This window comes from Heloderma suspectum, chromosome 2, assembly GCF_057233095.1.
Source record: "Heloderma suspectum isolate Gila_16-S chromosome 2, 16-S_ref, whole genome shotgun sequence".
NCBI lineage: Eukaryota > Metazoa > Chordata > Lepidosauria > Squamata > Helodermatidae > Heloderma > Heloderma suspectum.
This window is the reverse complement of record NC_139459.1, coordinates 168,372,030-168,660,387: the sequence shown is the minus strand read 5'-3', so window position 1 is coordinate 168,660,387 and position 288,358 is coordinate 168,372,030. Positions and strand designations below refer to the sequence as shown.

The 288,358-nt window shown below is 45.9% G+C and overlaps 4 protein-coding genes across 4 annotated transcripts in view; 2 read left to right on the top strand and 2 right to left on the bottom strand.

Moving 5' to 3' along the window:
* Positions 1 to 102,561, top strand: part of LOC146353172 (venom factor-like) — a 149,671-nt gene extending 47,110 nt beyond the window's left edge. The window contains 27 exon segments of the mRNA XM_084835879.1: positions 766 to 927; positions 1,706 to 1,835; positions 1,979 to 2,050; positions 4,384 to 4,584; positions 6,670 to 6,775; positions 13,016 to 13,101; positions 13,277 to 13,416; positions 16,755 to 16,967; positions 20,121 to 20,184; positions 22,001 to 22,087; positions 22,523 to 22,726; positions 27,274 to 27,340; positions 45,477 to 45,636; positions 46,871 to 46,966; positions 50,062 to 50,212; positions 51,604 to 51,764; positions 58,583 to 58,741; positions 72,846 to 72,996; positions 75,675 to 75,729; positions 77,289 to 77,376; positions 83,200 to 83,289; positions 86,842 to 86,947; positions 89,319 to 89,408; positions 92,676 to 92,762; positions 93,083 to 93,166; positions 101,283 to 101,421; positions 102,262 to 102,561. Coding sequence (XP_084692005.1) covers positions 766 to 927; positions 1,706 to 1,835; positions 1,979 to 2,050; positions 4,384 to 4,584; positions 6,670 to 6,775; positions 13,016 to 13,101; positions 13,277 to 13,416; positions 16,755 to 16,967; positions 20,121 to 20,184; positions 22,001 to 22,087; positions 22,523 to 22,726; positions 27,274 to 27,340; positions 45,477 to 45,636; positions 46,871 to 46,966; positions 50,062 to 50,212; positions 51,604 to 51,764; positions 58,583 to 58,741; positions 72,846 to 72,996; positions 75,675 to 75,729; positions 77,289 to 77,376; positions 83,200 to 83,289; positions 86,842 to 86,947; positions 89,319 to 89,408; positions 92,676 to 92,762; positions 93,083 to 93,166; positions 101,283 to 101,421; positions 102,262 to 102,403 — 3,291 coding nt within the window. The 3' untranslated portion in view covers positions 102,404 to 102,561.
* Positions 102,562 to 126,131: 23,570 nt separating this feature from the next.
* LOC146353171 (A.superbus venom factor 1-like) lies at positions 126,132 to 257,760 on the top strand. Its single transcript, XM_084835878.1, has 40 exons — positions 126,132 to 126,253; positions 128,281 to 128,473; positions 131,433 to 131,595; positions 133,166 to 133,236; positions 135,193 to 135,278; positions 140,625 to 140,707; positions 140,885 to 140,975; positions 147,285 to 147,387; positions 147,495 to 147,615; positions 149,763 to 149,878; positions 150,027 to 150,185; positions 150,705 to 150,905; positions 152,578 to 152,772; positions 153,458 to 153,619; positions 160,681 to 160,810; positions 161,741 to 161,812; positions 163,487 to 163,687; positions 170,341 to 170,446; positions 177,620 to 177,705; positions 177,860 to 177,999; positions 192,976 to 193,188; positions 196,707 to 196,767; positions 198,346 to 198,432; positions 200,851 to 201,054; positions 203,222 to 203,297; positions 208,524 to 208,686; positions 213,957 to 214,052; positions 218,875 to 219,025; positions 220,640 to 220,803; positions 221,831 to 221,989; positions 227,382 to 227,532; positions 228,505 to 228,559; positions 230,134 to 230,221; positions 238,991 to 239,080; positions 243,596 to 243,701; positions 244,923 to 245,012; positions 246,136 to 246,222; positions 247,375 to 247,458; positions 256,548 to 256,686; positions 257,454 to 257,760. Exons 1-40 carry the CDS (start codon positions 126,183 to 126,185, stop codon positions 257,593 to 257,595), a joined length of 4,956 nt encoding a protein of 1,651 aa, XP_084692004.1. The 5' UTR covers positions 126,132 to 126,182; the 3' UTR covers positions 257,596 to 257,760.
* Positions 257,761 to 265,541: 7,781 nt separating this feature from the next.
* ZGLP1 (zinc finger GATA like protein 1) lies at positions 265,542 to 277,672 on the bottom strand. The gene is made up of 7 exons (XM_084829702.1): positions 277,423 to 277,672; positions 273,981 to 274,568; positions 270,905 to 270,999; positions 268,212 to 268,305; positions 267,453 to 267,584; positions 266,081 to 266,164; positions 265,542 to 265,572 (listed from the first exon to the last, which is right to left on the bottom strand). Exons 1-7 carry the CDS (start codon positions 277,575 to 277,577, stop codon positions 265,542 to 265,544), a joined length of 1,179 nt encoding a protein of 392 aa, XP_084685828.1. The 5' UTR covers positions 277,578 to 277,672.
* Positions 277,673 to 278,916: 1,244 nt separating this feature from the next.
* FDX2 (ferredoxin 2) lies at positions 278,917 to 287,048 on the bottom strand. Its single transcript, XM_084835876.1, has 5 exons — positions 286,914 to 287,048; positions 284,693 to 284,732; positions 283,605 to 283,711; positions 282,326 to 282,413; positions 278,917 to 281,156 (listed from the first exon to the last, which is right to left on the bottom strand). Exons 1-5 carry the CDS (start codon positions 287,032 to 287,034, stop codon positions 281,000 to 281,002), a joined length of 513 nt encoding a protein of 170 aa, XP_084692002.1. The 5' UTR covers positions 287,035 to 287,048; the 3' UTR covers positions 278,917 to 280,999.
* Between the last annotated feature and the right edge of the window lie 1,310 nt (positions 287,049 to 288,358).

The following is a 288,358-nucleotide window of genomic DNA, read 5'->3' as shown; positions in this document are numbered from 1 at the left end:
ACTGGAAGGGTGGAGCCAGTCACAGCAGGGCTGAGGCAAATGGTCTTGGTCACATGATCCTTGCCTTCCTGGGCAGTGGAGGGACATCCTAATGCTTCCTGCATACCAGACTGGAATGGAACTATACGGTAAGTCTCCAGTGCCTCAGTTCACACCTCCCGAGCGTTTCAGTGAGCCAAGACAGAGTGGTGTTCCAAAATCCTCATTTTTGTGAGCTTTCTGATGCAGCTCGTCTCAGGAAAAATATGCACGAAAATGTGCATATTAGGGGAAAGTGTGCACAAAACAGCATTTTAGCAATATAAACTACTCAGGAAAATGCATACATTGAAAAGTACGTATGTCAATGTGTACATGATGAAAAATGCAAACAAAAGGAGTATGGGGTTTTTTTTATTGCAAGGCCATATGGAAATAAGATGGAACAAACCTGACCTCAAAAAACTGACAGTCCCAGTGTGACCAAGATTAACAGTCCATCCCTAGTTATGCCTGCATGAGCACTGGCGTTCTTCATGTTTCAGGCTGCTCAAGCATCTTTAGGCATCACCTGAGGGGCAAACTAGATATATTCACACCTTTAGCACTTGTGTGGCTGGGTTAAAAAAAAAATGCAGGTGCAAGGGGTGGCAAATGGGACTGGGATTGTGGCATTGCAGGAAGGGCTTAAGCTTCTGTCCCCTTCGTGGTCCGCATCCAAATTGGGTGGCCCTGCACCTACTGTTTGCAATTTGCTGACCCTTGTTGCTGCCCTTGTTCAAATAGTTGGTTGTGGATGGGGCCACTGCAGCAGACAACCGGATTCACCAGCCAGGAGATATGATGAATATCAAACTGGAAGGGGATGAAAATGCCCACGTCGGTCTTGTGGCTGTGGACAAGGGAGTCTTTGTCCTAAACCAGAAGCACAGGTTTACCCAAACTAAGGTGAGCTGGGAAATTCCTTAGGATAAGGACCCCTTCCCCCCGCGTCCCCAGGGACTACATTTCTTTGGGAGTAATCTGTTGAGGGCCACATTCTAATGGTTGGAGGGGCCAGAGCCACCCTACAGATACTTTCACACACCCATCCATTCATTCCCATTCATTCATTCATTCATTCATCTTCCATTCATTCTCTCTTTCTTACACACTTTACATTTCTGATTCCTCCATTCACACACACAGACACACACACACACACAGATTCTCTTTCTTCCCCCCTTTACTGTCTTTCTCCTCTTCCCTACCAAGCAGCCTTCTCTCCTTACTTCCCACTGCACTGAGTGGGAATGAAGCATAGAAAAAAAAAGGCTTCCATCAGCATCAGTGGGAAGTTTTTTCTTCAACCTAATTGCTCTGCAGCGGGGAGACAATTTTCAGGAGGAGTCATAGTACTGGGGAGGAGGGGTTAACTCTTCCCTCCCCATCTCCCAGCTCCTCCAGACTTGCTCCCACCCCCACATGTATTTTCAGTGTGAAACATGCTGAGAGCCAAGATAGATATGTGCTCAGTTGCATGAAGTCTTTCCCTGTTTTTTGTAACAAATTGCAGCTGTGAAGAAGGCAGTAGAAGACTCATCCGTATGGTAGGGCTTCTTAACCCCTTGGTCTGTGGTGGGCTTTCCACTAAAATTTGACCCTGCAAGCTGTTTCTCTGCCAGGCAGGGAAAAGATATGGATATTGGCGCTATTTTTTCTCTCATTTTTGCCCATTTCATGCCAGATTTGGGACACTGTGGAGAAAAGTGACATTGGATGTACAGCTGGCAGTGGCAGGAACAATGTGGCTGTGTTTGCAGATGCTGGGCTGGCCCTTGAAACCAGCAACAAGATTTCCACACTCTTAAGATCAGGTATAGTTTGTCAGTTTGTTTCTGCTCCAGAGGGGCTTACATTTGAGTAGACATGCATAGTGTAGGGATGAACAAGAAGTGGAATTCAGTAGAGTCATCCTATTTGATGTCAAGGAGTTTCCTGTTCCTGACTTCTTTCCCAGATCCAAAGTGCCCTCAGCCTGCAAGACGCAGACGTCGCTCTGTAGAGCTCATTGAGTCGAAGGCAAGCAGAGGTATGTACCTGCCCAGACATTAAGATCATCCTCAGCGGTCCTTCTCTGTGAGTCCCTGCCAAAGGAAATAAGGCGGGTGGCTACTAGGAGGAGGGCCTTTTCCACTGTGGCACCCCAGCTGTGGAATGAGCTCTCCAGTGAGGTTTGCCTGGCACCTACATTGTATTCCTTCTGGCACCAGGTGAAAATCTTTCTGTTTTCCCAGGCATTTTAGCATTTTAGCTTTCTAGTCTTTTAGCTTTGCTGTTTAAACTCTGTATTTTAAATCTCTGCATTGCTGCCACGTTTTATTCTGGTTGTATTGTTCTATTGTGGTTTTAATGCTGTAATATCTTATATTGTTTTACTGTGTGCATTTGGCTTTAATTTTTGTGAACTGCCCAGAGAGCTTCAGCTGCTGGGCAGTATAGAAATGGAATAAATAAATAATACATACATACATACATACATATATACATATGTGACAAGGACCCTGTATACCCCAAGTGGTCAACATATTTTGAGCCGGCCTTGATCAGTAATATCCTGAAATGCACATATGACTGGAAGAAAACTATGCCTGCCTTGCTTGCTGTTGAGTGTAAAAATACTGGAAACTGATCTTTTGTATGGCTTCCTTTGTTGAGGAATTTCCTTCTTCATTTGTGGTGGCTACCAGTTCCTGCTCTCTCAAGGAAAAGGATAATGTCAGATAGGATTTTAAAAATCTCTCTTATGGATCTATCATCATGTATAGTAGGAAAGGGAATGCCTCTCCTGCAGAAATTCCTGGGGAGTCGGGAGGGCCGATCGGTACGGCAGATTATTGGTATGGCAGATGCTTAGCATGCAGAAGGTCTCAGGTTCAACCCCTGGCATCTCCATTTAAAGATCCAAGGTAGCAGATGCTGGGAAATTCATTCATTCATTCATTCATTCATTCATTTAAAATGAGAAATAAAGGTGCTATATAAACACTTCCAAGACAGATTGCACTGAATGAAAGCATAACAAGAAAATACAATATCATAAATGACAAAGTAAAAGTGCAGATTAAGCAGTAGCAGTGGTACTCAAAAGTGACACTAGTAGATTTTAAAATCTTAAGACCTCTGCCTGACACCCTGGGGAGGTCCTGCCAATCAGAGCAGTCATTATTGCGTTAGATGGGCCAGTGGTCTAAATCGGTATTTGACCCTGTTCAGACGCACAGTGGGGAAGGGTGGTTATGTTAACCATGGTGCATGGAGGTTATTGCTAACCACTGCAAGTGCCACTGCCACATGTGCAGCTAACCATGTTCCGCAACGTGGCCAGACTGCCCATTCTCTAACCACCCTCCCACCCGCAGGAACCCGCAGTTCTCCGCATGGGAAGCCAGGCATGCCAGCAGCCTTTGTGCTGGCAGTGGCCATTGTGCTACTCAGTGCTGGCGGCGGTCATTTCAGTTTCACAAACAGCTTTTTAAGGACCGCGCTTCTTTGCTGACGCAGATGGGGCTGCTGCCAGGGCATGTCGTATGGGCGGACTACTGGGCAGGTCTTGGCTGAAGGAGATCTGCTGGCAGCAGGGATGCCCTGCTGCCATTTCCCACCACTGTCTCCCAATGTCTGTGGATCCCCAGTCATGGCCAGAAGGCATGCCCTTTTTCGGGAGAAGGAGTGTGCCCAGTGCAGTGGCAGCTCAGGGCACGGGCAGACGTGAGCCTCAGCCTATATGGGCACTTCTCTATTGGCACGAATGGGGATTGGCAGCCACGTCATGTGTTGCTAGGCAGATCTCAACCATAGAGATCTGCTGCTCAGGCTAGTGCAGCTACTCCTTCTTTGGCCGCTCTTGCCGCAGAGCTCTATGGTAGTTGCAAATTAACCACAGAGGCTGTTCAGACATCATGCTAAGCCATGGTAGAGCCCACTAAGCATTTTGCAGCAAGTGGTTAGTGAGAGTGGTTAGTCCGTGGTTAATAAACCACCATGGTTGGGTCTGACCCCTGTTCAGATGTCAACTCCTAACCATCATGGCTTAGCATGACGGCTGACCAGGGTCATTGTTTTTTATTCTCAGATCCATAACCTACTACTTAGCCAAAGCTCCCAAAGTGTCTAGCAATAATAAAAAAAAAATCCTCATACAAAATGCTATACAACAATAACCATCTCTTAAAATAATCTGGAAAACTGGTAAACTCAAAGCGTGTTTCTATGTTCCTGGATGCAGGAAGGATAGGGTACTGCACTAGTTAATTCACACAGGATTCATCCAAGTAGCTCCTTTTTTTCTCTCCTGATTGGGAGGTAGGGTGGAAATGGTACAAGGAGCACTCCTTGACGTTTCATGAGCATTGTATGTTTCAGCGGCCGAGTATCGCAATCGGACGCTACGGAAGTGCTGTGAAGATGGCACGTATGAGAACCCCATGGGGCACAGCTGCGAAAAGCGTGCGGAATACATCCTGGAGGAGAATGCTTGCAGGGAGGCCTTCCTTGAGTGCTGTCGCTTCATCAAAAGCATCCGGGATGAGAACCAGCGGGCCGAGCAGCTGGCACTGGCAAGAAGTATGTAGAGGGTTTTTTGTTAAGATCGCTCGAAGGAGCAAGACTGGGGAGAGGCCGGTGGAAGACTTGACTTGTATGTCTCTGGACAGCAGGAATTGCTACAACCCTTTGAAATGCCTGGCTGTTTATGATTTACGTAGCACCAACACTGTATGCGGCACTTTACATAAACAGAAAGACTGGTCACTGCTCCAAGGAGATTACAGTCTTGATTTTGACAGAGGGAAAGACAATGACACAGGAGGAACGGAGGAACAAGGAAAGAATGGATGAATATGCAAAAATGTAGTTGCACATCCATAATCTTTGTTTTGGGGATGAAGGGAAGGACTGTGGGGTTAAGCCAAAGGCTTCATGGGAAAATTGGGTTTTCAGAAGGGATTTGGAAGCAGTGGAGAGGAGCGGCATCATATAAGTGTTCTGGGAGGGCGTTTTAGGCAGAGAGGGAGTCAAAGGGTTAGAATTTAATATGGTCTCGCTTTCAGGGGTGTATTTGGGAGTGGTAGACAGGATAGAGTGATCATTTCTTTTTCTGGTCTTCCTACGACCAGAACGTTGTCCTTCATGAATTTCATCTTGTAAGTATTACTTACGGGAAACTGATTAGTTATTTCTGCAAGAAACAATTTTCAGAGTGGTAGCCATGTTCGTCTGTTGCAGCCAAAAAAACAAGGTCTTGTGGCACCTTAAAGACTAACACAGTTATTATGGCTAAAGCTTTCACAGACTGCAGTCCACCTCATCACAAGTGGACTATAGTCCATGAAAGGTTACTCCCTAATAACTGATAACTACATCCATCATCTGGAATACTACTAATGCTATCAGAAACTACACCACAATATAGAGTCTTGGGAAGTTACTCTTCTCCAATGGTCCTGGCTTTCAACCCTTAGATATCACAGTCATATGAAAATTCAGGAAAACTGGCATAGATTTGAGAGAGTACGAATCCACAGGATCCCAGCATCCCCAGTCAGAATCCTGTTTTGAGGGCTAAATAAATAAATAAATCCCAATATCTGCCTCTGTCTCAGTTATGCTGGGAAATGCATACATTCTAGCAGTGCTCTGCAAACAAGTGCTCTATGTCTAATACAAGGGTAGAGAATCTCTGACCCACAAGCCAGATATACCCATGCGACCTTCCAGTCCAGTCCACAGTCTTCCCTATATGCTGAAATTAGGCTTTTTAAAAGCCTCCAGTGGTGCTAAAGGAGGCTTTAAAAAATATTGCAAGGGGGGGTATTTGGGAGCGGGGCTCTGCAAAGGACCAACCCTCCCCTCCCTGAATGCTCCAACCGCCACTCAAAAAAATCACTGACCCATGCTGCAGTTAGGCTTTCAAAAGGCCTTCATTTGCATTGAGAAGGGGGGTGGATTCGATGGTCTTATAGGCCCCTTCCAACCCTACTATTCTATGATTCTATGCACCAGAGGAGGGCTTTTTAAAGACTAATTGCCACATGGGAAGAGCATTTTGTTGGGAGGAGTGTGCGTACGTTGCATGTGGTGTGTGTGTTATGTGTTAATTATGTGCGTATTCTGTGTGTGCACGTGCATGTTATATATGTTATGTGTGAAAATGGAATGGATGTGTGCATATGAATGAATGGATGAATGTTATGTGTGAGTATGTGTAGTGAAAGAATGTGTGGGAAGGCCCTGCCCACTTTTGCAGGGGGCATCTAAATCTGGCATGCAGCCTCCAGAAGGTTCCCAAAAAAGCAATGTAGCCCTCGAGCCAGAAAAAATTCCCCACAGCCAAAGAATGTGCACTGCAGAAAGGTGAGATCAATCTCAACCATCCCCTTCTTAAATGAGAAAATGTAGTATAATGAAATTTGTTCCTTCTGTTAGTGTCCTTCCACATTGGATAATTCAGACACTACTCAAGACACAGATACAAACCAGCCAAGTATGGTGAGATGTGAGCCTAGTGGTTTTTACTAGGCTGTAAATGCATTCCTTCCTTAAAGAGGAGGGTTCCAAGATCAAGCTTTGCATCCATTTTCCCCACCTCTTGAAGAGACATCATAATAACAAGGTTATCACAGCTAAAGACTTTGCCTCTTGATTTTCCAGGTGACTTCGAGGATGATATCTTATCAGATGAAGCGATCCCCTCTAGGACTGAATTTCCAGAGAGCTGGCTGTGGCAAATGGAACAGCTGCCTCCTAATGAGGAAGGGTATAAGGCTTTTACAGCTACATTGTCTTTGGGTGCACCTATACTACAGCCTTAAACAGGTTTAACCATCATTCCCTCTCCCCAGAGAACCCTGGAACTGTGGTTTTGTGAGGTGGGCCAAGCATTTTGAACAGAGAACCCTCAGCTTTCTCACCAGACTATCGTTCCCAAGCTTCTTTAGAGCAAGCAACCTGATGCCCTCCACATGTTTTGGTCTCAAATTCCCATAAATCCCACCCAGCATGGCCAACTCAAGGCTTATGGGAGCTGTAGTCAAAAACATCTGAAGGGCACCACATTACCTAACCCTACTTTAGGGGAAGCTATGACACCTACAATGGTAAGCTGATATAAGGCTGTAGCACAGATTCAGTCTTCAGTTTGTTAAAGGGAAAGACTCAGCATCAAACTACATGTTATATTAATCACATGGTTAGCTCTTGAGTGGAAGATTTTTCTTTCACAAATAGCCAGCGTGAGGAGTACAAGCTGAATCGGGATTCTGATATGAGAGGTAGGTGGACTGTGCCCTCTGCTGCAGTCCTGATCCAGATCAGGCCCCTCACACCTGCTATTTTCAAGGCTCAGATGAAAGCTTTCCCCTGACGCAAATTGCAAGTGTGAGAGCCCCTAATCCAGATTGGGACCAGAGTGGGAACAAAGTGTTAAAGCCTCTCCCCCAGGTATTTGTGAAATAAAAATAGTTCATTCAAGGGCAAACCATCTGATTAACATAATGTGTAGTTTGTCCCTGGAGGGATGAGGAACAATATTGTTTTGAGTCAAAAGGCAAACTAGAATTCACATAAAGGTGGGGGGGTTGGTCAGTGGAGGGTGCATCTGACAGGAATGGGACAGGACAGGGTTAACTCCTCTCTGCCATGAGAAGGCAGGGCTAAAGAGGTCATATAACTTGCCTCAAGAGGAGGAATACCTTAGGGGCTGTCTCCATGAGCAATTTACTCCGAGCAGGCTGTGTGTTGAGGTTGTTAGGGATATATGACGTTATGGCCATCCAGGAGCCACCCTCACAGAAAATCCAGATTTCCTGAGACTTCTTAAAGTCCAATTCTTTTCCTTAAGTCGGGTTCTCTGTGACATAGTTGCTGTGTGCTCCAGTCCCTGCATTGACCTTGGCTATGCTAACCCTGCCCAGGGGTGTGCCTTGCACGGTGACCCCAGTCAAGGGGTGTTTCCTGTCCCTGCACAAACCAGTTAGTGTCTCCTTAGACGTAACTCCCATTGTGCTGAATAAAGGCTTGCCCTCTGAATGCCCACATCAGAACTTACAGAGATCCCCCTCAATTGACATGGCACAGTTTAAAGCCCATTTCCCTAAGTGCGGTAAAGCACGATCCCAAGGCTCCGATTCTCCTTTGTTTGGTTTATTGCCTTAGGAAGTAACTGCTTTGACCCTTGGTTATAGAGATCTTATGCAGCATCGGGTTACAATGGAGGCTGGTTTCCCATCTTTGTGTTTACTGCTCTCTTTCCTACAACAAACCCATTAATGTCAGAAGTAACTCCCACTGTGCTGAATGAAGCTTGCCCTTTGAATGCCCACATCAGAATTTACAGAGATCCCCCTGAATTGAATACAGAGTTTAAAGCACTGATTCCATGAAGCCTGAAAAGTGCTTTACATAGGGATGGCGGAGAATTTCTCCCCGAATCTTCGGGAGGCCGAGCGCCGACGCATTCGGCCCCCCGAAGTTGGTTGGGAAACTCTCCGCCGGCGCCCCGCCCCCCCCAGGACGGGACTTACCTTCGGCGAATGTCCCTCTCGGTGGCGGGTCCCGGTGGTGGTTCGGCGGCGGTTCAGCGCGGGCGGGGGCGGTGGTCGGTCTCCCGACCGGCTGCCACCGCCACCATTGCAAAAAAAAAAAGAACTAAAGTAAAAAAAAAAAAAACACCCATGATAGGCTACATAATGATTTACGTAGCCTATCACGGCTAGATTTCCAAAGTCAGCCGTGATAGGCTACGTAAATCGTCACATAGCCTATCACGGGTGACTTTGAAAAAAAAAAGCGTGTACACAAATGGTGGTGCCCATGGGGCGCCACCATTTGCATTCCTTATTTTGGCACGTCTAGTCTACGTAAAGATTTACGTAGACTACGGCGAAAATAAGGGCACGCTATTTGCGTTGCCCTTATTTTCACCGTAGTCTACGTAAATCTTTACGTAGACTAGACGTGCCAAAATAAGGAACGCAAATGGCGGCGCCCCATGGGCGCCGCCATTTGTGTACGCACTTTTTTTTTTTCTAAAGTCACCCGTGATAGGCTACGTGACGATTTACGTAGCCTATCATGGCTGACTTTGGAAATCTAGCCGTGATAGGCTACGTAAATCGTCACGTAGCCTATCATGGGGTCTTTTTTTTTTTTTTACTTTTTGTTTCGTGGCCGGGGAGACGGGGCGCTTCTCCCCGGCCTGAATTTCGGCCAGGCGAGGCGGGGCGCCTCCCTCCCCGGCCTGAATTTTGGCCAGGTGAGGTGGGACGCCTTCCCCCCCTTGCCTGAACTTCGGGGGGGAAAGCAAAGCGCCTCCCCCCCACCGCGAAGCCAAGCTGCGAAAAGGTAAGTGACTTTCGTACATCCCAGAACCTGTGATTCTCTGTGGCTTGGTTTATTGCCTTAGGAAGTAACTACTTCACACCTTTGTTGTAGAGATCCTGCAGTTAGAAAGGGGGCTGGTTTCCCATCCCTGTGCCCCGCATCTTTCCCAGCACAAGCATATGTGTGTCTACTCAGAAGTAACTCCCATTGTGCTCAATGAAGCTTGTTCCTGAAACTGCAGGGGAAAGGAGAAAAAGGGGGGGAGAGGCAGGGGGGAATCCTCTCTTATTGGTTGAGCAGCCCCTGCCAGTCAGATGATGTTCACTCCAACCCCCACCCCACCCAGAAGTATGTTCTGTGAAGCTATTTTTACTGGTGCCCTGCATGGAACAAAGCACAGCAAAGCCAATTCCTTTAAAACAATCTGGTACTCCTTCATTTGCTTCTCCTTCCGTTGTTGTGGAGACATGGTTTTAGTCTTTTGCTCTGCTTTCTAGGGAATGGTGGGGTGCCTTCGATTGCTCCATAGCTATTGCTGCAAAGCAAAGAAAAAAAAAGAGATGAGCAAACAGACGTCTACCTTTCTTTCCTCCATTCTGTCATTGTTTAGTTGTTGGCAGGATAGCCAGTTAGCCCTTGCTGACAGATCTTCCCTCCATATCTCGGGGCCTACCTGGGCTTTCCTGGAGGGGGTTAATGGGCACAGGATAGCCAGTTTGTTCAGCAGTTCCCTGGGAACCAGCTGCTTTGGCCAGAACCTGATGCAACTGAGCACTCAGTGTTCCCCACCTGAACAAAGCCATCTTAGAGCAGTTGTGGCATTTGGAAAGTGCTTCTACTCCTTAACTTTGCTAAGTTGGCACTGGGGACCCAGCGCTGATTGATGATGGGTTCAGAGATATGTTGATGAGCAAGGGCAGGGGAGCCCGCATGCGGGATAACAGCCCAGGGTGTCAGCGTTAGTGGTAGCTGCGACCTTGGAGGTGGGCCTGCTGGAGCAAGACACTCCTTCTCAAGTCCTTTCCTCACCAGGGTGATTGCAGGTGATTGAGCAGCCAAGGATCCAGGGCCCTGCGACCCCATCTAGGTAGAACTGTTGAGGATGCTCAGTCAGTGGTGGGCATCCCACATGGAAGCTGCTCCTTGATGGCAGCACAAAAGGTGCCAAGCTGAGGGAAGGAGGAGGCAGAACTCTTCACTTCCAGTGTTCCCTCCGCATACTCTTAGTCCCTCTTCTCAGATTTGGGTTCCTGTTCTCATTCTTGGCATAGGGGCACTACCGGGCACCACCATGGAAGTAAGAGCCATAAGGGATTCAAAAAAAGGGGAGAGGTCCTGGGCCCCCTCAGACAATGCTCCCCTCCCCATCCAAACGATCAGAATCAAGCACGGGGGGCAGGGAAGAGAAAGCAAAGCCCCCTCTAGACTGGTTCCCACAGCTGATAGCATGCCACTCTTAGGGGATGCCCTTGTGAGACCCAGAGGGACTCTGCAGGAGTCTGTCTTGGAGGCTCCCTCCATCCTGGAAAACATTCTCTAGGTGGATTGGACTGGGAGGAAGGGAGTTGTCTGAGGGGGATCAGCCTCCCACCCCTCTACCTCAGTGGCAGATCTTTCCTGTTATCCTCAGTAAAGTGGTTAAACGTTTGAACCTGCAGCACCTACTGGTGCAAAGTCAGGTACCCACTCCTGAAGGCCCCTGCTAAGTAGGGATGTCAGAGAATTCCGCCACGAATCTTGGTGAGGCCGAATGCCAGTGCATTTGGCCCCCCGAACTCCGTGGCAGAATGGCCTGCCACCCCCCTGCCCCCCCGCGGATCCCCCCCGGGACGAGACTCACCTGGGGAAGATCTTCTGGGCGGCGGCGGTTGTGGTGGCAGCAGCGGCAGTGGCGGAGGCCAGTCTTCCGACTGGCTGCCGCTGCCGCCGCCATTTCCACTCTTGTAAAAGAAAAAGAAAGAGAAAGAAAGAAAGAAAGAAAGAAAGAAAGATGTGATAGGCTACGTAAAGATTTACATAGTTTATCATGACTAGTTTTTTTTTTTAAAAAAACGACATGATAGGCTACGTAAATCTTTATGTAGCCTATCATGGCTGGGTGGGTTAAAAAACAACAACACGCATATGCAAATGGCGGCGGCTACGGCCGCCGCCATTTGCGTTCCTTATTTTTGCCCTCTTAATCTACGTAAAAATTTACGTAGACTATGACGGCGAAATTCAAGGGGAACGCAAATAGCGTAGCGGGCGCTATTTGCGTCCCTTTTTGATTCCCCGTTTTAGCCTGCATAAATAGTTACGTAGGCAAAAATAAGACAAAAATAAGGAAACGCAAATGGCGGCGGCCATAGCCACCGCCATTTGAGTATGCGGTTTTGTTTTGTTTTTTTAAACCCAGCCATGATAGTCTACATACATCTTTATGTAGCCTATCACGTGTTGTAAAAAAAAAACACACGACAAGACTGCAAATGGCGGCGGCGGCAGGCAGTCGGAAGACCAGCCGCCCCCGCCGCAGCCGCCACCGCCGCCTGGATCATCCGCCCCAGGTAAGTCTTGTCCGGGGGGGGATCCGCAGGGGGGCGGGGGGGTGGCAGGCCGTTCCGCCACGGAGTTCAGGGGGCCGAATGCACTGGCATTCGGCCTCACCGAGATCCGTGGCGGAATTCTCTGACATCCATATACAAATCTGTGGTGCAAACACACTTGGAATCCCGTGTATAGTTCTGGTCACTGCACCTAAAAAAGGCTATTGTAGAGCTGGAAAAAGTGCAGAAATAAGTAACTAAAATTATCAAGTAGCTGGAGCAACCTATGAGGAAAGGTTACAACAACATCTGGGACAGTTTAGCTAGACAAGAGGCAAGTGAGGCAGACATGATAGAAGTGTACATGGCTCTGCCCATCCCTCCACTCTTCCGCAGCAGGAGGGAAGTCGGAAGCCCCTCTAGTGACTTTAAAGGTGGAGGGAATCAAAGGAGCGCCTCCCTCCCTCCCTCCCTCCCTCCCTCCCGGGCATGTGTGCAAAGGAGCAGCGGGGAGAACCTTGTTTTCATCTCTTAATTTGTGCTGTACTGTTTCCTTTCGTCACAGCCCCCAGGAAAGCTATGGCTTACTTCTGAGTAGACATAAGATTGTGCTGTAAGTCTGCAACCTTCGGCACACTTACTTGGAAGTAAGCCTCACTGAACTTAATGGGGTGCACTGAATCGAGAGAGGACACTGATTCTGAGCTTGGTGGGGTGGGGGATCAGATCTGTCTCTCTTCATTGCAGGGAGGCATTTTACCCTCTTCTCCCTCCAACTGAGAAATGAGCTCAAGCATTTACATGGCAGGCATGGAGCGAGTGCAGCCCACGACCAACCAGACACAGTGGTTTCTTCCACTATTGGAGAATTTCATGGGGAGGTCATGGTGATCCTGTTCCATTGGCTAGAAAAAAAATACCACCTTTTTTTTTGCATTTGGGGAAAACACGGGATAGGCTGGGAGAAATGGCAGGAGTCACCCTGGAGGCTCACGGCATCATCTAAAGAGCCTGCAAACTTCCATGAGAGAGCCATCTCCATAGCAGGATAAAAGCTCCGTGTGAAGAAGCCCCTAGTTCTTGTCTTAGACTGCACCCCATAAGAACTGCTCCCAGGTTTGACACAGCATCTTCCTTTTTGCATCTAGGATCTCATCCAAGACAGTGTCTCTTTACCTGAAGGATTCCATCACAACTTGGGAGGTGCTGGCTGTGAGCATTTCAGGCACAAAAGGTGAAGCATTCCAGACAACAGGCAGTAGAGGGGAGCTGATGACTGGGGAGATGACACCATGCTACAGCCTGCCTTGAAAAACATCAAGGAGACTGAAAAGATAGTTTACAGTGTACAGCTGTACAGCTGCTTTTGATTCTCAACCTGCTTCCTTTCCTGCTGACCCTCCTTGCAGGAATCTGTGTGGCTAAGCCTTATGAGATAACAGTAATGAAGGACTTCTTCATCGATCTACGACTGCCTTACTCGGTAGTGAGGAATGAACAGGTAGAGATTCGTGCTATTCTCTACAACTATCTGCTGCAGGACATCAAGGTAAGCTTTGGGAGTTTGACAGGAGTGAGGAATTTAGAAGTGAGCTTTGTTCCACTTTCAATACTAGAGACTCTACCAGGTGCAGGGCCACAATTCCAGGGTGGTACGTAAGTATTCCAAAGGCAGCATGCCACCACAGCATCATCTGGGCTATTACAAGGAATTCAGAGATCCACTTCTTGGATCATGCAGCACAGCCACTTAGAGGAGCAAAATGCCTTGGACACACACTTGGAACCTTGGCAATACAGTAAGACAAGATAACAAGAATATAGAAACAAAATTATATTGATTTATTATTAAAAGTTAAATTATTTATCTTATTTATATCCCACCTTTTCCTCCAAGGAGCCGAAGGATCCTTCTCTCTATTTTGTCCTCATAACAACCCTGTGAGGTAGGTTAGGTTGGGAGTCAGTGACTAGTGTCACCCAGTGAGCTTCATGGCCAAGTGGGGACTTGAACCCGGGTCTCCCCAGCCACAGTCCAACATTCTAAGCACTACATCACACTGGCTCTTAAAACATTACAACAACAGATCCAAAATCTTTGTAATATCTCTATATCTTGTAGGCCCCTTCCAACCCTATGATTCTATATCCTGGCACTGGATAATTTCTCTGTCCCTCAAACAAAGCTATGATAGTATAATACACAATATTCTCTATTCAAGCAGGGGGGTTTCTCCCAGGAGAAACCATCTGGCCCCTCTCTTCACTCTTTTAGTTGACAAGTGAAAACAGTTTTGTTTAAGCATGCCTTTGAGGAGGTAGGAAGGATAAATGGCTTTAGGCAGATGTTTGCTGTTTGATAATTCTGTATTCTAGTGGTATTTGTTTTGCTGTTGTGTGATCTTATTACTTTTTGTTGATTTTGTTAGCAGCTTTGCGTGCTTATTTAAAAGCAAATTGGGGTATAAATATTTTAATAATACAACAACAACAGTAGCACCCTACCTTATCGGGCTGTTGTGAGAAGTATTGATTTAACGTATGCACATTGCTTTGAGCACTCTAAACCACTACCCTAAACGCTACATATTATTTTAACAATAATATGTTCATAATATGGACAAACATGAAACAGGGCTAAATCAAATGCTGTGATATATATAAACCAGATTGCTGTCAAAACCGCAAGTCAAGAAAGAAGCTCTCTCAGGAGGCCATAATGGAGGGGGCTGTGACCTTGAATGCGTGCTTAGCCTTTGTGAGGTCAGTCTGTGAAAGGGCTTAGAGGCCACACTTCACGGCAAATGTGGTTTTGGAGAACACACGTTTACTAGCTTTAAAGAACCCAGGAGGTGGAACCTTGTGGTGCCATCTAGTGGGAGGATCTTCAGTGCAAGCCCCATTGCAGCGAACAGGAGCTGTGAAAGAACATGGTAGCGGTTATGTCAGAGAATTCTGCCACGGATCTCAGTGAGGCCGAATGCCAGTGCATTCAGCCCCCCGAAACCTCTGGCGGAACAAAGCCCCCTGCCCCACCACCCTGCGAAAGGCACGCGAAATGGAGCACTTACCTGGTGCTGTTGGCGCTACTTTGCGAATGATGGCCGCATCTGCAGCCACCATTCGCTTCCCTATTTTTGCCATGATAGGCTACGCAAATACGCCATTTATGTCCCTGCAGAGCCTGTGATAGGCTATGTAAAAATTTACGTAGCCTATCACGGCAAAAAAAGGGAACGCAAATGGCGGCCGCCGTAGCTGCCGCCATTTGCGCCCCTGTTTTTTTGCCGTGATAGGCTATGTAAGTATTTACGTAGCCTATCACGGCGAAAGATAGGGGCGCAAATGGCGGCCGCTATGCCATTTGCGTCCCTGTTCTTTTGCCGTGATAGGCTACGTAAATATTTATGTAGCCTATCATGGCAAAAAAACAGGAATGCAAATGGCGGCCACCATAGCCACCGCCATTTGCCTCCGCAGGCTCTGCACACCTGCGAATGCACCCAGCTGGCAGCTCTGCAGAGTTGCCGTGGAGCGGAGCCAGCCAGGTTAGGATTTTGGGGGGAGGTGTGGAGAGCCTCCCCCCCCCCCCACGAATCACCCCCTTCTAAAAGGTAAGTGACTTTTGCACATCCCTAGTAGCGGCCCTGACAACTTGTGTTTAGTTCCAGTAGGGCTTGTGCAGGAAGACGTCCTACTGGGTAGTGCCCTCACAGGTAATTTGAGCAGGGAGTTGTCAAAAAAGCTGGCAAAGGCTCCTAAGAATGAGGTAAAGGAGAGTACATCAGAATTTGAACCCTCTGCTTCTGCAGTTCACTGGGAATAGAAAAACGTGTGTTTTAAAAGCAGAAGGTAAACATACAAATATTCCTGCTCTCATATTAGAGTGACGGCTAGAAGTCGTCTCCATTCACAGGGAGATTGTTGTTTGTTCTTCATGTCAAAAAGGTAATGACTATAAGGATTCTGAGGCTCAGAAAATGAGGAGACCTTAGATGACAGGATGGCTGCTCCATAAGCCAAACTGAAATCAGTCTAAGAGCTAAAGAGACCACTGGGATTCATTTTAGCATTGCATTTAGCCAGGATGAGGGACAATGCCTTCTGGATCAATAGCCTGGCAAATGGCACATTTCAAGCTGTTCCCTGTGTATGGTTAGTTACATGGGGGTAGCCTGGTAAAGATTTTTGTTGGGCTGGTAAATTGTTGTTGGTGATGGACAAATCAGTCCATGTGAGTTTTGTATGCATGCAGTCATAAGTCAGCTCTATCCAGTCTACACATCCATCTGTGAATTCTTTTTTAAACACACAACATTATGCATTTATTTTCCTACACAAATTACCCTAACATAAGCATTTTGTACTCAAGTGTACCTAAAATATGCATTTTTGTACACACATTTCCCTAATATACACATTTTTTACACAACTGCATCACAAAATTCAGAAAAGTGCACCATGCAAAGGATACATAACAACATACATGCCTCTAAGAAAAAAAAATCAAGAAGCTTGCCTGATGTACAAGATTGAGGGGTGACTCAATCAGGGCCAAACTAAATTCTTTTCATCCAGATTGCAAATTTAGCATCATGTCTAGTCGAGCCCTCACTGCGCACTCAATCTGCTGGTTATACATTTGTATCACCAGTTGTGAAGCTGGATTCACACAGGTATGTGTGAATAGAAGAACCCAGTATGACTATTGCGGGGGGCAGGGCGGGGAATGCAGTGCCTATAAGATGAAGACAATGTGGTTGACTTGAAGGGGAAAGCAAAGGAGTTGCAGAGCTGCTCCGGGCAAAGGAACCCCCTTCTCTCCTGTTCAGAGTATACGTTGCCAAGACAGCCTTATGGATCACTTCCTCTTCTCTTTCTCCTCAGCTGTGGGTGGAGCTGATGTACAACCAAGCTCTCTGCAGCGCCTCCACTGCCAAGGAAAAATACCGGCAGACACTCACCATTAAAGCCCAGTCTTCCAGGATGGTGCCATTTGTGATCATCCCACTGGAGTTGGGACTGCACGATATTGAGGTTAAAGCAGCTGTCTGGGGCAGGTATTTGGCTGATGGTGTGAAGAAGAAGCTGAAAGTTGTGGTATGTCCAATGACTCGTGGAGGAAAATAGGGAGGAGGGGAAGGTGGAGCCATCTGGACTCTTAACACTGAATTAATTCAGTCTGCCTCTCTGCTTTCTCCCCTCCCCTTACTAATTTATTTTATTAATGTAGTCATTGTAGAATGGAACACATTCCTGAGGCAGTCGTTTCACTGAGACCCAGCATGGTGCAGTATTCAAGGTGTCAGACTAGGCCTGGGGAGACCAGGTTTAAATTCTGACTCAGCCATAAAGCTCACTGGGTGACCTTAGGTCAGTCACCATTTTGCTACCTCACAAAGGTAGCAAAATAGACCTTTAAAATAGACAAAGTTGTTGTGAGGATAAAATGGGTGGGGGACACCTTGTACACCACCATGAGCTCCTTAGAGGAAAAGCAGGATAGAAATGTAATAATTAACAACAATAACTGTGGCAAAACAAACCAAGGAGTAAAGCCCATGCCTAAAGCACTATAGCACACTAGCCAACTTGGGCTGGGCTCTGTCCTGTTTCTGGTTAAAAACCCAGAGAGTTCTTCCATTTTCAGAAATCATTTGGTGCAGAGTTGTGCTGGTCCTTAGAGTGCAGAGCTACTCTGATAACACTGGAAATCTCTATGGGATGGATGGATATTATCATCATCCCAATATTGTACGCCTACAACAAGACAATACAGGTGAAGCACATTGAACATTGAAAGTGCTATATAAATGCTATGTAATGTTAATAACCAGAGATGCAAATTACTTTTTTTTTGGTGCAAAAAAATCAGTAACATGATCTAGCTTCAGAACTCCTGGATGTTTGCATTCCTCTAATAATGTGGTATGGCAGATGTCGCCAGCCTTTCTGGGCTGCTACATACATCTGGAAATTTGAGGAAACTGTCATGGGCATCACTGTAAAATAGCTGCCAGAGAGAGACTGACAAGTCACAAAATGGTCTGGCTAGTCACAAAGGACAAGTAACTCGTCCAAGAGACTGAGTACAAGGCAGACATTGGGTCTGGAGGCCAAATCGCATATTTGACACCAGAAAGGGCACATAAACACAGGGAAAACACACACTACTGCCCCCCAACTACAGACAAAACAACCCCAGTCACACCACCACCCCTCCACCACCACCCCACCATACTCCCTGCTGCCCACCCATTCACCCCCCAGCAGTCCCCAAAGCTTACCAGGCAGCAGGGGGGCTTTTTCTTTTTCAAGGGAATTTTAGTGGGCGGCTGGGCATGTGTGGAAGTGAAGTGCTGGCCTACAGCCACACCGGTATCTTCTTTTCCTTTCCTAAGGATGCATGTGGGGTCCAGAGGAATTATGAGGAAGGAAGAGAAAGATGATGAATACTTCATTTTTCAATTTACTGACAGTAAAATTATTATTGTTTTTTTATTATTTTAGATTGGGAAAGGAAGGGGGCTTTTGCAGGAGGGGAGACAGACAGACAGACAGAACTAACACAATTTACCAGGAAGTCCCATTAACATTTATTTATTTATTTACTTACTTACTTACTTACTTACTTACTTACAACATTTATATACACATCTAAAGAGATCCCAGAGTGGTGAACAACAAAAGAAAAAAAGAAAAAAACATATTAAAATGTTTGTTTTAAAAACAGAATGCCAATAAAAACCATGGCTGATCAATCAAGGAAGGCTTCTTGAAATAAAGCTAAATTCAGGAGGCGCTGGAAACAATACAATATTGGTGACCTCCAGAGGCAGGGAATTCCATAGAAAGGGGGCCACCACACTGAAGGCTTTTCTCCGGGTGTACTCCAATTGGGTCATGGGTCCATCCAGAACCACCATGAGCAGAAGCCACATACACATCAGCACAAGTACACTTGTGCAGCTGCCATTCACTTAAATGAAGCATGCAGAGGAGAAAATCCTAGTGGATGCTGTCCCCATTTGAATTAGTGAGGGGCGAAATGCCATTTGGAGTTTCCATCTTTGGCACCGAAATATTTTGGGCCAGGGGGTGAAGTCCAATGAATTAAGTGGGGCTTACAGTGAAGAAAGGCCATAGGTCAGGGACAGAGCACATGCTTTACGTACAGAAGGCCCCTGTCGAAGTCTCCAGCGAAAGAGATCTCAGGTAGCAAGGTTAGACAGTATTGCGCCAGATGAGCCAATGGTCTGAATCTGTGTAAAGCAGCCTTGGAAACAGGCTATACTTCAGTGACCGTATGCTTTGCATACAGAAGGCCCCAGGATCTCAGTCCCTAACGTCTCCGGTTAAAAGGCTGTCAGGTGAGCTGGGAAAACCATCTGCCTGTGACTTTGGGGAGCTGCTGCACATCAGAGTAGACAATATCTCGTGTTGTCTCTTCCATCGGACAAGGCCGGCTCCAGATTTGAGGGGAACCTGGGCAAAGTGTCCTCTGGCCGTCCCCACCCCGGTCTCTCAGTGAGCCCTGGCAGGCTTTCCAAGCTGTAGTGGCAGTGCCCAAAGCAGTACTGGGTGGCTGCATGTCGCCACTCTGTTAATTTCCCAGAGTGCTTCAGAGTTACTGTAGACTGGGCATCTTGGGAATTCAACAGGTGGCTAGATCCAGCGTCCTAGCACTGCCTGGAGTGCTGGGCCACAAAAAAATAAAGTGGGACACAGGGCAAGCATCTGCAGTGGGTCCTGTCAGGGTGCAGGCCCTGGAAGCTATCCAATAATGCCAGGTGCTGATGCCAGCCCTGCCCTTAAGTAAACTTTCATAGGACTCCTGTATCTTAGTGGGCTTTGACAACTTCCTAGGATATTGACAGTAGTTGTATGAACTGCATCCAGTAGTTAGTGGCAAAGAGTCACTAAGGACAGATGAGCTGCTACATGAATTCCTAGTTGTGATACTTTGCAGCCCAACCACATGGATGTTTACTCAAAAGTAAGTTCCATAGTAAGAGAGCATTGGATTTCCTTAACAATTCAGAATCCATGGGACTATCCTCAATCTCCTCCCACGTTAAAGTCAGTCACTAATAATGTGACTGAGTCACACTGCATTTGCACTGGCAACCAGATCTGATGCACTGGGTTTATTTTTCCATGTTGCTGTTTTGAGTTTCTCTTTGCTGCCATGTTAAGTCTCGTTTGCAGTGAGTCTTTGGTAAAAGACAGTTCCTGTTCTTTGTTCCTTACCAGCCTGAAGGGAAGCAGAAAAAGATTGTAAAAACATTTCAGCTGGATCCAGTTATGAACGGAACCAGTGAGTAACTGTTTATTACTGTTCAAAGCTCCCTTTCCATCCTGTCTTGAATCCCATGAAGGTCTGTCTCTGTTGTCCAATCCTTATATTTTAATCTTCCCAAGCAAGCTGGCTATCATTCTGCCTGGGAAATTTCAGATGGAGGTTCTTTATCACAGGGAGGTTGTTGTGTGAACTCAGAAACCCAGGTGCTTGTAAAACTCCTGAATTGTGCACCATGAGTCCTGTGAGGCTTTTGTCTTACGTAGACATTTCTTTACTCTGGGCCAAATTTAAAAAAAAACTTTGCCCGCACCTATGTAATTTGTAGCAAAAATACCAATTTGTTTTCTTCTTTTTTGCCATTTTATTATTTTTAATCTATAATTCTACTACGCTATATTTTGGTTCTTCCCTACAAACAAAACTTGGAGGCATTTGAAAAGCCTGTAGTTCCAATGGTAAATATTCCCTACTGAAAACTACTGGGCATGGCCCATATTGCTTGCAGTCAGTTAAAAGTGTAAACTACATTCCTTTGTCAACCCCACAGTAGCTCTCCATTCCCCACCTTTTACCCTATCCTAGCTATTTCCCAGACTTTGCCCCATTATTCAGTACCACTTTACACTTTTCTCCAGAGATGTGGAATATGTTACCCTTCAGATGTTGTTGGACTGCAGCAGCTCCCATAATCTCTCACTTTTGGCTATGCTGGCTAGGACTCATGGGAGTTGCTATCCAACAGCATGTGGAGGGCCACACATTCCCCAGCCCTGCATTTCACAGAAGCTACGAGAGAGGAAGCATGACTGCGTTGTACATCCCATTCTTGCTTTTTAGGCCTTATATGAAGCAGGAGAATGGTAGATGAGTGCAGGCGCATATTCCCCATGGGAGATGCACATTCTTATGTGAAGTAGCTTTCAGACAGCAGTCAGAATCCAGTAAGCCAGTGGCCCTGTTTGGATGTCACAGTGGCATCCAGCAGCAATTCATGGTTTGTTGTTGAGTTAACATTGGAGTTGTTTAACCCACGAACAACCCCAAGTGCCCAGGTTTAGATGTCACGAAGGCAACGTATGAAAGCCACATTGTTCCAGGAAACTGGAGGCCACTCAGATTGCTCATGAATTGCCCCTGGACGCCGCCTGCTGTGACTTTTGAATAGGATGAGTGTGTCATCAAGAATTTAGTCCCCTAGGAGTCAGGCTTTTATGAGGAAAATGCATTATATTAAGTGATATATAGAGCACTGTGACAGTCCCCAAGTACAATTGAATCATACCTTCACTCCTTCTGGTTTAATTTTTTTAATATGTCCACTGTACAGGTGAGAGATCACATAATTTGGTCAAGGTCACATGGAGAAAATGGAAGAGTGCCCTAGTTGGCAAGTGTTAGGCCAGGTCTACACAATTTCTAACCTGCTCAGATAAACTTGTCCCATTAACCATGTATGCCCTGCTGGGGCCTTGATAAACCTCCTTTTTGCCGATTGTCTGTGACTGAAAGAAATGGGCAGGAAGGGCAGAGTTCAAGCATCTGACAGGCTACTATACATGGCTGGTGGATTGCACTCATGTTGGTGGGACACAAGTTGTGCAGGCCTGTCTTAAGATTATGTTGTTCTTCATAAACTATCTGTCTGCTGTCCTTGTAATAATGTCTCCATATTCCACTCTGTAATCCACCCGTGTTGCTTTACCATTTCTCTACCAGCTCAAGAGAGACAAAGGTCAATGTGTAAATACATACCTTGAATGCAAATGTGCCAAGTCTGGGCAACCGTATTTCTGCCTCCTTGTGATTTTCCTCCTTTTCCAACATTGTTCAGATGGCGTCCAAGTAGTGAAGATCCAGTCCAATGATTTAGAGGATATAGTTCCTGACACGGAATCAGACACCAAAATTAACATCTTAGGCAAGTTACTTTAAAGTATCGAACAGTAGGATTGTAGAACTGGAAAGAACAAAATCCTCTTCCCTCAGTTTCTGCTGTCACTCACTATGGGGAATGCACTTCTATGGGCAACTGCTCAATGCATTTTCCAAGTGGATGGAACATAGAGCTGGGTCTCCCTAGCTCATCTCAGTGATGATTGGGGAGGCCAAGAGCATTCCAAGAGATATAATGACCCCATATTGCTTAAGGCTTTAAAGGGAATAACAAGAACCTTGAATTAAAGCCATTTTAGCAGCTCCTGATTCCCCCAAAGGAAATGGAGGGAAATACAAAGTTGCAAGGGGGGGTGGGGTGTTGATGCTCAGAATCCTGCAATGGCAAGATCTCACCTCACTGTTCCCAGTGCCTTTCTGTGTGCTTGGATTCACACATGAGCATTCTTTTTGTGGCCAGGAAAGCCTGTGGCTCAGCTTACCGAAGACTCCATCGATGGGACCAAACTGGATCATCTCATTATAGTCCCTTCTGGCTGTGTAGAGCAGAACTTGATAAGAATGACAGCACCGGTTATTGCCACCTACTACCTTGACATCACTAAGCAGTGGGAAAAGGTTGGGGTGGACTGAAGGTCTTATGCAGTTCAGCAGATCATGAAGGGTAAGGCAAGCAGGCATGTCTCCAGACTTGTGCTCTCTGCATGTTAATGAAGTCTTTTGATAGCTTCTTTATGCCTCTCTGGATAGTTCAGTCATATGGATTTTGGAATTGTTCTTATTGCCAGCACGGTTTCCTTTACTTTCAGTTAGATGATGCCTGGGGGAATATGCGTTTTAGGGCATTTTTCTGTTCTATGTCGTTGTGCCACAGTATGACTGAAGAGTAACACCCCAGTTTCTCCTATTACATTGTAATAGGGATGGCAGAGAATTCTGCCACAGATTCCCGTGGCGGAAGGGCCTCCTGTTCCCCCCCGCCCTCCCACGGAATCCCCCCGGGATGGCACTTACCTGGGGCAGATGCGGCGGATTCGGCAGCGGCGGTTCCGGCGGCGGTGGCAGCTCCGGCAGCTGGTCTCCTGGCTGGCCACAACAGGGCTGCTGCCGCCGCCATTGCCATCCTTGGACCGTGATAGGCTACGTAAGAATTTACGTAGCCTATCACGGCTAACATAAAAAAAAAAACAACAACGCAGCGTACGCAAATGGCAGCGGCTACGGCGGCCGCCATTTGCGTTCTCTATTTTCCGCCGATTTATCTTGCGTAAATATTTACGTAAGATAAAACGGCGAAAAAAAGGGGGAACGCAAATAGCGTACTGGACGCTATTTGCGTTCCCCCTTTTTTTTTTGGCCGTTCTAGCTTACGTAAATATTTACGTAAGATAAATCGGCGAAAAATAGAGAATGCAAATGGTGGCCGCCGTAGCCACCGCCATTTGTGTACGCTGCATTGTGGGTTTTTTTTTTTTTTAGGTTAGCCGTGATAGGCTGCATAAATTCTTACATAGCCTATCATGGCTGTCTGGCTGGACGCAAATGGCGGCTGCTAGGGCGGCCGCCATTTGCGTCTGCACCAGGCCGTCCGTGGCCGGATATCCGGCTGCGGACGGCTGCTCCGTGGCCTGGCCATGGAGCGGAGCTGGCCATCAAGGATTCCGGGGGGGAGGAGCGGATTGCCTCCCCCCCCCATCGAGGATTCCGGGGGGGAGTGACGGAGCACCTCCCCCCCACCGTGAAAGATTCTGCGAAAAGGTAAGTGACTTTCATACATCCCTACATTGTAATGGATCATGGGGCCTGGGTTGGCTCAAGTCAAGTTAAAATTGTACATCGACCTGCCAGTAACTCATCATAAACTGAGCAGCATAATAAATGGTACCTTATTTGATCAAGAGGGGTTGGACTCGATGGCCTTGTAGGCCACTTCCAACCCTACTATCCTACTATTCTGTGAAGCGTTTGCTATGGCTATGTACAGACATGCCTAAAATCAAGAGGAGAGTTTTTCTGCTGCAGGCTGAACTCAGCTTCCCTCTGTTTTTGCTGCTCAGACAACATGCATACAGTCTCCAGACTGAATTCTGATTACCTCTTCCTATTACCTCCACCATGCTTCAGGCAGCCTGTCCACTTTATCCTGCCCCCCCCCTCGCATGTTTATTTGGCTACACTTCGAGGCATGTACGTGTGTATTTTTAGTGTTAATGCTATTTTAAAACAGATTTTTTAACCATTGAAAAACTGCTTCAAGAACTGGATGGGAGGGGTAGCTTTGTAATTGACATACAGGCCAACTGATTAGTGCAGTGCTAATTGCGAACCCCAAAACTTAAGGGTTCTGTTGTATTTCCCTAGTAGGGTGGTGGTGGTGATGCCTGAATAAAATACTTATTAATGCTGTCACTGTACTACCCTTCTTCAGACATTATCATTAAAAAAGGGAATTCTAACTCATGTATGGGGCATAGGACTGAGTGCACTGCTTCCACCGCCTCCATGTGCCCCACCCTGACCTTCCTGTGTTGAGCTGGAAAGTCTGAAAGGGCTTCAACATGTGTTTGGTTGAATGTGCTTAGAAGCCCTTCCATTATTGGGGACCCAATGAAACAGGTTTCCAGTCATGGGAAGGCTTCTAAGTAGATTCAGCCAAATGCGCATAGAAGCCACCTTCAAATCTTCCAGCTCAATATAGGAAGGTTAGGTTGGATTGGGTAGGACTGGTGTGCACAGGGACATTTGTGACATGTCTAATATACATTATATAAAACAGGTGTTGAATCTCTTTCAGCCAGAGAACCAATTTCTATTTCAGAGAAGTTCTCGGGGGCTGCATTCCAATGGTAGGGGAGCTGAAGGCAAAAATAGTGGGGCCAAAATAACAACAATACCAGTTTATTTTAACTTAAAGCTCTTACTGTCAGTAAGTAAGCCTTAGGAGAGGCAGTTCAACCTTTTAGTATGGCGGGAAAGCTGCACAAAAGCCAGGAAACCACAAAGTTATTGGTGGTTGGGGGAAATGGGGTGGGGCTTTCCCAGAACCCCCTGGGGGCCAAATTTGGCTACCTGGTCTTAGATTCTGCGCCCCTGATATAAAAGGAAAATGGAAGAAGGCAGCCAAGTAGAAATGGCAGCTCACAGTGTACGTATCAACAATTGAGATGCAAGCAGTTGCTTAGGGAGCAATAAACTCTGCCCTGACACTTTCCTCCAGCCCAGTTTTGGCTAACGTTTTGATGGGGAAAGTCAATCAGTTACAGAACTGCCCTCGTTTCCCTTCAAGACCCTAACTGGTGTTGCGCCCACCTTGAGCTTTTACTGAGTGCAGAATTTCCATGCTGAGAGACCAGAAGGCAGAGGATGAGAAGAATTCAGTACAGCGTGACTGTGCAAAGGAAAAGCTGCACAGATAAGATGAGACAGTACAGCAAAAAAGGATGGGGAGCAAGGGTTCTTTCTCTGCAGGTCGAATGCTGTGTGTTGACTCTGGGTATGTTCCCACGCTATCGGCTTCACTTTGTTTGCAACCTTGTTGCGATGTTTCCCCAATCGCATCTTCTCCTTTTCCAGTTTCCACAGCCCTTAAAGTCCCGGCTTATCATCGCTGTAGCCTGGGGCTCTGTGCTGTTTCCACTGAGCTCTCATCGAATAATTTTCTTGATGGCTGGGTGGAGTCTGAGTGGAGTCTGGGTTGGGTCTGATTAACTCATCAGTGTTCCCGCCTCCTCGACCGTGTTTCCAGGACAACGGAAGGAAAAGCTAATGGAGGAGTACAGGATTTTTTAAAAGGAAGCCACTTTGCTGTGAAGAGAGGCTTTCCCCCTCCCCCCCCCATCTCCTTTCCCCTGAAAGTCCAGATGCACCTGCATTTCAGGAGCAAGCCTCATTGAGCACAATGGGGGTTACTTCTGAGTAGACACACATATGCTTGTGCTGGGAAAAGGTGGGGGAGAACACAAAGAGGGAAACTAGCCCCCATTTTAACCCAGAGGACCTCATTGACCACAATGGGAGTTACTTCTGACAAGACAGTAATGGCTTTGTTGTGGGAAAGAGAGCAAAACCAGCCCCCATTTTAACGCACAGGATCTCTATTTGGAAGATGTGAATGAGTTATGTCCTAAGGCAATGGACCAAAACCTTGAGATCGCGCTTAATCACATTTAAGGAATTGGGCTTAAAAGTGTGCCATTTCAATTGAGGAGGAATCTCTGTACGTTCTGATGTAGGCATTCAAAGCACAATGGGAGTTACTTCTGAGGAGACACTAATGGGTTTGTTGTGGGAAAGAGAGTAGTAAATGGAATCCAGTCACCATTGTAACCCACATGATAGCTACCACGAAGCTGCCAAGTACTTTCTTCCTAAGGCAATTTATCAGAGCCTCGCTTGGTTGCTTAAACGCATTTAAGGAATTGGGCTTTAATGTGTGCCATTTCAATTGAGGGGGAATCTCAGCCTCATTCACTTCAATGGGAGTTACTTCTGAGGAAACAGTAATGGGTTTGTTGTGGGAAAGAGAGCGAATCCAGCCCTCATTTTAATGCACAGGATCTCTATATGGAAGCTGTGGATGAGTTATGTCCTAAGGCAATGGACCGAAGCCTTGAGATCACAATTGCATTTAAGGAATTGGGCTTTGATATGTGCCATGTCAGTTGAGGGGCTTCTGTGTTATTTCTGTGGTCATTGAGAGGGTAAGCCTCATTCTGCACAATGGGAGAACCCTCACAATGGGAGAACCCCCCCCCCCGGCCCGACTGGGGTCATGGGCTGTATTCTAGTGTTTATTTTCAATTATGCTTTAGAAGTTGGTCCCTTGGCATCCTGCTCCAAAATGACAATGAAGCTTCCAGAAAACAGGGAAGGAAAGGGTTGGGTCACTCAGGTCAGAGCAACACAGCCACAAAGGTTGGGCTACACGCCCCATGGGCAGGACTATGACACCAGACCCAGTGCAATTGTGGAAACAGGTCAGTAATGGAGCCGCAGTAAGCTGGAAAAGTTGGACTGTAAGCAGTCTCAGAAGAAGTGGTTGTTCAGCAATAAAATGCGGGGCTGGTGCTGAATGGCCACGACGTCATGGAATACAGAGACCGTACAGCCAGGTTGGAGTAAGTCACTAGTGGAAACACAGCCTCTGCCTTTCTGGATGTGCTCGTTTAAGTGCTGGACTAACATTCACAGCAATCCTCTTCCTCTTTTCAGGTTACACACAGCAGTTGTCGCACAAGAAAAGTAACCATTCCTATGGTAGTGGCAAGTCTGGCACTTGGTAAGTGCAGTACTTCTGTGGCCATGCCCTTCCATTATGCATGGGCTTTTCATTGTTCTTCTCTTTCATATTCTACCTAAATTCTACTATTGACTTCCAAATTTCTTAATTCTCTTGCTCCTCACTATTTTCTAGGGATGGCGGAGAATTCCGCCATGGATTCCTCCTGCCCGTGCGCCCGCCCCCCTGTGGAATCCCCCCAGGACAGCATTTACCTGGGACGGATGCGGCGGCTCCGGCGGCAGTGGCTCCAGTGGCTGGTCTCCTGGCCGGCTGCAGCAGGGCTGCCGCCACCGCCATTGCCATCCTTGGACCATGATAGGCTATGTAAGAATTTATGTAGCCTATCACGGCTAACCTAAACAAAAAACAAAAAACAACGTAGCTGTCAGGAGGCCCTAGCCGGCCTCTTTCAGTCTACTCCAGTAGCCAACTCCAGACACAGACAAAGGATTCTTTTCAAGGCTTTATTCCTTCTACAACTTAATAAATCTATCACCAGCAACTAAGCTATGAACAGCAGAGTAATCTATGCCCCGGGTTGGAAACAGTTGGTCCTCATTTGAACGAGAATCACTTGCAGACCCTGAACTTATGGGCTAGGGAGAGTCCCTCCCCTTTTCCCTTGGGTCCTCTGGACACGACCGTTGTTTGCGCGCCAAATGGGCACTTCGCCTCCTTTCCGCTCCCTCCATAGCTCGTCGCTCTCTGTGTCTGCGTCAAGCATCCAGCCAGTCCCCCTCCCACGCTCTTTTACTCCCAGGACTGCTATCTATGTCTGGAATGCCGGTAGGAGGAATCTCTGCCAGCTGCAGGGCCTGGGAGGGAAGAGCACGCTCCTCTCCCACCGACGGCTGTTCCTCCTCAGAATCAGAACTGCTCTGAGGTTCTATGGGCTCAGTGTCCACCCTGACATCATCCCCACTCCCATGAGCCCCCCCCCCCAGGCTTGTGGGGGTACAGCTGGTGGAAACACCTCAGCAGCAACGGAGCATGTACATATTCCGCGGGTTCCCAGGATTGCTCATCTGGCCTGTACACCTTCCAGTCCACCAGATATTGCAGGCGTCCGTGAGAAAGGCGGGAATCCAGAATCTCTGCAACCTCAAACTCCTCCTCCCCCTCCATCAGCACTGGAGGCAGGGGGGGAGCCGGTCGAGCGATGAGGGTCACCAGAAACCAGGGGGGACAGCAAGGACCAATGAAAAACAGGATGGATCTTCATGGAGGGGGGGGAGAGCTAGGAAAAAAGCAACAGGGTTAATCTGGGCAGTAATCTAGAAAGGCCCCATGCGATGAGGCGCGAGCTTCCTTGCGGGTGAGTGAGAGGGGAGGTAGTGGGTGGACAACCAAACCTAGTCCCTCAGTTGCAGAGACGGACCCGGCTGGCACCATCGGTCCGCAGAGGCCTTGTAGGCTGTCTTGGCTTGCTCGAGGGAGTCCTGTAAGAGGTGGTGTACCTCTCTCAACTCCTCTAAAAAGTCGTGGGCCACCAGCACCGAAGACGGAGCTAGGGTGGACGGGAAAGCCTTGGGGTGGTAACCAAAACTGGCAAAAAATGGAGTTTGGCGGATGGAAGCATGGCAGGCATTGTTATAAGCAAATTCCACGAGAGGCAGCAAGGAAAACCAGGCATCTTGCTGGTAATTGACATAACAGCGCAAATATTGCTCCAGAATCGCATTGGTGCGCTCGGTCTGACCATCCGTCTGGGGATGGTGGGCGGAGGAAAGATGGAGCGTCACATGGAGAAGCCCAAGTAGCTCTCTCCAGAAATGGGCAGTGAATTGGGCCCCCCTATTCGAAATGAGACCCTCGGGCCATCCATGGAGTCGGAAAACATGCGCCAAAAACAGCTGTGCTGTCTCCCTGGCTGTGGGCAACCCAGAGCAGGGGATGAAATGGGCCATCTTAGAAAACAAATCCACCACCACCAGAATGGTGGTCTTACTGTGTGAGGGAGGCAAGTCAGTGATGAAGTCAAGGGAGAGCAGTTTCCAAGGTCCTGAGGGGGTAGGCAGGGGGTGAAGCAAGCCTGTGGGCCTGCCTGAGGGGCTTTCGCCCGCTGGCAGGTTGGGCAGGAGGCGACATAGGACTTGACGTCCCGACACACACGAGGCCACCAAAAATCCCGCATCACTCCGTGCAGGGTCTTGGCGATGCCAAAATGCCCAGCTGTGGGGGAGTCGTGGCACTGATGGAGGACCTTCTCATGGAGGGGTCTGGAAGGCATGTAGACCCGGCTGGAATGGTAAAGCAGGCCACCTCGCAAAGAGAAAGGGGTAGGGTGGGGGGGGAGAGAGGCTAGCCCCAATTCCTCCAATTTTGTGCAAACAAAATCATCCTGAGCCTGTGCAGAGTGAAGGAGCTCCTCCCAAGAGCGAGGCACCACAGCTGCCACCAGGCTCTGAGGGGGAAGAATCAGAGGGGGCGGATTTCCCTCACCCGCTGGCTGGAGGTCTGGCTTACGAGAAAGGGCATCCGCTTGTAGGTTGTCGGAGGCCTTCACATGGCAAATCTTAAGGTGGAACCGGGGGAAAAAAAGCGACCACCTAATCTGACTCTGGTTTAAGGCACGGGCTGTCTGAAGATGTTCGAGGTTTCGATGGTCAGTTCTAACTTCGACTGGGTGCTGTTCCCCCTCTAGAAGATGACACCAGGTCTCCAAAGCGGACTTGATGGCCAACAGTTCCTTCTCCCAGATGGTATAATTCCTCTCAGACATGTTCAGCTTCCTGGAGTGGTAGGCGCAGGGTTGCAACCCGCTGCCCGCCCGATCTGGTTGAAAAAGCACCACCCCCACTGCAAAGTCAGAGGCATCAGTTTGCACTACAAAAGGCTTCCTCTGGTCAGGATGTAACAGGATCGGCTCAGAACTGAAAAGCCTCTTAAGTTCCTCAAAAGCCTGTTGGGCAGATGCCATCCAATGAAAAGGAGATTTCCTGCCCTTAAGGAGGTCTGTGAGAGGAGATGTCAGCTGAGCAAAGCTGGGCAGGAACTTTCTGTAAAATTTTGCAAAACCCAGAAAACATTGCAAGTCCTTCTTGGTGGATGGAGCCTGCCAGGAGAGGACAGCCTGGACCTTTGCAGGATCCATCCTGATTCCATCAGCTGAGATAATGTAGCCAAGAAAGTCCAAAGAGGTTAGGTCAAATGCACATTTCTCCAGCTTGGCAGACAGATGGTTCTCGCAGAGGCGCTGGAGGACGGCAGAGACATTATTTATTTATTTATTTATTGCATTTATACCCCGCCTTTCTCCCTCTCGCAAGGAACTCAAGGCGGCTTACATTATCCTCCTCATAATGACATGATGCTGATGGGCGTGGGGATCCTCAGAAAATATAAGTAAATCATCGAGATATACAATGAGGAAAGTGTCCAAATAGTCCTGGAAGATGGCATTCATAAAATGCGAAAACGTGGGGGGGGGGGCGCAGGCGAGCCCAAACAGCATCACTAGGTATTCATACGCTCTGTACCGGGTTCTGAAAGAGGTCTTCCACTCATCCCCCTCCCGGATGCGAATCAGATTGTGGACGCCACGCAGGTCCAACTTTGTGAAAATCTTGGCTTGCCCTAGGCGCTCCAGCATCTCAGGTATGAGGGGGAGGGGGTACTTGTCAGGGATGGAGACCGAATTTAGGGCTCTATAGTCGTGCTCTGGGCGGAGTTCTCCAGATCGTTTGGCAACAAAAAAGGTAGGGGCGCAGGCGGGGGAGGAGGAAGGGCGAATGAAGCCACGTTTCAGATTTGTGTCCAAAAACTCACGCAGAGCTCGATGTTCCGGCTCTGACATCGAATACAGCCAGCCAGCGGGGATGGTCGCCCCTGGAATGAGGTTAATAGCACAGTCAAAAGGGCGGTGGGGGGGGGAGCTGGTCGGCCTTCCTCTTGTCAAAAACATCCCGAAAAGCTGCATACTTCTCTAGGAGGATGACAGTAGCTGAAGAACTGCCAGAAACAGATGAGGAGGGAGAGGAAAGGGTTAAGGCCTGGACTGGGACAGGCGCCACCTCCAGGAGGCAATGCTCCCGGCAGTAGGGAGACGCAAACTCCACCTGCTGAAGCCCCCAAGAAATCTGAGGATTATGCTTAGAGAGCCAGGAAACACCCAGCACGATTGGGTTTAGGGGAACCTTGGCCAAGTGAAACTGAATCTGCTCAATGTGGGACTGGGCACACAGAGTGAGTGGAACTGTAATCCGGGTCACCGCACCCGAAGAGAGAGGACGCCCATCGATGGTCTCCATTGCCAAGGGGGCAGGAAGGGGCAGGGTAGGAATCTTGTGGAAGAGAGCGAATGTTTCGTCCATGAAACTGGTCGTAGCTCCAGAGTTCACTAAAGCCAGGGCTTCCACCCCACCCCACTGGGAGGAGCGTAGGTGAACCGGCAATAGCAGATGGGAGGGTGGGGGGGTTGCGGAAGGCACCCACCCGGTGGGGAACTGACCCCCACACTGGAGGCCCCCAACAGGCTTGGGGGGCAGACTAGTCAGGCCTGGGGACAAGGAGGAGGGGGAAGGAGAGGAACGGGAGACAGAGGAGCTGCGGATCTAATGCAGCAGGTCTTAGCGAAATGGCCCAGTTTTCCACACCGAAAGCAGCGGCGCTCAGCTCACCAGCGCTCAAGCTCCTCTGGCGGCAGCGGGGCTCGGGTAGCTCCTAGCTGCATCATGGTCTCCTCTGCCCCCACCACAGGGGCGGGGGTGGGGGAGTGGGCAGGAAATGTGGGGGAATGGGAGGAGGGAAATCTCAGCCCCCGGCACCCCACCAGGTCTGCTGGCGCCCCTCCAGCCAACTATCTATCTGGAGGCAGGTCTGGATGAGGTCCCCCAAAGTCGGCGGGCTGGGCGTGCACGCCAACTCATCCAAGATCTCGTCGTTTAAACCGTCAAAAAACTGAGCCACCAGTGCGGCATCATTCCACTGTAAATCCTGCAACAGCAAGCGAAAAGTTGTCGCATAGCTGGTAACTGAGTCCTTGCCCTGCCTGAGGCGGCGAATCTCCCGAGAAGCCGTCTGCATACGCAGAGGGTCACCAATAAAACAGGCCATCGCTGTCATGAAACCTTGATAGTCCCTGAGCAGGGGGTCGTTACCGAGAAGGAGATCTGAAGCCCATTTAGCGGCCATGCCAGAAAGTAGGTTAACAATGAAGCCCACACGAACCTGTTCCATCAGGAAATCCTCAGGTCGAAGGCCCATGTACAGCTCCGATTGGGCCCTGAAAATCTGAAAAAGTCCCTTCTCCCCAGAAATCTTCTCTGGCAAGGCCACTGGGCACTTGTGGCAGGGGGGAATCGGAGGTGGCGGGGGTTGAACCGCAGCTTGTAGATGCTGCACGGCAGCCGTCAGTTGAGCCATTTGATCACAGAGAATCTGGTTCTCTTGTGCCAGAGCCTGCACCGTCAGGTCTCCGGCACCCTCCATTTGGCAGTAGGAGCAGAGCGAGAGAGAGAGAGAAAAAAGAGCAATGGGGACCAAGCTGTCAGGAGGCCCTAGCCGGCCTCTTTCAGTCTACTCCAGTAGGCAACTCCAGACACAGACAAAGGATTCTTTTCAAGGCTTTATTCCTTCTACAACTTAATAAATCTATCACCAGCAACTAAGCTATGAACAGCAGAGTAATCTATGCCCCGGGTTGGAAACAGTTGGTCCCCGTTTGAATGAGAATCACTTGCAGACCCTGAACTTATGGGCTAGGGAGAGTCCCTCCCCTTTTCCCTTGGGTCCTCTGGACGCAACCGTTGCTTGTGCGCCAAACAGGCGCTACGCCTCCTTTTCGCACCCTGCATAGCTCATCGCTCTCTGCGTCGAGCATCCAGCCGGTCCTCCTCCTGCGCTCTTTCACTCCCAGGACTGCTATCTATGTCTGGAATGCCGGTAGAAGGAATCTCTGCCAGCTGCAGGGCCTGGGAGGGAAGAGCGTGTTCCTCTCCCACGGACGGCTGTTCCTCCTCAGAATCAGAACTGCTCTGAAGTTCTATGGGCTTAGTGTCCACCCTGACAGCAGCATACGCAAATGGCGGCGGCTAAGGCAGCTGCCATTTGCGTTCTCTATTTTTCGCCGATTTATCATACGTAAATATTTATGTAAAATAAAACGGCGAAAGAAAAGGGGAACGCAAATAGCGTAGTGGACGCTATTTGCGTTCCTTTATTTTTCGCCATTCTAGCCTATGTAAATATTTACATCTAGCCTACGTAAATATTTAGAATACAGTCCATGACCCCAGTCGGGCCGGGGGCGGGAGTTCTCCCATTGTGAGGGTTCTCCCATTGTGCTGAATGAGGCTTGCCCTCTCAATGACCACAGAAATAACAGAGAAGCCCCTCAACTGACACGGCACATATCAAAGCCCAATTCCTTAAATGCAATTGTGATCTCTAAATATTTATGTAGGCTAGAACGGTGAAAAATAAAGGAACGCAAATAGCGTCCACTACGCTATTTGCGTTTCCCTTTTTTTCCACTGTTTTGTCTTACGTAAATATTTACATACGATAAATCGGCGAAAAGTAGAGAATGCAAATGGCGGCCACCGTAGCCGCCGCCATTTGCGTACTCTGCGTTGTTGTTGTTTAGGTTAACCATGATAGCCTACATAAATTCTTACGTAGCCTATCACGGTCCAAGGATGTCAATGGCAGCAGTGGCAGCCCTGCCGCGGCTGACCAGGAGACCAGCTGCCGGAGCCGCCGCCGCCAGAGCCGCCGCCACCGCCATTTGCCGTGATAGGCTACATAAATTCTTACGTAGCCTATCACAGCTGTCTGGCTGGATGCAAATGGCGGCCACTACGGCGGCCGCCATTTGCGTCCACACCAGGCTGTCTGTGGCTGGAAATATGGGTGCGGGCGGCCCTGGCCGGCTGCTCTGCAGCTTGGACATGGAGCGGAGCCGGCCGTTGAGGATTCCGGGGGGAAGGAGCGGATCGCCTCCCCCCCTGTCGAGGATTCCGGGGGGAGGGATGGAGCGCCTCCCCCTCCACCACGAAAGATTCCGCGAAAAGGTAAGTGACTTTTGTATATCCCTACTATTTTCCCCTCTTCCTATGTATCTTCTTGCTTTTTTCCATTCCTCTGGTCCCCTTCTCCACATGAACCCAAATTTCATACTAGATCGTTCCTCACCTGTGGCCCTTTCTGCCACTGCTTCCTCTCATAGGAACTCTTTGGTAGGGATGTACGAAACTCACTTACCTTTTCGCGGATTGATTCGCGGTGGGGGGAGAGGCGATCCAGTCCTCCCCCCCAGAATTCTGCCCAGCCAGCTCCGCTCTGCGGCAGCTCCACGGAGCAGCCGGCCAGGGCTGTCCGCAGCCACATTTCCAGCTGCGGACAGGCTGCTGCAGATGCAAATGGTGGCCGCCATAGCAGCCGCCATTTGCATCCAGCCAGGCTGCCGTGATAGGCTACGTAAATATTTATGTAGCCTATCACGGCAACCCCTCCCCCCAAAAAACGGCATACACAAATGGCAGCGGCTACAGCGGCCGCCATTTGCATTCCCTATTTTTCGCCGTCCTAGCCTACGTAAATATTTACGTAGGCTATTACGGCAAAAAGAAGGGGAACGCAAATAGCGTAGTGGGCGCTATTTGCGTTCCTTTTTTTTTCACCATTCTAGCCTACATAAATATTCACGTAGGCTATTACGGAGGGGAAAAAAGGAACGCAAATAGCGTCCACTATGCTATTTGCGTTCCCCTTTTTTTCACCGTAATAGCCTAGAACGGCAAAAAATAGGGAACGCAAATGGCAGCCGCTGTAGCTGCCGCCATTTGCGTACGCTGGGTTTTGGGGGGGGGGTTAGCTGTGATAGGCTACATAAATACTTACGTAGCCTATCACAGCTGCAAGGTCGCCAATGGCAGTCGCAGCAGCCCGGCCATGGCCGGCCAGGAGACCAGCTGCCTGAGCCGCCGCCGGAACCACTGCCGCCAGATCCGCCGCATCCGCCCCAGATAAGTTCCGTCCCGGGGGGATTCCACGGGGGGGCAGGGGGGCAGGAGGCCGTTCCGCCACGGATTCCAGGGGGGGCGGATTCTAAAGAATCTGTCCTCACTGGAATCCATGGCGGAATTCTCTGCCATCCCTACTCTTTGGCATCTTTTGTTACTGTGGTTGCTTTTTAAAAACTCCTTAATTCACTCTGACATACTTGAATTGATCTGAAATCCTTCCCGTCCTCACCCATTCCCTTCTGTCTAGCTTCTTTGATGTTGTGCCTGAGCACAGGGCCTGAATCAGTCTTTTATTTTTATTGTTATCATACAAAATTAATGATTATGCAAACAAAATAAAGGTGTGCAGTGACTGTGCTCTGGGACTGTGGTTTGCCATTAAAACAAGGCACGTGCAAACTGTGCATCTTGTTTTAAAGAGGAAATGTGGGGGGGTTGCTGCCCTGCGATTACAATATTGGCAGTGGCAGGGAGTGTGGCCCCTGGTGGGATCTGGGAGGCAAAGATTGGCCCCTGGACCCTCCAAAGTTGCCCACCCCTGCTCTGCAATAAAGAAAATAAAGTATATGGTAGAATATTGTCCTATATTTACTATTCCAGGTCACCTCAGATAAAGTCTATCTTTCAATAAACGTATTTATTGTTCATGATTTGATCTTCCATAAAAGTTAATTTCTATAAATTTGCGATATTCCATTTTCTACCATACCATTCAGATATTGATGGAGCAACAGCTTTCTTCCAATTTGCTACTATACGCTTTTTAGCTGCCATGAGCAGGTTTACAACAACTTCCAAATCAGTGCTCTTAACCAAATTTTTAAGGTAAAGCAATAATACTACTGTAGGGTTTTGTGTTATTGAGCAGTCAGTTATTTCATTAACCAGATTCAGAATATTGGTCCAAAAGGACTGTATAACTGGAAAATTCCAAAATATATGCAAGAAATCCACATGACTCACCACTACCACATGGCCAACAAAAATCCTGATCTGTAGTATAAATCTAGTTTAATTTGTAGGGAGTCAAATACCATTGATAATTGAGTTTTTTTAAACATTTTCTTTCAAATTAGCTGGTATTAATTTATTTCATATATTCCTCCATATGCATTCCCTCTTCTATATTGGGATCTTTTGTTCCAAATCGTTTATCATTTTTTTAATAAAAGTACCAGCACTTCTCTTAGATCTAATAAAATACATAAAATTGGCTTATAAGACATTTGGAATTATTAATACCAATCAGTACTTCAAAACTATTTACTCCTCATTCCATTATATTTTCTATATAAAGACATTACAGTATGTCATCCTTGGAAGTACCTGAACTTTGAGGTCTTATACCTCCCATGCGCCATGGCCCTCACCACCTCTTTGTATGTCAAAATATTTGAACCATTTGCCAAATTTTCTGGTCTTTCCATAATATTTTGTCTCCTAAAGATACATCACCTGACGTACCAGAAATATACTTTCATTGTTCATTATAAAAGCATGGTGCTCATGGCGATAATCCAGAACAAAAACTTCTTTTAATCTTTACCATACCTCTAAAGAGGAATGAACAGGCAGAATCTTAGTCATATGTCTGAAGGCACATGAAGCAGCCATCTTGCTGAAGCTAAGCAAATCTGGCTTTGGTCAGTGCTTGGAGGGGAGACCACCTTGGAACCACATGTAGCTGCCTTGAGTTCCACAATGGAAGAAAAGTGGAATATAAATCTAATACATACATACATACATACGTTTTTTCCTGATATGATATTGCACCCTTAAAATCTCTATTAAGATTTTTTCTTCTGTTTCTAACAATTTATTGTATTGTATTTTTACTTTTATTTATTCTTATTTATACTATTTATATATTGCTTGATATCATATGACGTCTAAGAAGTTTACATAAATACATAAAATACAATATAAAAACAATATAAAATAATAGATACTGTAAAAACATCACAGAAACAGTAAAATAGAGAAGTGAAATTACACATCAGGGAAAGCCTGAGTAAACCAATGCATCTTCAAGAGGTGTCTAAAGTTTGCCACAGGTTTTGCCTCTCGGAGCCCATGTGGGAGAGTTTTCCAGAGGGTGGGTGCCACTATCAAGATGGCCTGCTTACACGCCGTTACTTGACAATATGCAGTTGGTTGTAGTATGACCAACAAGGCCTCCTCCAAAGATGTTGGGTCAATTTGGTGTGTATATATATATATATATATATATATATATATATGGGAAGACAATTTTCTAGGTATCCTGGTATTTATCAGAAAGAAACCGATCATTCAGGGAGGCTACTTTGACAGTTTGATAATAGGATATAGTATTAGAAACCCCCATGCTATCTTAGATCTCACCTTAAGTGGTTTTCTAGACCAGATAAACTGAAGCAACAATTTTTGCCATTTATTCAGAATAGATGTTGACACTTGGAGTAGAATATTAATAAATGGAAATAACATTTTGGAAGGATATTCATTTTAATTGTTGAGATCCTTCCCACCCATGAAACTGGCAATGATGTCCACAAGTTCAGATCTTTTTGTACTTCTTTATATAGTTAATCGTGTTTGAATGCTACATTTAAAAAAAATTGCCCTGTTAACCATAATCCCAGATAGAGGTTTTGATGTCCAGCTGTCAGTTGGACAAGCTTCTGTTTATTTGTAAATGGAATATTAAATCTATCCACTCTGAATTATAATTAATCTTATATCCGGATATATTTCTATATATTGCTAGTAATTTAGCTCTTTACAAGATTTCTGTGGCTGTGATAAAGTAAGTACAATGTCATCTGCATATAAAGATATTTTTGTTACAAAGGAACCAAACTGTGCTCCACAGCTATTGAGATTTTCCCTAACTGCTATTGCTAAGGGCTCTATTGATAGAGCAAATAGCAATGGGGAAAGTGGACAACCTTACCTAGCTCCATTCAACTCTGTCAAATGCCTTCTCTGCATCCAGGAAGAGCAAGACACACTCCTGTTCTAAACCATTTACTAATTTAATTATGTCCACTAGATACCATATTGGGTAGACACTTTTCTGTTCTTAATCATGTCTGACCCAAACCTATATTAATCTGGTTTCATTTTAATTAATCTCAATGCTATAATTGAGGTCCAAATTTTAAAAGGGTTCAGGATACTGATCTGTAAGAACTAGGAGAGGACAAAGAACTAGGAGATGTTTTGTTAGCACTATGATTTTTACCCTTCAGCAAAGGGGATCGTGGTGCTGGAGCTTGAGCACCTCAATGATATCATGAGCTAAACCGTGAAGGGACACCCAAGACGGGAAGGTCATGGCAGACAGATCAGACTAAATACGATCCCTGGGGAAGGAAACGGCAACCCACCATTTCTTGCCATGAAAACTAAATGGATCAGTACAACCAGAGATATGTCGGTATACCATCGGAAGATGGGACTCCCAGGTCGGAAGATGGTCAAAATGCTACTGGGGAGGAACAGAGGATAAGTTCAACTAGCCCCAGATATGATGACGCAGCTAGCTCAAAGCCAAAAGGACAGCTAGCAGCCAATGGTGCTGGTGGTGAACGACGAATCCGATGTTCTAAAGATCAACACACCATAGGAACCTGGAATGTAAGATCTATGAGCCAGGGCAAATTGGATGTTGCTATTGGGGAGATGTCAAGATTAAATATAGACATTTTGGGTGTCAGTGAACTGAAATGGACTGGAATGGGCCACTTCACATCAAATGACCACCAGATCTACTACTGTGGACAAGAGGACCACAGAAGAAATGGAGTAGCCTTCATAATTAATAATAAAGTGGCTAAAGCAGTGCTTGAATACAATCCAAAAAATGACAGAATGATCTCAATTCGAATTCAGGGTAAGCCATTTAACATCACAGTGATCCAAATATACGCCCCAACCACAGATGCTGAAGAAGCAGAGGTAGATCAGTTCTATGAGGATCTGCAGCACCTACTGGATAGTATGCCAAAAAAAGATAATATTTTCATTACAGGAGACTGGAATGCTAAGGTGGGTAGTCAAACGACACCTAGAATTACAGGCAAGCATGGTCTGGGAGAACAAAATGAAGCAGGACATAGGCTGATAGAATTTTGCCAAGACAACTCACTAAGCATAACAAACACTCTCTTCCAACAACCTAAGAGATGACATTATACATGGACTTCAGCAGACGGTCGACACCGAAATCAGATTGACTACATCCTTTGTAGCCAAAGGTGGCGGACATCTATGCAGTCGGTAAAAACAAGACCTGGAGCTGATTTTTTATTTTTATTTATTATTAAATTTATTAATTGCCCATCTGGCTGGTCACCCAGCCACTCTGGGCGATGTACAGCATACAATAAAACAGTTTAAACCAATAAAATTCTACAGTAAAAACATTTTCTAAAATACCCTAACCCACCCCAAATGCCTGCCTGAACAACCACGTTTTTAATGCACGATGGAAGCTCATTAAAGAGGGGGCATGGCGGAGTTCCCTAGGGAGGGAGTTCCACAGAGTGGGGGCCACCACAGAGAAGGCCCTCTCCCTCGTCCCCACCAGTCTAGCTGTCCTGGCTGATGGGACAGAGAGAAGGCCATCCGAGGCTGATCTTGTTAAGCAGCCTGCCTGGTGTTGCTGGAGGCTCTCCTTAAGATAGGCTGGCCCGGAACCGTATAGGGTTTTAAAGGTCAAAACCAACACCTTGAATTTGGCCCGGAAAACAACTGGTAACTAGTGCAGCTCCTTCAGCACTGGAGTGATGGGATCTCACCAGTGGCTGCCTTTAATCAGGCCAGCCGCCGCATTCTGTACCAGCTGCAGCTTCCGAACCATCTTCAAGGGTAACCCCACATAGAGCGCATTACAGTAGTCTAAACGAGAGGAGACCAGGGCATGTACTACCGATGGGAGCAGATGGTCGGGAAGGAAGGGGCGCAGCCGCCGTATCAGATGGAGTTGATACAGCGCTGTCCAGCTCACAGCTGACACCTGAGCCTCCATGGACAGCTGGGAGTCCAAAATGACCCCCAGGCTGCAGACCTGGTCTTTCAAGGGTAGCCGTACCCCATTCAACACCAGGTCAACATCCCCCAGCCTCCTCTTGTCTCCCACCAAAAGTACCTCGGTCTTGTCAGGGTTCAGCTTCAGCTTATTCCTCATTTTCTCCCCATCCAGCCACTCACCGTCTCCAGACATTTGGACAGGGATTCTACGGCCAACCTTGATGAAGATTTGAACGAGAGGTAGAGCTGCGTGTCATCTGCATATTGATGACACCGCACCCCAAACCTCCTGATGATAGCCCCCAGCGGCTTCAAATAGATGTTAAATAGCATCGGGGAGAGGATGGAACCCTGTGGCACCCCACAAGTGAGTGGCTACGGGTCCGAAACCTCCTCTCCCAGTGCTACCCTCTGGTACCTGCCAGAGAGGAAGGACTGGAACCACCGCAATACGGTGTCTCCAATGCCCAACCCCTCCAGGCAGTCCAGGAGGATACCGTGGTCAACGGTATCAAAAGCCACTGAGAGGTCAAGGAGAACAAGGAAGGAGCATTCACCCCTATCCAGAGCCCTCCTCATATCATCTACCAAGGCAACCAAGGCCGTTTCTGTCTCATGCCCAACCCTGAAGCCCGACTGAAATGGGTCTAGATAATCAGTTTCTTCCAAGTGTGCCTTCAACTGCATCGCCACCACCCGCTGAATCACCTTGTCCAAAAATGGCAGATTTGAGACTGGGTGAAAGTTGTTCAGAACTTGAGGATCCAAGGAGGGCTTCTTTAAGAGCGGTCTTATCACTGCCTCCTTGAGGGCTGATGGCATCACTCCCTCCTCAAGGGAGGCGTTCACCACCGCCCTGATCCCCTCACCCAGTCTCTCTCTGCAGCCCATAATGAGCCAAGATGGGCAAGGATCAAGTAAGCAGGTGGTCGGCCGTACAGATGAAAGCACCTTTTCCACTTCATCAGGAGGAAGAAGCTGGAACCAATCCCACAAAACCGGTTTGCCACAGGCCGTCTCTTGCTCATTAACTGTATCCACAGCGTGCAGAGTAACACTCCTAATCTGATCAATTTTATTTGCAAAGTGCCTTGCCAAGGCCTCACAGGAGGCCTTAGAATGCTCCAGAGGTTCAGGAGCCACAGGACCGACCAGGCTCCAGACCACTTGGAACAGCCTCCTGGGACAACACTCTGCAGACGCAATAGAGGTAGAATAATATTCCTTTTTTGCTGCCTTCACCGCCACGTGATAGGCTGAAGATACAGCTCTAGCCCGTGTCTGTTCGTCTTTGGAGCGAGACTTCCGCCACTGACTGGTGCTCTAGCTGTCTCACCTCCTGTTTCAGAGCTCATAACCATGGATTGAACCATGGTGCAGTCCGAGCCCTGTTCAGGGGGAGAGGGCATTTCGGAGCCACCTGATCTAATGCCCCAGTGATTGTAATTCAGATCACGAACTTCTTATTGCACAATTTAGAATCAGACTAAAGAGAACAGGGAAGACCTACAGATCAGTTAGATATGAGCTCACTAATATTCCTAATGAATATGCAGTGGAGGTGAAGAATAGATTTAAGGGACTGGATTTAGTAGATAGGGTCCCGGAAGAACTATGGACAGAAGTTTGCAACATTGTTCAGGAGGCGGCATCAAAAAACGTCCCAAAGAAAACCAAGAAGGCAAGATGGCTGTCTGCTGAGACACTGGAAGCAGCCCAAGAAAGAAGGAAAGCAAAAGGCAACAGTAATAGGGGGAGATATGCCCAATTAAATGCAAAATTCCTGAGGTTAGCCAGAAGAGATAAGGAATAATTTTTAAACAAGCAATGCGTGGAAGTGGAAGAAGATAATAGAATAGGAAGGACAAGAGACCTCTTCCAGAAAATTAGAAACATAGGAGGTAAATTTCAGGCAAAAATGGGTATGATCAAAAACAAAGATGGCAAGGACCTAACGGAAGCAGAAGAGAGCAAGAAAAGGTGGCAAGAATATACGAAAGATCTGTATAGGAAGGATAATAATATCGGGGATAGATTTGATGGTGTGGTCAGTGAGCTAGAGCCAGACATCCTGAAGAGTGAGGTTGAATGCTCCTTAGAAGCATTGCTAATAACAAGGCAGCAGGAGATGATGGTATCCCAGCTGAACTGCTTAAAATCTTGCAAGATGATGCTGTCAAGGTGATGCATGCCATATGCCAGCAAATTTGGAAAACACAAGAATGGCCAACAGATTGGAAAACATTAACCTATATCCCCATACCAAAAAAGGGAAGCACCAAAGAATGTTCAAACTATCGAACAGTGGCACTTATTTCACATGCCAGTAAGGTAATGCTCACGATCTTGCAAGGTAGACTCCAGCAATTCATGGAACGAGAATTGCCAGATGTACAAGCTGGGCTTAGAAAAGGCAGAGGAACTAGAGACCAAATGGCCAATATCCGCTGGATAATGGAGAAAGCCAGGGAGTTTCAGAAAAACATCTATTTCTGTTGTATTGGCTATTCTAAAGCCTTTGACTGTGTGGATCATAACAAATTGTGGCAAGTTCTTGGTGGTATGGGGATACCAAGTCATCTTGTCTGCCTCCTGAGGAATCTGTATAACGACCAAGTAGCAATGGTAAGAACAGACCACGGAACAACGGACTGGTTTAAGATTGGGAAAGGAGTACGGCAGGGTTGTATACTCTCAGCCTACCCATTCAACCTGTACGCAGAACACTTCATGCGATGTGCTGGGCTTGATGAAGCCAAGACTGGAGTTAAAATCGCTGGAAGAAACATTAACAATCTCAGATATGCAGATGATACCACTTTGATGGCTGAAAGCGAGGAGGAGATGAGGAACCACATGACGAAGGTGAAAGAAGAAAGTGCAAAAGCTGAGTTGCAGTTAAACCTCAAAAAAACCAAGATTATGGCAACCAGCTTGATTGATAACTGGCAAATAGGGGGAGAAAACGTGGAGGCAGTGACAGACTTTGTCTTTCTAGGTGCAAAGATTACTGCAAACGCTAACTGCAGCCAGGAAATCAGAAGAAGCTTACTTCTTGGGAGGAGAGCAATGACAAATCTTGATAAAATAGTTAAGACCAGAGACATCACACTGACAACAAAGGTCCGCATAGTTCAAGCAATGGTATTCCCCGTAGTAACCTATGGCTGCGAGAGCTGGACCATAAGGAAGGCTGAGCGAAGGAAGATAGATGCTTTTGAACTGTGGTGCTGGAGGAAAATTCTGAGAGTGCCTTGGACTGCAAGAAGATCAAACCAGTCCATACTCCAGGAAATAAAGCCAGACTGCTCACTTGAGGGAATGATATTAAAGGCAAAACTGAAGTCCTTTGGCCACATAATGAGAAGACAGGATACCCTGGAGAAGATGCTGCTGCTAGGGAAAGTGGAAGGCAAAAGGAAGAGGGGCCAACCAAGGGCAAGGTGGATGGATGATATTCTGGAGGTGACGGACTCGACCTTGGGGGAGCTGGGGGTGGCGAAGGCCGACAGGAAGCTCTGGTGTGGGCTGGTCCATGAAGTCATGAAGAGTCAGAAGCGACTGACCGAATAAACAACAACATGATTTTTACCTCATCCCATGATTTATGTAATATTTTTAATTGTATAGCTTCATTAATAGTATTCAACAAAGGCTGTTCTATTTCATTAAGAAAGGATTTATAAAATTCTGAAATGAGCCCATCTGTTCCTGGAGATTTGTTGTTATGTAGATTTTTATTGTTGTTGTTCTTAATTCCTTAACAATGCAATCCTATGCATGTCTACTCCAGAGTAAGCCCCTTTGACTGCAATGGGACTTACTCTCAGGTGAGTGCTTTAGGACTTACTCCCAGTATAGGATTACAGCCTAATTATTATTGGAGCCTTTAAATTATCAGAGATAACTATGGGGATTCCTCTCCCGGTTAGCCTTGAAGGAGCAGGATTTGTGGTGGGGCTGCAGCTGAGGCCCAGTGGGCTGGATGGACTGGCCTGGCAGGCCAAATTGGGCCCTGGGTTGGAGGTTCCGTATCCCCCTTTTAAGATATGAGCAACTAAGGCAGACAGTGGAGACTGAATAACATCTATTTGTACAATGAATAATTAACACCATTAAACAAGTTGATTATCTTCAGGAATCCCCATAGTTATCTCTGATAACAGCATGCTGAGATAACTTCCCCAATGGGGAAGGTGCAGGGCAGACAATACTGCCCTGACCGAGGTGTGCGGTGGAGGAGTGCTCCCCCACTGGGCACCTCAGTCAGGGTGGCTTTGGTGTGCACAGGCTTTCCCTGGCTGGGGAAAGCTTGTACGCACCAAAGCCAGGTCCTTGGCCAAGATGCTGGGTGGAAGGGCGCTCCTCCACCTTGCATCTTGGTCAGGGTGGTTTCAGTGTGTGTGTCGTTTCCCAGCCCAAACATGGTCCCTGACCAGAGTGCTGGATGGAGGGGTGTGACCTCACCCACTTATGCCATCTGGCCTGTGGAGGGCTGGGGGGGGCGTGTCATCTGCCTCACCCTCCAATTAAGTTCCAATCCCTGTCCTAAAAGGTGATTTTGGACATATCTACGTATCTACACTACAAACCTATATTGATTTTTTATGGCAATTTAACTGTCATGGCATCTCCAAAAAATCCCAGGAATTGCAGTTTCATAATAATGCTGAACATTTTTTGTTTGAGGTTGCCAGCTGCCTCTCACTCCCTTGACCACTGCCCCAAACTACAGTTCCCTAGGGTTAACATCGGTGTTATAGATATGCTCTTAGGCAGGGGTGCAGAACCATTTTGGGTCTGAGGGACAAATTCAAATCCTGGAAGGGTCTTGGGAGCCCCATTACAAAGGTGTGCGGGCCCTAAAGGCAGGTATGATTACAGTCAAATAAACCGGAGCCTACTGAATATATTTTTTCAATCAGTCAGATAGGCTTTGGAAGAGGTGGGTGGTCAGAATTAAAAGCTTAGAATATAAAATATAAGATATTTGCTTTTAAAAAATCATACCTCTGACCCTGGTTTTATTGTTGCCCGCAAGCTGCAGAGGAAGAGGATTGGGCTGCAAGGCCATGGGGGAGGATAGGTGAAGGGGGTTATACTAAGAGCTTTCTTAAAATGGTTGGGCTGATGAACCATATTCCCCACAGGATAACAGCATATATTGCAAAGGTCTTTGCCATGGCTTTCAAACTAGCAACTATTAATGCCGATGTCCTTTGCGGATCTGTGAAATGGCTGATTCTGGAGAGGCAAAAACCAGATGGAATGTTCCATGAAGAAGCCCCTGTGTCATCCACAGCAATGACGGTATTCTTTTTTGTTTTTTCTGCTGTTACGTATACTTGACTTCCTAATTCAAAAGAACACAGGAATCAGCACACTGTATAGTAGCCAGATGGTCTGTTGGTCTTGGTTTTTGGTCACACTGTCACTGATGACAGTTGCCCGTTGGAAGCTTCACACATGATGGTGACATGCTGTCGCTGTTACACAACATAATTTGAGATGTGAGCAATATAGATAAATAGTGGCAGAGAGTTGCAGTGGATCAAGTAAGGCTTTGCTCGAACAACAACAAAAAAGAGTGGATCATGAGGAGGGACTTGAAGGAGAAGGTCTGATGAATGGAGAGCGGATGGATGTCCCAAGCATAAAGGGGGGCATAGCAGAAGGCATGGAGTTGAAAACAGAAACAGGATTTCTGTACAGCAGAGAGAGGATTGCAGAAAACATGTAAGGGGTGATGAGGGAGGAGAGTAGCCAGTCTTGGAATCCTTAACAGTAAAATCTAGAGGTGGGGAACCTTTTTTAGACTGAGGGTCAAATTGGCTCCGGACAAGTACATCGGGGGGATGCACGCCAGCAGTGAGCAGGGCTACCACCATTGCTGGCATGCAGGCCGCAATGTGCTTGCTCGGACCTCATTGACACACACTCACTCTCACACACTCACATACATGCCCCTTTCACACATGGGAAAGGTGAGGGGTGAGAGATGCCAGCTGAGCTGTCACCTTGAGGAGCACTTCTCAAGGCAGCAGCTAAGCCAGGAGTCACTCTCCCTTCTCCAAGAGGGTAAGGGTTCAGGCAGGGGGAAGGATCTCACAGGAGGCCACTGTGGGCTGGATGGAAAGACCTGGCAGGGCAAATTCAAGCCATGGGCCAGAGGTTCCCTACCCTTGGTCCAGAGAAAACAAATTATCCCCTCAAAGGGAAGAGTGCCACTAGCCTGGAGAAAACACCCTCCTCCAGAAAGGTAGATTTCAATCTTGAATTGGATGATGTCGCACATTCATTTTGGGAGGCAGGCTCCATGCTCTGTGTCCTGTGGAGCTTTGGTCTTCTGCACTAACATTAGCAAGTGCTCGTATTTTTTTCTCTAGGCTTCGGGTATTGAGGACCCCTCTCCCCAGCCTTCTCAGAGATGCTTCTTTTAACTGAGGGGTGACTTACCCTTCTGTTGTTATTTCTGCTGCTCGTTGCCCAGATCTCGTTGCCCAGATCAGTTGCTGATTTACGCGCATCCTTTGCTTCCTTCTAGGGAGGCTATCGGTATGGTGAACCAAGTGTATCGTTAACAGCCTTTACCCTGATTGCATTGTTGGAGTCCAGAGATATCTGCAAGAATCAAATTACTGTAAGTATCCCTGTGAACCAACACCTATTATAACACAGCCTCATTCCCAGCTGTTTTTCCTATTGCTCGGATTTTGTTATTTGAAAAAAAAATGTTGCTGAAAAGATTTTGATGCAGCCACAACCCTAACCTCAGCATTGAACCTCAGCTATATATATATATATATATATATATATATATATATATATATATATATATATATTCCCAAGCATTTTTGGAACTATTTTTAGTGCTTTTACATCTCTGCACTGTTTTACCCCTCTTGCTGGCTTAATGTTTTGTTTTATCATGTTCTACTACCACTTTTATCCTGTTTTTATCTGACTTGTTTTATTATCATTGTGTTTCTAAATATAAAATACAAAGTAACAATAAAACAAATATATTGTTATGCTGGTCTATTACACCTAGAAATGCATTTTAGAATAGAGAAGCAATCGCTGATCTCCATTTCTGAAAGCAGTGGCTGGCTCCTCTTGGAGATCAGTCATTGATTCTCCATCCCAAAATACATTGTTAGGTGGCCCCCTTTCTTTGGAACTCCCTGCCCCTGGCGATCAGGCAGGCACCAACACTGTTGTTTCCAGCACCTCCTGAAAATAGCACTGTTCCAGGAGGCATTCCAGGTTTAAGGCACCTGTGGCAAATCAAAGCAATTGTTCACAATTAGTGCAAACCAATACATTTCTACTTGGAAGTAAGTCCTGTTGAGGTTGCCAGTCCTGACAATATGACACATCTGAGAGTGGGTGCATTTTGTCTGGTGCCAAATGCAGCAATCTCTGGTTCTCCATCCACTATCTTTGCACTCTCACTAGAGATACCTAGGGATGTATGAAAGTGACTTACCTTTTCGCGGATTCTGTTCAGGGGGGGGGAAGCGTTCCATCCCTCCCCCTGGAATCCTCGACGGCCAGCTATGCCCCGTGGCAGCTCCATGGAGCAGCCGGCCAGGCCCAGGCAGGCCAGGGCCGTCTGCAGCCGGATTTCCTGCCGCGGAGGGCTCTGGGTAAAAAACAAACAAAACACATACGCAAATGGCGGCGGCTACAGCCGCCACCATTTGCGTTCCTTATTTTTCGCCGTCTTAGTCTACATCAATATTTACGTAGACTAAGACAAAGAACAGAAAGGGGAACGCAAATAGCGTAGTGGGCGCTATTTGCATTCCCCTTTCTTTTCTTCGTCTTAGTCTATGTAAATATTGACGTAGACTAAGACGGCGAAAAATAAGGAACACAAATGGCGGTGGCTGTAGCCGCCGCCATTTGCGTACACGTTTTGGTTTTTTTAAAAACCCAGATGTGATAGGCTACGTACGTCTTTACGTAGCCTATCACGTCTATGGGGGGGGGAGACACAGACTGCAAATGGCGGTGGCAGCAGCCAGTCGGAAGACCAGCCGCTGCTGCCACCGCCGCCACTGCCGCCACTGCCGCCACTGGAGCCGCCGCCGCCCGGAACATCCGCCTCAGGTAAGTCTCGTCCCGGGGGGGATCCATGGGGGGCGGGGGGGCAGGCTGTTCCACGATGGATTTCGGGGGGCCGAATGCACTGGCATTCGGCCTCACTGAGATCTGTCGCAGAATTCTCTAACATCCCTAGAGATACCCCAGGCAGAGTTGACCCGGTGGTGTTGCTTTCCTTCTGTGTTATTCCTGTTTGGCGTGTAGGATTCTCCAAGACAGAGGTGTGTTGTAAAGTGAAAGAAGGGAAATAGGGGCTGTGTTCCCATCAGCAATTTACTCCAGCCTGGCTGTGTGGTGAGGTCTCTGTGTTTCCACGACGTCGTGGCCATTCAGCACTAGCCCTGCATTTTATTGCGGAAAAACTGCTTCTTCTGAGACTGGGTATAGTCTGATTTCTCCAGCTTACTTTGGCCCCATTACTGACCTGTTTCCACAACCGCACTGGCTTCGGTATCATACGCCTGCCCATGGGGCATGTAGCCCAGCCTTTGTGGGTGTATCGCTCATGACCTCCGCGACCCAATCCTTTCCCTCCCTGTTTTCCAGACGTTTCCTCACCATTTTGGAGCAGGATGCCAAGGGACCAACTTTTAAAGCATCATTGAAAATAAACACTAGAACACTAGTGCATATAAGCCTGCTATCATGGGCAAGCAAGTACTCCCACTACAGCCTGAAAATAAGGTTTATCTCAGGCTGCTTCCCCAGAGCTACACGTTCTGGAAAAAGCCCTCTTGACCTCAACAAGAGTCAGCAGGTACCCCTGGACTAATGCGCTGTCACGCAATAGCACTATCACACAGGAGCGCAGATGTGTGTTAGTGCTATTTCGCGATTTAGTGATAGAGTCATAGAGTCAGAGCAACATACTGATGTGGAGGGTATGTGTATTGGTGGAAGACTTGTGCAATAGTGTGAAAATGAGATAGCGACTTAGCATGTGCCTGCTAATGTGGTAGTCTTAGGGGTAACTCCTAATGCGGTAGCCTGCTATTTATAAGAAAAGGGAAAAAAATGGGCAGAATCGGACATACGTCTGGGATGTCTACTCAGAAGTAACTGCCGCTGTGGTCAATGTGGCTTGTTCCCGAGATTCCCATTAAGGGGAGTAGAGCCTGGAGGGGGGGAGCCTCTCTGATTGGTTCAGCAGCCCCTGTCAGGCTGATGACGTCCACTTCCAATAACCCCACCCCACCCAGAAGTATGTTTCTGTCAGCGAAGGGGGAGAGGGAGGGGGAACTCAGCAAGAGGAGGAGGCAGGAACATGGATGAGGTAATCAGACCCAACCCAGACTCCACCCACCAGCCATCAAGAAAATAACTCGATTAGAGCTCAACTGAAACAGCACAGAGCCCCAGGCTACAGCAGTGATAAGCTGGGATTTTAAGGACTGCGGAAACTGGAAAAGGAGCAGATGCGATTGGGGAAACATCGCAACAAAGTTGCAAGCCAGGTGAAGCCGACAACAGGGAAACCCACCCATTGTCATTTGCCCCTGATGTAATAAACTTCTGTGTCCAATTGGTTGTACATTTCATGCTAGAATTACTATTTTTAACATAATGTCTAGATATTGGTCTCCAAGCACTCCTTAACATAGACATGTTTTGCTTTTTTTTATTCAGATTTTAGAGAACAGCATCACCAAAGCCAAAAACTATTTATCCAAAAAGTATGAACCATTGAAAAACCCTTACACCGTGGCCCTCACGTCCTATGCTTTAGCCCTAGCAGGAGCGCTGAATGATGAAAAGACACTCATGAGAGCATCCACAGGTAAATTTGTTGGCAGTTCCCTGAATGCAGTAAAAATAAAATAAAAATTTTGAGGACAAGCAATGCATGGACTGAACAGAATGAGAGACCAATGCAAAAAGCTTGGAGACTGTGTGTCCCTGAGGACTGCTACCCCATCCTATGTGAGGTTCTTCCCTCAGACAAATTGTTTTGTTTTTTTTTCTTGCATGGACCATGTTGTATCACTGCTCCCGATACAACATTTTGAGAAAATCCACCCATTCCTCTCTGTCCCATCAGCTAAAAGTCTGGTCATCATGCTATGATCCTTCTAGCAATCATTTTATCGTTTACAGTCTTTCCATTATTTAGGACACTAATAAACCCTTCCTTAGAAACTGGTAATTTGTGGGCATGCCCTGAGGCATGTCCATGTGAAGCAGAGGAAGACCTGAGACTGCTTTACAAACTGTTAACTGACTCTGCAGATTAAAAGCATGTTTTATGCCAGTAATTCTGTGGTATGTATCCATGGACCCAAAATCATTGCAGTCCCCTCCCGCCTTAACTCCTGCAGCCCTCTTCTCCTTGGCCTTCCTTTCCCATACCGCAGATCTCTCACCTATATCCAAATCTCCACTGCCAAATAATTCACCTCTCAGACCATTTGATGCACTTTGTCAGATCTCCTCACTGGTTTGTCATCTCCTTCTCTCCATGCTCTTGCCCCACCCCACCTTTCATCCCTGGTTTCCTCATTATATCCTTGCTTGTACTCTCCACTTCTCCAGCTCTACTGCCATCAGCTGCCGAAAGATCTCTTGTTGTCACTCATGACTCCACCCATTTTCCTTTTCTTCCCCTTATATACGGAAAACTTTCCCTGAACAGATATATATGGTACCACCTCTCTCATTTCCAAGTTCTCCTAAAAAAAACAGTTTTTCCATGAGGCCTTCCCATAATCCTCCTAATTCCAAAATATAACCAAATTAACTACATTTGCCTATATTCGTTGCTGCTCTCCACTTCTTTCCTGCTGCTGTTGTTTCTCCCATTGTCTATTTTAGATTTTAAGCTCTTTGGGGTCAGGGACCTGTCTGTTTTTACTTGTGTAACTCTATAACACCAGGTGTACCAGTGGTTCTGTATACATAAATAATCATCTTCATCATTATCAGTACACTTCACTGGTAATAAACATTCTGGGACTCATGGCCCTTCCACATAACCCTAACATCACAAAGGTTCAGCCAATGGCTAGAGGCAGGTCTTGCAGGCAAAAGATGTATGATATCCAATATTTAGCTTATTATGCATTACAGTAGATTGATAATCTCTTAATGGGAAACTGACAGGAATGGGAGTTGTGGCTGCTTAAAATAATGGATGTATATGGCCTAAAGATTTGGTTCTGTGCTGATATATAGATCGAAATCGGTGGGAAGGTAAAGATTTTACCATTACCATTGAAGCTACCTCCTACGCTCTACTTGCCTTACTGAAAATGAAGAAGTTTCATCTTGTTGATGTCATAGCACAATGGCTGACACTACAGAAATATTATGGAGGGACATATGGACATACCCAGGTGAGGGCCTTCTTTACTGTGTTGTGAATACAGGTTTTATGCAGTGGCTTCTGAAGAGCAAGTTCCCAAAGTTGAACTGCTTGAAACCGTAGAAATCTATCTAGGGGGAATTGTGAAAGCCTCCTGTACATGCTCAGATGCATAGTTAAATTGTCCGCAAAGATACTGGGCATACCAAGCACAGATCAATTATAATGCACCAAGACATCCTGATTGGTCCTTGAAGTTAATGGGTTTTCTTTCCTTATTTGTAACATCATTGTTTTAATGTTTTTAAAGTGTTTAAATTGGCTAGGTGCTATATATATATCTCCAACAAGAAGAAAAGGTGGAAGACAGAAGAAGCCAATGTGGCTTCACAAAAAGCTTAGGGATGACCTGAAAACAAAAAAGGACACATATAGGAAGTGGAAAGAAGGCCAAGTAACAAAGGAAGAGTACAAGCAGGTAGCACAGAATTGCAGGGATGGTGTCAGGAAGGCTAAAGCTGAGAATGAGCTGAGGTTAGCGGGGGATGCTAAAAACAACGAAAAGGCTTTCTTCAGCTACGTGCATAGTAAAAGGCAGAGGAAAGAAATGGTTGTTCAGCTATTAAATAAGGATGGCAAAACAATAACAGGTGACAAAGAAAAGGCAGAGGTGCTCAATTCCTACTTTGGCTCAGTCTTCTCCCAAAAGAGGGTCTATGACCCCCCTGGCAAAGGCGAAGTACAGGCTGAAGGGGCAGGATTGCAGCTTGAGATCGATAGGCATATGGTCAAGGAACACCTAATTACTTTGAATGAGTTCAAATCTCCAGGGCCAGATGAACTGCATCCTAGAGTAATGAAGGAACTGGCAGAAGAACTCTCAGAACCACTGTCTATTCTCTTTGAGAAATCATGGAGGACAGGGGAAGTGCCAGATGACTGGAGGAGGGCTAATGTTGTTCCTATCTTCAAAAAGGGTAAAAGGAGGATCCTGGGAACTACAGACCAGTCAGTCTGACATCAATCCCTGGGAAAATTCTGGAGCGGATGATAAAGCAATCCATCTGGAAGCACCTTGAAAACAATGCAGTGATTACTTGAAGCCAACATGGATTTGTCAAAAACAAGTCCTGCCAGACGAATCTGATCTCATTTTTTGATCAAGTAACCTCCCTTGTGGACCGCAGGAATGCTGTAGACATCATATACCTCGACGTCAGCAAAGCTTTCGACTAAGTGCCCCATGATATCCTGATGAGCAAACTAGCTCAAAGTGGGCTAGATGAAACAATGATCTGGTGGATCCACAGTTGGCTACAGAATTGGACTCAAAGAGTGCTTATCAATGGGACCTTCTCAAACTGGGGAGAGGTAGCAAGTGGAGTACCGCAGGCTCAGTCCTGGGCCCAGTGCTCTTCAACATTTATGAATGACTTGGAGGAGGAGGTGCAGGGAATGCTGATCAGATTTGCAGATGACACAAAATTGGGTGGGATAGCTAATACTTTGGAAGACAGAAACAAAATACAAAGTGATCTGGATAGACTGGAGCGCTGGGCAGAAAACAACAGAATGACATTTAATAGGGATAAATGCCAAGTTCTGCAGCTAGGAAAAAGAAACCAAATGCACAGTTACAAGATGCGGGATACTTGGCTCAACAACACAACAAGCAAGAAGGATCTTGGAATTGTTGTCAATCACAAGCTGAATATGAGCCAACAATGTGATATGGCTGCAAAAAAGGCCAATGCTCTTTTGGGCTGCATTAATAGATGCATAGCTTCCAAATCCCAGGAAGTACTAGTTCCCCTCTACTCAGCACTGGTTAGGCCTCATCTGGAGTACTGTGTCCAGTTCTGGGCACCACACTTTAAGAAGGATGCAGACAAGCTGGAGAGGATTCAGAGGAGGGCAACGAACATGATCAGGGGACTGGAAACAAAGCCCTATGAAGAGAGACTGAAAGAACTGGGCATGTTGAGCCTTGAGAAGAGAAGACTGAGGGGAGATAGGATAGCGCTATTCAAGTACTTGAAAAGTTGTCACAGAGAGGAAGGCCAGGATCTCTTCTTGATCATCCCAGTATGCAGGACACGGAATAATGGGCTCAAGTGACAGGAAGCCAGATTCCGGCTGAACATCAGGAAAAACTTCCTGACTGTTAGAGCAATACGACAATGGAACCAATTCCCTAGGGAGGTGGTGGGCTCTCCCACACTGGAGGCATTCAAGACGAGGCTGGACAGCCATCTGTCAGGGACGCTCTGACTTGGATTCCTGCAGTGAACAGGGGGTTGGACTCAATGGCCTTGTAGGCCCCTTCCAACCCTGCTATTCTATGATTCTATGATAAACCTTAAATCAAGACAGGCCCTGCCAGCACTCTTGCAGCATATAAACTATAATCTGGCTTGCACTTTTTTGAGAATCATCAAAATAGGTAGGGTGAGTGACTTGCATTTTTGCTTGTGTGGTAACCTGTGAAGAGTCATGCATGCTGGAAAAACAACTCCCTCATGCTGCTTCTCTTTTGGCCTTTCCATCTAATGTGCAATGCCACCCTGAGGCTGGAGACAGGCAATTTTTAAAGGAGCTGGAAGTAGTTTTAGGCTGAAAACCTGTACCCATTTATCTAGGAGGAAGCCCCATTGAACTCAACGGCACTTACTAGGGGTGTGCTTCAGACTGGATGAATTCCAAACCAATTTGGGATGATTCGGACAGAGTTGGGAAATGTCCAGATTGTAGTGGGGTCCTCTGAAGTGGACTGAATCCAAATCTCAACACTTGAGAAGATTAAGAATTCAGAGGGAAACAAAGAAACTGACAGTGTGACTCCAAAAACTGATACATTTCTCCCCAAGATGTCCATATAAGGAAAACACCAGGGTAGGGAAAGTGGGGAGGGAGAGGAGGGGTGTAGTTTTGTGAGTGGCAGCTCTAACATCTAATCACATTTAATGGTCTCTCTAATCCCACTGCTTTGGGGGAGAGTTATTGAAATAATTTATCACAGGGTAGACACAGTGTTCAGTGGTCTTAGTTTCTTCTCTCTCCCAGGAGCAGGAATGTTAAAAGAGGTTTGATAGAGCCTGTGGGACCTGGGAGTGTGTAGCACTGAGTGCTTGCTTGGAAAATGCTGGACGTTCAAGTCCTTCTGCCTCTGCACTGTATGCTCCAAATCCATCATGAACCCCTGTCCTGTTGCACTTTCTGTGGCTTTGGTGCCAATTGAGCAGAAAACAAAAGTCTTACATTGTTTTCATTCATCATAACACACTACCCCTCCTGAAAATTTGCAGATTCCTTGCCTAGGGACACCTCTATAGGTACTATCCTGTTCTGCCCATGTGCGCACAGGGCATGCTACTTGCACAACAGGGCTTTGGCACTTCTATAAATATCCCAAAACGAGCTGAAATGCTCATTTCTGGAAAAGGGCAGGTCAGTGGAGCTTGCAAAACGGAGCTCTGCTGATCTATCCCAATCCAGAAACAGGCATTTTTGCTTGTTTCTGGAGTTATTTTGAGAAGCACCACAGTCCCATTGCGCAAGCAGTGAGTCCTGTGAGCACAACAGAATCAGTGCTGGATACTGCCCTTAGAGTTATGCCACCCCTGTTGTGGAATGCCCTCCCCCTGGAGGCCTGATTGGCACAGACATTGGTTTCATTTTGACGCCAAGTCAAAACATGGCTTCTCACCAAAGCCTTTGAATTCTAATTGAATTCCCTAAAGTTGCACACTGTTCTAACTGTTATATTGTTTTACATTTTTTAATTGGTATCAGCTTGTTTAATGGTTTAATATGTTTTAGCTGTTTAAATTATTTATTGTTTTTTACTGTTTAAATTGATTTTATCTGTATGCCTCCCTGAGATCTTAATGATACAGGGCAGGATACGAACGTTTAGATGATAGAATTCTCTCACAAATTTCCAAAAAAACCCAACCCCAAACCATGAAGGAAGATAAGGGGAAGTGGATCACCTTCCCTCCCCCCACCCATTTTTCTAAAGACTCCCCTTCTACATTAACCACTGCACTTACCCTTCTGATATTTTTCAGGTGTCTTACTTATGGACACCTCTAAGTTGTCTGTATTTTTCAGAACAATGGTCCACGAGGAACATAAAGGGATAAGCACATCTTCTTTTGGATACCTTCAAAATGTCAATGCTGCTCTTGCACAAAACGACTTGAAGCTATCATTCCAAAATTTGGCAGGCTTGATCCCCTCAAAAGTAGCAATTATCCCAGCAATTTTCATCCAATTCTGCCTGGAATTAAAACAATTATCAGAAGTTCCCTTAAAAAAATTAAAATATACAGGCACATAACACAGAATCCCGAGCACCTACTAATCTGACATTTGTCAGATGTAGTCCCCTCATAAGGGATCACTATGCCTCCAAATGTCATCCAATAATGAAAAACAGAAAGAAAGAAAGAAAGAAAGAAAGAAGAAAGAAAGAAAGAAAGAAAGAAAGAAAGAAAGAAAGAAGAGCCATTTGCTTATTTCTAATGATGGTCAATGAGAAGCATGAAGATTTAGATTTCTGAATCAAAAATTAGATCTGGATTCAAGTCAAAGCAGGCAGTCTCCGAATCAGCCCAAGCTGAATTGAGGTCCAAACCAAATCAGTGCACACCCCTAGTACTTATGTCTGAGTAGACAGGTAAGGATTGCACTGTTAGAAAGGCAACACTTCCGAAGGTATGTAAAATAATTATTTTTGTCCAACTGTAGCCTCTAGTCAAACTCCCTTAATTTCTGTGGGAAAAGTTACTGTCTGGCTCCAGCCTGAGTTTTCCTTTGGATTTAGGTTATCTTCTAAAAACCTATCAGGTGTTTTGGTATAATTCAAAGTGACCATCTTTGAAGGCGTCCATGGCCAGGCTGAATCCATTCTGGCCTAATCCTTCTCCATGTTTTATTGACTGATTGATTGATTGCATTTATACCCCGCCTTTTTTCCTCTTGCAAGGATCCCAAGGCAGCTTACATTATCCTCCTTCTTCTCTCCATTTTATCCTCACAACAACAACCCTGTGAGGTGGGTTGGGCTGAGAATGTGTGACTGGCCCAAAGTCACCCAGTGAGCCGAGTGGGGACTAGAACCCGGGTCTCCCAGCTCCTAGTCCAACACTCTTGCCACTACACCACACTGGCTCTCTATGTATGTATGTATGGGCTTCTATTGTTCTTCAACATGCTGTAGTCCAGGAAAAATTAAAAGTATTACTACCAACAGTAACTATCACTGTACATACCATGGCTGCCTTATCATGTTTATATCCCACCATTACTCTGAGGAGCTCAAGTCAGGGAATATATAATGCCCCCCTCCCATTTTATTCCCGCAATAATCTGATGAGGTAAATTAGACTAAGACGACATGATTGGCACCTGCTTTGCTCCATGGCTGAGCAGCAACTTGAACTCAGGTCCTTCTGGTCCAAATCTAACACTGTCCACTGCACCAAGCTTGCTAGCAACCACTTTGACAGAGCTGCCCTGTATGAAAACGCTGTAAGGGACAAAGTACATGTGACAATGACAATGCATGAGTACATCTCCATCTCTCTTTTTTCCAAGACCACAGCATGGGGCATTAACTCATTCCTCAGGCACTTTTTCTTGATACCCACCCCTCCATTTGCTGCTAATTAATTGCCCTGGTACAGGGAAAAAACTGCACTATGAAGTAGCACTGAAGATGCTACTTCAGTAAACCAGTAGGGCAGTTCTAGAACTTTGAAAATCTCAGTATTGAGCTGTTCAAGGAACACATGGTTGCAAAGAGGGGTCTTTTAATGGTATAGCAAAAATTGTAACAAAGCAAATTAAAAAGGCAGGTTAAAAATACTTCACTTTAATTATGTTACGCTAATTAGAGGGCAATCCCACTCATATTTTGGGATAAGAAGCAGCTTTCCCAGGCCAAAATACCAAAATATTCCTGCAGTCAGGCCAGCTCTGCATTCTTTGCCATTAATATGTTTGCTGCATGTGTTTAAACATTCATGTACAAGTGTCTAGAGAAACCCCATTGAATCAGGGTACCTAGTAAAAATATATACATGGGTGTTGAAAGAAGCATGTGTATATGTGAACATCATCCATACTTTAGGTGCCCGTCACAGAAGCGCCAATGCCTCACCAGTATACGTGTAGTTAAGTTTGTTATGTAAAGTGTGGAGCTATTTTCAGTGTGCTACAATTCCCTGGTTTTCTCTGTAACCAGACCTTCAATTCCTCCATGCTGAGGACCATGGGCATTTCTAGCAACTTAAATGATTCAGGGCCCAGGCCCGTAGGATACAAATTTGTATAAAATTTACTAGGATCTATTTACATTTCACAGAAGGCAAAGCCAGACAATTAATTTTTCATCCAAATCACCTCAAATGAAATCAATGCAGGGAGGAGGTTCAACTGGGGTTCCCCTGGAAATCCCTCCTGCATGCCAATTAAGCTCAGAAAAAAATCCCATTGGCATTAATGGAAGATGTTTTGTTTTTAAAAAAGACAAGCTTAATTGTCATGCATGAGGGATGGGCATGTGTGTCCCAGCATGTGGGAAGAGGAGGGTTAATTCTTCCCTCCCCAGCTGAATTCCCCCTTGAAAATTGCCCCCTGCATGGTAATTGAGCTAAGAAAAAAATCTTCCATTGGTCTAAATGGATACTTAGGGCTGTGGGGAATAGATCTGAGACCCAGGGAAATAGATTCGGGGCCTGGGGCCCATGGGCCAAAGTCTAGCAATGCCCCTGATAAGGACCAAATTTGGGTGTTAATTGAAAAGCGTTACTTTCTTACGCTGTTTTCCTCCTGCCATTCCAGTCGACCATCATGGTGTTCCAAGCTCTTGCCCAGTCTGAGATAGACATGCCACTCCGTGGAGGCCAGAACATGGACATTTCTGTTCTATTGCCACGACGTTCTGGTCCAATCAATTTCAGAATTAATGATGCAAATGCTCTGTTAGCCAGGACGGCAGAGGTATGATATTTCTTTGTGTGATTCTATGTGTTATTCTTTGTTTTGATTTCTAACACACTCTTTTAAGAGGATTCAGTGCAGGAAACACAACAAAAGCTTAATGGCTTATAGTGCACTCCTCGGTATATTTATTTGGGAGTAAGTCCCACCGTAATCAAGGGTGCTTATTCCCTAGGAAATGTGTTTAGGATTGCAGCCTTAGTCTCATGGTTCTCACTCATTGAAGTCCAGTTGCAAAAGATATCTTCCTCTGTATCTACAAAATATTCAGTTTTGGTGAGCTGTCATAGAAACAGATCTGAGGCTGTGGGGCAGACACTGTATCCTTATCATAAGGGCACATCCTGTTTCCCATGTAGTGAATTAAGCTTTTAAAAGCAATTGACACAAGTCCTTCCATGTGGAGATTGGCCATTTGGAAATTGCTCTTAATCTGCCTATTCCACTTGTTATATTCAGAATTGTGATACATGAGACCCATTTATGTAATCGGGAATTATACAAAAGCACTGCAACTCTCACTGATTTTAATGGGGTTTTGGATCTGGAATCATTCTGCCAGTGGAAGGATACTGCTGGCAGAGAGGGACTTCCATGTCTGCTCCTCCCCCCACCACCCCTGGTACACTCTCCAAATCTGCTCTGGAGGGTTGGGGGACCCTCCAGAGGAGATTTGGAGAATGCAGGGGGGCTGCCTGGGTGGGGGAAAGGATGCAGAAGTCCCATTCCACCAGCAGTATCCTTCCCATGGCAGAATGACAATGGTAGATCGAACCCCTCAATATTTTGGGAAATTATTAATTTGTTTCTTTGAGGTATTTATATACTGCTCTTCAATCAAATTCTTAAGGTGTATTGAAGTGGAAACTGACAGGGATTTGGATAGTATTTTCTTCCTGATATTATCTTATTGATCCCCTGGACGCTTACTTCTTATTTTCCACCATACACACAGAATAATTTTAAAAGAATCCCATATACACATGTTAAGTAGGGCAGCGCTGAATGTTCACCCAGTTTACATTTTCGATCAGAAGCTTTGGGGAGAGTTGGATTAGAAATATTTCTCCCAAAATGCCTTAAACGTGGAACTGTTCACCTTTTGTCTTTCCTGTTAACTAACATTTGTTTCTCCTATCTGCTGTTGATTCAGCACCAGTTGTTGTTGTTGTTGTTGTTAATGGTGTTTCAATATAATACAAAACCAAAACAGGTTAGCAGTGCTACAGTGCTTCACTCTAGAATCTGAATTGCGCCGATAGAGGAGCAAGAGTTGCTGAATGAGCATTTCCATAAGCAATAAATGGATTCCACACTTCTATGAATAAGTCTTGGTTTTCCAGTCCTTTTATAAGTGTCAGGGCAGAATCCAAAGGGGTGTTTATGTGCCTGCCACTTCCCTTCTGCAAGCGGGAGTCCCACCAATTCTGTTGCACAAGTGGGACCCATTGCAAACACAAGGGAGATTTAGCATTTCCTAGGGGAGGCCCAAAACCAAGCAGAAATGCTCATTTCTGGAAGGAAGCAGGTTGGTGGAGCTCCCTTATGCGAGAGCCGCTGACCTGCCTCCTCCCAGAAACAAGCATTTCTGCTCGTTTTGGGTTGCCCTGGAAGCATGAAATTGCAGTTGTGCAAGCTGTGGGGGCTGCTTGCACAATGGAATTAGCAGGGCATAAGAAAATTGGTGGGGGCCTAAGCATTCTGCCCTTATAGTTCCTGGGCCAAGAGCTGAAAATTGACATATGGGTATCAGGTACGGTGGCAAAACAACATTATGATTTTTTGAAAGGCATATGTCTCTGGATTGCATTTTCATGTGATAGTCTGTTCTGACTGGTTAATTAAGGTTTTGATGATGTCATCAAGATGGCCGAAGCCATCTTTTTCTAAATTTTCTAATTTAAGCTGTAACACGTGAATCATATGTCTGATTTAACATTTTAAAACTGCGTTGGAAAGCTAATGAATTCTCTTACAAATAGATCATTGTAATAGTGACCTGTTACCATTTTTGTGGTACAAGCCATATATCAAGAAAAAAGTTACATTTCCTCTCATTTATATACAGTTTACTGCATATGAATTCAAGATTAAGTGTTAGTAGTTGTGAAATGATAACATTGTAACATTAGTAAATAAAAACAGATGCATACTGAACAGTTGGTGAACTCATAAAACTACTAGATGTTTCTTTGCAATACCACATAATACCTGTTATCCATACATTGGGTAAAACTAAGTGAAATGTGGATATGCTCATATGTATCTAACTATAATTGTAGGGTACTCTTTTACCTTTCCAACAAGCCATAGCTTGAGTACGTTAATTTTGACATGCCATAGTTAGATACATATGAGTGTATCTAACCTGAATTTCGGCCGGAGCAAGGCGGGAAGCCTCCCCCGCCGGCCTGAACTTCGCGGGGGGAGCAGCGAAGCGCCTCCCCCCCACCGCGAATGTCCTTCAACGACAGGTAAGGGACTTTCATCCACCCCTTAGTTTGGCAGTTGACAGGAATGCACATGCTTGCATGGTTTCTAAATTTTCACTGTTGGTTTGTAGAATGGATTTTCAACCCTCTCTATTTCAGCTTTAGTAAGCTTCTTAAAGGGAAGTGCTTGGTGTGGGAGGGCATTATTTAATGTTTCCAAAGACACCCAGGATATGCCCATATCATTTCTTATGATGCTTGCTAATTGCTTGATCTGGAAAGAGGCAAAATACAATCATAAACTGGGTATGGCAAGTCTTCCTCTCATTGGCTGCAGTACTGGATTCAGCACCAGTTGCTGATGTTTCCCCCACTGTTTAGGGCTTCTTTCCTATTCCTAGAGTAACCCTACCTAATCAGGGATCACACAGTGAATCTGATGACATTACAATACCAAGCCAGAGCAGCCGGCTGGCCACTTGTTCCTGCCTGCCCAGCCGCTGATGAAATCAGCGAAGTTCATTCCGCTACACGATGGGCAGTGGCAGCTGCAGTACACAAGTGTGCTGAGGGTAGTTTTCCTGCATGAGCCAAGATGGTGGCCTCCAGAGCCAGCTTCTGGGGGAGGCAGGAGAGGGGTAGTGGCTGCCAGGAAGAACTTGCTTGGGGGCAGGTGGAGGAAGAGGAATAGGTAAGGTAAAAGTGAGCTAGGAAGTGGGAAGGAAGCTGAACTTCTCAGATCTGTGGGCAAGATCACTTTGGGGAGAATGACGGGGGGTGGAGTGCGTGGACAGCCCTTTTTGTACAGGCAGCGCAGCATTGCCTAAACTTAAAACAAACAAATGTCTCTACCATGTGGAGCTATTGGGCAGAATGAAGTGGTAGACTGAGAGGAGGTGTTAGCATTCTGGGCTGTACCATTTGAGACAGTGAGAGTATGTGTGTGTCAGATTCCTCCTCACATGCTGCCTGAGGAAAATCAGCATATCAGGATAGAGTCATTGTAAGGACTTTGTTTATGCCAATATTCAGGTAGTGGGCTTAAAAAACAAAATAACCATGTTTTTCTGGATATTATTGGGTTTGGGGGGAGTTATAAGCAGGAATCAAAGGGCCGGTCTACATTGCATCTGCCATCGCAGTGAATTCGGTGTCCCGTCGGGTTAAACACTCTCACATTATAACGTGATTATTCACACTTACCCATTTTCCCCTTGTAGTGCTTCATCGAATGTGCAAGCTCGGTTCACACTCGAGTACTGTGCTGTTTTCCTGCTGTTTTCCTGCGCGCGCTTGTCTGATCTCAGATGCTAAGCGAGGTCGGCCCCGGTCAGTAGTTGGATGGGCGACCGCCTAGGAATCAGGCTTCCTGCATTGACCAGAGGGTTGTTCTATCCCTTCAAATGAGACTAAGTTTTACCCCCTCCTACCCCCGCCCAATATTTTTTTTTTAATTAAGGTGTTATCCTCACAGAATCGGGGCTTCTCCGAGATGTTTTTTTTTCTAATTGAGGCTTGATCTTTGAAGATTCGAGGTTGTGAAGTTTTACAACTTCGAAGCTTTGAAGATCATGCCTCAATTAGGAAAAAAAACATGGTGGAGAAGCCCCGATTCTGCGAGGATAACGCCTTAATGTAAAAAACAACAACATCCAGAGCGGGGGATAGGAGGGGGTAAAACTTAATCTCATTTGAAGGGATGGAACAACCCCCTACTCAGTGCAGGAAGCCTGATTCCCAGGCAGTCTCCCATCCAAGCACTGACCGGGACCGACCCTGCTTAGCTTCCAAGATCAGGCAAGTGCACACACATCCAGCCCTTTGCTTGTTGCTGAGGAAGCTATGCGATCAGTAGCCAGAAGAAGACATGGGTCTGTGGAGAGCTGTGATTGGACAGGAGATAAATACAAACACTGCTGTACATGGACAGGCGGGGGAGGGGACTACGACCAGATATGGTAGCGAAGGCGGAAAATCAGAGCACATTAAGGGGAAATACCAGGATATTAGGGTATTGAAAGCAGGAGCATGGAAGTGGGAAATTCTGGTTCCAATTGGAGGCGGGTACTGCGTAGTGTGAAAGGCGGGCAGTGAAACCGCATTGGAAGTGAAAAAAGGCGGTAAGTGTAGATCCAGCCAAAGAGGTCTTGGTAAGGAATATGTGAACATTACCAGATGGGGGAAATAAATTGGCTAGTCTTTAATGAGCTATAAGAACACTTTATTGTCTTTTTTCTTTGTATTGCTTGAAGGTGAAGTACTCTTTAAGATACTATGCTAGATGCATATGATGGGAATTCCATAACTGGAAGTGGCAGGTCAATGTTAATTTACTACTACTTTGGGTTGTAAATATTCAGATGGAATTCTGCATAATAGGGGTAAATAATCTTTTTTACAGTCAGCGGCCAGAATCCTCAGGGTGAGTACAAATAGGTGGGATTTATTCTGAGAATGTCACTTGGGTATTACTATCGGATAAATCAAGTGGTATAAATGTTCTTTTTAAACATGATGATAAGGCCTAATGGATTGAACAGGACTAGGAGTCTAACAGTACAATTCTTTACATATCTCTTCAGAAGTAAGCTCCAATGAGTCAATGGGACTTACTCCCAGATAAGTGTGTATAAGATTGCAGCTTAAATGCCATTATTTGCTATCTCCTTTAAAATGTTGAATAATACGAGGCAATAATCTTTTGATATATGCCATTCCCCTTTGCAGGCCTGTAAAAACTAGATGACATAATAAAAAGCGGGTTTCATCACACACCTTCGTATGTGATTTTAGTTAGGCCCCGTGTTGATAGAAGTTGAGAAATAGAAATGTTGTCCTTCCCCTTGTTAGATAAAAAGTTCTTGCTTTCGGTTTAGAAGAAAAGGATGCCAGGCAGGCAGCGGTGGATCCAACACTATTTTATTGATCGTTTTGCAAAACGGGTGCAGAGCAGTCTGGACCCCGAGACACGTGTGCAAAAGCCTTTTATACCATATCACTTCTATTGTTCTTGCCAGTAACCAATGAAACAGTCAGTACCTCAGCTTACCAAGTCAATAGCCAATAAACAGTATCAGCTTACCAAGCCGTTAGTCATGAGCGCGTCAGTATGGTTCCCTTTTTGCTCCGCCCACATTTTTCCCACCACTCGGGCTCTTACGTGACTGAGGCTCCAACCGGTTATGGAGTCTCTTTTTTTAACAATTCCCTCCTTTAAGTCTTTACTCACGTCTTAAAGCGCTTAAAGCGGAGTCTCTTTACTGGTACAATAAAGCAAGAGCATCTGTTTTGACAGAGCAGTTTTAATTAATCGCTGGGATTTCTAAACAAGAGGCGATTGTGGCTCTTGGATGGCTTCTTTGCCTGTGTCCCTGGCAGCTTCCGGTGGGGTGCCAGGGAGCAGAGGACCGTTGCAACCGTTGCCCGTGTCCTCCTGTTCTCTCCGGGTCGTCTAAATGGCTTTAACCGGCTGCAATGTGTCCATTTGCTAGAACCTATAAGTTTTATACATGAATGGCTGGTTGGTCCCACTAGGTAGGGCCCTTCTCACCTTTCTTTTAAAGCTTCTTTATTCCACTTTTTTTTAGCAATACTTCATCTCCCGATTGGAAAAGATGGATGGGGGCATCTAGCGGCAATCTCTGGAATGGGACAGAGTAGGCTTGTAGCTGTGAAAGAACAGACTGTAGAGAAGTCAACTGGCCCCTTAACATTTGATCTCCCATCTCCCATTTGACCCCCTCCCTCCTTTCATAGTATACCCGGGGCGGGAATCTAAACATTAGCTCGAAGGGGGACAGCTTTGTCTTTTTTTGGCATTTTTCGAAGCTTTGTCAGGGCTATTGGCAGGGCCTTAACCTAAGTGAGTCTTACCCCTTGCTGGAGCTTGGTTAGAGTCTCCTTGAGACTCTGATTGGTTCTTTCAACTTGCCCACTCGCCTGGGGTTTCCAGGGGCAGTGTAGGTGCCACTCTACCCCCAGAGCTCGCGCCAACCCTTGCGTAACAGCTGAGGTGAAATGTAAGCCCTGGTCAGATTCTATAACTTCAGGCAAGGAGAACCGGGGCACCACCTCCTGTAACAACTTAGCAACTACAGTTTTTGCTTGATAGTTTTTGCATGGGAACACTTCTACCCACCCCGTCATTTGACACACTATTACAAGCAAATACCTGTAACCCCTACACGGTGGCATTTCAGCAAAATCAATCTGTACCCTCTGGAAGGGATAGTACGCCCATGGTCGCCCTCCTTTTGGTGGAGGGGGGGCTCTGGGGGAATTAGTTTTCTGACAGACCTCGCAGGTTGCGGCTAGTCAATGGGAGCGTACAGTTAGGCCAGGGGAGACAAATAGCCTCTTGCAATAATTAATCATGGCTGATGCCCCAGGGTGTCTAAGAGAATGATGCACTTGTTCCAGGATAGCTCCCTGTAGGGTCTGTGGGAGAAGCAGTCTTTCATCCATCATTTGGATCCATCCATCATCACGGGGACTCACTTTGTGTTCTTGTGCCATTTGCAACTCAGAGGGGGAGTATGTGGGGTGCTCTCCCCTTCTGGATAAGACAAGGAATGTTCCTTGGATTCCTTCTCTGGCTGCTCTCTTTGCGGCCTCATCAGCTCTTTGATTTCTTTGCTTTTATTTTTCCTCTTTTTCCCTTCCATGGGCTCGGACGTGGATAACAGCCACTTGTAAGGGTAACTGGAGGGCATCTAAAAGGTTTACGATTAAGCCGCCGTTGGCAACTGGGGATCCATTTGCTGTAAGGAATCCCCTCTCCTTCCATAACTGTCTGTGAGCGTGCACAACGGCAAAAGCATTTTTACTGTCAGTCTAAATATTTACCCGCTTTTCTTTGCCTGCCTGCAAAGCTCTTGTCAGGGCCACCAGTTCAGCGGATTGGGTGGAGAAATGAGGAGGCAGTCGTTCTTCATGGACGCTCTCGCTATGGGTGATAATAGCCGCCCTTGTGTAACGCTTCTCGTCTAGTAGGGGTGGACGAAAGTCACTTACCTTTTCTCGCAGCTTGTTCGCGGTGGGGGGGAGCGCTTCCTGCCTCGCGAAGTTCAGGCCGGGGGGGGGAGGCTTCCTGCCTCGCCCGGCCGAAATTCAGCCCGGGGGGGGAGGCTTCCCACCTCGCCCGGCCGAAATTCAGGCCGGGGAGGAGGCTTCCCGCCTCGCCCGGCCGCGAACACGAAAGTTAAAAAAAAAAAAAAAACAACGTCCCCTGATAGGCTACGTGACGATTCACGTAGCCTATCACGGCTAGATCTGGAAAGTCAGCCGTGATAGGCTACGTGAATCGTCACGTAGCCTATCACGGGTGACTTTAAAAAAAAAAAGAAAAAGCGCGTATGCGAATGGCGGCCCCCATAGGGAGCCGCCATTCGCGTTCCTTATTTAGTTGCTGTAGTCTACGTAAATGTCTACGTAGACTACGGCGAAAATAAGGGCAACGCAAATAGCGTTGCCCTTATTTTCGCTGTAGTCTACGTAAACATTTACGTAGACTACAGCGACCAAATAAGGAACGGGAATGGCGGCTCCCTATGGGGGCCGCCATTATCCGTACACACTTTTTTTTTTTTTTTTTTAAAGTCACCCGTGATAGGCTACGTGACGATTCACGTAGCCTATCACGGCTGACTTTGCAGATCTAGCCGTGATAGGCTACGTGAATCGTCACGTAGCCTATCAGGGGACGGGTTTTTTTTTTTTCTTTCATTGCAATGGCGGGGGTGGCAGCCGGTCGAAAGACCAGCTGCCGCTCCCGCCCCGCTCGAACACCGGACGAACCGCCAGCCGGACCCGCCGCCGGGAGGGACATTCAGGGAAGGTAAGTCCCGTCCCGGGGGTGCGGGGTGCGGGGGGGGGGTGCGGAGGATTTCTCCCCGAAACTTGTTCGGGGGGCCGAACACGTTGGCGCTCGGCCCCCCGAAGTTTCGGGGAGAAATTCTCCGCCATCCCTACGATATAACTGGACCCGTCCACAAACAAATCTTCGGCCCCCTTCAACGGTTCATCTTCAAGATCTGGCCGACCCTTGGTGTCCAAGTCTAGTACTTCAAGACAAACATGATCTGGGAGCCCCGGCCCACGTGTGGCCTGTATTGCTGGTAACAGGGTGGCGATGCTGAAGCTAGAGCAGGCTTTGAAAGTGAGGCTTTCATTCGTTAGCAAGCCTATTTCATATCGGGAGTGCCGAGCCAGGTTGAGGAATTTGCTTCCTCCTCCTGACTCTAGGATTTGCGGCACCCCATGTGGCACCCAGACCTCGATGGTCCCTCCCATTGTCATTTTTTCAGCTTTAGTGCAAATTAAGGCTGTCGCCACTACCACTCTCAAGCAGCTCGGCCATCCTCGTGCTACCATATCAAGTACTTTGGAGTAGTAGCCCACTGGCCTCTAGGAAGGGCCCGTCCGTTGGCAGAGTACTCCCAAGGCTACGCCTTTACTTTCATGCACATAGAGTCTAAATGGTCGACTTGGATTTGGTATGGCCAGGGCAGGTGGCGACACAAGGGCAGCTTTGAGACTGAGGAAAGACTTACTTATTTTTTTTTAGTCTATTTCCATTTATCTAATTTATCTTTTTGCAGCGCTTCATATAGCGGTCGCGCCATCTCCCCATCTATGCAGACAAGAGGGTGGGCAGCTGGCTGGGGTTGAGGCACATGGAGATCCACTCAGGAGGAGATTTTACATCCTACAGAGTTGCGTTAGGGCGGGGCCCCTAGAGGTCTTCATCACCAATGCCCTCAAAGGCATAGTTGCCATGGAAGTTGTTGGCCCCAGTGTTAGCAGAAGAGCTGGAATGGCTGATGGCACGCAGACTGACGGAGCCCAGTTTGCTCGAGACCTTTGCAATAGACTCTCTGCTTGCATCAGGAGAATCCAAAAGAGGGGGAGCTTTTACTGCTTGCTGGCTGCTTAGTCAATAAGTCCCTTCTTAACAATGCCACCAGACAGGAGGGGGTACAGACAAACGCGTGTTTTAGGTGTATTTTCCTAACCTTGGTGAGCAAGGGACGAGAAAGGGGCACTCGGGTTGCCTTTCCCTCAACCCCCATTATGGTGGTAGATCCCCCATTTCCCGTTGGTGGCCTGCTAAGGGGGAGGATGGACAAGGCGGCCCCTGTATTTACAAGGGCATTGTAGGAGCAGCCCCCAACTTTAATTTTGACCATGGGGTCCCGTCTTGCCTCGGAGACGGCTAAGAGGGGGGCCGGGCCCTGATCTGTCTTAATTTTTTTGTTCATACAACACTCTTTGCTCTTCCCCTTTACTTTCTTTCTCTTTCTGTTTTAGGGCTTCACAGTCTCGCTTCCAGTGTCTAATCTTTTTATAGAAGGCACACTGGTCTCTTCTCAGGGAGGACCCCTTCTTCTCTCTTTTTAGCTCCTCCTCTGTCAGGTCTGAGAACCGCAGTGAGGAGTTTTGCTTGCTTTTTGTCTTTCATAAACTTTCTGAACTACCTCTAGTAAAACACTTAGGTCGGCCGCCAATCCTCTCTTAACCTTTTGCAACTTCTTTCTGATGTCTTGGCAACTATTTCTCACGAACTGAGTCGTGAGAATCCTTAAATTATTTGGGTCATTCAAGTCAACATCAGTATACTTGGCGAAGGCTTCTCTTAGCTTTTGGAGAAACACGGCAGGAGGCTCGTTTTTGTCTTGTTTTAAAGTCAGGACTTTTTGCAAATTGGGGGCTCTCCGCGTGGCTTGTCTCATGCCTGCTAAAATGAGCCGAAAATACGGCATGCCTCTGCCTTTGTGCAGCGGTGGCTAGTCTCTGATCAGGCTGTCTTAAAGGCAACACCGCTGCTATCTCATCTTCAGTCACAAGGGGGAGCTCCTCCCTAAGCTTGGCGCACGCGCCGGCAAGAATAGTAGGCTTCTGACTGAGAAAACAAGTATTTAATAGCATTTGAGTGTCATCTCAGGTGGGGTTGGGAGTAAGCCTCACATTTTTTATTAAGGATAAGAGCGGCCCAGGATCCTCATCAAAGGGGGGGTTGAACTGTTTCCAATTGTACAAGTCAGACGTAGTGAATGGGACATAGACAAACATCGTCCCTTGAAAATGTTGGGCGGTAGGGTCGGGGACCTCTCTGATGGGGAAGGTCAATTTTACTGGTGGTTGAGGGTCTTTTCATAAATTGTAATTAGGCCCTCCTTTGGTTTCCCCCTCTTTATCAGGCACCTTTTCCTGGGTTCGAGGCCTCCAAGCACCCTTCATCTCTTTAAAATCTTTCTCGAGGGCATCTAAACTATCTTGGAGAGTGTCCTCAAACTAAGTCATAGACCCAATCTCGGGAATTTTTAACGGCTGCAACTCTTGGTCAGGCTCCCTTGGGGGAAATGGAGGCTGGGGCGGGCGTGGTCCCCCCGCGACAGTGGTCCCATAGGGAGGAGGAAGCAACAGATCCTCAGGGGCAGTAGCTACCACCCTAGGTGTTCCCTTCCTCATCAATTTTTCCAGTTATCACAGGGAGGGCCAAGGACATACATTTAACTACCCACGGGGCGGGCCTGCCGCCGAGGGGTACTCAAGTTGCCCATGAATCAATAAACAATAAACTGTTGTACATTTTATATCCTAACATTTTAATATGTGCCTGGGAGGACTATTGGGCAACTCAGGGGGTCGGGGAGGTGCCACCATAACTGTGGTCACGGGCAGGGGGAGGTATGGCATTGGGGGATTAACAGGCCAGCTGAGGAGGAGAGGGACTAGACACCTTACAGCTGTCCCCTCTTCTGGTTCTTCCCCCAACCTGATGGTTCCTGGCAGCCTTACCAGTCTGCCCTCGGGTCTGGTGGTGCTGCTGCTGAATGCCAGGTCGGCCCAAAATAAGACCTCCCTCATCCATGATTTGATTGTGGATGAGGGGGCTGACCTGGCATGTATTACTGAGACCTGGGTGAGGGAACTGGGAGGGGTCACTCTCTCCCAGCTGTGCCCTCCTGGGTACTCAGTGCAGCACCAACACCGACTTGAGGGTCGGGGAGGGGGGCTTGCCGTGGTCTATAGGAATTCAATCTCCCTCTCCAGGCTTCCTGCTCATTCGAGTGCAGATCTTGAGTGTTTGTACCTTGTGTTGGGTACCTGGGACAGATTAGGGATTCTGTTGGTGTACCGCCCACCCCGCTGCCCATCAGACTCCCTGCCTGAGCTGATGGAGGTGGTCTCGGACTTGGTGTTGAGGACCCCCAGGATGATGGTCCTGGGGGATCTCAACTTCCATCCCGAGGCCGCTGTATCCGGGGCGGCTCAGGACTTCATGGCCGCCATGACAACCATGGGGCTGTCCCAACATGTCATCGGCCCAACGCATATAAAAGGACACACGCTTGATCTGGTTTTCTCGACTGGGCAGGTGGATGGTGATCTGAAAGTGGAGGAATTAACAGGATGCCAGGCAGGCAGCAGTGGATCCAACACTATTTTATTGATCATTTTGCAAAACGGGTGCAGAGCAGTCTGGACCCCGAGACACGTGTGCAAAAGCCTTTTATACCATATCACTTCTACTGTTCTTGCCAGTAACCAATGAAACAGTCAGTACCTCAGCTTACCAAGTCAATAGCCAATAAACAGTATCAGCTTACCAAGCCGTTAGTCATGAGCGCATCAGTATGGTTCCCTTTTTGCTCCGCCCACATTTTTCCCACCACTTGGGCTCTTACGTGACTGAGGCTCCAACCGGTTATGGAGTCTCTTTTTTTAACACCCTGGCACTAAAGGCGTTTTTATTCAGTCTTTTGGCATATGTAGTGGATTTGATACCAGAAGAACGTGCAAGGAGTTTTAGTGAGCTCCCACAGCTGCGTCCTTTATAGTGTGTTAAATGCATAGAGACTTGTGTAGCCTAACACAGTCAGTAGATTTTAGCAGACTTTAGCTAACAAAGGCAGCCCCCTTGATGGGCAGCTTTTCTAGTGGGCTCCCGATACATTATTAATTGGTACCAAGCAAGTCAACAACTGTACATCTGTCTGGTTACCTCACCCTTCTGAGATAAGGGTGTAGTGCTTTATCTCACTCATGAGCTGGGAGGCTCTCCCTCCTATACAGGAATGTTGAGGCCTCTCCCTCCCTCTCTCCCTGACCCTCCCTCTCTCTCTGGAAAGGCAATTAATTTCCCAGGCTTAGATTCTTTGAGAACACACCTACAGTATATAAGCTTAGCACAAAGAGAACCAATTTGGTTTTGCTCCAAGGGGGAATACACATGCTACCAGCCTGGAGAACTTTTGCCGGTCCGTAGGGGAATGTCTCATATATCTTGGGGACCCAGATATAAGCCAGTTGTGGCAAAGCTTCCTGCTTTGTCAACTGAGTTTTCTTTGTACATTCTTCCAGCCTCCATATATCATCTTTGTGTAATCAATAAACTGTTAAACTGATCCATTTGTGATTTGTCTCACTTTGGCAACCACAAATCTGGTTTAACTGAGACCTAAGTCAATCAGGATCCCATAAAACAATAAAATTGATAACAGCTTATACGCTGGCTTGTTGCTGAAGGGGTTTTTAATTGGTTGGCTACTGTTTATTTGTTTATTGCCATGTTTATTGTTTTTAATGTATTTGTTTTTATGTTCTGTTGTAATTAATATTTTGGTTTTAATCTGTATTTTATTATCAGCCGTATTGAGCACCATTTTGGTGGAAAGGTGGTATATAAATTAAATAAATAAACAATAAACAATAAATAAACAATGGGGAAGAAATACCCAGGTGTCTGCTTTAGCAAACTGTGAACAATGTCAATTGAAAGGGGATTTTTCTACCTAAATCTCTGTCCCAGCCTCCAGTCATTCTACTGAAGGTGCAATCCATGCATGCTTAGGCAGAAAAAAGTCCTACAGCTTCCAGCACTGGAGTTGTAAGATGTGTTACTGTTTAAATATGCATAGGATTATACCCTTAGTCATCTAAACTAAACAATCCATGCCTCATCTTCTAGCTCTAATAATTCAAACCCACAGAATGCTCCATTCACCTTTAATGGTGGTGGGAGGAAGGGAAGCGTTGATGTTGTGAGTGTTGGTGATGTCTAAATTTCTCAGCCAGGGCTAGCCAGCATTACCATTAGGCAGAGTCAAACAGTCACCTCAGGTGGAGATGCTGGAAGGCAGCAGCAAGGTGTTGGAGGAGAGATCTGTGTGCTGTGCGGCCTGCTGTCCACCTGCTAAGTTAGGCTGATTCCTTCAGGCACAGTAGAGGATGTTGTTTCACCACTGGTGCTGATGACAATTTTTGTGAACCGCCCAGAGAGCATTGGCTATTGGGCGGTATAGAAATGAAATAAATAAATAAAAAATAAAAAATGACAGAGCGATCTGCCTGTCCAGCCAACTTTTGTACTTTTTGTACATGGAATAGAAAGGGGCATCATATCGTCCTTCGCCTCAGGCAGCAAAAATGTCTTGAGCCGCCCCTGCCCTAAGCCAATCAAATTTGCCCACATGACAAATCCTATAGAGAGCTGAGGACAGTGTTTCTTGAACAGGCAAACATTTTTATTCCTTTTCCCAGAAATCCCCCCCCCCCAAAAAAAGCTGGACACGTGTGAGTGTGTATGTCTCCCCGTTTAGTGATGGTAATATCTGCAAGATCACCCTTCTTTCAGCTCAGCCCTAATCCTGATTCTATTTGCCTTTCAGACCAAATGGAATGAAAATTTCACTGTGAAAGCTTCAGGCCACGGACAAGGGATTATGACTGTCATGACAGTGTATTATGCAAAGTTGCAGGAGGAGGCAGCTCAGTGCAAGAATTTCGATCTGAGGGTTTCTGTTGAAGAAATTCCACTGAGTAAGTCTATGTCCTGCTGTGGCTGAGTCAAGGTCAGTCCTGGTGTTGTCTATGAGACAAATCTGTCTCAAAGGTCAAGAGGAAGGCAGAGATCAGAAGTATTGGGTTACCAATCAAGCTGAGAGCAGTTCAAGGGTCTGAGGCAGAGCTAAAGCCGAGTGCAGGCAAGCAGTCCAAATCAAGCACAATCCAAGAAACAGGGTCTTATCAGGAATCCAGGGGTTAGCAACATGAGAGATCAGTCCAAAGAAGCAAGATCAGGAAAACTGATAAAGCAAGAAAAGGTGCAGTAGGGGAGGTATGCTTTGCCAAGTAAGGGGTGGAGACGGTGCTGTGAGGCAGGTCTTGGGAGGCAAAGGGTAGTCCACACAAGGGGCAGAATGGGTAGATTTGAAGAGGTTTCAGGAGAAAGGAAGAAATAAAGTCAAAGTGGATATACTTACATTTCTTCAGAGTAAGGGGAATCCAAATGACCTCACTTCCAGGTTGGCTATGGATACTTGGAAACTTACAATGGGCATAGGCTTTTCTGGCCTTTGGACATATAATGGGATAATCACCTCAGACCACAACAGGTTGGTCTTCAGTTCCATTTAGACTGGGTTGATAGTAGATGATAATGGGGAGACAGAATGGCTAGCAAAACCATCATTAGGGTATCCACATAAAGGTGCAAAATGCAGATCAAAAATAGAATTCTAAATGGAGAGCCCTGGATAGGGATGTACGAAAGTCACTTACCTTTCGCGGATTATGTTGATGGTGGGGGGGAAGGCGCTCCGTCCCTCTCCCCGGAATCCTGGACGGGGGGGAGGCGCTCTGTTCCTCCCCCCCCCCCCCCGGAATCCTGGCTGGCCGGCTATGCTCCGCAGGGATTCTGCGGAGCTGCCGGCCAGCTCTGCCAGCAGCCGGACATCCAGCCACTGGCTAGCAGGGATGCAAATGGCGGTGGCCGTAGGCGCCGCCATTTGAGTCCCTGCAGTCAGCCGTGATAGGCTACGTAAATGTTTACGTAGCCTATCACGTCTTTTTTTTTTTAACTGGAAATGGCGGCGGCGGCAGCCGGTTGGAAGACCGGCCGCCGCCGGAGCCACCACCAGAGCCGCTGCCGCCAGGAAGATCCACCCCAGGTACGTCTCGTCCCGGGGGGGGTGGGGGGGCAGACCGTTCTGCCACCAATTTTGGGGGCCGAATGCGCTGGCATTCGGCCTCCCCGAGATCCGTGGCGGAATTCTCTGACATCCCTAGCCCTGGAACTCATTTAGTGAAGCTTTCCCAGCCCTCTGAATTGAGGAAAGCCCACAGGGATTATTACAACTGATGCCAGCTTCACAGGCTGTGGAACCCTTTGCAATAGTTGAAGGTCAATCAAGCTGGCTTTCCTCAAGTTTCAGCATGTGGTTAGTGCCCCCCATGTCCTGATCAGAATAAACAACTTAGGGCAAAATCCTATGACCTCCACGGTTGATGCTCGTAAGCTTCCAAACTCAAGAGGCTTACGAGCATCCAGTGCAGAGCCTGCTCCACTCCTGATCCGTATTTTTGCTAGACGGCCTTTTTTGCCTGTCTAGCTGGGGTGTTCCAGAGGAGGGAAGGAGGCTGAAGAGACCTCAGAATAGCTCATATCCCAGCCTCTCCAGTGTTCTCCCCTTCCCACCCACCAGAACACCCCTTACCCTCTGTCTGAGGTTGGGTTCCCAACCTTGGAGAGGCAGCTGGCATGGTTCTTTCCGTGCTGACTGTGCGGGGGAGGGGAGGCGGAGGAGTGTGGATTCCCAGATCCAAGGTTGGAGCACTGTCTCTGACTTCAGATCCAGGAATCTGAAATATCCTATGGCCCCCTAGATGCTGTCTAGGGGCCACAGAATTGCTCCCTTAGCCACAAAAGCTTACATCAACCAACAAGGAGGAACTCAGTCTGTCAGTTCTGTTGGAACTCACCACTTGGCAGACTCATATGGAATCTATACAACTGTAAGGAACCCTCAACTCCCAGGCAGACTGGCTCAGTCACCAGATGCTGGATCCAGCAGAGTGATTGCTTAATCCTCAGATTTTTGATAGGGTGATACCCAAGTCTGGAAATCTCTTTGCAGCACCAGGCAACAACCAACTGCCCAGATTTCACATCAGGTTTCCAGGATGTGGTGCAAAAATAATCAAGGTTGAAGTGGCCACAAAGTCTCCTGTATGAATTCAATTCCGCTGTCCCATCCTCAGTTAGGGGTGGTATGACACTAAGACTGAGGGGACCTCAAATTGCAAACCCCTGCTCTGAAAGTCAGTTCCAGGCTCCTTCAAGGCAGGTCCAACTCAAAATGGGATTTGCACCCTGTCCCACCACTACCACCACCAAGCCCTCTCAGTCTGTCTCCCCACTTTTGCCACTGGGAGGGATAACAGGAAGCTGGGAGGGCTCACTTTCACACAGGAGAGGCCAGTCCACTTTTGGACTCAATTTGCTGGTCTTCTGTTTACAAGGTAAATTGGCATGGTTTCCTTCTAGAAGCAGCCTTTTAGAGACAGACCAGAGATGTAGGGTATGAATGAATCCTATTTTCCTAGAGACTTCTGTGCCAATGAACAATCAAATCCATTACTTTTCTTTGAAATATCCTCAAACGTCATGCTGCATGGAATTTATACAAAGAGACTTCCTTTTCTCAAACGATTTCTAGGTGATAAGGAGATGCAGGGAGCGCTGGGAGCGATCACGATCAAAATCTGCACCAGGTAAGGATCTTAGAATAATTCTGGGTCATAACTGGAGGTCAGTATAACCATGGCAAAAGCAGAACTTATAAAATGTCTCCAGTTTCAGAGCTTATCAGTGATTTGCATGGCAGCTGAATTTTATTTATTTGTTTGTTTTATTTGTTTTCAAAAAATTATTGGCCACCTTTCAGGGCAGAAGCCCTCCCAAGGCAGCTTACAACAACACAATACATAAAGCCAGTTAAAATATTAAAAGCAATAAGAACATAAACACAATAGCAACAGGAGCAACAATAAAAGCTGACAATAAAACCAGCAGCAGCAATAACAACAACAACAGCAACAATATTCCCCACTTCCAACCTGCACTGGGTGGAGGGAACACATATGAAACCAAATGGCAACATTTGAAATTCAAAGCTTTCTACTGAAGAAGTGAAGGGATCATATTTATTGTATGTAATACCTATGGGCACAGTCTTACATCTATCTGGATGATTCTAGTCCTACATTGGCTGCATTTTGATGTCATGAAAAAGCATGGTTTATTGTGAGAGGAACAAGCCTGTACCTGTGCCCTCCTCCCCTCCCCTCCCTCTCTTCCTCTGACATGGCCATAAGGAGTAGTTTGGAAGCGTTCACTTCTGTTTTTTTTACTAACCTTGGCTTGCCATCTTGTCGGAATATGATAAACTGTGGTAAATGTAAACTATGGTTTACTTGAACCAAACCTACTTTAGACCATGTTATGAAGCTGGTTTGTTTCAATAAACTATAGCTAACATTATGCACAGTTTAGGGTTCAGATGTAATGCAAAACAGTGGTTAATCTAAAACAGAAGTGGAAGCTTAAAATCTCCTCACGGCTGCAGCAAAAGAGAGAGGAGGGGGTAATGTGTACCCAACATGTTGATGGAGAATAAAAGTGAAGGTAAAGATAGGTGCAGGATTTTAAGAGTAGTCAGAGCAGGGTTTTTTGTTCATGGTATGATTTCAGGTTCACAAGTGGCATTATGCAATATATATCACAAGTCTGAATGCTGGTTCCTCAGCCTGGTTCCTCTCCTCATGCATCAAGTGCATTGCCCACTTTTTAAAAAGGCAACACATACTTGCTTATTCATACATTCATAATCTTACCCAACCCCCCAAGTTTCACAAAGTTACAAAATTGCTCTGGAGATTGGGGGAAGTGTATTGGTGATGGCATGGAAGCTATCCAATAGGTGCCCTCCAAGGTTAGCTTTCAATAGCATTTCCCCTTTCAGGCTAGGAGCGCAGGCAAGTCTGGGTTGTTGAAATTTCCACCTAATCCTTTTTTAGACATTTGCACTGACCTAAATAACTAAGGCATCTGAAGAATTAGGCACACTATGCTGCCTCCTGCCATCTCCAATTCTCAATGCTCCCTCAACCATCCGCCCTGGGCAAGGAAGGACGGGGTATAAATAACATAACTTGGAGGATTTGCATATTGTAATAGCATTCATATGAAGAGCTAATGGAACTAAGGCTAAATTAATTTCTAAGCTATGTATTACATTCTTACAACCTGTTTCTTCTATTCCTGTTTCTAGGTATCTTGGTGAAATTGATGCCACAATGACAATCATTGATGTCTCCATGCTCACCGGTTTTGTACCTGATACTGAAGACCTTAAGAGGGTAGGTAAGGCCTGCTTCATACAGGAAATCACTTCTTTACAGCACGATCCTATGCATGTTTCCTTGGAAGTAGGACTGCCATGCAATTAAAGAAATTTTAACTGATTATGAGTTGGAGGGAGCAATCCTATGTCCCCTAGACAGTATCTGGGAGATATAGGATTTTTTGATTTCTGGGCTCCAAGGTTGGAACCAGGGCTCCGACCTCAGAGCCCAGAAACCACACTCCCCTCCCCCACTCCCTCATAGCTGGTGCGGTTCTCTCTGCGCCGGCTACGTTTCTGCGCTTGGAAACAGAGCATGGAGATGGGGGAAAGGGGGGCAGTCCTGGGGGTGGGGGAGACCATGGAAGCTGCATTATGCAGCTTCCTATGCATCGCACAGCCTCTCCTGCTCTGAAGCTCCCCAGCTAGATGGGCAAAATAGCCCATCTAGCCAAAAATGCAGGATGGCTGGAGCACTGAGACGAAGATAGTCTGAGTTCGGAGGCTGATGACTACCTTCATAGGATTGCGCCCTTAGTCCATTGAATAAAATGTCCATTAAATTTATATATATTTGCACAAGGGTAAAACTTCTGGAACAAGAAACATGCTTCCTTTGATTTCAGATGTGTTGTAGCAGAAGTCATGGTAGAAGAGGCATACATCCTGTGTATGAGAGAAGAGAGAATGCCTCTTTTAAGAATGTGCTTCTCACCTGCTATTACAGTCAGTGGTATTAAAATAATATTTAAAAATAATCTGCTGCCCAGTTAATCTGGAGTACCAGTTTAATAGATTTTTAAAAAATTAATTGACTAATCTACCAATTAATCAACCAATTAATTGATTAACGATTGAAGCTATACTCAGAGGTAAACCCCACTATGTCCAATAGGGCTTATTTTGTCATAAATGTGTTTAGGATTACAGTCTTAATTGTCTGCTGGACAGTTGTTTATTTGGACCAGAAAATTCACCGCAGCCAATGAAAAGCTTTGAGTCATGGGATTAGATCTGCAGAGAGAATGGATTCAGACTAATTGTGAATGCCGCCATTTCTCCTGCAGTAACATATTGCTTACTGGGCTGGACACAAAAGAGAATGGCTGTTCCCAGCTTCTTCCTTGCAGACAGCTGTCTGTAACCATAGCCCCTGCCAAAGGTATAATGCAGCTTCCATTGTCAAAGTCTGCTGTACCATGAGGCAAGTTGATGAGGTGGCCAGTTAGTCAGCAGATTTTGAGGGCAGGTATGAGTAGGGATGGGGAAGAAATTTGTTCAGTTTGCATTTTTAAGGGAGCTTACTTAATTTCGCACTTTCAGATCAATATGCAAACTGAAACTCAGTTATCCTTCAAAATTTGCACTTCTCTAAATATTGCAATGGATTTCTCCAATAAAAAATGCATACAGAACTACGTATATTACAGAAAAGTGCACTCAAAAATCTGTATATTGGTGAAAATAACATTTAAAAATATTAGATAAATTGCTTGCAAAAATGTGTATATTAGGCAAAATTGCATACAAAAATGCACATTAATTAGGAGAAATGTGCACAAAAATGCTTATGAATGATCATGTGAATTTTTTTTAAAGAAAATTCTAAAAGTTTGGGACAAACTGAACTTAAGAATGGAAAAATTCTCAACACTCAGGACACTCAATCTAAACTTTAGATTAGAAAAAAGAGAAACTGAGAGAAATGGATACATCCACCCATCACTAGTTATGGGCAGTAGAGTGGGAAGTACACAGTTCTGACCCTTACGGTGACACAACTCCCTGGGAAGTGTTTCTACTCTTTGAGCCACAAAGCTCTTTGAAATAAATGGGAGCCACACAGGATAATCAATTTCCTAAATGCCTGGGGCTGTCCTCTGTCCATTGGGGCATGCATTAAATGGGATTACCCGTTGGAATATACCAAAGATATAAAATGTTTGGCCAGGCCAGGCCTTGTGCTCCCAGGTTTGGAACCTAATTAGCAGGTCTGACCCTTACAAAGGGACTGACTTCTTTTGCACAAATATGAGATCCTGTAACTATTTATTTCCCCCCCCACATATCAGTGAATAGACTCAATATGATGCCGTAACACTTTGATAGAGACAGAACAAGCACATAATTCAATATTGTGAACAACTGATGCTGCTTAGGGATATGCAAAAGCCTACTGAGAAATTTCACAAATCATATCAAAACTCTTTTCACCTCCCTGAAAATTTATCAGATGTTTACAATACGGTGGAACCCCCACATTCGCCCTAATAGAGGCTAATGGATTCTGATAGATTTCAGAGAGCCCTGGGGTATTTTCCTGTTGGTATGGCTGGCACTCCTGTTGAAACCCTGGAAAGTCTGGAATTTGGGGTGACTCGGGCGGTTGACACTATAGCACTCAAGTGCCCTCTCCCTCTGAGCAGAGCTCGAGTAGCTCCCTGATATATACCAGAGCTGAGAGCAATGAAGCAAGAGGGAAGATGGCTTCAACGCAGATGGAGAAAAACTCATGCTGGGTCCGACTCAGGCTCATTATCGACCCTACTCTGTGGGATTGATAATGGCAAAGAGAGAGTTCTTTTCCACCAGAATTGCATCTTCTCCGTGTTGTTCAGCAGAGGTTTTCTGAATGGTTCATAGCCGTTTGCAATCTGGGCCAGGGAGAGAGATGGTGGAACACTCAGTGGCATGCTGTGATGAGTTTGCATGACACTTTGGAGAAAAAGTCGCTTGCATTTGTCATGATCTGGACACCACAACTGATGCAGTTTTATCAGTAGAGGTATCCAGAGCACCGACTAGTCTAGTTTTATTGGATGGGTTTCAGTTTTCAGGCTTGAGGATGCTGGCAAGGTGCTTGGCCAAGTCCGGTTGACCATCTGTGTGCTTGACCCTTGACCTTCATGGCTTATTACATCTAATAGGGAGGGAATGTTCTGCTGGGTCATAGAATCATAGAATAGTAGGGTTGGAAGGGGCCTATAAGACCATCGAGTCCAACCCCAGGAGGTCCAGGAGGCTGTCATCTCCTCCTTGAGAGAGGGAGTAGTGCTGCCTTCTTTAAAGCAAGTGGTTATTAGGCCACTTCTGAAAAAGCCTAATATGGATACAGAAAGTGTTGACAACTATAGGCCAGTTGCCAACATCCCCTTCCTGGACAAGGTGCTTGAGCTGGTGGTTGCTGGTCAACGCCAGGTATTCTTGAATGAAAATGATTACCTAGATCCATTTCAACTGGGCTTCAGGCCTCAGCTCACTAAACTGAGACTCAGTCCAGATAAGACGGAGGTCCTTCTAGTGGAGGGGTCCCCATCAGGGCTCCCGAGGGCGCAGGTGTGCCCATGAGGCCTTTAATGATGCCCTTGAGGTGACTTATATGTATACAAGGCATGTCTGCAAACTTCCAGCCTGTTCACTCATCTGCCCACGTTGCTTCACGTCTCAGCTTTTGTGTTTGGGGTGGTGGTGATGCGGGAGCATTTCCCATTCTCCCCCATGGCCACCTGCACTATGTTTGCCGTGGCACTCTGGATGTTGCTTGGTGCATGTGGGGAGCACGTGCAAAGTTAAGGATTTTGCCGTGTGCTCATTTACACGCCTGTGCTGTTTTTGTTCATTGTGCATGCTCGATTTCTGGGCTCGCTGGCTGCTCCAACTATTTGTTTGTTTTGTGGTGCGTGGCAGCAGAGGCCTTTTATGGGGGAAGGGGAAGCCAGAGCCTGTCTCTGCTTGCTTGCCCACCTGAGTCCTTTCTATTGGTGGTGGCTGCCAGGATTGCCACTTCATGCAGTGGAGCGGTGGTGGGGTGAAGCTAGGGCGTTTCCCCACTCTCTTCACTCAATTTTGTTTCTATCCACCCCACCACCCCAGTTTTCTTGGTCCTCCTCTGCCCCTTCTTAAGTCTGTTTTGGCGCAGAGATTTCCCTGCGTCAGCTCTATCCCCACACCATCATGTTTTTGGCGATTCCTCAGTGGCACATCTGTGTGTGTGTGTGTGTGTGTGTGCGCGCGCACGCTTATGTGATATGGAGTGTCTGTGTGTGTGACCGAAGTTGGTTATAGCCCATGAAAGTTTATGCCAGTTAGTACTAACATATTAGTAGTCTTTTTATGGTGCCACATAAGCCTTGTTGTTTTTAAAGTTGAGTTTCCCAGTAGAATTAAAAATGGGCACTCTCTTACTCATGATTTCTCCATGTGACCTCCCCCAAACCACCTTAAATCTCAGATATGCAATGTGATCTGCAATTTCAGGTTGGTTTGAGGGAGATCCCATTTTAGAAAAAAACATGATGATCCATGCCTGTAATCCTTCTGTGCATGCTATGGTTGTGCTGGCAATCTGGATGTTTCTATTTGGCAGGGAAGTTTGGATGTTTTTTGTTTATATTTCTCTGCCAGGAATATTTGGATGTTTGTATCTGTGTTGATAATGTCTGGATGCTTGTATTTCTGTTTAATTTATCTGTTAGTAAATTATTTCATATATGAACTATTTTGCAGTCTTGTCATCTTTCTGACTTGACTCCCGCACACACATGGCCATCTTGTGAGTAGCCACGCCCCCTTCCATGGCAGCCATTTTGGGAGTAGCCTTGCCTACATGGTGGCCATTTTGTCACTGGTGTCCATGGCACTTTGTCAGGATTCCAAATGCTCCTACAGGCAAAAAAAAAAAAAAATGTTGGGGACTGCTGTGTTAGTGGGTGGTTCTTCTGCTGTAGGAGTGATAGTCAGTCTTTTTGGGAGGGGCTTGCACTCCCCCTAAAGGATGAGGTTCGTAGTTTGTGGGTGCTCTGAGATCCAGCACTGTCATTGGAGGCACAGACGGCCTCAGGGGCATGTAGCACCTTCTTTCAGCTTAGGCTGATATACCAACTATAATCGTATCTGGGCAGAGATAGCCTAGCTACAGTTTATCTGTGCTCTGGTAACCTCTTGTTTGGATTACTGTCTGCAATGCATTATATGAGGTGCTGCCTTTAAAAACAGTCCAGAAATTTCTGCTAGTCCAAAATAGGTAAGCGAGAGATTGCTAACGGGGACTGGCCAATATGATAATATTATGCCAGTGATTTATGATCTGCACTAGCCAGCAGTCCATTTCTGGGTCTAATTCAAAGTGCTGGTAGTAACCTACACAGCTCTAAATGGCTCAGGGCCCAAGTTAACTGGGTGCCCTGCACTGAATGAGGTGAGGTGAGTGGCTACTAAGTAGAGAGCTTTTTCAGTGGTGGCATCCCAGTTGTGGACTGATCTCTCCAGAGAGGCTTGCCTGGCACCTACATTGTGGTCTTTGGGGCACCATATTGAAAGCCTTTTTATTTTTCTAGGCTTTCTAGCCCTTCAGTCTTAAAAATTGCGTTAGCGCATTTTTAGATCTTTGCACTGCTGCTGATTTATCTTGGCTACTACTTTGGTCTTATTCTGTTTTATTCTTATGGTTTCTATATTATCTTTACTATGTTGTTGTGTTTTGTGGTTTTAAGGTTTGTCTTATAAACCATCCAGAGAGCTTTGGCTAATGGGTGGTCTTGAAATTTAATACATACATACATACATACATACATACATACATACATACATTTCACTTCAGGTGGAATTAGATTGCAACCTAGGAAGGCATGGAAATCCCCTGACCGGCTTCTCTGTCTCATTGAAACTCTTTCCTTTTTCTCACAATCCCTCAGATGCATTTCCTGAGCAGGCTTTGAATTTTGCTGTAGACAAAATGCTGAAGCAACTCTAGCCCTGAGGGATTATTTGCTTGTGTGTACCACGCAACACAGCCTGGTGGGTGCCAATGATGGTTCTCTTGTTGTCTTTCTGCGTTTAGCTTTCTAAAGGAGTAGATCAATACATCTTCAAGTATGAAATCGACACAGTCAAGTCCGAAAGAGGAAACCTCATCCTATACTTGCACAAGGTAAAGAGTCTTAGAGGAGGAAGATCTGATATATATATATTAAGACAAGATCTGCATGGGTTGAAGAGGATGGGATGCACAAATCTTCTTGAGCTGACACAAAAAGCCTTTTAGGGCACAATCCTATAGCCGCTAGTCAGTGGCTAGACGGCCATAGGATAGCCAACCTTCACCCCCTTCCGCGCTGCCTTGTAGGCAGTGCAGAGCAGCCTCATGCTCCGTGCTCAGAAGAAGAATGTGGAGTGGCATTCCGGGGGCATTCTGGGGCAGGGAATGCGGAAGTGCTGGTACGACACATCCAGCGTGTCATCTGGCTGCCGCTTCCCACACTCCGACTTCCCGCAGCTAGACAGCTGCAAATCGGCTGTCTAGCCTCAAATGCAGGGCGACTGAAGCACAGAGGGGACGATCCCCTCCATGCTTCTCCTGCCCTGCATTGCATAGGCGGTTGCCTCCAAGTTCGGAGGCAGCTGCCTATCCCGGTAGGATTGCTCGCTTGTTTGTTTGTTTGTTATAGAAATGTCTATTCCACCCTTAAAGCCAGAAGCCAAGGTGGCTAGCAAGTTCCCATGGCAGCTTATATATATTGTGACAGTGATGCTCTGCTGTACTTTGCATTGCCTGACTGGGCGGTACATTAGGCTGAGGGATAATGAGGTTGCCCATTGAAGTTCTTTGTTAGACTGGGCTTTGAATCCAAGTCTTCCCAGTCAAGTTGAGATCTTGGGAGGTCTTTTATAGCTTCTAGGAGTTGGATAGTAGTGGCAAGGAGAAGGTTGCTTGCCCTGAAAATGAATCAGACCGCTTCAAGCAGGCCAATCAGTCACTGAAAACCGTTGAGGGGGGTGTTTCACTTTTGAAAGAATGCTTGGAGAGGCCTAGTTCCCATCTATCTACCCAGAAGTAGCCAGCATTGCTGCTAGGAGTGCAGAGACAGTAGTGCCAGTTGGGGTTGCTGAGAGGGAAGGAGGCTAAAGCTTCCTCCCCCCCCCCCAGCAACCCAAAAGCAGCAGTCCAGATTAGGGTTGCTGGGGAGGGGAGGAGGCTTTAGCCTTCCACTCCAACAATGACCCCGAAGCAGCCCCACCCCACCCCAGTGACGTTGTGCAGTATCACTGGAACGGGAGCGGGGTTAAATTCTACGTGCTACACCAATGTGCATGTGTGCGTGTGTGTGTGGGTGCGAATGTGTGCGTGTGCAACCCCCAGCCCCCCGTCAACATCAGATGCAGCCCTCAGGCCGAGAAGGTTGCGTACCCTGACCTAGAGTTTGTCAACTGGATAAAATGGGTGCTAGCCAGGGTTTAGGAAATTGAATTAATTGGCCCGGAAGAGAAACTTAAACCTAAAACTTGCCACAGTAGCCGCCTTCTCCTTCCTCCTTGGCACGCAGCCCTGAGGATTAGGTTCGAAGAGTGGGGCCCCTTCATTTTGGGCAGAGCAGTGCATAAGTGCTGTCAGATGGGAGGAGCCACCGTTCTCCCGCTGAAAGCAGCTAGGCATGAAACCACAGAGTCACAGAGTTGGAAGAGACCCCAAAGGGCATCTCATCCAACCCTCTGCCAATACATGAAATCCCCTCCTACATCACCCCTGATATGTGGTCATCCCACCTCTGCCTAAAAACCTCTAACAAGGGAGAGTCCACCACGTTCCACAGCAGTCTGTTGCACTGTTGATCCGCTCATACCTCCAGGGGCTTCTTTTTTATGTTTAGTCAAAATCCCCTTGCTTATAATTTGAACCTATCGGTTTGGATCCTATCCTAGTCTGGAGCAACAGAAAACAATTTTTCTCCATCATGTATGTGACAACTAGGGGTGGACGAAAGTCACTTACCTGTCGTCGAAGCTTGTTCGCGATGGGGGGGAGGTGCTTCGCTGCTCCCCCCGCGAAATTCAGGCCAGGGGGGAGGCTTCCCTCGCCCGGCCGGAATTCAGGCCGGGGAGGAGGCTTCCCGCCTCGCCCGGCCGCGAACTCGAAAGTTTTTTTTTTTTAACGCCCCCGTGATAGGCTACGTGACTATTAACGTAGCCTATCACGGCTAGATCTGCAAAGTCAGCCGTGATAGGCTACGTAAATCGTCATGTAGCCTATCATGGGTGACTTTAAAAAAAAAAAAGCGTGTACGCTAATGGCGGCCCCCATAGGGAGCCGCCATTCGCGTTCCTTATTTGGTCGCTGTAGTCTACGTAAATCTTTACGTAGACTACGGCGACCAAATAAGGAACAGGAATGGCGGCTCCCTATGGGGGCCGCCATTATCCGTACTCGCTTTTTTTTTTTTTAAGTCACCCGTGATAGGCTACGTGACGATTTACGTAGCCTATCACGGCTGACTTTGCAAATCTAGCCGTGATAGGCTACGTTAATCGTCACGTAGCCTATCATGGGGGCGTTGTGTTTTTTTTTTCCTTTCATTGGAATGGCGGCGGCGGCAGCCGGTCGAAAGACCGGCTGCCGCTCCCGCCCCGCACCAACACCCGCCGAACTGCCGGCCAGACCCGCCGCCGGGAGGGACATTCGGCGAAGGTAAGTCCCGTCCCGGGGGGGGGGCGGGGTGCAGGGGGGTGTGGAGGATTTCTCCCCGAAACTTGTTCGGGGGGCCGAACACGTTGGCACTCGGCCCCCCGAAGTTTCGGGGAGAAATTCTCCGCCATCCCTAGTGATGATTTACGTAGCCTATCACGGCTGACTTTGCAAATCTAGCCGTGATAGGCTACGTTAATCGTCACGTAGCCTATCATGGGGGTGTTGTTTTTTTTTCTTTCATTGGAATGGCGGTGGCGGCAGCCGGTCAAAAGACCGGCTGCCGCTCCCGCCCCGCACGAACACCTGCCGAACCGCTGGCCGGACCCGCTGCCGGGAGGGACATTCGGCGAAGGTAAGTCCCGTCCCGGGGGGGCGCGGGGGGGCGGAGGATTTCTCCCCGAAACTTGTTCGGGGGGCCGAACATGTTGGCGCTCGGCCCCCCGAAGTTTCAGGGAGAAATTCTCCGCCATCCCTAGTGACAACCCTTCAAATATTTCAAGGTGGCTGTCATATAACTTCTAGTCTCTTCTCCAGTCTAACCATACCCAACTCTTAAGCCTTTCCTTAGGGACTTGGTCTCCAGGTCCTTCACCATGTTTGTCACCTTCCCCTGGTCATGTTCCAGTTTGTTGATGTCCTTTTTATCCTTCTTAAACTGAGATGCCCAGAATTGGGCCTAGTATTCTAGGTGAGAGCTGGCCAAAACTAAAGTACCATTCCTTCTCACGATCTAGACACAATATTTCTGTTGATGCATCGTAGAGCTGAATTAGTCTTTTGTGCTGCCACATCACACTGATGATTCATATTTGAGGTCTACTAAAACCCCTTGATCCTTCTCCCATGTTAAGCCAGGTGTCACCCATCTTTTGCCTACCTCTTGCCTACAAAGCCATGGGCACTCCTGGATAACCCCCAACCACTGAAGAGAATGAACATCCACAGTATGTCCAATGTTCCTTTCTCTGGTAGAAGGTTGGCACATAAAGACTTGTTCTTCCTCTTTTCTCCTCATCCTAGGTCTCTCACACACAGGAGGAATGTCTGCAATTTAAAGCTTACAGGCATTTTGAAGTTGGCCTTATTCAGCCGGGATCGGTCAAGGTCTACAGCTATTATGCTCTAGGTAATGGCAACCACAGCTCTCCTAATGGGCTCAGCATAGTTGAGGCCAAATGCATTGCAAAAGATTACTGGGTTTCCAAAAGTCTGGGGGAGAAGGGCAGATTGTCTCCATTTTACATGTGCAGAACTGTGAAATGAATTCCATGGTAACATTGATAGTGCTGAAAAACAGCAACAGCGGATCAGAATACTATTGAACTGTGGGTAACTGTACTAATTCAGCATAAAACGACAAGAAAAACAGCAGCATGCTTTGGTGGGCAGAGTGGGCCAGACCAAGGTATTTTTTGCTCCTCCAAACAGCTGCACTGCTTTCAAGAGGTGCATCTCTAGGGTCCCTTGCAGTGGTGCAGGACCAGGGAGATCCAGCTGGTGGTCATTTTACTTGGCCCCTGAGAGCCCTACCAAATTCAATTCAAGGTGTAGTAACAATGTTTACCTATAGTTTCACTTAAAAGGAAAGTAAGAGTCTTTTCAAACTGTAAAAATGACAGCCTCATGCTACCCTGCTATAGCGAAGGTACACAATGACAGGCTTCCCTGATGTTGAAAACTTCTTTTCCATGAAGGAGTAAAATTGTGCAATTATCCACTACAACATCTGAAGACTCTTCCTGAGGGCACCCCACCTGTGCAATTTCGCCCCATTCCAGCTCACTGTCAGGGAGTTATAGCTCCCTTTTTCCTTCTCTCTGGTCACTTTTCCCTGAAGAAGCAAAATGGCAGGGGGGGGGCGGGGGAGAAATGCACAATTGCGCTTTTGTGCAAACTTGCTTTTGTACAAATTCGCTTTAGCACTAAAGGGCTATAGTGAACAGAAGCGACTCTGCCACCAATAGGTGTGTGTGGGGGTGAAATGCATAATTCCACTGTATCACTAAAGCGCTATAGTGCATTAGCAATTTTGAGACAATAAAGGCTTTGTGCCAGCAATGGGCATGGGGGGGGGGCTTTTGCACAATTTTGCTTTCAAGCTAAAGCGCTATAGCGAACAAAAGTGGCTCTGCTAGCAATGTCTGGGAGGGATGATGAAATGCGCAACTCCATTTTATTGTTGTCGATTTTGGACAATAAAGGCATCTATGCCAGCAATGGCTATGGGGGGGGGATGCACAGTTGAGGGTTTTGTCCTAATCCTGCAAACTCTCAAAGGTTTATTTGTGCCACCACCTTTTTGTTGCACCTGGGTTTTTTGCTTCTCTGCAGTAATTGTGGAGGGTTTTGATGGTGCATCAGGTGCCCCCTGGCTAGGGGAGGCTGTGTGTGAAGTTTAGTTCCGATCCTGCAAACCTCCAAGGTTTTATAGCCACCACCCCCTTTTTGGTGCACATGGGATGTTCACTCCTTTGCCAATGGGTGAAACAGCACCACTGCTCAGGCGAGCGGACTGCAGCAGGACAGGAGGTCGGGGGGATGACTCAGATTATGCCCAGAAGCTTAATAAGCTATTCACAGTAGCTTATTAGCCCACTCATGTGGTGGGGCATTGTGGATTATTTAAAAAATAAGCTACTGTGAGTAGTTCATTAAACTACCATGGCTTGAGGTGACATCCAAACGCAGGCAAAGTCAGGTTAATACATCACTAATATTCTCCTTGGGAGAAATGCGTATACCTCATAGGGATGTCAGAGAATTCCGCTACGGATCTCGGTGAAGCCGAATGCCAGTGCATTCAGCCCCCCAAAATCTGTGGCGGAACGAAGGCCCCCCCCGCCCCACGAAAGGTGCACAAAACGGGACACCTACCTGCTGCTGTTCGCGCTGCTTTGCGAATGGTGGCCGTGGCTGCCATTCACTTCTTCACTATAGCTGTGATAGGCTACATAAATACTTACGTAGCCTATCACGGCTAACGCAGGGACGCCATTTGCGTCCCTGCGGAAGCTGTGATAGGCTGCGTAAGTATTTACGTAGCCTATCACGGCAAAATACAGGGACGCAAATGGCGGCGGCTACGGCTGCCGCCATTTGTGTCCCTGCAGGCTGCCTAGCGGCCGGATGTCCGGCTGCGGGTGGCCCCAGCCGGCAGCTCCGCAGAATCGCTGAAGAGTGGAGCCAGCCGGAGAGAATTTCGGGGGGAAGGACAGAGCGCCTCCCCCCCACCGCGAATGTCACCTTTCGAAAAGGTAAGTGACTTTCGTACATCCCTAATACCTCACCCCATTCTGTGCGCTTCCCAAGGCTTTCCTTTTCAGAGTTCCTTCTAAGGAATTGAGGCTGCAGTCTAATACCCATTTATTGGGATTAAGCCCAGTTGAATTCAGTGGGACTTTACATCTGAGTAGACATGTATAGGATTCCACTGTAAATCATAATCTATACAGGCTTGTCAATGTGAAGCAGGGACATCTCGCCATTCCTTCTTCCAGATGACCAGTGCACCAAGTTCTACCATCCATCCAAAGTAAGTGGCCTCCTCAATAAGATATGCCAAGGTGATGTTTGCCGATGTGCAGAGGGTAAGTTGGGGTAGGGAGGGGAGATGCTGCTTCTGTTCATCCAGGCTGAACGGGGGCAGGGGGATGTGGAATTTATGATCTCTGGTTCTGTCAGGCTCAGTCCAAGTCGTATCTTTGATCTGTAGGGTGGCTGAGGATAGGTACATTTTTAACCTTTATCCCCTTGTCATCAGATCATTTTCTATTGAGGTTTAGACTCTTTGCTGACTGCCCCTCTGCAAGGGTGGAGGACCTACTAAAATAGCCCACCCACAGAGACTAATGGCTTCCAGGGGATTTCCCTGTTGGTATGGCTGGAACCACTGTCAAAACCCTGGATACCCTGGAATGTGGGTTGACGAGGGCAGTTAACATGATTGCACCCAAGTGCCCCCTCCCTCTGAGCAGAGCTCAGGTAGCTCCCTGATATATACAGTGCCAAGTCTGACTGAACACAGGTTAGAGCTCATTATTGACCTTGCTCTGTGGCAGTGATAGTGGCAAAGAGAGAGTTCTTTTCCACCAGCATTGGATCTTCAAAGGTGTCGTCCAGCAGAGCTTTTCTGAGTAGTTCATGGCCTTTCAGAATCTGGGCCAGGTAGAGAACTGGTGGATCACTCACTGACACACTGTGATGAGTTTGTGCAACACCTTGAAGATAAAGTTGTTCTCATTTGTCATGATTTGGACACCGCAATTAATGCAGTTCCATCCATAGAGGTATCCAGAGCATCAGCTGGTCTAATTTTATTGCATGGATTTCGGTTGTTCAAGCCAGATATGCGGACAAGGTGCTTGGCCAAGTCCATTCGACCAGCTGTGTGTTTGACCCTTACTATTCATGGCTTATTACATTGAATAGGGAGGGGATGTCCAACTGGGTCCAGGAGGTTATAAATTCCTTCTCAAGAGAGAGAGTGGTGCCAGCTGCTTTAAAGCAGGTGGTTATTAGGCCACTTCTGAAAAAGCTTACTGTGGACACAGAAGATGTTGACAACTATAGGCCAGTTGCCAACATCCCCTTCCTGGACAATGTACTTGTGGGTGGTTGCTGGCCAACTCCAGGCACTCTTGAATGAAACTGAGTATCTAGATCCATTTCAACTGGGCTTCAGGACTGGCTTTGAAATGGAGACTGCCTTGGTCACCCTGTGGGATGACCTTTTTGAGAGAGAGATGGGGGAGTGTAACCCTGTTGATTCTCTTGGACCTCTCAGAGCCTTTCGATACCATTGATCGTGGTATCCTTCTGGATAGGTTAACTGGGCTGGGAGTTGGAGGTACTGTACCACTCCTGCTTTAATGGTGTATTCCAGAATGTGATGCTGAGGGATTGCTGCTCTGTCCCTTGGCAGTTATGCCATGGGGTGCCACAGGGCTTTACTTTATCCCCCATGGTGTTCAATATCAACATTAAACCACTGCAGGAAGTTACCCAGAGATATGGACTGAAGTGTCACTAATATGCAGATGACACCTAACTCTATCCTTTTCATCAAATGTAGGTGAGGCAGAGGATGTTCTGAATCAATGCCTGGGTGCAGTAATGGACTGGATGAGGGACAATAAACTGAGACTCAATCCAAATAAGAGAGGAGTACTGCTAGTGGGTGGTTCTTCTGTCTGGATGAGTGATATTCAACCTTTTCTGGAGGGGGTTGCACTCCCCGTAAAGGATAGGGTTCATCAATTGTGGGTGCTCTTGGATCCAGTATTGTCACTGGACGCACAGGTGGCCTCAGTGGCATGGACCACCTTTTACCAAGAGATAGCCTAGCTACAGTTATCCTTGCTCTGGTAACCTCTCATTTGGATTACTGCAGCGGATTATATGTGGGGCTGCATTTGAAAACAGTCCAGAAACTTCAGCTGGTCCAAAACAGGGCAGTGAGATTGTTAATGGGGAGTTAATGGGGACTGGCCAATACGATCATATTATGCCAGCGCTTTATGATCTGCTCTGGCTGCCAGTCCATTTCCATGCCTAATTCAAAGTGCAGGTATCAACTTTCAAAGCCCTAAACGGCTTGGAACTAGGTTACCTGAAGGATTGTCTTCTTCCATATATACCTTCCTGGACCCTAAGATCATTCTCAGAGGCCCTTCTCCAGGGGCCCTGCCAAATGAAGTGAGGCGGGTAGCTACTAAGGAGAGGGCCTTTGCGGTGGTGATGCTACAGTTATGGAATGCCCTCCCAAGAGAGGCTCACCTGGTACTTCTACTGTGGTCATTTCTGCACCAGGTGAAGGCCTTTTTATTTTCCCAGGCTTTCTAGTCCTACAATTTAAAAAATTGTGTCAATGCATTTTTAGGTCTTCGCACTGCTGCTGGCTTTTACTGTTATTTTTATTTAGTTTTTATTCTTTTTTAAACTTAAGTTTTTTATTTTATGTTTTAGCATGTTCTATTTGTTGGTGGTCAGTTTTGTTTTGTGAACCAGCCCAGACAGTTTCACTGAAATATAATAAATAAAGAAAAACCTTGCCAATTTTGAGGCTAACGTGAGAAGGATGACAAGAAGCTTGTTCAGGCGCCACTGCAAACATTTAAATGGCAGAGACAGAACACAGGTCACTGATGTGTTTTGGCCATTTCAGCATGCTTATTATCCTGCACAATAATTTCTTTTGTCATTGTGGGAATGACAAACAAAATAATAGCCACGTGCATTACAGTTTTACAAAACCGCTTACCCTTATTAGTTATTTTATAAACATAATACCCTTGTTTGGGCAAAGAATAGTGTAAATTGAACCCATTTGTATGAAGAGAAGATTGTGGTGATAGAGTATTGCTAGGAGCACTGCTGAGTTCCAAAAATATTTGGAAATGGGTGACTGGGAAGAGGAGAACCACAGAGTTCAATGGCAAGCGCCATCTGAAGCCAAATTAGGTTTCCTATCATACCAGTCTCCGGTAAGAATAGCAGCTAGTATTTCAAGGTCTCCTCTAATCTGCATGGTGTGGACCAGGCCATCTGCCCGCCATGGAAGGGCTTCTAGGGTAATGCAACCATGGGAACCAACCACAGTGATCCGATCAACAAAGCTGTCTAGTAGCGAGTATCAGGGTGGGGGCAGTGAAAAGCCAATAAGCACCAGATTCTGCCAGGCTTCAGCACCAATCCATCAGATTGTGCTCTGCCTGCCTTGGCATTGTTTTTGAAATCACAACCTGGCTGCCCCTATGAGCAGTGTACCACATCCAGCTAGTAATACCCCCTGGAGATCTAGGGAGACCTTCTGTGTCTTCATTCTCTTCCTCTCTCTCTCACTCTCTGTCCCAAAGAAAACTGCTACAAGCGCAATGAGGCAGAAGACTCTGTCAGCGTGGAGCAACGAATTGGTGCGGCCTGCAAGCCAGGAGTGGATTATGGTAACTACAGTTTAGACTGAGGAATCCTATCATTGTGGATACAAATTAGATTTGTATCGATGAGCAGGTTCTAGATTTAGTGGTGCCAAAATGCAGTGAGATATTCAGTCTGTCGAAAGGACAGAAGCCTTAGCAGCACTGATGATTCAACCTATGTATATTTACCTGGAAGTAAGTCCCATTGTTTTTAGTGGGACTTACTCCCAGATCAGTGTGCACAGGATTGCACTGTAAGTCTCGCTGCTTGCTAAGGAACCCGAGGCCTTTATGGGGGAAAGAATGTAATAATCTTAACTTACCCTTTTTCTCTGTCTTTTAAGTGTACAAAACCAGACTGATTCAAACAGAAGAGACAAATGATTTTGACAACTACATCATGGAGATTCTAGAAGTTATTAAAGCAGGTAACATTTCTTTCCTGAAGGGACAGAATCCTTCGTGTAGGAATCCTTTGTGTTCCTTGGAAGCTTATCAGGGGAACAAGATTAGTGATGGCAGGCAAGCTTCTCTACAAGACAACTTGCCCATCATTACCAGCCTTACCGTGCAGTAGACGGACATGGGCAAGTGTTAAGTTTACTCTAGGGATGTATGAGAATTCCGTTTGGGGGTGAAATCTCAATGTATTTTACAGATTTGGTCGTGGCAGATTTCATTGTTTTTCCCTGCTGGTGTTGACTCAATCTGTGGTGAATTAATCCAATATGTGGATTTTAGGGGTGGGGTGGGAGGTTAAAGGTGGCAGCAGTTTTGCACAAATGGGATTTTTTTCCTTCAGGTGTCTAAATTTGCACAAATGGGGTTATAATTTTGTTTCATTTTTTTATTGGGCATCTTGCATACTTGCGCAACTCTGCCTGTCTGCTACACAGCCCCACAGAGACATATTCCTGTTATAAATATCCTTGCCAGTTTCATTCTCTCCACACACTACTTTGTTTAGCCCAACAGAACTGAACAGAACAGAACAGTTTCTACTTGTCAAAGAAACTGTCAATTTCATCCTTCACTTGGGGGCTTCAGAAGCAAAGCCAGGAATAGGGATGTACGAAAGTCACTTACCTTTTAACGAAATTGATTCGCGGTGGGGGGGGAGGTGCTCTGTCCCTCCTCCCCGAAATTCTGGCTGGGGGGGAAGGCGCTCCGTCCCTCCCCCCCGAATCCTGGCCTCCGGGTCTGCAAATGGCAGTGGCCATAGCCGCCGCCGTTTGCGTCCCTGCAGTCAGCCGTGATAAGCTACGTAAATGTTTACGTAGCCTATCACTGCTGATTTAAAGGGGAAAAAAATGCACGTAAGCAAATGGCGGCCCCATGGGCGCCACCATTTGCGTTCCTTATTTTGACACATCTTAGTCTACGTAGACTACTTAGACTACGGCAAAAATAAGGGGAACGCAAATAGCGTAGCGTCTACGCTATTTGCGTTCCCCTTATTTTCGCCATAGTCTACGTAAATTGTTGATTTACGTAAATTGTTGATTATTTTCGCCCATGGGCACCGCCATTTGCGTACGTGTGTTGTTGGTTTTTTTTTTAACTCAGCTGTGATAGGCTACGTAAAGATTTACGTAGCCTATCACGGTGTTTTTTAAAATTTAGCCGTGATAGGCTACGTAAATCTTTACGTAGCCTATCACGTTTTTTTGTTTGTTTGTTCTAACTTGGAAATGGCGGCGGCAGCACCGCCGAACCGCCACTGCAGCCGCTGCCGCAGCCACCGCAGCCAGGAAGATTCGCCATTTGTAAGTCCTGTCCCAGGGGGGCAGACCATTTTGCCACTGATTTCGGGGGGCCGAATGTGCTGGCATTCAGCCTCCCTGAGATTCGTGGCGAAATTCTCTGACATCCCTAGCCGGGAAGTGCTGAAGTGGAGGATGAAATCAACAAGTTATTTGACAAGTACAGAATGTGGTTCTGCTGGACTAAATGAAGTAGTGTGTGGAGAGGATGAAACTGACAAGTATATTTATAACAGGAATATGCCTCTGTGGGGCTGCTTAGCAGACAGGCAGATTTGCACAAGACTCCAATAATGGTTTTTTTTAATTACAACCCCATATGTGCGAATTTAAAGACACAAAGGAAAAAAAATCCCATTTATGCAGATCTCCAGACCTGAAAAAGAAAAAACACGCGATCCCATTTGTGCATATCACAGGACCTGGGGGGGGGGGGGAAGTATCTATTTAATGTGCACAAAAATATATGACTATTTCCAGAATAGAAAAAAAAAATCTGCTACAGTCTGCCACCGCTTATTGGAATGGAAACACTGTGAAATCCCATCAGGCTTAAACAGAATGGAATTCCCAGCATCCCACAACCCTGATTTACCCTTGGACACATTCACAGAATGTGCACTCAAGATTTCCCAGAATCCTTTGCAACACACAGGGAATCTGAAAGAACAAAGGGGGAAAGAGGCTTCAAGATGATGCTTGAAAGTATCAGTTTGTTATTCCATAGTGCATTATTAACAGCTTATCCTCATATTCTAGCTCAAAGGTAGGCCATCAGTTGTGGGGGTGTGGGGTAAAAAAGCCCAGCTTGTGTCCCTGTGTCAAACTCCCAGCCAGAGGTCTGATCAGTGTTTTAAAGCTCCTTTTCTGAGCTTTTCCTGAGCATGCACTCCCTCATCAGAGACACTGTGCTCTGATGAGGGACTGCATGCTCTAAACTCTATGTTGTCTTCCAGAGTGGAGTTGCGCATGTGAAAATGAGCAGAGCTCTATGCATGCTCATTTGTCCTCTTTTGCCACTTGCTCTAAATCCTGGGCATACTAGGCAGGTCGCTGTCCTCCTGTGCTGCCTACATGTCATATATGGTCATAACCTGCCCCCTCCCCCTGCCACAGGGGACTGAAAAATTAAGTGGCTAAATGGGAATCAAAAAGACTGTCCCCAGTACACTCTGTCCTTTTCTCTCCCACTTCTTTCTATGCACATTTCTCCCCCTCGCTTTGCATCTGATCATTTTTGCTTGCTTGCTTGTTTCTTCGTTCCTTCAAGTCTCTCTCTTCTCACACACACACATACACACACACACACACCGCAGCAGCTATTAATAAAATTAGAGGGTGTAAAGGGATGGGTACCTAAAAGAAGTAAAGAAAGATCATGGGAATTGCATGGAATCCTAGGTAAGTCTACATGGAAGTAAGTCCCACTGAGTTCAATGGGGCTTACTCCCATTTAAGCAAGCATAGGCTTGCAGACTTGGGGGACAGATCAGATGAAGGTAGAAGTGTTTGTGTGTGTGTGTGTGTGAAGTATACATCATGGGCTTTGTGCTCATTTTCTTGGGCAAGTTGTCTCTGAGCCTCACCATTTTGCATTGTTTGAAGGCAAATTTTATCTCCCTGAATTCCTTAAGCCTTTATATGTAACAGGTGTGTAATGCTTACTCCCATGAATACAGTTGCAACTTTAGGAAGAATAGGGGACAGATGAAAGCAGGCACTGGTGTGTGTGTGTGTGTGTGTGTGTGAGAGAGAGAGAGAGAGAGAGAGAGAGAGAGGCGACATTTTTGCAACTGGCTTCAATACATTTACTCAGTTTGCCTTTCTGTAAAGTGGGTTTCTGTTGCAGCAGAAAAATGTGGGTGTAAATACATGGTTTTGTGTTTTAGTTCTGCCTACCCCTAGCTCTGGCTACTGTTAGCTACATGCCCGCTGCCCCATCAGCCACAGTGGGCACCAGCTGCCACTGTTCTGGCTCAGTGGAGGAGAGGTTCCTCATAAAGAAAACTCTTCCTACTTTCTCAGCACATGGACCATGTCAGTAATTGCAGTCATTTGTCCTTCCTCTGGAAGAAGGTCCCACTCAGTTCCAGTCCTGTCTGATTTGCCACAACAGGGGTTTTTCAGGAGCTCTCACTCCTCACAAAGGCCAGGCTTTTTCTCTACTGTCTTTTATTGAATTAGGTAGGTAGGATGGGTGTTGAACTGGCTGCAGTTTGAATTGATTCCTCTTTATTTACAAAATTAAGCTTCAGGTTACTTTTCCCTCATCCACTTCAAAACAGCATCCAGCCCTTCATTCGGGACATCCACAGAGACACCCTTGGGTTCATAGATGAAACAGGGAGGTAGAGCTGCATGTCATCAGCATACTGCTGACAGTGTAGTAGCCTCAACCTCCAGATGACTTCACCTCACAGCCTCCTCTAGGCGTACCTGCCAATGCCACTCCTGAGTGCCAGAGAACTCTGGCAAGATCCACAGGAGCAGAAGTCATTCTAGTGAAGCCCCACTGGCCACAGAGACCATGATTCTCAAATCTCGTCGAGGTGGCCACCTGGCCTCTTTGGATAATCCCTCTTGCTCAGGAGCTTCTATCTGGAGTCAGTGTGAAGTGGAAGATCTTAGAAGCCTTCAGATATTCCAAGGCATCATGGACGCTATGCTGGAGTCCCATAGAGATTCCACCAATCACATTTACGAGATAACGTGGAAGACCTTCACACACTGATGCAGATAAAACTTATCTTACTCACTTGCAGATGTCACTGATGTACTGTCCTTTCTACATTCTGGGATCTCCCAGGAGCTCCGTCCTAATACATTTCAGACATCTGTCTGTTAAGACATCTGTCTGTTATCCTTAGAAGAAAACAGAGATCTTTGTCAGGTCACTGATATGTTACCTTTCTTTTAACAGGGCCTTGCTTTCTGAATCCACCAATAATGCACAGATTTCTGATATGAGACTTACATAAGATACTAACAGCAATCATGAAGGAGCTATCTGAGCCACTCAGATCAGTGCCTTTACGTATTCTTTCCTTCATGGTAGCTTTTCTCCTAGTTATCACATGAGCCAAAACAATTTCAGAACGAGCGTTTCTGCGCACGTAGGAGTATGTTTCGGGAAATCAGCATGAGCCAGAGCCAGCCGTCATTCAAAAGGTGAACACACTTTCCCTGACTCCTCCCTCCAGCTCCAATAAGGTGTGGGTTAGCCAAAGGCTCCCTGTTGATTGGTAGAACTTTCAAATCTTTCTAGAAGTTTTTAATCCCTGCCTCCTTGGCTCCTCCTCCACCACAAGTTCCCCAGTCTTCCTTTTCTGTCTGTTGAGGGCAGACGTATTTTCTGGAGCACAGTTTTCCTTTTTATCGTTTTCTTCAAGAGAAGTCAGAAGAGTGCTGCAACAAGGATGGAACAAGGCATTTCTCCCCCCACCTGCACCCCCAATTAAAGGAGGGACCCGATGCTGGGATGGAATGGCTTGGCCAGCGGCTCCACGTTCCCTGTTGCAGGGCCCATGCTGACACAGGACTAGAGGCCTTTTCTCCCTTGTGCCCATCCGCACCCCCAATTTAAGAGAGGACCCGGTGCTTGGGGCTGATCTTCATGGGAGTCTTTGCAGAACACAACCAGAGGAGAATTGTATGACACCCTCCCCCCACGCCAAACGGATTGTCTCTCTGGGTTTTTTGTGTCTCCCACCAGGGTGCCCTATTTAAGAGGGAACCCAGCACTTGGGATGGGGTTGCCTCCCTGCCCAGCCAGCCACAGGGCTGGGGTCAGGAACATGGATGGTCGCCACCACCCCATCTGCTGTCTGGCTAACTACCTCATGTGGTGGGGGGGCAGCAGCATTCTACTGCAGTTGCGAGCAGCCATTATTTCAGATTCTGGCTCCAAGCAAGTGCTAGCTGTCAATCCACTTGCTTAGTGATGCAGGCTCAACACCCTGCTTAGGGTAGGCGGCGAGAGACCCTAACATCGTGGGCAGCTCCTCGAGGCCTTGCCCTGATCTCCTCGTCTGGCCTACCATGGCAAACTCATTGGGACTCTCAGGCCTTTTGCACTGGCCACTTGTTTGCCCCGCGCCTTTTCGGGCCGTCTTCACAGAGGGCCTTGGGTAAGGACATCACCATCCCCTCAGCAGATGAGGCCCCACTGAAGGACTCTCAGGACTATGTAAGCTGGAGGCCCTGATTAATTTTGAGGCTGTGACACACTCTTTGAGGGCTGGTATTGCGAGTTTGTATTTTGCAGGGTTGGCCCTGTCCTGGTTGGACAGATTGAAGGAGGCCATCCCAGCTGAGCATGTCTTTGTGCACAGCATCCATGCGCACAAAGATCTCTATGTCTCTGGCCTTCCTGGCAGACATGTGTTTGCACTCTGTCACTCTTTCCACTTAGGCTGCAAATCTGGACATGGCAGCAAGGAGGCATCTCTGGCTTAAGAACTGTCAGATGGATCTATCTTCTAAGGCTAACCTAATGTGCCTGCCCTTCAAGGGCAGGTGGCTTTTGGGGTTTCTGTTGGACAAGATCCTTCAGGACCTGTCGAAGGAAAACAAGGTTGATTCCCATTTCCACAGGGAACAGGAATTAGTTCTGCCTTCTTTTTATCCGGACCCTGGGCTCCCATGCAAGAAGGCCTGGCATTCCCTGGATCTATGCAGGGTACGAAAGGTATACATTAATCGGACTGGGCCTTTTAGGGTAGATCAGGCTGTTTATTATTTTTGGACATAACAAAACAGGTGGGAGAATCTCAGCCCCCACTATCTGAAGTGCATCAAGGCCTCCATGGCGGAGGTCTATAAGGCGTCACAGTCCTCTTCACCTGCTGGGGTGGTGGTAGGGATGGGCAGATCACTTACCCTGCTCCGGGTGGGGGGGTCCGCAGGGGGGGCGTTCCTCCCCCCCAGAATCCATCCAGGCCAGCTCCACCCCGCCTTGATCCTGCGGAGCTGGCCGCCAGCTTCGCTTCACTGGCGAATGTCGGTACGGCCAGCAGCCATTGCCATGCCGTATTGCTGTAAGTCAGGCTCTGGACACAAATGGCATAGTGGGTGCCTTTTGCAGCTGTAAAGCTGGTAGCTTAGCCTAAATGCAGCCATATATAGAGGCCTATAAGGCGTCGCAGTCCTCTTCACCTGCTGGGGTGGTGGTGCATTCTACGGGGGGGCAGCATGGGCTCCTCAGTCCTGTGCCTCTTGGCACAGGACATGTCAGGGTGGAAACTGAACCGATAGAACCCCAGAGCAGTTCTGATTCTGAGGAGGATCAGCAATCCATGGGAGAGGAGCCCACTCATCCCTCACAGGCACAGCAGCTGGCAGAGATTCCTCCTGCCGGCATTCCTGAGATAGATAGTGATCCTAGCAGTGAGAAAGTGCGGGAACGGGGCTTGCTAGATGCTCGACGCAATGAGCGATGGAGGGTGTGGAAAGGAGGCATAGCACCTGTTTGGCACGCAAGCAACGGCCACCTCCCATGGACCCAAGGGAAAGAGGGAGGATCTCTCCCTAGCCCATAAGTTCTGGGTCTTCAAGTGACTCTCCTTCAAACGGGGATCAACTGCCTACTCGGAGCATAGGCTACTCTGCTGTTCCTTGCTTAGTTGCTGGTGATTAGCATCTGAAAGAGTCATTAAGTTGTAAAAGGATTAAAGCCTTGAAAAGAATCCTTTCGTCTGTGTCTTGAGTTGGCTATTGGAGTCTACTGAAAGAGGCCGCTAGGGCACTCCTGACAGGACCCCTCCCTGAGTTACTGTAACTTTGATATGTCCCATACCTTATTGGAGCTTGGAGGGAGAAGTTAGGGAGAAACATAGCTGTTACACTTACTGTGAGCTGTTGTTCCCTGACTTCTCTGGAGTAGCTCCAATCCCACCTGTCTGCTGGTTGTGGGGTGGTTGGTATGGGATACCAAACTCGTTCCACTACTGTGTGGGTGTGCTACATGTTATTCTCTCTGCTGTGCTTATGGTTTTTTTCCCTTACAGCCTTTGTTGTTTTTTGCGCTGTTGTCTTGCGGAGGGATGTTCAATAAATGGTTTGTTTCCACCCTTCTTATGGTGTCCCTGTCTCCTTATGAGGGCTGGTCCTTCCACTCAGAGTGGGGGGTGCAAGGCTCTTGGTCTTGTTCTTTCCTTCTGGAGTGGGTTCTCTCTAGGCTTTGCGAGTACTTGGACTGAGACAGATATTCCAGTCGGTCTCTTCCCCCTCAAAGACCTTACTGTTGAGATGACTGGCAATCCCATGGAGATCAGGGCTTTTATTACAATCGAGCAAGATATCTGGGAACAACCTCTCCTCGATTCTGACTACCACTGCAGTTGACAATTTCCTATACCCCAGGGGTGGGCAATTTGTGACCCTCCCGATGTTTTGGCCTATAACTCCCATCAGCCCTAGCCAGCATGGTCAATGGTGAGAGATGCTGGGAAGTTTAGGTCAAACATCTGGAGGGCCACAAGTTGCCTACCCCTGCTATACACACTTAACTGGTAGTAAGCCCCACTGAACCCAGTGGGCTTACTTCTGAGGAGGCATGCATAGGATTGCTCTGTTAGTAGCTACTATGTACTGCTAACAAGAACGTCCATCTTTAATAGTCCAAATTACAGTAGGAAACTGTAGAGCCAAGCTGGCTTCAAATGATAAAAAAAATCTGCCCTTCAGTCACGGATTAGAATTGCCCTCAACAAAGCTTTCAATATGCCTATGGCTTCACAGCCTGGATTCAAATGTCTCTTAATGTTTTATCTGATTCCTGCAGGGAGTGACATAAATCCACAAGGCAACAAGACCCGCAAATTTATCAGTCCCATGAAATGCAGGGAATCTCTGCATCTGGAGGAGAACAAGGACTATCTGATCTGGGGTCTTGACAGTGACATGTGGCCCACAAAAAGCGGGTACGTATTTCCTTTCATTCATTAGATTCAGACATCACTTTCTCCATTATAAGGTCCACAAAGCAGCTAAACATGAACCTACAGATAACACGTGTGTGTATCTCCCCCGGCCCAACCCCCATGTTTCCCCTGAGCTTGTTTTGCGGGAAGAAGCTCATTTAATACATATGCCTGAAACGCAATGGGTGAGCTTCTACAGCATACTCCAGCAGACAGCTGGACTGACTACAGCAGACATTTTCTAAGGACATAGACGGGGCTGACCTAACCATGAATGTAAGGCCCCTTTGCACACACCCGGAGTGATATAATCTGCACCATCTCTGTGCGGTTGGCTCCCACATAGCTCCAGAAAAGTAGAAAGCCATCTAGTTCACTTTTATAGTATGTTCAGATAGTTGCCACATGAAGCCTGGAGTACTGTGTACCCTGAAGCTCCATTTTAGTTTCTCTCTCTTAGGCTGGCTCTTCTTGGAAGATTGTTCCTCAACTTCAACCACCATCATCCCTTGAGAGAAATTAAAAATTCTAATATTAATCCCAACTTTATTTAGGATAGCTTCAACATACAACTTCATTTGGGGGCACAAGACTGGCACATCTCTTGGCCTCAGTGGCTGGCCGACCCTGAGATGCTCTGGCTGAGGTCCATTAGAGGGACCTTTCATTCCCTTTGGGTCTTATTTTAATAATCTAATAGGGAGGGAGAAACTGTGGTCAATGTGATATTATCCAATGTGCTGACGTGATATTGGTAGGCTTTTCCCCAGCACTCATGCTAACCAAGGTGCCTGTGAAGCTAAGAATCTAAAGTCCAAACATCTCCTCTCACCTTTCCAGGTTCAGCTACTTCATTAGCAAGGGCACCTGGATCGAGAAATGGCCAAATGAGGATGAATGCCAGGATGAGGAATACCAAGACCTATGCAATCAATTTACCCAATTCTCCAATGCACTGGGCCTTTTTGGCTGTCAGAATTAACTTCAGAAATGTCATTTGCAATAACTAACTCACATGAAGGTGGGTGTGAGCCAATATTGGGGAAACAATGTCCCTCCCAAAGTTTTAACTTCCTGTAGTTGATACTCTCCTATTTTCTCACCATATTGCTTATATATTAAACAGTTTCTTACTATGGCATCTTGTGTACATTATTACCTAACAGCCTCCCACCACCATCATCACCCCATGTACTCCACTAAAGTTACCTGGGAAGAGAAAGTGGTGGTTAAACCAAACTTAAACCTGTATTATAGATTAGCCCCGTTGACACCCAGGGCATGAAGATGGGTGCTGTTTTGACTTTTTGCTTCAGGCTTGAAGATGTCTAAGCTCGACACTGGCCACACCTCTTTTAGAAGGGCTATAACAGAACTGACCCTTCTGTTTAGGTCAGTTCTTGGCAACCAGGGCTAAGCTTTTTAACTGGGGATGAAATTATGTCAGCACATGGCCTATTTCAGTTTCATTTATAATTAACGTTTTACTGCATGTATTTTATATTCTAGCTAGATGTCCCAGTATGTTGTTATCATTTATCTTACTCCTCAGGCAGTGTAGTAATCAGAAATAAAGATTCTGGAACAGACCAAGGGTCCACCTATGTTTCCAACACATACACACACATCATTGTGTGTTGCCAGACCCTGGTATTTGGAAGTATACTGCCTATGATTGTGGAGATCTATTTTTTGCTGTTATGGCAAATGGTTCCATAACAGCCTCCCCTTGTTTCCCACCAAAAGTACTTCAGTTTTGTCAGGGTTCAGTTTCAGTTTATGCCTTCCCATCCAGCCACTCACCAACTCCAGACACTTGGACAGGGTTTGTACATCCACCCTTGCTGAGGATTTAAATGAAATTAGAGTTGCGTGTCATCCACATATTGGTGACATTGAACCCCAAACCTCCTGATGATAGACCCCAGCAGCTTCATTGTTGTTCAGTCGTTAAGTTGTGTCCGACTCTTCGTGACCCCATGGACCATAGCACGCCAGGCCTTCCTGTCCTCCGCTCTCTCCCGGAGTGTGCTCAAATTCATATTCGTTGCATCAGTGATGCTATCTAGCCATCTCATCCTCTGCCATCCCTTTCTCCTTTTGCCTTCAGTTTTTCCCAGCATCAGGGTCTTTTCCAGGGAGTTTTCTCTTCGCATTAGGTGGCCAAAATATTTGAGCTTCAGCTTCAGTATCTGTCCTTCCAATGAGCAGTCAGGGTTGATTTCCTTTAGGATGGACTGATTTGACCTCCTTGTAGTCCAGGGCACTCGTAAGAGAAGACTCTTACGAGTGCAGTCTAGGGCACTCGTAAGAGTCTTCTCCAGCACCACAGTTCGAAAGCATCAATTCTTCAGCGCTCAGCCTTCCTCACAGTCCAGCTCTCACAGCCATACATTGCTACTGGGAAAACCATAGCTTTGATTATACGAATCTTTGTCGGCAAGATGATGTCTCTGCTTCTTACTATGCTGTCTAGGTTTGCCATAGCTTTCCTCCCAAGGAGCAAGTGTTTTTAATTTCATGGCTACAGTCACCGTCTGCGGTGATCTTGGAGCCCAAGAAAGTAAAATCTGTCACTGCTTCCATTTCTTTCCCTTCTATATGCCAGGAAGTGATGGGGCCAGATGCCATGATCTTAGTTTTTTTAATGTTGAGTTTCAAACCAGCTTTTGCACTCTCCACTTTCACCCTCAACAAGAGGCTCTTTAGATCCTCTTCGCTTTCTGCCATTAGATTGGTATCATCTGCGTATCTGAGGTTGTTGATAATTCTCCCGGCAATCTTAATTCCGACCTGTGATTCATCCAACCCAGCGTTTCTCATGATGTACTCTGCATATAAATTAAATAAGCAGGGCGACAATATACAGCCTTGTCGTACTCCTTTCCCAATTTTGAACCAATCGGTTGTTCCATGTCTGGTTCTTACTGTTACTTCTTGACCCTCATACAGGTTTCTCAGGAGACAGGTAAGGCGACCTAGAGTCGCCTCTTGTGCTGTTGGAAAAGAGTGTTTGCTATGATCAGCGTGTTCTCTTGGCAAAACGCTATTAGCCTTTGTCCTGCTTCATTTTGTACACCAAGGCCATGCTTGCCTGTTATCCCGGTTATTTCTTGACTTCCTACCTTAGCATGCCAATCCCCTATGATGAAGAGGACATCTTTTTTGGGTGTTAGTTCTAGAAGGTGTTGTAGGTCTTCATAGAACCAATCAGCAGAGGTTGTTCTGAAGAGAAGCATCTTCGGCCTTAGTGGTTGGGGCATAGACTTGAATTACTGTGATGTTGAATAGTTTGCCTTGGATTCATACTGAGATCATTCTATCGTTTTTGAGATTGTACCCCAGTACTGCTTTTCCCACCCTTTTGTTGACTGTGAGTGCTACTCCTTTTCTTCTAAGGGATTCTTGCCCACAGTAGTATATATGATGGTCATCTGAATTAAATTCGCCCATGCTTGTCCATTTTAGTTGGCTGATTCCCAAGATGTCGATGTTCAATATTGCCATCTCATGTTTGACCACCTCCAGCTTACCTTGATTCATTGATCTTACATTCCAGGTTCCTAAACAATATTGTTCTTTACAGCATCAGACTTTCTTTTCACCACCAGACACATCCACAGCTGAGTGTCCTTTCGGCTTTGGCCCAGCCGCTTCACTCTTTCTGGCGCTACTTGGAAATACCCTCTGCTCTTCCCCAGTAGTATATTGGACACCTTCCGACCTGAGGGGCTCATCTTCTGGCGTCATATCTTTTATCCTTCTGATATGTTCCATGGGGTTTTCTTGGCAAGAATACTGGAGTGGGTTGCCATTTCCTTCTCCAGTGGACCACATTTTGTCAGAACTCTCCGCCATGACCTGTCCGCTTTGGGTGGCCCTGCACGGCATAGCTTATGGCTTCACTGAGTTACACAAGCCCCTTCGCCACAACAAGGCAGTGATCCATGAAGCTTCACATAGATGTTAAATAACATCGGGGAGAGAATAGAACCCTGTGGCACCCCGCAAGTGAGCAGCCAAGGGTCTGAAGTCTCCTCCCCCAGAGCTACCCTCTGGTACCTGCCAGAGAGGAAGGAACGGAATCACCGTAATACGGTGTCCCCTATGCCCAACCCCTCCAGGCAGTCCAGGAGGATACCATGGTTGATGGTATCAAAAACTGCTGAGAGTTCAAGGAGAACAAGGACAGAGCATTCGCCCCTGTCCAGAGCCCTCCCCATATCATCCACCAAGGCCATTTCTGTTCCATGCCCAGGCCTGAAACCCATTGAAATGGATCCAGATAACCGGCTTCTTCCAAGTGTGCCTGCAACTGCAACGTCACCACCCGCTCAATCACCTTGCCCCAAAACGGCAGATTCGAGACTGAGCGAAAGTTGTTCAAGTGTTGGGGATCCAAGGAGGGCTTCTTTAACAGTGGTCTTATCACCGCCTCCTTGAAGGCTGATGGCATCACTCCCTCCTCGAGGGAGGCATTCATCACCGCCTTGATCCCCTCTCTAAGTCTCTCCCTGCAGCTCATAACAAGCCAAGATGGGCAAGGATCAAGTAAGCAGGTGGTCAGCCTTAAAGATGAAAGCACTTTGTCCGCTTCATCAGAAAGATGAAGCTGGAACCGATCCCACACAGCCGGTCTGCCACTAGCCACCTCTCACTCACTAACTGTATCCACAGTGAATGGAATAGCACTCCAGATCTGGTCGATTTTATCCGCAAAGTGCTTTGCAAACTCATCACAGGAGGCCTTAGAATGCTCCATTCGTTCTGGAACAACTGGACCAACTAGGTTCCAGATCACTTGGAACAGCCTCCTGGGACGGCGCTCTGTGGACGCGATAGAGGCAGCATAACAATCCTTTTTTGCTGCTCTCATTGCCACATGGTAGGCTGAAGCTACAATTCTAACCCATGTTCGATTGTCTTTGGAGCGAGATTTCCGCCACCGGCGCTCTAGCCGTCTCACCTCCCACTTCAGAGCTCGCAACCATGGGGTGAAGAACCATGGTGCAGTCTGAGCTCTGTTCAGGGGGAGCGGGCATTTCAGAGCCACCCAGTCTAATGCCCTGGTGATTGTAGCATTCCAGCCATCGACCAGGGTCTCGACCAAGCAGCCGTTTGCATGCTCCAAAGAATCCCCAAGTGCAGTCAGAAATCCATTTGGATCCATAAGACGCCTGGGGCAGACCATCTTAATGGGTCCTCCACCCCTGCAGAGGGGTTGTGGAACCAAGGAGTCCAACCCCACCAAGTAGTGATCTGACCATGACAAGGGGGTGGTGGATATACCCCGATTTGCAGATCACTCCCCACCTCTCCAGGAACAAACACAAGGTCTAAAGTGTGACCAGCTACATGGGTGGGCCCAGTTGGAATAGGGTGCAGCTCCCAGGAAGCCGTGGTCTCCATTAAGTCCCAAAGTGCCCCCACGAGGATGGCTTCCGAATGTACATGGAAATCCCCCAACACCAACAAGTTAGGGGACTGCACATGCACATCAGAGACCACCTCAAGCACCTCGGCCAGGGAGTCTGTAGTGCAGTGGGATGGATGGTACATGAGCAGAATCCCCAGACTGCCCTTCGGGCCCAACCTTCAGTATATGCAATCAGCAACCCTGGTCTTCCGTATAGGGAGTCTGGTGAGGACCAAGGACTCCCGGTAGATAACAGCCACTCCCCCTACCCCCAGCCCTCGGCTGCTGCACATACAAAAATCCAGCTGGGCAAATGGCCACAAGAGTAGGACCAGTAGCCTCATCCAGCCTGGTATCTGCAATACATGCTGGGTCCGCACCCTCATCCAGCAACATGTCATAATGAGAGATGTCATATGGGCAACGGACCTGGCATTACGCAGCAGGAGACTAAGGCCAGAGGATGGAGTAACGCATCCTCCAGCCATCCTTCAGCTCTGGACAGGCCCAGAACAGGAGACAGATATTACACATCTTTCCCCTGCTCCCCTTACCTGGCATGGCCTGCCCCTAGCGCTCCACCAGCCTTTGCCACCTAGCCTCAATATATTCTGGCCCCCAGAATTCTCCCCACTGCCTCTGCCAGGTGGACACATGCCTCCCCCACTTCCACCTATCAGGTGGGCAACCCACCCCTAAAATCACAAACATAACGCCATAAGCTCCAACAATTTTTTAAAACTACAACCCAGGCCCTCTGCTCCCTTGTGGCTCCCCTGAGTGGCCCACCCAAGTTAAAAGCCTACACAGATGGCTATATCCCACCCTTACTTGGATGGCGCTTATCTTTCTCCACCCCTGACTCTCACTTGGGGGGGTGTCTCCACACACCACAAACGTCCCTCACTCAGGCTCTCACCCGGTAAAACTCCTCCGTGTGGCATAAAATGCTAGCAGTTCTGTCTCCTTGTATCAAAAGTAGATTATGAGTTATTTTTTCTGATATCCCCACATCCCGGTACCATAAGTTCAAACTGTCCAGTTTTTTCCACTGCTGTGTAATTGTATGGTGAGTGGCAATTAACAAGAATGATAGCAAATCTTCACATTTAATACTTCCATTAGATCTTTTATACAGATTGGCCCAAAAGTAGGTATACAGTATAGTTTATTTGCATTTTATTACATTGTTTATTACATTTACATTTATTTAACACTGTTTACTCTCGTAAGTGCTCGAAATGTATTCCATCAACATTGCAACATTCCTCGAACCTGTCCAGAACACTGTGACACACAGTATGACACAAATTCCGGTCCGCATCAATGTCCATAAATGCTTCCAAGATGAACTCTTTTAATTCGTCCACTGTCCGGGAATTCCTCTCAAAAATCTTATTCTTTACTACGCCCCCCAAAAAGAAGTCCATTGGTGTTAAGTCGGGTGAACGTGGCAGCCATTCAATGTCATTTTGACTCTACCCACACATCTTCTACTCACACATTCTCTCCCCGTCCCATCAACATTCTAAACAACTGTATACCTACTTTTGGGCAACCTGGTATAATGATTGTAAAGGATTGTTGGTCTCACCCCAACAAGCCTGCAAGGTAGGCCAGGCCCAATTTAGCCACAAGTTCCCCAAAGTTGACCCAGTAGCTCCCCTCCCAGGCCAGTCAGCACTGTATTTAGCAATGAAGTTATACAGGACATACACCAACTGGAAGTTGGATAAAAGTTTATTAGTGGAAAGGAACAAAGAGGAAGGAAAGGGGAGAGGTGGTAGGTTGTACAGGAAATTACCAGCAAGTTACAATACTCAAACCAAACCAGAAACACCAATCACCAAAACACACACTCCCAAGAGCAAAATATAAAGCTAGCTAGTCTATCCTATACGTACCAAAGTATGGGCCTCTCAGGATAGCTATTGACCAGCAGCACACCCTAGTACCGTCAGGACCAAGACGCGACACCCGCCCTTTCTTTGGCCCTCTTATTGCCCAGCCCTAGCAACTCAATGGATCAATGGATGATATTCTGGAGGTGACGGACTCGACCTTGGGGGAGCTGGGGGTGGCGACGGCCGACAGGAAGCTCTGGCGTGGGCTGGTCCATGAAGTCACAAAGAGTCAGAAGCGACTGACCGAATAAACAACAACAACAAGCAACTCAGGGCAGATTTGAAACACCCAATCAAAGCCCAGTCCCAGGACACCCCACTCCACCCTCCGAAGAGGCTGAATCTTCCCACCGGACACGGCTGTTACCATTTTCCCAATTGGCCGGAGAAGAGTGTGGCCTTGAGCTGCCAGGCTGAGAAACGGCCAAAAAACAATCATCCTCCAATCATCCTACTTCGTACGTGACAACCTGTTTGTAGCAGCTGTTGGCTGCTACAAACCCAAGCAGCCCTCATGGCTTCAGCTTCGACTACCCCATTCTCGACAATGATAATTTTAAAAGCTCTGGTTCATATACAATCGTTTCTCTGGTAATAGCCATTATTTATCTACGTACCAGCGACCTGTATTTGTGGGCATGTCCACCATAAGTGAAAAGATGTGCCTTGTGCCCCGCAGCCTCTCCAACAGAGGGACCTGCACACTGAAGTATTGCGTGCCAGCTGGACCAGCATGCAATACCATCTGTGCAGGACTTCCAAGGAGGTTTCTCAGATCGAGGCTGACACTGATCTAAATGGTCTGTTGTCCCATAATTTGTTCCAACTAGCATCTTCTAATTTCCTTCTGAAATCATCTTCCCACACTTTCTTCAGGCCAACCATTGAGCCCATCTGGGTATCTATTAAGATGGTGTAAAATAGAGATACAATTCCCTTACCCCCCTTCCCTACCATTAGCATTGCTTGTTCTAGTCCTGCTAGGGTTCTAAGTGCGTAGGTCTTTATGTGAGGATCTTTGAGGAAGTGAGATAGCTGTAGTTCTTGTAGCCATCCTATGCCTAGATCTCCTAAGTCAACAAGGAGTTATTCTATTGATTTTGGTTTATACTGGGCATAAAAGTCCCTCAACCAAAAATATCCCTGCTTTTCCCCTGCGGGAATCCTAGTTATGACAGTTGTATCCAGATTACTTGGTATGTTTGTAATGGGGTGAGGGGAGACCACACCGCAAACAACCCAGCTTTCTGCTTTTTCCAGATCATGAAGATAATTTGGGTATATAGTTTAATATGATTTAACTCCTTTATTTTTATGGATGGAAAAGGCAAAGCCCGTAAAGGGCCTTTGTTCAGCATTTCTTCTTCCAGGCATATAAAGTTTTTGTTTGCCTTCATAATGATAAAGTGGAGCAGTCATAACGGGAAAGCTTCATAGAATGATATACAGTGTGGGAGTCCCCAACCTCCTCCGCCTGTTTTTTTGTAGTACATTTTTAATGCCAGGCGAGGTGCTTTGGCTTGAAAAACAAATTAATGGTGTTTCTACATTAAGCAAAACCCCCACAAAAAAACACATCCTTTCGGGAGCTTCCTGCTTTCGGTTTCTTTGCAGGATTAGGAAGGACTTCTTTACATGGCAGCAGCTTGGTTTGAACTGAGGGAGTGCCTTCCTTCCCCCCTGGCATGTGTGCAAAAGAGGCTACGCTTGTTTTCGTAGCTTAACTTCTGCTGCGCTATTTTCTTACAGTCCCAGGGAACCTCTGACTTGTTGAAAACAAATGCCCACAGCAGGCAGACACAGCAGTTTCTCCCACTATTGGAGAATTTCACAGGGATGTCCTGGCACTCCTGTTCTGTGGGCTGGAAAAAATACCACATTTATTGCTTTCCAGCCCTAACTACAGATATTAGGGATTGAGCCTGAGAGCTTTCCCTTGCAAAACATGTGCTCTGCCACTGAACCCTTTCCAAAGCAATCGCCAGAACAGTGCTCACCTGGAGAATTGTGTTGCTGAATACTTTTCAGAGGCACCCCCCAAGTAAAGCACATTGCCACAATCTAATCTGGAGCTTACCAGGGCCATGAATGACAGTGGATTGATCCTTGTTTCCAAGTGAAAGGGCACAGCGGAAGAACCATCCAAAACTTGTAAAAGATGCTTCCAATCATGACCATCAACTGGGCATCCAGAAGCAAGGCCAGATTCAGGGGACCCATAATTTCTGTTTCGTAAACCAGCATGATTTCTGAATGCTCTAGCTACACACCTTCATGAAAGAAGATCTGCTGTCATTCAAACTCCAGGTGATACTGATATGGAAACAATTCAGGCTGCTGTGGAATTTTGAGTTCCTTAATTCAACCCACACTACCTCCATCCTGTTTGGATTAAGTTCTGAACACCAAAGAGTTAATCAGGAAAGGCTGGTTATCAGCTGATTTCCAGTAAGAGGTTTGTTTTCTTGGCCAGGTAGAGCCTGGCGATCCTCATTCAGCTGCAAAATGTTTGTATGCTAACTTGGGGGCAAACATTTGGCAGGCCTTGCTCTAAACAAATGCCACACAATCCTACCCCATGGTATGCCCACTGGGCAGGGATAGGACTACTCCTAAATCTCTGAGAGCTGGTGGAGCCCGAAGACAGTAAATCTACATTAGTGTAGCAAGTCCCTTGCGGTGATAAAGTGAGCAGAGAAGGAGCAGGACTTTCCAATGCTTTCCAAGGGTTCATTTCTGTGATGTGTAACATGTGATGGCTTCATGTTACTACAGTGGAAAAGGAGCTATGGGGCGGAATTCAGCAGGGTGCTTATGCCCCTGCCAATTCTCTGATGCCCACCATTTGCAGCCCACCATTTGCACAACAGCAGTTTAGTGATTCTGTAACCTGAAATGAGCAGAAATGCTTGTTTCTGGAAGGAGGCAGGTCAGCAGAACTTGCATAAACGCCCACAGCAGGCAGACACAACAGTTTCTCCCGCTATTGGAGAATTTCACAGGGAGGTCATGGCGCTCCTGCTCCATGGGCTAGAAAAAAATAACACAATTTTTGCGTTTGGGGAAAACACAAGATAGGCTGGAGGAAATGGTGGGAGACACCCTGGAGGGTAGCGGCGTCATCTAAAGAGCCCGCAAACTTCCAAGAGAGATCCATCTCAATAGTAGGATAAAAGCTTCATGTGATGAACTCCTACATTGCCAAGATTTTAAAGACTTTGGTTGGAGGAGGATGGGGAGGACATGAAATAAAAATAAAAACCTAGGAATCAAGGACATTTGTGTTGCAGTAACTTGACCTAAAATTGACAAGTTCAGTTTGCTCCATTTCCTTAGGTCCCTGGTCATAGTTTTTATAAGACGGCTGTAATTGATTTTAAATATCCTTCCTTCCGCAAAGGTAAGTCCTGTCTCACTAACCTTCTAGAGTTCTTTGAGAGTGTCAATAAACATGTAGGCAGGGGTGATCTGATAGACATGGTGTACTTGGACTTCCAAAAGGCTTTTGACAAAGGGCTTCATCACACGGAGCTTTTATCCTGTGATTGAGATTGCTTCTTCACGGAAGTTTGCGGGCTCTTTACATGATGCTGTGACCCTGCCATGACCATGACCCTCCTGCACTAAATGCCCTTTGTTCTGTTTTTGAATAGATCGCACATAATGAGCTATCAAATTACCCCATTCTGTTCCGCTTCAGTTTCCTCCGTGAAAAGATTTAAAGCGGCAAGAAGAGGAGCGAGGTCAATGAAAGATGATGGAAGACTCAGATATGGGGAGAGGGAGGGGGAGGAAGAAAGCACGTGCAAAGGGAGTCAGTTGTGATCCTGCATTTAAAACGGAAGCAGAAAGCCCCATTTTAAATGCAGGATTTTAGGCTGGTGTAGAAATGCCCAAAGTCTCTCACCAAAGACTCCTGAGCAAACTTAGCAGTCATGGAATAAGAGGGCAGTATTCGGAGAAACCAAAGCATCCCCAAGGCCCTAGAGCGCTAAAAAGAAAGCCAGTTTGGGGTGGATGGCTAATTTCTACCATTTTTGTAAGACTTTTGCATATTAACCAGGGAAATATCTGAGGGAATACTGCTACAAGATTGGATATACCCCCGGCATGAGATCTTTTCCCCATTGTCACTCCCCATGTATTGTCATAGAGCATGCAGAATCAATGCTGCCTAGATCTTCTTGCTCCACTGGGCACAGGGCAGTGGAGGAATCCCACACGGTGGCTTAATTTTTCAAGAAACGTTTCAGCCCCTCCGATACCACACTAAGGTGCCCATCCAGATTCACAGCTTGAGAATCACTGGTATAAACTGTATAAACAAATGAAGTAGAGTATTTATTTATTTGTTTGTTTACTTACTTACAATATTTGTATACCGTCCTATACCTAAAACAGATTTCAGGGTGGTGAACACAAAGGATAAAACAATAAAAGAATAAAAAGATTGAAACACTGTATTAAGATTATGCTTTTTAAAAAACAGAATGCCAATAGAAACCATGGCTACTCAAGTAAGGAATGCTTCCAGAAACAGTGGTGTTTGCGGGAGCCACTCACCCACAGGGCTTCAATCTTGCTAGGATCCAATTTCACTTTATTAGCCCTCATCCAGCCTATTCCTGAGTTCAGACACTGGTCCAGGACTTGCACAGCCTCTCCTGATTCAGATGTCACAGGGAGATAGAGCTGTGCATCATCAGCATACTGATGGCACTTGGCTCCAGATCCCCTTATGACCGCTCCCAGTGGCTTCATATAGATGTTAAATAATAATGGGGACAAGATGGTGCACTACGGAAATCCATTGCTCAATTGCCAAGGGGCTGAGGAATGGTCACCCAGTGTTACTCTCTGAAATCGGCCCTGCCAGTAGGACCACTGTAACACAGTCCCTCCGATAACCATGCCACGGAGTCAATCCAGAAGGATACCATGGTCAGTGCTATCAAAAGCCGATGAGAGATGGAGCAGAATTAACAGGGTTGCACTCCCCCTGTCCCTCTCTCGATAAAGGTCATCCATCAGGGCAGCCAAGGCTGATTCAGTCCCATAACCAGATTGAAACCCAGACTGGAATGGGCCTAGATAACCAGTATCCTCCAAAAGTTCCTGAAGTTGTTCTGCCTCTACCCTCTCCAGAACCTTCCCTAAGAAAGGGGTATATTTCCAACTGAGCGGTGGTTGTCTAATTCCATTGGGCCCAGAGTGGGCTTCTTCAGAAGTGGTCACACTACTGCGTCCTTAAGGACAGCAAGGATCACCCCTTCCAGAAGAGAAGATTTCACCACATCCTGGACCTACCCAGTCCTACCCCCTCAGCTTGCTTCTATTAGCCAGGACGGGCAAGAATCAAGAGGGCACATGGTCGGTTGCATTGCTGCAAGCAAGCATTGCTGTTCTCCCCTCTTCTTTGAAAAGAGGTGCATGCGGCAGGCTGATATTCAAAAATGAAATGCAAACTTTGCCCAGAATGCGTACCAAGTGTCATTACAATGTGTCAATATTCAACAGAGTTGTTGCCTGACGAAACAAAACAAAAAAGCAGAATGATTAGTTAAGCCAAAAAATGCACTTTGCTCGGTCAGAAAAATGAGATAAATACATCTGGTCTGGGTAGCAACATTAAATTTAAAAAGGTATTAATTTTTGAAGGAGGAACAATAAGAACAGGGGGATTTTAAAAAAAACACAACTGTAAACACACAGAAAGACTAATAATATAACAAATACAGCAATAGTAGTAATAAAGGCAGGAAATAGAAAAAATAATTAGGATTATACCATTATTAGAATATTAGGGCTATTGCGTATTAAAGAATTGTTAGCTGACTGATCATCTGCCTTCCAAGAAGATAGTTGTTTAAATTAAAATACTGATTTTTAAAAGTAAATACATTCTCATATTACCAGGGCCACATAACTGCATTTTTGAGGTCCTGTAGGAAGCTGGGACAGAACTGATAACTTAGGCTGCAATTCTATACCCACTTACCTGGAAGTAAGCCCCATTGAACTCAATGGGATGTATTTCTGAATAGACATGTACAGGATTGCGCTGTATGTAGGCCAAAGGTACCAGGGACTGTTAGAAGGAATAGCCATCTTTAATAATCCCAATTACAGGTAGACACCAGGGGAAAAATAGCCCCCAAAGGACAAACAAAACTGCCTTTCAGTCCCCACCCCACTGATTAAAATCCTTCCCCCACCAACCTCCAGCACACACACACACACCCAACTAGGAGTTAATTTCTCTGGTGGGTTAGTTGCGATGTTCTCCTCAGGGAGGGAGAACTGCACCTTGTTGTCCTGGAGGAAGAGCCATAGTTATCTGAGGAGAGCTGGAGTCCTGAGGAGAATTTTAGCAGCTACCCTGAGATGGTGATGGCAGCAAGGAAAGCTTCCTTCTCTGCCGCCATCGTATCTGTGTCGTGCTGTCTGGAGGAACTATTCTAATCCTAAAGAGGATTTACTCTTGTATGGTCAGGGGAGATATTTTTTCGAATAAATATGATATCATCTGGTTTGGTTCGTCACGTATCTCTGCAGGCAGAGGAGTGGGACAGGGAACAGGCAAGCACCCACGAGACGAAGGCTAGCTCTCAAATTTGCCCCAGGTCCAACTTCACATGGAAAATGATGTCTGAGGAATCACAGTTTTAAGCTTGGGGGGGGCAATATGCGGGGGGCTTCGGTGACCCCAAGGATGTATCTATCCGTACAATTGCAAATTTGAGGGTCTCACAACTTGTAGATAGTCAGGCACATGTCTCAAACGCATGGGGCTTCCACCAAGATTCCCAGATGTAGGAGACGTGCCGCTGACTAGGAAAAGCAGTAGCTTCTGTTATTGTCCAGCTGCTTCTCAAGGTGTATCTTAGAAATGAATACAGGCAAAACTAACACTTGTGGCTGGGTCATGACTTGCCGTATAAAATGCACAGAGATGTCAGTCAAATAGTAGTTTAAAAATGAGATCAACTTATTTACTTATTTAAAATATTTACTGGCTGCCTTTCAGGGCAGAAGCCCTCCCGTCCCAAGGCAGTATACAAGAATAAAACACATAATAAAAACCAGTGCAGTATTAAAAACAGTAACAACACAATAAAAACAGCAGCAGCCGCAAACATTCTAAAAAAATGAACACCAGCATAAAAAAAAAAACACTTACAATAGACAACTGCAGCTACAACCCAGTCTGATGAAACATAATCAGGGGAATGCCAGAGTAAAGTGGTAAGTTTTCAGGGCCTTCTTAAAGGCCTGCAATGATGGGGTCTGGCGGACCACTGATGACAACTTATTCCAGAGGCATGGGGCAACTGCGGAAAAGGCCCTCTCTTGTGTGGTCGCGTGCCCAACTGCTCTCAGAGGTGGGCAAATGAGAAAGGCCTTGCTGATCTTAAAGTGCAGGCAGGCTGATATGGGTGAAGGCGGTCCTTCAACTAATTTGGTCCCAAACCATTTAAGGCTTTAAAGGTCAAAATGAGCACTTTAAATTGGGCTCAGAAACACAACAGTAACCAGCGGAACTGGCTCAGTACAGGCATTATATGATCAAATTGAATCGCCCCCACCAACACTCAGGCAGGTGAACTCTGCACCAGCTGAAGTTTCTGGACCCTCTTCAAAGGCAGCCTCATGTACAGCGCATTACAGTAGCCCAGCCTGTGACCAGTAGGACTCGCAATCCCATCTAAGACCAGTTGTAAACCTCCATCCAGAGTATTTGGTTTCCCAACCCACAGTACCCTTGTCTTTGGTGTTCAGTAAGTTCTTAACACCAAAGAGTTAATCAGGAAAGACTGTTATCAGCTGTTTTCCAGTAAGAGGTTTGTTTTCCTTGCCAGGGTATCTGGATAGAAATAGAGCCTGGCCCGTCTCCATTCAGTTGCAACATGTTTGTATGTTTACTTGGGGGCAAACATTTGGTAAATCTTGTTCTAAAGCAAGTTGCCACACAATCTTATCTCCACGTTATGCCCACTGGGCAGGGATAGGACTAATCTTGAATCTCCAAGAGCAGGTGGAGCCCAATGTCGTAAATGCAGTAGATTTAGGGAGCAATCCTATGGCCACTAGAAAGTGGCTAGATGGCCATAGGATATGTTGTTTTCCAGGGACCGACCTCGGAGCCCCATGCTCTGAGGTCCGTTCCCGGAGAACCAACCTCCCTCCATTTCTGCGCCACCTCGGAGGCAGCATGGAACAGCCCCGTCCTCTGCGCTGGCAAGAGCAGCGTGGTACGGCAGGAAAGGGGCGTGGCTGGGGGCGCTCCGGGGCAGGGAGTAGCTGCCTGTATGACACACCCTATGTGCCTCCTTCCCTGCTCCGTGCTCCCATGGCTAGACAGCCGCAATCGGCTGTCTAGCCGAAAAAGCAGGGCAGGAGGAGCGTGGAGGGAACGATCCCCTCCCTCCGTGCTTCCCCTGCCCTGCATTGGATAGGCGGTGGCCTCTGTGTTCGGAGGCGGCCACCTATCTGAATAGGATTGCGCCCTTAATGTAGTAAATCTACATTAGCATAGACATTTCTTTGCAGTGTTAAAGTGAGCGGAGCAGGAGGAGACCTTCCTATGTTTTCCAAGGGTTCATTTCTGCCCTCATATGATGGTATAATTTTTCTACACTGAAACAGGAGATATAGGGCAGGATTCAACAGGGTGCCTACCCCCCTTCTGGTTCCATTGCACAACCAGCTCCCACCACTCTCGCAATGGCAATTTTACACTTCCAGGGCAACCCTTCCTCCTTCCAGAAATTAGTATTTCTGTTCGTTTGGGGGCTCCCCTTAGGAAGCGCTCAATTTCCCTTATGTAAGCAGTCAGTCCCACTTGCACAGTGAAATTGGTGGGGCCCACCGCTTGCGGAAGGGAATCAGTTGGGGCATGAGCACCCTGTCAGATTCTGCCCAGAAAATCTTCTTTGTGCAGAGTTTCAGGCATGAGTTCGTTCCAGCCCTAACTACAGATATCAGGGATTGAGCCTGAGAGCTTTTCCATGCAAAGTATGTGCTCTGCCACTGACTGAACCCTTTCCAAAGCAATCGCCAGAACAGTGCTCACCTGGAGAATTGTGTTGCTGAAGACTTTTCAGAGGCAACCCCCAAGTAAAGCACATTGCCACAATCTAGTCTGGAGTTTACCAGGGCCATGAATGACAGTGGGTTGATCCTTGTTTCCAAGGGAAAGGGCACAGCGGAAGTACCATCCAGAACTTGTAAAAGATGCTCCCAATCATGACCATCAACTGGGCATCCAGAAGCAAGGCCAGATTCAGGGGACCCATAATTTCTGTTTCGTAAACCAGCATGATTTCTGAATGCTCTAGCTACACACCTTCATGAAAGAAGATCCGCTGTCATTCAAACTCCAGGTGATACTGATATGGAAACAATTCAGGCTGCTGTGGAATTTTGAGTTCCTTAATTCAACCCACACTACCTCCGCCCTGTTTGGATTAAGTTCTGAATGCCAAAGAGTTCATCAGGAAAGACTGGTTATCAGCTGATTTCCAGTAAGAGGTTTGTTTTCTTGGCCAGGTAGAGCCTGGTGATCCTCATTCAGTTGCGAAATGTTTGCATGCTTAGTTGGGGGCAAACATTTGGCAGGCCTTGCTCTAAACAAATGCCACCCAATCCCACCCCCATGGTATGCCCACTGGGCAGGGATAGGACTACTCCTAAATCTCCGAGAGCTGGTGTAGCCCGAAGACAGTAAATCTACATTAGTGTAGCAAGTCCCTTGCGGTGATAAAGTGAGCAGAGAAGGAGCAGGACTTTCCAATGCTTTCCAAGGGTTCATTTCTGTGATGTGTAACATGTGATGGCTTCATGTTACTACAGTGGAAAAGGAGCTATGGGGCGGAATTCAGCAGGGTGCTTAGGCCCCTGCCAATTCTCTGACACCCACCATTTGCATCCCACCACTTGCACAACAGCAGTTTAGTGATTCTGGGGTAACCTGAAATGAGCAGAAACGCTTGTTTCTGGAAGGAGGCAGGTCAGCAGAACTTGCACAAGGGAGCTCAGTAGTCCTGCCTCCTTCCAGAAACGAGCATTTCTGCTCATTTTGGGGTTCCCCTAGGAAGCAGTAAATCTCCCTTGCATAAGCAGTGGGTCCTGCTTGCGCACTGGAATTGGTGGGACCCACCACTTGCAGAAGCGAATCAGTGGGGTGGAAAGGAATTGGTGGGGCGTAAGCACCTGTTGGATTTTGCCCATAAGGTACTACTTTGACTGGCAGCAGCTGTCCAGAGTTTCAGGTGTCATATTAGTTCCCCTCTACTCAGCACTGTTTAGGCCTCATCTGGAGTATTATGTCCAGTTCTGGGCACCGCACTTTAAGAAGGATGCAGACAAACTGGAGAGGATTCAGAGGAGGGCAACGAAGATGATCAGGGGACTGGAAACAAAGCCCTATGAGGAGAGACTGAAAGAACTGGGCATGTTTAGCCCTGAGAAGAGAAGACTGAGGGGAGATAGGATAGCGCTCTTCAAGGACTTGAAAGGTTGTCACAGAGAGGAAGGCCAGGATCTCTTCTCGATCATCCCAGAGTGCAGGACACAGAATAATGGGCTCAAGTGACAGGAAGCCAGATTCCGGCTGAACATCAGGAGAAACTTCCTGACTGTTAGAGCAATACGACAATGGAACCAATTTCCTAGGGAGGTGGTGGGCTCTCCCACACTGGAGGCATTCAAGACGACGCTGGACAGCCATCTGTCAGGGATGCCCTGACTTGGATTCCTGCACTGAGCAGGGGGTTGGACTCGATGGTCTTGTAGGCCCCTTCCAACCCTACCATTCTCTGATTCTCTGATTCTATCTTTTTATGTATCAGAGCTCCTGTATCATCACAGTTCACACCGTCTCCAAATACAGAACATGACCTGCTTTCCAGACTCCTATGGCTGCTTTCAGTAATGTTGAACTAGTCAGTCAGCTTGCTTCAGTCCACATTACATTCTTTCGTAGAAGTTCCCATTTCAACATGCAGTTCAGTAGACATGTGATGATTTCCAGTAAGTGTGGTTACTGCTGTGCTGGATACTGCCACGCATAGTCATACTCTTCACCCAGATTAATTGCAGTTTCCATCATACCTCCCCTTTGGGTCCACTCCAGGTTTTAATGGTTTTTATCAATGTTGGCTCTATGACAAGGTCTGTCCAAATGCCTGCTCAAGCTGCAATTCTGTACCCACTTACCTTTGAGTAGATATGTACAGGGCTGCTCTGCCAGAAACAGTCAGACAGATGGAGTGAGAACTGTTTGTCATCCAAACTTCCCCAAGGGGAGGTGGGAATTTCATAATTTACATTGATGAGAAGGACCTGACCTTAGTATCTACCCAGCTTACTTTAGAAGGCAGGGGCCCCTAGAGTTAGGGCCTCAGTAATAACCTAAGCACCCAGACAGGCATGTAAGGAGACAGAGGGTCCTTCAAATATCCTAGTCCCAGGCTATGTTGTACTTCAAAACTTAATACACTCCTGGTGCCTGCTCATCCAGCCCAGAAAATGCACAAGGCAAGAGCTGATTCAGAGGCAATGCTCCAGGCCAGAGGACTATCCCTTTAAGGATCTCCACTCTTCAAGAAGGGGCCAGAGCCTGGGAGGGGAAGCCTGGCTATAGCGGGATAAAAAGCCTGTTGCACCCCAACCCCTCCTGGAGGACATTGCCTACTTGGAGCTATCTGAAGTCCTGCAGTCCAGCCCTACCCAACCCGCCTGCCTAAGCCACCCTCAGGCATCCACGATAAGCTATGGGCTCCTTCTCATGATTTGAACAGGACAAACCAATTGGAAGCCAGTGAAGCTGTTTAAGCATCAGGGAGGTGTGTTCCCTGCCCACTACCATTTACATCAGTGATTTCCAACCTCAAATCCCCAAATGCTGTTGGACTACAACTTCCATTCTCCCCAGCCAGCATGGCCACTAGTGAGTGGTGATGGGAGTTGTAGTCCAACATCTGGGGAGCCGCAGTTAGGAACTAATGCTCCACAGCACTCTGCACCAGTTGTTGTTGCTGAATACTTTTCAAAGGCACCCCCACGTAAAACACATTGCCATACTCTAATCTGGAGTTTACCAGGGCCATGAATGACAGTGGGTTGATCCTTGTTTCCAAGGAAAGGGCACAGCGGAAGTACCATCCAGAACTTGTAAAAGATGCTCCCAATCATGACCATCAACTGGGCATCCAGAAGCAAGGCCAGATTCAGGGGACCCATAATTTCTGTTTTGTAAACCAGCATGATTTCCAAGTGCTCTAGCTATGCACCTTCATGAAAGAAGATCCACTGTCATTCAAACTCCAGATGATGCTGATATGAAAACAGTTCAGGTTACTGTGGAATGTTGAGTTCCTTAATTCAACCTTTGTAACAGATGATAATGCCTGAACGTTCTAATCATAAAATCAAGATGATTTGTCCAAACATGATGAAATTTTGTACAGATGATCTACACAGCGAGAGCTATAAGTTGGTCACATTTCAGAAAAGATTGGATAAGAAAGGGTTGAAGCCTTAAACACAAACATAGACTGGGAGACGCTGAACAGCAGAGGAAAAGGTGTACACATGCAGTTGTTTGATGAAATGTCACGACGAAACATGGAAGAAAGTAGACCATGCCTGAGGATATGAAGAGGAGAGAAACACATTTCAGGACATCCCGATGGTTAGTCTGGTTAGCACATAAGGATTGACATATCTAGTGATACTGTTACATACATATAACAGTTTAACAATTTTCCCTTGAAGTGATATTTTTACCTGTTTGTTACCATTTTTTGTATATCTAACATACCACGAAGTTTTCCTTTCCTGGCTTAGATTCTGTCACAAATCATAGAAACTGCTGGGGTGTTGTCTTTCCTGGACACGAAAATCCATTGTGTGTTATGAGGTGTTGAAAAATTCCCATTTCAATCAATTATATATCACGCCTTGATCCCATCAGAAAGTCCATTTTGCTCTGAGTTACATTTCTCAAGTTTTTATATAAAGGAACATTTTCTGAATAAAATGATACCAGAATGATTTCTTGCATGATTTGTTCAGGATCAGTCTGACATTGCCATGAAAAGATATGTACAATAGCCTGAAAAGATATGTACAATAGCAATAACTTCAAAACGAATGATTTAGAGACCTAGAAGTTTCAGTAGGTGTTTTACATTGACAAAAACAGATTCCTTCATCCCAAACACCTCTATTTAGCCACCAGATTGACCTTCTTCAGACTGCAGTAATAGAAAATGAGTTTACTATTTGATGGTGGCCATTCTGAATTTTTCACCCAGCAAAATTTCCTGAAATTTTTGGTAAGTCATCTTAGCCCAATTTATTTTCTGCCCTACTCAGTTATCAAAACTGCTGTCAGACCTTTGTTCCAGTCAGATGGCCACAGAATACGATCACTTTGCCTCTATTAGCAGGGGCGTTGCTAGGTTCTGAAAAGATCCGAGGCACAGGCCCATAACACAAATTTGCATGTGCATAAGTCTGAGTCTAAGCACACCTCTTTTATGTGTGCGTGGTGTGTGCATGTGGTGTGCTTGCACGCGTGTGTTGCATGTATAGATTACATACATACATACATAGAATTATAGAATAGTAGGGTTGGAAGGGGCCTACAAGGCCATCGAGTCCAACCCCCTGCTCAATGCAGGAATCCAAGTTCTATACAACTATTCAGAGCAGCGGCATCAAAAACAAAAATAGCTGTAATGATACCTAACCTCTGATAGGAGATGGCGCCTAAAGAAGAAGCAGCTCAGAGTGGAAGGGTTTTTGTGGGTGTTGGTTAAACTCTTTCTCTCTACCGGGAATAAGAGAAGCTTTAGCAGAGCAGTTTCACAGAATGCTTGGCCGCTCATTGCAAAACACTTCCTTCCCACTCCAATGTGAACAGCAACAGTATAGAAGGATCTTGGCCATAGGGGTGGGCATTGCTGAATAATATAGCACTAGATTAACAGAGGTGTGGAATCTCTCTCTCTCTCTCTCTCTCTCTCTCTCTCTGTCTCTCTCTCAAAACTTCCCTTTCCAGCTGATGATGGAAGAGCAACGTCTCAGTGGCACTAAAGCTGTCTAGTATGAAAGCAATCTGGGCCCAGGACTGAGCCCTGCTGTACCCTGCTCATTACCCCTCCCCAGTTTGAGAAGATCCCATTGATAAGCACTCTCTGAGTCCGATTCTGTAGCCAACTGTGGATCCACCAGATCGTTGTTTCATCTAGCCCACTTTGAGCTAGGTTGCTAATCAGGCTATCATGGGGCACTTTGTCGAAAGCTTTGCTGAAGTCGAGGTATATGATGTCTACAGCATTCCCACGGTCCACAAGGGAGGTTACCTGATCAAAAAATGGATCAGATTCGTCTGGCAGGACTTGTTCTTGACAAATCCAGGTTGGCTTCGAGTAATCACGGCATTGTTGTCAAGGTGCTTCCAGATGGATTGCTTTATCATGTGCTCCACAATTTTCCCAGGGATTGATGTCAGACTGACTGGTCTGTAGTTCCCAGGTTCCTCCTTTTTGCCCTTTCTGAAGACAGGGACAACATTAGCCCTCCTCCAGTCATCTGGCACTTCCCCCGTCCTCCATGATTTCTCGTACATACATACATACATACGAAGTGTGCACTGACCCCCCCCCCCGTTCAACTCAGACTCCAATTCAGCATTTTGGAAAACATCTGCTTCTACTCAGACTGAAAGGGTAGTCAATTAGACTGGAATTGGGTGGGCACTGTATTAAGCTTGCAGTACCATACTCACAACTCAGGACTTATTTCTGAGTAAACATGTAGAACGTTAAGGTGCAAACCTCCCTGCAAAAGTAACTTGGGCTGAAATCCTATGCACACTTTCCTGAGGGTAAGCTTCATTAAACATAATGGGACTTTTGAGTAGGCATACATAGGATTGTATAAATGAGCAGTATTTATCTCCTCTTTACTTAAAAACCAAAGCCCAAACTCCTATTTTTATTAAAGCTTTCTGTTCATAGGAACATAGAAAGCTGCCTTGTACTGAGTCAGACCCTGGGTCCATCTAGCCCAGTATTGTCGACACTGACTGGCAGCAGTGGTTCTCCCGGGTTTCAGGCAGGATTCTTTCCTAGCCCCACCTGGAGACGCTGGGGATTGAACCTGGGACCTTCTGCATGCCAAGCATGTGCTCTGCCACTGAGCTACAGCCCTTCCTATTGCTAGATAATGGCAACTGACAAACAAAACAGTCCCAAATTTGTTTCTCTGCAATCACGTGAACCCACTTTTCTCAAAGACTTGAGTGAGGAGGAGAAAAACAAGGCCTCTTGTCTGTTTGTATAAAATCAGATACAGTCCAGAACTTCTCTTGCCCACATAAGAGAATTCTCTTTAAGAATTCCTCAAGTTATGCTCTGGGTGGAATAAAGAAGAGAAAGAAAGAACAGGATAGGGGAAGGAAGAAGAAGAATGGTGATTGGAAATGTGAGGGGGGGGGGTAGAGAGAATTCCCTAAGCCAAGTGGCTCCTTTCAGAGAGGTGGTACTTCAGAGGAATTTAGGAGGCTGTGGAAGGTTTGTAAGGATTGCAGGTACTTAAATGAACTTTATGAGGTGTGGTGGCTGGGGGCTTTTTCTAGCTTTTTTAAAGCTGTAGAACCTATTTAAAAGCCTCAGCAGTTCTTCGATCATGACGCCACCTAGTCCTAGCCCTCCTTTTGGAATACTTTGAGTCCTACAGCTATTTAGGAGAAATTAAAGTGGAGGGGGAGAAAGACGTTTGTGGAGGCTGATTGAATCCGTTGCTGTACTGAAGCTACTAAACTTCTGCAGAATCCAAAGTTTCCAGTTTGGGGCAGTAAAATCAGATGCTTTGTGAAATACCAGTATTTCACATGGGGATCTTTCTTCCCTTCCTTCTCTCTCTTCAACATTTCATTGCAAGCAAGCTCCCAACAGTGGGCATGTAAGACCAGAAAAGTAGGGGGAAAGAGAAAAAACAATGAGCAGATGGCAGTCTCCCCTCTAGTTTAAAAGGGTGGTGCATTCACACTAGAGCCCCTATTGCTCTGCCAAGGGAATGAGTCCTAAGGCCTCCTAGTAACAGCAAGGCTACTGAGCTCAGAGGGAAGAAGCAGGCTTGTATTAAGTAGGGCTGTGCACTGCTTCAGATCCAGATCCAAATTCTGAACCAAAGCAGAGTGATTTGGACCAAATTGGTCCAGATCTGAAGCGGGTTGGATCAGTCCAAATTGCTTCAGATAGCTTCAGACAATTTTGAAGCCCAGATAGCCTGTCTGGGAAATGTAACAATTTCCTTAAGATTAGGGAGAGACAGAGGAGGAGTTGGGAGGGGGGAACTGAGCCTTGGCAAGTGACATCTAGCTGCCAATAGGGCTGAAGATCTAACCTAGTCTCCAATCACAGTGGGGTGATTGAGAGTGGGGTGCAAGCATTCCTCTATAAGGAAAGGCTTCAATGTTTGGGCTATTTAATTTAGAAGAAAGGCAAATAAGGGGGGAGGTTTATAAAATTATATGGAGTAGTGAAAGTGAAGGAATGAGATAAATAAGCTGAGTTCAATGTGACTTTTCTCCAGGTAATGTATATTGCAGCCAAGAGATGTTTAACTTTTTTCTTCCCTTAATGAGGAGCCTCAGGTCATCCAGTCAAGCTGAGTAGTGGCAGATTCAGGACAGACAAAAGGAAAGTACTATTTCCACTTAAAAAAAACCTACACCAGAGATTATGGATAGTGACCTACTAATGGTCACCTTGAACACCTTCTGATTAGGATCTCTAAACCCCTCTGTGGCATGACAGTTTTTACCTTTTGTTTAGTCTTTGAGAAAAGGAAACTTTATGCATGAATAGCACAAAAATCACTGGATCTAACTGTCAGTAATTTAGCAGGTTCAGTCAGCTCCAAAGGGGCTCTCAGGTCCCCAAATTCCATGCACTTATGTGGAAACACACAAAAAAAATATAGCTCTTTGCTTGACAGATTTTCTTGAAAAAAGCTATTTTTACCTGTGGCTAGCACAAAAGCCACTGGACCTAACTGCCTGACATTTGGCAGGTTCAATTACCTCCATGGGAGTTATCAGGTCTCCAAATGTCCTGTGTTTATCATACAAACTAAAACAGTTATGGCTGTTTCTGTTTTCTAATACAATTCAATGGGAAAATGTGGGAAAATGGCAATTAGGAGAGCTCAAAAGATCCATGGCACAGCTTGGAAGATCCATAGCCCATGCCTAGGTGGGCCTGTCTATATCAACGCCCATGTCTACTAGCCTCCCTAATTCTCCTCCCCATTTACTGATTAACTGCTGAGCTGTTTCCTCAATGGCTTGGCTGAAAAGAGGCAGTGGGGGTCTCACAGGAGAAATATCGGAGTTACAACCTGCTCTCCGTACCCTCCGGATCACCATGGAGGGGACTGCTCTCTATTTAGTGGCTGCCCTCGTGGTTTGTTTCCCCGCTACTTCTCACAGCCAGCTGTAAGTATAAGAAAATCCAGTGCAGGGGATTCTGAACTGGATGGATCCCTTAGCACATAACTTCAGAGAACAGTGATGGGGTGGAGAATGAGCAAAAAATGCTTTTCTGAGCAAGGGCAGGTCTTGCGCTTAATTCCCAGAATTCAACAACTACTGGACATTCCCAGTACATATGCTCTAAATGGGCTCCAGACCTCCAATAAACACCAGTGGTATTCCAGCCTTTATTAAAACATTCTATAGAAGCCAAATCAATTCTATCAAGAACTTTCTGCAGAATCAGATAGAAGTACAACTGAACCATTCCCTCAGATTCTTTAATCATGATGTTCGTCTTCTTCCCATTGATCATTTTCCTTCCATTTTCCCTTGTATAATGAGTTTGAGTATGGCGTATTTTTCACCTCAGATAATATGACCAAGGCATTGTAAATTCCGTCTTTTGATGGTCTTTACCAATTCTGTTTGTTTGTTTACTCTGTATAGTATGTTCTCAGGTGTTACTCGATCAGTCCATGGCATTTTCAACATGTGTTGTAGTCATGTTTCGAATGATTCCTGTTTTCCTCAGATTGTTCTTTTTAAGTGTCCAAACCTCCTCTCCGTACAATAATATTGATAACACTCTGAGGCAAGTATCTAATGTTAGCTTTGTAACGGTGATGCAGGAGCCTGGAGAGGGAATTTCTGGGGTGTACAGGGTGCTAACCTTTCCCCCACCCACCAATTCTCCCCTGTAAATACCGCCCCCCGGCCTTTTATATTCCTTCTTATGGGCTTTGAAAACAGGAAAGTGGGCTTGGAGGGAGGATTTGGGAGAGAATCAGTGGGGATAGGAAGGGTTAAGCATCCCCTCCACATGCCTGTCCATTCTCCCCTACACATGCCTATACAGCCCCTCCATCCACATTACCCCAGCAAATGTGGTTTGGGGAATATATATTTCCTAAGATAATATGCAGTTCCTCCCTGAGTATGGGAGTGAATCAGTCACTAGCTCTATAGCCTTTGCTCAGTTCAGAATATGGCCTCACTTAAATAAGTTGCTGATTAAGTTGTTACACCAGGGGTCCCCAACACAGTGCTCATGGGTCCCCAACATGGTGCCTGTGGGCACCCAAAAATATATCTTTATATTTTAAAAATATTTTCATATATTTTCATTTTTTTTAATATACATACATGGATTTGTATGAAATGCATACAACTTCCTAACAATTATACATGGGCTGCAACAAAAATGGACCAAATATACAAAGAAGTATCCCTTTGATATGCCACCCTTTCAAATAGTGAAAATGTTGTACAGTCCTCAATCCACTGCATTATAGGAGGTGAGTGTTTATCCTTCCAGCGTTGTAATATCAGGCTTTTAGCTGTCAAAAAGGTGCAGAGAATCCATTTACTCTGACCATTTGTTAGCTTCCATAAAGCAGGTAAATAATTTAAAAGACTGAATATGAAAGGCTGTTCCAGTCCAAAAAAATGTCTGTGTAATAACCTCCCCACAAAAAGAAGCAAGTACTGGATATTGCCAAAACATATGTTTAAAAGAAGTGTTAGCTGTATTGTCCAGCCAGCAATTAGTGAATTAAACAATCCCTTATTAAAGAGACCTTGTGGTGTCCAATAGACACAAAGCAAACGTTTTTGCTGAATAAGACACAGTCTAAGATCCATAGACATGAAAGGTAGATGCCAAAGCGGTGACCCACTGATTAGTCATTTTGAGATGGTGCCCACAGCTGGATCTCAAATTCCCCAATGTGCCCATGGATCCAAAACATTTGGGGACCCCTGACCTACACCCTCCCTTGAGCTCCTTAAAATATGCCATATTGTTTGGCACTTCCCATTTGTTCTGTCATGCCCCGTGACTGGGATGAAGATGAGCGCTGCTGCCCTATGCGGTGTTTGTTTCTTGTCTTTTCCAGAGAAAGAGAGTCAGAAGATACATACAATGTGGGGGTGTGGGCTGATATTCCAATGCAAGCTAATTCAGTGCATGATATCTTTGTCCTTCACAGCTACTCCCTCATTGTGCCTAATGTTCTGAGGGTAGAGAGCCAGGAGAAGGTTGTGGTGGAGGCTCATGGAATCAGCTCCCCAACAGAGGTCACAGTCACTGTCCATGACTTCCCACAAAAGAAAAACATTTTGTACCAGGTGCAAGATACCCTGAACCAAGAAAATGGCATGATGGTGACTCCTGTCATAAAGGTGGGTCTGTGGTGATGGCCGTCAATGGCACCATCATGTATATGCAAAGACAATAAAACCATTTGAGGATGCTTGGGGCACAGTTCAAAGTGCCGTTGATTACCTGCCAACCTCCAAATGGCTTGGGTCCAGGGTACCTTAGGCACTGCCTAGCATGCCCACTGCCTAGGCTCTAATGGAGAGGCCCTTCTCTGGTCCAAATATGGTGGAAGCACCATTGACTGGGACAGAAGAAAGGACCTTCTCGGTGGCCATACCCAGACTGTGGAGAGTCTTGCCCTGTGAGGTTCATTTGGCCCCCCATACTTGCCATCTTCCACCACTTGGCAAATGAAGGCTTTTCTATCCGGCAAGCATTTGCCTTTCTGGGTTTTCTGTGGTGAACTTTATTTTTATCTGCTGGCCCTGTCTCTACTTTATTTTGTTTTTTATTGTTGTTTTATTATGAGATCATGTTATTTTAACTGCTGCCAACTACCCTGAGTAATGCATATGCATTAGAAAGGCACAATATAAGTCCTCAAAAAATAATTTTAAAAAATGTTTTACACCTAAAGAATAATAACTCAGAGATAAAGAGAATAAAAGGGCAAAATACAGGTGACAATGATGGATGGATGTATGGATGGATGGATGGATGGATGGATAGAGCTCTGCTGTCAGGCTGGAATGTATCACATAGACAGAAATGGATTGATAAAGGTTCCAGGCCAGACCAAGTTCAGAGGTTAATAAAATATATCTCAGTCTATGCAGCCAGCCTGCTTGTTTCGCTGGAAATGGTTTTCAGAGAGGGAAGTACATACAGTTATGGTGCAACTCTATCAACCGGGCAATTTGGGGAACTTCAGATTTATTTCCCACCCTTGCCAAGGTTGGCCTGGGACATTTTGCTTCCCCGAGCACCTTCGCCGCCATGCACGCCAGTCCAAGGAAGGTCCTCAGGTCAAGTCCTTGCTGACCGAGACACAAGGGATAGGGGTCAGAGTAACTCAGACAACAACGCACCAACCAGATTGCAGTCAGAATATTTATGGATGATTCAATTCCAGAATTGTCTAGAATTAGGGAAAAGCCTCTACAAGACAGATCTGCAGCTGTTGCTTTTGGCTGACTTGCATCACTAGACACTGTTATTCTGAATATCATTGGTCTAGAACAGGAGTGGGCAACTTCAGTGGGTCTGGGGGCCATTTTCACCTGGCACTCCCCCCACAGGCTGCATGTCATGGGGTGTCCCCTCCCCAAAATTGCCCATGCTGATACCTGTACTTTTTTACATTTTAATTTTGTTTGTAATTTTAAAAAAGAAAGAGGGACCCGGAGTGGTTCAAAGTGAACCGCTCGTTTCCTGCTGGGATGAGGAAGCAGCGAGACTGAGGCCAGGGTGGGGGTGGACCCAATGGGGTGGGAGAAGGAAGTGGGGAGACCAGGGATGGAGTGGGGATGGCTGAAGGGTGACCTGATGTCAAGGAGGAAGAGGAAGTATGGGGGTTGCAATGATGGGAAGGGCTGCAGAGAGCAACGGGAGGGGGGTAGGGAGGCCTGTGAGGCAACGCGAAGGGGGGAGAAAGCAAAGGCTGGGTCTCTATGTGTATAGTGTGTGTGTGTGTGTGTGTGTGTGTGTGTATCAAAGAGAGAGTAGAGTTGTGGGTGTATGAGACAGGCAAATGAGTGAATGGGGTGAGTGGATCGTATGCTGGGAATGATGCTGTGTGCTGGGAGTGTAGGGTGAGGGAGAGGGAGAGATTATATGTTTTGTACTGGGAGTGATCATGAATGAGAGACAGAACTGTGGATTCAAAGGAGTGGGTTTGTGTTTTGGCGACTCAGACTCTACCTCTGCTGTTAATAAGGTTCTTGGGCATGTTACTTGTCTTTTAGTCTCACCAGCCTCACCCTTTCTGTGAAATGGGTGTTTTGTGACTGGCTATACTCACCCTAATGGCAGAAAGCGAAGAGGATCTAAAGAGCCTCTTGTTGAGGGTGAAAGAGGAGAGTGCAAAAGCTGGTTTGAAACTCAACATTCAAAAAACGAAGATCATGGCATCTGGCCCCATCACTTCCTGGCATATAGAAGGGGAAGAAATGGAAGCAGTGACAGATTTTACTTTCTTGGGCTCCAAGATCACCGCAGACGGTGACTGTAGCCATGAAATTAAAAGACGCTTGCTCCTTGGGAGGAAAGCTATGGCAAACCTAGACAGCATAGTAAGAAGCAGAGACATCACCTTGCCGACAAAGGTCCGTCTAATCAAAGCTATGGTTTTCCCAGTAGTAATGTATGGCTGTGAGAGCTGGACTATAAGGAAGGCTGAGCGCCGAAGAATTGATGCTTTCGAACTGTGGTGCTGGAGAAGACTCTTACGAGTCCCCTGGACTGCAAGGAGGTCCAATCAGTCCATCCTAAAGGAAATCAACCCTGAGTGCTCATTGGAAGGATAGATAATGAAGCTGAAGCTCCAATATTTTGGCCACCTAATGCGAAGAGAAAACTCCCTGGAAAAGACCCTGATGCTGGGAAAGACTGAAGGCAAAAGGAGAAGGGGACGGCAGAGGATGAGATGGCTAGATAGCATCACGGATGCAATGAATATGAATCTGAGCACGCTCCGGGAGAGAGCGCAGGACAGGAAGGCCTGGCGTGCTATGGTCCATGGGGTCACGAAGAGTCGGACACGACTGAACGACTGAACAACAACAACAATACTCACCATTACACTGTTTTTGAAAGTTCCAAATTTGTCCACCAGCCCAAACAGGTTGTAGACCCCTGACCTAAGACATAAAACAGCTCCATCTTTGGCTTCCTGCCTAGGGAAGTAGGGATGTGCGAGCTTTCTGAGAGTGCTATGGTTAGGCTCCCACCTCACAGCACCCTGCGTACAATTTCTGTAGTTTTATTTGCCCAGATAGAAAAGGCCAGAATAATTATCTAACCTCTGACCTTCCTGTATAGGTTTATGCCAAAGACATGAAGATGGATTTGAAGCAAAACCAATATGTGGTTGTCCAAGCCAGCTGTTCTCAATTCACACTGGAGAAGGTGGTTCTGGTCTCCTTCCAGAGTGGCTATATCTTCATCCAGACAGATAAAACCATCTACACACCTGGATCTCCAGGTAAAGCCTTCTGCTGGCTCCATCTGGACACTTATCTGGGACCTTAGTGGGGGTGTGATGGGGATATCGTCCTTGGGATCTGCCCTTGACTTCTCTGTCAGGCCATTACTCTTGTTAGATGCCTCGCTTGCAAGTGAGGATAGAGGCAGCCATTTTGAAGTTGGCTTGAAAGAGGGATTATTTGTTCCACTTTTGACTCTGGAAACAGACTGGGCAATTTTTGTATTGTTTTAAAAACAAAAAACAAAAAAGTGGTGACAAGGAAGAAAAAAGAAAGACGCATGTACACCATAGGAAGCAATGTGTCTCAAACCACATTGAAACTCTCTTTAAAAACGATTGTCTTTCTCCCACCTACATTCAGTTATGGCTATTTGAAAAGGTCTGCATATGCTGACATCCATATCTTGTGATGCATGAAAATGTAAAGTCAAAAATAATGAAAAGAATTATTCATGTGTCTGTCTCAGAAGAAAGTTGCGAGAAGTCCATAATCCAAAAACTATATTATTAACTTCCTTAACACATCCCATGCTTAAGCTTAAATACTTCCAGGTCTTTTAAAGTACTTCTGTGAGCATCTCCAGCTCTTAGATATATCAGTAGGATTAGGGAATAGCTTTATACAACAGATTGGTCATCTTCAGAAACAAACAGCAACAATTTGTCCCCATCCACCTGTATGAATTAGACTGGAATAGAAAGGTGACTTAAGGCTTCATCACACGGCGCTTTTATCCTGCGATTGAGATTGCTCTTTCATGGAAGTTTGTGGGCTCTTTCCATGACGCCGTGACCTTCCTGCACTAAATGCCCTTTGTTCCATTTTTTGATAGATCCCAGATAATGAGCTATCCAATTACCCTGTTGTGTTCTGCTTCAGTTTCCTCCGTGCAAAGAGTAAAAGAGGCAAGAAAAGGAGCGAAATCCATGAAAGATAATGGAAGACTCAGATATGGGGAGAAGCGGCGGGGAGGAAGCGCCTGTAAAGGGAGTCAGTGGTGATCCTGCATTTAAAACGGAAGCAGAAAGCCCTGTTTTAAATGCAGGATTTTAGGCCGGTGTAGAAATGCCCTCTGAAATCACATTACTGGAGGTATTCCCCAGGGAAATTGCCTCATTACTACCTGACATTTTGAAAAAAATACATTTATATTTTTGTAAGGGACTGCTAGTTTTCTTGGATTTTATATTCAAACTTGCTTGGTTTTTGTTTCATCTTAATATAAAAATACAAAAGAGAGTTACTCCAGTCACTCTGTCAAATAACTTGCTACTCAGCTCTAAGGACTTTTTTTTATGAAAGTGTTTTCCCAGTCACAAAACTTTTTAGTTTAAAAAACGTAATTAACACTGCAACAGACATGCTAGCAAGGGAAAGATTTCCAGGAACTGCACATGTTTGCATGATAATTGGTTGCTCAGAATGTCCCATGAAACAAGAATTGTTTTACCTCTTGACTTTCCAAATGGGGACCTTATCTCAGTGCTTCTCCAGGATGTCAGCACCTTTCACTTGAACTCAAACTTTTTTTCCCAAATATATGATACCTTCCCTTTTCTTTCTCAGTGCGCTATCGTATCTTTCCTGTGGGTCACAGCCTGGAGCCTGTGACGAAACCTGTGGTTCTTGAGTTTGAGGTGAGAGCTACAATAGTCACCCAGTCTGGTTCACAGCTAAGCAGGAGTTTGAATCTTCCTCTCTCTCAGGTCTGAAATCCAGTACACGCTGACTGCTATAGCACACTGTTTCTCTGCAGCATGATACCTCAGACCAGTTTGCTGAAGTTTCTTAAGAAGAGAGTGTCAACATGCTTAGAGTGGAAGAACATTGAGAAACAACAACTCCTCCTTGTCTTTTTCCTTTTCCTCCTGCTGCTCCCTCCCTCTCTAGAACAGGCAAAGTGGTTTAAGATTTGCTACAGTAGCAGTTACGATTCTCAGGCCTGCTCTAGGGCCTTGGGTAATTGGTATACATGGTGCACAATGTAGAATTTAAGTAAAGATGAGTTAGGGCTCCTCTTCATTAAAGAGAAAATCAGGAGGCATGTGGAGCATTTTACTTCCTTTTCCGCGGTGAGTTGACAATTGACTCTTTAGGCAGTGGACACGACCAAACGTCCTTTCTCAGCAGCCCCCATATCATTGAATGAAAACAGCGCCATCTAGGGGCTGAAAAATAGCAGTATTCAAACCCAATTGAGGGCATCTCTACACCTGTAATTTATCGCACATGATTGGCCACTCACGGAATTTTGCGGGTCCGTTACACGACGTCATAATCGTCCAGTAATTTTCCTGCCATTTCCCCCTGCCTATCCCGTGCTATCCCCAAATGGAAGAAACACAGTATTTTTTTCAGCCCGCACAACAGGCCTGCCATGGCCTGCCTGCGTGCTTCTCCTGTAGCATGAAAAACCCACTTTGTTTGGGATTGTTGGGGGAACCATCATGATGACAACAGCAGTGACGTCGGGGTGGTGGGCAGGTCGGTATACTGCTTACTCCACAACACAGAATGGCTGGCATGCCGGTATGCCAGCATTCCAGCAGTTCAGCAGAGGTTTCTGTCCACCTGCATTGCATGTCAATCACAACCAAACCACCAGTAATCTGCGAGGGGAAGGGAAGGGGAAGAAACCAGGGAGGAAATTTTGCGATGCCCCCAATGTGTGTAATGGCTTTTTGCAGAAAAGTAGCCACCCCATTACAAGGTAAGGAATGGAACATAACCAGATAGAAACAACTGTGTAAAGGAGACCAATCTAATGCCGCAATGAAACCAGATGGAGAAAGCCCCGATATTGATACAGATTTCTGCCCCCGTGTGATGAACCCCTAAAAGAGGTTTAAATTGCAACACCTGATACCAAGGATAGCGCGGGAAGGGCCTTGGATGTTGATGGTGTTGTGTAAAGGACCCACAAACTTCCATGTGTGGCCAGTCATGCAGGCACAATAAATGCCTTGCGTAGAAACAGCCTTAGATGAGGAGAGAAAGTTGATGACGCTAGATTGTAACACGCTTTCCTTTGAGGACAAGTCTACAAAGAGGTGTCATAGCTAAGTGCTAGAGCACATCCTTTGCCTGCAGAAGGTACAGGCTCAATCCAGCATCTCCATTTTAAAGATCTCAGGTAGGAGGTCTAAGAAAGATCTCTGCCAATCCTTATGTTGCCAAATTAGAACCATCCATACACTGGATAGAGGATATCAGCTGGGGAATAGAATGGAGTGCCTGCAATCCTGAACTCAAGTGACACCATGTTGCAGGCCCCACTAGCATGTCAAATATGCAATGGCTTAGTAAAGGCTCCAAAGCATTATATTTTAATTGGAATGTTGTGAGCTGACATTAGCTTTGGTTCCTTTCAAGAGGAAGGAAGGAAGGAAGGAAGGAAGGAAGGAAGGAAGGAAGGAAGGATATAAATGTAATAATAAATAAAAATAAATCTAAAGAAATGAGTCAGTGGTTCATTGGTGCTCAGCCAGTCTTGTGCCCCTGCAGAACCCTTATGCTACACAGGTACTGAATACACAATGTAACTGCAAGCATTTTTCATCTCTTCCTTATAAACCTTTCCTCTCCCCTTCTAGACACCCGACGGCATTGTTGTCAGCCAGAGTTTGGTCTCCTCTACTTTGAAAACGATCCAGCCTTACAACTTACCTGAGATTGTCAGGTAATTTACCATGAATATTACAGCGTAGCCAATCTCTACAGAAATTGAAGTGAAGCAGCAGTTATGGAAGAAAGCTCATTGAGGGGTATGGTGTCCTCTATTCCGCTGCTCTTTTTCCTGTTAAAGTAGGAGCACCCCAAGGCCCCACAGGCTTCAATAGTGTTGACTGATTAATCTCATTTGTAGTATCCCACCTTTGTAGCATCAAAACGCAGAGCACCCTGTCTTAGTATCCATACCAATCCCAGCCATGCCAAGGAGAGGTCTTATTTCTTGGTTGTTGTCATGATTTCAATATTCGTGTTGATAATCCCTCTAACCCAGTTGCTTCCCATCTCCTCTCCCTTGCCTCCTCGTTTGGCCTTCTCCTTGGGCTGACTCTCCCACACGTTGCTTTGGGCCCTTGATCTTGTCTTCACTAAGAACTGCTCTGTGTCTGGCCTCTCTGCTGTGGAATTCCTCATCTTATGTCCTAAAGCACTGCGTGCAGTCCACCCTCCCTGTGTTCTGCCTCCTGCGCCTTCCATGATTTCCAGCCCATTGATCCAGTGGCCTTCTCTGAAGTATTGTCCTCTCCCCTGCTGCTTCTGTCTGCTCTGGAGACTCTGCAGTTACCACCCCCAGTCCATCCCCGTCATCACCTCTTGACACGACTGCCCTGTTCTCTCAGTGTACTATTCACCCCTCTCATCCTCAGTCCTTCCTCACTGCCTCCATTCTATGTGCTCCTGTGCTTATGCAGCTGAACACTTCTGGAGCGGAATAAAAGAGTTGGATGACTTCATCTGCTATAAATTTATGCTCTCCACCTTCTTGTCTGCCATCTACCTGGCTAAGCAGCACTACTATACCTCTCTGGTCCACACCGATTCTAGAAAACCCCAGCATCTCTTCCCTACCTTGCTTCCCATGCTAAGGCCATGGCTGAGTGGTAGAGCAGCTGCTTTGCATGGAGAAGGTCCCAGGTTGATCCCCAGCATCTCCAGGTAGAGCTGGAAAAAATCCTGTCTGAAACCCAGGAAAACTGCTGCCCGTCAGTGTCAACAATACTGGTTTAGGTGGACCAACAGTCTGACTTAGTATGAGGCAGCTTCCTATGTTCCTAAGGCCTGCCCAATGACCTCCCCCATCCTTGCTCTCTGCCCAAGACATGATCTCCTCCTTTTCAATATTAAAATTGAAACCATCCACTCTTAGCATGTCTTCCTCTCTCTTCCCCCTCCTCTACCAGTCGTTCCTCCTCCAACACCTCTGGCTTCCCCAGGGATGGGGAACCTGTGGCCCTCCAGATGTTGTTGGACTACAATATCACCCAGACCATGCTGACTGGGGCTGATAGGAGTTAGAATCCCAAAACATCTAAATGATGATTCAGGAAACTACAGACCAGTCAGTCTGATGTCAATACCAGGCAAAATTCTCAAACAGATAATTAAGTGGTTAGTCTGTGATCATCTAGAAAAGAATGCACTGTTTACTAGGAATCAACATGAGTTTGTCAGGAATAAGTCATGCCAGACCAACTGTATCTCCTTTTTTGATAATGTTACTAGCTTGGTAGATCATGGGAATGCTATAGACATAGGATATCTTGATTTAAGCAAAGTATTTGACAAAGTTTCCCATGATATTCTTGTTGACAAAATGGTAAAATGTGGGTTGGGCAATACTACAACTAGATGGATCCACCGCTGGCTGAACAACCATACTCAAAAAGTGCTAATTAATGGCTCAACATCCTCCTGGATGGAGATCTTGACTGGTGTGCTGCAGAGCTCTGTCCTAGCCCCTATGGTGTTCAATATTTTTAAAAATGACTTGGAGGAGGGCATAGAGACCAGTTGCTTAGCAAATTTGCAGATGACATGAAGCTGGGGTGCGGGGGATTAGCCAACAGCATAGAAGCCAGATTCAAGTTCAAATTGATCTAGATGGACTGAAATACTGGGCCTAATCTAACAAGATGAGATTCAACAGAGATATATGTAAAGTCTTGCATTTAGATACCAAAAAAAAAATCAAAGATGCAAGTACTGGATGGGGAGACCTAGTTTGGGAGAAGTACATGTGAAAAGGACCTTGACATCTTAGTGGATTACAAGCTGAATATGAGCCAGCAGCATGATGCTGCGCAAGAAAGCTAATGCAACCTTGGGCTGCGTTAACAGAAGCGTAGTGTTCAGATCATGGGAAGTAATCATTTCACTCTATTCTGCATTAGTTAGGCCACATTTAGAGTACTGTGTCCATTTCTGGGCACCCCATTTTAAGAAGGACATTCACAAGTTGGAACGTGTCCAGAGAAGAGCAGCCAGGATGGCAAGGGGCCTGGAAACGAAGTCCTGTGAGGAACGGTTGATAGAGCTGGGTATGTTTAGCCTGGGGAAAAGATTAAGGGGAGATATGATAGTGGTCTTCAAATATCTGAACAGTTGTCATGCAGAAGATGGAGGAGACCTGTTATCTGTTGGACCAGAGGGTAAGTCTAGAACTAATTGGCAGAAATAGCAGGGAAGCATATTTCAGCTAAACATTAGGAGATACTTCTTAACAGCAGTGGGTAGGTTCTGCTATGCTGGTGGTCTTTAAGCAGAGGCTGGATGGCCATCTGTCAGGGAGTGATGCCATCAGCCCTCAAGGAGGCAGTGATAAGACCGCTCTTAAAGAAGCCCTCCTTGGATCCTCAAGTTCTGAACAACTTTCACCCAGTCTCAAATCTGCCATTTTTGGGCAAGGTGATTGAGCAAGTGGTGGCGATGCAGTTGAAGGCACACTTGGAAGAAACTGATTATCTAGACCCATTTCAGTCGGGCTTCAGGCTTGGGCAAGGGACAGAAACAGCCTTGGTCGCCTTGGTAGATGATATGAGGAGGGCTCTGGATAGGGGTGAATGCTCCTTCCTTGTTCTCCTCGACCTCTCAGCGGCTTTTGATACCGTTGGCCACAGTATCCTCCTGGACCGCCTGGAGGGGTTGGGCATTGGAGACACCATATTGCGGTGGTTCCGGCCCTTCCTCTCCGGCAGGTACCGGAGGGTAACACTGGGAGAGGAGGTTTCGGACCCGTGGCAACTCACTTGTGGGGTGCCACAGGGTTCCATCCTCTTCCCAATGCTATTTAACATCTATGTGAAGCCGCTGGGGGCTACCATCAGGAGGTTTGGGGTGCGGTGTCATCAATATGCGGATGACACACAGCTCTACCTCTCGTTCAAATCTTCACCAAGGTTGGCCGTAGAATCCCTGTCCAAATGTCTGGAGACGGTGAGTGGCTGGATGGGGAGGAATAAGCTGAAGCTGAACCCAGACAAGACCGAGGTAGTTTTGGGGGGAGACAAGAGGAGGCTGGGGCAAGTTGACCTGGTGTTGAATGGGGTATGGCTACCCTTGAAAGACCAGGTCCTCAGCCTGGGGGTCATTTTGGACTCCCAGCTGTCCATGGAGGCTCAGGTGACAGCTGTGAGCCGGACAGCGTTGTATCAACTCCATCTGATATGGCGGCTGCGCCCCTTCCTTCCCGACCATCTGCTCCCATCGGTAGTACATGCCCTGGTCTCCTCTTGTTTAGACTACTGTAATGCGCTCTATGTGGAGTTACCCTTGAAGACAGTTTGGAAGCTGCAGCTGGTACAGAACGCAGCGGCTCGCCTGATTAAAGGCAGCCGCCGGCGAGATCACATCACTCCAGTGCTGAAGGAGTTGCACTGGTTACCAGTTGTTTTCTGGGCCAACTTCAAGGTGTTGGTTTTGACCTTTAAAACCCTATATGGTTCCGGCCCAGCCTATCTTAAGGAGCGCCTCCAGCAACACCAGACAGGTCACTTAACAAGATCAGCCTCGGATGGCCTTCTCTCTGTCCCATCAGCCAGGACAGCTAGACTGGTGGGGATGAGGGAGAGGGCCTTTTCTGTGGTGGCCCCCACTCTGTGGAACTCCCTCCCTAGGGAACTCCGCCATGCCCCCTCTTTAATGAGCTTCCGTCGTGCATTAAAAACGTGATTGTTCAGGCAGGCATTTGGGGTGGGTTAGGGTATTTTAGAAAATGTTTTTACTGTAGAATTTTATTGTTATCAACTGTTTTATTGTACGCTATACATCGCCCAGAGTGGCTGGGTGACCAGCCAGATGGGCAATTAATAAATTTAATAATAATAATAAAAAAATAATAATGCTGCAACTGCACTCAGCAGTGAAGGGCCTGCATTGAGTCGTGGGGGTGGAGTAGATGATCTCAGAGGTTCCCTTTCATCTCTATGATTCTATGAAGAGCCACAGGTTTCCCACCCCGACTCTACCCTTTTCTCTTTCACCCCATGTCACAGGATGGCCACTTTCAGATTGCCAAAAAAGAGGGCAAAATAGGACATAGATTTGAAGAAAATTTACACGTGATTGTGTGTGTGCGCGTGTGTGTATCTCCAAATTTAGAAATAATCCCTATAGTTTAAACAGAACTACAACACATTTCACCAGAGTGGGCAATACACTTGCATGCCTGCGCAGTCTGCTGTCCAGGTGCTAACAGCCTCTCGGCAATTTCAAGCCCTCTGCTCTGCCTTCTTACTTTTTTTTAATCTATGAACTGGACATAGACTTGACAACCCTTCAAACAGAGGACTGTCCTCTGTAAAGTAGGATGTCTTGCCACCCTAATCTTGCATGATCAGTAGACTACCTTGCTGTCCTCATGTAAACCCTCCATGTGCCTGTGTCCTCCCATTTCCTGGCTACCATCTCCTCCGTTATGTTCTGCTTCCTGTCCTCTAGATCCTTTCCTCATGCTACAAATTGAAACATGCCACTCTCACCCCTATTCTCAAGAAACCACCCTTTGACCCATCTTCGCTGTTCAGCTACTGACCCTTCTACCCTATGCCTCCAAACTCCTGCAGTGTGCTGCTTACTCCTGCGGTCTTGACTCTCTCCTGCAACTCCAGTTTTAGTGCCGTCCAATCTAGTTTCTGCCCCCTATGCTCCACTGAAACTGTCCTCACTGATGGGCCGGCTACCTCCTCACTGAATGGTCTTCCATTCAGTCCTCATTCTACTTGACCCTTCTGCTGCCTTTGATATAATTAATCGTGCACTTTCTGACTTGAATACCTTTTATGCCCTCCTTCTCTGTGCGTCTGTCCTTAGCTGGTTGGTTCTCCTCCTCCCTGTCTAATCACATTTCCCTGTGTCAAATTTTAGATCTTTAGCTCCTCAGGGCAGGAACCAGTTCTCTTGTATCCCACAGAGTGCTATGCACACTGATGGCACTATATACATAAATAAAATGATAATAAAGATAACCATGGGCAGCTAAAGCAGAAGCAGTGAAAAACACCTCATTTCCCTTCTCTAGTTTGGGGACCTGGAAGATTGTGGCCAAGTATCAAGACCTTCCCCAGCAGAATTTCACCACACAATTTGAAGTCAAAGAGTATGGTAAGAGAATGGTTATCCCTGCTCAGGACCTTCCTCTGATTCCTTCCCAGAGAAGACTCACTTTTGTCCTACACCTTTGCTTCGGAAATTGCTAAACCTGTCCTAGAAACTCACTGCTCTTATCCCCTCTTGTCCTTCCATTAATATTGACATCCTCCTCTTCTGTTTTATCTCCAGTATTGCCAAGCTTTGAAGTCATACTGAAAACATCAGAGAAGTTTTTGTATATTGACGATGAGAGGAATTTCACAGTGTCTATCACTGCAAGGTAAGTGTATGCAACTATGGGATGGTGAAGGAAAATTAATTCAAATTGGCTTAAAATATTCAGATACAGTCTGTGAGATCATCATCAGCAGAAACAGAAGCTACAAAACCCATTTTGAATCCTAACCTACAACCTTTGGTTGTTCTGCTTCAACACACAGCCGCCCTTTTAACTGAGAGCTTCCTATGAAGCATAGGAACCCTGCTTTCGCAGGAAATGGATGGATACTCTGAAGGTCATTCACTCTTTCTTGACTGGAGTAAATAGCCCATCTGTTCTCCTGTCATCACTCTTCTACCCAGTCTGTTTTTCTAAGTCAGCGAGGGAGTGGAGCAGGCAGCAAGGGGTTATCTCCCACCTCTGTGGAAGGCAGGGCCAATCAAACAGACTTCTTGCCAAGTGGAAAGGGAGGAATCTCTCAGTTGTCAGTCTTGGCTCTTCCTCAGAAGTGCAGGGCTGATTATTTGTTCCTGACTTAGACTCAGAGCAGTGATTGCTATCTTTTCTGCCTCCTCCATCAGATCTTAGATACAGCGGTAGGGTTAATTTTTTATTAGTGTGTTTGGTTATCCTTCATAAGTGGGAGTCCCTCCCTTATCTTCCCTGCAGTTTTTTTTACTCCCTTACTTCGGCCATTGCCATTAAAAAAGAAAGGTGAGGAGAGCTTGTCCTGGCCCTGAAAGCTAAACAGCCATGTATAAAGGGAAGTGCTAGAAGTCCCGTCGCTTCACCCGCATGAGCAGTGGAACCAAGATATTTACCCCAGAGCACTCTATCACTCTATCCACTCCAAGGGGGTGTCTCCACGAGTGATTTACTGCGTGTGGAGATCGTTAGGGATATATGACACCATGGCCATCCAGCAGCCACCCTGGAGTTTATCATAGAAAAACCGGATTTCTTGAGACTGCTTAAAGTCCGATTCTTTTCCTTAAGTCAGGTTCTCCGTGGCATAGTTGCTGTGTGCCCCAACCCCTGCATTGACCTCGGGTATGCTAGCCCTGCCCAGGGGTGTGCCTTCCACCGTGACTCCGGTCAAGGGGTGTTTCCCAGCACAGTGTCTACTCAGAAGTAACTCCCATTGTGCTCAATGAGGCTTGTCCCCTGAATGTGCACATCAGAATTTACAGAGACCCCCCTCAATTGAAATGGCACAGTTTAAAGCACAAATTCTCTGAAGGCTGTAAAGCATGATCTAGAGGCTCCGATTCTCCATTGTTTGGTTTATTGCCTTAGGAAGTAACTACTTCACACCTTCATTATAGGGATCCTGCACAACATCAGGTTAGGAAGGGGGCTGGTTTCCCATCCCTGTGTCCCCCACCCATCTTTCCCAGCACACACATATGTGTGTCTACTCGGAAGTAACTCCTATTGAGCTCAATGAGGCTTGTTCCTGAAATGCAGGTGCATCTGGAGCTTCAGGGGAAAGGAGAAAGGGGGGGAGCCTGGGGGGGAGCATCTCTTATTGGTTGAGCAGCCCCTGCCAGTCAGATGACATTCACTCCAACCCCTACCCCCACCCAGAAGTATGTTCTGTGAAGCTATTTTTACTGGTGCGGAGCACTCGCTCAGCCACTTTCTAACTCTCAAAGGATCTATGAGAGGAGCATCTGAATTAACAGGGGGAGAAGGAACTTGGAGCTGGGCAGAGATTGTGTGTTTTCATGAAGAGGTTATAAAGGGAACTGTGCCATGCCTGGCAAGCAATTGGCTCGCAGTTCCCATAGACTCAAGAGAAAAGGGGGAAGGTATTCTAATGCTGCCGCCTCCTCATCTGATTATAACATATCCTTGGGAAAGAGAGCAAGAAGGGGTAAAACGCAGCATGGTCATAAGCATTCTGCCATGGTGTTAGGAGACTTCACAGTAAGGAAAAGACTCCTGCTGTTTCTAGTAACATTCAGGGCTTCTTCACATGGAGCTTTTATCCTGCTATTGAGATTGCTCGCTCATGTTTGCGGGTCTTTTTCATGATGTTGTCAATCTCCAGGGCACATCCAGAGGTATTTCCTGGTTATTCCATCTCATAAAGTTCCAGAAATAATGAACTATCTTTTAAAGTCAGAATGTTGCGCTATTAAAACAGCCACTAGATAGCACTTTTCATTGAGTTCTATGAAACCTTGAAAATTAAAAGCTTCCCCTCTCAGCTATCATATGGTCACTGTCTGGGAGCTCTCTGTAAACACGGAAAGGCTCCACAACGGGAGGACTGCAGGTTTTTTCTTTAATGTAAAGGCAGCTTCACACTGGGAAAGCCATTGCTTCAGTGTCTCACCAGATCAGTGGTATTAATCACAAACAGTCTGAGAGGCATTCCCTGCTGGCATCACAGATGCATGGAACTCTACCCCCAAGCAGTGGGAGAGGGGAGTTAGAATCTGATTTAGAGGTGATTTCTCAAGCAGATTCAGAGAGAGAGGAAGGGGAGTTCTCAGAAGAGGATATTCCAGAAACTGCCCCATCCCAGTGGTGGCTCTTTCCAGTAGAGGCTTTCCCATCATAATCAGCAAGGCAATAAATACCTTGAAACTAAAAATTCCTCCGGTTCAGCTAGCAAGACCTGCTACGACTGAAGAGTAGTTGGAAAGAGATGTAGAGGTTTTTTCAAGGGAGGGTCCCTCGGTGCTCATTGTTCCCTTCTCTCCTATGTTTTCCAAAATACTTAACAATGAGGGGAAGATCCAGAGAAAGTTAGAACTTCCCATAAACTTCATAAAAGAATATACATGATGCCACCACAAGTTATGGAATCCCTTCAAGTACCAACAGCAGATGTACCTGTGGTGGCACTTCCCTCCAAAACCATATTTCATAGGGAGTGAGGTGAGTCACTGTCTGATGCAGGGGATCACAAGAATGACAAGACTTAAAGTGTCTCCATGAAGTGATGGCCTTGGGCATTAGGGCAGCAGCAGCTAATTCAGTGGTGGCATGAGCCTCAGTTGGCCAGGTATCTTCTATCTGAAGTACCCTCTACTGAGAAACATCTTACAGAGGGGCTCAATAAAATAGCTTGGGCAGCAGAATTTCTGGCTGATTCTTCAATGGATGGCATTCTATACTCTGCAAGACCCATGGCCTCAGGAGTGGCGGTCTGCCATATTCTCTAGCTTAGACAATGGGAGGTCGATGGTCTGTCTAAAGCTGATTTATTGACTATTCCTTTTAAAGGAGGCAAGTTATTTGGAGAGTCTCTTGAATGAGTTCTGGTTGAGAATAAGGAGAAAAGAAAGCCTCACCCTCTGCTCTTCAAAAGCATGACAGTAAGCAGAGGAAAAGAACCAATCAGCCCTTTCGTTCCAGGCCTTTTACTATCCCTCATCAATACCGCAGGACCTTCAACAGCTCCTGGGCTGGTCGCAGAAAGCATCAGGGCAAGTCCACCTCATCCTGACACTATCGACGGTCCAGTGGGAGGCAGGCTTTGGTTGTTCAGTATAACCTGGCGGCTCTCGACATCAGACAAGTGGATACTGGAAACAATACAGCAGCCTTAGAATTCAGATCACTCCAGACAGATCTAAGTATGCTGTCACCAAGGTCACACAATCCGCTGAAGCTGAAGCACCAAAGGATCATGGACACCATAAGTCATCTTCCCACCATCGAATCCATACCTTCCCCAGAAAGGGACTCAAGACATGTTTCCAGTCTTCTTTACTGTTCCAAAGAGGAATGGACAATGGAGAGCCATTTTAGTTGTTCAGAGAAAGTTCAAAATGGGGGCACTTAAGTCAAGCTCAACAGCTCTTCAGCCTGGAGACTTCATGGCATCCATCAACATTATGGAATCATAGCTACATATTCCAATATGACCTGCTTATCACTGCTGCTTTCGTGTTGCCTACAGTGCACTCCAGTACCAATACAATGCCTTGCCTTTCATTCTCTCCTCTGCCTCTCAGGTGTTTTACCAAAGTCATGATCACCTTGGTGGACAGAGGAATACGTATTTACTCATATTTGGATGATCTATTGATCAGATCATGCTCACTCTTGAGTGCAGACAGGGATATCAAGGAGACCATTATCTGCCTGAGAGAATCATCGAATCATAGAATAGTAGGGTTGGAAGGCGCCTACAAGACCATCGAGTCCAACCCCCTGCTCAATGCAGGAATCCAAGTCAGAGCATCCCTGACAGATGGCTGTCCAGCCTCGTCTTGAACGCCTCCAGTGTGGGAGAGCCCACCACCTCCTTAGGTCATGGGTTCCATTGTCGTATTGCTCTAACCATCAGGAAGTTTCTCCTGATGTTCAGCCGGAATCTGGCTTTCTGTAACTTGAGCCTATTATTCCATGTCCTGCATACTGGGATGATCGAGAAAAGATCCTGGCCTTCCTCTCTGGGACAACCTTTCAAGTACTTGAAGAGTGCTTCCCATACAGTGCCTGCAACATCTAGGAGTCCTCCTAGACAGAGAAAGAGAGAATGTTCCTTTCTCAAGACCAAGTGCACAACATCGTAGACGTCTCAGTCAAGCCGTCTCTATGCCTCAGCCTATGCTTTTGAGCCTAGCTCGGCTGCAGGGTCCAATGACAATATCTACAGACTCTGTGCCATGGGCGAGATTCCATTTCTGGAGTATGCTGAAATATCAGGCCTAGATGTTGGGTAAGAGTCCCACGAAGGTGAAGCTGCCGTCAGTAGTTTTGAATTCTCTGAAATGGTGGTTAAGTCTGCAGCACCTGAACCAAGGCTGTCCCCTCAGAGATCCTGTCTGGATAGAAATAGCAACAGATGCCAGTATTTCAGGCTGGTGAGCACGTTGCCTTTCAAATACTGCCCAGGGCATGTGGTCAGAAGAGGAAGCATTGCATCCCATCAGTTGACTAGAGCTGAGGGCAATCAGGCTAGCACTGTTATCTTTTACAGATCTGATTCATTTCCAGCATGCTCTTGTTCATTCCCAGCGGGATCCAGTGTGCCCCTGGAAACTGAGAGGTGGCAACTCCTGGGGAAGGCCTTTCAGAGGAGTGGTGGCATCTACTCTGGAGACAAGCAGTAGCACTAGAAAGTATCCTGAAGGTTAGCAGTATTGCTTCCATATCCTGTAGTCCCCAGGTCAAGAGGTTTGTACGAGGAGCAGTCGTCATCTCTCCACCGGTACTCCACAGGTCTCTAACCTGGGCCCCTTCCCTGGTGCTGAAGGCCCTCACTAGTCCTCCTTTTGAGCCTTTTCACTCAATCCTGATTGAAGAATGGATCTGGAAAATGTTTGTTCTTGTTGTATTTACATCTGTCAGGAGAGTAGGTGAGGCAGGGGCCCTGTCTGTTCGTCAGGATCTATGCTCCTTCCAGCCAAATAGGGTGGTATTAAGGACAGACCCAGGGTTCATCCCTAAGGTGAATTCCTTATTCCATAGGAGCTAGGAAATCATCCTACCTGATTTTTACCCTAATCCTACTCATCCTAAAGAGAAACAGCAGCATAAACTAGATGTGTGTAGAGCTCTGCGGATTTAACTTTAACACACGCAGAATGTCTGATTCCATCTTTGTCTCCTATCAGAAGGGGGACCAGGGAAGGAAAGTTTCTAGATCCACCATTAGTAGGTGGGTAAAGGAGTGCATTGCTTTAGCTTGCTCAGCTCAGGCCAAGTTTCCCCCCTTAGGAATTACTGCTCACTTGGTGCTCAGCCTGGCAACCCCTGCAGCACTACAGTCTCAGGCTGCTGGGTGGCCACATGAGCTCCCTCCATGTCCATATGCCTCTGTAAAATTGGTAAGTATGCTCCTGCTGAAGCTTGGCTTGGCCGCAGGGTCCTGCAGCAAGTTCTGTAGTATATGGAGTTGACCGATCCATTAAAGGACACTGCTTTGGGACATCCCTTTCCTGTCTGCTTTGCTCCCTCGCTCATCGAGAATGGGAAGTTGGACTTACTGTGAAGTGGTGTTCTGGTCAGCGAGGGATGGAGCAGGCAGCCCCACCTGGGTTTGTTATGCAAACAGTGTTGGTTACAAGGGGTATGTTTGTGTTTGCACAGTGCTCCACTGTCCTCTATTTTTTTCTCTCTTCTTCAAAGTTGTTGGTTAGTTTTCTCAGTTAAAGTTGGACAGGTTTTTTACTAAGCTGAGGCAAACCTGACAACTGAGAGGGGTTCCTCCCCTTCCAGGTGGCAAGAAGTCTGTTTGGCCCTGCCTTCCACGGAGGTGGGAGATAACCCTTTCCTGCCTGCTCCATCCCTTGTTGACTACTTCATGGTAAGTCCAACTTTCCATTCCCTCTCATGCTCATTCTGCTAACTGGCTCTGAGGCTCTTCCAAGGCCTTTCTTTTTGTAATCTCATTTGTCCTTCCAGGTTCCTCTATGGGGAGAGGTTAGATGGTGTGGCCTTTGTCCTCTTTGGAGTGAAAATAGATAATGAAAAAAAGAATATTCCAGACTCACTGCAGAGAATTCAGGTATGATGAGTCATGGGTGTATAGGCATTTGCCTCTAAGTGCATATGCATGTGTGTGAGCGAGGCCCAGTACAGGTGGGATGACAAAACCATTCTTTTTCTTTTCAGATTAGCAATGGGGCTGGGGAAGCCGTCCTATCAAGAGCCATGCTACAGTCCCGCTTTCGCGACCTGAACGAGCTCGTTGGGCACTCTCTCTACGTCTCTGTAACAGTGATGACGGAATCTGGTGAGCAGTGGTTTTAACTCCAGAGGAAATAGCAAGTGCTTCATTCATGAAAGATGGAATATGAATTACTTGTTCTCAGCATCTCCCTAATCTCACCAGCTCCATTGCAAACCTGGATCACCTAACTCATAGTGCATCACCATGCTTGACTGTGTAATGCGGCCTTTCAAAGCAATGGAATCCTTGGGTACCAGCTGGAAATGATCGTGACATGGGGCAGATATTCTGCAGGTATCTGTCTCAAATACACAGGGCAAGATCCCTGTGTATTTGAGATCCCAACAGGGGTTGTACTCGGTGGTCTTATAGGTCCCTTCCAACCCCACTATTCTATGATTTTGTGATTCTATGAAAGTTCATTTCATCAATTCACCAATTAATTGTATTATATGCTACCTTTTTGCCAACCCACTCAAAGTGGTTTACAGTATGTAACAATTGCTTACAATGTAATAGACACAATACAAATGAAAAAAGTACCCAGGGGAGGGAATAGAGGCAGGAGAACACACTGGAAGGAATCATGATTAGTGTACATTTGACCATAAATCTGAAAGAACTCCAGATTTGCCCTTGAGCTGCTTACTTAATCCATGCCTTTTGTTCCTCTAGACTAGGGATCAGCAAGTGGCTAAATACACTCCCCTGGGGGATAATGCCTGCCTCCCCTCTCTCCTTGACAACCTGTCCTGGAGGCAGAAGAGATGTGGGCCCCTAGCACAGAATTTTCAGGCAGAGCACTTCAGAAGATGGGGGTTGAAGTGATAGCTCACCACCCTTCACTCACTTCTCGAAATGGCCCACCAGGAGAGGGTGTTGCTGAGCAAAGCTCTCGGCCGTATCTGTTTAGACTCTTAAATACTTTTCCTATGAGCTTCCCCTACAAAGAGAGCCATCATTTCTTCCAGCATAACTCCCAACATAATGGCCACTAAGTCATGGTTCATAAGCGTGTTGTTTTATTCTACAATATCCTAATGCAGAAACAATGAATTTTTTAAAGTAAAAACCTGAGCCAGCTCCTGGCGGTGGCAGGGATATATGACTATAGGATTTAGAAAAGCTGATAACCACAATGAATTAGGAGGTCTTTTTACTTGTTACCAAACTTTTTTTCCATTTCTTTTTCAAAACTTTTATCAGCAGCCATGACAACTAAAAATGTCCTTCCTAAAAAGATGTCTGAAATTCACAGGGTTCCAAGTAAGAACAGAAGAAGAGCCCTGCTGGATCAGACCAAGGGTCCATCTAGTCCAGCATTCTGTTCACACAGTGGCCAACCAGCTGCGCACGGGAAACCCATGAGCAGGACATGAAAGCAACAGCACCCTCCCACTCTGGGACACACCACACCCCCCGTGGGACACACCACGGTTTTCCAATTGAGTGACCATGTTTTGCTTGCACTTCTTGCTTCCAGAGTTGCCACTACACAGGTGGCCAACCTTGGCTCAACATCATGAGCCAAGCCTTTCTTTAAAGAACAGGCACGATCCAAAGCTCCACTGGGCTCCAATGAACACACTTATGCCTGGAGGGGCTGACCTGTTTTTCATTTTTTTCTTTTTCGTTTAGTATGTCGGGGAATGCTCCAACTTGCACAAAGCAGGGAAGCCTAGCTGCACACATGGAACATTTCACAATTCACAGAATAAAAGGGGGCATCTGTGCACGCATGCCTCAGGGCCCCATGCAGCTACTGCAGGGGCAAAACTGTGTTCCTAGGAAATCTGAGGGTTCCTCAGAGGTGGACAAATTACTAGAAAGACACTTTATCAACCATTATTCCATTGTCTCCTGCGACATGTAACCACAGGGCAGCATAAAGTGCATTCTGTGGTGTCCGGGACAGTATGCAGGGGCCCAACCAGTGTGGCTGCTGTCTTACACAAACTGGGTGCACATATTGGGCCATGTCTCACTACGACTATATACTGTGCAGGGATTCTATGGCCTGGCCAATGCCCAGGGATTCTTCAGTAGCTAAACTGATGTAAAAGGATTCCGATAGGAAGTGTGAAAAAAGGGAACTGCTGGATCCGGAGTAAATGAAACTGCCTGGCTGTAAAATCATCCCTCCCCCTTCCCCCTCCCGCAACCTCATTTCATACTCATTCTTACCCACAGCCCCTTTCTTCTTTCTGCAGGCAGTGACATGGTGGTGACTGAGCAAACTGGCATCAGGATTGTGACAACTCCCTATGAGATCCACTTCACAAAGACCTCCAGGCACTTCAAGCCAGGGATGCCCTATGAACTGATGGTAATATTCATCACTTTTCCTCTTATGGCTCAGGCTTGCTTGTGCTATTTTAAATCCACTTACAAAATAGCAGTGGAAATCTCCTTTATCCACTGATATTACAAATGCAATGGGAAAAGTTATTCAGTCTCATCTCTTTTTGTCTCAGGTGTATGTCACCAACCCTGATGGCTCTCCAGCTTCTGATGTCCCTCTGGAAGCAAAACTCTCAGATCCTAAAAACAGTGATACTGCAACTACCCGGAGTGATGGGACTGCCAAAATGAACCTGAACATGCCGCACGGCCCACAAACACAAACCATTCTTGTGAGTCACCCTACAGTTCTGTTGTGATGCAGTGTGGTGAATGCCAGTTATCTTCTACACAAAGCCAATGTTTACTTGGGGGGGATTAAGGGTTTAGTTAGTTACACTACAGGCTGCCACTCATGAGCTATTTAGACTGTTTTCATGTGTGAGAGTTAAATTAGCTTGCACTTAAATCAGTCTACAATATGAATATGAAGCTTCAGCCAACCGTGGCAGAAAGACTGAGAAGTCCCATCATTTTATTTTCATCCAGACGTACTGGAGAAGGTTCTGCCATCCTTATAAATGCATTGATGCAAAGTGCAGGCACTGGTGTCAAGCAGTGATACAGGGCACATCACAGAGGAACCTAGTAGATCTTCATTGTCCCATTATATGAGCCAGTTCTACCCTTCCCTTGGATGTTTTCTTTTGTCAACATTGCGTGGCATGGAGCTTCTGCTTATCCCTTTGTGCTGAAGTTAAAAAGATTCATGATCACTTCAAGATTTGGTTAACACTTCTCTCCCTCTCTAGGTAAAAACCAACCATGAAATACTCCCAAATGAACGACAGGCCCAAAAGTCAATAGTAGCTACAGCCTACCAACCCCAGCAGGGAAGTGACAACTATCTTCATATAGCGACCTCAGGTACAGAGGTCAAAGCTGGAGATCAGTTACGTATCACTTTCGTCACGACCAACCGTCTTGCAGCAACCCAGTATTTCACCTACATAGTAAGTACTGGCATCCTAGAAGGATGGAAATCCATTCACTTTTTAATCTTCACAATATATGAAAGGACGATTGGTAGCTGACAATCAGTTATTGTTGGAAAACTCGTGATTGTAGGCAGAAACCATGCCATAAGAGAAACCTCAAACCTCACCCTTAGAGAGAATGTATAATGTAGTGGCAGTGGGCTGAACTACACATTACACTGACTGGAGGCATGGATAACATTAGCCTGGCAGTTCTTTCTTCATTGCAAAGTACCCTTGGGCATCCTTAATTTTCCAAATTAGAAAAAGAGAGAGGCAAATTTCAAAAGGTGCAAAAGGCAAAGTGTGTTCTATTTGTGAAAGCACTCCAATTTACAGTTGTTACCCTGGGTGTCTTTTGATTTGGTGCTGCCCTACCCCTATTTTTCTTCTTGAGAGCAGCTTCTTTCCTGAAACTCCCTTACCTGTTGGTGTTCCAGAGACCTCCTTTCCAGTACTCCACCTTCAAGCAGGCCTTGAGGGGTTGCACCTGCTGTTGGGCCATAGAGACAGATTGGGGATGCTGCTGGTGTACTGCCCACCCTGCTGCCCACTAAGCTAGATGTGCAGTGTCTCAGTGACCCTAACTTTTAAATATTACTCTTAGGTAAGTGTGTGGGGGCCTGATCCAAATCAGGACCACCCCATGTGAGATGGGGGGGATTACACCTTCCCACTCAGTTGCTTCCCTCCTAAATTTGCCCCTACCCCGCGTGGGCTAAAGAAAAGAAACTTCATTGGCACCTATGGAGTTTGTTTAGCCCTCTGAAATGGGGGGAAATTTAGAGGGGAAAGCGGCTGGGTGGCATAACCTCCCCCATTTTGCACGCAGTGGTCTGGATCAGCCCCTTGCATGCTTACACAAGGCTAAAACAAAAAAAGTTTGGGTCACTGAGATGCTACACATTTAATGTACCATCTGCTTTAGCCTTCAGACTCTCCTCTACCTGCAGCATAGGGATAATGAGGGCTTCTTCACGTGGGGCTTTTATCCTGCTATTGAGTTTGCAGGTCCTGTACGTGACGCTGTCCTCCTCCAGGGCACCTCCCAGTCTTTGTGAGCTCTGTTGTGTTGTTTTTCACGATGACAAAAGTCTGGCACTTCCAACTATGGAATCGTGGTAACTCTATGGTGTACTGATTAAAGGCGCTTTATTGCAAATAATACAACAGCGCCATCTAGTGGCTTTGTAATGAAACACTAGAACTTCCTGAGATGTCTCGGTTTTTTGAGAAGCCATGTGGAAAGGAGCCGATCTAATCCCACAAAGAATCCAGAAGCAGAAGCCCTGGTAAACTGTGAGATTTTTAGCCTTGTGTGATGAAGCCCCGAATTTGTGTAATTCCCTTTCTGTAGCAGAGGCACTAGTTCAAGTTTTTTTTGGGGGGGGGCAGGGAGAAATTCTCAGCAAACTTTAAAGGCCTGTTCTTGGAGATATCGAAGCTTAAAGTGTAAAAATACATTTTTTAAATAACTCACAATAATTTATAATCAGTGTTACTAACATAGGCGGAAAGGTAGCTCATGGTGTGTTCCTATCTCTTACTAACAAGTTCTTAGTTACTTACCAGTTCTTGGTTCGAATCAATCCATGCTTGTTAATCCCCTACATCTTAAACCATCAGTGTGTTTCTTGTTCACCATCAGATCATGAATAAAGGGAAGATACTTAAAGCTGGGAGACAGCCCAGGACCACTGGTCAAAATATGGTGACCATGTCTCTGTACATCACCCCAGATTTCATCCCTTCCTTCCGGATTGTGGCTTACTATCAAGTAGGGAACAGTGAGATTGTGGCTGACTCTGTCTGGGTGGATGTGAAAGATACCTGCATGGGCAAGGTAGGTCGTTTCTCCCACTTCGTACCTCACAGTCCTTTCAGTGAGCCAAGACAGAGTTGTGTTCCCAGCTCTGCATTTTTGTGAGCTCTCTGATGTTGCTCGTCCCATGAAAAATGCTACAAAAATGTGAGTATTAGGGGAAAGTGTGCACAAAATGCATATATTTAAACAAAGTACTCACAAAACAGCATTTCAGCCATATAAAGTACTTGGGAAAATGCATACATTTCAAACGCATACATTAATGCATGCATTACAAAAAATGGAAACAAAAAAGTACGGTTCAAAAAAATGAAATAATCGCAGCTCATGCAGAAACAGGCTAAAACAAGCTTGAACTCAAAAAACTGACAAAACTGAGACCAAGACTGAGATCCCCATCCATCGCTACTTATGCAGGCAGGAGCACTAGAGTTCTTCACGTTTCAGACCTCTGAAGGGTCTCTAGGTATTACCTGAGGGCCAAACTAGACATGATGTCATTCACATCCTCGGCACTTGTGTGGCTGGGTTTTAAAAACACAAATAGCATGTGCAAGGGGTGGCAAACTGGACTGGGACAGTGGCATGCGGGGGGTGGGCAGGCTTAATTCTCTCTCTCCTTCTTGGTCCAGATCCAGATTGGAGGGCCCTGCACCTGCTATTTGCAACCAGCTGACCCTTGTTCTCGCCTTTGTTCAAACAGTTGGTTGTGGATGGGGCCACTGAAGCAGACAATCGGATTCACCAGCCAAGAGACATGATGAATATTAAATTGACAGGAGATGCAAATGCCCAAGTCGGTCTTGTGGCTGTGGACAAAGGAGTCTATGTCCTAAACCAGAAGTACAGGTTTACCCAAAATAAGGTGAGTTGGGAAATTCCTTAATATAGGTACTCCAAGTGTTGAGTCAGGGGTGGGGGCCCTTGGGGGTAATCTATTGAGGGCCACATGCCAATGTGGGAGGGGCCAGAGCATGTGGTAGGCAGGGCCAGAGACATCCCACACATTTTCTCATGCTTACCCTCCCACCACTTCATTCACACATCCCATTCATCCATCATCCATTCTGTCTCTCTTTCTCACACACTTCACATCCCTTATTCACATGCAAGCACACCCCCCATTCATGCATCATCCATTCACCCCACACAATCTCTCTCTGCAAAGTGATGTATAAAGTGTAAAGTGATTCATGTTGGGGCAAACAATCTCAGCTTCATGTATACTCTGATGGGATGAGCTAGTGGTGAAAGAGATCTTGGGTTTCTGGTGGACAGCTCGATGAAAATATGAACCCAGTGTGCAGCTGCTATGAAAAAGGCAAATTCCATGTTAGGCATAATTAGAAAAGGTATCGAAACTAAAACGGCCAGTATCATACTGCCCTTATATAAACCTGTTGTGCAACGACACTTGGAATATTGTGTACAGTTCTGGTCACTAAAAACCTAAAAAGGATCATACAGAGTCGTGTAAAGGGCAACGAAAATGATCAAGGGACTGGAGCAACTCACTTATGAGGAAAGATTACAACAGCTGGGACTGTTTACCTTATAGAAACAAGAAGAGTAAGGGAAGAAATGTACAAAATTATGTGTGGTGTGAACAAAGTGGGTAGGGAGACATTTTTCTCCCTCTCTTATAATACTAGAACCTGAAATCATCCCATGAAGCTAACTGATGGGAGATTCAGGACAGATAAAAAGGAATACTTCTTCATACAGCACTTATTTAAACTATGGCATTTGCTGCCACAAGATTTGGTGATGGCCACCAATTTGGATGGCTTTAAATGGGATTAGACAAATTAATGGAGGATAAGGCTATCGATGGCTACTACTCCTGATGCGTTATGAAGTATGCTTTAATTTACATGGACATGCCTTTTACATACATGTAAATGGTTAATTCTGAAGTTAATTTCACTTCAGAACCTACATCAAATGGGTTCTAAACACCCCAGTTGGGTAACCAAGCTAAGTCCAAACAGGCAAACATCACCACAGACTAAAAAGTAAATTCACATGTATTAAATGTTTTACTTAAGAACATTACAAAATTAAGGAAAGTAACATAGTGGTTATATGAGCATTAGAAGCATTCTCTGTGATTACAGGGGAAGGCAATGTAATAAAAATATGAGATTAACCAAAAGAATTACTTTTGACAAAGCTGTCAATGCAAATGTAACTAGCGAGATAACAATTTGAGCTTCTAACATTATGACTCCTCCTACTTATCTTCCTGCTTACTACTTGTGGTTTGATGCTAAACTAAAGCATGCTAAAAATTGTTAACTCTCCCTTTTACTTCCTCTTGCACGTTAACTGAATATAAAAAGCTAAGCTAAAGCATTACTAATTTCCTCTAAGCATATGAAGAATTGCATTTAGTTAAAGGTAGAAGCTAGAGTGAAAGGAAAAGCCAAAGACTTGGAAATAATTCCAAGTTCCACCTTCAGAAATAATTCTAAGTCTCAGGCTCAGAAGATATTCTAACTTCAGAAAGTAAAGGGTTAAAATTATTTGCAAGTTCTAAAGACTAAGAGTTTAAAGAAGTCCATAGTTACCCAAATCCTTGGGTCTGGTGGTCCAGATAGGCAAGGCAGCTGGAGAGTGAAGTAAAGCAGCAACAGACATCAAGAGCTCTTGCTAACTGTGTTTTTATACACTTGTTCTGGTGAAAGGTGGGGGCTCCAATGAGTGATGAAACAACCATCTTCCAATCAAAAATGGGGTGCCTGAGTGGTTAGACCACCAATTCACCAATTAGAGGTGAGGTGTCCATCTATCCCCCAACAATCTCACATTTTATGCACATGTGTTTTAGAAACATCTCTGGCACTACCACCAACGGGTTCATTTGAACCTTCCTAAAATGTGGCTAAAAGTCTACCATCCAGGCATGTTATCTTGACTGACATATTTCTTTCTGGTACATCTTCTTTGAACTCAAGGTCATCTTTGGTCATTTCCACCCCAACACCGCTTCCCAATTGCTCATGCTCAATGTTGTGGCTTTCCCCACCCAGCTAGCATTGAGTAAAGACATTTTCTTAACTGCCGGTGTACAACACAAGATGTCGAATAGTAATTCTCCTCCTCCTAGTGGGCGTCTGAGCATGCTCAGTTTTTCTGCTCTTTCACTCATACACTCATGTCAGCTTTTCTGCCAGCACAGCTCACCGTGACCTTGAGCTTGCTCTGTGTAGTTGCTTGCAAAGACAGCTGCATTTTTTCCCTCTTCTTCAAAGCCAGTCCTGCAAAGTCTTAGTTAGGGGTATTATAATGGCATAACATCAATTAGCATAGAAACAAAATTTCAGCGCCTTCTTGCCCATGGGTCAGGGGTCTGGAATATAAGTATGAGGTCTTCTTAAAAATGCATCTGGGGTCTTTTAGGGCATCTTCTTATCGATCTCCCCAAAAACACTCATTCAACCATTCCAGATCAAATTAGACATATTCTCTTTGAAGTAGCCTCTTCAGTCTTTTGTTAACAAAATTATTTAATCCTTTTAGTACCAGATCAGTGTAAATCAAACACATACATGAGGATCTTTTGGCACTGAACTCAAGGGCGCTTAGGAAAACCTGATAACTGAAAAAGCTGAGATAGTCAGAGACTGGGTATGAACGATCGTGTAGGGAGAAGAAGCCATCATGGCTTCTCCCTTCGCCCCCATGCTTGCTGCACGCGTGGCCACCGTTTGCATAACTCCCTGCAATGCATCGCAGGTTGGCCGGCTGTCCAAATGCGGAGTGACAGAGGTGGCTTCGTACCCACTCTACAACCCACAACATGCAGTAGGAGTTGTAGGGTGGGTGTGAAGCCACCCTGCTGTACCACGTGCCTGGTTTGGGCTACTTGCCAATCTGCGCGGCATCACAGGAAATTATGCAAATTGCTGTTGCACGTGCAGCATGTGCTGAGGCAGGGGAAAAGCCACAATTGCTTCTTCTGCCTACACGATTTTCCAAACACTCCCACAGACCACAATGAGGTCCTTGAAAGCAGTTCTTTGTTTTATTAAAGATTATTTTAAAATGAATTAGATCCACATATCACGGGAATCAGAACCATACATACAGTGGTGAGAAAAAGTTTGTGAACCCCTTAGGATTGTCACATATTTCCAACCTAATAATGTTATTAGATCTTAATCTAACTCCATAATCCTAGATAAATAACAGTAGATAACCCGATTAAACAAATGACACACAAACATTATGCTTTTTCAACATTTATTTATCCACAACTGATTCAACATTCAATCATGAAAAAGTATGTGAACCTTTAGCTTCAGTACCTGATGGGCCCCCCTTGAGCAACAATGACTTCAAGTAAGCGTTTCCTTTAACTGTTGGTCAGTCTCTCACATCAGTTTTGAGGAATTTTGGCCCATTCCTCCTTACAGAACTGCTTCAACTCAGTGACATTTGAGGGCTTCCTTGCATGAACAGTTTGCTTCAGGTCCTGCCACAACATTTAGATGGAGTTTAGGTCCGGATTTTGACTAGGCCATTCTAAAACATAGAATTTCTTCTTCCGCAGCCATTCTTTTGTAGATCTGCATGTGCGTTTAGGATCATTGTCTTGTGGCATGACCCACTTTCGGATCAGCTTCAGCTCACGGACAAATGGCCTGATGTTCTCCTCTAGAATCTTCTGATACGCTGCAGAATTCATGGTTGTATCAATGATGACAAGCTGTCCAGGTCCTGAGTCAGCAAAACAGGCCCAAACCATCACATTCCCACCACCATACTTGACAGTTGGGATGAGGTTCTTCTGTTCAAACTCAGTGTTTGTTTTTCGCTAAACACAACATTTCTCATTGAGGCCAAAAAGTTCTACCTTTGACTTGTCTGTTCAGAGAACGTTGTTCCAGAAGTCTTGGGGATCATGTATATGATCTTTAGTGAACTTCAGACGGGCAACAATCTTCTTTTTAGAGAGCAGTGGTTTCCTCCTGGGTATCCTCCCATGAACACCATTCTTGTTCAGTCTTTTTCTGATTGTTGAGTCATGAACACTCACATTAGCCAAGGTGAGAGTGGCCTGCAGATCCTTGGATGTTACCTAGGGCTTCTTTTTGACTTCCTGGATGATGTGCCAGTTTGTTCTTGGAGAGATTTTGGTAGGAAAACTGCTCCTGGGTAGAGTGACTGTGGTCTTGAACCTTCTCCATTTGTAGACTACCTGACAGTGGGCTGGTGGAGCCCCAAATCCTTAGAAATTATTTTGTAACCCTTTCTAGTCTGATGAGCAGCAATAACTGCTTTCCTGAGGTCCTTTGAGATGTCTTTTGATCATGGCATGATGTGTTTCCACAGAACCGTATGGTGAAGACCAAAGCTACAAAGTTTTTGATCTTTTTATAGGGTGGGGCCTCCCAAACTCACCCCTGAAGACCTGCCTAATTACTTAAGACATTTAATTCTAATTATTCCCTTTAATTTAGCTGATACAGCCAGGGGTTCACTTACTTTTGCACATACCCTGACTCTTAAGTACTCTGTCAGGAGCACCCTGGTGGCCTCTTTCAGTAGACTCCAATAGCCAACTCAAGACACAGATGAAAGGATTCTTTTCAAAGCTTTAATCCTTTTACAACTTAATGACTCTTTCAGATGCTAATCACCAGCGACTAAAGCAAGGAACAGCAGAGTGGCCTATGCTTCGAGTAGGCAGTTGATCCCCGTTGAAGACCCAGAACTTATGGGCTAGGGAGAGATCCGCCCTCTTTCCCTTGGGTCCATGGGAAGAGGCCATTGCCTCAAATGGGCGCTACGCCTCCTTTCCGCACCCTCCATCGCTCATCGCTCCCTGCGTCTGCGTCGAGCATCTAGCAAGCCCCCCTCCCGCACTCTCTCACTGCCCGGGTCACTATCTATCTCAGGAATGCTGGCAGGAGGAATCTCTGCCAGCTGCTGTGCCTGTGAGGGATGAGGTGGCTCCTCTCCCATGGATTGCTGATCCTCCTCAGGATCAGAACTGCTCTGGGGCTCTATGGGGCTCAGTTTCCACCGTGACATACTCATTATTTGCTTAATTTATACATCATTTTATTTCACAAGACACGGAATTGGTTAATATAAACCTTACTGGATATTTAGAAAAGGACTGGTTTTGATTCACAAAGGCTATCATGGTAAAACTATGGAATTGCCGTAATTAGCATTAGGGTTCGCAAACTTTTTTTGCCACTATACATCCAGGGAATTAGAATCATATATTAACACTGAGAAGGCAAAAGATAAGCATTTAAAGTCAAGAGTGAAGCTAGGTGCACTGGGATGCATGGAGCCCTAATGGATCCTGATGACCAAAAAAGCAATGTGGCCTTTCAGCAGCTGAATGAGGCCATGGCCTTGGCAATAAGAACAGCTATGGCAAATTCAGTCATAGCCTGGGCATCAATCTTATGGCACATTCACTCTTATTGAAAGCCCCCACTGGGTCCAAACACCTCAGGGAAGCCCTGAATAAACTAACCATGGCTGCTGAGTTCATGGTGGCCTCTTCTATGGACTGCTTCCAGTTTGCAGCCAGAGCTGTGTCCTCAGATATTGTGCACTGCAGTTTATGGATAAAACATTGGGAGGTGGAGGCCTAATCAGTAGCAAACTTGGCCATCGTTCCCTTTTTGGGAGGAACATTTATTTATTTATTTATTTGCATTTATGTACCACTCTACATTCACATCTACATATGGAGCAGTGAACAATAAAAGATACAAAATAAGATAAAAGAGTAAAACACCATGTTAAAAATTATTACTATGTGTGTGTTTTTAAGAAAAAGAATTCCAATAAAACCATGGGTGGTCAGTCAAGAAAGGCTTCCTGAAATAGAGATGTTTTCAGGAGGAGCTGGAAACAGCACAATGCTGGCGCCTGCCTGACTTCCAGAGGCAGGGAGTTCCATAGAAAGGGGCCACCACATTGAAGGCTCTTCTCCAGGTACACTCCAGTCAGGCCATAGGTCCATGTGGAACCACCAGGAGCATACCCTCTCACTACCTCAGTGGCCAGGCAGGTTGGTAAGGGAGAAGGCCCTCTCAGGTAATCTGGTCCTAAGTTGTTTAGGGTTTTGTACACTAGTACCAAAACCTTAAACCTGGACCAGTAGTGAATAGGCAGCCAGTGCATCTCCCTCAGCAAAGGAGCTGCATGCTGAAAAAAGGCAGCTCCTGATAACAGCTGAGCTGCTGCATTCTGCACTGGCTCCAGGTTCCAGAGCAGCCTTAAGGGCAGCCCCATATGGTTACTAGCGCCTATACCACTATGGCCAAGCTATCGCTGTCCAGGGGAGGCTGTAGCTGGCGAACCACCTGAAGCTGGGAAAAGATACTCCGAGCCGCCGCAGCCCCTTGGGCCTCCAGTGACAGTGATGGATCTAGGAGTACCTCCAGACTACGAACCTGATCTTGCAAAGGGAGTACAACCCCATCCAGAACAGGCAATGAGCCTATCTCCCAGACTCGGGAACCACTCACTCACAGGGCTTCCATCTTATTTAGGGAAGCCCTATCTCCCATGTTCATAGAAACCAAAGAGAAGAAGAAGGTCCTTCCAATGGCTCATAAGAAAGAAGCGGTCAAAGGGAAGAAGAAGCCTGTACGTTCTGTTAATCCAAGGGCCTCATATTCTACCTTTCAGTCCAACAGGCCTTTCTGATCCCGATGGTTGGGTTACCATCAGCAATCTACATCACATGCTAAGCCAGGCCAAAGAGGCAAGCACCAGGGAAAACAGCACCTGGCATGACTCCACCCAACCTTGGGGGGGGGGGCGTGCTTGCAGGATTTTTGGCACTAATAGGGTTTAATTTGTTCAGACAGGTGCATTCTCAAGACTGTATGTCTGGGCTATGCTCTTGAATTCCAAACTGTCCCCAACTATCATTTTCTACTATGCCAGATATGGGATACCGTGGAGAAGAGCGACATTGGATGTACGGCTGGCAGTGGCAGGAACAACCTGGCTGTCTTTGCAGACGCTGGACTGGCCCTTGAGACCAGCCAAGGGATTTCCACACTTGTAAGATCAGGTATTATATCTATGTGTTTGTGCTTTAGAGGGACTTAGGCTTTCTTCATAAGGAATATGGACTTAGGCTTTCTTCATAAGGATCATAAGGAAGGCTGAGCGAAGGAAGATAGATGCTTTTGAACTGTGGTGCTGGAGGAAAATTCTGAGAGTGCCTTGGACTGCAAGAAGATCAAACCAGTCCATCCTCCAGGAAATAAAGCCAGACTGCTCACTTGAGGGAATGATCTTAAAGGCAAAACTGAAGTACTTTGGCCACATCATGAGAAGACAGGATACCCTGGAGAAGATGCTGATGCTAGGGAAAGTGGAAGGCAAAAGGAAGAGAGGCCGACCAAGGGCAAGATGGATGATATTCTGGAAGTGACGGACTCGACCTTGGGGGAGCTGGGGGCGGCGATGGCCGACAGGAAGCTCTGGTGTGGGCTGGTCCATGAAGTCACGAAGAGTCGGAAGCGACTGACTGAATAAACAACAAGGCTTTCTTCACACGGAGCTTTCATCCTGCGATTGAGATTGCTCTTGCAAGCTCTTTACATGACACCATGACCCTCCAGGGCAGGGCATCTCCTGCACTAAATGCCCTTTGTCCCATTTTTAAATAGATCGCAGATAATGAGCTATCAAATTACTCTGTTGTGTTCCACTTGAATTCCCTCCATGAAAAGAGGAAAAGTGGCAAGAAGAAGAGCGAGATCAATGGAAGATAATGGAAGACGGAGGGGGGAAAGGAAGCGGGTGAAAAAGGGAGTCATTATGATCCTGCATTTAAAACGGAAGCAGAAAGCCCCGTTTTAAATGCAGGATTTTAGGCTGGTGTAGAGATGCTCTTAGGGTAGACATGCATAGTGTCGGGATGCACAAGAACTGGAATTCAGTAGAGTCGTCCTATTTGATGTCAAGGAGTTATTTCTTGTTCCTTTTTTCCCAGATCCAAAGTGTCCTCAGCCTGCAAGACGCAGGCGCCGCTCCATACAGCTCATTGAGTCGAAGGCTAGCAAAGGTATGTGATAAGGGCCCTGCATACCCCAAGAGCTCAACATATTTTGAGCCGGCCTTGGTTAGTAATATCCTGACATGCACGAGGGATTGGAAGAAAACTGTGCCTGCTCTGCTTTGCTCTGAAGTGTAAATCAATGGAAACTGATCTTTTGTGTGGCTTTCTTTGTTGAGGAATTCCTCTCTTTCTGTGTGATGGCTACCAGTTCCTGCTCTCTCAAGGAAAAAATCAATTTAGAGACTGGGTTCAGATGACACAATAACCCACAATGGGTTAAATAAGCCACCATGGCTTATTTAACCCACCATTGGTTATCGTGTTGTCTGGCAGGAATTTTTAAATTCACAATGGCTTATTTGGCCAAAATAAGCAACCCTGATAACCCATGGTCTGCAGTAAGGGTTATTTAACCCACTGTGGGTTATTATGTTGTCTGGTGCTCAGCATGCCTTACTCCAATCACTGACAGAGTCACCTGGCATGAGTTTTGTCTGCTCTGCTGCAGCCGGCACAGCTCTTCTTCTGAGATCTAACAAGCAGCCAAGGGGCAATTGCATCCAAACAAGCACAGCCTTCCGTGATACAGCTTTTCCTACAATTACAAAGTGGCAGTTTTCCCCGAGTACAATGACAGCTTCACACTACAGTGAAGTTACACAATGCCAGGCTTCCCTGATAGCTACTTCGAAACTGCACAACTTGGGAAATAGAGGAAAATAGGGAAAGAACTGCTCACTTATCCACGAAGAAGCGCAGTTTCACAGTAATCCAGTACAGCATCTGGAGGCTCCCCATGAGGGCACCCCACCTGCGCAATTTCTCCTCATTCCAGCAAACTGTCAGGGAGTTATAGCCCCCCCCCCCTTCCCTACTCTGATCACTTTTCCAAGAAGAAGCAAAATGGCTACGGTGGGGGGATGCACAATCGTTTTTGCACAATTTTGCTTTAGCGCTGAAGTGCTATAGCAAACAGAAGCAGCTCTGCCAGCAATGTGTGTGTGGGGCGGGGAGGGACATGCACAACTCCACTGCGTCACTAAAATGCTATAGCGCTTTAGTGATTTTGAGACAATCAAGCCTCATGTTCAACCCCTGACATCTCCAGTTTAAAGGCCCCAGGTAGGAGATGGTTGAGAAAGGTATTTATTTATTCATTTAAAATGTTTACATAGCACCTTTTATTTCTCAATTCCAGGGCAGTTTGCACTGAATGAAAGCACAACAAGAAAATAAAATGTCATAAATGACAAAGGAAAAGGGCAGATTAAGCAGCAACAGTGGTAATCAGAAATGTCACTAGTGGGTTTTAAAATCTGGAAGACCTCTGCCTGACATCCTGGGGAGCTCCTGCCAACCAGTGTAGTCACTACTGGGCTAGATGGGCCAGTGATCTGAATCAGTATTTGCTTTTTATTCTCAGATCACTTAGCCAAGGCTCCAAAAGTGTCCAGCAATTAAAAAAGAAAACTCACATAAAATACAGTAGAACAATAACAATCTCTTTAAATGATCTGTAAAACTAGTAAAAGTCAAAGCAAGAAGAACAGGGTGCTACACTAGTTCACTCGCAGCTTTTATCCAAGTAGCTCCTTTTTTCTCTCCTCCTGATTGGTAGATTTAAGGTGAAAATAGTACAAGGAGCAGTCCTTGACGTTTCATGAGCATTGTATGTTTCAGTGGCCGAGTATCGCAATCGGACGCTACAGAAGTGCTGTGAAGATGGCATGTATGAGAACCCCATGGGGCACAGCTGCGAAAAGCGTGCGGAATACATCCTGGAGGAGAATGCTTGCAGGGAGGCCTTCCTTGAGTGCTGTCGCTTCATCAAAAGCATCCGGGATAAGAACCAACGGGCTGAGCAGCTGATACTGGCAAGAAGTAAAAAGAGAGTTTTTTCTTAAAAGATCGCTCAAAGGAGCAAGATTGGGGAGTGGGAAATACTGGAGGTAGATGGAAGACTTGACTGATATGTCGCAGAACACCAGGAAACACTACAGCCCTTTGAAATGTATTGTTGCTTATGTTTCATATATCAACCCTGTATGTGCCATCTTATATAAGCAAATGGACCGGTGCCTGCTCCAAGGAGATTAGTCTTGGTTTTCACAGAGGGGAAGGCAATGTGAGAGGAGGACAGGAGAGCTAGAACGGGGGAAAAGGGATGAATATGCACAAATGCAGTTGCACATCCATAGACTTTGTTTCAGGGATGGAGGGGGGGAATATGGGGTTAAGCCAAAGTCTTCATGGGAAAATTGGGTTTTCAGAAGGGATTGGGAAGAGGTGGAGCGCAGTGGCATTATATAGATATTCTGGGAGTGAGTTCCAGGCAGAGGGGGCAGGAGGGAGTCAAAGGTTAGAATTTAATATGGTCTCACTTTAAGAGGTGTATCTGGGAGTGACGGACAGGACAGAGTGATAATTTCTTTTTTGGACTTCATATATCTATCTGGCCAAAACTTTGTCCTTGGTGAATTTAATCTTTTAAGTATTATATATGGGAAACTGATTAGGTATTTCAGCAAGAAACAATTTTCAAAGTGGTAGCCATGCTTGTATCTTGCAGCAAAAACAGCAAAGGGTCTTGGGGCATGTTAAAGGCTACAAATGTATTATGGCATAAGCATTAATGGACTGCTACAGTCACCTTTTTCAGAAGTGGACTATAGTCTACGAAAGCTTATCCCATAATAAATTTGTTAGTCTTTAAAGCACCACAAGACTGTTATTTTTAGCCAAGAAAGGGAAGGAGAAGTGACTGTGGGGTAGGAAGTAAGATTGATAACCACCTGTACCATCTGCAGTGCCACTAAGGCTATCAGAAACTATGCCACAACCTAGAGTCTTAGGAAATTAATCTTCTACAGTGGTCCTGGCTTTCAACCTTCATATGGCTCAGCGATATGGCAATTCAGTAAATCTCATGTATCTGTGACAACAGATTTGAGAGAGAGAGAGAGAGAGAGAACATTTGTATCTATCTGCTAGATTCCACAGAAACCTAGTGTTGTATAAGTAGCAGGAATGACTGTAAGAATCAGCAGGCCTCAAACACAACTGTTCTTTATTTAGCACACACAGGAGTCAAGAACTTAGCAGAAGCTCCACCCGCTGTTGCTACTCCCAACTCTACAGGAGCTGCCGAGGTTCAAAACAATAACTAACCCACAGTACCTGCCCCCCCGGATACATAACATTCCTTCCCCATTAGCTATCATAGCCTTCCAACCAATGAGGAGGTACCCCTTCACAGCATGGTCTCTGTACTCGACTAGTAGGAATAGACTGCTCAGATTACTTTCTTTCAGTAACTGCTGTAGGTAAGAAAGGAGTATTGCTCCCATCACTTAGTGGTTCTGGCACTTCAACCGGCAGTGAGAGAAATACATCAGTTCCAGATAGATCTTCAGCAGCTACCTCTGCTGATGACAACCCACTCTGGCCAGAACACCTTCTCAACTGGTCAACATGGTAATGCCACACTGACCCATCTGCACACTGGACCTTGTATGACACAAGTCCAGTGACCTCAGTGATAGAGGAAGGAACCCATCTTTGTCTGGCACCATAGCTCCTAGCAGACACCTGATCTTGTGGGGCAAATGAACCGAGAGCAGGAGTTGAGAAGGCAGCATCCAGAGCTTGCTCCTGCTTGTTCTGTAAGTCTTCAGCTAAATCTGGGTGGAGACGGTCAAGGCATGTTTTTAGACACTGCCCCCTAAGTCACTCTGCAGGACTGACTCCCGTTGTTGCACAAGGAGTAACATGCTGAGCAATGAGAAACCTGGCAAGGCGTCTCGGCAAGTCTTATTCTGCAATGCGCTTCAGGGCATCTTTGGTTGTCCGCACCATCCGTTCAGCTTGGCCATTTGCTCAGGGATGATGAGGTGCAATGGTGACAGCCCAAATAAGGTTCTTGTCTGCAAATGTTTTAAATTCAGCAGATGTAAAAGTAGTCCCATTGTCTGAGGCTATAGTCCCAGGCAACCCATGGGTTGCAAAAAAGTGGCCCAGTGTTGTGATTGTTGCAGCAGCCATTTGTGATGGTACTAAGACTACTTCAAGCTACTTCGAAAAAGGATCTACCGCAACTAAGAAGTTTTTTCCTTGAAATGGTCCTGCAAAATCAGTATGGATTCTTGACCAAGGCTTCTTGGCCACTTCCCATGGAAAGATAGGTGCCCTTGGTGGATTGTGCCTAGTGGCTTGACAAGTACTGCACTTGTTTACAATTTTTTTCAATACCTGAGTCCAGACATGGCTTCTGGCCAATGCTTTCATACAAACAATCCCCGGATGAGCTGCACGCAGGCATGGTCAAGAAGGTTTGATGACCCTTATCTGGAATAACAACACAGTTTCCCCATAGCAGACATCCCTTATGGGCAGACATCTCATGCTGACGGTGTTTGAATGGCTTAAATTCCTCTGGCAGTTCCTCATCCAGCCACCCGCTCCATACCCAGTTTAAAACACAAGCCAGTACAGGATCTCAAGCAGTCAGCCTAGCCATTTGATCAGCCTGAAGAGGTGGGTAAGGAAGGTCTTCTAGCATCAAGACTTCCAGTGGAGGAGGTACAATAAACTCTGGAATTTGAAGTGGTACCCATTACCCAGCTCAATCCATCAGCATTAGCTATTGCTTTTCCTGGTTTGTAGACAAGTGTATAATCATAAGCATTGAGCAGAATGCTCCAGTGCTGCATGTGAGGTGTTAATATGCAGGGAATAGGCTTACCAGGAGAGAAGATTCCTAAAAGAGGCTTGTGATCCATGCATATTTCAAAAGCATGGCCATAGAGATAGTTGTGGAACTTTTTGACTCCTGCAATAACAGCCAGGTCCTCTCTGTCAATTTGTGCCAAGTTTCTTTCAGTGGATGACATAGTCCTTGAATAATAAGCAGTTCGTGCCTCTGTACCATCTGGGAATTTGTGGCTTAGCACAGCACCAACTCCGTAAGAAGAAGCATCAGTAGTAAGGATTAGTGGCTTCTTTCCATCATAATGTACAAACACAGAATTTGAACTCAACAAGTGTTTGACATTCTGGAAAGCATTCTCATGCTGGCTGGTCCATTTCCATGGAACTCCTTTTCCCAGCAAGCGATGTGGCTCAGGAACGGCAGCCTTTTGTGGAAGAAACACATGGTAGAAATTGAGAAAAAGGCTTGAAGTTCCTGCATTGTTTTTGGAGCAGGTGCATCGTGAATTGCATGTGTGTTGTCTTCAGTGGGGTGAATGCCAGAAGCATCAATACGATAGCCCAAAAATGTTACACTGGAGGTTCCAATTTTACAGTTCTCCTTTTTTTTTACATGAATGCCAGATGTGTCAAAACAATGTAGGACTTCTTGAAGCCATTCAGCAAGTTCTTCCTCTGTTGATCCCATGAGCAGGACATCATCAAAATATGGTACAACGCCTGGAATTCCAGAAAGTAGGGTTTCCATGAATTGTTGGAACAATCCAGAGGCCACAGAAATTCCAAATTGCAGACGCTTTACTCGGAATGCCCCTCAATGAGTGACTATTGTTTGGGCATCTGCTGTGGAATCATTGATGACCAACTGTTGATATGCTTGGGCCAGATCAAGTTTTGCAAAGTCCTTCTCTCCACCAAGAACAGCGAGTTGATTGACAGCAGGCACTGGGTACGGATGCTGCTTAACTGCCTTATTCACAGTGCACTTATAATCCCCACACAGTCTCACCTTCACATTAGGTTTTAATACTGGAACAATGGGCGTAGTTCACTGGGTCAGCGTAACTGGTTCTAACACACCTTGTTTGATGAGATACTCAAGCTCTTCTTCATTTTTTTCCCATGATGCAAAAGGCACATTCCTGGCTTTCATGCAGATTGGTGCAATGATCCAGATAGAATGACACTGGCTTCCCCTTGTATTCTCCAAATTCTTCTCATCAAATTCCTGTTGATGAGAATCAGTTTCTCCCCAAGGGTTTTTTTTTTTGCTGCCCCACTACAGTTGTGAGTGGAAGCTTCCCTTGGAAGGAGCCATACTGTTCATCTACAGTGCAGCATCCAACAACATCAACCTTCTTTGCATAGTATTCACACAGAATGTATGATGGTCTTGACAACTTCGGAGCAAGCGTCCCAGAAAATATGCGCTTAAAGGTGTCCCTGTTAATTATGGATACCTGACCCTGAATCCACTTCCATTTTGCACCTCCAACCATTGGTTAATACTGCTGCATACCACACAGAATCATGAGGTTCCTTGCCACAGACCTTTTGAATGTGATATAGCTGTTGCGTTTCATCACCCTGTGGACAATCAACCTCATGGGACGCTAGGTGGAGTGACTCTTTGTTATTGCTCCTTGGCCTTGTGCTGATGGAATGACAAACTCGCTCAAGGTGACCCTTCTTCTTGCAAAACCTGCACTCAGCATCCTTGAATCTGCAGAGAGAGCACTGATGTGGCCCCCCACAGCCTGAGCAGGAATAGGTAAGCCACAGCCTATCTGCAGATTTTATGGAGGGTGCATTTCCGCTGTTCTGTTGACCTTGCTGCTCAGCCTGTTTGCTCTGGATTGCATTTACATCCTCTGCATCTCTCTTGAGTTCTGTGACATATAGTGATGCAGTCTCATGGCTAATGCCTTTTCTTGAGCCACTGCAACTGTCAAGTTTGGCTCAGACAGGAGGCATAGTTGTAGTACTTCATCATAAACCCCACAGACAAGGCCATCCCTCAACATATCCTCCAGAAAATCCCCAAAGTTGCAGTGTTGAGAAAGATGACGCAGTTCTGCAATATAAGCAGCAATGCCCTCTCCACGTTGCTGCATTCGTTTGTGAAATTTAAATCTCTGGACAATAACTGAAGGACTTGGTGAGAAATGTATCTTCAGTAATCCTAAAAGTTCATCAAATGTCTTAGTTTGGGGTGAGGCAGGAGCAGTAAGAGATCTTATTATGGCAAATGTCTGTGGCCCACAAACACTTAAGAGCACAGCTCGCTTTTGTTCAGCATTGACTACCTTATTTGCTTCAAGATAAAAAGAAAGCCGTTCTGCATAAGAATCCCAGGAAGCAGGTTAACTAAAATCACACTCTTTGATATGTCCAAGAGCAGCCATTTTAATTCTGATTTTTTTTTTCCCTTCAGGAGTTGCTCAAGTTCTTAAGTGGGCCTAGCTGACTGCTTACCAGTTAGCTGTATTCATTGGATTCACAGTCCTTGCTGCCTGTATAGCTCTCAGATCCCATCCTCGCTGCCACAAAATGTTGTATAGGTAGCAGGAATGACTGAAGGAATCAAAGGGCCTCAAACACAACTGTTCCTTATTCAGTACACACAGAAGTGAGGGTTTAGCAGACGCTCCACCCACTGTTGCTACTCCCAACTCTACAGGAGGTGCCAAGGTTCAAAACAATAACTAACCCACAGTACACACACACCCCAAGGATACATAATGCCTAGCATCTGCAGAATCTTCTCGGATGTAGCCCCCAGAAGGTTCCCTGAAAGGGATTGCAGCCCTCAGGCCAGAAAACACTCCCCACCCCTGATCTAATACATGCCAAAATCCAAAGAATGTGCACTGCGGAGAGGTGAGCTCAATCTCAACCATCCCCTTTGAGAAAATGTGGTATGATGAAATGTGTTCCTCCCATTAGTGTCCTTTCAGATTGGGTAATACAGACACTACCCAAGTCACATATGTGACGATTTTGTGTTTATTATACCCCTTGGAAGGAGAAGGACAACCAGCGGAGTCTCCTTCCCGCCTTTGGTAGCATATAATCCAGATTAACTAGGCTATGTGGGGGGAGAGGAAACAAAACTCCCTCCTTTGAGTTTGGTCTGACATCATTTTCCAGGCTCCAAATTAAAGAACACCATTTGTTACAGACATCTGATAAAAGACAAAAAAAGACACAAAACAGGCACAAAAACAAAACAGAAAACTTATTAGCCTCCAGTGACTCAATACAATCGATCATCCTACATAGGGCTCCCACCAGCGACTGGAGATTATTTGGAGAGACAGCATAAATTCTCGATGTCCCATTTATAGAAGCTGTAATTCCTTATTTATTCCCCCTGGCCAAGGGAGGAACAGGGTGACTGCCCAATCAGCTGTTCCAACAGGTGCAAAGCACGTAAGCATGAAATACCAATTGCCAACCATTAGATAAGACTGGAAGGAGAATGACCTTGTGTGGTTTTACCTGACAATATACATCTAAGAGCTTAAAAATACATGCATTTTTCCAGAAACCCAACAGGAGACAGCTGCCCTGTACAAGGAATGCCCCCAGCTAAAGGTAAATAGATGCTGAGAGACAGCTCAGCTTCGCAACAGGTACTATCCAGCCAAGTACGGTGAGATGGTGGCCTAATGAGTTTTTTTTTTAATTCTAGCCTGCAGATACATTCTCTCTTTAAAGAGAAGGGTTGCAGAGGTCAAGCTTTGAGTCAGTTTTTCCAACCGCTTGAAGAGACATCATACTAACAAGGCCATCAGGGCTAAAGACTTTGCCTCTTGATTTCCCAGGTGACTTTGAGGATGAATTCATTTCAGAGGATGAGATAATCTCCAGAACTGAATTTCCAGAGAGCTGGCTGTGGCGAATGGAAGACCTGCCTCCTAGCAGTCAAGGGTATAAGGCTTCTACCATTACATTGTCCTTGGTACTCCTATGCTACAGCCATAGTTTAACAGGCATTCTTTCTCCCCAAATAACCCCTAAAACTCCAGTTTTGTGAGGCATGCTAAGGATCTTGAACAGAGAACCCTCAGCTTTCTCACCAGACTATCATTCCAAGTTTCTTTTGGGCAGGCAACCTGATGGCTTCCGGATATTTTGGTCTAGAAGTCCCATAAGTCCCACCCAGCATGGCCAAGTCAGGTATTATAGGAGTTATAATTCACAATATCTCGAGAGCACCAGGTTGTCTATCCTTGCTTCAGGGGTAGCTATGGCATGTACAGTGGTAAGCAGGTATAAGGCTGTAGTGTAAATTTGGTTTCTTAAAGGGACTCAATGTCAAATTACATGTTATATTAATCATGTGGTTTGTTTTTGAGGGGAAGATATTTCTTTCACAAATAGGCAATGTGAGAAGCCCAATCTGGATAGGGACCCTGTTATGAGATCAGCCCCTCACACCTGTTCTTTTCATGGCTTGAATAAATGTTTTTCCATTATGCAAATAGCAAGTGTAGGGGGGCCTGATCCAGATCAGGACTACAGTGGGGGCAAGGGGTTAAGGCCCCCTTTCCCAGCTATTTGTGAAATTAAGATCTTGCACTCAAGGGCAAACCATGCGATTAGGCAGGGATGAGGAAACATTGAATTACCCTTGTTTTGAGCCTGAAGGTGAGCTAGAATTCACATAAAGATAGGAAACCAGGTTTGTTTATGGAGAGTGAGACTTGCTTCAGGGTTTCCCATCCAACAAGAAAAGAAAAGTTTCTGAACATAACCAAGGGCTTCACTTCCCGTTGTATGGTAGAGAGAGGGAGCATCCTAGTTCAGTTCTGTAGGCAGCAGCTGTCTACTCATCCAGACTGAATGGCGCAGGGGAGCAGTAGAAGGAAGGGAATGTTACCCATGAGCTCTTGCCTGCTGGATTAGGCACCAGGCTTCTGGGAAAGGAAAGGCTTCCGTATGCAGGTTTAAAAAGAACACTGCACTTCTATTTAGGTAGCTTGCTATTATGGCATGAATATGATCAGCTGCTGATTGGAGATAACAGCTTTTCCTTGCCAGGAGAGTGGGTAGAGCTTAGGGAAGAAGCTGGCAGGCTGGATGGGAACCCCTGTGGACTGTGTCTGTGTTGATGTTACGAAGAGGGAAGGAGGCAAGTATACATCTGGCTCCCATTTTTGGTAGCAGCCACATGCATATTGAAGGACAGCATGGGGTTGTGTTAAATAATTTGATGAAAATGTTGGCCCACTGTGTAGCGAATTCCACCTTGGGGATAATTGTTGTTGTTGTTGTTGTTCAGTCGTTCAGTCGTGTCCGACTCTTCGTGACCCCATGGACCATAGCACGCCAGGCCTTCCTGTCCTGCGCTCTCTCCCGGAGCGTGCTCAGATTCATATTCATTGCATCCGTGATGCTATCTAGCCATCTCATCCTCTGCCGTCCCCTTCTCCTTTTGCCTTCAGTCTTTCCCAGCATCAGGGTCTTTTCCAGGGAGTTTTCTCTTCGCATTAGGTGGCCAAAATATTGGAGCTTCAGCTTCATTATCTGTCCTTCCAATGAGCACTCAGGGTTGATTTCCTTTAGGATGGACTGATTGGACCTCCTTGCAGTCCAGGGGACTCGTAAGAGTCTTCTCCAGCACCACAGTTCGAAAGCATCAATTCTTCGGCGCTCAGCCTTCCTTATAGTCCAGCTCTCACAGCCATACATTACTACTGGGAAAACCATAGCTTTGATTAGACGGACCTTTGTCGGCAAGGTGATGTCTCTGCTTCTTACTATGCTGTCTAGGTTTGCCATAGCTTTCCTCCCAAGGAGCAAGCGTCTTTTAATTTCATGGCTACAGTCACCGTCTGCGGTGATCTTGGAGCCCAAGAAAGTAAAATCTGTCACTGCTTCCATTTCTTCCCCTTCTATATGCCAGGAAGTGATAAAATTGCCAGTCTCATACTTCCCTCATAGAAATCTATGGTGTGACCACACTTGGGAATACTGTGTATAGTTCGGGTCACCCACCTCAGCAAGGATATTATAAACCAAGAAAAGGGCAACCAAAATAATCAAGGGGCTGGAGCAATTCCCCTATGGGCATAGGTTACAACATTTGAGGAGTTTTAGCTTGAAGAAAAGGCGGGTAAGGAAGGACATTACAGAGCTGTATAAAATTATGAATGACGTGTAGAAAGTGCATAGGACTTCCCCCAGTCTCATAATACTAGAACCCAATGGGGGTCATCCCATGAAGTTGATTGGTAGGAGTTTCAGGAGAGATAAAAGGAAGGACTTCTTCACAAGCACATAATTAAATTATTACAAGATGCTGTGATGGCCACCAGCCTGGAGAATTTTAAAAGGGGATTGGACTAATTTATGTAGGATAAAGCTATCAGTGGCTATTAGTCATGATGGCTATATGTTACTTCCAGTATTAGAGGCTGTATGCTGGGGAACACAAATGGTCAAGTAGGAATGGGGGAGAACTGCAGTTGGCCTGCATTTTAAAGCGAGCCGACTTAATTCGCATTTCTTTGACTAATATGTAGATCAGTAAAGTTATCTTTCAGACTGTGCACATCTCCAAATCTTGCGATGTGAACTCAATAATTATGTATAAAAATGCATATGGTAGGTAAAGTGGATACAAAAGTGTGTGTACTAGAGAAAGTTGCGTACAAAATGTGTGGGTTAGGGAAAGTTGCCTGCAAAAAAAGAAGCAAATTTCCCTGTTTGAGCAGGAGGCATCCACAGGGGTTATCCCCACCACCACCACCTCTCCCCAGAGCAAGGCAGGGATCACATGACAAAGCTTTTGCCTGGTCCCTCCGTCCTGGCTCCTCCTCTCCAGTCAGTTCCCTGCCTTCGTCCAGGACAGAGTTTTCCTTCATTGCTCTTTCAGTCACCTACTTACCTCACTAGAGCTTTACTCTTTTAGCCTCCTTTCATTTTTTTATTCTCCATTTTTACTCTCTCCAACCTACATAATATCTATGTCTATATACTATCTATATAGAGATATAGATATCTCCTCCCCGCCCTTCCCATCACTTTCTGACCCTGAGCTGACGCCTATGCAAGTAAGGGCCTCTCTGCCCAGGAAACAGATGACAGTGAGGCACATCCAAGTGGTCCGCAATATGGGCTGAAAGAACTGGATCCTGCAACAGCTTCCTCAGTGATGCCAGGGCGAAATCTTTGCTGCCAGCAGAAGCTGCTGTGTGAGAGCCGCCACAGAGTCTCTACGCCAACGCATTCCAAGTTGTGCCATTAGCTGAACAGAGTATGCGGGTCACTCCCCTTCCTCTCAAGAACGTTTGCGGCCCATCTGCCATTTTGGCTGTCATACAGAGATGCAGAGGGATGTGGAATTCAACGGATTTGGCAGAGCACACATCTGTATGCCACGGCAGACTACCACTGCCTGATCGCATAAGCTGCAAGGGGAGGGGAGCTGTGAAAGTGAAGCAGGAATAAACATTTTTCCGCCCTTTCCCTCCTCTGAGAGATGACGTCCCAAGCCAAGGCTGTGCCACCTGTGCAGGCCACCAAGGGGCTCCTGTTCTTAGTGCTACTGAAGCTGAAGTCTTCCCTCCTCGAAATGGCCCATCCCCCGCCACCTCACATGCAATTGCCTCAGGTGTCTGACTGCCTAAGAAATGAAACTGTTGTCCTAGCAGCTTTCTCTGGTCATCCTAGTTCAAATAAGAAGCCTCAGTCTACACTTCCTCAAACTGCAGTCCAGGCTGTAGAGTCGCCTTCAGGTTCCTCCCCATCTCCCACTTCCAAATGCACAAAAAAGCAGAAAGCGGTGAAAGCTTCTGTGTCAGGCCCTCATTCCTCTCAGGAGTCTGGGGATGACTCACCTGACCCAAGGACATATTCAAAAAGGAAAGTGAAAGTGAAACGGATCAGAGAACCAGGAAAAACCAGTCAGACTCCAGTTCCCCAAAATCTGCCTTGCTGGTGGCATGGCTGGATAGAGGAGAGGGTGAGTGGTCTGATTCTGCACACGTAGAAGAAATAATTAGTATGAATTTTTTTAATGCTATTTTTCCCTCTTAGTTAGAGCAATGTCTACTCTGGATATGCAACCGTTGTCACAAAAACCTACCAAGCCAGCTTCCAGGGAAGCCACTTGTTTTTTTCTAGAGCCTTGATACTACCATGGTCTTCATCACTCCTTACAGCAGTCTGGCCCCTAACAGCTGTTGCTGTTCAACCTCCATATGGTCAGTTGCAGCCCAGCAAACTGTACTCTGACTCAACACTTCCAGCCCAACTGGAAGTCTCAGTGGGCAACCCATGCAGAGCTCCTGACGGTCCGAAAACCACCGTCTCCGAGGCCAATACAGAGCTATTAGCACCACCTGTGGCTTCAGCGATCTCACCTTGCACAGAACTTTGGAGAGTAAGGGCGAGGGAGGAAAAGTGTATAGAGAGTAAGGGCAAGGGAGGAAAAGTGTATAGCAGTCTCTGGGGCCAGGACACAGGCATCGCATCCACTGCCTCCACATGTGGATGATAATACCTGGCAAGGTATCTCTGGGCTTTGGCATTGGCACTGCTGGCCGTTAGGTGTAACACCAGAGTCCTCCATCTGCCATAAATCCATCGAAAACCACTGTGATGAAGATACCATTCCCCTTGCTGAATCATCGAATGACTCAACCAATACTTCAGTCGAATCACGTACTGGTGAGAACAGACACTACTACTGCCAAATCACAACTGAACAGACAGGGAGATCCTCGATCTTGCTCCCTTTCTCTGGAGGCTGTAGCACTGTGCATTGAGCAGAGAAACACCTACTGTCTGTAGTTGCACAGCAAATTCAAGGTCTAAGACTACACTAACTGTCTAAGTGGACTTCCTGAGTTAGACAAAGGTCAACCTGGGGAAGTGGACTCTGCCACAGCAGGCCTTCCTATTATTACAATAGCACACAATCACAAGCTCCCCAGGTTGTTTACAAGGCTTCTGACTCCAGGGACAGAGCCTCAGGATTCTCTAACCAAACCCTGGCCAAAGGGATATCTATATGCTTTTCCTCCCATTCCTCTAATAACCAGAATGCTAAAGAAAGTCAGCTAATAGCGCACCACAATCATTCTAGTGGCCCCGTACTAGCCATGCTGCCCTTGGTTTTCAGCAGTTCTGCAGCTGGTGAGCAGTGACCTTAGTTTCTCCCAATATCTCTACTTCTCCTACACCAAGGACCAGTTCTTCATCCAGATCTGGCCTGGCTACACTTAGCCACCTGGAGGCTGAATGGCGCACATATTCCAACATAGGCTACCCAAAAGAGGTTATTAACATCTTACTGTCTTCTCGGCAAACTTCTACTAACTGCACCCACAAATCTACATGGAGTGCCTTCGTACAGTGGTGCAGGTGGACGGCAATGAGTTATAGAAAAGCAGGGCTTAAAGAGCTCCTCCATTTTCTATAAGCAGGTTTGGACCTTGGAATCAGGGATAACACACTACGTCAGCAGGCTTCAGCCCTCAGCTCGGTACTTTCCCAACATGGCCATCTGTGTCTAGGCTCCAAGTAACATCTTAAGCGTTACCTTTGTGGAGCCTCACTCCTTCATCCACCAGTAATGAACACTTCCCTTCATGGTCCAGACAGCACTCACTAGACTTCCTTTTGAGCCACTCAGGACCATTTTGGTCTGTCTCTTGCCTCAAAATGTCACCTTCCTCACGGCCATAATATCAGCTACGTGAATTTCAGAGCTGACTGCCCTTTTGATGAGGGACCACTTTTGTGATTTTCACAAGAACCATGTCTTACTCCTTCCTGATCCTTCTTTTATCCCTAAGGTGAATTCCACTTTCACCACTCTCGGGAACTTTTTCTACCTTCATTCTGTCTCAAACCTGGCCCACCCCTCTGAGAGGGTCAGACCAGGTTAGATGTCCACAGAGCAGTCCGAATATATATATAGACATACACACGCACACGCACACACGATCAAATGAAGGAATTATGAAAAACAGACTTTCATCCAGCAGCCATGGGTAAGAAGGTTTCTAGCTCCACTGTGGCACATTGGTTTAAGGTTTGCATATATACGTCTTATGACTTACAACACATACCGAAGCCAAAAAATGTCACAGCACTCTCCACTAGGGTAGCATCCACATCCATGGCTTTCAGCACACACTACTCTTTGTGGAAATCTGTAGGGCTGCTACTTGTCTTCCTCTAATACATCTGTCAAACAGTACAAATTGGCCACCTATGACTCAGCGGGGGCTGCCTTTGGGCAGAGAGTGCTGCACATCAGTCATAAGACTCAGCCTCTCTAACCATCCTTATGATTACTGATTGGCTTGGGCACTTCCCGTGTGGATGCCTCTTGCTTGAACAAGGAATGGAACATTGGATACTCACCATGAAGGTTCCTTTAGGGTGGAGGCATCCATGCCCCACCCCAAATTTGGCTGAGTCATAATACACCACACTGCAGCTTTTTTTCTCAGCACGTATCTACCTGGGCCTGACCTTCTTGGAGGGATCGGATTAGTTTTTTTCTCTCTCACATGCTATGACACTGTTTGGATTTCTCCTCTTTAGTACGTTATTGTTGTGGCTCCTTGGGCGACTTTGCCTGATGCTTGGTCACGAACAGACTGGAGAACCAGGATGGAGGAACTAGACAAGGGCTTAGTCATGTGATCCTTGCCTTGCCCTGGGCATTGGGGGGGGGGCGCGCATAACATGTGTGGATTCCTCCAGGCTTTGAACAGGAAGGAACCTTCTCGGTGAGTATCCAATGTTCCGTTTTCTGCAGGGTTTTTTTTTAATTACAGATTGATGTGGAAATTGGATGGAACAGACTTATGATTGAATGCATATGAAATCGACGTGGATTGGATGTAGACTGATTCATCCATACCTACAGGAGAGTGCAATTGTGCTCGTATCTTGCTTTTTGGCTTTCCATAGGCACATGGTGGCCACTGTGGGAGCAGAATCCTGGACTGGATAGGCTTTTGGTCTGATCCAGCAGGGCTCTTCTCATGGCCTTATTGTCACATCTAGTTCCCACCTTTGAACTGCACCCCATAAGAACTGCTCCCAGGTATGACGCAGCATCTTCCTTTTTGTATCCAGGATCTCATCCAAGACATTGTCTTTTTACCTCATGGATTCCATCACAACCTGGGAGGTGCTGGCTGTGAGCATTTCAAGAACAAAAGGTAAAGAATTCAGGACAGCAGGCAGGAGAGGGAAGCTGGGGAGATGATGTCAGGCCACTGCCTGCCTGCCTTTGAAAATATCCTAAAAGGGTAGTTGATGCACAATTGCTCTTGATTTTCAACCTTCTTCCTTTCCCGTTGACCCCCCTTGCAGGAATCTGTGTGGCTGAACCTTATGAGATAAGAGTAATGAAAGACTTCTTCATTGATCTACGGTTGCCTTACTCAGTAGTGAGGAATGAGCAGGTGGAGATTCGGGCTATTCTCTACAACTGGGCACAGCAGGAGATGAAGGTAAGCTTTGGGATTTTGACAGGGGTGTGAGTTTAGCAGTGAAGATGTTTGTTCCGCTTGCAATGTGTACTGGGACTCCACTGGGTGCCGGGGAACAATTCTTGGATAGTGCACTGTTGTTGTTGTTGTTCAGTCGCTCAGTCGTGTCCGACTCTTCGTGACCCCATGGACCATAGCACGCCAGGCCTTCCTGTCCTCTGCTCTCTCCCATAGCTGTATGTATTCCAAAAGATGTGCATTGTAGCAGCATCTGGGCTACTGCAAGGAATTCAGAGATGCATCTCTTGGATCATGCAGCACAGCCACTTGGAGTAGCAAGATGTCCTCAACAGACACTTGGAGCTTTGGCAATGGAATGAGGTGGGAGACACAGTGGTAACTTGGGGCACGTGGCTTAGTTTCCCTGTATATTCTTTCTTTGGGGGATAACAATGAAATTGTTGTACCTCACAGTCTTCAGAGCTAGTATAACATAGTAGAGCAAGTAATTCCCTGGAACTTAGAAAGCGGGCCTTAGGCAAGCCACTGTTCTCTCAGCTTCAGTCAGACAATGGCAGTGCATACAAGGCTATATCCCTAATAACCACTATTACTTCCCCAAAATCTGAAGTTTTACACAGCTCCATCACATATGATTATCATTAGCTCAAAGACACATACGATGCCAGCAAAATATCTGCTATCCCAGCATTAAATTTGCTAATCTTCAGTGGTTTAAGATACTGGTCATAAAGGATTGAGAAAATCCTTATAATCAATCAATTATATATGGTGTGTGCCGCTAATCATATTAATAAGACAGCATGCCAAATTTCCTCAGTTCCCACCATTGACTCCATTCTAAATCCTCATCTAATAGTAGATTATATACTATAGCTAACAACTCCTTTGTTGATTTAAGTTTCTTCTTCCAATATTTCTCAAAGTTTGTTACAGCACAATCCTATCGTCCCTGGAAGGACATCTAAGGGCCCTTAAAATATATTGGATCTTTCCATCTGAGGGCAGATGGAACCACCCTCAAAAGGGGAGATCTGACCTCAGAACTCCCCTCCGAGATGCCACAGAAACCTTCATGTCTGTCCATGACATCTCAATTCCGATATTTTGGGGGGGGGGGGGGTAAACAGGCATGCCAAGGGTGCAGTAGTGGTAAAAAGTTGTAAAAACGCAAACAATCAGGAAGGTAGGAAAACAGTGAAAATGTTGCTCCTCCCTCACTTCTGCCTTGCCAGCATGAGCCAGGCAGGGCTTTGGATGCTTCAGCATCAGAGATTTTTGCAGCTACCTGTATGTTTGCTTTGTTAGAGCTCTATTATTCTCCAGGTTGGTGTGAGAAAGGCATCCCGCAATGGGTTATTTGCAATGGGCAAAGGCATCCCGCAATCCCTATCTCCCAGGAAAAGCAGGGACAACTTGACTCCAACTTTTGCATATTCTATTGGTCCCAGGCTCCTCCTTGCCAGTTGTCCCTGCCTTTTGTCTCCTGCTCAAAACCTCTACTGTCTTCAATCTCCCTTTTATATTTTAATCTTGCTTACCTCTTAAAATCTCAGTAATTCCTTCCCCTTATTTTTTTTTTAAATCTTCCTCTTTCTGCTCTGCCTTCCATGCCATCTCCTTCATAGGGGGGGGGGGCGGTTGCAGGGAGGCTTCTAAGGCTGGAAGAAGGAACAAAAAATCACACATCTCTGGATCGTTAGGAAACCATTGAAAGACAAAAGCTCTAGCATCCTCACCTCACAGCAGGAGAGCGATTGGCCAGTAGCTGGGTTGCCAGTCTTGCCAAAGATCATAGGAGCATCATTTGTTGTTGTTCAGTCGTTCAGTTGTGTCCGACTCTTCGTGACCCCATGGACAATAGCACGCCAGGCCTTCCCGCCCTCCGCTCTCTCCCAGAATGTGCTCAAGTTCATATTCATTGCATCGGGGATGCTATCTAGCCATCTCATCCTCTGCCGTCCCCTTCTCCTTTTGCCTTCAATCTTTCCCAGCATCAGGGTCTTTTCCAGGGAGTTTTCTCTTCGCATTGTTGTTCAGTCGTTAAGTCGTGTCCGACTCTTCGTGACCCCATGGACCATAGCACGCCAGGCCTTCCGGTCCTGCGCTCTCTCCCGGAGCGTGCTCAAGTTCATATTCATTGCATCGGTGATGCTATCTAGCCATCTCATCCTCTGCCGTCCCCTTCTCCTTTTGCCTTCAGTCTTTCCCAGCATCAGGGTCTTTTCCAGGGAGTTTTCTCTTCGCATTAGGTGGCCAAAATATTGGAGCTTCAGCTTCAGTATCTGTCCCTCCAATGAGCACTCAGGGTTGATTTCCTTTAGGATTGACTGATTGGACCTCCTTGCAGTCCAGGGCACTCGTAAGAGTCTTCTCCAGCACCACAGTTTGAAAGCATCGATTCTTCAGCGCTCAGCCTTCCTTATAGTCCAGCTCTCACAGCCATATGTTGCTACTGGGAAAACCATAGCTTTGATTATACGAACCTTTGTCAGCAAGGTGATGTCTCTGCTTCTTACTATGCTGTCTAGGTTTCCCATAGCTTTCCTCCCAAGGAGCAAGCGTCGTTTAATTTCATGGCTACAGTCACCATCTGCGGTGATCTTGGAGCCCAAGAAAATAAAATCTGTCACTGCTTCCGTTTCTTCCCCTTCTGTATGCCAGGAATTGATGGGGCCAGATGCCATGATCTTAGTTTTTTGAATGTTGAGTAAGTTTCAAACCAGCTTTTGCACTCTCCACTTTCACCCTCCACAAGAGGCTCTTTAGATCATCTTCGCTTTCTGCCATTAGGGTGGTATCGTCTGCATATCTGAGGTTGTTGATAATTCTCCCGGCAATCTTAATTCCAACCTGTGATTCATCCAACCCGGCATTTCTCATGATGTACTCTGCATATAAGTTAAATAAGCAGGGCGACAATATACAGCCTTGTCATATTCCTTTCCCAATTTTGAACCAATCGGTTGTTCCATATCTGGTTCTTGCTTTTGCTTCTTGGCCCTCGTACAGGTTTCTCAGGAGACAGGTAAGGTGGTCTGGTACTCCCATCTCTAAGAATTTGCCAGAGTTTGTTGTGATCCACACAATCAAGGGCTTTAGCGTAGTCAATGAAGCAAAAATAGACGTTATTCTGGAATTCTCTTGCTTTCTCCATGATGCAGCGAATGTTGGTGATTTGATCTCTAGTTCCTCTGCCTCTTCGAAACCCAGCTTGTACTTCCGGTAGTTCTCGGTTCACACACAGCTGAAGCCTAGCTTGTAGGATTTTGAGCATAATCTTGCTGGCATGTGAAATGAGCGCAATTATACGGTAGTTTGAACACTCTTTGGCGTTGCCCTTCTTTGGAATTGGAATGTAAACTGACCTTTTCCAGTCTTGTGGCCACTGTTGAGTGTTCCAGATTTGTTGGCATGGCCAGGAAAAAAGTACCTGAGATGGAGGGAGCCAGGGTGCCTGAGTCTTCAGACCAGGCCTCCTTATCCCAAGACAGTGTGGAGCCAGCCATCAGCCTGAATATGGACTCAAAAAAGGAGGCATCAGCTCAACAACAACCAGATGCTGAAACTGCCAGCACTGTGAGATTGAGGGTGCATTCCCCTCCCCACTGGGAAGCTTCCTGCCAAATTAAGCAGGCGGCCATTTTGGATAGCAGTTGCAATCCACACTGCCCAAGTGAAACCTTCCCTCTCCCCACCCCTTCTGCCTCCAAGCAAGGGAATAAAGAGCACCACCCCTCCACTGTTCATGACATTTATCAACTAAAGGGCTCAGTACTCTCCCAGCTCACAAAAGCTGTGCTGGATAATTTAACTGATCACCTCTTAGACAAACAAACTTTAAGAACAGGATGGGTGATGAAGTGTAACTGCATCGCACACACCTCTGTCTTCCTCCTCCAAACACTAGAAATAAAAATGAAAATAGGCATAAAACCAAGAATAAAAATCCACAGCCAAGTCAATCAATCAATCAAGCTTGTATTGTTTCAACCAATGGTTACAACAAGCATATAAAAAACATAGGTGAGTAAAATCAGATAAAACATTTGTTACATGTTTTTAACCAGTTTGTGAAGTCAAAAAATTTACTCTATAGCTTTGGGCTGCAAAGGCGACATTGGCCAGTGCCAGGAGAATTGTCTTATTATAACATGCAAACAAAAAAATTATTCTGTCTGAGTCAGACCAGATGGACTTTATATTTAAAACAAAATTATCTAAATAGTTGGAACGCATTTGGGAAGAGATAGAACAATAAAGCAGATAATGAGGCAGGTCCTCCGCTTTGCCACTACAACAAGAGCAAAGTCTGGAGGCATAAGGCGTTTTATTAAAACGCCTTTCCCAAACTGCCGTTTTCATCTGCTGGATCCTTAGACATGTTAGAGCTGATCTGAGATGAGGACTGGAAATAAGAATCAAATATCTTTCACATTCAAAATTATTCTTGATCTGAGGAAACCAGGGTGCTATGTTGTTACTGGAAACTGCACAAAGGTCCAATTGGATAGAAACACTATAAACCCTCTTCTTAAAAACCACTTTGCTGTGGGCTGTATTTAAGATAGTAAAATACTGGGTAGAGAAGCCATAATAATGAGTTTGGGAACTTAATATCTGAAACCAGGATACTGTATTTGATGGATTAGTTATCATTTGCTCTAAAATATACAATTTGGGTAATCTGGTTGGAGGTGAGAAAAAAATCTTGAGCCAATAATTAAAGGCCCTAATAATAGTAGTAAGAAGGGTGCTGGTATTGCTCAAACACTTTACTCACTTCCACACGACTTTATGGAAGAACTTAAAACACCCCTGGTAGATGCTCCAGTAGCAGCACTACTCTCAGGGGCAAAGCCCATGAAGCAGCAGCATTAGGACTAAGAGCCTCAGCTGTCTCCTCCGACTTTGACAGGGCTTCCATTCTGTGGTGGAAGACATAATAAATAACAAAGAACTAAATCAAACTTCCTTAAACAGGAGTCTAATAAAGCTATCTAAGTTCTTTGCTTTCTTAGCTGATGCTACACAAGATGCCCTTCAGTTCATTGCCCACTCTGTGGCAGCAACTACAGTAGCTCGTTGCTCCATCTGGCTCAAGCACTGGATTGGAGATAATGCTTCCGGAGTAAATTCAGGTTCTGTCCCCTTCACGGGAGTACATCTGTTCAGAGAGAAAGCCTTTTAAAAAGTCCTTATAGAGACCAAGGACAAAAAACAGGTCATGCTTTCCTCATCCAGAAGAGAAGACAAAAAAACCTTCACCAGAACGTACTCTTCCTTTCGCTCTTTCAGGAATACTAACCAATTGTCCTTTTAGTCCAAAAGCTACAGTTTCCCAAAACCAGCGTGGCCCAGATAGCGCTTCCAGCCCAAGAACACCATCTCCTCCAGTCACCCTGCCAGACCAACATCTTCTTTCCAGCCCTCTAGACCAGGACAACAACAATTCTGAGGCCAGAACTCCATCCATAGGAGGAAGACCCCAGCACTTCCTCACAGTGTGGGAACAATCCACATCAGATTGCTGGGTCCTAGACAGCATCAGCAATGGCTACAACATAAAATTTGGGGAAGAAGCTTCTCTCAGGTTCATTCCTTCACCAATATCACAATCAACCACCAAGAGACACACCATAACCAAAGCCATTCAGCACCCACTACAAATAGGAGCAATAGAAGCAGTACCACCACCAGAAAAATATGAAGGCATCTACTCCATCTTCTTCATTGTATCCAAATGGGACAGAGGATGGAGATCTGTACTGGACCTCAAACATCTCAACAAGTTTGTCAGATACAGGCAATTTCTTATAGAAACACTGCAAAGCATCAGCGAAGCCCTTCACAAAGGAGAGTTCCTGACGACAGTGGACCTGGAGGAGGCCTACCTCCACATCCTAATAGCACCACATTACAGAAGGCTTCTTCACTTTGCATATCAAAACCACCATTTCCAATACAAAGCAATGCTATTTAGCCTAAGCTCAGCTCCCAGGGTTTTCAACAAGATCTTCGTCTCCCTAGTAGCTCATCTTTGGCTCAAAGGAGTACACACGTACCTATATCTAGGCAGCCTACTTCTTAGCCCCCCCTCCCCAGTCCCCAGTCACAAAGCATTACAGGACCTGGACCTGACCATCAACTGCCTTGAAAGTCACGGATTTGTAATAAGCAAAAAGAAGAGCCACCTGACTCCCACTCGGTCTCTTATATACCTAGGAGCACTAATTCACACCTCCAGGGAATACCAATCCCTCTCCCCGGAAAGAATACTCAGGCACCAAACTCTATCAAAGAACTTCCGACTTCAGCAAACAACAGATCTAATGGGAGTAGCATGCCTACTAGGTCTAATGATATTGTGCTTAGGCATCATCTCATGGGACAGGTTGTATTCTCTCGCCCACTGCAATGGTTCCTCCTTGCCTTCCAAGCCCAGATTACACAGAAGGGCCACAGCTCTGTACATCTACCTCACCCCTCAAAACTTCCCTCTGCTGGTGACGATCTCCTCAGAACCTACAGAAGGGCATTGCCTTCCAGGAGCCAACTAGAATCATGCTGACAACCGCCACCAGCCTCGAAGGCTGGGGAGCCACTGCAACATCCAAGTGACTGAAGGTAAATCGCATACATGGTGAAAAAAAGAAAGAAAGACACAATATCAGCTAGCTAGAACTAGCAATGCACCTAGCCCTGAAACACTTCTCTGGTCAACTACAACAGTCCCATGTCTTTATAAGGACAGACAACATCATGGCCGTGGCTCACATAACTCATCAAGGAGGTACCAAATCATGCTCTCTTCATCTAGAAGTCCAGACCAGGCTACTTTGGGCTGAGCAAAACGTAGCCTCCATCACAGCACAACACATCAAGGGAACACTGAATCACATCGTGGATTTCCTGAGTCGACAACAGATAGATCCAGGGGAATGGAGCCTCCACCGTGCAATCTTCAAAGAAATCCAGAAACAATTTGGCCACTAACTCTGGACCTATTCACCCCCTGTCTCAATCACAAACTCCCAAGGTTCCTTTCAAGATTCCACTGTTATGGAACCAAAGCAGTAGATGCACTGAACACCAACTGGCCAAAGGAAAAACTCTATGCCTTCCCTCCGTTTCCACTCCTAGCCAGAGTGCTGCAAAAGATCAGAAAAGAAGGAGCGAAAGTAGTCCTAATAGCTCCCTTCTGCCCCTGCAGACTGTGGTTCTCAGAAATCCTAGCCCTAGCTCAGCAAGGACCATGGTTTCTGCCACAGAAGTCAGACCTCCTGTTTCAGGGTCCAGTTCTCCACCCAGACCCACAATAGCTCTGGCTAACTGCTTGGCTATTGAAAGGACAATCTACACCAATATAGGCTACCCAGATTATGTCATAAACACCCTACTGGCATCCTGTAGGGAATCCACAACATGGATCTATGAGACAACATGGAGAGTGTTTTACAGATGGAGCAGGAGAAAGAAAGTCAACATACAGACAGACAGCATAAAGGAGCCCCTAGCCTTTCTTCAAGAAAGACTTGATATAGGTATTTAGCCAGGCACCATTATGCAGACAAACATCAACCATATCATCAATCCTTTCCAAACCAGGAAGACTGCCACTAAGCTTGCATCCTCACTTTAAAAGATTTCTCCATGGACCATCATTTATAAATCCTGCTACGGTCCACAGATTTCCATTATGGAACTTACAGGTTGTCCTCTCAGCACTACTCAACACCCCCCCCCCTTTGAGCCACTTAAGACTATACCACTAAGGACCCTGTCACAAAAGGTCCTCTTTTTGGTCACCATTACATCTGCACAAAGAATATCTGAACTCTCAGCCCTCTCAGTTGGGCTCATTAGCTTTCAGAGAGATGCAGTCATTCTCAGGACTGACCCAGCCTTCATACCTAAAGTTAATTTTCTGTTTCACAGGCCATAGGAGCTGGTTCTACCCTCTTTCTGTCCTAATCCTTCTAATCCCTGGGAGGAGGATTGGCAGAAGATGGACATACACAGAGCAGTCAAAATCTATATAGAACGCACACAGTCTTTCAGACAATCAGATTCACTCTTTATTCTTCCATCCTACAGCCATGGGTAAGAAAGCATCTAGGTCCACCTTGGCTAGATGGTTAAAAGCACTCATTTTCTAAGCATATGAGACTTCACACCTTCCAAAATCTTTTAAGGGTTGCAACACATTCAACCAACTCGCCATCACTTTGGTGGCTTCAAGCACTAATGCACCTTTAGCAGCAATCTGCAAGGCTGCATCCTGGGCAAATCGAAATTCTTTCATCAGACATTATAAAATTGACACATATGCCTTGGTGGACACTTCCTTTGGAAGGAGAGTTCTCCAGCAGGTACTTACACCATAATAGATTAGTTTGCTCTAAATTATACTTCCACCCTAATTGGAAGTTAGCTTTAGCATATCCCATTGTGGGATGCATTCCTCACACCAGCCTAGAGAATGGAACATTGGTATTTATTGAGAAGGTTCCTTCTGGGCTGGTGTGCGGAAGGCATCCCAACCACACCTTACAGCATTATTGAGCCTTTTACCTTGTCACTCTACGATGATCTGCCTTTGCATCCACTGGTCAGGCCTCCTTCTTATGGGACATCAATAATTGTGTTACCATATTTTCTGTTCCTCTGTCTATCTAAGCTTTACTCCAACCAGGAGATCGACCTGTACTCTTTTGTTCTGAGCCATGGATAGAACTGACAAGGAGAAGCCTGGGACCAATAGAATACTCAAAAGTTTTAGTCATGTAGTCCCTGCTTTTCCTGGGTGATAGGTGGAGAGAACCCAGCATGGGAGGCCTTCTGCACACCAACCCAGAAGGAACCTTCTCAGTAAGTACCAATGTTCCATTTGGTATTGTGTTTTTAAAAAAAAAAAAACAGGCTTTCGACCCCAACCTTTTATTGTAGTTACAGATCTCAGACTAGCTAACAACAGGATTAAATAAAACCAATCCATAAGATTTAACAATATAAGAAGACAGTGAAACAAAGCAAAACACAGGAACAACAATATAATGATTTATTACAACCAATCTGAAAATTTTGTAATAGCTGGAGTCTCTATTAGCTATTGTATCACATATATCCTGGAACCGGATAATGTCTCCATTCATGAAACAAATTCATGATAGTATAATACCCAACTTTTTCCATTTTGTATATCTCCTATTACTGGTCTTATTTTACATTCTTCATTTTAGAAAAGGGATGAAAGTGGGGATAAGTCCAAGCTTACTGATATTTACCATACTGAGGGTTTTCTTGAGGATGCCTTGCCATTGTAGTTTTGGATGGAGAGTCATTGCTAAGTTATATTGCCTGGGTTTTCAAAATATCCAATTGAATAAAATAGAACAATAATATATGTCCATGTATTGTGTTATACACACACACATACACACACACACAATTGTGTGGTTTTTAAGCCATTTTGGTGTGATATAAATTTTCAAAATAAATAAATATTGAGACAGTAAGTTCAGGGAGTCCTGGACTGTGGATGTGGACAAGCTGTTTTGAGATTTGAGACCTACCTCCCGTTATCTGGATCCTTGCCCATCACAGCTAGTAAAAACATCCAAGGTGCATTTGAAGACCCAGACCTTGGAGGTAGTAGATGCCTCCTTTAGTGTGTGGTCCTTGCTGTTCTTAAAGAAGTAGTATTCCTTACTAAAGAAACCAGCTTCAGACCCTAAACTTAGACAAGTTCTGTCTGGTCTCTAACTTGTCCTTTCTGGGTAAATTGTTGGAGAAGATGATGAAGCCTTTAAGCTCCAGACAGCTTTGGAGGAAACTGATTATCTAGATCCATTCCAGTCAGGGTTCCACCATGGATTTGGAATGGAAACAGATTTGGTCACCCTGGTGTGACTCACACCAGGAACTGAATTATGGGAGTGCAATCCTCTTGATCCTACTCAGTGGTTTTTGATACAATCAGCCATAGTAGTGGCTACACTACAGGCCTATCCTTCTGTCCTGACAGTTTGGCCTCAGCTTAGGAAGCACAGTACTACAGTGGTTCCTGTCCTTGGTCTTAGAAGGTAGTATTAAGTGATTTCTGTTCTGACCCATGGCTTTTGGCTAATGATGTGTTGAATCTGGAGGGCTCTGTGGGTTGGGAAGCCAACTAATCTACCAGTCTTGGATGGGATGACATTCCCCTGAAGGAGCAGATGCACAGCTTTGGAGTGCTCCTGGACTCATCTCTATCTGGGGGGAAACAGGTGGTGGCAGTGGCCAGTACTGCTTTTTGCAAGTGCCAGCAGCCGTATGCCAGCTGTAGGCCTATCTGGAGCAGTCAAACCTGGTTGCAATTACCCATGCTCTGGTTATCTCCAAAACGGATTACATGGGGCTGTCTCTGAAGATGGTCTGGAAGCTTCACCTGGATGCTGATGAGGACCAGAAAATCTGAACACATAACTCCAATCTTGTGCCAGTTGCACTGGCTACTAGTCTGGTTCTTGGCTCAGTTCAGAGTTCTGGTCTTAACGTCTAAAGCCCTTGGCTTGGGACCAGGTTATCTGGAGGATGACCTCCATGCATTCAATCTTACCTTATACCAAGATCTATCTCAGGGGTCCTTCTTGAGTGCCTTCCATTAAGATCCATAAGGTTGGTGTGGACTGGAGACAGGGTCTTCTCAGCATAGGCCCCAAATCTTTGGAACTCTCTTACAGAACTATGAGCCTCGTGTGGCGCAGAGTGGTAGGTGGCAGAAATGCACCCGAAAGTCTCCCCACGACCTGAGTTCGATCCCAGCGGAAGCTGGTTTTCAGGTAGCCAGCTCAGGTCGACTCAGCCCTCCATCCTTCCGAGGTCAGTAAAATGAGTACCCAGCTCGCTGGGGGAAAGGTAGTTAGGCAATGGCAAACCACCCCACTATACAGTCTGCCAGGAAAACGCTGAGGAAAAATGGTGCCCCTCTAGGGGTCAGTAATGACTCGGTGCTTGCAAAAGAGGAACCTTTTGCAGAACTATGCCTTGCCCCTTCAACTCTGGCATTTATATTTCTTTATTTAAAGTATTTTTATCTTGCTCCTCAGCCAAAAAGGCTCCTGGAGCAGCTTATATGTATCAGTAAAACAAGACATTCCCTGTCCACAGGCTTATAATTTAAAATGACACAACACCCAAGGAAAACGGAAGAGGGAGGGAATTAAGTATTTCAGCAGTACTGGTGGAATGGCCCTATTGCCCACCCTCATCTCCTTCAGTGCATCCTGCTGAAATGGGCACATCATCGTCGTTGTTGTGGGCCTTGGAGACCTTCCTCTTCAAGTCTGTTAGTAGAGCAATTTTGTAAGGCTGTTTTTAGATATCTGTTCTGATGTGAGCACCTGTAATCTGTGCCTTGTCTCTCACTTCTTCCATATGTCACTTTGCGAGGTCGTAGCCTTGAAATGTGACTTTAAAATACTTTTTTTTTTAAACCCTCCTAAGAGGAACTACCTGGTCCCTCTCATCCCTATTTTAGATGATAAATGAAAATACTTTTGTTAGAGCATTCTTCTGAGGGAGTAGGGAGAATAAATGGTTTAGGGAGGAGTTTGCTGCTTTTATATTTCTGTATTTTTATTGATAGGTTATTGGTACTTGTTTGCTGTTGTGTCATTTTATCACTTGACAGTGATTTCATTAGCCTCCTTGGGTTCTCATTTAAAGGAAATATGAGATATAAATATTTTTAATAATGATAACACTGGCCTACTATACTGGGTTGTTGTAAAGAGTATGGACTTGGTATGTTGTACGGAGTATTCTATTTATTTTATTTATTATTAAATTTATTAATCGCCCATCTGGCTGGTCACCCAGCCACTCTGGGCAATGTACAACATACAATAAAAACAGTTTAAAACAATAAAATTCTACAATAAAAACATTTTCTAAAATACCCTAACCCACCCCAAATGCCTGCCTGAACAACAACGTTTTTAATGCACGACGGAAGCTCATTAAAGAGGAGGCATGACGGAGTTCCCTAGGGAGGGAGTTCCACAGAGTGGGGGCCACCACAGAAAAGGCCCTCTCCCTCATCCCCACCAGTCTAGCTGTCCTGGCTGATGGGACAGAGAGAAGGCTATCCGAGGCTGATCTTGTTAAGCGGCCTGTCTGGTGCTGCTGGAGGCGCTCCTTAAGATAATAAAGTATTGACTTTAGAGTGCTTTGAACACTCTAAAATGCTAACATAAATGCTACATATTCTTTTAACATATGCATAGTGGGGACAAACATTCTGATGAAATAGGAATAGATAAGAGGCTTGAAATAAATAGGACTGTATATACATGATTGCTAGCAAAACCAATGAAGAAGTTATCTCAGGAGGCAACCTTGGAGGGGGTCATGACCTCGAATGGGAGTTCAGTTTTTAGCCTTTGTGAAGTCAGTCTGTGACAAGACTTGGAGGGCACACTTCACTGCAAACGTGGCTTTGGAGAACACACCTTACTGCACCTGGAACAAAAGGATACCCAGTCTGCTTGTGCTAGAGGAGGAAGCTGTAAAGAACCCAGGAGCGGGAGCCTTATGGTGCCCTCCAGCACAAGCTCCATTGCAATGAACAGGAGTTGTGCAAGAACATGAGAATGCTCTTGAGGGCTTCCGTTTGTTTCAGTGGATATTGTGCAGAAAAGTGTCCTTAGCGGTAATTTGAGCAGGGAGTTGTCAAAAAAGCTGGAAAAGGCTTCTGAGAATGAGGTGAAGGAGAGTCCTTGGGTAAATTGGACTTTGAAAACTTTGCTTCTGCAGTGCACCAGGAACAGAAAAATGTATCTTCTAAAAATAGGATTTAAACATAAAAAATATTCCTGTCCTCATCCTTAGAGTGATGATTAGAAACCTGCCATTCACAGGGAGACATTTCTTCTACATGTCCAAAAAGGTAATGATTGTGACGTTGCAAGGCTGAGAAAAGAGTGAGGAGATCTTGACTGAATGAACGGTTGCACTTTATGACAAAGTGAAATGGAACAGAGAGCTGGCTTGCATTTAGCTGGGGCGAGGGGCAGTTTCTTCTGGACTAATAACTTAACAAATACCACCATTCAACTGTTGGTTACATAACAGTTATGTAAAGGAAGTAGGCTGGCAAAAAAATGGGTTGGGCTGGAAAATTGCCTGTTATTATCTATTGATGAAGACAGATGCAACATTTTAAGACTGGAAGTGACTAATGTGATCATACGTCCACTGTTCTTAAAACACAAATGCCCTTTTCCCCATCCTGACACAAACTCTCTTGGAAAAAGTATTTCAGATTTTCTGTCTGAACTGGGGGAAAGCCAGTTCCTCAACGCTGATTATGTTAACAGCTGGGATGCATGCCTATTGTCTAGTGTCTGTGACACCAGACACTCTCTCACCACCACCACCTGTCCCTGAAAACAGTTTTTTAAATTCTTTTTTATACAATGAAGGAAGAACATATCTGCCTAACCACCTAAAAGAGGCTATGAGTCTGTCTGTCAGTGCCATAGCTTCAAGATCGTGAAATCTAGACACTCGGCAAGTATACTAAGGGGGCCCTAGGGGGGTGCACCTCTGGGTTATTTGGTTTTTTAAATGCATGAATTAATTTTAACTAATTTGAATATTTCTGTTTGAAGCCTGCCATACCATCTTCAGTCACTAGGGGCAGACTTCTCCAACAAACGCATAGCTTTGTAGACAGTAGACTAGTTGATACAGTCTGAAACCAGTGAACTCGACTGTAGCCTGAGGAACAGAGTTATAGGGCTCCCCACTCCCCCCTGCTGTGGGGCAGTCCCCTCCCTCATGGGAATGGAGTGGACAAACCCCTCTTTTAGGGGGGCTATAGGGGTGCACCATGGGACAGGCTGTGCCTAGGGGTGCCAGCAGCTGTGGCTACACTCATACAAGGTGGACACAATGCATTGAACTCTGACAGCTGGGTGTGTTTGCTTGAAGGCTTTGCTATATCAAACTAAGGGTTATTCCAACCAGTGCAAAGCCAAGTCTGTTCACCTGCCAGTTATTGAATGTATGAGATATATCTTCCAGAGTCTCTCTTTAAAGAATCCCCTGAAGAAGCCTCCCCCCCCCACACACACCCCCCCCCGCCCCAGATCTGGCTGAAATGTGTCAGGTTTTCTTAAGAATAAAGCAATTTTTCTAACATACTGAGATGTGTTCTCTCTTTGTGAATTTCTAGTGGATGTTCGCCAGTTTTTTTCCTATTCACCTGCTCCTGCTATTAACAATTTTTTTAAAAATGCAACAACAAGTTTAGCATCATGTCTAGTCAGGCCCTCACTACTAACTCAGTTTGCTGGTGAGTATATTTGTATCACCAGTTGTGAAGCTGGGTCCACACTCTGGGTGTGTGTGAATAGAAAGACCTAGGATTCCTTCGCACAGAGCTTTTATCCTGCTATTGAGATTGCTCACTCACGGACGTTTGCGGGCACTTTAGATGATGTCGTGAACCTCCTCCAGGACATCTCCTGCACTAAATGACAGGTATTCCGTTTTTAAATAGATCACAGATAAGGAGCTATCAAATTACCCCTGCTTTTCCCTCCATGAAAAAGGAAAAGCTGCAAGAAGAGGAGCTAAACCAGTGAAACATATGGAAGACTTGGAGAAGGGGGAGAAGGAGGGGGAAAGGGGGGTGAGGAAGCATGTATAACGGGAGTCCGTCATGATCCTGCATTTAAAACGGAAGCAGAAAGCCCCGTTTCAAATGTGGGATTTTAGGCTGGTGTAGAGTTACTCCTAGTATGGCTATCGGGGACGGGGGGGGCGAGGGATGCAGTGCCTGCAAGATGAAGACAATGTGGTTGACTTGAAGGGGAAAGCAAAGGAGTTGCAGAGCTGCTCCGGGCAAAGGAACCCCCTTCTCTCCTGTTCAGAGTATACGTTGCCAAGACAGCCTTATGGATCACCTCCTCTTCTCTTTCTTCTCAGGTGCGGGTGGAGCTGATGTACAACCAAGCTCTCTGCAGTGCCTCCACTGCCAAGGAAAAATACCGGCAAATACTCACCATTAAAGCCCAGTCTTCCAGGATGGTGCCATTTGTGATCATCCCACTGGAGTTGGGACTGCACGACATTGAAGTTAAAGCAGCTGTCTGGGGCAGCTTGTTGTCTGATGGTGTGAAGAAGAAGCTGAAAGTCGTGGTATGTCCAATGACTTGTGGAGAAAAATAGGGAGGAGGGGGAAAAGGGTGGAGCCATCTGGACTCTTAACACTGAATTAATTCAGTCTGCTTCTCCGCTTGCTCCCCCTCCCCTTACTGATTTATTTTATTAATGTAGTCATTGTAGAATGGAACACATTCCTGAGGCACATCTTTATCTGAGAGCCAGTGTGGTGTAGCGTTTAAGGTTTCAGACTAGGTCTTGGGAGACCCAGGTTTAAATTCTGACTCAGCCATAAAGCTTCATCACATGGCGCTTTTATCCTGCGATTGAGATTGCTCCTTCACGGACGTTTGAGGGCTCTTTACATGACGCTGTGACTCTGCCATGATCCTCCTGCACGAAATGCCCTTTGTTCCATTTTTAAATAGATCACAGATAATGAGCTATCAAATTACCCCGTTGTGTTCCGCTTCAGTTTCCTCCGTAAAAAGACTTAAAGCAGCAAGAAGAGAAGCCAGATCAATGAAAGATAATGGAAGACTCAGATATGGGGGGGGGGGGAACGACGCACGTGTCAAGGGAGTCAGTGGTGATCCTGCATTTAAAACGGAACCAGGAAGCCCCGTTTTAAATGCAGGATTTTAGGCTGGTGTAGAGATGCCCTAGGTAACCTTGGGTCAGTCACTATTTCACAGCCTGACCTATCTCACAAGGCAGACAGATCCATTGGGCACAATTCACTAGAACATCGTCCTGTACAAGTCCCATTAACATGAACAGAAGCTCATATAGAAGGCCCCAGGATTTCAAACCCTGGCATTTCCAGTTCCCACTCTGCCATGAATCATATTGAATCATAGAATCATAGGGTTGGAAGGGGCCTACAAGACCATCGAGTCCAACCCCCTGCTCAGTGCAGGAAGCCTGATTCCCAGGCGGTCTCCCATCCAAGTTCTAACCAGGGCTGACCCTGCTTAGCTTCCGAGATCAGGCGCATCCAGCCCTTTGCTCGTCCAATTAAAAGGATCTCACGTGAGCTAGGAAAAACCTGTGCCTGTGACCTTGGGGAGGTGCTGCAAGTCAGAGATGAGAATACTGGACTTCACATATCTTACATCCTTTAAACAGGGCCAGCTCCAGCTTGGAGGCCTCGGCAGGCTTTCCCAGCTGTGGTGGCGGCACTGAAAAGAGTGCTGGCAGCTGGAGCTAGCCACCCTTTTAATTTCCCACAGTGGTCCAGAGTGACTCTAGGCCAGGGGCATCTTGGGAATTCAGTGGGGAGCTAGATCCAGCATCCTAGCACTGTTTGGAGTGCTTGGCCAGAAAAGAATTAAAGGGGGACGCAGAGCAAGCAAGCATCAGCCATGGGGCCTGCAAGCATGTGGGCCCTGAAAGATGCCCAGTAATGCCAGGTGCTGATGTCAGTCCTGCCTTCTAAGTAAACTTTCATAGGACTCCCTTATCTTGGTGGGCTCCATCAGCTTGCTAGGATGTTCTGTGAACTGTAGTGACAAAGAGTCACTAATTACAGATAAGCTGCTACCTGTGGTTAAGTCCCCACTGACCCCTAGTTATGATACTTTGCAGCCCAACCCTATGGATGTTTACTCAGAAGTAAGTTCCACTGTGTTCAAGTAAGAGAGCATTGAATCTCAGTCTTAACAGTTAGGAATCCATGGGACTATCATGAATCTTCTCCCATGTTATAGGTTATGGGTCCAGGAGATTGTAAATTCCTCCTTGAGAGAGGGAGTGGCGCCTGCTGCTTTAAAAGAGACGGTAATTAGACCACTCCTGAAAAAGCCTAGCCTGGACCCGGAGGATGTTAACAATTATAGGCCAGTGGCCAATATCCCCTTCCTGGGCAAGGTGCTTGAGCGGATGGTTGGACAGCTCCAGGCACTCTTGAATGAAACGGATTATCTAGATCCATTTCAATCCGGCTTCAGGCCTGGTTTTGGAACAGAAACTGCCTTGGTTGCCCTGTGGGATGACCTCTGCTGGGAGAGGGACAGGGGGAGTGCAACCCTGTTGATTCTCCTGGATCTCTCAGCAGCTTTCGATACCATCGACCATGGTATCCTTCTGGATAGGTTGTCTGGGTTGGGAGTTGGAGGCACTGCACTGCAGTGGTTCCGCTCCTACTTGGATGGCCGATTCCAGAAGGTGGTACTGGGGGACTATTGCTTTGTGCCATGGCAATTGTGCCATGGGGTTCCACAGGGCACTGTTTTATCCCCCATGCTGTTTAACATCTACATGAAAACACTGGGGGAGGTTATCTGGAGGTGTGGGCTGAGGTGCCATCAATATGCGGAAGACATCCAGCTCTACCTCTTTCTCATCAAACCCAGGTGAGGCAGTGGCTGTTCTGAATCAGTGCCTGGGCATGGTAATAGACTGGATGAGGGCCAATAAACTGAAACTCAATCCAGACAAGACAGAGGTACTGTTGGTGGGTGGTTCATCTGCCCGGCTAGGTGATATTCAACCTGTTCTGAAGGGGGTTGCACTCCCCCTAAAGGATCAGGTTCGTAGTTTGGGGGTGCTCTTGGATCCAGACCTGTCACTTGAGGCACAGGTGAACTCAGTGGCATGGAGCACTTTTTATCAGCTTAGGCTGGTATACCAACTACGGCCTTATCTGGACAGAGGTAGCCTAGCTACAGTTATCCATGCTCTGATAACTTCTCGTCTGGATTACTGCAATGCGTTATACGTGGGGCTGCCTTTGAAAACAGTCCGGAAACTTCAGCTGGTCCAAAATAGGGCAGCAAGATTGTTAAGAGGGGCTGGCCAGCAAGCTCATATTATGCCAGTACTTTTCCAGCTGCACTGGCTGCCCGTCCATTTCCGGGCCTGATTCAAAGTGCTGGTATTAACATTTAAAGCTCTTAATGGCTTGGGGCCAGGTTACCTGAAGGAACGCCTCCTCCCATATGTGCCTGTCCGGACCTTAGAATCTTCCTCAGCAGCCCTTCTCCGTGCGCCCCTGCCAAAGGAAGTGAGGCGGGTGGCTACTAGGAGGAGGGCTTTTCCACTGTAGCACCCCAGCTATGGAATGAGCTCCCTAGTGAGTTCGCCTGGAACCTACAGTGTATTCCTTTCGGTGCCAGGTGAAGACCTTTTTATTTTCCCAGGCATTTTAGCATTTTAGCTTTCTAGACTTTTAGCTTGCTGTTTTAAATCTGTATTTTAAACTCCTGCACTGCTGCTAGGTTTTATTGTGGTTGTGTTGTTATATTGTGGTTTTAAAGTTCTATATATTTTAAATTGTTTTATTGTGTGCCGTTTGGTTTTAATTTTTGTGAACCGCCCAGAGTGCTTTGGCTATTGGGCGGAATAGAAATGAAATGAAATGAAATAAAATGAATGAATAAAGCCAGTCACTAATGTGTGACTGAACCACACTGCATTTGTACCCGCAACTGAATCTAATGCACTGGTTTTATTTTTCCATGTTGTTGTTTTGAGTTTCTCTTTGCTGCCATGTTAAGTCTTGTTTGCAGTAAGACTCTGGTAAAAGACAGTTCCTGTTCTTTGTTCCTTACCAGCCTGAAGGGAAGCAGACAAAACTTGTACAAAACATTAATCTGGATCCAGCAAGGAATAACAGTGAGTAACAGTTTATTACTGTTCAAAGCTTCCTTTCCACTCTGTCTTGAATCCCATGTAGGCCTACCTCTGTAGTCCAATCCATACACTCACTTTGCTTTAATATTTCGAAGCAATTTTGCCTGGGAAATTTCAGATGGAGGTTCTTTTGTCATGTCGTGGTTACCATGTGAACACAGAAATTCACGAGCACGTAAAGCACCACCAGCCCTATGAAGTGTTGGTCTTATAAACACGTTTCTTCAGCATGGAACAAAGCTTAAGAAAACTTTGTTCACCCATCCAGTTTCTGAATAAAAATGCCAATTACCTTTGTTTTCTTCTGCTTTGACTTTTAAAAACAAACAAACCTATAATTCTGCTACAGTATATTTTGCTTGTGCCCTGCATATATAAAACTTGGGAGACATTTTGAAAAGTTCAGACAATAAACATTCCTTACTGAAAACTACTGGGCATGGTTAATGTTGCTTATAGTCAGCTACATTCCTTTGTCAGCCCCCATAGCAGCTCCCGTTCCCCACCAGGCAACTTTTACCCTATCCTCGCTATTTCCCTGACCTTGTCCCATTATTCAATACCACTTTACACATCTCACCAGAGGTGGGGAATGGGTGGGCCTTCAGATGTTGTTGGACTGCAACTCCCACAATCCCTCACCTTTAGCTACGCTGGCTAGGGCTCATGGGAGTTGCCATCCAACAAACATGTGGAGGGCCAAGCATTTCACAGAAGCTACGAGAGAGGAAGCATGACGGGGTTGTACATCCCATTCTTGCTTTTTAGGCCTCATATGAAGCAGGAGAAAGGGTAGGCAAGTACAGAAATACATATCCCCCATGGAAGATGCACATCCTTATGCAGTCAGAAACCAGTAAGGCAATGAGTTGCCTTACTAAGAGTTTTGTCCCCCAGAGTCAGGCTTTCATAAAGGAAATACATTAGCTTAAGTAATTTGTTCACTGCGTTGTTAATCCCTAAGTAGAGTAACATACTCTCACATCTCCTGGTTGGTTTGTTGGTTTGTTTGTTTTATTATCTTGTCTGTACAAATGAAAAGATGAGCCCCAGAGAGAGAGAGAGAGAGAGAATGTAATTTGGTCAAGGTGACATTGAGTTAATAGAAGGAAGAATGCTGTAGTTGGCAAGTGTTAGGTCTGCACAATTTCTGACTCACTAAGGTAAACATGGCCCAACAGCCATGTATGGTGCCCTGCTGGGGGATTGATAAAGATCCCTTTTTGCTTCTGTCTGTGACTGAAAGAAATGGGCTGAGAGAGTGGAGTTTAAGCATCTGAGAGGCCACTATACATGGCCGATGAGTTGCATTCCAGTTGGCAGGACACAAGTTGCACAGGCCTGTGTTAAGGTGGTGTAGTCTTCCATAAACTTCTGTCCTTGTAATAATGTCTCCATATTCCTCTCTGTAATCTATCCATGTTGGTTTGCCATTTCTTCACCACCTCAAGAGAGACAAAGGTCAATGTGTAAATACATATCCTGAATGCAAATTTGCCAAGTCTGGGCAACAGTATTTCTGCATCCTTGTGATTTTTCTCTTTTTCCCACTTTTTTCAGATGGAGTCCAAATAGTGAGGGTCCACCCCAATGATTTAGGAGATATTGTTCCCGGCACAGAATCAGAGACCAAAATCAGCATCTTAGGCAAGTTACTTTTAAGTATGGAATTGTAAGACTGGAGAACTGGAAAGAAAAATCCTCTTTGCTTAGTTTCTGCTGCCATGTACCATGGAGAAGGAACTACTATGAACTGCTCAGTGCACTTTCCAAATGGATGGAACATAGAGCTGGGACTCTCCAGCTGATCTCAGTGACCATGGGGGTGGGCAAAAACATCGCTACAGATCATAGAATCATAAAATAGTAGGGTTGGAAGGGGCCTACAAGACCATCAAATCCAACCCCCTGCGCAATGCAGGAATCCAAGTCAGAGCATCCCTGACAGATGGCTGTCCAGCCTCATCTTGAATGCCTCCAGTGTGGGAGAGCCCACTACCTCCCTAGGTAATTGGCTCCATTGTCGCATTGCTCTAACAGTCAGGAAGTTTTTCCTGATGTTCAGCCGGAATCTGGCTTTCTGTCACTTGAGCCCATGATTCTGTGTCCTGCATACTGGGATGATCGAGAAGAGATCCTGGCCTTCCTCTGTGTGACAACTTTTCAAGTACTTGAAGACGAGTGCTATCATATCTCCCCTCCGTCTTCTCTTTTCAAAGCTAAACATGCCCAGTTCTTTCACTTTCTCTTCATAGGGCTTTGTTCCCAGTCCCCTGATCATCTTTGTTGCCCTCCTCTGAACCCTCTCCAGCTTGTCTGCATCCTTCTTAAAGTGCGGTGCCCAGAACTGGACACAGTACTCCAGATGAGGCCTAACAGGTGCTGAGTAGAGTGGAACTACTACTTCCCGGGATTTGGAAGCTATGCTTCTATTAATGCAGCCCAAATAGCATTTGCGTTTTTTGCAGCCACATCACATTGTTGGCTCATATTCAGCTTGTGATCAACAACAATTCCAAGATCCTTCTTGCTTGTAGTGTTGTTGAGCCACGTATCGCCCATCTTGTAACTGTGCATTTGGTTTCTTTTTCCTAGGTGTAGAACTTGGCATTTATCCCTATTAAATGTCATTCTGTTGTTTTCTGCCCAGCACTGCAGTCTATCAAGATCACTTTGAATTCTGTTTCTGTCTTCCAGGGTATTAGCTATCCCGCCCAATTTTGTGTCATCTGCAAATCTGATCAGCATTCCCTGCACCTCCTCCTCAAAGTCATTAATAAAAATGTTGAAGAGCACTGGGCTCATATGGCTTAAGGCTTTAAGAGAATAACTAGCATGGTGAATTAGATTCAACAGCTAATTTAGCAGCCCTGAATTTCCCAAAGGAAATTGGGAAAATACAAAAATTTGCAGGGGAGTATTGATGCTCAGCATCCTGCATCAGCAAGTTCCCTGTCTGGTGTGAGGAGGCATCAGAATGGGTTATGTCTCCACCATCCAGGAAGGCAGGGAACATGTGACCAAGTCCTTTTGCCTTGGTTGAAGGCTCAGAGGCTCCTCCCTGCCAGTTTGTTCCGTGCCTTCAGGTTGTGTTTCTTTCTCCCACAAACATCCTAAGGGCTTGGTTACTCTTACTCTGCTTATCTTCAAGCTTTTCTCGACTTATTTTAGTCGACGTATCTTCAACTTTGCTTTATATCCAATTGTTCCTTCTCTGAGAAAAGAAAAGCTAGCTCTTTTCCTCCACTCTCTGCTTCTATCCCTCTCTGTTCCTGCACAATGGTCCCAACAGGAAAAGGGATAGCATACCTGTGAAGGAGAAAGTAAAATTGGAGTCACGTCTTCTCATTATGAGGAAAACATTTTCTCACCACTGACACAGTCGAAGCGCTCTCAGGCAGTTCTCCAGTATTTTCTGTTCAGTATGTGGATGAGCACAGTATGGGTGGGATGTCTCAGCAGAGGCTGCCTTTGGATGGAGGGTATTGCAACAGCTGGTCCCTCTGACCTGGGACTCAGCCGTAGTATTCTTCCCCCTAACTCATTTCTGGGCTTGTGGATGTCCCATTCTGATGCCTTTTCACACCAGACAGGGAATGGAAAGTTGGGTACTTACTGTGAAGTTTCATTCCGGTCTGGTATATGGAGGAGGCATCAGGACCACACACCCTATAATGGGCCAAGTCCACAAGATTTTAACACTTCCATAGATTCTGATATTGTTAAACTACCACCAGCCTATCTGGTGACTGCCGCACCTTCTTAGAGGGGACAGCCTTGTCTTGCCGCACCTGATCCTCTCTCATTTCACCTAATGAGTTCCTCCATCATTGCCTTATGCTTGACTAGGATGAAACTGGAAGGAGGAGCCTCTGAGGCCATGAGCAAGGCAAAAACAAAGCTTTTTCACATGATCCCTGCCTTGCACCATGTATTTTGATGCCTCCTTCACAGCAGACTGGAATGAAACTTCATGGTAAATACCCTGCTTTCCAGTCTCTCCCCACAGTCCCAGTGCCTTTCTGTATTCTTGGATTCACACATGAACATTCTTTTTCTGGCCAGGAAACCCCGTGGCTGAGCTTACTGAAAACTCCCTTGATGAGACCAAATTGGACCGTCTCCTTGTTATCCCTTCTGGCTGTGTCGAGCAGAACATGAAGAGCATGACACCATCGGTCATTGCCACCCACTACCTTGACAGCACTGGGCAGTGGGAGAAGATTGGGTTGGAACGAAGGACATATGGAATCCAGATGATCATGAAGGGTAAGGCAATTAGGCATGTCTCCAGACTTGTGTTCCCTGCACGTTAATACAGAAGTCTTTTGATGGCTTTTTTATGTATGTTTGGGATAGTTCAGTTAGATGATGCCTTGAGAATTATCCATTTCAGTGCATTTTGCTGCTCTGTGTCATTGTGCTACAGCATAATCGAAGGGTAGCATCCCATCACCCCCTTTGAGATTCCAGTGGATCATGGGGTCTAGGCTGGCTAAGCTTTTTTGCTGCCCTAGTCAAGTTAAAATTATATAAAGACTGGCCAGTAATTTAGCGTAAACTGAGCAGCAAAATAAATGGCACCTTAATGGATCGGGAGTTTGCTATGGCTGTGTACAGACATGCCTAGAATCAAGAGGAGAGTTTTTCTGCTGCAGGCTGAACTCTGCATCCCCCTGCTTTTGCTTCCCAGACAACATGCATGCAGCCGCCAAATGGAATTCTGATTACCTCTTCCTGTTCACTCCTCCACCATGCTTCAGGCAGCCTGTCCACTTTAGTCCCCCTGTCCCCCAGCACCTTGCATGTCTGTTTGTTTTGTTTCACACTTCGAGGCTTCTGGAGTTTTTAAAATGTTAATACTATTTTTTTTTAAACAGGATATTTTTGATTATTGAACAACTGCTCCAAGAACTAGGGAGGAGGGGTAGCTTCATGACAGGCACGAAGGCCATCCAGTTAGTGCTGTGCAAATCCAGCTTCTATTGTGAACCAAAAAAATGTGAGGGTGAATGTTCAAACAGGGAATTCTAACACCCTCCTGACTTCCCTGTACCCATCCCCCTAGGCTCCACCCCAACCTTCCTGTGTCAAACTGGAAGGTCTGAAGGAGGCTGCTACATTTGTTTGGCTGAATGTGCTTGGTAACCCTGATAAAGTGGGTTTCCCAAATATGGGAAGGCTTCTAAGCACATAGGGCTAAATGCATGTAGAAGCCACCTTCAGACCTTCCAGCTCAACATGAAGGTCAGGGGTGGACCAGGTTGTTGTATATGGGGACATTGGGAGCATGCCCAGTGTGTGCAGGCTTGCACCTCCTACACGATTGGAATTCGGGCTACTCTTATTGCAAGGAAGGGAATTTTCATCTCCATTTAATGATCTGGAGAAGTGAGGCACCAAGATGGAAATGGATGATGATGATTATGATGTGCCTTACATTTTCTAAGTGCTGTACAGAGAATAAAAAACAAGATAGACTCTGCCCACGGGCCTGCAATTTAATAGGCATCATAAAAAACAGCACTGAAGAACCATCCGGCCTGCGGCCCAAATTCCAAGCACCAACTGAGTCCCTTCATGTGCTGTGCGCCATCTTGATTGGGGTGGTGCACAATGTGCAAAGGAGGAACCTGACCTGGTCAGGGCTTAGAGAAGCTGCTTCAAGGGCCAGCTGAGTCCCTTTCTCCAAGCCTCTCTCTGCACAGAGAAGGAAACAATGGGCAGGGCATGGATGAATGGATGATGTTGCGTGCGGGCAATCCAGCCCCCACTCCAAAAAATGTTCCCCAACCCTGATATAAAAATAAGGAAGAGGAAAGAGGAAAACAAGCCAATTCAGGTACCAGTTGTATAAAGTTCCAAAACTGATCTTATAGTCAGCGGCTAAAATAGCCACTGAGGATAAGGTTCTGGGACAGGAGGAGCCAAAATGGTAGTTGGCCCAAGATGACCTGATGAAATGGGCTTTACTGTCTATCCTCTCCATCGGGTGCATCCAAGTGGAAATGGCAGCTCAGAGTGTATGCACTAGACTTGTACCATCAGTGGAGGTGCAAGCAGTTGGTAGGGAAGCAGCAAGCCCTGCCCTTACACTCCTCTCCAGCCCCAGTTTTTATAGGGCAAGTCAGCCAATTTCAGAACTACCCTCACTCCCTTTCAAGACCCCAGTTGGTGTTGTCATTTCCTGAGCTACTCAATGCAGAATTTCCATGCTGAGGGACCAGAAGGGAGGGAATGAAAAGAACACAGTGCAGGGTGAATGTGCAAAGGGAAAGCAGCACAGATGGGCTGAGACAGTACAGTATAAAAGGGGGAGCAAGGCTTGATTCTCCGCAGGTCAAGCGCTGCGTGTTAACTCTGCCTATTTGGATACATGTGTTTAAGTAGCTGGACAAGCATTTCATAGCTCTCCTCCTCCTCTTCCTCTTTTCAGGTTACACACAGCAGTTGACATACAAAGAACCGGACCACTCCTATTGTCCTTATATGGGTAGCAAGTCTAGCACTTGGTAAGTGTAGTACTTCTGTGGCCATGCCCTTCCGTCATGGATGGGCTTTTCGTGGTCCTTCCATTTCATATTCTGTTTAAACTTCTGTTGACTTTCAAATGTCCTAATTTTCTTGTCCCTCACTACTTTGCCCTTTCTTTATGTTCCTTCTTACTTTTTTCTATTCCACTGGTGCACTTCCCGGGGTTTGTGGATTCCACATAAACCCACATTTCAACCCATACCTTTCCTTACCTGTAGCGCTTTCTTCCTTGCTGCTTCCTGTCACTGAAACTCTCTGGCAACTTCTGTTACTGTGGTTGCTTTTCCTTCCTCCCCAATTCCCTTGTGTCTAGTCTCTTTGCTGTCATGCCTGAGTGCAGGGCTTGAACCAGTCTTTTATGTTTTATGTTTTATTGTTGTTATACAAAATTAATTAACAAACAGATTATATAAAAATAACTAAGTCAAAGACATACACACACAAGATAGAAAATACTCTACAACAAAGTGAGTGAGGAGGAAGAGGAAGATGGTGGTAACTATGGTAGGTACGGGCCCTTCTGAGCCTCTGGGCCCTTGGCAACTGCCCATCCATGTCGACTGCTGACTCTGGGCCTGATTTTATTTAAGCTTGATGCTGTTATGGAGGCCCAAATTTGTAAATCCTTATTCAGGAGTGATATTGGTCTATAAGAACTAGGAAAGGACAAATCCTTGCCTAGTTTTAATGTCACTATCATTTTTGCTTCATTCTGTGATTTAGGTAATACTTTTAATTGTATAGCTTCATTAATAGTATTCAGCACAGGCTGTTCTATTTCATGAAGAAAGGGTTTATTCAATTCTGTAGTCAGCACATCTGTTCCCAGAGATTAGTAGTTACGTAGTGTAGAAGAAAAAAAAGGCAAGAGATAAAAAGATAGTTGTTCAAGCTTCAGCACTTTAGATCAGGGCTTTAAGGGCTGCTAGGCCTTGTTGCTGGAAAAGAAGTTTGCAGTAAAAAGGGGCAAGGATGGAAGAAATATGCTGTACATTAATAATATTTTTAGACGAAGGAAGTACAAATTTCGATTAGCAACTTGTGAGCCTGTGACAGGCAGGAATGAAGAACAACCTTGTGCTGATTAGCAGTTTTCTATAATTCTTGCTTGACCCTTCTGTAGCTGCTGATTCCTCATTATCACTTGTGTGTGAATCAGTTAATCAGTTGATCAATAAGTCAACAAGTCTATGATTCATATGATGATCGCAAAACTGTATAATATGTTGCTTGGGAATGGAAGGGGAGGAGCATTGTACCACAGCCTGACCATTGTGGTTTCAAGGGTTTCCTCCCCAACAGCTGTTGAGATGTGATTTTCTTCGGCCAAAATAAAGTGTCTGAAGGAATCGTACCCCGAAACATATGAGTGGATTAATTTTTCTACAAGAGTAGAATTTTATTATAATTGTTAATTCATTAAATGTTCAGTCCTATGTATGTCTACTCAGAAGTAAGCCTATTGGGTTCAATTAGACTTGCACCCAGGTATGTGTGCATAAGGATTGCAGTTTAATTATTATTAGAGGCTGTAAATTATTACTATCTGCTTGTATAAACATAGGTATATTTAATCCAAAAAAAGTTTCTATTAGCTACTCCGATAATACCTCTGATGAGTACAGTTGTTCATAAAAAGCTTTAAATTGATTTGATATATATTTGCAAGTTTCGCTATTTTGTTATTCTAGAAAATAGGAGAGTTTAATTTTTCCTTTTGCTCATGAGCCAATAGTCTGTCCACAAGTTTAGATGGCTTGCTGCTAAAACCATACCTCTTCTTTTTAAGAAGTTCAATGCAGCTTCACTTCTAATGTCATATTAAACTGAAAATAAGCAACTAATTCTAGTTTAATTGTATTAATTAATACTACATTGTGTAAATAGATCTTGTTTAATGTCCATTGTCTGCTGTAAATGTTCATTTTTGCTTGCTTGGCAAGGAGTAGAGACTCCATATCTTGAAACAAGGATGGGGAAGCTCTGGTCCACAGGCCAGTTTGGCCAACTAGGCCAGCCCAATTCCCCTCCCCACTTCAGGGGTAGCAGGGAGAGGAACCCCCACTGTTATCTCTGATAATAGCATGCTAAGGAAATAACAGCAGAGGTAACAGTGGGGGTTCCACCTTAATGTACCACTCCCCCTCCTGAAGGCTGTGGCCTTTCCCACCTACATCAGCCAGTCCGTGGAGGACTAAGGTGTGTGTGTATGGGGGGGTGGGCATCATTCGACTTCCCTCCCAAATTAAATTCCCTACCCCTGTCAGGATTTGGGACATATCTACACTATAAACGAATATTGTTTTTTATGCCAGTTTAACTGTCATGGCATCCCCCCAAAATCCTAGGAATTATAGTTTGATGATAATGCTGAACATTTTCTGCCTCCCACACCCTCCCCAAATACAGTTCCCTAGGGAAAGAAAATGGCTTTCCACAGTTTACAGCTTTCTTCACATGGAGTTTTTATCCTGCAATTGAGATTGCTCCTTCATGGAAGTTTTATTATTTATTTCATTTCTATACCGCCCAATAGCCGAAGCTCTCTGAAGCTGAAGGAGATTGCTCCTTCACGGAAGTTTGGGGGCTCTTTACGTGACGCCATGAACCTGCAGGGCATCTCCTGCACTAAATGTCGGTTGTTCCATTTTTAAATAGATCGCAGATAATGAGCTATCAAATTACTCTGTTGTGTTCCACTTGAGTTTCCTCCATGAAAAGAGTGAAAGCGGCAAGAAGAGGAGAGAGATCAATGAAAGATAATGGAAGACTCAGATACGGGGCGAAAGAAGGGGAAAGGGCTGGGGGGGAAAGGAAGCACATGAAAAAGGGAGTTGTTGTGATCCTGCGTTTAAAACAGAAGCAGAAAGCTCTGTTTTAAATGCAAGATTTTAGGCTGGTGTAGAGATGCCTTACATCTGTGCAAACAGCATCAATAGCCATTTCAGCCTCATACAGTCCATTTACCATCTGTAGCATCTGAAGGAAAGTCCTATATGCTATGGAAGAATATAACCTGAATTGTTTTCTAGTAGCACTGTGGATAAATGAGGGACTCTTGTGGGCAGAATGAGAATGCTAAGATCAAAACATTTTGCTTAGGAATGCAACCTTGGGGTTGGATTCAATAGCCCCTTCCAACCCTACTCTTCTATGATTCTATGATTCTTGTTGGCCCTGGGGGTCGCATCTAGGGTCACCTGAGGGCCAGGGTCCACACATGTTTGTGTGTGTGAGCACGCATATATACAGATATATGCATACACGCATACACACACACACACACACACACACACACACAGAATGGGCTGCTCCGGGGTCTCTGGGAGGGAGGATGCTAAACCTTCTTCATTCACTGAGCTATCCAATTGGGATTGTTGCTTTCCCACTGCCATCACTGGAGGGAAAGCAGTGATCCCAGCAGCTACGGGATCTGTGGGGGAGGGAGGAGGCTAAAGGCTTCTAGCCACCCAAGCAACCCTAATCAGAATTGCTGCTTTCCTGCTGCCATTAGGAACAGTACAGCAGCGATCGCAGTTGCTTTGGGGTTGCTGGGGGCATGGGAAAGCTAAAGCCTCCATCCCCATGGCCGTGATTGGGATTGCTGTTCTGGTAGTGGGGTCTTTTTCCCCACAGCCACTACAAGGGAAAGTCATGGGGTTCCTGCTGGCTCAGAGGGTCACGGGTTGTGCATCCTGGCTATGAGAAGAGTTAAGTTGCTTACAAATTCACTTATGCACCTGCTTTAACTTCAGTTAACACATTTAACTGTCTCACATATGGGGTCTGTGTGCCCTTTTGATGAGACCCTTGTATCTTTCATTGAACAGTCTTTGGTATATTTTATCTCACTACAAGTTGTTTTTGATTAATATTTAGAGTTTTTAATAGCATTGTTTTATCATTGCGGGTGTTTTAGGCAGTATCCAACTGTGTCATTCCATTACACTAGCAGAAACTCAGCCCTGAACTACGCACAAGAGAAAAATCCAGCTAACATTACATTTGCACAACTATGATTGCAGAAGCAGTTTTGTATTATGCTTGTGCAACCCATTGTGCATTCGGCTTGTGCAATTAGTTATGCAACCGCTTGCACCAGTTGTGCAACACACCCGTTGTGCAAGGCGTTGTGCAGCCGGTTGTGCAACTGCTTTGCTCCCATTGTGCTAGCGCTATTTGAGTTTGCCGAATGTCACAATTGGATACTGCCCTTTGTATTGTCACTTTATTTATTCACCACTGTGTGATTGGTTAGGAAGAACAGTATATAAATTCAATCAATCAATCAATTTATGGGGGTTGGACTTGATGGCCTTGTAGGCCCCTTCCAACCCTACTATTCTATGAAATAAATAAATAAATAAATAAATAAATGTACTTGCTTGCAACTTAGTTTGCATGAACTCACATTTTCTCTTGGGCACTTCAGTGCCAATCCTCTTCCTTTGCAAGCTGGAGACAATGCTGAAGCTGAGAAAACTGTGGAACACTACACCTAGCTGCATGCACACTGAGCTCTTGCTCTTTGTATAGGCTTTCATTTAGATTAGGGAGGACTGCATACATTCATAACGGCAGGCAGTGTGAGAAACAAGGTTGATAAGGTTGATGTACAGAAGTAATGATAACTGGGAAGGAATGGACAGTTGGGTAGGCATTTTCATCATTATCCACCTGGCAACACCCAAGTCAGCAAGTAGGCAAGTTCTTTGGGTGGTATGTCCTGCATTTCTGGGTAAACAGGCATAGGGCTGCCCTTTGCAATAGGTTGTCTCTTTTTAAAACAAATACATTAAATGTTAAGAGTTTACAAGAAGAGCAAGTCTCATGTTCTGATCATGTGTGAATAGTATGCTAGTTTTGCTTTCTGATAACATACACAGGATTTGATTCTACAACTGCTAATAAACCTTTGCAAGAGGTTAGTTGTCAACCACAGTAGACCAATTTTTGTTAAATACATATAGGATCGTATAATACAACTTAAGGTGGGCTTTGGAAGAGGTTGGTTGCCAAAATTAAAAGTTTAGGGTATAAAAGCATTTATCTTATTAAACATTTTCATGCCACTGACCCCAGTGTTAATGTTGCCCACAACCTGCAAAGTATTTGGATTGGGGCTGAAAGGCCATAGGGGAGGGTAGATAAAGGGTCTTACACTTTCTTAAAATGGTTGGGCTGATGCACCATGTTCCCCACAGGCTAACAGCGTACATCGCAAAGGTTTTCGCCATGGCTTTTAGGATAGTATCAACTATCGATGCTGGTGTGCTCTGTGGATCTGTGAAATGGCTGATTCTGCACAGGCTAAAACCGGATGGAGAGTTCCACGAAGAAGCCCCTGTGTGGTCCACTGCAATGACGGTATGCTTTTATTCTGCTATTAAGGATGCTTCCTAATTCAGAAGAACACAGGGATTAGCACACTGTGTAGTACCAGGTGATTGTTTTGTCTTCATTTCCTGTCTGATGACTGTTGCCAGTTGGAAGCTTCAGGCATGATGGTGTCATGCCCCCAACATCTACTGTTGCTCTTACATAACATGATCTTCCTGTAGGGCTAGTAATGTGTAGGACACAGATGGAAGTGTCACAGTCACTTTCCAGAGGATGTACAATCCGCAACAGGATGAGAGGGAGGGCCCAGAGCAGAGGTGAATCTGTTTCCTAGGGCTCCAAATCTATTCCCCAGAGCTCAGTGTCCACTGGTGCCAACGGAAGTTTTTCTTAGCTTAATTGCTTTGGGGGGTGATTTTCTAGGGGGTTTGCAGCTGGGGTGGGAAAGGTTAACTCTCTCCTCCACACATGCTGCAACTCCCCTCGCCCCATGTTTTTCCCCACATGGCAATTAAATGTAGAAAAAACTGTTTCTATTAGTTTGGGATGATGCAGGGGTGCAGATCAATTGAAGGATTTGTTTTATTTGAGATTATTTGGATGATAAATTAATTGGTTGGCTTTGCCTTGGGTGAAACTTGAGAAATCCTAGTAATTATGTCTGCATTTGCATATTGTTCAGTCATTCAGTCGTGTCCGACTCTTCGTGACCCCATGGACCATAGCACGCCAGGCCTTCCTGTCCTGCGCTCTCTCCCGGAGCGTGCTCAAGTTCATATTCATTGCATCCGTGATGCTATCTAGCCATCTCATCCTCTGCCGTCCCCTTCTCCTTTTGCCTTCAGTCTTTCCCAGCATCAGGGTCTTTTCCAGGGAGTTTTCTCTTCGCATTAGGTGGCCAAAATATTGGAGCTTCAGCTTCAGTATCTGTCCTTCCAATGAGCACTCAGGGTTGATTTCCTTTAGGATGGACTGATTTGACCTCCTTGCAGTCCAGGGGACTCGTAAGAGTCTTCTCCAGCACCACAGTTCGAAAGCATCAATTCTTCGGCGCTCAGCCTTCCTTATAGTCCAGCTCTCACAGCCATACATTACTACTGGGAAAACCATAGCTTTGATTAGACGGACCTTTGTCGGCAAGGTGATGTCTCTGCTTCTTACTATGCTGTCTAGGTTGGCCATAGCTTTCCTCCCAAGGAGCAAGCGTCTTTTAATTTCATGGCTACAGTCACCGTCTGCGGTGATCTTGGAGCCCAAGAAAGTAAAATCTGTCACTGCTTCCATTTCTTCCCCTTCTATATGCCAGGAAGTGATGGGGCCAGATGCCATGATCTTCGTTTTTTTAATGTTGAGTTTCAAACCAGCTTTTGCACTCTCCTCTTTCACCCTCAACAAGAGGCTGTTTAGATCCTCTTCGCTTTCTGCCATTAGGGTGGTATCGTCTGCATATCGGAGGTTGTTGATAATTCTCCCAGCAATCTTAATTCCGACCTCTGATTCATCCAACCCGGCATTTCTCATGATGTACTCTGCATATAAGTTAAATAAGCAGGGTGACAGTATGCAGCCTTGTCGTACTCCTTTCCCAATTTTGAACCAATCGGTTGTTCCATGTCTGGTTCTTACTGTTGCTTCTTGACCCTCGTACAGGTTTCTCAGGAGACAGGTAAGGTGGTCTGGTACTCCCATCACTTTAAGAATTTGCCACAGTTTGTTGTGATCCACACAATCAAAGGCTTTAGCGTAGTCAATGAAGCAGAAATAGACGTTTTTCTGGAATTCTCTTGCTTTCTCCATGATGCAGCGAATGTTGGCGATTTGATCTCTAGTTCCTCTGCCTCTTCTAAACCCAGCTTGTACTTCCGGTAGTTCTCGGTTCGCATACTGCTGAAGCCTAGCTTGTAGGATTTTGAGCATCACCTTGCTGGCATGTGAAATGAGCGCAATGGTGCGGTAGTTTGAACACTCTTTGGCGTTGCCCTTCTTTGGAATTGGAATGTAAACTGACCTTTTCCAGTCTTGTGGCCACTGTTGAGTGTTCCAGATTTGTTGGCATATTGAATGCAGCACTTTAACAGCATAATCTTTTAGGATTTTAAATAGCTCGGCTGGAATACTGTCATCTCCGCTAGCTTTATTGTTACTAATGCTTCCTAAGGCCCACTTGACTTCACTCTCTAGGATGTCCGGCTCAAGTTCAGTGACCGCACTATCATGGCTATCAGGGACATTCAGATCTTTCCTGTATAGTTCTTCTGTGTATTCTTGCCACCTCTTCTTAATCTCATCTGCTTCTGTTAGGTCCCTGCCTTCTTTGTCCTTTATCATGCCCATCTTTGCACAAAACGTTCCCTTGAGATCTCCAATTTTCTTGAAGAGATCTCTAGTCTTTCCCATTCTGTTGTTTTCCTCGATTTCTTTGCATTGTTCACTTAAGAAGGCCTTCTTGTCTCTCCTTGCTATTCTCTGGAACTCTGCATTCAGTTGGGTATATCTTCCCCTTTCTCCCTTGCTTTTCGCTTCCCTTCTTTCGTGAGCTACTTGTAAAGCCTCATCAGAAAGCCACTTGGCTTTCTTGCATTTCTTTTTCTTTGGGATGGATTTCGTTGCTGCCTCCTGAACAATGTTACGGACCTCCGTCCATAGTTCCTCAGGCACTCTGTCTATCAGGTCTAATCCCTGAAATCTATTCCTCACCTCCACTGTATATTCATCAGGGATATGATTTAGGTCATACCTGAACGGTTTAGTGGTTTTCCCGACGTTCTTCAATTTAAGCCGAAATTTTGCAAGAAGCAGCTCATGATCTGAGCCACAGTCAGCTCCAGGTCTTGTTTTTACTGACTGTATGGAGCTTCTCCATCTTTGGCTGCAAAGGACATAATCAATCTGATTTCGATATTGACCATCTGGTGACGTCCATGTGTAGAGTCGCCTCTTGTGCTGTTGGAAAAGAGTGTTTGCTATGATCAGCATGTTCTCTTGGCAAAACTCTATTAGCTTTTGTCCTGCTTCATTTTGTACACCAAGGCCATGCCTGCCTGTTATCCCGGTGATTTCTTGACTTCCTACTTTAGCATTCCAATCCCCTATGATGAAGAGGACGTCTTTTTTTGGTATTAGTTCTAGAAGGTGTTGTAGGTCTTCATAGAACCGATCAACCTCAGCTTCTTCGGCCTCAGTGGTTGGGGCATAGACTTGAATTACTGTGATGTTGAATGGTTTGCCTTGTTGTGGCGAAGGGGCTTGCGTAACTCAGTGAAGCCATAAGCTATGCCATGCAGGGCCACCCAAGACGGACAGGTCATGGCAGAGAGTTCTGACAAAATGTGGTCCACTGGAGAAGGAAATGGCAACCAACTCCAGTATTCTTGCCAAGAAAACCCCATGGAACGTATCACAAGGCATTTGCATATATATAGATATAAATCAACATATGCAGATTTGTGTTTTGGAGGCCTTGAATCTTTTAAGTGCAGTAGAGGATACTCCTTGGAAGAGGGTGACAGTTAGGACAGTTAGGATTGAGGGCTCCTCTCCCCAGTCTTCTCAGATGTCCTTCTCTTTGGCTGAGGGGTGTCTCAGCCTCCTGGTATTATTTCTGCCACCAGTTGGCCAGACCTTTGACCTGAATCACTTAGACCAGTCCTCAGAGGTTGTGGAAAGGGCAGAGACTCTCATGGGCAGATTACAGCCAGTTTCAGTCATTGAAAATCCCCTTTGCGTTTACTGGCACCCCACTCTGGCACAGTCCTTGAACAATGCGAGGTTGCTAAACTCTGAAATCATTTATGACTGTAAGCACTGTTATAAAAATATCACTGTTTCCTCATTTTTCAAAAGTTGATATTGTTCTAAAATTGGGAGTTTGGACAGGTTAATGGAGCAGAGGTACTGCTGAGACTCCCTTAATAGTCCATGGCAAAGTTGCCAGGAACATCTTTGTTAGGGAAACTTCAGGTGAATGGGTCAAGAAGTATTCATCAAAGCTTTTTTCATTGCATTGGGATACTGATAATGACGAGCTGGTCTGAGCACTTTTTTCCTTCTTCTTTTTTCTTTTCTATTTAAACTTTTGAAAAGCTGCTGTAAACAGCAGCTCAGCAGCCCAGCTGCCAAGATCTTTGCAAACGGGACTAGAATGTAGGTGGGAATTAGGTTACATGATGATGTCGCATCATCCCCAAGGGGAGCAGCAGACATCTTTTTTTTGTAGGAATGCCCATGTGAATGATGATACATCATCACACAGTGTTGTTCCCAGGGGCATCCTATCCCCATTTGCAAAGTACTTGGCAACCGAGCTGCCAAGCCATAACTCCACTTTTTAAAAGTTTAAATGTAATGGCTTATGCAGGGTCAGGTACTCTGCTTTTGTTAAGGAGATCTCATTCAGTGACCTGGCACAGCCCATCATATCATGGCTTAATTTACCCACAGGGGGTTTTGCGTTGTGCTGGGCACCCCTGGCTGCCATTTTTGCATGGTGCCTGTGGCTTGTCATGTCATGCGAGCCCATGTTGTGTGGCAGGGGTTGTTTAAGGGTAAGACCACTCTCACATAACGCTAAAACAAGCCGTGTGTTATTTGAGGGATGTCTAACCCTCAAACGACCCCACCACCTGGGTTCGCACGACACAACAAGCCACAGCAACTGCTGGCTTGGGCTGGCATATTCGAAATTGTGGCCAGCACATGCTGTGGTGACCCGAGGATTAATTAACCTATGGTGGCTTGTTGTGACGTGCAAACTGGCCCCATGCATGGTCTCTTCTGGAAGGAGAGGGCCATTTGGGAATCAGGGCTTAGCTCCCCACACTCACTGTAGGGATTAGCTCAGTCAAGCTGCATGTGTGAAGAAACAGCAGTTACGTCACACATGCAGACAAGTTGAGGCCAAGGTGAGAGACCTGTGCCTGGAGCACTTGAAGCACTGTTAGGGTGCAGGAGCCCCCCCTAGAAACCTAATGGGGACCAGTACATGTAGGAGTGTTAACACTGTGAGCCCCCAGTTATACTCAATGTGTATATAGGCTTAAATAAACGATATATCACAAAACTGGCATATGTCTCTTGTTTCCTCACTCCAAGGAAACCCAAACTCTGGGTTACTCTCGCATCCCTGGAGTTCTCACCGCTTGGAGGACTGGGGTTGGAGAGGCAAGGGCTCAATGATGTGTTCAGGCTTGCTTTCATACTGTTGCCTCTTGTGCAGTATCTGAGCTGTGGCTGCTGTTGAGGGCTTAAGGGGGAAAATAACAGTTGCTGATTTACCCCCATCCCTTGGTTCCTTCTAGGGAGGCTATCGGTATGGTGAACCAAAAGTGTCATTAACAGCCTTCACCCTGATTGCATTGTTGGAGTCCAGAGATATCTGCCGAGAGTACATCAGTGTAAGTATCCCTGTAGTCCAACACCTCTTATAATGCAACCACATTCTCAGCTCTTTTTCATATTCCTCAGATGTTGCTACTAGTTTCTCCATAACCTATCACCTTCACCTCAGCATTAAACCTCAGCAGCAAAAAGACATTTTAATTTTCCCAGGCATTTTAGGAATTGTTTTTAGTGCTTTGCACTGTTTTGCCCCGGTTGCTTATTTTATTTTTGGTTTATTATATTCTGCTGTGGGTTTTATCCTGTTTTTATCAGTTGTGTTTTATTATTGTTTTCTTCTTATGTTGTACTTTGTATTTTATGTGTTTAATTTGTACCAGAGAACTTCACTTATTGGGCAGTTTTAAAATGTGATAAATAAATAATATAAATAAAACAAAAGTCTTTAGGACTGGCCTTAAACCTAAGAGCAATCCATCCAGCGCTACTGTAATGCATCCCCAATTCATTTCAGTGTGGCCTTTCATTAGTGTGTTACCTAAGTGCTAATTTTTCCCCTGTAGTGTTGGCAAGGGACCTGGCTTCTAATAGCCCCTAATGTCCAAACTAAATGTGATGAAGAAGATTAATGAACAAGATCTCTCATAGTTTTTTTTTAATTTAAAAGCACCTCTGGGATGCACTTTAGACCCATATGATCCCTGAACCATTCCAGCTACCTCATGTTGGCACAACTTGAAGTGGTTTTACCTCAATATATCAAGAGGTTAACTGTGCCAGACCTCCCCTCCCCCTCAGAAACAGAAACACACCAAAAAAAACGCTTCTAGAGAGAAACCCAGCACTATATTTCTGTGGAGATTATTGGACACCCCCACCCCACCCCCACCCCCACTCCACACACACACTTCTCTCAGAAAGAAGGAGGGATGAGCTATGTGGTGAGAAAACCAAAGTTTTCCAGAGCCTTTTTCTGTGGAAAGTTTTATACACTCTCCCCCTCAGAAGCAGAAGGGGCAACGTGCTGTCTGGGCACCCATTGTGATCACAGTATTGTGATCAATGGACATGGGTTGGATCATGGCCTAATCATCCTTCAAGTAGATCCATTTAAATCAATGAGATTCAAGTTAATCTTCACTAACGTAAGTCCCAGCTATATAAATGGGTCTACTCTTAAGAACGACTAAGGCTCACTTCACACCTGAGTTTTTTAGCAGGATTGTTCCTCTTTAATCATTGGTTTTCTCTGGAGCTTTACATGACGCCGCTGCTCTCCTGCTGCTATCTCACAACTTCCACTACCTCTTTCTGTGTTATCTGAGAATGGAGAAAACCCAGCATTTTCTGTGCTTGCGACTGAAATCGCCATTTCCTCCCTGTGTATTTCCCCTTTAGCGCTTTGTCCCACTTTGTGTGGGTGTGTGCTAGGGGGTGTTGCTGGTTGGTGTTGAATAACACTGTCATGACAACAAATTGGTGGGAAGCGGGGCAGGTCACTGACCAGGCTTCCAGTGACTGTTTCTGCCTCTCTCCTATTGCACTACTGGCTCCAAGATCCCCTTGAACACAGCAATGCTTACTTCTGAGTAAACTCATTGGCTGTAAGGCTTTCCTTTCCGGGGAGTAAGTGCCATTGAACTCTGTGTGGCTTGCTTCTGAGTAGGTATGCACAGGAGTGCATCCCCTTCAGTGCATTTACTTGGCATCTCCCCCTCCCATTGACTTCACTGACTGCTTCTTTTCCCTTTTGCTCACCAGTTTGATGGGCTTCTTTCCTCCCAGGGTGGATGGGGGAGTCTCCCTTCTCAGCCACGCAGGAGAAAGGCTTGACAGTTAGGATTTCAACGGGTATTAGAAGCGCCGTTCCTCCTCCTCTGAATAAGTTCATCATTAGGGATGTACAAATCCCTTACCTGGTTCCAGTTGGGGCATCCGCTGGGAGGGGAGGCGATCCTGTCCTCCACCCCGGAATCCTGCCCAGCCAGCTCTACTCCGCGGCCAATCCACAGCGGGGCCTCCAGCCGCTGCCGGGCTGGTGCGGATGCAAATGGCGTCCTGTGTAGGGGACGCCATTTGCGTCCCTACAGTAGCCTGTGATAGGCTACGTAAATATTTACGTAGCCTATCATGGCTAAAGCCAGGATGCAAATGGCGGCCGCTACGCCATTTGCACCCCTACTCTTTGCCGTGATAGGCTACATAAGTATTTACATAGCCTATCACGGTAAAGGCAGCCACGCAAATGGCAGCCGCTATGTAAGTATTTACGTAGCCTATCATGGCAAAGAGCAGGGGCACAAATGGCGTAGCGGCCGCCATTTGCATCCCTGCTCTTTGCCGTGATAGGCTACGTAAATACTTACGTAGCCTATCACAGCTGCCTGCAAGCACACAAATGGTGGCCACTACGACAGCCGCCATTTGCAGCCGCAGCAGCCCAGCAGCGGCCAGCTAGGAGACCAGCTGGAGCCGCCGCTGCCAGAGCTGCTGCCGCCGCCTTCGCCCCAGATAAGCTCCGTCCCAGGAGGATTCCATGGGGAGGCGGGGGGCAGAAGGCTGTTCCGCCACGGATTCTGGGGGGCTGGATTCTAAAGAATCTGGCCTCACTGGAGTCCATGGCGGAATTCTCTGACATTCCTATTCATCATGCAGAGCTTGGAAAGGTCATTTTTAATACCTTCCTTTTGTGGTGTAGAGTTGTTTTAGATAAGGCAGTAATGCTGAGGAGGTTTTCTGTAGTACTCCCTCCCATCTAGCCAGCCACTATCTCTTCTCCTAGCCCCCTTTGCAGGGTCATTGGGAAGCCAGAATAAAGGGGAAAGGCAACAACAGCATGGGGGGTGGGGGAAGCAAGCTGAATCTAATGAAGAAGGTGTCCCCCGTGAAGCGGTCACCTGGGGGTGGGCTGCTAGGGATGGCTTGGCGCATTGACAAGGCAGTTTGTGGATTTCTTACTTCTGTAGTTGGGAACCCGGAAATCAGTATACCCTTCAAACTCAGTAGTGCAAGCAATATAGTGCATTTAATTCCATCACACACTAACATTTTTAGCAGAGAAGGACTAGCAGCGCAAGCAACCTCGGGGTAAGCCACCGAGAAGACTCTATCCCCCTCGAAGGAAGGAGGGGACCAGCTCCCATAGCCCTCTATCGAGATCACTTCCGACTCCCCTCCTGCTATGGAGGAGGGATGGGGCACAGCCATCAATCATGTTACAGCAACCAATGATCAGGGGAGGGGCTATGGAGCCAGCAGCCCCCTTCTGTCCTGATTGTTCCGTGCAGCTCAGCCCAGCCATGCAAAGATATAATGCGGAGGGACGTGCTATGAGAGATGCCTGTATACAGGGCCATTGTGTAAATCCTGGAAAGGAACTGGAATCAAAAGGAACGGTTTGTAGTGGAATAAAATGCCAGGTGTGAAGAGAGTCTGAGTCTGGACCCAATGCATGGTATTTTAGCGACAATAAGAAAAATAAAATCATGCAACCTGGATTTTTCTTTCAACAGAATAAAAGTTTACTAAGTTAATGCTTATACTAACTTACTACCCTGTCCATGCATGGGCCCCACTGCTGCTTTTGTTCTGCGCACAGCCAGCCCTGCCTGTTCTGTTACATAAGCGGTCTCTACCACTTGCACAACGGCAATTTAGCGCTTCCAAGAGCAAGTCCTCAAATAAGCGGAAATGCTCATTTCTGGAAGGGGGCACATCAGCAAAGCTTCCTTATGCAAGCCCCACTGGCCTGCCCCTTCGAGAAACAAGTGTTTCCACTTATTTCAGATTTCCCCCGAAGCACTAAATTGCCATTGCACAAGAAGTAGGGGCAATTTATACAACAAAATGTGATGAGACCAGCTCCATTGGATACTATCCCTGGATGTGATTCTAGTCTTAGCAGAGTTCATAATATATCTCATAGAAGAGAGAGACACTGATTCTTCAGCTGATAATGGGCTAGATCCAGCTTCATCACTGTGCCCATGGAGCAGATACCACTGGCAGAATGGGACTTCTGCGTTCTCTCCTCTCCCACTGCAGTCCCCCCCTACCCACACACGTGTCCTCCAAATCTCCTCTGAGGGGCGGAGGGAAATGGTTCCCAGCATTCTACCACCATGTAGCATGACCAGTAAACTCGACCCAAGTGGTGCTATGCAGAGCAGGCTGATCTGGTTTTCAAGGGCTCCCACTGAGAACTGTGGTACAAAGGAGGCTCTGAAACAAGGCTTTTATTGTGTAATCGCCCTGTTTTCTTCATGGAATTTTACATGGGGTTCAAACCACAAAGGCTTACATTTGTAATCCTTCCACTTTTGTCTTTTTTCTTACCAGAAAGCAATCTAATAAGGATGGAAAGATGGAATAGGTGCACAATGCCTTTTGTTTTGTAGCACTAGGAGCCCTCCATCTGGAAACACCAAAAGTTTATGTCACAACTTAGCAGTTTGGCTGCCCACCTGTTTATCAGTTTGCAGGCTTGACTGCTTGCCTGACCAGAGCCTGCTCTGCTTCCAGTCCTTCAGTCCTGACAATCCCACACATTTGAGTGTGGGTGCATTTTGTCTGATGCCAAATGTCACATTCTCTGGTTTATCATCAACTATCTTAGCAGTCTCAGTAGATATATGCAAATGAAGCAGACTCTGTGAAGTCGCTTTCTTCGGTCTTATTTCTGTTTGGGGATAGGATATTTCCAAGACAGAGGTGTTTTGTACAATGAAAGAAGGGGGAAGTTGTCCTTTTGGTGTCCCTGATATAAGAGACTCCTCTGCCCATTTGGCTGTAGATTTCATGCTAGAATTATTATTTTTAGCACTTGAGCTTGTTCCCTAAGCATTCTTAATATATAAATGCCATGCTTTTATTATCCAGAGTTTAGAGTCCAGCATCACCAAAGCAAGTAACTATTTAAGGAGAAGCTATGAAAAGCTACAAAACCCTTACACGGTGGCCCTCACGTCCTATGCTTTAACTCTAGCAGGGGTGCTGAATGATGAAAATGTACTCATGAGAGCAGCCACAGGTAAATTTGTCAACAGTTCATTGAATATAGTAAAAATATAATCTTTTGAGGGCAGGCACTTCATGTTAAGAACAGAATGAGAAACAAATGCAACAAGCTTGAACATAATAGGTGTAAGGCCTAGATATCTGTACTAAATAAACAGAGCTGACTACCTGCAGGAAGTGAGAATACACTCTGGAATCCTCAGTAACAGCACAATGGGCTCTGGGACACAGTCCTATGCTTTAGCCCTAGTAGGACTGCGGAACAATGAAAGGGTACTCATGAGAGCATCCACAGGAAATTTATTGGCAGCCCATTGAATGCAGTAAAAATAGAATCACATTTTTGAGCACAAGCAATTCATGGACAGAACAGAATGAGAGACCAATGCAGCAAGCTTGGAGAGAGCATGTGTGACCCTGAGGACAGCTACCCCATCCATTGTGAGGTTCTTCCCTCAGACAAATTGACATTTTGTTTCTTGCAAGGATCATGTTGTAACACTGCTTCTTGTACAACACTGCAAAAAAAAAAAAACCAACAAACCCCACCCATTCCTTTCTGTCCTATCAGTTAAAAGTCTGGTCACACTATGATCCTTATACTGATAGTTTATAATGTACAGACATTCCGTTATATAAGACACTAGTAAACCGTTTCTTAGAAATTGGTAATTTGTGGATATGCCCTGACATCACAAAGTAGAGGAAAACCTCAGACTGCTTTACAAACAGATAACTGACTGTGTAGATTAAAATCTTTTTTTGATACCTGTGGTATATATCCATGGACACAAAATCATTGCAATCCCCTCCTGCCTTGATGACTGCAGCCCTCTTCTCCTTGGTCTTCCTTTCCCATACCTCAGACTTCTCACCTGTATCCAGAACTCCACTGCCAAATAATTCACGTCCCTCATCACTCAGACCATGTGATGCCCTTTGTCAGATCCCTTCACTGGTTTGTCATCTCCTTCTCTCCATGCTCTTGCCCCACCCCACCTTTCCTTGCTAGTTTACTCATTATCTCCCTGCTTGTAATCTCCGCTTCTCCAGCTCTGCTGCCCTCAGCTGCTCAAAGATCTCTTGCTGTCTATCATGACTCCACCCGTTTTCCTTTTCTTTCCCTTATATATGGAACACTTTCCCTGAACAGGTATATATGCTACCACCTCTCTCATTTCCAAGAACTCAGAACCCAGCCTTTCCATGTGGCCTTCCAATAATCCTCCTAATTCCAAACTGTAACCAAGTGTAACTGCATTTGCCCACATTCATCCCTGTCCTCCACTTGTTTCTCCTTTGCCTCCTGCTGTTGTTTCTCCCACTGTCTCTTTTAGACTGTAAACTCCTTGAGGACAGGGATAACCACTTCACTGGTTATCAACATTCTGTGACTGATTAATCTTTCCCCATAGCAATGTTCGGGGACATGTCCTGACATCACAAGGATTCAGACAATGGCTGGAGGCAGGTCTTGCAGGCAATAGATGGATATTAGCCAGTATTTAGCTTATTATCCATTACAGTAGATTGATAAAGGAAATGGACAGGAATGAGATGGGAGGTGTGGCTGCTTAGAATAATGTGCTTATATGTTCTAATCAGTTGGTTGTCTGCTGGTATTTAGACAGAAATCGGTGGGAAGATAAGAGTGATGGTACTGTTACCATTGAAGGTACTTCCTATGCTCTACTGGCCTTAGTGAAAATGAAGAAGTTTGATCATGCTGGTCCTGTAGCCCAATGGCTGATAGGGCGGAACTATTATGGAGCGACATATGGACATACCCAGGTGAGGGTTTACTTTACTGTCTTTAACTGCAGATTTTTTTGCAGTGGCTTCTGAAGAGCAGTCACCCTAAGCTGAACTACTTAAAACTCAACAGCCTGTAGAAATCTGTCTATAGGGAACTGAGGAAGCCTCCTCTACTGCTACTCATAAGACAAACTTGAACAGACGCAGAGTTGAATTGTCCCACAAAGATGTTGGGCACACCAAGCCAAGATCAGTAACAATGCACCAAGACATCCGGATCAGTCCTTGTAGTGAATGGGCTTTCTTTCCTTCTCTGCAGCATTGTCATGTCATTGTTTTAATATTTCTAAAGTGTCGAAATTGGTTAGATGGCTGTACAAAACTCAATTCAAGACAAGCCCTGCCAGCACTCTTGCAGCATATGAACTGCAAACTAGCTTGTACTTTTTTGGAAAGCATGAAAGGAGGCTGCATGAGTGACTCGCAGGTTAAAAATGAGCCACATTAACCTATAGGTAGGTTAAAAATGGGTCATATTAATTTTATAGTATAATTCGAGGACAGCCCTTCTAGGATCAGAGACTGAATTTGGGTCAGCCCAATCCTATTCATACTTTGGGATAAGGACCAGCTTCCCAAGGCCACCAAAATATTCCTGTACTCAGGCCAGCTCTGCATTTTATGCAGTAAACGTGTTTTCTGCATGTGCACATGCATGCAGAAAACATGTGTGAAAAACCCCCACTGAACCAGGGTACCCAGACATATGTAGATGGGTAGATGGGTAATGAAGCGTGGGTAGATGTGTGAATATCATCCACACTTTAGGTATCTGCTAAATAGATACCTAAAGTGTGTAGGAACTCACATAAATAGGAAATACCAGTGCCTCACCAATATACCTATAGTAAATATGTTCACTGCATAAAGTGTGGAGCTGTTTTCAGTGCGCATTTCCCTGGTTCTCCTCCTCCTGTCACCAGACCTTCAATTCCTCCACACTAAGAACCAAATTTAGAAAAAAGTGTTACTTTCTTACTCCCTTTTCCTCCTGCCATTCCAGTCAACCATCATGGTGTTCCAAGCTATAGCCCAGTACAAGATTGAAGTGCCACCACCCAAGGGCCAGGTCATGGACATCTCTCTGCTATTGCCACGACGTTCTAGTCCAGTCACTTTCAGAATTGATGATAGCAACACCCTGTTAGCCAGAACAGCAGAGGTATGATATTTCTTTGTGTAATTTTATGCATTATTATTTGTTTTGCTTTTGAACACACTCTTTTAAGAGGGTTTAGGGCAGGAAACACAAAAGCCTAAATTGCTGTTTATGATGTGATTTTAATGGCTTACGGTGCACTCCTCAGTATGTTTATTTGGGAGTAAGTCTCACTGACTGGGTTCGGACAACACGATAACCCACAATGGGTTAAATAAGCCATCATGGCTTATTAAATCTGTTGTTAGTTATCGTGTCATCTGTCGGGAATTTTTAAATCCCTGTTGGCTTATTTGGCCGAAATAAGCGACTCTGATAACCCATGGTCTGCAGTAAGGGTTATTCAACCCAGCATGGATTATCATGTCATCTGGTGCTCAGCGTGACTTATTCCAGTCACCTACAGAGTCGCCTGGCAAGAGCAAACAAAACTGTTGTGGCCACTCTGCTCCAGCCTGCACAGCCCTTTTTCTGAGATCTGACAAGCAACTCAGGGACAACTGCAGCCAAATAAGCACAGGCTTCCCTGATACTATGCCGAAGTTACAAAATGACAACTTTCTCTGAGTAATGACAGCCTCATGCTATCCCGCTACCCTGCTATAGCGGTTACACAATGACAGGCTTCCCTGATCGCTACTTTGAAACTGTGTGACTTGGGAAATAGGAGAAAATAAGGGAATAAGGAAAGAACTGTCCACTTTTCCATGAAGAAGTGCAGTTCTGCAATAATCCACTACAACATCTGGAGGCTCCCTGTGAAGGCACCCCACCTGTGCAATTTTGCCCCATTCCAGCAAACTGTCAGGAAATTATAGCTTCTACTCCCTTTTTCCTGTTATGCACACTTTTCCATGAAAAAGCAAAATTGTGCAATTATCCACTACAGCATCTGAAGGCTCCTCATGAGGGCACCTGTGCAATTTCACCCCAATTCAGCAAACTTTCAGGAAATTATAGCTCCTACCCCCTTTTTCCTTCTCTGGTCACTTTTCCATGAATAAGCAAAATGGCTGGGGGGCAGGGATGTTAACAGAAGCGGCTCTGCCAGCAATGTGGTGGGGTGAAATGTGGAACTCTACTATATTGCTAAAGTGCTATAGCAATTAGCTATTTTGAGGCAATAAAAGCTTCACGCCAGCAATGGGGGGGGGACGACTTTTGAGCAATTTCACTTTAGACCTATAGCGCTTTAGCGAACAGAAGTGGCTCTGCCAGCAATGTCGGGGGGTGTGTGAAATGCGCAACTCTACTTTATTGTTGTCCATTTTGGACAATAAAGGTGTCTATGCCAGCAATGGCTAGAGGGTTGTTGTTTATTCGTTCAGTCACTTCCGACTCTTCGTGACTTCATGGACCAGCCCATGCCAGAGCTTCCTGTCGGCCGTCGCCACCCCCAGCTCCCCCAAGGTCGAGTCCGTCACCTCCACAATATCATACATCCACCTTGCCCTTGGTCGGCCCCTCTTCCTTTTACCTTCCACTTTCCCTAGCAGCAGCATCTTCTCCAGGGTGTCCTGTCTTCTCATTATGTGGCCAGAGTACTTCAGTTTTGCCTTTAGTATCCTTCCCTCAAGTGAGCAGTCTGGCTTTATTTCCTGGAGGATGGACTGGTTTGATCTTCTTGCAGTCCAAGGCACTCTCAGAATTTTCCTCCAGCACCACAGTTCAAAAGCATCTATCTTCCTTCGCTCAGCCTTCCTTATGGTCCAGCTCTCGCATTCATAGGTTAGTACGGAGAATACCATTGCTTTAACTGTGCAGACCTTTGTTGTCAGTGTGATGTCTCTGGTCTTAACTATTTTATCAAGATTTGTCATTGCTCTCCTCCCAAGAAGTAAGCTTCTTCTGATTTCCTGGCTGCAGTCAGCATCTGCAGTAATCTTTGCGCCTAGAAAGACAAGGTCTGTCACTGCCTCCACATTTTCTCCCTCTATTTGTCAGTTATCAATCAAGCTGGTTGCCATAATTTTGGTTTTTTTGAGGTTTAACTGCAACCCAGCTTTTGCACTTTCTTTTTTCACCTTCGTCATGAGGTTCCTCAGCTCCTCCTCGCTTTCAGCCATCAAAGTGGTATCATCTGCATATCTGAGATGGTTAATGTTTCTTCCAGCGATTTTAACTCCAGCCTCGGCTTCATCAAGCCCAGCCCGTCGCATGATGTGTTCTGCGTACAGGTTGAATGGGTAGGGTGAGAGTATACAACCTTGCCGTACTCCTTTCCCAATCTTAAACCAGTCCATGGTTCCGTGGTCTGTTCTTACTGTTGCTACTTGGTCGTTATACAGATTATTTATTTTATTATTATTATTTATTAAATTTATTAATCGCCCATCTGGCTGGTCATTCAGCCACTCTGGGCGATGTACAGCATATAATAAAACAGTTTAAAACAATACAATTCTACAATAAAAATGTTTTCTAAAATACCCTAACCCACCCCAAATGCCTGCCTGAACAACCATGTTTTTAATGCATGGCGGACACTCATTAAAGAGGGGCATGGCGGAGTTCCCTAGGGAGGGAGTTCCACAGAGTGGGGGCCACCACAGAAAAGGCCCTCTCCTTCATCCCCACCAGTCTAGCTGTCCTGGCTGATGGGACAGAAAGAAGGCCATCTGAGGCTGATCTTGTTAAGCAGCCTGTCTGGTGTTGCTGGAGGCGCTCCTTAAGATAGGCTGGGCCGGAACCATATAGGGTTTTAAAAGTCAAAACCTCAGGACAAGATGACTTGGTATCCCCATACCACCAAGAACTTGCCACAGTTTGTTATGATCCACACAGTCAAAGGCTTTAGAATAGTCAATAAGACAGAAATAGATGTTTTTCTGAAACTCCCTGGCTTTCTCCATTATCCAGCGGATATTGCCAATTTGGTCTCTAGTTCCTCTGCCTCTTCGAAACCCAGCTTGTACATCTGGCAATTCTCGTTCCATGAATTGCTGGAGTCTACCTTGCAAGATCTTGAGCATTACCTTACTGGCATGTGAAATAAGTGCCACTGTTCGATAGTTTGAACATTCTTTGGTGCTTCCCTTTTTTGGTATGGGGATATAAGTTGATTTTTTCCAATCTGTTGGCCATTCTTGTGTTTTCCAAATTTGCTGGCATATGGCATGCATCACCTTGACAGCATCATCTTGCAAGATTTAAAACAGTTCAGGTGGGATACTGTCATCTCCTGCTGCCTTGTTATTAGCAATACTTCTTAAGACCCATTCAACCTCACTCTTCAGGCTAGAGGGGGAAATGCACAATTGAGGGTTTTGTCCCGATTCTTAAAACCCCAAAAGTTGTTTTTGTGCTACCCCTTTTTTGTTGCACCAGGGATTTTCCCTCCTCTGGGTTAATGGTGCATATGGTGCCTCCTGACTTGGGGAGGCTGTGTGTGAAGTTTGGTCCTGATCCTGCAAACCTCCAAGGTTTTATAGCTGCAACCCCCTTTTGGTGCACACAGGATTTTCACTCCTCTGTGAGTAATCACGCAAGGTTTTATGGTGCGTCGGGTGCCTCCTGACTAGGGGTGGCTGTGTATGAAGTTTGGTCCTGATCCTGCAGACTTCCAGCACTTTAGAGCCACCACCCCTGTCAGAGTAATGCTGGAAGCACTGAATTAGGCCCCTGTACTTCACCCCACACCTCTCCCCTCTCACTGGGATATTGTGGAAGGTTAAAACAGGCTGCTGCAATGTTGTCAATGGGTGAAACAGCACCACTGCTCATGCAGGACTGGGGGCGAGGGAATGACTCGGATTTCTCACAGTAGCTTAATAAACTACTCACAGTAGCTTATTAGCCCGGTCATGTGCTGGGGCATTGTGTACTATTTCAAAAATAAGCTACTCTGAGTAGCTTATTGAGTCACTATGGCTTAAAGTGACATCCGAATGCAGCCACTGTGATGAAGGGGGCTTATTCCCTAGTAAGTATGTTTCAAATTGCAGCCTTAATCTCTTGCAGCCATAGTCTTCCTCTGCATCTACAAAATGTTTGGTCTTTGGTGAGCTGTCGTAGGAGCAGAGATCCAAGGGTGGGGGGCAGACACTCTGAAACCTCCTCTCTGCATCCTGCTGACAAGATCGTAGCATTTAGAAGGTGTCCTTGTGCCGGGCTGTTTCCAATGTAGCGACCAAAACTTTTTACAGCAATCATGCGAGTACTTCCATGTGGAGATCAGCCATTTTGGGGTGGCTCTCCTATTGCCAACAGCTAGATTTGCCTATTCCATATCTTATATTCAAAATTATAATACATAAGACACATCTAAATAAATGGGAATTATACAAGAGCACTGAAACTTTCTGATGGGGCGTGCAGAGGCAAGGATTTGGGGCAATTGTTTATTTGTTTATTTAAGGTATTTATATACAGTTAAAATAGCTTCACTGGCTTCCAGTCTGTTTCCAGGCACAATTCAAAGTGCTGGCTATGACCTATAAAGCCCTATTTGGCTCCAGTCCAGGTTATCTGAAAGACCGTATCCTCCCTTATGAACCTGCCCATGTCCTGAGATCCTCTGGGGAGGCCCTTCTCTCAGTCCCACCACTGTCACAGGCACGTTTAGTGGGAACCCAGGAGAGGGCCTTCTCAGTGGCTGCCCCACGGCTGTGGAACACCCTTCTCAGGGAGGCTAGGATGGCTTCCTCCTTGATGTGTTCCAGAGGCAGGCTAAAACATTCTTATTTCAGCAGGCATTTGGGACATAGCTGGAACGTGGGGGTAAGCTGCTAAAATGCCGTTTTAAAATGCTGTTTTAAAATGCCATTTTAATGTTTTTAGTATAATTTTAATTGTATTGTTGTTTAATTATTTTTTAACTTTTGTATATTTTCATATGTTTTAATTGTATATGTTTTAATGTATGTAAGCTGCCTTGTGTCCCAGTACTGGGGAAAAGGCGGGGTATAAATATAATAATAATAATAATAATAATAATAATAATAATAAACCATTCTTCAATCAAATTCTTAGGACAGCTTGAGCTGGAAAGTGATGGGGATTTGGGGAATATTTTGTACCTGATATGGAAGCTTTCTTGTCATTTTCACCATACACACTAAATAATATTAAAATAATCCAATATAAGCATGGTAACTAGGGGCAGCACTGAATGTTCACCCCTGTCAGGTTTTGGGTCAGAAGCCTTGTGGGGAGTGGGCTTAGCAATATTTCTCCCCGAATTTGCCCACATGAAAACAGATAAGCCCAATAGAGGGGAAGGTGCTGTTTCCTTAATAGGCAAACATTTTCCTCCACGTTCCCATAAATCCTCAAAAAATCACTGAACGCGCGCGCGCACGCGCGCGTGCGTGTCTCCCCACTTGATGCTGGTGAAAATATCGAAATCAACCCCCTTTCAAGATCAGCTCTAATCCTGGTTCTGGTTGCTTTCCAGACCAAGTGGAATGAAGATTTCACTGTGAAAGCAGAAGGTGAAGGAGAAGGAACTATGACCATCATGACTGTGTATCATGCACAGTTACAGGAGGAGACAACTAAGTGCAAGAATTTTGATCTGCGGGTTTCTGTTGAAGAACTCCAGTTGAGTAAGTCTGAGCAGTGGGCGTTGTAACCAGATATCCTGTTTCACACATGCACATGACTATACATGTGTACATGTATGCCAACAAACCTGGAAATATCGGGATCTTTTGTAGAGGTGTACAGCACAAATAGTAGATTTTACACCATACTCTTACAAAGTGGGAAAATTAGTTCACTGCATGAACAAGAATGAGAATGAACAAGGGTCAACAACTAAATTTATGTTAGATTGGAAACCTTTTATAGAATTTGTACAGGAAATAGAGAAAAATGATATCTATGTACGTGGATTTTGAACTATGAGATGGTTGATTCTCTTATTTCTGTTGTTGTTAAAATTAGGAGAAATGAGATAATGTCTGTGAACTCAATGTATGATATACAACTAAGACAAGAACTAGAGAATACTACTACTACTACTACTACTACTAATACTAATAATAATTTGTTGTGTAAGGGGAGCCAAAGGTAGATATCTTATAATCTTAAGAGATAATTTAGTGTATATGTATTGTTGTTGTGTTTTGTTTTTCTTTCTTTTTAAAAATAAAAAATAGATATCAAAAAGAATGAACATCCCAAGCTTTATTATACCATACATGTTTACAAAAAGAAGAAGGCTTGATTAGTATACTATTCCTGTAACACTGAATATTCCCAATAATAGTGACAGAACAAGAAAAGGTGGAGGCAGAGAGCTATGGCTTGCCAAATAAGGATCAGGGAAGCCAATCCAGTGTTGGATTAAAATGTGCTGGTCTTCTGTTTATAAGGTACACTGGCATGGCTTCCTTCTAGAAGTGTCCTTTTAGAGGGCAGGCCAGAGATGGAGGGTATAGATGAATCCTTTTTTTAGAAACATCAGTGCCATTGAACTGTTACTGAGCCTGTTACTCTTCTTTAAAACATCCTAAAAATGCATGCTGCATGGAAATCATATAAAGAGGTGTGTTTTTTTCTTAAACCATTTCTAGGTAGTAAGCAGATAAAGGAAGCTCTGGGAGCAATCAAGATCAAAATCTGCACCAGGTGAGAAGAATATTTTGGAGTCATAAATGGAGATCAGTATAACAATGGGAAAAGAGGAAGAGGGAGAAGAGGAAAATGTTGTTTTACATGAAAGAAGTTTAGACAAGATTTGCCAAAAGTGTCTCCAGTTTCCGAGCTTATCAGTAGATTTGCATGGCAGTTGAATATTCCCCACTTCTACCCTGCACTAGAAGAAATCAAATCATAGCATTTGAAGCTCAAAGGTTTCTACTGAAGATGTTAAAGGATCATATCTATTGTATGTACATCTGTGTGCACAGGCTTACATCTAGTTGGCCTGGAGAATCTTAGTCCAACCATGGTTTATTGTGACAGAAATAAGCCTGTGCATGCACCCTCCTCCCCTCCCCTCCCCTCCCCTCTCCTCTTCTGGCACGGGCATAAGAAATAGTTTGGAAGCTTTCACTATTGTTTTTGATTAACTTTAGCTTGTCATACTGTCCAGACCTGACAAACTGTGGTAAATATTACCTATGGTTTATTTGAAACAAACCAGCTTCAGACTATGTGTTAAGAAGCTGGCTTGTTTCAACACACCATAGCTAAGATTAACCACAGTTTAGGGTTTGGGTGTAATATTAAACTGCAATTAATCCAAAATGACAGTGGAGGCTTCCAATCTCTTCCTCAAAGGTGTACCAGAGGAAAAGGCAAGGGGTAATATACACCCAATGTGTTGATGGAGGATGAAAGTGAGGGTTAAGATAGGTGCAGAATTTTAAATGAAGCCACAGCAGGGTTTTTTTGCCCATGGTATGACCCCAGGTTCACAAGTTGTACTGTGCAAGACATACCATCAGGTTGAATGCTGGCTCCTCAGCCTGGTTCCTCTCCTCATACATCAGGTGGACTGACCACTTAAAAAAAAAGTAACACATGTTTGCTTATTCATACATCCTTTACATCCTTTACCTAACCCCCCCCCCCCCCCAGATTCACAAACAGTTGCATAACTATTCTGGAGATTGTGGGGAGAGATGTGTTAGTGATGTCATAGAAGCTAGCCAGTAGGTATCCTCCAAGACTGGCTTTCAACAGCACTTCCTCTTTCAAGTGAATTTCAGTTTAGGGGTGCAGGCCAGTCTGGATTGTGGAAATCCCCACTGAATCCTTTTTTAGACATTTGCACTGACCTAAATGACCAAGGGTGCAATCCTGTGCATGTTTAGACAGAAATATGTCCTACAGCTCCCAGCATTTCCCATACAGCATGACTGGCTGGGGGATGCTGGGAGTTGTAGGACTTATTTCTGTCTAAAACTGCATAGGATTGTGCCATAAGGCATCAGAAAAATTAGGTGTGTTGCATTCTTCCCTCTCCAACCCTCAATGCTCCCTCAACCAGCCGACTTGGGGAATTAGTTTACTATAATAGCATTAATATGATAAGCTAATGTAACTCAAGTCAGATCAATTTCTAAGCTATTAATTTTATTTATTTTTATTTCAGAGAATTTCTATACCGCTTTTGATTTTTTTTTAAATAAAACCCCAGAGTGGTTTACAACATAAAAGTAAATTCCTGTCACCTTTTTCTTCTATCCTCATTCTAGATACCTTGGTGACATTAATGCCACAATGTCCATAATTGATATCTCCATGCTCACTGGTTTTGTACCTGACACTGAAGACCTTAAGAGGGTAGGTAAAGCTTGCTTCATGCAGGAAATAGCTTATTTACAGGGCAGTCCTATGCATGTTTCAGTAGACATAATGGTGCCACCCAGTTAAAGACTTGTAACTGATTAATTTATGAGTTTTAGTCAATTAATTGAATAAAATATTCATTTCATTTATATATATTTGCATGAGGGTAAAACAATACTTCTGAAACATACTTCCTTTGATTTCAGATGTGTTGTAAGAGGAATCATGTTAGAAGGCACATTTGTCCTATGTGAGAGAGAAGGGAGAATGCCTCTTTTAAGAATGTGCTTCTCACCTGGTATTACCAGCAGTGTTATTAAAATAATATTTAAAAAACAAACCGCTGCCCAGTTAATGTGAGTTAATATTTTAGTCAATTAATCTTTTTCAAATTGACTAATCTACCTAATTAATTGATTAAACACTGAAGCCCTACTCAGAAGTAAATCCCACTATGTCCAATAGGGCTTATTTCGTTGTGTGTTTAGGATTACAGTCTTAATTGTCCTTTAGACAGTTGTTTATTCGGACCAGAAAATTCACTGCAGCCAATGAAAAGCTTTGAGTCATAGTATTAGATCTACAGAGAGAATAGATTCAGACTAATTGTGAATGCCACCATTTCTCCTGCAGTAACATATTGCCTACTGGGCTGGATACAAAAGAGAATGGCTGTTCCCAGCTTCTTCCCTGCAGACAGGTGTCCATGTAACCATATCCCCTGCCAAAGGTATCATGTAGCTTCCATTGTCAAAGGCTGCTGTACCATAAAGCAAGTTGAGGTGGCCAGTTAGTCAGCAGATTTTAGGTGCAGTTATGGATAGGGATGGGGAGAAATTCATTTGGCTTGCATTTTAATGGTAACTTACTTAATTTTGCACTTTCAAATCAATATGCAAACCAAAACTCAGTTATCCTTCAAAGTTCGCACTTCTCTGAATTTCACAATTGATTTCTCTAATCAAAAATGCATACTAAAATGTGTACATCAGGGGTAAATGCACACAAAAATGTGTATATTAGTGAAAATAAATTTAAAATGCATGATGTTAGGCAAATTGTTTGCAAAAAATGCATACATTCGGAGAAATGTGCACAAAAATACACATGAATTAAAATGCAAACTTCTCTGTAAGTGGGAGGGTGGAGCTGACAGGAATGGATTAATCCTCTCATCCATGAGATGGCAGGGCTAAAAGACTGATACAGTTCCCACTGTTAGAGGAGAAGCCTTTTGCTCTGCCTTGTAGGGAACAGTAGGGTGCTTAGCTTTCTCCTCAGCGACAGCTGATTTTAAAAAGAGATTAAAAAAAAAACCCAGAAAAAGAAAGCAAAGACAATCTGCTTTCTCTACCCCCATTCTATCATCGATTACTCAGCAGCGGGGAGGATTAGCTTGTTGAAATTGTCCCTCTGTTTCTTGGAGCCCACCTGGGCTTCCCTGGGCAGAGGTGAGGAGGTGAGCTGAATTGGACTCTGTCCCTCTCCACCACTGCCTGTTCAGACCGAGGAAGCCATTATGACTCGCCGATGGAGTCAGACATGTTGCTAAGTGAGGGAGGGGGAGCTGACATGCTGTAAACCTCACTGCCTCACTCAGTGGTGAGTGAGGCGGCCATTTTGGAAGCTGGTCTACCAGAGCACACTGCTCTTTCTCCTCCTGCACTGCCCTCCCCAAGGGGCTCGCAAGTAGCCAAGCCCATTCCCAGAGACCGGAGGCCCAGCAATGCCCTTCCAGGGGATCTGCTGTGATTGCTGGATCAATGATGAGTGTCCCATATGGCGGGGACACAGTAGCAACAACATAAAAGGCTCCATGGCAGAAGGAGGAGGAGGTTCCCCTTTTCTGCACCCAGTGGGTCATCATGTTCACCCTCGTTTTCCTCATCAGTTTCGGACCCCCACTCAAAACATAGGGGCACAACCAGGTACCACCGGGGGGGGGGGGCAGCAAACACAAGAAATCCAAGAAGGGGGAGAAGCTGAGCAGCCAGCCATCCCCAGGCAAGGCTCCCCCTCCTTCCAGAAGGCTGAATTCGGCTGGAGAGCAGAGGGAAATGGAGTTTGTCCGTGCAGCTGCGCAGTCCACAGAACCACCACCACCCTTCTCTAGCTACAGCTACTGTGGGAGAATCTGTCTCAGAGGTGGCCTCTGTCCTGGGTGAGCATTCCCAGGGAGGAACAGATATGGAGGAGGGGGAATTTCAGAGGGCGATCATCCTCCCTCCACTCCCCCATAATGAAGATTGTTTAAACAAGACATTTTCCCCATTATTCTTAATAAAAAGCAGTCAGCGTTTTAAATCTGCAGCACCTGCTTACTCACACCAAGGCAACCACTGCTGAAGATCAACCACAATAATGTGCTGAGGTTTCTCCGAGAGACATCCCCGCAGAGCCTACAGTCCCCTTCCCAAGGTTTTTCTCCAAAATTCTAGCTGCAGAGTAGAAGGACCCTGCCAAACAAGGGGCTTCCTTGGCAATGCACAAGAGGTTCTGTTCACTGGCTGCAGAGATCATGGAGTCACTGAGGTTCCAACTGTGGATGAACCACTGGCAGCCCTCACTTCTAAGTTGGTTTTCCATAAGGAATGGGGGAAGTCCAAATGGATCCTCGGATGGGGACACTTGCAGGATTTTGGGCACAAATGGAGTTTAATTTGTTCAGACAGGTGGGTTCTCAGGACTATATGTCTGGGATATACCCCTGAATTCCAAGCTGTCCCCAATGGTCCTTTTCTACCCTCGCTAGTGTCCAAGAATTGGGGAAAACACCTCAGAGTTCATGCAGCCACACAACGTCTACATGACATAGGGGATGTGGAACAGGTGCCTTGTGTAGAGCAACCTTCAGGTGTCTTTTCCATATTCTTCACAGTCCCCAAACAGAATGGGGCCTGGAGAACTATTCTGGACCTCAAGTTCCTCAACCAATTCGTCAGGAAGAGGAAGTTCAGGATGGAGACCCTGAGATCAACAACACAGGCAATTCTTCCAGGGGATCTGCTGGCCTCAATAGACCCCACAGAAGCTTATCTCCACATCCTGATCAGGGAATCACACCAGTGCTTCCTATGCTTTACATATGGCCAGGATTGGTTCTGGTTCAAGGCACTCCCTTTTGGACCTGTCTTTAGCTCCCCAGGTGTTCGCCAAGGTCTTAGTGGTGAGTCACCGCTGAACCCAGGGGTCCACATATACCATTATTTGGACGATCTAGTCATCAGAGTACTGACTACGGGGCAGGCACTGTCTCATGTATCAACTACTATTGCATGTCTCGAGCACAGCTTCATTGCCAACAGGACCAAGAGTCCCTTGACCCCCTCTCAGACAATATGGCACATGATAATAGACATGTAAGTGAAGCGAGTGCTCCTTTCACAGGAAAGGGCAGTCAAGATCCAGTCCTGCATCCTGACCCAGAAGAGGCCACCTCTGATGTATCATACATCATACACCCAGGGGGGGGTATGATGGCCTCCATCAACTCTGTGCCTTGGGCCAGGTTCCACTCCCATCCCCTGCAGTGGACTCTGCTTCCCTACTAGGCCCAGATTGCCCACAGAGAATATGTCATGCTGCCACTATTGCCACGGGTGATCCGATCCTTCTCTTGGTGGCTCAACCCTTGGCAACTCTCCAGGGGAGTATCCTGCAGGGAACCAACTCGGGTTCAAGCCACAACAGATGCTAGCCTGGAGGCCTAGGGAGCCCACTATCGGGGGCAGATAGCTCAGGGGATCTGGTCGACATTCGAGATGCAGCAGCCAATCTGTTGTCTGGAACTCGGAGCTCTTCACCTAGCCATTCGGGCTTTGATGACTTTGCTTCTCCACAAGCATGTTGTGGTGTGTACACACAACATATCAGCAACAGCATATATAAGTCATCAAGGCCATTCTCAGTCCTGTGCTGTACAGGAGGAGATGAACCTACTGCTCACATGGGCGAAGATCCACCTGACATCACTCACGGCAGAGTACGTCAAGGGGGAGTTGAACGTCCAGGCGGACTGGTCGAGCCATTTGGTGATTCAGCAACAGGAATGGTGTCTTCATCACAATGTTTTTCAACAGATTTCCAAAAGATAAGGGACTCCTGTGATAGACCTATTTGCCAGCAGTGCCAACACCAAAACCCAGAGATACCTTGCCATGTACCAAGATCCACAAGCAGAGGCAGTGGACACAAGGTCTATGACCTGGCCCCAGGGGCTACTGTACGCTTTTCCTCCCTTTCTCTTGCTCGCCAAAGTTCTGTGCAAGGTGAGGTTGCTGAAGGCACAGGTGGTACTATTAGCTCCATATTGGCCACAGAGACCGTGTTTTTTAGACGTTCAGGAGCTCTGCGTGGGTCACCCATAGAGACTTTCAGTTCAGCCGGATCTGCTACGTCATGGTCCAGTTTGCCATCCGGACCCAGAATGGCTGCAGCTGACTGCATGGAGATTGAACAGTAACAGTTGTTAGGGGCTGGACTGTCGGAAGAAGCGGTCAAGACCATGTTAGCATCAAGGAAGCCTTCAACAAACAACATTTACCAGATGACTTGGCTCGCCTTCCAAAGGTGATGTAGACAGCATCAAATATCCCCTAATGCTGCTGTCCTTCCAGAGTTGCTCAGTTTCCTCAGAGCAGGCTTGGACCAAGGTCTCTCAACCAACACCTTAAAAAGACAGATAGCAGCTTTGAGTAATGTCCTACATTGAGACACACACTAGTTTTTGTCAGCCTATCCTCAAGCCCACCGGTGGTTCATTGATTTCCCACTTGGGACCTCACCTTGGTGCTCAGAGCTCTCACAAAGGCTTCCTTTGTGCCAATCAGAACTATCCCCCAGAACCATCAAAACTGTGGGTCTAGTGGCCCTGACATCAGCTAGGAGGATCAGGGAGACTGGTGCCCTTTCACTCCAGGATGGTCTCTGCACTTCCCATGCAGATAGGGTAGTTCTGAGACCAGACCCCGCCTTTATTCCAAAGGTAAATACCAGTTTCCATAGGGCCCAAGAAGTAGTGCTACCTGATTTCTGCCCCAAGCTAGTCCATCCTAAGGAAAAGGAGTGGCACAACCTGGATGTTCATAGGTCCCTCAAAGTGTATATCAGACACTCAGCCTCTTTGTCTCCTTTAATTTAGGGGAACAGGTAGCAACAGGACCTACGCCCTGGTCCCAGGGCATAGTCTGAAGGCACATGAGGCAGCCACCTTGCTGAAGCTAAGCAGGTTTGGGTCTGGTCAGTGCTTGGAGTGGAGACTACCTGGGAACCACATGTAGCCACCTTGAGTTCCATGATGGAAGAAAGGTGGGATAGAAATGTAACAAATACATAAATAATAGAAAAGCCGCTGGGTTAGGGCTTGCATAGTCTTAGGATACCAGTCCCAGGGTAGCTTGTCACCAGGTGTCACTCCGTCCAGGTGGTGGCCACAACAGCGGAAATTGACACTCAGGCCCCTCTGGAGGATATTTCCAAAGCAGCTACCTGAGCAAAGCCTTCCACCTTTATCTGCCACTATAGGATTGATAAGTATGCTTCAGCGGATGCATCCTTCAGACATCGGGTGTTGCAGAGGGTATTGTAACCTTCACTCTCCCACCCTGTTCTTGGGATACTGCTATTGTACATCCCATTCCTCTTGGCTCCACCCTCTGCTGACTGAGAATGGAAAGTTGGACTTACCATGAAGTGTCCTTCTTGTCAGCAAAGGGCAGACCCCAGAGTCCCTCCCTTGGCTCAGGTTTGCCTGGTCTGGGTCTGTCTGAGTGGGTGGGGATCAGCGTGTTGCGTTTACGTGGTACCCCACTAGGGAGATAGGGTGTCCTATGATTCATTCTTCTATCTGTTTGGTCCAGTTTTTTTGGGCAAGCCACATTTATGTTGGGTTGTGACTAGAGTGGTTTTATCGGTTCGCAATTGTTCTCATGCAAGTCTTTTTACAAATGTATGAGTTCGAAGTACAGCTGAAGTCAAGTCCTATGACTGAGGGGATTCTCCTCTCACAGTGGGAAATGTATCGATCTTTTAACCCTGCCTTGTCATGGAGGAGAGGATTAACCCATCCCTGTTAGGCCCACCCTTTGCTGACCAGAAGGACACTTCGCAGTAAGTCCAACTCTCTGGTGTTAAAAAAAATATCAACGTTTGGGACAAACCAAATTTAAGACTGAAAAAGTTCTCAAAGTTCAGGACTAATTGAACTTCAGAGTAGAGAAAAGAAAAACTGAAATTGATACATTCATCCATCACTCGTTATGGGCAGTAGAGTGGGAATTAAACAGTTCTGAGCCACAGAACACAGAACACTGGGTCACAGTCCACTGGGATGTACTCCTACTCTTTGAACCACAAGGCTCTTAGAAATAAATAGGAGCCATGCAGGAGCCTCCATTTCCAAATGCCTGAGGCTGCCCCCGTCCATTGTGGCTTGCATTAAATGGGTGGCATTACCAGGTGGAATATATCAAAGATGTAAAACATTTTGCCAGGCCACGCTTTATGCTCTCAGTTTTAGAACCGAAAGTCCTGTAACTACTAGGGGGAGCAGTCCTATGGCCCCTAGACAGCATCTGGGGGGTCACGGGATACTTTGGATTCCCAGATCCGAGGTCAGAGAGTGCATTCTGACCTCGGAGGTGGGAATCCACGCTCCGTCCCTCTCCCCCTCGCAGTTGGTGGGAAAAGAACTGTGCCTGCTGCCTCTTGGAGATTGGGAACTTGACCTCAGAGAGGGGGTAAGGGGGGCGGGGAGGGGACTGGAGAAGCTGGGATACAAGTTATTACAAGTTCCAGTTTCCTTCCCTGCTGATCCAAAGTCCCCAGCTAGATGGGCAAAAAAGCCTGTCTAGTGAAAATGCAGAGGGGGAGAACAGGGAGACAGTGATCACCCCCACCGCTCCCCCCACTCTGTGCTGGAGGCTCATGAGCCTCCACGTTCAGAGGCTTATGAACATTGACACCATGAACAATGGGACTGCAACCTGAAAGGATGTTCACATATCAGTAAATAGAGCCAATGTTGTTGTTCAGTCGTTCAGTCGTGTCCGGCTCTTCGTGACCCCATGGAACACAGCACGCCAGGCCTTCCTGTCCTGCGCTCTCTCCCGGAGTGTGCTCAAGTCCATATTCATTGCATCAGTGATGCTATCTAGCCATCTCATCCTCTGCCGTCCCCTTCTCCTTTTGCCCTCAGTCTTTCCCAGCATCAGGGTCTTTTCCAGGGAGTTTTCTCTTCGCATTAGGCGGCCAAAATATTGGAGCTTCAGCTTCAGTATCTGTCCTTCCAATGAGCACTCAGGGTTGATTTCCTTTAGGATGGACTGATTTGACCTCCTTGCAGTCCAGGGGACGCGTAAGAGTCTTCTCCAGCACCACAGTTTGAAAGCATCAATTCTTCGATGCTCAGCCTTCCTTACAGTCCAGCTCTCACAGCCATACATTACTACTGGGAAATAGAGTCAATATGATGCCACAACCCTGTAATACAGACAGAATAAGCACATGATTAAATGTGATGTACAACTCACTCTGTTTAGGGATGTGCAAAAGCTAGGGATGGGGGAGAATTTCTCCCCGAAACTTCGGGGGGCCGAGCGCCAATGCATTCGGTCCTCCGAAGGTTGTTCGGGGAGAACTTCTCCGCCCCCCCGCCCCCGCCCCCCCCCCCCGGGATGGGACTTACCTGTCACGAATGTCCCTCCCGGCGGCGGGTCCCGGCGGGGGTTCGGCAGATCTTTGTCAGGGACGGCAGCCGGTCTTTTGACCGGCTGCCGCCGCCGCCATTTCAAGGACAGTAAAAAAAAAAAAAAAACCCTGTGATAGGCTACGTGACGATTAACGTAGCCTATCACGGCTAGATTTGCAAAGTCAGCCATGATAGGCTACATTAATCGTCACGTAGCCTATCATGGGTGACTTAAAAAAAAAAAAAAAGTGCGTACGGCTAATGGCGGCCCCCATAGGGAGCCGCCTCTCGCGTTCCTTATTTGGTCCCTGTAGTCTACGTAAATCTTTACGTAGACTACAGGGACCAAATAAGGAACGTGAATGGCAGCTCCCTATGGGGGCCGCCATTTGCGTATGCGCTTTTTTTTTCCCAAAGTCACCCGTGATAGGCTACATGACGATTAACATAGCCTATCACGGCTGACTTTGCAGATCTAGCCGTGATAGGCTACGTTAATCATTACGTAGCCTATCACAGGGGCGTTGTTGTTTTTTTCCTTTTGAAGTTTGCGGCCGGGGAGACGGGGTGCTTCTCCCCGGCCTGAATTTTGGCCGGGCGAGGCGGGAAGCCTCCCTCCCGGCCTGAATTTCGGCCGGGCGAGGAGGGAAGCCTCCCCCCCGGCCTGAACTTCGGGGGGAGCAGCGAAGCGCCTCCCCCCCACCGCGAAGCAAGCTGCGAGACCAGGTAAGTGACTTTCGTGCACCCCTAGCAAAAGCCCTCTGAGAAATTTCACAAATTGTATCAAAACTCTTTACCTCCCTGAAAATTTTCCAGATGTTTACTACATGCTTAAAATCCCACATTCATCCTATATTTGATTTTAGAAGGAATTTGGTGGAACTCCCCTGGCAGATTTCTCTAATCTTATTGAAACTCTTTCTGTTTATCTCAAAATCCTCCAGGTGCCTTTCTTGAGCATACACCTCCAAATTTGATTTGAATTTAGCTGTAGATAATATGCTCCTGAGCGATTAGTTGCCTGTGTGCACCATGCAATACAGGGTGTATGCTAATTATGTTATATCTCTGTTTAGCTTTCTGAAGGAGTAGACAAATATATCACCCGGTTTGAACTTGACAACATCAAGTCTGAAAGAGGGAACGTCCTCCTCTACTTGTATAAGGTAAAGAGTAATGAAGGAGGAAAGTGCGGTATATGCAAGGTCTGCATGGGATGAAGAGGATGAGATGTGGATATTTTCTTGAGCTGAATCAAAAAGCATGTTATGTATGCATGCATGCATGTATGTATGTATGTATTCATTCATTCATTCATTCATTCATTCATTCATTATAAAAGTGTCTATTCCACACGTCAAGCAAGTAACGTGGGTGGTTAATAAGTTCCCATGGCAGTTTTTGGGGGGTGGGTTTACATGATCATTTTCAGCCATGCTGGCTTTGTGGCATGTGCTGGGCACCCGCGGGTGCCCATTTTATAACCCAACCCCTGCTCATAGGTGGTCACAATGTCCAAACCCGGTGACGGTGGGTTGTTGGTGTGGTTAACAAACCACCCAGAACCCATGGGCTGTTTTAGAATCATGGGTGGTTTATTAACCACACCAGTAGCCCACCCTTGCTGAGTTTGGGTGACACGACCACCTACGAGTGGGCACCCAGCACATGCTGCAAACCATGGTGGCTTATTTAAGCCTCTGTAGCTGAAAAAGTGTGAATCAGGTCATTGTGGTGGGGATGCCCTGCTGTGTTGTGCATTGCCTGACTGGGAGGTAGGTTACACTGAGAAACAATGAGGTCGCACACTGAATTTCATGGTAGAGCTGGGCTTTGAAGCCAAGCCTTCCCAATCAAGTCAAGATCCTATATCTTTTAAGAGTTGCGTAGAACTAAGCAGTGAAGAGCAGGAGGTTGCTTGCCCTGAAAGTGAATCAGGCCCCTTGAAGCAGCCCAGGCAGTCACTGAAAACCTTTGAAGGGTGTTCCAGCATTTGAAAGAATGCTTGAAAGGGCCCAGTTCCCACCCATCTACCTGCCAGCCCAATGGGGAGGGCTTACCGTGGGGACAGCGACAGAGTTTCAGGTGGTGGCAACTCTGGCAGCGGCCTTTCTCCACACTGCTTCTAAACTGAAGATGTTGCTGTGGTATCTTCTTCCTAGAATCATGGGGTTTGATCTATAGCCACCATCATCCTTGGTGGGAAATGTCAGAATCATATTCTGCCAGGATAATGGGAACTGTAGTTCAACCCCAATGAACCCACACAAAAGAAGACATCACAGCATCAATACACTTGCAGTCTCTTCTTCAATTCAGAAGGAGGAGAGGCCCCACCACCACATATTGCCACCAGAGCTATTGCTATCACCATCTGCTACCCTGTCCTGCCTCCCAAGGTAAGTGTTTTTCCCTTGAGGACCAGAACAAACTTGTGTGCGTGCACACAATCGGGGTGGGTCCCACCCTGATTCTGCTCTCAGAAATCAAACAGAGGTGTTCACCTATACGAGCACCCACACTCAAGTTGTCACAACACTCCTACAAAGAAATGAGAATTTCATGGTATGGAGGTTGGTGAAGTTGATGAGGAACTTGTGTACAAATGCTTTTGTGTACAAGTGCAAAAATCTCTAAAGCTAGCATTGTTAGGCAGGTATTGTGGCTCATTGATAAATTCCATTTATGGTGGGGCCTCCTTTGGACTGCAAGAACAGTAACTTATTCAAGCATCTGATAGGCAAAATGCATGACTGGAATGCCAAGTTAGGTGGAGATCCACAGGTCTAACAGACCTGGTTACTATTGGGCAGTATCTTATTAAGAAGTATGCTCTAATTCAAATTAACACACATTTACATACATGTAAACTAAGCACACACATGAGGGAACGTTTGGTGTTGAACTCGAGGCACTTAGGAACACCTGATACCCCCAAAGCTGAGACAGTCAGAGACCACAGGCAGGTTCTTGAAAGCAGTTCTTCATTATATTAAAGAAGAATTTTAAATGACTTAAAATCACACATCAGAGGAATTACAATCATACTTCCAAAAGAAATTAACACTGAGACAGTTAAAAGATAGCCCACATTTAAAAACCAGTAGTAAAGCTAGGACATTGGCTCTACAGTAAAGAGGGAGTTGTGTTTCCCTCATTTCTGCCTGGGAAAATGTCTTTCTGTTACATTTGTGTCCTTTTTGACCAGAGAAAGTGTACAACCAGGATTTGAACCCCTGACCATCAAACTATAAACCATGTGTGCTAAATGGAACCTCCATATTTAGAGGCAGATGTTTTGGCCTGCAACTCACATCAGCCCTAGCCAGCATGGCCAATAGCGAGGAATGATAGAAGTTGTAAGTCAAAACATGTGGAGGGCCACACTTTGCCCACCCCTGCACAAAAAACCCTCATCCTTCCATCCAGTTTGCACAGGGCGTTGGTGAGATACAAGTTTCTCCTTCAGTCCTGAAGATATACCAGGAGTGCGTTACTCCTCCCACTCATAGGCAGGGCTATGCAAATGATGTCATTCTTAGTCTCTTTCAGGCAGTGGGAGGAGCCCTATCTCCCCTCCCCCCATTGGCTCTGGTCATGCCTGCTTCAAAGCAAAGGGATCTTCCCAGAGCTTCAGCTCTGTGAACAGTCTTTGTCGTGCCAGCTTCCCCGCCAACCCTTCCTCATATGAGCTAGTCAGTGAGGATGGAAAGTGAGTCAAAACAACATTTCTTTACCTGCCAGGTAGCCTCCCATTTTTTTACTTTGATGAGGTAAATGGTTACTTTGATCCTGCCAAATGGCTGTTGTCCACCATGGAAGACAAAAACCAGCATTGGCTGCAAGGAAGTGGAAGGAGCTCCAGGACCAGTTCTTGCAAGGAGGCACAAGCAACAGTGAGGGAATGTCCTTCTTTTGGCTGGCAGCAGGGTTTTCTGAGGAACCTCCCCAGGATGCCAGACCACCGCCTAGCAGTTTTGAGGCAGCACCACTCAATCACTGCCTGAAGTGCGAAATGACAGGTGGAGTGAAACCCTGGTAAGAAAGGAAGGCCCTCCCACAAACCAGGCCTGCTTTTCTTCTCTGCCCTCAGTAGATGATGGCAAGTCCCTTCACCTAGAGTAGAGGTGCACAACGCATGGCCTGCAGGCCACGTGCGGCCCCCAGCCACATTTTGTGCAACTCTGATGTCCCGCTCACCAAATCCACCACCACCCCACTGCTAATTGATGTTCTTGGGAGCGGGAAAGCTAAAGCTTCCTCCTTCCCATTGTGACCCAGAAGTAGCCAGCATTGCTGCTAGGAGTGCAGAGACAGAAATGCCAGTTGGGGTTGCTGAGAGGGAAGGAGGCTAAAGCTTCCTCCTCCCCCCAGCAACCCAAAAGCAGCAGTCCAGATTATTCCCCTCCAACCACAACCCCGAAGCAGCCCCCCCGCCCATGACGTTGTGAGTATCACTGGAATGGGAGCAGGGTTAAAGTCTATGTGCTACACCAATGTGCACGTGTGTGTGTGGGTGCAAATGTGTGCATGTGCAACCCCCAGCCCCCCGTCAACATCAGATGCAGCCCTCAGGCCGAGAAGGTTGCGTACCCTGACCTAGAGTTTGTCAACTGGATAAAATGGGTGCTAGCCAGGGTTTAGGAAATTGAATTAATTGGCCCGGAAGAGAAACTTAAACCTAAAACTTGCCACGGTAGCCGCCTTCTCCTTCCTCTTTGGCACGCAGCCCTGAGGATTAGGTTCGAAGAGTGGGGCCCCTTCATTTTGGGCAGAGCAGTGCATAAGTGCTGTCAGATGGGAGGAGCCACCGTTCTTCCGCTGAAAGCAGCTAGGCATGAAACCATAGAGTCACAGAGTTAGAAGAGACCCCAAAGGGCATCTCATCCAACCCTCTGCCAATACAGGAAATCCCCTCCTACATCACCCCTGATACGTGGTCATCCCGCCACTGCCTAAAAACCTCTTAACAAAGGAGAGTCCACCACGTTCCACAGCAGTCTGTTGCACTGTTGATCCGCTCATACCTCCGGGGGCTTCTTCTTTATGTTTAGTCAAAATCCCCTTGCTTATAATTTGAACCTATCAGTTTGGATCCTATCCTAGTCTGGAGCAACAGAAAACAATTTTTCTCCATCATGTATGTGACAACCCTTCAGATATTTCAAGGTGGCTGTCATATAACTTCTAGTCTCTTCTCCAGTCTAACCATACCCAACTCTTAAGCCTTTCCTTAGGGACTTGGTCTCCAGGTCCTTCACCATGTTTGTTGCCTTCCCCTGGTCATGTTCCAGTTTGTTGATGTCCTTCTTAAACTGAGGTGCCCAGAATTGAGCCTAGTATTCTAGGTGAGATCTGGCCAAAACTAAAGTACCATTCCTTCTCATGATCTAGACACAATATTTCTGTTGATGCATTGTAGAACTGAATTAGTCTTTTGTGCTGCCACATCACACTGATGATTCATATTTGAGGTCTACTAAAACCCCTTGATCCTTCTCCCATGTTAAGCCAGGTGTCACCCATCCTTTGCCTACCTCTTGCCTACAAAGCCAAGTGGGCGCTCCTGGATAACCCCCAACCACTAAGAGAATGAACATCCACAGTAAGTCCTATGTTCCTTTCTCCAGTAGAAGGTTGGCACATAAAGACTTGTTCTCTCTCTTTTCTCCTCATCCTAGGTCTCTAACACACAGGAGGAATGTCTGGAATTTAAAGCTTACAGGCATTTTGAAGTTGGCCTCATTCAGCCGGGATCGGTCAAGGTCTACAGCTATTATTCTCTAGGTAATGGCAACTATAGCTCTGCTAATGGAGAGGATAGTTGGGGCTAAATGTATTGCAAAACATTACTTGGTTTCCAAATGTTTGGGAGAGGGGGGGGTTGTCCCCATTTTACATGTGCAGAATCGTGAAATAACATTGATAGTACTGAAAAACAGCAACAGCAGATCAGAATACTATTGGACTGTGGGTAACTGTACTAATTCAGCTTTAACACAGCATGAAATGACAAGAAAAACAGCAGTGTGCTTTGGTGGGCAGAGTGGGCCAGACCAAGGTATTTTTTGCTCCTCCAAACATTAGGCCCTGCCTAATTCAAGGGGTGCATCTCTAGGATCCCTTGCAATAGTGCAGGACCATGGAAAGCCAGTTGGTGGCCAGTAGGCTCCATATTATTATTATTATTATTATTATTATTATTATTATTATTTCCATAGCCGAGGCTCATTTGGCCTCAAAGCCATTTTACATGGCCCCTGAAAGCCCTACCAAATTCAAATCCAGGTGTGATAACATTGTGTGCTTGTAGTTTCACTTATAAGGAAAGTTAAAAGTCTTTTCAAAGTGTACGAAATATTCCATATGTTAATATTTCCTAAGCATTACTCAGCAACTCTGAGGCCCTTAATTGCTAGATGGTGCGTTCTTTATTGCAGAGCCTGGCAACTTGTGAAGGGGGATGGTTTGTGCTGCAAAATACATTTCCAGTGCCCCCAGACCTCTATTTGGAGGTTTGTGTTCCCCACCCCAAGAGTACAGATGCTGGCCATTCATGTCAGGAGAGATTCTAGGATACAACCATTAAAAACATGGCCTCAGGTGACCACATAGGGAAGCTTGTGCAGCTGATCTGGCCTTCCTTATAGATTTCTATCACATAAAGTCAGGTTAATGTGTCACTAATATTCTCCTTGGGAAAAATGGGTACCTCACCCCATTCTATGCACTTCCCAAGGCTTTCCTTTTCAGATTTTCTCCTAAGGAATTGAGGCTGCAATCCAATAACCATTTATTTGGAAGTAACCCACATTGAATTCAATGGGAATTTACATCTGAAACATGTAAAGAATTCCAGTGTAAATCATAATCTACATGGGCTTGTCAATGTGAACTTGGATTCCTGCATTGAGCAGGGGGTTGGACTTGATGGCCTTGTAGGCCCCTCCCAACCCTACTATTCTATGATTCTATGAAGCAGGAACATCTCTCCATTCCTTCTTCCAGATGACCAGTGCACCAAGTTCTACCATCTATCCAAAGAAAGTGGCCTCCTCAGTAAGATATGCCAAGGTGATGTTTGCCGGTGCGCAGAAGGTTAGTTGGGGTTGAGAGAGGAGATGCTGCTTCTATTCACACAAACTCAGATTTGGAGGGAGGCTGAAACCTGGGATAATGTGGAATCTGTGGTCTCTGGTTCTGTCAGACTTAATCCAGGATGTATCTATGATCTGTAGGATGGTTTAGGGCAGGGGTGGGCAGATCTCCAGATACTTTGGAATTCAACTTCCAGAAGCCCCTGCCAGCATGGCCAATTGTCACGTGTCAGGAATGCTGAGAGTTGAAGTCAAAAACATCTGGAGATCTACTTTCAGCCCATACTTGGTTTAGGGTAGGTGCTGTTTAACCTTGCAAATTATGAGGCTAACATGATTAGGGTGGCAAGGAGCTTCTTCAGGCCCCAGTGCAAACTTTTAAATGGCAGAGACAGAACACAGGTCACTGATGTGTTTTGGCCATTTCAGCATGCTTATTATCCTGCACAATAATTTCTGTTGTCATTGTGGGAATGACAAACAAAAGCATGGCCACGTGCATTACAGTTTTACAAAACCACTTACCCTTATTAGTTATTTTATAAACATAATACCCTTGTTTGGGCAAAGAATAGTGTAAGTTGAACCCATTTGTATGAAGAGAAGATTGTGGTGATAGAGTATTGCTAGGAGCACTGCTGAGTTCCAAAAATATTTGGAAATGGGTGCCTGGGAAGAGGAGAATCACAGAGTTCAATGGCAAGCGCCATCTGAAGCCAAATTAGGTTTCCTATCATACCAGTCTCCGGTAAGAATAGCAGCTAGTATTTCAAGGTCTCCTCTAATCTGCATGGTGTGGACCAGGCCATCTGCCCGCCATGCAAGGGCTTCTAGGGTAATGCAACCATGGGAACCAACCACAGTGATCCGATCAACAAAGCTGTCTAGTAGCGAGTATCAGGGTGGGGTCAGTGAAAAGCCAATAAGCACCAGATTCTGCCAGGCTTCAGCACCAATCCATCAGATTGTGCTCTGCCTGCCTTCGCACTGTTTTTGAAATCACAGCATGGCTGCCCCTATGAGCAGTGTACCACATCCAGTTAGTAATACCCCCTGGAGATCTAGGGAGACCTTCTGTGCTTCTATGTCTTCATTCTCTCCCTCTCTCTCTCCCTCTCCCAAAGAAAACTGCTACAAGCGCAATGAGGCAGAAGACTCCATCAGCGTGGAGCAACGAATTGGTGCGGCCTGCGGGCCAGGAGTGGATTATGGTAACTACAGTTTAGACTGAGGAATCCTATCAATGTGGATACAAATTAGATTTGAATCGATGAGCAGGTTTTAGATTTAGTGGTGCCAAAATGCAGTGAGATATTCAGTCTCTCGAAAGGACAGAAGCCTTAGCAGCACTGATGATTCATCCTATGTATATTTACCTGGGCCCCATCTACATGGCACCGCTTTGACCCCCCACCCCGTCGCAACTGCGCAGCAATGCAACTTCGAATCAGCATGCCCTGAGGTACACTCACGCTATACTGCGCGCTTCCCTTACAGACTTGCCGTGCCCTTTTTTTTTTTTTTTTTTTTGCCATTTTACTGAAATGTGCAGCTGTGCAGTCCCCTGAGTGTGGGGGTGCGATGCTTCAGTGGCTGTTTTGTATTTGAGGGGCTCTGCTGTGTCTTTCCATCCCTTTTTAGGTAAAAAGTGGGTGTTTTGTGCGCCTTCATTTCCGCACCATCAGTTTGCCAGTTCCCCAGCTCGAGACTCTCGCAACAGTTCACACTCATAAGCATGAGTGCTACGTGCCTAGCCATCGCTCCAAAATGGTGGCTGGAGCAATGTTGGTCCTTCCCCAAGAGCCCCCTGCCCCTGGCCCTTGGGTACCGAGTCCACAACTGTTGCAAAGATACGAAGCTGCAAAACTGTGCGAAAGTGTGATTAAATAGATGAAAACGCCCCTCTGTGCCTCTTTAACTGTGAAGGGATGGGGGGAGTGAAGGGGCGTCACAGAATGATGCAAGTACTACGCACGCCTACAACACTCCCACTGCAAAATGCGAAGTCGGTTCGTGGAAGGAACAGATGGCCTGCAGCCTTAGGGAAACTCACAGCAAACCCAAAAAATCTCAGTAAAACAACTCCTTGGAACTCCGCATTTTCCAGGCAAAAACCAGGGATGGCTGCAAAGTCTCGACTGTGTCATCTATCACGAGGGACCTCGACTCGCAGGTGCCCTGGAGTAAAAGCCCGGTGTAAATGGGGCCCTGGAAGTAAGTCCCATTGTTTTTAGTGGGGCTTACTCCCAGATCAGTGTGCACAGGATTGCGCTGTAAGTCTCGCTGCTTGCTAAGGAACCTGAGGCCTTTATGGGGGAAATAATGTAATAGTCTTAATTTACACCTTTTCTCTGTCTTTTAAGTGTACAAAACCAGTCTGATTCGAACAGAAGAAAAAAATGGTTTTGACAACTACATCATGACGATTCTGGACGTTATTAAAGCAGGTAACATTTCTTTCCTGAAGGGAAAAAAAGCCTTGAATAAAAAAGCAAGAGAGCATTTCCTTTTAATAATCCTTGATTTAAAGCCTTGCATTAGTCTAAGTTGGTGACTTTTCAGACTTCGTAGGAATCCTTCATGTTGCTTGGAAGCTTATCAGGGGAACAAGATTAGTGATGGCAGATAAGCTTCTCTGCAAGATATCTTGCCCATCCCTACCAGTCTTACTCTGCAGTACATAGACATGGACAAGTGTTGGGTTTACTCTAGGACACATTCACAGAATGTGCACTTGGGAACATTTCCCAGAATCCTTTGCAACACACAGGGTTCCTTGGTAGGCAACCTGATGTAGAATGGGCTCCCTGAAGCTAGATAGTATGAAAACAACTGGTCGAGGTTAATAACTAGGGGCTGGGGGCTGGCAAGGGCAACAGTTGAAACCTGAAAGAAGGGGGAGAGAGTCTCAAACTGCTGCTTGAAAGTATTAGTTTGTTATTGCTTAGTGCCTTACTAACAGCTTATCATCATATTCTAGCTCAAAGGTGGGCCATCAGTTGGGGGGGGCAGGAGGGACAGAGCCACACTTGCGTACTTGAGTCAAACATCTAGCCAGACATTCAAACTGATGTTTTTTAAAGCATTTTGTTACCACTAATGACATGCTGTGGTGAGGGAGGGAGTGCCCCAAACTGTGTTGTCTCCCTTAGTGGAGTTGCACATGTGAAAAGCAGCAGAGCTCCATGCATGCTCCTTTCGCCACCTTCGCTCCAGCCGCTTGCTCTAAGAATGCCCCCAGCCAATCAGAAAAGGCAGGCTGCTTACCTGTAACTGTAGGTCTTCAAGTGGTCATCTTTGCATTCACATATACGGAATGTGCCTGCACGGAGCCTTGATTTCGGAAACTTCTATAGCTGAGGATTGTTTTGCCGGGAGCCCTCCATCCTACTCGCATGTCCCCAGCAGGTTCCCACCTTCCTCCTCAATTCCCTGGGACTGACTAATTTGAAAACCAAGGAGAATCTCACACTTTGGTACCATCCTCAGCAGCGACATCAACACCAAAGAGGACACGGTGGGAGGGTTGTGTGAATGCACAGATGACCACTCGAAGAACTACCATTACAGGAAAGCAACCTGCCTTTCTTCTTTGTGAACTCTGTGCATCACACATATGGGCGATTAACAAGCTGACTTATCGGAGGTCGGTAGGTGCTCGCCTGATGTCCTGTTGAAGGCTGGAAGACAGAACCACACGACTGAAGTTGCAGCTCCTCCTTGCTTGAACATGGAGTCTATAATGAGAAATAAAGGTGGACAGTTTCAACCAAGTGGCCATTCTGCATAACTCTGGGATCAACACTCCTCTCCCGAGAGCTGTCGACATCGTTACACCTTGCATGGAATGAGCCTTAATCAATCCCGACAGCTCGAGTCCAGGAATTTCATATGCCAGCTTGATGGTGTGTACAATCCAAGAGGCAAATCTTTGTGATGATACAGGAAATCCTTTCTTGGATCCCCCATAGCAAACAAATAGCTGCTGTGACTTATGAAACGATTCCCTCCTGGCTTTATAAAATGTGAGTGTTCAGCGAATGTCCAGGGCATGTAATACTGTCTCCAACAGTGAAGCTGAAGACAGAAAGAAAGGTGGCAGCATAATGTCCTGGTTGAGGTGGAACTGGGATACCACCTTCAGTAAGAAATTGAAGTCAGGCCAGAGTACTACTTTGTCCCTATGAAACACCAGGAAAGGAGTGTCAATTCGAAGGGTGCGCAATTCACTCGACCTCCTTGCTGTACTGATATCCACTAGGAATGCAACTTTCCATGAAAGGAGAAGAAGATTGGTCTTCGCCATTGGCTCAAACGGTTTCAAAGTCAGGGCCTTCAGAACAACCAGTAAACTCCACTGAGGAACAATGATTCTAATTGGAGGGGCTAGGTTCTTAAGTCCTTTCAGGAACTGGCATGTGACAGGGTAAGTAAATACATGGAAACCCTGTATAAGTTTGCGGTAAGCTGACATGGCCCATAAATAGACTTGGAATTATGCAAATGTGAGTCCCTTTTGGAACAGCAAATGCAAAAAGATAAATATGCTGTCCAAGGAGTCCAACATCAGATTCAGTTTATTAGACTCTACAAACTTGATGAACATCTTCCACTTGCTCGCATACGCTTTCCTTGTGGCCGGCTTACAAGCAGCTTGTAGAACCGCTTGCACGTCAGAGGAAAATTCATTCCTCACTGATGAATTCTCCATGCTGTGAGTTTGAGCATCCCTAGCTCCAGATTTTGGATGCAACCCCAATTCCTTGTTTACGTGTCGCTACTGACGGGAGCCTAATGAAGTTCCTGTTTGCTAGACTGAAGAGAGGGCAAACCAGTGTGTCTTGGCCACCATGGTGTTATGAGAATGCAGTCCGCACCATCTGCCCTGATCTTTTAAAGAACTCCTGGGATGAAAGGTAAGTGTGACTGAGTCCACTAGGAAGTTGTCCTTGCTTGCTATGTCTAGAGCGGTAAGAACGATTCCTCTTGGAATGGCCCAGTTGAAGATCTCCATAGTTCTGGTGACAAGGCGAGACAAACGTGCTCCTCCTTGTTTGTTGAGGTGCCACAGTACTGCAGTGTTGTCTGTTAGTACCTGAACATGCCTGTTTTGGAGATACCGCTTGAAGGAACAGAGAGCCTTTTTTACTGCCAAGAGCTCCAGCACATTGATATGGAGATGCTTCTTAGTGCCATTCCATTTGCTTTGAATCTGTAGGGGGCCATCACGAGCTCCCCACCCCAGGAGTGAAGCACCAGCCACTAGTTTCCAGGAAGGTGTCGGATGAACAAATGGCATGCCCCCAAACAAGTTGAGCAAATCTATCCACCACGAAAGAGTGGTTGCAATTTTCTCTAGTATCCTCAAGCTGACCCGATGAGCATTGGCAGAACTTGGAAAAACCCTTAGGAATCAATTTTGTAAGGGTCACATTCAAAGCCTTGCTCAAGTTGTCCTGCAGTGCCGAAAGAGTTTGTCTGCCAACTTGGAAAGAGTCATAGCCTGATGCCAGGGAAATTAGGCTCCAGCGGTAATCGAATTCAAGACCGCTCCGATAAACGATATTATCCGAGTCTGTTCCAATTTGGAGTTTTTTCACTGAGGTAGAGACTTAATGCACTGATAAGATTTCAAATAACCAGTAGTGCTCGGATGAGACGATCCTGGGATGGTGCTACTATTAACCAATTGTCCAAATAAGGGTAGACCTCAATGCCTTGAGTTCTGAGATGTGCACACACTGCCGCCATGCACTTTGTAAAAACCCTCAGTGCGGTTGCCAAGCTGAACAGAAGAGCCCTGAATTGAAAAATTTCAGCTCTGATGATGAACCTGAGGTACTTTTGGTATGAGGCATTGATGGCAATGTGGAAGTAGGCATCTTTGAGATCTACCACTGCAAACCATACACCGTAATGACGAAGCGGTAGGATTGTACCTAGCATGATCATTCAAAATTTCCTTACTCTAATAAAGTTGTTCAGATCTCTGAAATCCAATATCAGTCAAAGTCCTCCATCTCTTTTCAGGACTATAAAGTAGTGGGAGAAAACACCTTCCATTGCTCAGTACAGAAGGACACGCTGTATGGTGCCCTTCTTCAACATTGACTCTGTTTCTGTCCTTAAAAGTTCTGATGGGGCAGTCACCCAAATGATACTGACAGGAGGGAGGACTTTGAATTCTATGCTGTAGCTGTGTTGTAGGACCCACGCATCCTATGTTATAAGTGTCCAATTCGGTAGGAAATGAGATAGAAGGGACCTGAACAGGGGAGGGTTGTTGGAAAGTCAAAGAGCCAAGTCAAAGCATCCACTTGGTACAGCTGTCAGTCTGTGTGCAGGGTTGGCGGAAATTGCTAGAAAGTTGTTGCTTTCGTTGGGGCCACTAATTGAAACAGTTGCTATGGTCCAAGAACTCTTAGCTTGATAGAAGGGTTGTTGCCAGAACCAGCGTCTGGACTTGTATGATGGGGGCTGTTGTTGCTATTGTAACCCCATCTTTTTTGTAGTAGTTTTGGCTTTCTGTATGGCATCTATGGCTTCATCCATCTTTGTGTTGAAAAGACCTTCACCAACGTGCTGAAGGCAGTATCGATGGAAGGGGGCGACTCACTGATAGACCAGTACTAATGGTCTGATGTTGAGTTGTTGGCACCCAAGCTGGGGAAGATCAAGTCCTCAATGAAGTGGACCTTGGTGGTACCAAAGGGGATGGCAGAAAAGATGTATCCATAAGGATAAAATGGAGGAGAAGGAGAACTATGTATGCCGCCTTGGGTTCCTTAAGGAGGAAAAAAGGCGGGATATAAATGCAATAAATAAATCCAGCGGAGGGTGCGGGACTGTCGCTGATGGTGGCAGCCAGTAATGTGGTGAAGTTGCCCCCAATTAACAGGCTCAATCGAAATAGGCTTCTTGATCTCGAACAGTCTGCCAGTTGTCATATTGATAAGAGAGCCACGGAGCAAGGACCTGTTGGAATATCTGTCCCATTCATGGACAGGTGATCTAGTTCTCACCTGAAATTCTCTGTTATACTGTTCCGACCTATGCCGCCCTGACTGCTCAGACACAAATGATTCCGGTGAAAATTCCCGGTGGTGGCCACTGTGCTCTACAGCTGGATGCACAGGGGAGCACCTCTGTGGACTATTAACCACTCTCAGCGGCAAAAGTTCCTTTATCTTTCCCTCAGAGGTCAACTCCGTTTGCGTCAGAACCGACATCGGTACCAGCAGAGCTCTAGTCAGTATGGGAGAATCGAGCATCAGCAGTGGTGGCGGAATTTCAGTCTGCACAGACTGACATGGCTTCTTTGACTCAGAATCATGTTTATCAGTGGTCTTCCTTTTTTTCTTTTTCTGTGCCTCCAGGGATGACTTTGAAGATCTAGTCATTTTAGACAGGTTTTTAGCAGTGGAAATCATTAAAGAACATCCTGGAGTAGGTGGATCAGACTGACCCATGGTAAGAGTTGGAGTCTGAAGACAGGCTGGAGAGGAAGGTTGCATCTTCGCCAGAGTAGCTGAGGCACGTGGCTAAGTAGCTGGAGGCTTTTTGGAATCCACAGCCTCTAAAACTCTTTTCGAAAGAACCAGCTTAAGACGGTCTGAGTGATTACTCCTAGCCTGTTTTGTAAAGCTCATACAGTGAGGACAAGTATCTATGATGTGAGCTTCCCCAAGGCAAAATAAACAGGGCGAATGCCCAGTGGGGGCAGCGTACTACCACACTGCACACATTTGCAAAACAGAGCCTTCACTGCCATACGCGCCCCACGGCAATCAAAGATCGCAAGACAGAAAAAAATGACAAAAAAACTAACTACACTTTTTTTTTTAAGAAGAGGGGGGGGGGAAATATAAAAGAAAAAGAGAAAGCAAAGAAAACTCCTAAACTACCTCAGCACAACCAAAAAACAAACAAACTAACGAGTCTGAAAGACAGTAAAGTTCCCGAAGAGGCAGCCAGTTAGGTGGTCAAAAGAGAACTGAGGAGGAAGGCAGGAACCTGCTGGGTCATGCACAATAGGAAGGTAGGGGAAAGTTCCCACCAAAACAATCCCCAAGTATAGAAGTTTCCCAAGTCGAGGCCCCACGCAGGTGCAGAGCCCATGTGTGTGATGCACAGAGATCACGAAGAACAAACAGCTTGCTCCGCAGGCAGGGCCATGTCAGTAATTGCAGTCTTTTGTTGTTCCTCTGGAAGAAAGTTCCACTCAGATCCAGTCCTACCTGATCTGCTGCAACAGGGATTTTTCTGGCACTCTCGCTCCTCACAAAGGCCAGGCATTTTCTCTACTCTCTTTTCCTTGAATTAGGAGGATGGGTATTTAATTGGTTGTAGTTTCAATTGATTCCTCTTTATTTACAGAATTAAGCTCCAGCTGATTTTCCCTCAGTCTTTTCAAAACAGGAGCCAACCTCTCATTCAGAACATCCACAGAGACTCCTGTGGGTTGATAGATGGAAAAGAGAGGTAGAGCTACATGTCATCAGCATACTGCTGACAATGTAGCCCAAACTTCCAGATGACTTCACCTCCCAGCCTCCTCTAGGGGTGCCTACCAATACCACTTCTGGGTGCCAGAGAACTATGGCAAGATCCACAGGAACAGAAGTTGCTCTAGTGGAACCACACTGGCCATGGAGGCCATGATGCTCAGACCTCGTCAAGGTGGCCACCTGGCCTCTGTTGATAATCCCTCTTGCTCAGGAGCTTGTACCTCAGGGCCCATCTGGAGTCAACATGAAGTGGACAATCTTAGAAGCCTTCAGATATTCCAAGGAGGATTTGCTGGAGTTCCAAAGAGATTCCACCAATCACATTTATGAGATAATGTGGAAGACCGTTGCACACTGCTGCAGTTAAAATGTATTTTAATTTGCAGGTTTCACTGAGGTTACTGGCCTTTCCACAGGCTGGGATCTCCCAGGAGAGAAAGTCAGTCTGGGAGCCAAATTCAGCCCTCTGGGGTTCCCCAGATAACCATGCCCCCTTCCACAGCCCCATCGCTTTTGCCCAAACGTTTATTGCTTGGTGGTTTCCTAGCTTTTGTGCCATTTTCCCCCATTCTAAAATGCCTCTCCTGGGGCTTGCTTCGCGGCAGCAAGAGCTGTAAGCTAAAATATGCTGGTACTGTGTCTATTTTTGGCCCCACCCCTTGTGCCTTCAGCTGCACCCACTATTAGAATGTGGATCCTGAGAGCGTCTCTGAAATTGAATTCAGCCCTTGGGCTGAAAATGGTTCGTAAGACATCTGTCTACTATCTGTAGCAGAGGAAAACAGAGATCCTTGTCAGCTCACCCACGTTGGCTTTCTTTTAAGAGGGGCTTCCTTTCTGAATCCATCAATGGTGCACAGATTACCAACCTAAAGAAGCTATCTGAGCCACCCAGATCAGTGCCTTGACATATCCTTTTCTTCAGGGTAGCTTTTCTCGTAGTTATCACATGAGCCAAAAGTAGTTTCAGAGCGAGGGCTTCTGCGCACGTAGAAGGAGTATGTTTCAGGAAACCAGCATGAGCCAGAGCCAGCCGTCATTCAAAAAGTAAACAAACCTTTTCACAGGCACTAAGAGATCATCATGCCCTCCTTGGTTTGGTTGTCCCAAACCATAGCATCCCAAGGAAGGGAGAAAAAGGAACTGTTCCTCCTGTGCAAGCACCAGGTCATTACTGACTCCTAGAGGGACGCCGCTTGCACTGGCGTTTTCATGGCAGACTGTAGCGGGGTGGTCTGCCATTGCCTTCCCCAGTCCTAACTACCTTTCCCCCAGCAACCTGGGTACTCATTTTATCGACCTTGGGAGGATGGAAGGCTGAGTCGACCTGAGCTGGCTACCCGAGACCCAGCTTCCGCTGGGATCAAATTCAGGTCATGGGGAGAGTTTCGGTTGCAATACTGCCGCCTACCACTCTGCGCCACACGAGGCTCATCCCAGGGAAAGGGAGAGACATAAATTAAACCTCACAGAGCTCTGGGGACATATATCAAGTGAACAGCTGAGTTCTGCAAGTCTGACAATCTTTTCTTGCCTTGACATCCATCTAACATGGGAAAGAAGGTTCCTTAGCCCACAACAGCCAGATGGAGCAAGGCTTGTATGTCCCTCACTTACAAATTCCAATGTGTGTCCATTTCATCAGCGTAATAGCACATTTTGCTCTTGTACAATAAATCTAGAGGGTTGTTACCCAGTTTGCTGTATCCTCCTTTGTCAAAGATTACAGATTAGATGTTTAAGTCCCTGTTGAAGCAGCTTTTGGGAAATGTGTTCTCTAGCATGTTTTATACCTTTCATGTCCAAGCAGCAAGTTGTCTCACCCCAGGATAGAATTCTGCTGCTCAATGTCCCATGTGAGGAGTAGTTCATTGCACTCCCAGGGTCTTCAGGTCCTGTCCTCTTCTTTCTCTCCTGACAGTTCTCCATTACTCTAATGAAGCAGTGTTATGAAGACCTCACTTCAGATACTGCATTGCAATGTATTTTCAGTCTTGATGTTTGAAGTTCAAACAGAAATCATGTAGTAAATGTATATTGCATTACACTGTGTTTTGCATCATTCCTGACCATCCTGGAAAGGGTACAGGAGTCAAAGTTGGTTTTGAACATGCAACACAGAATGATATCCTGAACTGTGCGTACCAACTTTCATTCCAATATATCGGTGTTCCAGAGAAGCATCACATTAAAATATATTTTGCATTTTTCTCCCCTCACTTTTGAAAACAGGTTCAGGAGTCAAGCTGATATGCAAAACTGAAAAGTAGAATATGCCCTGAATGTCATCAAAGTTATTGCCTGACAAACAAACAAAATGCTGAAAGGGCTAGTTAGCCCAAAGGCCATGCTTTACTCAGCCAATAAATGAAAGCAATCCATCTGTTCTCGTAGGCAGCAACTTTCATTGTATTGATATATTAATAAAATATTAGGGCTGTTCAATTAAAGAATTGTTCAATCATTGTCCTTCCAATCCATGAATCAATATAGTAAAAATAAATACATTTCCGTATTACCAACAACTCTGCATAGGACCTGGTGCTGGCCAAGTCCCTCTCTCAGCATGAAGAAAGGCAAAATGGGTGGGGGTGGGATGATTTCCAGCCTGCAGAGGGCCTGGTCAGAGTCAGTTTGGCCCCCAACCTTCATCTGGTTCAGCACCCCTGACGGGTTTTGATTTGGGGTTTCTTTGTTTAGATGTTGAAGGAACTTGGAGAACAGACAACTTAGGATGCATTCTTATACACTCTTACCCAGTAGTAAGCCCCACTGAACTCAGAGGGGCTTACTTCTGAGTAAACATGCATTTGATTATACTGTTAGTAAATCAAACAGTAAATCTATGCACTGAAGGAAAGTCCATCTTTAATAATCTGAATTACAGTAGGAGATTGTAGGGCTAAGCTGGCTATAAATGAACAAACAAACCTATAATCTTAAAATGACCCCCAACAAACTTTTCAGTATGTCTGCAACTTCACAGCTTGGATTCAAACCTTTCTTAATGTTTTATCTGATTTCTGCAGGGAGTGACATAAATCCACAAGGCAACAAGACTCGCGTGTTTTTCAGTCCCATGAAATGCAGGGAATCTCTGCATCTGGAGGAGAACAAGGACTATCTGATCTGGGGTCTTGACAGTGACATGTGGCTCACAAAAAGTGGGTACGTATTTCATTTCATTCATTAGATTCAGACATCATTTTCTCCATTATAAGGTCCACAAAGCAGCAAAGCATGAAACTACAGATAACACAGTGCTGTATAACTTCCCCCTCCCTGCTTAGAAAAACATGTTGGCCCTGAGCTTGATCTGCTGGAAGAAAGAAACTCATTTGATACATATGCCCAAAATGCAATGGGTGAGCTTCCACAGCAAACCCCTTGTGACTACAGTGGACATGATATAATTAGCACCATCTCTATGTGGTTGGCTCCCACATAGCTCCAGAAATATATAAAGCCATCAAGTTCAACTTTATTGTGTGTTCAAATAATTGCTACATGAAGCCTGGAGAACTGTGTACCCTGAAGCTCCATTTTAGTTTCTCTCTCTTAGGCTGGCTCTTCTTGGAAGATTGTTCCTCAACTTCACCACCACCATCCCTTGAGGGAAATTTAAACATCTAATATTAATCCCAACTTTATTTAGGATGGCTTCAACAAACAACTTCATCTGGGGGCACAAGAGTGGCACACCTCTTGGCCTCAGTGGCTGGCCGACCCTGAGATGCTCTGGCTGAGGTTCATTAGAGGGACCTTTCATTCCCTTTGGGTCTTGTTTTAATAATCTAATAGGGAGGGAGAAACTGTGGTCAATGTGATATTATCCAATGTGCTGACATGATATCAGTAGGCTTTCCCCCAGCATTCAGGCTAATCAAGGTGCCTTTGAAGCTAAGAAGCTTAAGAATCCCTTCTCACCTTTCCAGGTTCAGCTACCTCATTAGCAAGGACACTTGGATCGAGAAATGGCCAAATGAGGATGAATGCCAGGATGAGGAATACCAAGACCTATGCAATCAATTTAGCCACTTCTCCACTGTAATGAGCCTTTTTGGTTGTCAGATCTAACTTCAGAAGTGCTATTTGCAATGCGTGAATCCCATGAAAGTAGGTGTGAGCCAATGTTCTGGAGACAACTTCCCTCCTGAAGTTTCAGCTTCATATAGTTGTTACTCTCCTATTTTCCCACTCTATTGTTTATATAATAAACAAAGACTTCATTTCTTATGTGGCATCTTGTGTACATTATTAACTAACTGCCTCCCACCACCACCCCACATACTTCACGAAGTTACCTGGGAAGAGAAACTGACAGTTAAACCACACTTAACTCTGTAGCGTAGATTAGCCCAGAGGTCCCCAATCTTTTTGGACCCATAAGCACATTGGGGAAACTGCTGTGGGTGCCACCACAAAATGGCTCCCATGGTGAGTCGTCATGGGAACCTTGGCTAGTAAAAACTGAGCTAAAGAGGTGGTTGGGAGGAGAAACAGAGATACTAGAGGTTGGGAGGGAGGGAGAAGTAGCAAGGCAAGGGGGTAGTGGGGAGAGAAAGAGAAAGAGCAAGGCTAGAGGTGAGAAAGAAGGGTAGGAACAGGGAAGGGAGAGAAATAGCAAGGCAAAGGGAAGCGAGGCGAGGAATAGCAAGACTAAAGACTGGGAATGAGGAAGAGAAAGCAAAGGGGAAAGGTCTGTGTGGACAGGCAAAGATTGGGCAGGGCCAGAAAGCAACTCTTTCCTTCTCTGTCTGCCAACTACTGATCTGGAAGGAGAACCTGGCGCCCTAATGGTTTTCAAGGTTTTTTAAATTAAAAATACATTTTTGAAGAGGACAGAGAATCAAGAGCTTCGTGGATGCTGTTGGAGGCCCTGCGGGTATCATGTTGGGAACGTCTAGATTAGCCGTTTTGACACCAAGGGCATGAGGATGAGTGCCTTTTGACTTTTTGCTTCGGTTCTGAAGCTATCTAAACCCAACACTGTTGTGTCCCTTTTAGAAGGGCTGGCATACCTTTTTGTTTAGACTGGCTCTTAGAAACCAGGGTTAAGCCTTTTAACAGCAAATGAGATTATTGTCAGCACATGCTCTTTTTCAGTTTCATTTGTAATTAACATTATACTGTATGCATTTTATATTCTAGCTAGATACTTTAATGTTATCATTTATCTTACTTCACAGAAAAATAATCAGAAAGTACATTTCTGAAACAGACCAAGGGTCCACCTAGTCTATCATCCTGTTTTCAACACACATATACACACACACACACACACACCCATAGTGTGTTGCCAGGCCCTGGCAGTTGGAAGTATACTACCTATGACTGTGGAGATCTATTTTTTGCTGTCATAGCAAATGGCCCTTGTTAAACCTATCCTCCATGAATTTGCATAATCCTTTTACAAATAATCCATGTAAGCTACCTTCATATCCAACCTTCATTCCCATCATCCAAAATGGTCCACCTATATTAATTATATCTAGTAGCAAAGTAACATGTTTACCAGTTTCCATACCTGGAAAAAAACCCATCTTACGTTAAGTATAAGACAACTGGAAAGCATCCAAAATAGTTCCAAAAAGAGAGAGCTACTCTCAAGAGGCTCAAAAAATAGTTTTAGTCTTTAAGGGAGTAATCCTATTATACAGCCCGTAGACAGTGTCTGAGTGTCCATAGGATACTTCAGATTCCCACATCCAAGGTTGGAGACAGCTCCAATTTCAGAGGAGAGACTCTGCTGAACCCCCCCCCCCCCCGCAGCTGGGCAGAAAGAACCACACTGACTGCTCTCTGAGGTCGGGAACTCAACTTCAGAGTACGAGGAAAAGGAGTATTTCGGGGGGGGGAGACAGGAGAGGCAAGGATACGAGCTATCCCAAGGCCTCCCCACCCTCCCCTGACCCTCTGAAACACCCCAGCTAGATGGGCAAAAAAGCCCACCTACTGTAAATGCAGAGCGTGGGGTGGAGAGGCAATGATCACCTCCACTGCTCCTCCGGCTCTGCACTGGGTGCTTGTAAGCCTCCAAGTTCAGAGGCTTACAATCACCGAGGGCAGAAACAATAGGACTGTGCCCTAAGAAGCCCAGTTCATTTCAGCCCGATATATTATTTTTTGCTTTTTTTCCATCATCGTGAGACTAGCTTTCTCTGTTTGGATCCGTGTAATGTTAAACAATTGGCATCCAAAACTGGATCTAGCTTCATCCAGAACTTTGATTTGGACCCCTGTGCCTCCGATCTCCGTCGTTAAATATCAAAAGGTTATCCTTAAAGCATGACACTAAAGCTACATCATAGTTGTCAGCTGTCCTGGATTTTGGGGATATAGCTGATGTTGCTTTATTGGACTTGCTTAGAAGGCAAGAAAATGGTAACCCACCCCTCTTAAAGCAATAAAGAATGTCTTATTGTGAAATGCAAACTGCAAATGTTTTATGATAAATAATTGAGAATTCCAAAAAAGTAAAAAGTAGTAATTGTATTAAAGGGAAGATACACAAAGACACATGCAGGTTCACAGCGAATTCTGGGTAACTGGCATAAAATGTCAAGGTGACCTGGATGGTATCCAAAGAGAAAATACTGAGCTAAAGCCCTATCATTTGGGCCCATAGGTAATTTAAGTAATTAACAGGATTAAGACTGTATTATTCTAGGTCAAAAGTGTACTTAACTTTTTCACTTATCAGTTAATGAGCAAAAAACATTAAGTGTCACAAAGTGTGCCCCCTCTGCCAAGGGTAACATATCCCTCTGTCCTCTTTCCAGCCCAGATGACTACGGGGACCATGTAAATGCAGCTATTATAGCCTTTATTAATTCCTGTTACAACACAGGAACAGTCAGATCAGTAGCTGCAAGATCAGCATCTCCTCTTGGCAACTGTAGTAAATAGTTCCAGGACAAGGCAGAGTCTCTGGATCAATAAAAGTAAGTATCTGCAGGTCCTGGATACAAGGTCACTGCATGAGGTACGTAGCTGCAGGACTGGGATGGGGCAATACTGGTAATTACCTGCAGGAGCAGGTTGGGGTCTACAGTGCAAGTAGCTGTACGTTTAGAGTGCATAATCCTAGAGCAGTAGCTGTGGGATCTGAGCTGAGGGACTGCTTACATAATGATGCTTAAGGGTGAGCAGTAGTTGCAGAGTCAGGATTATGTGTTCCCAAGCTTGCTGGGGAATTAAGCAGTCTTTTCTCATCCACCTGTTCCAATGGGCTTCTAACTACTGCTGACTGCACAGGTAGGTCTTTTCTGAGTTTGCTAGCAGCCTTTCCTTTGCTTTAGGTCCCTGGCATTCCCAGCTGCTCTTCTCTCCTTCCTCCTATCCCCTTCTTTACCTTTCTTCTAGTTGCTCTTTTTAGCCACTCTTCCTGAGCCTCTTTCCTCCTTCATTGAGCTTCTGGCCTCCAGGCTTTTATCCTGTGCTTCTGGGCCGCCTCTTCCTCCTCCCTCAGAGCCCTGGATCCATTTAAAGAGCCCCTGTCCTGATTCCCTTTTATTCTGTTTAACCTGGCTACTGCTGCTGGGCAACCAGAAATACCTGAGAGGTTGTACAGTGACCCCTGATACCTACTCACAGTAAGGTATATGCATCAAAAAGCTTGAGATGTAGACCACTTCATTACAGGATTTAACAAAAGAACTGCCCTCAATATGCTAACCTTTGCTTCCGAGCACCTAAAGTTGCTGAACAATCCACTACCCCCTTCTGTAACTCAGTACTTTACCCCCACTCCAACTTTTCAGGCATCATAAAGCTACAAAAACTTGTACTTTCCTAACTTCTTAAAGCCAACATGGAAGTGTTTTATTCTTAGATGCTAGAAAATTGCGACACAAAGCAAGTGAGCAAGGAGTGTGTGTGAGGCTCACATTTAAACATCAAATGGTGAAAATAAAATTGGTGTCTGGCATAGGTCCACTTGGAGCGGTGCCTTTGGCTCCCTCTGCATGGAATTGCCTGACTGTTGATGTCAGGCAGGCACCAACATTGTTTTGTTTTCGGCACCTCCTGAAGACATTTTTATTTAAATAAGCCCTCCCTGACTAACTAGCCATGGTTCTACTGGCACAACCTGGTTTTAAAGATTTTTATTCTGTATTACAATTATTATGGATTTGAGCATGCTCCGGGAGAGAGCGGAGGACAGGAAGGCCTGGCGTGCCATGGTCCATGGGGTCACGAAGAGTCAGACACGACTGAACGACTGAACAACAACAACATTACAATTATTAATGAGGTTTTCCCCTTTTATTGTTCACCACTCAAATATTTTATTGAATGAGAGTGGTATATTGTAGTTGTTGTTTATTCGGTCAGTCGCTTCCGACGCTTCGTGACTTCATGGACCAGCCCACGCCAGAGCTTCCTATCGGCCGTCGCCTCCCCCAGTTCCCCCAAGGTTGAGTCCGTCACCTCCAGAATATCATCCATCCACCTTGCCCTTGGTCGGCCCCTCTTCCTTTTGCCTTCCACTTTCCCTAGCAGCAGCATCTTCTCCAGGGTATCCTGTCTTCTCATGATGTGGCCAAAGGACTTCAGTTTTGCCTTTAATATCCTTCCCTCAAGTGAGCAGTCTGGATTTATTTCCTGGAGTATGGAAAATTAAATGCCCAATTAAATGCAAAATTCCAGAGGTTAGCCAGAAGAGATAAGGAATTATTTTTAAACAAGCAATGCGTGGAAGCGGAAGAAGATAATAGAATAGGAAGGACAAGAGACCTCTTCCGGAAATTTAGAAACATTGGAGGTAAATTCCAGGCAAAAATGGGTATGATCAAAAACAAAGATGGCAAGGACCTAACAGAAGCAGAAGAGATCAAGAAAAGGTGGCAAGAATATACGGAAGATCTGTATAGGAAGGATAATAATATCGGGGATAGATTTGACGGTGTGGTCAGTGAGCTAGAGCCAGACATCCTGAAGAGTGAGGTTGAATGGGCCTTAAGAAGCATTGCTAATAACAAGGCCGCAGGAGATGACAGTATCCCAGCTGAACTGTTTTAAATCTTGCAAGATGAGGCTGTCAAGGTGATGCATGCCATATGCCAGCAAATTTGGAAAACACAAGAATGGCCAACAGATTGGAAAAAATCAACTTATATCCCCATACCAAAAAAGGGAAGCACCAAAGAATGTTCAAACTATCCAACAGTGGCACTTATTTCACATGCCAGTAAGGTAATGCTCAAGATCTTGCAAGGTAGACTCCAGCAATTCATGGAACGAGAATTGCCAGATGTACAAGCTGGGTTTAGAAAAGGCAGAGGAACTAGAGACCAAATGGCCTATATCCGCTGGATAATGGAGAAAGCCAGGGAGTTTCAGAAAAACATCTATTTCTGTTTTATTGACTATTCTAAAGCCTTTGACTGTGTGGATCATAACAAATTGTGGCAAGTTCTTGGTGGTATGGGGATACCAAGTCGTCTTGTCTGCCTCCTGAGGAATCTGTATAACGACCAAGTAGGAACGGTAAGAACAGACCACGGAACAACGGACTGGTTTAAGATTGGGAAGGGAGTACGGCAGGGTTGTATACTCTCACCCTACCTATTCAACCTGTACGCAGAACACATCATGCGATGGGCTGGGCTTGATGAAGCCGAGGCTGGAGTTAAAATCGCTGGAAGAAACATTAACAATCTCAGATATGCGGACGATACTACTTTGATGGCTGAAAGCAAGGAGGAGCTGAGGAACCTCATGACGAAGGTGAAAGAAGAAAGTGCAAAAGCTGGGTTGCAGTTAAACCTCAAAAAAATGAAGATTATGGCAACCAGCTTGATGGATAACTGGCAAATAGGGGGAGAAAACGTGGAGGCAGTGACAGACTTTGTCTTTCTAGGCACAAAGATTACTGCAGATGCTGACTGCAGCCAGGAAATCAGAAGACGTTTACTTCTTGGGAGGACAGCAATGACAAATCTTGACAAAATAGTTAAGAGCAGAGACACCACACTGACAACAAAGGTCCACATAGTTAAAGCAATGGTATTCCCCATAGAAACCTATGGCTGCGAGAGCTGGACCACAAGGAAGGCTGAGCGAAGGAAGATAGATGCTTTTGAACTGTGGTGCTGGAGGAAAATTCTGAGAGTGCCTTGGGCTGCAAGAAGATCAAACCAGTCCATACTCCAGGAAATAAAGCCAGACTGCTCACTTGAGGGAAGGCTATTAAAGGCAAAACTGAAGTACTTTGGCCACATAATGAGAAGACAGGATACCCTGGAGAAGATGCTACTGCTAGGGAATGTAGAAGGCAAAAGGAAGAGGGGCCGAGATGGATGGATGATATTCTGGAGGTGACGGACTCGACCTTGGGGGAGTTGGGGGTTGCGACAGCCGACAGGAAGCTCTGGTGTGGGCTGGTCCATGAAGTCACGAAGTGTTGGAAGTGACTGACCGAATGAACAACAAACCTGAACTTTCAGATTTTTCCCCTCAGTAGGTGTCCCCCACAAAATACTCAAGCCTGATGTTTAAAAATTAAAGTTAAACAAGCAGTTTGAAGACATGGCATTATTGGTTTGTCCACTTTGGATTATCTCTGCCCTGCCCCCATAGGATTGCCCTGCCCAGCTGCAATCCTATGTATGTCTACCTGGAAGCAAGTCCTGTTGAATTCAATAGGACACATCTCTGAGTAAATATGCCTAAGACTGAGCTACAAGAATACATCATGTGTTCTTTTGAGTTTGCCTTCCACTGTCAGAATCATAAGAACAACTTGAGCCTCATATTTTGTAGATTCCCTCTACAATCATTAGGACTAGAAATGTTTAAGGTGTGAAAGTAATACCCCACCAAGTAAAGTTCATATATTGCTGGAGTACTTTTCCTCCCTCTCCCTCCAAGGAAATTATGAATTAGACAGTTTTCCATACTCAGCTACAATAAAGAATTTTTATTGCACAAGTTTGACGGTTATTTAGTTATGAAATAACCATCAAGAATCTCAGCACCGATCTTGAACAAAATCTTGACTTAATATATTAACTGAAAAACAACAGAATATCAAAGTAATTGCTTTGAATTTTACAACACAGCAGACTTGCTTTTTTCTTTTCTTTTGGTTGTGCTGTGTCAGGGAGAGAGAGAAAAGCAATCAAACACTTTCAGTATAAATACTATTTACAAAAATAAATACACTTCATAAAGAAACCTGTACAATCTCATGTGACACAGTCCCAACTGGAAAGCAACACACTTTTTTAAACACACAATGGGCTAGAAAATTCACCAATATCCACTCAAACTGTCATGCTTGCTGCAAGAATGATGTTTATCAACATCACCAACAAACCTTTTCGCCAAATATAAAAATAAAGTATAGCCCCCCCAAAATTATATTTACACTTGGTACATTTTGTGCAATGGACAAACATAATCCAGGAGCTCAGGAAAGTGTTTCACTACAGGTGACTATTGCTAAAAAAAAAAAATAGAAAAAAAATATTTATCTCTTAGAAGTCCTCTTGCATTTAAAGGGGTGAGGGGAGGCATTGTTTTAAACAAACTCCCCACCTGTCCCCAAAGTCTACATTTTGGGGGAATGCTGCTTTGTGCTAATTCCTCCCTAAGGAATGTTAATGGCACTGTTAGTATCCTGTGTTAAAGGGGGGGGGGTGCAGATGTTAAATTCAATGAACACTAAAGGGCTTTCTGTGTGACTGGCAGGTGTAATTGCTTGAAAGAGATTTTAACATGTCTGCCCTCCAGTTCCTTAGATAGCTGAAATGTTAACTGAAACACCTCTTCCCTTGCAACAACTTCGGTTTCTTTCCTGCCTCCTCCCAAACACACTGCAAGCAAATACCCAATGTATGGCAGAGCTGCAACTTCAAAAGAGAGCCACTTCCAACAAGGAACAAAACAAACAGACAAACCAAAAGCCTACATCCATCGAACGTTGGTCAGCATAGCTAATGACCATCCACCAAGCTGTCCATCCAGGCCCCTCAGTCAAGACAGTCAGATGGCCCAAGATCTCTTTTGGCATCCAGCTAACTGCAAAGCTTTAAGAAGCTTCCACATCTAGAAAAGAAAAGGAACCCCTTAGGTTGGCAGCATTGACTTTTCTTAATGCTGGTGAAGGAAGGGGAAAGCTGGTGTGTTTGAGGATGTAACCATACTCTCTTAAACCAATTTAATCTTCATTCCTTTGCGTTGGAGAACCCTGGAAACTATGGTTCCATGAAGGGGACTAGGCATCTCTGTCTGAAAATTTTCAACACAATCCATCACCAAACTACAATTTCCAGGAATCTTTGGGAGAATCTGTGACAGAAAACCACAAGAAGGCCCTGCTTCAGTATAGCTACAATGAATTACAGCACACCCATAGTACAGCTGTTGGTAATGTTGAACACAGTTTTTAAAAGATCCCCAGAAAAGGTGGCACCTGGCTGTGTAAACTGCACATTTATCCTACAGTTGCCCCCTCTCTGCTTCTAGTCATGTGGATGTTGGAGGGAGCAGCAGCCAAGGTTGAGGCCTGGTGTGTGTGTGTGTGTGTGTGTGTGTGTGTGTAGGTAATGCAGACCGTGTGCTTCCAACCTCTGAAAGTTTCCCAGGCAAGGGCATCCCACTCCTTGCCCTAGAGGATGTTGAAGCAACCAGGCAGAACCTAGGAAGGAGTTATCAGAACCAGGGCTAACATTGCCACTGCTGTGAAATGGGGAGTGGTGAAATGTTCTGCTGGACATCAGCTCTGCAGTGCAAGATGCAATCCTATACATGTTTAGACAGAAAAAAAGGCCTACAACTCCCAGCATGCCCCAGTCAACCATGCTGGCTGGGGCATGCTGGGAGTTATAGGCCTTTTTTCTGTCTTAACATGCATTGGATTGCCCCATTAATCAGAGTCTATCACATGGAGAAGCTGAAGTTTGGGGTTAATCTGGGTTGAGTTCTAGCTGCAGCTACTGTGCACCAAGGCAAGAATGTGAATGCACAGAACCTCACGAGGAGTGGCAGTTTCTGAGAGCATCTTCATACCTGTTCCCTAAAAGCATTTCTAGACCACAGCGTTAAATAAATAAATTCCTCAAACTAGGAAATCCTGGTAACTGTGGCTCTGGGTGTCAGGGATTTTTTCTCCAGAGAATGCTCAGCACGCTCACCAAACTATTAATTCCCAGGATCTTGTGGAGAACAGATAAGATGGTGAAACTGATATCATACCAGTATAGGTCTGTAGTGTAGGCATGTCCTCACTTGCATGGAAAACAATTTGTGTTGCATTCTGTATATATCATTGGTATCCACATGACATACTCTCTGTGTATGGCACAGGGACAGAGTCAGACTGTTCGTCCAACTAGCTCAGTATGGTCCATACTGACCGGCAACTGCTCTCGAGGGTTTCATGCAGGGGTCTTTCCCAGTGCTACCTTATCCCAGGGACTAAAGCTGGTGTCTTCTGCATGCAAAGCAGGTGCTCTACCACCGGCTATTAATCAATACAAATTGTCTCAAAAGCTGCAGCCATGACTAGTTTTCTGTTGTATTCATCCTTATTCACCATTTAGAATTATTCGATAACCCCTTTGGAGACCCAGCACGTTTCATGATATTTTGGAATATTTCATGACGTTTCATAACATCACAAAATGTGACTTCACCCATAGAGAAGGTCCCAAGAATGAGGCCTCCAGCAATGCTTCAGCCTTGCAGCTGTATATTTTATTCTTTCTATACAGAACTGCCATTGCACTTGAAATAATTGTAGCTTAAGATACAGATTCAAGGGCCATTCATCTTCACTTTCACAATGAACTTTAAATTGTATAGCTTTCCATGGCATGGCTCCACAAATCAACTTCACCTGAGCAGCAAATGTTTCTTTCAGCGCAACATCCATTCTAAGGTTGCAACTAAAGTCCCCCGCCATGCACACACACCCCTACTTTTACCTTTTTCCAGATTTCTGCTGGGCAGCTACTACACGCAACTTTCCTCCACAATTGGAACAATGCGAGTAGGGTTTCCCTCCATGCTTTGGAATATTCCAGCACTGAAAACACCGAATTCTGTACTTCTTGTACCTGGGGAAAAAATATATCTACTTAAGTGGTTAAGTCATGTGGCTGGTCATTCCATTCATTGATTCATTCATTCATTCAGGTCTGTTTTCACCTTTTTAACTTATAGTAAGCTCCCTCCCCTGCTCTAATCTCCCAACTCATTCCAAATGTCATGAAAGTGGGGGTATCTTGTTTTTCACTGGTGTGTGTGAAATGCCAGGTGAGACAAAAAGAAGAGTTTCCCCCTTCCTCTGAACAGCAGGTTGAAGATCCCAGGTACCAGGATATGGGAAAGAAGAGTGATGGTGCTATAGTTTATGAGCAATCTGTATGGTGGAAGGGCTTCACTGTGCAGAGGGACATAGGCTCTAAGGTCTGTGCTGTGACCTTTATGTGGTAATCCAGTTTGTTACATCTTGTTTCTGCATAGTGGTAACCTTTAGACTGGGATGGCGGAACTGTGGCCCTCCAGCTGTTGTTGGACTCCAACTCCCATTAGACCCAGACAGTATGGCCATGGTCAGAGATGATGTGAGCTGTAGTTCAACAACATCTGGAGGGCCACCGGTTCTCCACCCCTGCTTTAGACCCTTTATGATGGATAAACCTCTATCAAATATCCCACGATATTCCAGCAGTGCTAAGTACCTAATGCCGCAAGCATTGCAAAGAGGCGTCCCGTCTTCAGCATCTCTCCACAGTGGTGTTTTCCTGGTCTTGCAAGACGCACAACGTTTATTCCCTTGAAAGCAAAAGGAAATTGGGTCAAATAATTTCCTTGAGCGACTTAGGATAACTGCATCTGCTGACAACATTAAAACTACAACCCTCCCCTGTAGTTTCTCTCACTCAAACACTCTCACCACTGGACAAATGTTTGAAGTGTTTGCTTTTTAGCTTCCCATTTCTTTAAAAGGCACCTTTAAATATTTGGGAGGAATCTTATTGCCATGAATATTACAAACTTGTGTCCATCATACAATAACATGCTGAATTTGGGTGAGTTTGAACATGGTTTTTAGAATGCGTAACATGTTACAAATTAATGCACACTTTATATAATAATACTTAGCATTAATATAGAGCATCTCTAATGTCCAAAGCATCTCCTTCATGTATCTTGTTTCAATAATAATTACAAACAGCCTGGTAAAGCAGTCCATTTTTATTCTCTCCATACTGCAAGTGAGAGACTATGGTTGAGCACATAATGTCTGGCCTAAAATCACTTACAATGCAATCCTAGGCTTGTTAAGACAGAAAAAAGTCCTGCAACTCCCAGCATTCCCCAGGGGAATGCTGGGAGTTGTATGATTTTTTTTCTAAACAGGCATAGGATTGAACCTCATGCTGCAATCCTATGCCCACTTACCTAGGAGTAAGTCCCACTGACCTCAGTGAAGCTTACTTCTGAGTTGACATGCATAAGATTATATGGTTAGTAAGTTGGTGGCTAAGGCCACACTTGGACTGGAGAGTTCCTGGCTCACAGCTCATACTATATGGCTATGTTGAAAAGAACCTTGAAGCCCAGCAAATTGAAGGGGAGGGAAAGTAAACTCTGCACATCCTCAGAGACACTCACCTTTTGGGCAAAACGCACTCATGTCCCATTCCCTACACTCTGGGGACTTATGCTTAATGTGAGCCAGAGCTCTCTAGGGTTCAACCCTGAAACCCAGCATTCCCTAACCTGGTGCCCTCCAGATGTTTTGGACTTCAATTGCCTTCAGCCCCAGCCAGAATGGCCAATGGTCAGGAATGGTGAGAGTTGTCTTCCCACATATCTGGAGGGTGCCAGTTTGCAGAAGGATGCCTGGAACCTATTGGGCAGAATCGGACTGGGTGTTTACGCCCCGACCGATTATTTTCCACCTCACCGATTCCCTTCTGCAAGTGGTGGGTCCAGCCGATTGCACTGGGCAAGTGGGACTCATGCAGTGGAGATTTAGTGCTTCCTAGGGGAAGCCCCAAAATGAATGGAAATGCTTGTTTCTGGAAGGAGGAAGGTTGGTGGAGTTCCTTTATGCAAGCTCTTTTACTGTGTTTTATGCAAGCTCTTTAACTATGTTTTACTGACAACAGTTGGAATTATGTCAAAGTGCAATTTAGGATTTTGAGATGCCATCTGCAAAGTTGTTCTGTTCAGCCAGCTTGTGATCAAACAGACAGGGCTGATTCAGACTATGCGGCAGCCAAGTTCCACTAGCATTTCCCACAGTAAACCCATAAAATGTTTAGAGGAGATGTACATATCTAAACCCATATAATCACAGCCACCAATGAAGCCCCCTGAATATTTAGAGAAGCACATCTCCCCCTCACATCTATGTGTCTAGTGCAGCAAACACCAGTGGAACCTGGCTGCCACATTAAATAGTTGCTGAGGTTTAAATGGGGGAGAAATCCATTTTTTTCCTTCCCCCTCTTTAAACAAAAACAAAACCAAAAAACACTAATTTTACAAACAGGTGTAACTGGAACCGTGCATAATGGTTTGCTAGATAAATACCATATGTTTGGCAAGTGATACAAGACATTTCCAATACACTGCCCATCAGCTGTGATCAAATTATAAAAGGATAATTATCAAACAATAGACTCATAGGGTTATACTCATATTGCCAAGCTCTGCCATGGGCAAAGTATCCGCAGGATGCCATGCAGGTGAGTTTTGCCCCTTGCCATCCATTCCTGTGCTATGAAGCTGGCTTGTTCAATGGTGATGCTACCGACTGATAGTGTAACAGAGCTGACACCCACCCTGCTCCTTCAGAGCAACATTTGGCTTGGCTTACAAAGCCAGCACAGTACCATACGTTATGACATCATGATGACAGTACAGATGGCTATAACCCAATCAAGACACTTAATTGCCTAATCAATAACTTAAAGCAAGGATGCACAACCTATTCATCTGCATGTGATGCTGGATCAGGAGCCCCATATGCACACACACATATATATACACAAACATCCCAGCAATCCTGATACAGTTTGTTCTTTCCTTACTGCTAGCAGCAGCAGGAAAGGAGCCACCTGTATCAGGATCACTGGGGGAGGAAGAGTACCGGCAATGGGGAAATCAGCCGGGGGCAGGGGAGGAATTTGGTAATGGCAGCATGAGTCATGGCCACAGGGAAGACATGTGGGGGCGCAGGGCTGTGCACCCTGACTTAAAGGATCCGGCCACTGGCTTGACTGTTCTTACTCTACTGACTAGCCCTTAGATTCCTTCTGCTGCTGCTAATACACTCAATGGATTGCAACATAGTTTTGCCTTTAGAATCTCTATTATGAATTGATATTACAAGTATTTCATGCCTAAAAAGTTAACATACTGTGGGTAGAGAGACATCCTTCTTCCTCCTCCGAACTGCCAGCTTTGCACTCTTCTCTTGCTAAAGGGACTCGGCGTCTTTTCCTAAGTTTTCCACTGAACACAGATTAGATGTGTAGTATTTAGATCTGCTTTAAAAATCTGAATTCCAAACTATTTTATGTACCTTTATTCCTAAGATCCAAGAGGACCAACAACTTTTCCTTATCATACATATATTCATAATTACTCTGCGACAGATCACCAGTATTCCCATTTTACAGACTGGGATAACAGAGGCAGAGTGACAAGTCACACATTCCAGAACAGTCTATGGCAGAGCAGAGGATTTGGGACCTGCAACATCTCCTGGAACCAAAGCCACCATACTATCTGCTTTGATAGTTTACAGAAGAGCAATGAAAATAAATGAGAAGTGAACTCAGAATGTTACTACACAATGCATAGTTTTAAAAGTATATGTCAATGAAAGTCTATAGTGTAGTAGAAAAGTTTGCCTCACTACAGGCCTGGTTGTAAGTCCCATTGAACTCACTAGGAACTGCTAAGCAAATGTGCAGAGGATCAGACTACAAGGAGTACATCTGTGCCTCTCTTGTGCTTAAGAAGGAAGAGAACATGGAAGAAAAAATAAAATTAATATTCCATCCAATGTGGGTTTCATAATTGCTTTTGGAGTCAATTAAACATAAAGCCAATTTAAACTTTATGTGTGAAAATGATGTTACCCCAGTTAATCATATTCCTGCCTTATTTTCTGCTCTGCACTCACTGTTACAACAATGCCAGCACATCTGGAAAATAACCCATGGTACAATAATATATGATGAACATGTTAAGTGAAAAGGAAAAATCATGGTTTTCTTTTCTTGGAGGGCTACATGATCATACTTTTTTACTCCTGATAACAATTGAATCATCACCCACCATAAAACTGTACTGAAAGAACATAAGTGTTATAAATGAAGAATTAAGTATATTTAAAATACATAGTGTAGACCAGAGAACAGAAGTGAAGTGAAGAAGCATAATTAAACCATAGAAAATGTATGTGAGTACAGGGCAGCTTTACTAACAGGTTATTTTTCAAGTCAAATTTCAGTTAACTTGCTGCAAGCTTCATTTGTGGGCTATTCCTGGTGCAACTGGTATGGGAATAATTAAATGCAATTTAACTAATCCCGTTTCAAGCAAAGCAGAGAGGACACCTCTCTCCACAAATCAGAATTGATCCAAGATGTGCAGGTATCCCAAAAGGAGCATGCATCTGTGAGGATGTGTCTCCTTAGCATAAGCTTCCTAGCTTACAGCTCAATCCTATGCATGTCTCCCGAGAATCACATCCTACTGAGTTCAAGTCCCAGGCAAGTGAGTATAGAGTTGCAGCCCTAAGAGCCCAGCTAAGGCAAGATAGATAGATGATAGATAGATAGATAGATAGATAGATAGATCTATCATACACAAATAGGACTCAATATACAAACCAAACAGAATCACTGGAGCTTGAAAGGTATTGGTGGAGATAATAAAGCACAAGACAGAATTCCCCCCCATGCATTAAGCCAGAGATGGGCAGACATTTCTTTCAAGAAAGAATTCTGAGCCCAAGAATTTTGATTACCAGAACTGAACTGAGCTCACAGCCCTCCCACACAAAAATCCATCCTGAAATGAACCTTTCTTCATTTCAGTAGCATAATTGGTGGCATGGGGATGGGGATAGCCATTGTATTGTTGCCACGGTTAAACAAATTGAGAGTCCAAAATCCTTCCTGATCTACTGCAAATCACCCAGAGATCTACCAGTAGATCCTGATATACCTTCCGCCCATCGCCATGTTAAACCACTTTCACATCACCTATCTTTTCTGCAGGATTACCCCACCTCATCTGGATCACAGCATGCCACAAAAACAGCATAGCAAGGAAGATGCTCCATGCCAAAAAGCCCATCTCTTCTTCCTTGTAATTAAAGAAGTGTTTTGTTGGTTGCCACTCATTTTGTGAGAGGGGGACATGGAAAGTGGACAAGAAAGTAGTACAAACATCCAGAATCCAGGGGAGGGGGGATCCAAAATCCACCGTTAGGCAATACCTTTATTAGGAACAACCAAAATGCCATAAAAGATTGTGCAGGCTTTCAAGTTCTGCAGAACTCTTCATCAGGCTAGATGGTATAAGAGGTAGGGGATGGGGGAAGGAATAGAAAAGTTAATCAATTCGGCTGGATCTTGTGGCCATGAGGTCTGCAGTACAGACTGTTTCAAAATGGTGATTGCAGACTGAATAAGTCACTGTAGGTGCTGCAGCTATCAGATAACACACCTAGCATTCTGGAACAGAGAAGAGATGGCTGACCCCCATTTCTGAAAACATAAAGGCTGACTTGGTTTCCTCCCCCACCCCCGGATTCTGGATTTTTTAGTCATGGACCAGCATGGTTACCTTTGTTTTTTATGTGGCTAAAAAAACCCAGTAGACTGTCTCATTCTAGGCACATACAACACAAGAGAGAATCACTTCCCCAGTATTTCCTTCCTCCCAAACAAAATCGCTTTAACAGTTAAAGGAGGAGAGATCATGGGAGCCTTTTAGAGGCTGTGAAATGACTGTGCCTTAGGCTCAGTGGCAGGTTGTATCTCTAGGGTCCAGCCTGGTCTCTGTCCATCAGTAGAGAAGACCTCGACTACTGCTTTCGACACCTGGATACTTTTAAGGCTTGGCTAGACAAAATGACGAGAGACCTGTGATTAGACCTCCAGAAGGTTTGGGGATGGGGGGGCAGGGGAGCATGTTAAGGGCTAAATGCAACCTCTGAGGATCAGGGGCGCTGCCTGAGAGCGAAGGAAGGTTTAACTTTTTGGGCCGGGAGGGGGGGGCATTTCCCTGATCAGAATCACACCATTTGCCTCGCGGAATAAAACATCAGTATATATTATGTGGCAGCGAAATTGGTCGAGGGGCAGTGAAATGATGTTTTAGGCCCCTGGAATAGGTTTTGTCGGTATGCTTGGGAACCCGCTGAGCGACCGGCAGAGTTCTGCGGCAGGTTCCCTGAAGTGACCTCCAGACTCTACCTGCTGTATCGGGGGTTGATGAGGAGCCGACAGCCCTCGGGACTACTCTGGCAGAGACGCAGCTGCATCTGAAACGCCACCCCTTGGAAGGCTGGGTCCAGGCGCTCACAGCTCCGCCGAGGTCTCGGCTGCTTGCGGGAGAGTCTCCTCCTAACCCCCTGAGACTCAGACTGGTAGGGAGCGTTCGTCCCCTGCAGCTGCGCCGCCCTGGGCTCTTCCACACAGGCTGCCCACAGACGGTTGCTGCGGTAGTCTTTGGAGAGGGCAGAGGGGGGCCTCTCTTGCGCAGCCTCTGGGGGCTCGATCCGATCTGCGGGCTCTGATTCGAGGTTGGAGCAATGGAGGCTGATGAGGCTCAGGGCATCCAACGCACCGAAAGAGGCCAGGGCAGGGGAGAAGCAGTCGCTTGGCGGCGCTGTGGCGCTGCGCCTAGGACGCAGGGCCAGTCCCGCCTGCCGCGGAGGCCTCCCCGGGTTGCTGCTGATCGGCTCGGTCTGGCAGAGGAGCTGGGCAGTCTCCTGCAGGAAGCTGAGGGCTTTGCTGTCCGGGATCTGGAGGCAGCAAGCCATGTCGCTGAAGGGTTCGAACCTGCGGGGGAGACGGAGAGAGAGAGCAAGCAAAGCGCAGCGCATCAGCCGGGCGGGAGAGGGATCGTCAGGTGCGCTTATGGAAATGGGGCGGGGGGCGGGGCGCCTGCATCCAATCGCCCTCCGCAGTTTCTAAGGATCGCCCACGCGGAAGAAAAGCCAGTACTTCCAGGCCGGGGGCAGCTCCCCTCTCGCATCCACCCCCAATAGCAGTCTTTATTATTCTCCGCCCCCGCCACATGGAACCCTTCCCACATTTTTTAAAAATCCACAAGACAACTCTCCCCCCACCCCACAAAACTCTTATTAGCAATGACCCCATGGGACAGTTCTCCTAGGTTTGCTTCCCTGAGGAGAACCCCCTCGCCCAACTAGCTCTCTAATAAACGACTTCATAGGCTGCCACCATCCCATCCAATGATACTATCATCCCCATCGGACAGGTCTGCTAGAGCACCCTTTCGAGATTTAGTTGCAAAAATGAAAGATCCGTTTTTCATCGGCTTAAAAAAAAGTACTTCAGAATAACTATACCGAAGGTTCAACAAAACATTTTTTGCTATTCATACTTTTGGCATGGATAGTTAGTACCTAGGGACCTATTTAGGCTGCAGTCCTTTACTCTCTTATGTGAGAGTAAGTTCCATTGATCTCAATTGGTGTTACTTCCAAATAGATAGATATATGTGTGTGTGTGTGTGTGTGTGTGTGTGTATATATATATATATAGGATTACATTGTTAATGGTTTATACTTTGTTATAACTCGAAAGAGTCTTGTGCCACCTTAAAACTAACAAATTGTTATAGAGTAATAGTCAGTATGCAAAACCAGAGGGTTGTACACCTGGAAAATCTGTTGTGGCAAAAAACCAAAACAAAAAAAGCAGAGTCCTGTGGCACCTGATGGACTAATGGTTATTGTGGCATAATCTGATATATAGAGCCAATGAGCTGGCCAAAAATATAGCTGTCCCTAAATAGCCTTCTTCACTAAGTGGAGCTAGTTCACTTCTAGAATGGGTTTCAAATAAATGAATGGAAAAGCAGTAATGCCGGCATAACCAAGAGCAACGTCTATATTTCTCTTGCCAAACTTCCAAATGTCTAGTGCATTTTAGTGATTTATTAACATCAGATAACTTGAATAAGAAGGCTTATTTTTAAGTCCAGAAGGTTTTAACTCCTCACAATGAACACCTTCCTCAAATAAATGGCAGAGCTTCCTGAGGTAACCCCTGACCTCCTTTTAAACATCCTGCCATGATCACAGTCAAAATAAGCTCAAGGGGTGCGCGCGCGTGCGTGTGCGTGACTGAGAGAGAGATTGAGATTGACTGAGATTCCCACTACCACACACACGCATCACTTCAGCAGAAGGCTGGTCCTGAACTTGAGAAATCCACCCTGAGCAGAGGGATTCTTGGGTGGGTGGGGGGAGGCCTGGGCAGGCTAGGGGCCGCAATTTGGAACACTACCCTCTGGGGTGAGACAGCAAGTCCTGTTTTCGTTTTCAGCAGAAAGTTTCCCCCTTGTAAAAACAGATTTTCGTTCTTTAAGTGGAAGCTGACGGGTCAGACATTTAAAAGCCCGTTTCCGGAGGCATTCCTAGTGTCGCAGCTGAAGCGAACCAGGGCCCCGGTTGGGGGCGCACCTACTGGCACGCCCCGCTCTGCCCTGAGAAATAATCCGACGGAGTCTCGAAGCACAAGCCGCGAGGTCAATGGCGCCCCTGCCTCGAATTGCCCGGCTGGGGCAAGGACCCCTGCAGCCTTCCCTCCTGGCTCCTGTTAGCGCCCGTCCGACGGGATCGGTCTAACGAGGCGACTCCCTCAAAAGGAAGCCTTTTCTCCCGTCGTCTCCAGGAAGGAACCCAGGGTTGGCGCCCCTCCTTTCCCCACCAGCCCTGCCGAGGCTCCGCGTCTGGCGCCTTCACGGGCTGAGGCAGCTTCTCCTCTCCCCTTCAGCGTTTATCCCTCCGCCAGCCCACCTCCTCCGGGTTCCGAGGCGGCACCCTCCCTCTTTCCCCCTCGCAGCCCAAGGCCAGGTACTCCACCCCGCCCCAGACTGGAGGCGCGCGCCTCTCCCCTCGGGCGCCGCAGGGGCGCCCCCCGCCCCGGGTTCCCGCCTCCAGGCTCTTGGCCAATGATAGCCGCCGAGGCCTTGGGCTCGTGCCGCTGGCGGGGCTCGCGAACCCCTGGCGGACCTGGGGGCGGCGCGCGCAAATCGGCTGCAGCGCTGCCGCTCAGAGTGCCGGACGCTGCGCGCTATAGGGAGCGGGGAGAAAGAGTCTGTTCGGGTCGCCCCCCTCTTGCATTTGTGCTTGGAAAGTCGCGCCCGCGCAAGGAAACGGGCCGGGGGCCCGACCCCAGGCTTGCTTACTTGGAAGTAAGTCCCACTGATTTCAGCGGGCGTTCTTTCTTACGTAGGTTTGCACTCCCGGGTGATGCACAATCCGAGGCTTGCTTCCGACAAAACATGCGAAGGATCGGCCCTGCAGTGCGATCCTAAAGCACTTTTCACTCAGAAATCAATCCCACTGATGTTCATAGGACTTACTCCCAGGTAAGTATGCATAGGATTAAAGCAAATCGGCCAACACCCCAACCCTGTGCATATTTCCTCGGAAGTAAGTCCCAGTGGGGCTCGTTCCCACATTAGTGTCCATAGGATTCAGCCTTCATTTGTTTCCGACGGGTGCACAAAGTTAATTCGGAGTCTCCTGTCCGCCGCCGTTGGGGGCTGCTCTGGGGACAATCGAGAAGGTGAGGCTGCTCCGGATCCTCCCTCCTTTCGGGGGAAACGGATCTGGATCCTCCCCGTTCTCACGAGCAGATGTCACTCAAAGAAGCTAACCTGGATTCGCTGGTGGCGGCTGTTTCTGGCCCGACACCTCCCGGATTGGGGGCCGGGCTGCTGCTAGGCTCGGATTCCAGGCAGGGCGGACAGAGCAGCTCCTGCAAGACGGAAAAATCCGGGGGCTGCCCGTCCACGAAAAGCTCCCCCTCCATGCCGAGAGCTCCAGAGGGAGGGGGCGGGTTCCGATCTCCCCTCCCCACCCCCAGATATCCTTTGCAAGGCGCAGGGGAGGGTCAAACGCCGCTTGCCCGGTAGCCCAGCGAGGGCGCCTCATTGGACACACCTGGGAGCCCAGGGCCGGCAGCCATAAAGGGAGGAGTTCGAGCCCCTTACTCACCTTTAGGCGGCAGATCTAAAGAGGATGAGATGGCCCGGAGCGGGGCTTGAGCCTGTGCGGGTCAAGGGGTCTGTAAATATCCGGGGGAGGGGGCGTGGGAGTGGACGATGGGCTGAAGGTCGGATTAGCAAGCAGCCTGAGAGAACGTCTTCTGTAGTCCCTTCTAGAGCCTAAAATACTGTTTCTTCTGTAGGAGCTTTACCAGTCCTATGTCTGTCTTCGCAGAGGGGAAACTGAGGCAGAGGTAGTAACTGAGGCTCCTCAGTGCTCGAGCACAAGCTAGCAGAGGATGGTTTTATCTGGGATTGGAACCTCCATGTTCAGAGGCAGTGCACCTCTGGAAAGCAGTAAATGGAAGCAAATGGGGGTGGGGGGGAGGAGGCAGCCCTGCTTTGCTTATGAGCTCAGCTTCCTATAGGCATTTGGCTGGCTGGTTCTGGAAACAATACTGGGCTAGTCTGATCCAGCAAAGCCATGTTTCAAAATCTAGAATTTGAGCTCAGGCTATTTTAGTCACTAATCTTCATAGCCTCCTTTCTGTGGCCCCTCCACCTAAAATTATGAATAATGCACCCACAGTTTAAGATGTGCCTTGCTTTAAACTCCCAGTGAGTGAAAATTCTGCCAGTGCTTGGCTTCCAAAAGGCACTGGGGTGTGAACCTATCAGGAAGTATTAGAAAATGAAGATAGTTGTGCTGGTCCTTGACGGGAAAATAAAAAAGCCACAATTAAGCAATACTTTTATTAGCACTATCTATCCTAATTGTTGGGACTATCTGGAAATGATGCTCTCCCTTCTAGTATGGTTATGTGAGGGCTGATGGTCCCTCTGTAAGGAGGCACAGCATAGGTGCCTCAGGGCGCTCTTGGTCATTCCCATGTCCCAGTGTTGTGCTCAGGAGTCAAATGTGGCCTAGTAGTACGCAGGCATGGATAGACCTCAGACTTGTGGGATCTACTTTGTTGCTGTCATTTCTACTAGAACCCTGAGGTTTACCAAGCAGAGCCAGATGCAAAATGGTGGATCAGTGTGTAGACCCAATTACCTACTCACTGGCTCATTTTCCAGCGTGATATACAGCAATGTCCTGCTGCATTCTTCATGGGACAAACAGGCCAGTCTCTATGCAAAAGAATAAATGGACACAAATCTGACGTTGGAATAGCAATGTTCAGAAGCTAGTGGGGGAACATTTCAACCTCCCAGGGCACTCTGTCAATGACCTGAAGGTGGCCATTCTTGAACACAGGAATTTTGAAGACAGATGTCAACGCAAAATTGTTAAATTACAATTCATCAAGTCATTCAACTCTACTTCCTGTGGTTTGAATAAGGACAAAGGGTTTTTAAAGATCACACTTCATATATTAGTTACCATCGTAGTGATGTCTATGTTATCACCCAACAACGCTTTGTGAATGGTAACTGTTAAGGAAATTATCACCGTCTGTACTTTTTGTATTTCATTTCCCTCTGACAACACAGTTTGCATCCCACCCCTCAGCATGTGTATATACATCTGTTGATTTGAGGGTAACACTTCATGCATCTGATGAAGTGGACAATGTCCACAAAAGCTTATGCCAGAATAAATTTGAGTGCCACAATTTATTTTTATTTTTGCTGCAACAGACTAATACCACTACTGTTCGGGAAATGGTTGCAGGTATACAGTTTATTTTCAGTTCATTCATTCCCCACATTTCTTCTAAGGGGCTCAGGGTGGCATATATGACTCCCCCTCCTCAAGTTTATTCTTGCAAAACCCTTTGAGGTGAGTGGCTGAGAGTGTTTGGCGGGCCTAAGGTCATCATGCAATTGCCTTGGCCCATTCAAGAAATTCTATAGCATTTGCTTCTATAGCGTTTGCGTGTCCATGATCTCCCATTTGTAACCCTCCTGTGATTTCCCACTGCTGCTTCCCCTTTTTCTTCTTCACAGAAAAAAAAACACATTAAGGATGGAAAGATGGAATAGCTACACAATGCCTTTTGACTGGTAGTGCTAGGAGCCCTCCATTTGGAAGCCTCCTGGTCTTAAGGATGGGATTTGAACAGGTCTCCACTGTACTAATCTACATTGGAGTTAACTATTGATCAGGAATTCTAACAGCCTAATTTAGATGAGGAAACCCTCTGTTGGCGTTAAACAACTGGGAGTCAAGCTTTTGCAGATCTAATCTGTCTTCTGTCCACCTCTGTCTTGTCTGGTGTTGGGTGTGGAGATGGTTGTGGCACCCAGGTCCACATCTCCTCCACTCAGCCACAAACGTTTCTCTCGTGAACCTACTTCTCACGCTTCTTATGAAGATACAACAGTAATTCCCCCCACCTCCTTGCCTGGTTGCCCACCGTAAGCCTTGGGGATGGGGGTGGGCTATAAAGCCTTAAATATAAGAGATTACACTAGTCACACCTTTTCCTCTTAATAATATATATCCCTGGTCAGTACTAAGTCGTGGATTCCCTTCTTCCATTCCTTCTCCATGCATCTGGAGAACTACGTTTTATGGAGGCAAAAACAGCCGCTGCCTGCTTTTACATCTTTACTGATCCAAACCAGAGGGGAGCGTGGAGCAGGTGCGTCCTCTTCCCCTGCTAGTTAGGTGATACAAATTGCAACAGAAACAGATTTCGAACAGATTGTGCCACACTCAAGCAGCAGAGAGACAAGAAGGCCCCAATGTAGATTAAAGCACTGCTTATACAACAGGAGAAAACATAAAAACGGAACTAGAAAGAATACAACCGAAGTGCTTGTGAGAATACCGCACAATTTCTCCCCTCTTGCCCTCCATGCAGTCAAAAGTACTGTATAGAACCCAATACTCCACGATGAAAAGACTGCGGCTACTGCGCAGGAGCCTCTCTTCTCCCTGTGAAATGTCTCCCATTTTGCTGGCCACAAGGCTCAGCAGAAGAGCTGTTGGAGAAGAGGGAGGGTCTTCTCCCAGCATCCTTCTCGTGCTGTGAATGAGGCTATGCTTCACCCAGTGATGGCTTATGGAAGAGAGATGGCTCAGAGAGATGGAAACTTGAGCCCTATGAGTGGCTATATTTGGCTGATCCAAAATTCCTTCCTCAGCACATCCTCTTGCTCACACAGCAAATTCTTTCTCTCTCTTAAAAAGAATCATGCCTGCTTCAACTGCACCCCTGCTTTGCTCTCTGAAGCCTGCTTAACGGACTCAGGTCAGCCTCTCTGGAGATTGGTCCAGCCCTTGGCTCTGTGGCCCTCAGTGGGGTTTGGGGACATGCCCATCCACGTAAAAGTTCCTGGTGATCTTGGGGAGGGTGAACTCGGCTCCTTCCAGTTCTTTGCTGAGGATGACCTGGCAGCCCAAGCGGGAGTTCTCCTGAAGCAGCGGTGCCATGTCCAACATATCCTCCTCCCTAGGAGAGGACGGGCATGCCAGGAATTATTATTACAATTTATATCGTAACTTTCTAACACTCAAGGCAGATAACAGTAATCATAAGATGGAAAAGCAGATAAAACCAATCAGTCATAAACACCAAACAGTGGCCACATAAAACATGTTAAAAGGAGCCATAAACACTGAAAAAAATAGTCAGCTTGATATGCCAAGCTAAATTGCAACATTCCTCCCCCTGTCAAGCAAAGCCTGACATCAGAGAGCTGGCTAAATAGGTCTCCCTAGGGAGGGAATTCCAAAGCTTGGGCACAGCCACTGAGAAGACCCTCTTCTGTCTACAGAAAAAGTGCCTCAGATACTGCTGGGATTTATTATCTGATTTATCAGCTAAGGCTGTGATCCTATGGTCCCTCGGATGGCATCCCAGCAATCATGGGATTTTTGGATCTCCCCAGACGAGGGCAGATAGAGACCTCCGTCCTTGGAGAGGGACAGCTAACCTCCCAAGCTGCCTCTGTGAGCCTGTCGAGAGGTCTGCAGCTGGTGCTTCTCCAACACGACAGAGAGAAAAAAAAGAGGCCTGTCTTGGGTGTGCCACCCCACCCCCCACCTCCATCCTCCTTTGCGGCCACTGCCTGTGCCGCCCTGCTGAAATGGCTCATGTTGTGTGACAGCAAAAAAAAAAAAAACAATTGGCAGGTTGCCACCAGAATTCAGTGGCAAACTGTTACAGAACTTTGAAAAGCACAAATGTAGCTTGTTTTTTAGCTAAATCTGTCCTTTTAAAGAATCTGTAGCAGTTTGCCACTGAATTTCAGCGGCAAGCCACCATTTTTCCCACCACCAGGTGGCCCCTGAGACCCCTGAAGTTGCAGGGAGTATACCTGCCAATTTCTTCAGCCTTAGGGAGAGCTGGCCCTTCCCAGCCATATAGCTCAGTGGGAAAGGCCATCAGCAAGGAGCCCAGCTCCACAGCTGTTTGCCTACAAAGGGTCTAAAACAGCCTTCCCCAACCTGGTGCCCTCCAGATCTTCTGGACTTCATTTGCTGTCAGCTCTAACCAGCATGGCCAACAGTCAGGAATTCTGGGAGTTGTAGTCCAAACCATCTGGAGGGTACCAGCCGGGGGAAGGCTGCTCTAGAAATTGGCCATTGGTACTATAAGAGAGCCAAGGTGGCCCCTACCGTTCATCAGGGGAGGGAAGCTTGTCCACAACGTCATGGCTCACATAGACGTGACAGGTGGAGCAGGCCAGGGAAGCTTCACAGGCACCTATGAAGGCAAGAGACAGAGGTAGATGTCAGGGGGATGCCATCAGGAAAACAATCCAAGCATTCAGAGATTGGGTCAGTACGACCTGTGCTGTCCCTGATGAAGTAACGCAGGCTGTGTGTACCTCTCTGACCACCTGGACTTTCAGGAAGTATATATCATCATAGGGCTAAAAACAGGTAACCAAAATAAAGCAAAGGTTGTGGCACCTTTGCTATAAGGAAATGCTAAAGCCTTTGTGTCTTAAGTCATCTTTCCCCCCTAAACGTACAGAGAGTTTTTTGATATAGAGAAATTATGAAAGAGATTTTTATACACTAACAAATAATGTGAAGCAAGTGCATAATGGTTTTTGCCTCTCTCATTTTACTAGAATTCAGGATCACCTGATGTAGTTCTTGTATTTTTGGTTTTATTGGGTCACCTGAAGTTGCTAAATTGCATAAGTAACTTAGGGCACAATCCTATGCATGTTTTAAATGGAAATAAGTCCAACAACTCCCAACAGTTGTAGGGCTTATTTCTTTCTAAACATGCATAGGATTGTGCCCCTATATGATTCAACAAAGAGTTTTGTGGCACTTTAAAGACTAATAGATTTATTCTGGCAAAATTATTTTGTGGACAATAGCCCACTTCATCAGATGCATTAAGTGTTATTGAGAGTTTCAGGTATATATACAGTACCTATTTGGGGTGGGAAATTATATGTAGAAAGTACTGACAGTGACCATCTCCGCACCACGCTGCCCCCCACTCACTCCTCCCAACTATGTGTACTCTATATATGCACCTAAAACTCTCAGTAACACTTCATACATTTGACAAAGTTGGCTATAGTCTACAAAAGCACATGCCTTCATTAATGTGTTAGTCTTTTAAACTGCCACAAGACTCTTTGTTGTCTTTGCTCGCCCTCTGGAAAGTATACAGTTCACTGTGACAAGGTGCAGAGGTGGCCACTGGGTTAGACCTGGCCTTCAAATATTTGTTTAACAAGGGCTGAGAGCCATGATGGTTTAATGGTACAGTTGCTGGAGGACAAACAGTGGGGGTGGGCTATTGCCTTCATGTACTGCTTGCGGGTTTCCTACTGGGGCAGCTGGATGTCCACGGTAACAAACAGGGTGCTTGACAAGATGGGCCTTTGGTCTGATCCAGGAGGGCTCTTCTTGTGTTCTTACAACATACCTTCTAGGTCAATGCTATGTCTCTGAGCCAAGTGCAGCACATCATCCCCAACTCTGCCTTGCACTGGGATCCTTTGCCCAGATCGGTCTATGAACACCACGTTCACTCTGAGGCAGAAGAAAAAGCATAGACACACCCTCAATCCATGGACTTCCCATAATTGTCAGGTGCTAAAAAGCTACAAGCATGACTGTAAATGTCTTCTGCAATTCTGCATGAAGGCACAGATTGCCAATCAACATCTAATACCTGGAACAGATATTGAATTCATAGAATCATGAAATCATAGGGTTGGATGGGGCCTGCAAGACCATCGAGTCTAACCCCCTACCCAATGCAGGAAGCCTGATTCCCAAGAGGTCTCCCATCCAAGTACTAACCAGGGCTGACCCTCCTTAGCTTCCGAGTTCAGACAAGATCAGGCACATCCTTGTTGCGGGTAATCTTTTTTTTTTTTTTAATGCTGTGTTACATTTAAGGGTTTATAAGAGCAGAACACTCACCCCCACAGCAGTTAGGGTGCAAAGGAACTAACAATAAATGTTCTGTCCTTAACTGATTAAAAGCCAATTAACTTTCTGTGTTTTAAAAGTTCAACAATTAACTGGTTCTATGTACATGCTTTTACTTCAAAATAGGGTGTGCATCCACACCTATTGGTTTTGATGGGAGGCAGATGCACTCAGTGGGCAATTGACACACATGCACCAAAGGCAGTCCTTCCTCATCTGGCCCTGCCAGGGCACGCTACAGACAGCAAGTGACAAAATGGCCTGAAGAGCTGGCATAGTAAGAGTTGCACAGTAGGGCTCAGTTTGTCCTGTTTCCTGTATTTCTGGTTAGCACATACATATACCAAATCCAAAGCATAGAAAACTGCCATCTGGACCCCCGCTTACTGAATTTAGCCTGATGAGGGCTCTTGCCACCGCTACCTATGCTATCAACCAATTACATCATGCCCCAGCTTCTCATTGGGCTTACACAGTCTACAATAAATGGCACTCCCCCCCCGCGCCCCGACACACTCACACAAAGAAAATCCAAGATTAGTTTGAGCCCAGGAAACTACATTTTCTGATACTCACACTTCAGCTGCACAGTTCTCATCTTCTGCTTGAAAGGCCACTGGAAGAAAAAAACACAAACAGCATTATCAACATTCATCAGTAACATGTGGCTTGAACTTGTTTGCTCTAGTGGCTCTGGCATGCACTACAGTAGTTCTCCAACTGTAGTACCCTATGAGCTGAAATGCATGGCTTGATCTGTTGGGACGGGTCCATTCCCAAATGCAAGTTGCTGCTCTGGCCAATCTGTCCAATGCCTTTGCAAATGCTTATTGGCTATGTTTTGTCTGCTCCCAGTCCTGTTCCTCCTGTTATCCTGCACAGGGGTAGAGAAATATTCTTAGCTGTACAAGAGTAGCATTTGAAGTGCTAATAGAGGGGGGGGGGGATGGAGAAAATCCACATTTAGAACATGTGAATAAATGTTAATGAAAATGTAAGATTCCATATTCTAAACTAAAATATCTGGGCAAGTGTTAAAGTAGTGCTACTGATACAGTGCAGCCGTGCTGGCTGGGAATGATGGAAGTTGCAGGCCAACACATCTGGAGGATACCAGGTTGGGGAGGAGTTTAAAAAGACTGGGCTATGAAGCAGAAAATCCCCAGTTCAAATCTTGCCTCTGCTAGCTGACCTCAGCCTCAGTATTATGGGGCTAATAAATGATGCTGACCTATTTCACAGAGTTGTAAGAGTTATTGAGATAACATAATGCTTGGCATAAGTATTTCACCTATGTTAAGTGGAACAGCACAGGATATGTGTGTGGACAAATGGAGATCATCATCAAGCAAGAATCTCATAGGACCTGCAGTATACAGTGTTGGGAGGTGGGAGGACAATGAGGATAAAAATAAATGCTTTCTCAGTGTTATAAAAGGATCCTAACATTACTACATTTAAAAAGAAACATGCCAATTGTTAAGAGTTGAGCTGTCATTGCCTTCTATACCCAGAAGGCACAAATGTTATTTTGTTTTCTCCCAAGGTGAAACCGGGCATTCATTACAAATTCCAGGCTTTCACCAACTCCATGTTTAGAGTTATAGTAACAAAGCCTGATCAAAACATCCAAATATAAGGATCTCTATGCAGCTGGAATGGCTTCTCTGTGATGTATTGAAGAGTGACAGGTGTCTATCCTAAGTTCTTCTTAGTGTTGGTGTTGCACTCTTTGTACTGGGGAAGCCAAAAACAGGAATGAGGTGTTTGGAACAGTCCTGCCAAATCAGATTTCTTACTACGGGGTACTTTGGAGCTGTGGGGCCTGGAATAAGAAACATATATGGTGACAAATTCCAAAAGGGTAGCCATGTTAGTCTCTTGTAACAAAATACCACTAAAGAATCCTGCAGCATATTACTGACTAACAAAGCTCCTACTTCAAGATGAAGCCCCACTTCAGTGTATCATGGATGCCACTACCCAACAACACTACCCCTCTTGCTTATGCAACAATTTACCACAAATGCTTATGCAACAATTTACCTATTAGTCTTCAAGGCATCCACTTGGGTGGTCTAGCAGATAGCGTAGTTTTCCCCAACCTGGTGACCTCCAGATGTGTTATGACTACACCTCTCATCAGCAGTTGTAGCCCTGCACATATAGAGGGCAGCAGGTTGGGGAAGGCTGAGAGAGCATACTGCACTTTGGAGTGGGGAGACCTGGAGGCAGTGGCACACCTTCAGCTCAACCTACCTCACAGGGTCACTTCAAGAATGAAGTGGGGTGGGGTGAGAAGAGACACATGTACACTGGCATACGTTTCTTTGCAGAAAGAGCACTGGGGGGCTGTGGGGAGATTTACAATGACTTGGAGGAAGGGGGAGGATAAAAACCCAAGTGTAAAAATGGTCTGTGTGTGTGCGCGCGCGCGCGCGCGTGCGGGGGGGGGGGGACATCTCTAAAAAGGTGAAATGACACAGGCAACTGGAGTAATTCGTAATAAAATCTGGAGAAATGGCGAAAACAAAGATTGGGAGGGGGGTTTCTTCGGGAGGAGAAGGAACGCGTTCGAAAGAGAGAAATAATGGAGGAATTATAGCTCCGTCCTCCTTGGTCCGGAGCAGATCCAACCCGCTCCCGAAGGGCAACACTGGTGTCCGTCCTGGGTCCCTCTTCTTTCCTCAAGGAGAAAAGGGACGCTGTCTGCTGAGGGGAAAGCTCGCTCTCCATCATCTTTTGAGAAAGCGGGGGGCGCGGGAGAGAAGACCCCCGTCCACAGCTGCCTCCCCACCTGCAGTACGGAAGCTCCGAAGCAGGAATCGCTCGGCAGTCCCGAGGAGCAGCCGGAGCCGACGCCGCGCCCCGCACTGGGCCACGCGCACTCCGCCACCCGCAGCCCAGGAGGCCGCCATGACAGGCTCCACGTGACCGCCGGGCGGGGGTCACAGGTCAGCGGCTGTTTCCACGGAGACAAGACGAGGGCGGGGGGAGGGGCATTGCGCTTGTGCGCGAGTAAGGGGTGCGGTGTGCGGGGTTATTGATAGTTGTTGTTCAGTCGTTCAGTCGTGTCCGACTCTCCGTGACCCCATGGACCACAGCACGCCAGGCCTTCCTGTCCTGCGCTCTCTCCCGGAGCGGGCTCAAGTCCATTAGCTTGTAATCTTTCAAGGAAGCCTGTAGGCAGTGGAGGCCGGTGGCTGTAATAGTGGGGTGGGGGCTGTGAACCACTCTGGGTTTCAGTTGGAACCCCCCAGAACTCCAAAGGAGCTATCGAAGATGCAGTGACAGATTTTACTTTCCTGGGCTCCAAGATCACCGCAGACGGTGACTGTAGCCATGAAATTCAAAGACGCTTGCTCCTTGGGAGGAAAGCTATGGCAAACCTAGACAGCATAGTAAGGAGCAGAGACATCACCTTGCCGACAAAGGTCCGTCTAATCAAAGCTATGGTTTTCCCAGTAGCAACGTATGGCTGCGAGAGCTGGACTATAAGGAAGGCTGAGCGCCGAAGAATTGATGCTTTCGAACTGTGGTGCTGGAGAAGACTCTTACGAGTCCCCTGGACTGCAATGAGGTCAAATCAGTCCATCCTAAAGGAAATCAACCCTGAGTGCTCCTTGGAAGGACAGATACTGAAGCTGAAGCGCAAATATTTTGGCCACCTAATGCGAAAAGTCACTAGAAAAGACCCTGATGCTGGGAAAGATTGAAGGCAAAAGGAGAAGGGGACGGCAGAGGGTGAGATGGCTAGATAGCATCACCGATGCAATGAATATGGACTTGAGCACTCTCCGGGAGAGAGCGGAGGACAGGAAGGCCTGGCGTGCTGTGGTCCATGGGGTCACGAAGAGTCGGACACGACTTAACTGAACAACAACAAAATCCCCCAAATAGATTCAGCATGCTGGATAGCTCCCTTAGAGCTCTGACTGGTTCTGACTGAAGCCCAGAATGGGTTCACAGCCCTACCAAACTCGGAGCCAGCAGCCTCCGCTGTCTGTAGGGTAGGTCAGTGTAAATCACCTCCCTATTGCTGCTGGGAGGGATGTGTGCGCTGAGGTTTGGTCTCTGGGGTCCAACTACAGAAGTAGTAGTACAGAGGACGGAGGGTGTGCCCTCGCAAATAATTACTTTGGGATGAAGAAAAATTATTGGGGCAGAGCCTTAACTCTGCCAGTTTCTAATTGCAAAAATATTGGGACCACAGAACCACAGTGGCTCTGAGCACGTACAGAG

Excerpts from the sequence above, each read along its gene's own strand:
- ZGLP1 (XM_084829702.1), bottom strand. The coding sequence starts at position 277,577 with ATGGAGGGGGAGCTTTTCGTGGACGGGCAGCCCCCGGATTTTTCCGTC. Across the intron at positions 268,306-270,904 it reads AGGATGTCTCTCTACCCACA|GGAATAAACGTTGTGCGTCT; the intron begins GTATGTTAACTT and ends TTTGCTTTCAAG. Across the intron at positions 266,165-267,452 it reads CAGCAGAAATCTGGAAAAAG|GTTCTGCCTGGTTGCTTCAA; the intron begins GTAAAAGTAGGG and ends ACTCCTTCCTAG.
- FDX2 (XM_084835876.1), bottom strand. The coding sequence starts at position 287,034 with ATGGCGGCCTCCTGGGCTGCGGGTGGCGGAGTGCGCGTGGCCCAGTGC. Across the intron at positions 284,733-286,913 it reads TCGGAGCTTCCGTACTGCAG|TGGCCTTTCAAGCAGAAGAT; the intron begins GTGGGGAGGCAG and ends TTTTTCTTCCAG. Across the intron at positions 283,712-284,692 it reads GAGAACTGTGCAGCTGAAGT|AGTGAACGTGGTGTTCATAG; the intron begins GTGAGTATCAGA and ends CTTCTGCCTCAG.
- LOC146353171 (XM_084835878.1), top strand. The coding sequence starts at position 126,183 with ATGGAGGGGACTGCTCTCTATTTAGTGGCTGCCCTCGTGGTTTGTTTC. Across the intron at positions 203,298-208,523 it reads GGTAGCAAGTCTAGCACTTG|GCTAACAGCGTACATCGCAA; the intron begins GTAAGTGTAGTA and ends TGTTCCCCACAG. Across the intron at positions 246,223-247,374 it reads CGGGCCAGGAGTGGATTATG|TGTACAAAACCAGTCTGATT; the intron begins GTAACTACAGTT and ends CTGTCTTTTAAG.